Source organism: Pipra filicauda, unplaced genomic scaffold (assembly GCF_003945595.2).
Source record: "Pipra filicauda isolate LSUMZ 115617 unplaced genomic scaffold, ASM394559v2 scaffold163_size1657671_pilon, whole genome shotgun sequence".
In the NCBI taxonomy this organism is placed as follows: domain Eukaryota; kingdom Metazoa; phylum Chordata; class Aves; order Passeriformes; family Pipridae; genus Pipra; species Pipra filicauda.
In genome coordinates, this window is record NW_024104140.1 from 510994 (window position 1) to 794023 (window position 283030).

At 43.1% G+C, this 283030-nt stretch overlaps 1 protein-coding gene across 7 annotated transcripts; it reads left to right on the forward strand.

Annotated features, from left to right (window-relative positions):
• Positions 1-70507: 70507 nt before the first annotated feature.
• NRG1 (neuregulin 1) lies at positions 70508-219503 on the forward strand. 7 transcript variants are annotated; one of them, XM_027745175.2, is made up of 11 exons: positions 70508-70673; positions 76697-76821; positions 87774-87824; positions 187126-187255; positions 193956-194014; positions 200278-200301; positions 204851-204953; positions 208733-208859; positions 209379-209509; positions 210009-210212; positions 214241-215239. In XM_027745175.2, the coding sequence occupies exons 1-11, from the start codon at positions 70519-70521 to the stop codon at positions 214890-214892; spliced, it is 1761 nt and encodes a 586-aa protein (XP_027600976.1). In that variant the 5' UTR covers positions 70508-70518; the 3' UTR covers positions 214893-215239. The 7 variants fall into 7 exon arrangements, with proteins under 7 accessions (XP_027600976.1, XP_027600971.1, XP_039235226.1 ...); XM_027745170.2 differs by lacking the exons at positions 70508-70673; positions 76697-76821; positions 87774-87824 and adding exons at positions 116514-116751; positions 117180-117870; XM_039379292.1 differs by lacking the exons at positions 70508-70673; positions 76697-76821; positions 87774-87824 and adding an exon at positions 116514-117870 and having other exon boundaries at positions 214241-219503.
• The last annotated feature ends 63527 nt before the right edge of the window (positions 219504-283030 follow it).

The window sequence follows — 283030 nt, forward strand, 5'->3', positions numbered from 1 at the left end:
TCCTGCACTAAGAAAACAAACCCATCCACACAAACCCCCAGCTAACAACCCACTCTTGATACAATTTGCTGCAAACGTTTTAGATTTTGTAATCGGGGCAAAGGTAGAGTTTCATTTTCACTAAGGACTTCAATACATCTCTTGGTTCGAAATCGAGTTTGTATCTTCCTCGAAACCTTTGGAAAAGGTGAGATTCTCCACTTTCTAGCCCTGGGGTATCATTACCTGTTAGATCAATGTATTGCTTCCTGCAGCAAGACGTGTCTCTTGTTACTCCCTTATACCATAAAATACAAAAGGACAATAATGAGGACAACTGGAATAATAGTTAACCAGATCCCAAAATTCTGGGTCCCTTTGTGGTTCACTGAAAGCATGTTCTTCCAGGTCAGAATGTGAAGAAAATGTTGAGGTAAACAGGTTCGGTCGCAAAGTAAACAGAAAGCTGCTGTGGTTAGAAGGTCTTCCAGGCAGGCATTATATTTCTGCAAATTATCAGTGCGGTGCTTAGCAAAGTTTGCTAGTCCTTGCAAGTGTTACAGTAGTGCAGAAAAGGAAGACGCTTTTTCATACAGATAAATACAGCTAAGGAGTTATCAAGTGCCTTAGTCCCCTCTTGAGTTTAGGTAAAAGAACGAATTGCATGTGAACTTCCTGCAACCTCTCACCTTCTCGTATACTATTGTTCCCAGTTCCCAAAACCTCCCCTTTACAGTACCAACTTATTCAGTTAAGTTATAAGTTATAAGTTACCAACTTATACATTCTGCTCCCTGAGAATCTGTCACTTTCACCACATGAATAACATGCTGTACATCAAACACCAAACTGTGCAGCAGGATGTGGTGCTTGCATTTCTGTCTAAGCCTCAAAGAGATTGACATTGAAAATGTCAATTGAGCAAAACTCAATCATCAGTTTGCTCTGAATGAAAGTGAAAATTGAGATACAGCTTGGGGGCACTGCTTGAGTCTGTGTGGGGTCTCTTTGCTTCTCAGGGTGTCTCAGAGATCAGTATGCTCTGCAGCACATTGGGTCTAACCTTGTTCATGGGGGGTTTTCTGGAAGACCAGTAGTTTCTCTTTCCTGGGAAGATTAAACTGGGGTGGGGACTGCTTGCTTTGTTTTGATTTGAGGAGGGATTTGCCAGGGAGTCCTCCTGGCAAAACTGACCTTCTTCTAGGGAGTTGTGGTGTTTAGGAAGTCCCAAGCGTCTTTTAGGTGTCTTCTAAGAAATTTATCAGCAGAAAGTTGTAGGCATGGGAGAGAAAGACTGAAAAGATTTGATGGGCCAGCAGCATTCCACAGACCAGATTATGAGAAAGTTTGCAATGGACTGCTTATGTAGCTGTTATACAGATTTAACAAAGGAGCGTAAACCCATGTGGACCAGTTGGACTAGGGTAGATTTTCTTTAAGGACCAGCTGTATGGGAATATGAGGAATGGTCGAGGTTTATCTCGAAAAATACACAGCTGATGTACCCTTATCAGGATATAGCTTTGTATATTTTCATGCAGTAGGGATAACTTTCTTTGTTGTTTTACACAAAAAAATTACATGCATGAGGAATATAATAAATGAGGTACCGTGAAAATAACATGAGAAGGAGTTTAGAAGAAACATTCACTAGGAAACAATCCAAATCCCCTCATTAAGAAAAGAAGAGGACAGAAATGGGAGGACGAGTGGCTTTGGAATTGCTCCACGGTGCGATAAGTGTCTCCTGGGGAATGCATGTGCCATCTTCCCCTTCCTGCAAAAGGAAGAGTGCACTTCTAGCTTCAGAGAAGGCAGTGAGAAAGTGAGAATTACAATGATATTCAGCCCTATCCAAGTACGAGCTTGTTCCTCAGACAGATTAGTCTGTGGTAGCTCACTGCTCATACTTACCATGAGGAAAATCCAGGCTAGGTGCTGGTTTGCTCCAGATGGATCCCTCCATGACACCACTTACATACATGCTTTCAGAACCCTGCCCTAGTCACTGAGAATTTTATGACCAGGAGCTTTACTGAGAAAACTATTGTCTTCTTTGAGGTCTTACTGCAGGTGACTGTTATGGCTCTGTGAGTTTAAAGACTGCTCGGTATGAAGGCTACCTGAGTTGTTTTAATGCCCTGGAGAAGAAGCATCCTATCTTTTTTCAATTTATGTAATTCACAGTGACCCATAACTGTCTGCATGGGCTTGGACCACTTTTACTACATTAAAAGTATCCCAAATTGATGTGCAAATTAATTGCAAGTGTAGATTAAATTTTTTTGTTTGTCTTTGTTTTCCCATGTGTGTACGTGCATGTGATTGTGACTTCACATGGATGAGGGTGCAGGTGAGATGACTTCTAAGCATGTTGGTACTGTTAAATATATTCCATCCTTGATTATAATCCCCCCATAAGCACTGACCATATATTTGATATAGCAGCAGGCATGACCAAAAAATGCGCGCTGTACTCAGATGGTGCTTTACCTTAAACAAGATGCTGTTGCAAGCACGGTTAATCTCTGTTGCTTCTTTTCCTCTCCCTGTCTCAGGTTTGTGCACCTTTCATCCAAACAGCTTTTTACACGCTGAGAAAACCCCTTTGCCTAAATCTTGATTCCACCTTATTCACGTGTCAGGAGTGTAGGCTGTGCTTGTTCCCATACTCACCATGCATTACATAACTTAATAATGAAAGTTTAACCCCTAGAAATTTACTGAGTCTCTTAAATATGATGTTTTCTCTTACTTATGGGCCTGGCAACTGTTGTTGAATGAATCACTCTCTCCTTCAGTCCCCATTGCACAGCTCGCTATCAGCACCAACACTATTCCCAAAGATGGGAGCACTGCTAAAGGCAAGGCAAAGGTTTTCCAGCACTTTTTTTCTCATCTTTTAAAGGGACTTTATGAAACACATAGTAAGTATTTAATAAAAATATATATAAAAATTAATAGAGCAGTAATAAAGTAAATTGGAGTAATGATGACTAGGTAAGCAAAGAGACTATAAAAGAGGAGGAAATAGAATGAAAGTCACCTGTTTTCTATCAGAAATACAGTTTAGAGCTCAAAATCCATTCCCACAAAGACAAAAATACATGTGTGACACGTGAGGAAATGAACTCTCCAGGATGTGCCTTGGGAGTGCTCTAGGACACAGGCATTTTGGAAAAAGGTGATAATGTCCTTAAAAGGGCAGTGATGAGATTGTGGAACTCCTGTGTGTGGGTTCTGGAAAAAAAAGATATATTCGAAAAACTCCAAAAAAAGAAAAGCAACTGGAAAATACGATCAAGTAGGCTAATTGTAGACACTTGGAAAATGGAAAGACGTTCCCTTTTTTTTTTTTTCTTTATTTTTTTCTTTATTTTTAAATAGGAGCTTTTGTAATCTGGCTTCTGTTGAAGGCACAAGGAAATATGCCTTGATTTCAGTGTTTATTGTGTGGAGTCTTCACAGTTACAGCCTGAAAACCTTAAATAAAGAAAATCATCAAAGAGTAAAGCCCAAATATTCCACCATACTGCTTATTGGTCATTAGGTAGTGGCTGCTGTTTCTATTCCTACCCATCAAATAGGAGCTTTGGAAATACTTGTGTATCTAACAGACAGAGGTATCAGCTAGTAAACTTCAGTTGCAACTTCTGATTATAGTAATCAAAATCATATAAATGATGGTGAAATTGTAAAAAGATAGCTCTGGAGCCCATTACCAACTCCAGGGGACCCAGGATAGACAGCTCTTTTTACTGATGACATATATGCAAGGCTTGGTGTCATCTTAACTGAGATTATAATATTTGTCTTACTGGAAGTACAGCCAGATCTCTACCAGAGAGATACATACCTGACCAAATTCCCTGTGAAATCCATCTTTCTTACTCCAGTTGCACTCATCATCTGGCAGTAACAACTCTGTCAATATGGTGCTGAGTGGTAGATTTTCAGAGATAGTTCTTTATCCAAATCAACTGCAGGAATAATTTGTCTCATGTTCTGTTTCAAAGAATTAGAGGAAACTCTTGAAGGCTATGACCTTGCTGAGTAATATCTCCAGACTGTTGGTCACTAGGGTCCCATCTTTTTCCAAGGCTGTTGAAAAACTAGATGAAAATAGAGTGTTTAAATTAAAATTAGAAACTTGTGTGCTTCTTCTCTGCATTTGGAACTTTATATTTTTTTTTTTTGCGGCTCTCAGTGACTTTTATTATCTTTATTGCAGGACTGCCCTACTGCTGATAACAGTGGTAGTTTTGTCTAAAGCCTTGATGTGGTTATCTGTTGTCCTTGCTATTTGGTGAATCTTAATGATAACCTAAACTGACTCTTGTTTTATGCTCCATCTGTATTTGATGTTTAGTGCTGAAAAGCATGATTTGTAAAGTTAGAGACCTGAAATCCTACTTAAGGAGGAAAGTGGAATCTTGCACAGTTTTCTTTGCTTGGTATAGCGTCGTTCTGTGTTCTCCAGAGTCTCACAGCCCATTATGCCTTTTGGCATGCATCTTGATGTGAGCTGTTCTGATGTATAATGGACTTCAGCTTAGTCCCAGAAGCACACAGTAAACAGCAACAGGAAGAATGCTCTAGAAAGCACTGCAGTGCTGTCTCTGAAATTTGCCATGCAGCATCTCACCTACTTTACCTGTCCAGAAAGAGCTATCAGCCATAAAGCATTTGGCTCTTTCACTATGTCTTTTCTGGGCTTTAGTGGTTCTTAAGAGACCCAGTAAAGAATGGCAAAATACTGAAAAAGCCAGGAGAAATCTGCAACACTGAGCTTTGGTTTGGCTTTTTGAATCATGTTTGGAAACTGCAGTTTAGTCAGCAAAAGGTCTGAGTTGGTGCGCATACTGTATCCTTTTCTCTCTCTTCCTCGGTCTAAGCCAAGAATTAATCATGGCATAAGAGGTAAATGAGTGGGGGATTTCAGTGTAAACTGTGCGAGTGGATTGGTAAACATTTCTGGTATTGTTGCAAATAACCAACACAAGTGTAAGGAATGGAAGTTTAGCTTTAGGCCTGTATGTTTACCATTATGACTTTAAACTGTTTATAAGAAGAAGAGTACTTTAAATGTTCCTGAGGAGATGGGCAAAACCACACGGCTACTAAGGGTTTAACTGAGATAAAATGTTTGCCTTACAATTTGGAGAAACACGGTCACTTTGTAGGCGTGGTTTGTCATTTAAAACATTGCTGTTGATATTGTGTTGTGACATCAGCCTAAAACATTTATGGTAACTCCAGAAATTAGGTGTATTAGAAGCTGGGATGCAACATCTGGATTCTTCCTTATCACTGTGTCCTCAAACTTAGCTAATTCAGAGTTTTCCATGTTAACTAACAGTGCAATTCCATCATCACCCTTCCCTTCCCCTGCCCCTGCCCCCCCCCCATCTCCAGCCCCACTTCCTCCTCCTATTTTTATTTGACTTATTAAGATGTGAATTTAAATGTCTTTCAACAAAACCCTAGGTCCAGGACACATGTCAGTAGGTGAAGGTGTCAGTTTTCACAGTGACCAGTAAAACACTGATTAGGTTTTCCCTAGCTAAGCCACTGACTAAAAGCTTGGTAGACCTGGGTGCTGTTCTCCTGGAGGTTGTGAACTGGACATCTCACCTCCCACATGTCAGACAGGAGACCTGGTCTGGCAGCCGACCCCCGTGTTGGGGAGCTTGGAGTCTGTAGCTCAAATTCTTCCTCAGTATGATGGGTCAAACCACCTATTACCACCATCAAGGGGTTCTCCAAAAGACTACCAACATGGTCTCAGTTGAGGTTATCTTCTATCCTGTTTTATCCTGTAGGTGAAACTAAAAATTAAGTGGAAGAGAGTATAGATCTCTAACCAGATCATACAGTGCTGGCATGGAACAGCAAAGACCTTGGTTCCAGTGTTCCAAGGTATTTTTAAACATCCTGTGAGGTTTGGCTCCCTGACTTAGGATTTGTAAACACGTGGCATTGGCAAGTAAGAAACCAACCTATTGCTGCCAAAACAGGTGGGTAAGGATGTCAGAAGGACAAAGTCCCTTACCTTGGCGAAAGGGATCTTCACAGGTCTGGCCAAATTCCACTCAGCAGGAGTTCACAGTATCCTGGTGTTACCTGAGGACAAGCTTTGATCTTGGGACCATACAGAGGAAAGGACAAATATCTAACTTGCAATAGGTGTGACCACGACAGCCAGAAGTTAGAAGCAATAAAAAATTCTTTTGCTACTTTGTAAAACTGAGTGCTCCAAGAGTGTGTTTCAGACTGACGACAGAGTTGATCGGCAAGAGATACACAAGGACAGACGTAAGCAACACTGCCTTCCTCCCCTGAGAGCTCTTTCACTTCTTAACACCTTGGTCTGATAGCTTTCTATGTTAGGATGGTACCAAGAAGGCTGACCATGGTGAACCCTGTAGAGCACTGAGCTGCCAGCAAATAACATCTCCTTAAGGAATTCCTAATTTAAATAGGAAACAGCAAGTATGAATGACAAAACGAGCACCCTCATCCCGTGTCACTGGTTTTGCCCTATAACCTTGTCTTCTCCAGAATCAGATCTGATGCCTGTCTTTTTCTGTATGTGCCACAAGAGAGACCATATACATTTGTGTGACTTTCACCCATTTGCAGGTGGGTGTAGCCTCTTTCAGGCTGCCCTGAAGTCAGCCTTTAACAGCTACTGGTTTGTTGTGCTCTCACTGTGTTTGTGACCTTTGACTGCAGCCTTCACTGGGTTTGTCTTTCCTTTGTCCCTGTACCTCAAACACATTTTAGAGAGCTATTCCCAAACTTTTGACCAGCACCCAACCCATTAAACCTCCTCAGTATTACAAGTGCTCTGTTACTGAAGCAATATGCAGGAAAATATGCTCCATGTCATGGAGCAGCTCCTGTGGAATGAGGAAAATGCTGGTGAGCTGGAGGGTGAAGATGCCTTTAGTGCAAAGGGTTTGAGGTAGATGTGACCTCTGCCAAGTTCCTAAAGGAATTCCTCTCAGATTTAGAGACCGTGCCAATTGTGGGTCTTCTGGATAACCCAGAGATTGCTGGGGAGCATCTTGGATGGAAAATATGGTTTAGTCCTATCATATGGATGTTTTTCTAGTCTTTCTAAACTATTTTCATGTAGAAGTAACCCTTCAAGGCCATGCTACTTGGGCCAGTATTTAGATTGATCAGTCAGATTTTACATTTAAAGTCTCTGTCTCCTGCCCAGACAAAGGCCTGTAGTAGTAATGGAGTGTTTTCTAGCTGTTGTAAATGTGGGGGGTTATTTAAGCTGCCATGCTTAGTTTAGCTGATGAGCTGATGAGGAAGAACTATCAATTCTGTTATAAACAACCACTTATATAGCAAACATCTACCTAGAACACAAACAGCTCATGCTGACCTGGAGACACCACTGAGATCCTGGCCAGGCCCACAGCAATATGTTTGCAAGGAAAAAACAATTAATTACAGACTGACAGACTCAGTTAGCAGGATTACAATACACCTCTTTATACAGCAAAAGACCAAGTTAATTATCTCTGGTATACAGGATAGTTGGATGTGTCTAATGGCCTTTACTCCTTCCTGACTCTAGGGGAGATAGTTTATTATTTGCTAATTCCAAATCTGAAACTGCTAAGAAATTTTGGGTTTATTTTTCTGTTTTCTCTGTTGAAATGACTTGGAATCATTAATTCTGCTACTGTTTTCCCTGTTTTGTCTCAAAGATAGGACTAAAAAAAAAAACAAACCAACAATTTTGACCAGGCATTTATATATGAAGCTGTGTTGATGACAAACACATTCTAGTTTATGTATTCATACTTTCATACAGATATGTATAAATTTGTGCATGGATTTATATCTATATATAAATATACCCGTGTATGTACATATAGATGTACATATAGATGCACAAGACTTACATTTACACACATGCAATGTGTATGTTTTTATACATACATGTATAAAAACATATATACACATATACACATGTAACATACACGTATTTTTATACACACACACGCACACACACATTGCATCCACACTACCACCCTGATATTCATAGTAGCCATCCTCTGATGGATTTCCATACTGACACTCATCTTGCAACAATGCTTTCTTTATCACAGTTCAGTGGCAGGTTAGTGGAAGGAGGGACAAGCAACTTTTTGTTCCATGAATGAGCCATTACAGTGGTCTCAAGCTCTTCACGAGGAGATTTTGCCTGTGAGCTCTCTCCATAGTCTTGTCAATAAAGCCTGTAAAAACAAAACTGCACCAACAGCACTTCACTGAAGCTGCAGGTGAGTCTGTGCTAAGGCTGGGGAAGAAGAAAGAGGATCTGAGAGTGTTTTAGGCTGTGGGTCAAAACAGGAAAGTGGAATACTTGGAAGATTTCTAAAGGATCATATAAAATAATTTGGAATAGAGTCAAACCCTGAGGCATAAGTCTATGTAGCAGGTATAAGCTTGGTCAGTTTGAGCTTATGGAGAGAGCAGATGCAGAGTCAAGGGACTCAGGGGAAGTCAAGAAAGACAAATGCAGTGTCTTGCACCTGGGGAGGAATAACCCCAGGCACCAGCACAGGCTGGGGGCCAACCTGATGGAAAGTAGCTCTGTGGAGAAGGACCTGAGGGTCCTGATGGACAACAAGCTGTCCCTGAGCCAGCACTGTGCCTGTGTGGCCAAAAAGCTCAATAGTTTTCTGGGGTGCAGAAGGAAGAGCATTGCCAGCAGGTCGAGGGAGGTGATCCTGTCCTTATACTCTGCCCTGGTGAGGCACATCTGGAGTGCCGTGTCCAGTTCTGGGATCCTCAGGACAAAAGAGACAAGGAGCTCCTGGAGCGGGTCCAGCGGAGGGCTGTGAGGGTGATGAGGGGACTGGAGCATCTCTCTTATGAGGAAAGGCTGAGGGAGCTGGACCTGTTCAGCCTCAAGAAGAGCCAACTGAGAGCAGATCTTACCAATACATACAAACATCTGAAGGGAGGGTGTCAAGAGGATGGGGCCAGACTCTTTCCAGTGGTGTTCAGCAACAGGACAAGTGTCAATGGGCACAAATTGAAACACGGGAAGTTCTGTGTGAATAAGAGGAAAAATTTATTTCCTTTGAGAGTGACAGAGCACTGGATTAGGCTGCTGAGGGAGGTTGAGGCCTCTCCTCTGGAGATGTTCAAAACCCATCTGGATGTGACCCTGAGAACTGGCTTCAGCAGGTGGATTGGACTAGAAGATCTTCAGAGATCCTTCCAACCCCAGCCATTCCATGCTTCTGTGATTCTGGTGGATTTCTGTAATCACTCTGCATTCTTGCCTCAGTAACGAGGAATGACAGCACAGTTTTTCTCCAAGCATACGTTGAGTGTGGGCATCCTCATAATATGTCTTCAGCTTCTTAGCCTTTAGCACATATCATGGACAAGCACCAAAACCTAGCAGACCACACTTCAAAACACAAGTCAATACTTGGACACCTGGGTCTTGATTCAGGAAGACATTTAATACTTCCTAACTCTTCTTGATTTCTGAGGAACTAATGGAAGCTCTTGGAACTAAACATGTCTGTCTGAATCCATTAATAAAAGCCTATGTTCTCATCGTACCTCAGTCCCTGTTCACATTAATAGTATTTATGAAGTTCATCAGAAATATAAAACTACTCATCGGTCAACCAGCCATGAATAATCAAATGTATTTAAAATATAAATTGCACTTGTGGTAATTATATTGTGCCATTGGTCATTCTGTTCAGAGTGGTTAAAACTCATATAATAACTTACTCATTGTAAATTATTCACTCATTTGTAATAAACAAGTTTTCATCAGAAATCTTGGACTGTTTTTTTTTTTAAATAAAACAGAGATGCAAACTGAAAATGGGAAGAATTCTGGTAAATGGTTATTATTGAGGCTCTGCTTTCTATGTCATCCAGATTTGAAACTGAATATTTCGAAAAGGTTTTATTTAGGTGCTGAAAACCTACAAAAAAGCACTGGATTGGCTCTGAAACAATGTTCACTTAGGAAAAATGGGAGCTATGTCAACCTCATCTTAAAGGCTGTTCAGGCAAAGGTCTGGAGTGAACAGGGAAAATCAAGCTTAAAAAAAATATATTATGTGATCAAGACTGTAAAAATACTAGTTAATTTAAGTCCTATAAACATAAAAGTGTTTTCTTCCTGAAGGTAGGTGGTAATGGATAATTTTTACATCCTGTCTGGGTCCACATATGCAATTGTTAGAAGGTTACATTGTTTCTGAGGAATGATGATACCCTGAAAGAGAGACAAATATTCATTACCTGCAAGAATCAACACAGAACATCTTAAATGGTTCAGAATGACCTTGCTGCAGACGTGTGGTGGTCACACTCTGCCTTACAGGAGTTACCTGACGCAGCTCAACAGGCTTACACCTCCGGAGATACTCTGGACATAACACATCTCTGGAGATACTGGCCCTTTGTTGCAGTCAAGCGTTAAGAAATCAATTGGAATGAGTCAGTGATCTGCCTTGGTGGGATAAATCCTGTCAAAAGTAGTCCCTTCCTTTGCCTTCTTTCTGCAGTTTCTCTGAAACACGTAGGCAACCTAAAAGGAATCATGAGGAAACGCAAGACAAACTTGGGAAGTGAATGAAACAAAAGGAAAACAATTCAGTCACATTTCTCTTAGCATGAGGATGAGCCTAAAGTTTTTAGACACACAGAGTACTGTGGAGTATAAAGATACAGGAGCTGCTATCTATGCAATATGAAGATCTGGGAACAGAACCTGGGCGCAGGGCAAATCCTTGGAATGGTTATCCTCAAAGAAATCTGTATGTCAGTTTCAAGAGCTTTTGTCTGTCTATGTGTGAGCATGCACAAAAAGAGGTTTTTTTTCAGTTTAAGAGTGGAAACAAATAGTGCTCTACTCTACGAGAGGCTTTAGGCTTAGATCCTCAGAGGTGTTATTTGTCTTTGTAAATTAAGTGCCTGAATAGTGGGGTCTAGACTTTACACTTTGGATCAGAAATGCTCTTAATCAGGTGCTTTGTTCAGACACTCTTTTGAGTCAGCTGTGCAGGTGAAGGTGGCAGCATCACCCCAATGGAAGCCACAACCTGTGTAATCCTGCTGTCAGAGTGGCTCCCCAACATGCTGTAGGCTAAAACATCTGGCATAAAACAAACTCAAAACATGCAGTTTACGTGTGTAAACCGACCTGGATGATGTTCCTGAGATGGTGCTAAGCACCTTGGGGATGACAACATCATTATCTGACTAGAATTTGTAGCTGTAAGACTTGGCACCAGCACCATCACATTGACTGTAATTACTCCCCTGCACCTGGCCCCCAGGATCCAAACTGGAAAAATGTGCGAGTTGAACTGGCAGCCTAAAAATGTTGAAAGGTAACGAAAAATAAAGCAATCTATAATGTGTTAGCCAAGAAAGGGTAAATAAAATTAAAACTCTCTTGAGACAGAGGAGAACCTTCCATTATTTCAACTTGCTTTATTCTGACCTTATGTCTTTCTTTATAAACATTTAGAAATCACAGGTTTAGGGACTCTGATATGCTTTTCTTCTCACAGGGAAGCTAGGTTTCCTAGGGCATTTACTGTAAGAGCTTTCCCTGTTCCTGAAAAAGGCAGGCACTCTCCCTCATAACACAAACTGCTGTTCATACCATGAGTTTTGCTCAAGAGATTTGACAGACTGTGTCTACAAGACACTGATGGCTGGAACTCACAGTCTAACAGGCAAAGCACAGAATCCTGTAGATGGTATGTAATGTGTCTGCAGGAGGGCTAGTTAGAGGAACAGAGTTAGTGTGCATCAGGACCCACACTCAAACAGCCTGCACAAAGCTCTACCTGCAGGTTTTGGCCATCTCCTGGACTGAAGTGGTGGTGATTTTGATTCTCACCCCCACCCACCTTCAACATTTGCTTTTGATTTCTAGGTGACTTTTAATGATTAGTTCATGCTAAAGCTGAAAAAGAAGTGTACCTTTTTTGGTGCAATTCTCAGAGTTCAGGACTGGGAAATTCAAAACTGCCAAAAGACAATAAATGCAGAGTTTTCACTGCCACCAGGCAAAATACTGATTTCAGTGGAAGTTAAGCAGCATGACCCATCCTGTAATTTACAGTAATGTAACATGAAAGCAAAATGCAGCCAGAAAACAAAAGAGTAGAAGATCCAGAAACAACTTAGCTACCAGTGATCATTCACCCCCTAAAATTTACTATACTGTAGCCTCAAACAAGCCTCTTAATAGCCTTTTTCTAGTATCCATACACAGACACCCCTGTAGACTCAAGACTCAAAAAGTCGTGGAAAATAGTCTCTTTCCGTTGTCACCAAGAACCAAACATGACAAATGTTTTTTGCATTCATGTTGTAAAAGAAACTGATGTTTCCCCAACAGCTAGCTTTCCATTGCCTGCTCTGTTACTCCAAATCCCCATGTACTCCAGCTTTGATGGCAAAGGCGGAAAGTTCCCATATGGATTGAGAGATCCTTTTATTCCCAGGCAGAGGGCCTGGCAGAGACACACACACCACTGAATTAGCCACCCCTGCCAGCCATCTCCTGCAGGTGCACATACAGTGTCCCACAGTCTGCCCGCAGTGCATTTGCAGGGAAATATTTCTGAGACACCTGGCTGGCTGGCCAGCTGGCATCCCACAGACTGGGGAGGGCTGATGAGTCCTTGGGTTGTGAACCCATTGTTTCCACCTAAAAGCCTGTTGTATTACTATCTATTCAACTTCAGTACACAATTGTCTTTAGACAGTGTGACTCATCAGTGGTCTGCTCTGACTTCTGCCCAAATTCTATTTGATGCTCTTTTATTTAAGAAAATAACTCCTCTGACCTTGAAGACTGATTTGATTTCTTGAAAATACGATATTGATTTTTTTTCCTCTGTCCTCCTGCTAATATTTGCTTCTATAATGGACCTGCAATGTAAAAGTGGTAACTTAGAGCAGGACTGGGCTAAAACACAGTCCTGGCTCCATAGCACCTTTCAGCCTTTCTTATATTCACAAATATACCTGATTAGTATCTCTGTAAAGAGCTCATTTGCTTTTCTTATATCCAGTCACTTTCTAGTGCTCTGGGCCCTCAAATAGCATGCATAAAAGAATCAGGCACAAAACTTGAAGCTGAATAATTAGTTCTGATTCTGAATTACAGTCAGCATTTGAATTCATGAGCTCTGACATCTTTATTTACAACAGATCAAACCATTACTGCTCCCAGCTGTCCACCCTGTTTCTCTGCCAGAAGATGCTGCTCCCATGGTGCAGTGATAGATGCACACATGCCTGTGCCACAGCCCAGTGAATTACCTCAGAGTGTTAATCAGGGGTGGGTGGAAAGGCAGAGGGTGGTTACACCTTAACCTGTGGCAGATGAAACCATCAGAGCTCATGATTCAAAGCCCTCATATCCCAACTGCACACACAGGTAGTGTGAAATTCCTCTCAAGGCTTTACAAAATTACAGGAGCAGTGCTACTGTGCCTCAGTGCAAAGGAGATTCCAGGTCAATTTAGAAATGTGCTCAGCATTATAGACTCATAAAGAAAGCCAGTTATACAGTGACTGAAACTGCTCCAGTTGTGCGGGGACTTCATGCCCACCTCACGTGAGGTGGTTGGAAGTGTCTGGAGGAAAACCAATGACATTTTTGAGTATTTCAAAGTCAGAAAGCACGATTGAATTGGATATATTTTCTTTAAAACTTGTCAAAAAACTCTAGTGCATTTCTTCCCTTCACTTTTTGAACAAAAACATAAAATCAATTCTCCATAGTTTTACTGTGCTTTCACAGTGCATTTGAAAAAGTTGCATTGTTTCCCTCAGTCTCATGAAGCTTTTGTAACTATCTACCAGCTTGATGTCAGAAGGAATCGCATGTGCTCCTCTTTCTACAAAAGTAGTTGATGACTTCAAGTGGATAATTGATTGGACAGCTAACTTAGCAGTCAATTGACCACTCCAGCATCCAGTTTGGCTGACTATTTTCCCTTTCTTTCCTGGTAAAGTGAAGCAGACAAGTGTGTCTTTTGTTGCTGTGGAAACACTGAGGTCTGATGTAACCTTTTAGTTAGGTAATTTCACCTCCGAGGCAGGAAAAATGGGCCTTTTGCCGTCAGTGGGTGCAGATCGAAGCAAATGAGAGATGAAGAGTTCATACGCTGGAAAGTCGAATAAAGGCTGGAGCACAGATGACTTGAATCAAGTTGAACTATCATTTTGGCAGACAGACAGAACACCCACAGGCGGTTGTGTTCCTGCAGCTTAGAATCACAGAATCATCAAGGCTGAAAGAGACTTTTAACATCATCCAGTCCTACCATCAACCCACCACTACCACTGCAACTCCTAAACCACCAAACCACATCACTCAGCAGCAGATCCAGGTGCCTCTGAAACACCTCCAGGGATGGTGACCCCACTACCTTCCTGTGCACATCTGAGAGGACAAGACTGTCCCCTATCATCTGTGAAGTTTGGGAAATGAGTTAACAGCTTTTCCAGGAAGGTGAAAAGTTTTGAAACACCACATTCATAAATGACTGTGTACTCACAAATTTTCCTGCATACATCTCAGATGGTTTTTGGGAAGCTGATCCCAAGATTAACTGTCCGTACAGACATCAGATGGGAAAAGGAGGCCCAAGGGGCCGACAGACACTGACCTTTGAAGCTCAGGTGGGCCTCCGTGCATAGTCAGTGGCTGAGTAGAGTTGATATGTGCATGGCATTTGGCACCTACAGAAGAGCAAGACACACTTATGACAAGCTGCTGAATGGTGGAAGAGATACACACCCATCTTTTAAGGACAGTGCAATCATATTCTTGTTTTTGTCACAACCATTTTAGAAAATGTGGCTAAGCCACTGGGTCCCTTGGTTGCTTCTAAAATGTGTATCCAGAAGCAAACTAGCTTTCTGTATGGTTAACACTGAGCTGGAGTAGAAGTTTGTGATGAATATTATGTTCCTTCAGTATGCAGAACATGCAGGTTCTAATTTCTGTAAGTTTTCATTGTTGCAGGAGTGCTAAGTGGGTGTAAACACAATGTCCAACCAATATAAAGCTATAATATGCTGCCCAGGTGATGTGAAAGGGTCTCTAAGCTGAATAGATGGTTGCCTTGAGAGTTCATTATTGTCCTTACGGTACCAATATAGCCAAAGGATTACAAATCATCCTGAGCTGCATTTCTTTTTGGCTGAAGGAGATTTAGCATTCAGAAATTGGTTAGGTGGAAATCCAGGTAGCACAGCCCCAGTCCCACAACAGACCTTATTTCTGTCCTGTGCATTTCCAAGCAGGTTTCCTGACTGAATGGCTCAAGCACACTCCTAGTTTTAGTTCAGATTCATATAGCAAGAAACTTCCACCCCACTGCAGCAGCAAAAAGAAGGCATGAGGTCTATCCACTGATGTGCAGCTTTGCTGGGGAGACTGATATGAAAAAGAACACTCTCTGTTCAAAATGGAGGTACCCTTTTAGATACTGTTTCTTTTCTCTACTGTCGTTTTGGTATGCCCCATGGTGGTATCAGGTCCACAAGATCCTGACAGCTCTGCATTTTATGTGCAGTGCTTCTTAATTATTTGGCCTAATCTTCAGCTCAGGAGTCATGGCATGGTGGGAGTGGATTTTCCTGTCTCAGAGATACATGGGGAGGATGGACTGTAAAAAGCTTTGAGATTCGGAGTGGAAAAACAAAACCAATGCTACTTGTAGAGTTTTTTGTTTATAACCACTTGTACATGTTTGGATGTTGAACTGCTGCAGCCTTATTCCCCATCACATCTGATGGCAGTTCCCCCATTTAGATATATCAGTAGGGGCTTTACCTCATAGTCCTCATGGGTCAGGCTCTGGAGGAGAGTTGGGAAGGGGAAACCCTTTGATTCTCTGGGACATCACACCACAAATCTCTTATGCAACACACAGCCCTCCCTGCTGGGCAGTAGCCATTTGCCTACTGATCCCTAGGGAACGAGGCCATTGCTTTTTTTCAAGCAAAACAGTGTCAGTTGGAGTCTCTGACGACCAGAATTGAAATTTTTAGAATTATTATTATTATTATTTTTTTTTTATTCTTTTCCTCTTCCTGTTTTTAGAGAGTAAGAAGAAGTGATTGAAAGTAAAGCCTGGAAACAGCTGGCTTCTCTTTTGAGTCACAGAATTATCCAAATTGTTTGCAAAGTCAGGTCTGTAAAGCTAACAAATGGAGAGTCACTAAGTCCACCGTATACTTTAGGTTTCATTTGACGCCCACATGCTGAAACTACCTCACTTGCATCTGCTGATACAGAGAGATCCTTGCTGGATGAAGTATCACCTCTGCACTGCTTGTCTGAACATGCTGATTTTCAGATCTAGAAGAGTTTTCTTCAGCTTTTGGGCACAATGACATCTAAGGCTCCTTCTCCCACTTGCTTTAGCACGAGTGAAGTCACTTGCAAGTTCCCTCCACGCGTTTCTGTAACAAAGATGTTATCTCTGTAAGAGACAGACTTAGCAGAGCAAGGTGATGTGGAAGAGAAAGTAGAACAGTAGGGCTACGTGTTTCCATAACCTCCAGCGCTGCTGCCTGCAGTCCACATAATCTTTGCCTTAGGGGAAAAGAAATCCAGGAGGAGTAAAAGTATGCTTCACTCTAAAAAATATCTGGTGGGGTGTGTATATGATTGTCTCACTCCCTGAGCTGCTCTTTTTACCTGTGTGTGGTAGTGCACAGTGCATGGTAAAACTAAATATATGTAAGAATTATAACAGATGTTGGAGGCTTCCACTGTAATACCAGGCTAGTTAGGCTGGCTAACTGCTTTCAAATATCTTAACTTTTCCAATGCATCTTCCTCAACATGGTTATTTAACCTGTATTATTTACACTTCTGTAGTATCACAGTTCTCAAAGCCTATCAAAACCTGTGATAGAATGTGAACAAAACTGTGAACAAAACCTAGAATGTGTGCAGGAGAATGTTGCAGAAATACATCCCTCAGCTTAAGAAGTACTGATGATCCTAATGTTGCAGCTTGTAGGAACAAAACTCTCCAGTCCAGTACCGAAACCTGCAGCCTGGAAGACAAGACATAGCAGAAGGATATCAACAGTTGTATGAGCAGAGAAAAAAGGCAACACAAATAAAGTGAGCTTTAGGATGGCCTGGCCCATGTGTACTGCTTGCTTAATCTTTTTGACAACAGTTTTCGTAAATGGAAACACCAACATGGAAGAGCTGTCCCCGGTGCACTTTCAGCAGTTAAGGAGCTTCTCAATCTGTTCTTCTTAGGTTTCATTTGCTAAACTAACAGCCTCCATCCAGCAACAAGTGCCATGTTAAAAAGAAATCCGTATCAGGAGAAAGAAAAGTGCATTTCTGGACTGTGTTGTTACCACTTCCAACCCCAACCAAGGGCATCAATATTAAAAGAGCTCCTCAACAATCCCTGAAGCAGTTCTTTCTGGTGGAACTAATGTTAGTGTGTGGTTTCAGGAAAGTTACCAGATGTCTCAGACTAAGGTAGAAGAAACCAACACTTCTCCATTTAATTTTTTTTCCCCCAGCATCCCCTCTAAGTCAGATGGGATTTGTTTATATATCCATTGCTTGTCATGCGCTTGGCAGGATTTTTGTTGGGTTTGTAGGGGTTTTAAAAGCCAAATGCACTATCAGTAAGGCTCTTGATTGTCACAAATTTGCCCAACACTCATAAAAAACATAAAAAACATACAACTCCTGCACCTGCAAAATTTTGTGCCTTTTATCACTTTGAACTCATCCTGTAACTAAAGAAAGAGGGATCTCATTTTTAATTAGGTGATACTAAAAATTCATGCAGTGGTACTTAGCAAAACTTAGGGAAATTATATTGTCTTATCCTAAAATAAAAACAATACCTCTTTTGAGTCAAAAGAAAAATTACGTGATGTAAGCAAAATTAATTTAATCCTGAATTGAGACAAGAAAGGTGAAATTCCTAGAATGTTTAACAACATAAAATACAGATTTGACTTCTATACTTTTGACCTGATATTATTTACAAAAGCCTAAGCAAGACTGTAAAAATTGACTTGTTAAATTACTTTATTGAAACAAAATATATGGCTTTGTGTTCATTAAATATTTTGACTGACTACGTATTTTAAGTGTTGGTGGAAATACTTAGCTTTGCTGCCACTGAACAGTGATTATCCTTGGAATCTGTTAAGTTTTTTTTATCCCCAGAAATGATTTACAACAGTTGAATCTGGAAATGGCTGTTATTAGGCACTGTCAGAGTTTCCAACATATTGAGAGGCAGAGTTGCAGACAAGCAACTCAGTTCATCAGGGGTCTAAGGAAAGGCAGGAGTTCACAGGAAAGGTCTGCAAACCCTAGTCACGGACAACAGTCTGAACCATAGTGGCAAGATTGCTGTGATTGCAACACGCAGAAAATCCGTGTTTTTCTTGATGAGCACTGGCAGAATATCTGAGTGAAGACGCATCTGTGATTGTTTCACCCAACAGTTCCACCCGTTGCAGCTGAGAAGAGTCAAATACACAATTATTGGTACGCAGCCCCCTCTCTTGCATTTTCACTCAGTATCTGGTGGGGACAGGGTAGAGGACGTGCCCTGTCATTGAAAATTCTGTGGACAGATTAAGCTCTGCACATGTTATTACCAAATTGAGGCTCGGTCCCCAGGAAAGGGAATGCTCGTTTCAGTGTCATCATTCAGCTGTGTAGATCCATTGCCTGTTTGGTCTGGGCTTTTCGTGTTGCAAATGGAAATAAATAAGTGATGCTGCTTCTGTAAAGCCACAAAACTGAGATGTCACTGTGACCGACACGGGCTTCTGATTTTCATGAGTTTTCAATTAATGATAAAGCTGTACTTGCTATTTTAATTCAGTTCTTCAAGTCCTATCTGGGCCATCTGTTGTATGAATACATCCAGCCATCATTCAGATCAAGGGAAAATGTGACTGCTATAGCTGTTTGATCTTCCAACAGGTCTTATTCAGATAACAAAACTAGTCTGGTTTTAAAGGCATCTCTGTGACCTTTATGAATCAGTGACTTACACTTAGGGTGTGCAGTCGTGGCACACAGAGCATAGATAACAGGTCCCACAGTTTAGCATGATGATCCAAGAAAAATTTCAAAATCAATCTTGAAGGCAGTTTTTCATCTATTTAACTGACATACAGTTGGTATGGAGAAATCAAACCATTAATCAGAGTACCTCATATATCCAAAAATACGGTAAACTTCTAGCACGCAATTTCTTCTTCAGCTCATCAGTTTTTTTCCAACTGTATCAGTTGTTTCAATTAAGAGACAGGAATTCTCACTTCTACCCCTAAATCATCACAGTTACAAAACAATCCTACTGATTTGTCTGTCTGGTGCTCAGAAGTATTTTCTGAACTACCGCTTTTATTTGTGATGTGAACTAGCATTATTATTATTATTATTATTAATATTATTATATCAGCCTACATTTAAAAATTGCATTGAAGAACCTTTAAGATTATAAAGTCAAAAACTAGGAAGTACCTCCATGCACATAAAGTGTTTATTCAGCTTCCTAGAGTGTGGCTTTCATGGTACAGTCAGAAATCACACCTTTTCCCCTTGTGACTTCTTCATCCAGTACAACCATTGACTCTTAGGTTTCTTAGTTTGGATCTACCTTTAGAGACATACGCCTCAAGAATTTGCTGTTGTTTTCCTTACAAAGAATGCCACAGCTTAATCCTAGTGTAAGAATCCTAGGACATCTTCAGAAATCTTATCCTGAATACTGGTGGGAAGAAATTAAATGTTATTGATAGGAGACTTTGAGTATCAAAAATTGACTTAGGTTGGTGAATGCTGCTTAAAGCACTAGGCAAGTTTTAAATACTTTGAAGTAAACAAGGTCGATTTTTAAGTTAAAAGGTTAAGCAGAAGTGAGTTGGAGACCACTTAACAGAAGGTAGGGAACACCATGTAAAAGACAACTGAATGGATTATGTTCACTACGCTGCGTCCAGAGCTTAAAAAATTGGATGTGGCACATCCTTGCTTTTAATTCTCCACTCTACTTCTCACATTAAAATACTAATCTAAGTTTTAATGTTGGTTTTAGTCAATCATATTCCAAGCAGAGGTATGTTTTTTTAACTCAAGACTCAAAGGCTTCTGAGGCTATGGAGATAGTGTTTTGGCTTATTGTGCAGAAGGGGTGATTTCACTGGTTATAAATTCATTAACTTTAACACTTTAAAATACTACTGCTTTGGTTGGCTGCAGAAGCAAGACTCCAAAATGACATCTTGAGTGCAATTCTGGGTGCCATCCTTCACTCACATCAGGGGATTTTCAGCTATGCCAGTAAATAATCACACAAAATGGGCATGGAAGGGTATGAATTCATACATACAAGTTTGTCAGGTAATTTGGAAGTGACTGGTTTGGTTTCATCAGATACTTTTCAAAATAACATCAAATGTTTGTTAAAAGAAAAAGAAGTCCAGCTATTTTTCATACTTGTGAAGACTACTGGCCCAAATATTTGCCCCGAGATTCAGAAGGTCTTTGTCCCCACTTACTCTATGGACACAAGTCAGAACAGCCCAGAGCCACTTTAGATGACTGCAGCTGCCTCTCTGAAACCTCTCAGGCATTGAGAACTGGTGAACCACAGACACTTTTGATCCTAACCCTACAGCACTCCTCCTGTTTTCCTCAATTCTAGGCCAGTGGTTTGTGGGCAGGGAGGCTGTGCCAGTTGTGCCTTTAGCCCGCTGCAAATTCCCCTATCCTTGGTGGGGGCAGCTTGCAGGGATGGCTTCATGGAGCAGGGAGGGGGAAGCCTGCCCGGCCTGTCTGCTCCCTGGCTGTCGAGAAACAAATAAGGTGATGCCCCCGCTGTGAGTGTCTGATCCCCACCGGACTTCAATTACAGGGTGAACACACACAGAGAAAAAGTCTGATCCCGAGGGCATGCACAGACAACTGAGAGGGTATTCTCTTAATACAAACCTTTGTGTTTCTTCAAAGTAGATCTAAACAGAGATTTTTCCACTCTGAAAAAGTATCAGCTGGATTGTACAAAAAAAAAGGTAAAGAAAAAGAAAAATCCCTCTCTGGGGTAAATTAAAAATAAAGGCTTAAAAGTTGTGTCTAACCAGGTGATCATAAAGCAGAAACGGCCATCGAATGTTTCACCTTTGTTCTGAAAATGAGTGTGTGTATGGCTTTCACACCCCTCTTCTGTTTCTCAAGCTCAAAACACTTTTCCAGATCTCTATCTGTCAAGCCTAGGAGGATATTATAGAAGTGAGCCTGGGCCAGTACCTGAGAGTCCCAATACCCTCTGTGAGGCTGTTTCTCCTAAGGATTTAGGAAGGCTTGAGTTCAGCTTTGCTGATTTTTTCTGCTATGAGAGACAGCCATGCAGACATCTCTAGCCACCCTCTTCAGCACAGTCAGGGAGAAAAAGCAGATATGAAAAGTACAATCCACAGATCTGGAACACAACCTCTGCAGCATTAACAGGTTTTTTTCTAAGACTCTGCAGTTTAAAATCCTTGGTCATCCCTCCTATGTTTAAAAAAAAAAATCAGAAGGAAGGTTTCTCTGTGATTCATAAAGAAGGACAGTAAAGGGGAAGGAAGGTGTGTGGCTTATACTAGGTTCAAGTCTGATCAGCTTAGTTTCTGCAAATAGAGAAGATTAGGGCCCAGACATGTGGCACTAGTTGAAATGGGTCTATGTAGGAAGAGTCTGGGTTGCAGAAAAGTGGCCAAAATGCATCTTTTTCTCTTCAAAACACACATCTGTTCAGAAAAAAAAAAAATTATTCTTCCTAGCCATGCATCATGTTTTCCATGATTCACTTAATCTGATGCTTTTTGTTCATGTTCCTTGAAGAAGTGCAACAAAGCACTCTGAAGGCTTTCTCAGCAGAGCTGGCAGACAGCAGCAGGATCCCATGCTGTTGAAAGGAAGTATTTCAAGGGCAGCTGAAAAAACAGTGAGATCTTTGGCAAATTCCCTCAGCTACCCAAGGCTCTGTGCAAAATTTGTTTTCTTTGAAGTCAAGGAAAAACTTTGGTTCTGGACACTAGACTCTGAAGCCTTCCTCACCTGGTGCTTGGGACCCAATATTTGTGTGGCTGGTCCCTGCTTTTCAGTTTTATCATCCAGCTGGTCCAGCCTGGGGAGTGCCCTTGAGGTACACACAGACACCACAAAGCAGCTGGGATGGAGGCGATAGAAAAAGCTGCTCACAATGCTCTTTGCTCTTCACAATTTGGTTTTAGAAACAGCCTGTCCCAAGAGTGTCTTGGAAAGTGGTGTGATCCAGGTAACACTTGTGCCTGCTGAGACATTGCTGCAAGGCACCAACTGGCCCCAGCATGTGTCCTGCAATGTGCTGTACAGGAAGGGCGTGAGCTTGTTTGAGGTGAAAGGAGTTCCGCCAGGAAACGTTGGCATTACGAGAAATCACTCAGGACGTGTGTCGCCTGTGGAGTGAATACCAGGGCTGGAAGAGGTTTGACTGTGCCAAAGTGAAAAGACTCCCTCCTCTTTGGCCGCGAGAGCTAAGTCAATCCTGCTGAAACTTGAAACACCTTTATATGATTTGCATATTTCTGTGGTGCTTGAATAGTGTTCATGTACTTCTGTCACCATCCACTGGGAAGAAAGATCGCAGGACTACAAAGCAGGAATAAGCTGGGCATAGAACACACTAGAAAGATAAAGAAGATAGTAAAATACAATGTAATATCTTATAAGTCTCTTCACATGTCATTCCGTAAGAGCTGTAATTCAGATGATTCAAAAGAACAGTATCGGTGACATGCAGACTCAGTCTGAGAGCTTTGTTTGTCAAACCAGGGAACTAAAAACACCTCCCTGGTTTTCTGTTCACCAGTATAATAAATATAGTGATGCATTTCCCATTCATTAACTATTTTACGCATATGGCAGGTGAGTTACACAGGGCATGGAGTGACCTAACACAGTTTTCTATACTTTGAAGCAGTCCATTATGTAAAAAAATTGGAATATTGTCACTGGTAGTAACGGACCAGCTCAAAAAAGCACCCATGTACTGTACATTTTTTGCTTTCCCGCTTTTTTTTTTTCATCCTTCTTTACAATATATTCTTTATCTGTGTGGCTTACGCTTTTTCCTTGCAGCACCCTGTCAATCCTGTATTCCTCTGACTTTTCAAAAGCTTGTGGCTGTTATAGGCATCATGTGAAGGTGTTTAAATTATGCCTGGAGCAGGTATGCACAAATTTAAGCATGGCCAGGTATTTGTGGCCTGCCTGGAGAACCACTTCTCCTGATGAGTAGTGCTATAGTGAGTAGTCCCACTGACATAAACAGGATGACTCAATCCATGTGTGTTGCAGCTAGGAGGCTGTACACAGGTGGAAAACCAAAAAGTGTACGGAAATACCTCTCTGCTGAGTGTGTGCCATGAGAAGCCAGCGCGTGTGTTCACAGGTCCCTCTGTGGAAACACATCCTGCCTGATTTCAGTCTCTGCTGGGAATGAGGAAAAATGTCTCCTACTACCTTGCAATGCCTACTGGTCAATATCTTCCTTTTAAAATGGGACTTCGTAAAGGAAGGAAGGAGAAACAGCACCACAAAGCTGAACAGAAAAGTGGGGTCCCTAAGAAATCACGTTGTAGACACTGTTTTGTTGGGTGGTAGTGATGTGTTACGAGTCAGAGCTCTTTCCTGGGAGGAAGCTGGTTTGAAGACTCAAAAGCCTGTTCACCATTAAAACTATGATGACGGAGGGCAGACTCCAACTCCTGCTCTGAGCACAGCTGTTGCTGCCAGCCAGGATGTTGACCCCTTTCTGTTCTAAGTAGGGATCACATATTAAATGCTCCATCACTGCACTGTCTGTGTGCTCACTTTGTTTTGGGAAAAGAGAGAAAGCAAAACAGGTGCCCGCTGTTGCTTTGGTTTGGATATGGATTGCAAAGCAGAATGACACTGCTTAAATCTAAAGTATGCACAAGTATTTTTTAGGCCCACAGAGGACACCAAAGCCAGTTTAACACCTCAACTGCTGGTAGAACTTTTGCTATTACTATGTAACAGATAAATTTGACATTATACTGCACTTGAGACAATAGGGGTAGTAATCCAACGCATTACTCTTGGTCATTCCAACACAAAGCAGGATGAATGTTCAGAGTTAGCTAATACCAGGCAAGGGCCATTCCCCTTTAAAAAGTGTGTTTCTGTGGGAAGAAGGTGCCCTAGGCAGCTGCACCAGTGCCCCACTGTCAATCTGAAGGCAGCTCTGCAATGTGCTGCTCAGGATCCCACAGCACGGCCGCTGACAGAGCTGTGCCTGTGCCCTGCTGCCTGCCCAGCAGTGCTTGCAGAGGGAAAAGAGAGTCTTGTCAGCTCAGCAAGAGGAAGAGGAAGGAGCACCCTCCTCTTCCTCCCCCTCCTCCTCCTCCCCCACGGTGTGCTGGTGTGAGATGTCTGGCTAGTCTCTGCTGGCACAAGTGAGATTGTGTGAGCTGTGCGCCTCTCCCTCCTGGTGGGAGCACAAGCACATCTTTGTGTGCCAGCAAAGCTGCTTCCTTGCCCATCCATCCCATTGCTGCCAGCACACTGATATGCTGCACCCGTGTCACTGTCTGGGTCACCCATCCACGCTGGTATAAGCTGGTGGGAAGGTGAGGGACAGCCATTCAAAGTGTGTATGGGCAGACTTTGAGCCGGTGCAGCTCAGCACAGCCTGTTGGCTCCAGCAACACCGCACTCACACTAGCTGAAAACCTGTTCTCTGCTTTTTCCAGAGTTAATGCACTTTCTTAGGACAGGGATGGAGTGGTCTAATGGTAATTGTTGTTATGGAGGAAGTCGAAGTTAATATCTGTTTTCACATGAGTATAAATGCCAAGGCCTGCATACATACATTTCAGAAGCAAAGGGAAATCACACACTGAACTGATGGCATTTCATTAGCATTTACATTATCTTTGGACCCAGAGGTCTCAGTGAGAGAGTCTAAGGAATTTTACTCAGGGCTTTATAAGGACTTCTTAAATTGTGTCTTGAAAACCTCTAAAGATAAAGTTTAGCTTTCCCCGGAGTCCTGGTGTACCACCTGGCTTTCACTACGAGGAAGAAGTGTGCCTTTATCTCCAGCCTGAACCTCTCTAGCTTCAGCTAATGCCCATTGTCACTCCCCTTTCCACCAGGCACTGCCAGGATGCCGTCACATGCCCCAAACCCATCTCTGCTCCAGGGGGAATCAGCTCCTCCTTGAAGTCCCACAAAGCCATAGGCCTCCTGTAGCCTCTCTGCTTTGTCATTGTCTCACCTCTCTGGGTCCCCAAACAGAACTCAGTAACTGGATGAAGTATGATGGGCCCTGAGCCAAGGAGATCACCCCTCTCTCCTGTACAAGCCATCTGCCCCATAGAACTTATAAACTGGGGGCGGGGGGGATGAGAGGAACAAGCTGAATCACAGCAAAAACAAGGATGGCTTGCCTAAACTTATTTGAGGCCAAAAGACCATCTAGTTCACTGTACTGCCCCTGAGACTAGCCAAGCGAAGAGTAGAAGGACATGGGGGGCACATAGAGAGGGATATTTGGGAAAGACTTCCCAGCTTCCAAGAACTTGAGTTTCATGGGCAGTGAGTTTAGATGTAATAGGTCCTAAATCACTTTATGTCCATAAGTTTACCAGATTGGTTTCAAACTCCATGCAAACCTTTACCATCCACAATGTCCTGCAAAAAAGAGTTCCACAATGTCCTGTGATAAGTAGTTCCACAATATATTTAAATGTTTGGTGAAAAAGTACTCCTTTTTATGTTTGAAAATAACAGGACTTGTGTTTGAAACTGTCATTTTCTGGCTTTACTGGTGTTCCTTACTTCAATGATTCTCTAATAATTCCCTCTCTGTTCCAATTTTATGGAGCACATGGGACTCCACCACATCCACCAGACTGCATGTCTTTAGCCATCTGTCTGGTTCTTCTCTGTACTTTACCCAGAGCAGATGCAGGGACAAGAACTGCACAGGGTTCTTCTTTTTTGTTACTGTGGCTGCAAACCATGTTTGTCACAGAGATGTTTTCTCACTGTGGTTGCAAACCATGTTTGGCACAGAGATGTTTTCCATTTTGTTCTCCTTTTCTTTCCCAAAAGTTCCTAACATGAGTCTGCTGTTTTGGTGGAGCACCAGCCCTACTGTGTGTGGAGCTATCTATTTGAAACTTGGGATCTTATCCTGAGTGGGGATAATCCATTGAAACCCATGCACTGGTGAAAACCATGAAATCCATGCACTGGTAAAGATCTGGAAGAGTTTTTCATCTGTAATCTTCCAATTCCTTTACCTGGACTCCAGTGTTCTGCCTTCTAAGCTAAGCTAACCTGGCTCCAAGAAATACTCTACTGGAGTATTTTAGTTCTGCTCTCATGCGTTTCAGTCTTGCCTAACACACTCCAAATTTTCCCCTTCTTTGTCAATGGCAGAGTGGTAGTACAACAAGGACTAAGCTCCAATATTATTTTTTAATTGGACTGAAAGTTTTATGGCATCCCTGTATTCCTTTCTTTCAGCAGCCCTACTGATTACCTTGGGCCTCATATTTACCCCAGACACCCAAACTTCGGCTTTTGGAGTAACTTACCACAGCATGTCCATCCCCCAAAAAGTTGAGAGGCCTCGAAGAGCTGTGGATGAGAGAGAGAATAGGAAGAACAGGAAAGAAGGAGGGAGGTATCCCTGCTGTGCACACAGTCATCCACGGCCTTCATTATGGTGGGGACATGGTTCTCCATGGACAGTTTCAGAGGCAGTAAAATGGCTACAGCATGACCTGTGAGTCCATACACTGGAGATACTGTTATGCAACCTGGAGGGCAACCTGGTGGCATCCTAGGGCAGAATCTGGCCCTCTGGGCACTACTGGGAGTTTAGTATCAGACGGGTTAAATCAGTGCTGTTTTGAACCATTGTCCATGAAAAGGGAACAAAACCTGTTTTAACTGTTTCCCCTATCCCAGAGAGCAACACTTCTGAAAGTGACGTGTGGTTAGTCCAGCAAAGTGTAAGGGTCCCACTCCAGCTCACTCCTTTCTTCCTGTCAATGACTTTTTCTGTGTCTGGTGCAATGCCTGTAATAATAATATCTCACTGATCTACATGAGCAATAGATATGACTTTTTGTGGTTAAATTGATGTGGCCAGCCTTCCTCAGAAAGGTTGCAGATGGTGGTGTGTTACAGGTAAGGCCACTTGGTGGGGAAGCCTGTCTGCACAGGCAAAAAGGGCATAGCAGGTCTCATGTGCCCTGCACCCTATCTCAGACCGGGACCACCTGACTTCACCAGCAGTACAGCCTGCAAGGAACAAAAAGGCAACATCTAGTGTCCTGAGTAAAGATCTCAGATAAAAGGGTGCTCTGCGGATTGCTGGGAAAACATTTTGAAGAGCTGGCATCCTTATGGTTCTGCCATAGCTCTCACGTGTTTCCCTGAACATATTGATCCATTGCGTCACGTTTGAGCTTCCACCTCTGCTCAACAGGAGGTAATTATAAGGATCCCCTAAAAGCTGAGAATTATTCCAGTTAAATCAGAGGAATGGTGTTGCTGACAGTCTTCAGGAACTGACAACATTTCACAGAATCATAGAATCATAGAAGGTTGGAATGGACCTTAAACATCACCTAGTCCCAACCCCCCTGCCATGGGCAGGGACACCTTCCACTAGACCAGGTTGCCCAAGGCCTTATCCAACCTGGCCTTGAACACCTCCAGGGTTGGAGCATCCACAACCTCCCTGGGCAACCTGTTCCAGTGTCTTGCCACTCTCTCGGTAAAGAATTTCTTCCTTAAATTTCCCCTCTTCCAGTTTGTACCCATTACTCCTTGTCCTATCACCAGAGTTCCTGAGGAAAAGTCCCTCTCAGGCTTCCCTCTAGGTCCCTTTCAGATACTGGAAGGTTGCTATGAGGTGTCCATGCAACCTTCTCTTCTCCAGGCTGAACTGCCCCGACTTTCCCAGACTGCCTTCATAAGGAAGGTGCTCCAGTCCTCTTACGATCTTTTTTTTTTTACGAACAAGTCCTCTGGACTTGCTCTAACAGTTTCACATCCTTCTCATGTCGGGAACACCAGAACTGTATGCAGTCCAGGTGGGGTCTCACAGGAGCAGAGCAGAGGGGGAAAATCACCTCCTTCAACCTGCTGTTCACACTCCTTTTGATGCTTTCTGGGCTGTGAGTGCACATTGCCAGTTCATGTTGAATTTTTCATCAACCGTCTCCCCCAAGTCCTTCTCCGCAGGACTGCTCTCAATCACTTCCTTGTCCAACCTGTAGGGGTGTCTGGGATTGCCATGACCCAGGTGCAGGACCTCGCACTTCACTTTCAGGGAATTACAGAATCCCAGAAGGAGTCAGGTTGGAAGGGACCACAGTGGATCGTCTGGTCCAACCTCCCTGCTCAAGTAGCGTCTTCCTAGAGCACAGTGAGCAGGATCTCAGCCCAGATAGTTCTTAAATATCTCTAGGAATAGAGACTCTACAACCTCTCTGGCTAACCTGTTCCAGTGCTTGGTGACCGGCACAGTAAAGAAGTTCTTCCTCATGTTCAGGTGGAATTTCCTGTGCATCAGTTTCTGCCCACTGTTTCTTGTCCTGTGGCTCAACATTACCAAGAAGAGCCTGGCTCCACCCCTTTGATGCCCTCCCTTCAGAAAATTGTATGTATTTATAAGATCCTCTCTCAGTCTTCTCTTTTCCCAAGCAAACAGGCCGAGCTCCCTCAACCTTTCCTCGCAGGTGAGGTGCTCCTGTCACCTCATCATCTCCATAGTCCTCCTCTGGACTCCCTCACAGAGTTCCGTATCTCTCTTGTCCTGAAGAGCACAGAACTGGACACAACACTCCAGATGTGGCCTGATTAGAGCTCAGCAGAGGGCTAGATCATCTCCCTTGACCTGCTGGCCATGCTCTTCCTAATGCACCCCAGGATACCACTGGCCTTGGCCACGCGGGCACACTGCTGGCTCATGGACAGCTTACTGTCTGCTGGGATCCCCAGGTCCTTCTCCAAAGAGCTATTACGAGGTGTTTACATGAAGGCAAACACTGTCATTTCCTTGGTGATTACCAGAAGGCATTTGTGGATGCTAGAGCCAATAGTAATTAATTGACCACGTAAAATCACCAATGACTGAAGAAGCTGACTCAGGTCTCACCTTTTTGTTTAAACTTGTCTGTAAATTCTTCGCATTTTTGACTGGCGAGAACAAAGATAAACTGTTTAAAATGTAACCACAACCTGCAAACATTACATGCAACGTCTGAAGTATGGGTCGGATATTCTGTTGGGTGAGTGGGTGCAGCTTCAACTGAGGATGAGGGGTTGGATCAGCAACATTTCCTCCCCGAAAGAGAAGTGGGGGTTCTGCAGAATGAAGAAGTTCAAAGCAGGGGTCGAGAGTGTGTACTGACAAACTGGAAGAAATGGACATGCAAGGGGGGATTTTGGTAAAGAATATTTATGCTCTTAGAGAGCATAGGGCAAATGGGGCAAAACACCATGGTCTTCAGCCCAAACTGCAGATAATTAAAGGTTTTAAAACTATCATCTTGAACAAATGAATGAAAAACAATGAACACATGGGAGTGGGAAAGCTCTCCTCTCTTGAGCAAATCTGGCATTCATACAGAGCTACACTGGAGCCACAGGAGACTGAATCCTGCTTCCCAAACATTTCAAACACCGAAAGCAGCTGAATGTTGATACTTCTATCCTTGGTCAGTCTGCTTATTGCATCCATTCACATCCTCAGGTAGCAGAGTGTAAGGTCAGCCTGGGTGCTAGGGCAGTCACTTTTCAACTACAAGGGAAGTCACAGCACAGAGTTTCTTTGTCTTCATCATATTTCAGCCTGCCAAAGCTATTAGCTTACCTGAAAAAACTACAGTAAGTTCAGAAAAATGACATTTCAAAACTAGGCCTGCCTCCTCCAATTGTTCACAGGGAACAGCATTTGCACTTGATTGCTTTGCTGTTCCTTAACTATTTTAGTTTTACTACAGCAACTCTTGCTAGCTAATTATTCCCTCCAAACTGGTTCAGCTTATCCTCTCCCTCTCAGCACTTTACTCAGGACAATCTCTCACTCACTTCTGCCAGAACACTGGGATCTGTATCAACGTGACTTATTTTCTTGAGGTGTCCCTGACCATCAGACACTTCATCAGATTCTTTAATATCTTTTGCATCCTGTTGCTGCAGACAAGTCATGCACCTGCTGGACCATCTGCCATTGCAGACTGCAATCCAACCCCCGCACACAAGGGATTTCTTTATCCATTACTTTGCACTTTGTTAAATGGTAACTGTCTGTACAGAGAGGCTCTAGTAAGGTTTTTCAGAAGGTGTTTCAGAAGCACAGGCTAGCAGTGTTTTGGGTTTTTATTCCTGTCATTAACTCAAAAGGACTCCAGTTCTGCCTCCAGAATTTGAAAGAAGCACATGGAGAAACCTGCTCATCCTGCAGCCAGAGAAAGGGAGCTCAGTGGCACTAGACAGCCTACAGTTTCAGGACTCTGGCAGAGTGTGGATGTGCTGGGGCTTTTGTTTGTTTCTTTCTTTCCTCCCAGTTTTGTTTTTTGTTCCCTGCATTTCTCTCACATTTCACATCTTGTTCATATTTCTGGAATGGGACGAAACAGCCTTGCTATAGTCACCTGACATTTGCATGAATTTTTGGTGTGCTGTTTATTTTTTTCTCTTGGCCTGTTGAGGAGATGTTCTGGATGTTCCTTAGGCAATTCAGATAAATATCCAGCTTTCAATTAAGCTCCCAAACCCTTGCATTCAAAACAATATTATCTTTTCCAATTTTCTCACACTACAGGCTGAGAGTAGAATGCCTCTTGTTTTGTTGCTTACCATGATCCTGCATCACTGAAAACCATACAGATGAGTTTAGTGTTTGCAAATAAGTCAATTGTCTTTAATTTCTTTATCATGTGTTCAGTCTCTGTGATGTGACATTAATTGTGGCAATACATGTTGCTTCACTCTCTGACAACAGCATATTGACAATATTGGAAATATGGGGGATAACAGCATACTGAGAATATCGAAAGAAAAGGTTTCTTTTATTTGTTGTAGTATGATAGAATAAAACTGCAGGTATTATTTCACTAAGTCTTAACATATTGTATAGCACTGGAAGTGTGCATTCCCCAGGGATACTCTTCTTGGATGTGGACACTTGCTCAGTGTCACAAAGCCCTTTGGAGTTGTGTTTTTTCGGTCAGTGTCCCTGGGCAATTGATCCCTTGTGAAAAAACTTGACAAAAATGTCTTCTCTTAGTTTTCTTTGTTCAATACGTTGTTACCACTAGTGCTGTGCTACAACCACTGAGTGTGAACACATCAGTTACTGGTGCTCCACACAGTATTTCACAGCAACAGCTTTCCCTGACAGGTTCTTATCAAATGGTCAGGATTTGATCAATTGTATTCTCTTTGCTTTTGCTGTAGAGTCATTTTCTCTGGAGATACCACACAATTAAATTAGCAGACTTAACGAATGCTAATAGGAGGCTGGCCAATGCTTACCTGCAGAACAAAACCTTACAGAATAGTTAATACCCCTTGACAGAGAATAGAAATCTGTATGGAGTGGAAACTGTGGCTGTTGTCTCTCCTGTTATCAGATTCAGATCTGGTTTTGGTTATAAATGTTACCTTCCCATCTCCAAGTATAAACTCTGTGATTTTGGTTACTAATCACATAGCTGAGATGGCGACTCTGGATTACCAAGTTCTCTGCAGCAGCTGTGGTGAATAGTTCAGGAGCAAATTACAGGATTGTATGCGTTTGCATAATGGGTCCTCATAGATCTGCACATAGCAATCAAATTAACAAATACCACTTTTATATGCTCCCTTAGTACCAACATATTTGCAGTCTTTCTGTGGGTTAATCATGAACAGGCAAAGGTCTGAGCTTGTGGAATAGCACATTCATTGTCAATTGTAACTCATGAGTAAACTTGCAGGAGGAATTGCCATTAAAATACTTCCTTTCTCTGCTTGGTGAGGTGCTCCCACAACTTTCAGTGCTTTACTAGCAAGCTGCATAGGACTAGTACATTTAGGGTAATAGGATTCCTGTTGGCTCAGTTTTTAATGTTTTATGAGTCAATAAAAACCACTTGAAAGAATTTAGTGACACAGGCAACACACATTTTATTTCCTGACAACTGAGTTCTGCATTGTTTTCATAGGAGTAGGACTAACAAAGGTTTTTTAAAAACTTTGCCCCAGAAGGAAGTATCCCGATCACAGTTATTTGTGTTTTTAAGCACTAAAACTTGGCAGTAGAACTTGCAGGAATTTTTCAGTGATCCAAAAAACGCTAAATACATGTATTTAGGTCTTCAAGCGTGTTAAAGAATTGTGTTTACTGGGATCAGTGGCCCCACAGCACACTCCGTATATGTGTGTGTGTGTGTATGACCTGAGGATCTGGAAAGAGCTCTGTCTACAGAATATTCCACAAAAGTTCCATCCAGAGAGGAAATCACAGCCATCTGACTGTAGCAGAATGCTTACGCTGCTGAGGCTCTCCAACCTGACTCCATATTCAGACTTCCTTTAGAAAGGGAGGAATTAGTCAGCAAACAGCAAAAGCATTTGCTGTCTATTCAGTTTGGACTGAGGATCATCTGGAAATAGTCATGATGTGATACGGCCAGATTTTCAGACATGAAAATCTCTATTTCCATGAACTTCAAAGGGGCCATACTAATTTTCCAGACCCATGGGTCTGACCTCTGCATTTTATTTCAACTTTCACATTGCATTCACTACCTTCGATACCCCACCTTTTGCCAAATGAAGTTATATTTAGCCCTTTGTCCAATATTTTATGTTAAATTTAATTTTCTCACCACCAGTATTCAACCAGTAATGCCCTTGTTCATGATTTTGCAAAGCCATGAAAAGAAAAAAAAAATAAAATGTATTTTTAACCTCCCCTTGGTAAACTTTTGTAAAGTGTATAGCTTGGTAATTTCTGATGCCCCAAAATGAGGAGGTAGGAGACAATGATCATGGGGGTTCAGTCACCCTGACTGTGACAGAAGGGTAGGGTAACAGGACTTCACACCATATCACTACACATGTGGAAGAACGGAAACTAATTAGCCTGGGAAGAAGGAACAAGTTTCCTATAAACTCTAAACCAGCATTCACAGACCACTAAACTCACCACTTGCTTTCAGAAATATAATGAAGCCTCATGGTGACATGAAACCTTAGACACTTGTTTAATTGGATGCCAGACTAAAGAATACTGAACTGGTCATTCCGGGTCAAACAGAAGTCCCATCCAGCTTAATATCCATTTTCTAATACTGGCCAGGAGCAGGCTCCTAAAGGAGATTATAAGAATGAGGCATGTAGAGAGCAATTTTCTGGATGGATGCTCCCAGCTCCTGTATGTCAGCCAGGTACTGTGTTCTTGGGATACCTACAGAGCACCCAGGTGTATTTGGGGTACATTTCCCCCCTCAATGGTAGGCAGGGTTCAAAACAGACAAATACATACAGTTTTTGCTCTGGCCTGTCTGCAGGTAACACCCCGCCTCCACCCTACCCACCAGTGCACTGTGTTAAACACAATTTCAAAACATTTTTTGAGGCTTGAAATAACTGGATTTCCCTGGGCTTTAATTTACCACTTGACTAGTTTCCTATTTAACCTTTCGCTTCAATCCTTATTTCACAGCATGAAATGATACCCCTGCACACCATATTTCTCTTTTTGAGGCAAGCCTACCAAAATTATCTTTTGCTTGGATGTGATGGGAAATGCATGCAACTTTCTGAAGCAACTCAGTGAAAACAACGTATTACTCAGAAAATTCTCAGTGAAGTTTGAAGCTGAGAAACTTTGATAGGAGGAATGGCATATCAGACACACTGTATCCAAAGTTCCACTTATTTAGAAAGGAAAAGGCATGAAAACTTTCTGGAAGAACAATCTTTCCCAAACCCCATTTGTGAAAGATACCTAAGTCTGTGCCTGGCTTTAAGCAAAGTAGCTGTCATAGAAATACTTCTGTGCTTAATATGATGCCTGCTACACCACAGATTTAACCAGGGACACTGTAATTAGTCACACTACTCTTTACAGCATGAGCTAAACACAGATAAAACACAGCAGAGAATCTTACCACTGGTTCAGGCATTGATTAGACACATCTTAATTTTCTCACTGGATGAAAGACCTTAAAACAAAGCTACAGTGACTGTACACCCTCTCTCACACTCTATTTATTCATTTTTGCTTGGGATTTAAATAAGAAGAGTTATGGACAAGACAAAGCCCACACAGAGTGTCGTCTCCCCACATGCAATATATTTTTGTTTACTGGTGCTCATCTAGATGATTTTCATGGGCAACAAAAGCTCCAGTTGAACCAGGGCAGTTCTGAATTAGCTGTGAACATGTGTGTGTCAGGAGGTATGTACATAGGGGAAGTCTCGTCCTTCATTTTGTATATTAATGACAGAATAGGTCCAAACAATTTCTGCATTTAACAGCAGGACATTTAGCTGAGCTCTCAGTGAAATGCACACAAAAAATGTACATCTGCATGTGTGGTCCATGGGGCTAGACCTGTTGGTGTGTTTAGACAAGAGAGAATATCCTCGGTCGGTCTAGTTGCAGTTGTCCCATCACATAATGGGACTGAGTAAAAAAGCGTAGTACTGATCAGAGTGCTTATGTGAAAGAAAGGGTGGTTTCAGTTCTAGTTCCTGCTCTCCTAAGTATTTCACCAGTCCAAAATTTTTTGCAAAGGTGCCTAAGAGCCTGACTAGCTCCTGAGAGATGAGAGAAGTGCACTTACATCTCTTTACACAGATGAAGGAACTGAGCTCAGGTTTCTCCCTCTTGGGGAGAGGACATTTTCCACCACTGGTCTGTTAACACAGGCAGAAGGGAAACAGTCTCTTGTTACATCCCTTTTCAAATAGCATCTCCTCTTTTTTTGGTGTTTTTGTTTGAATGCACCTCCTTGTAGCATGGAGTTGAAAGCCTCCTAAGCTTCAATGAGAAATCTTGTTTTACTGTTAACATTTTGTTGGTTTCTTGCTTAACAGACATGGCAGTTGTGATTCCCACCATCAGGCACTGAGCACTCCTCAGGTGATGAATGTGAAGCCTGTGTGCCTAACTTGGGATATGGTTTTGATGGTCAGATCATGAAGAGTTTGGAGCTCCACAGCTGAGAGCTGTTTGGTCTAATTCCCCTCTCAGTTCTAACTCCTTTGCCCCTTCTGTAAGGAAAGAGGCTAGTAGCTTTGCCACACAGCCACAGGGGTGTTTTGAAGATCATATATCTTGGAGATTGCATACCATTGAGATAATCTCGTGGAGAAGGCTGTAAACACCTCAGAGGGCAGTGTAGGCAGAGCACACTCCAGAGTGCTTGTGCAGGACCAGATGATTGCAAAAGGAATCTGTTTTCTTCACAAAGCCAGTGGAGCAAGGGCAGCACAAAGTGGAGCCCTTGGTGACCCATCAGACTAGCCAAGTGATTTAGTCAGGGACACTGGGATAGACCTCGGTTAATTGCACTCTCTCTGCAGCATAATTTTTGGTCCTGCAATATGGCAGGGATGCAGGCTGGTGCCAGTGCTCTGTCAGTCAGTTTACTGCAGGACAGGTCAGCTTGTTGCTGCAGCAGAGGGAGGTCACAGGGAATCAGAAAATCCAGAATTCTACCATGCTCATCATGTTAAGACTAGGCAAGGTACAGACATACAGACAAACCTGTGTGACGTGGTGGCCCAGAGACAGAAATAACAGTACTAAACTCACTGGGCAGAGCACAGGTTGAGACTGCTGAGCATGCAGGTACAGGCTTGGAAGGGGTTGGTACCAACATCTGTTCTGGTAAGAGTCACCACAGAGATAGGGACTGTGTGCTCGTTGTGATGGGGTACAAATTAACCATGGATTTACGCATAGAGTGTGCCAGTCTAATTTGGAAGACCTGTTGGTCTATTGTGAGTGTTCCAGGACAATGGGGTTTATCACACTTGGCCACTGAACTCTTGCCAACAGAGAAAAATCAGTCTGGATCCAAAAAAATTATGTATTTAATGTGAATTTGTTAAACTGCATTAATGTTCTGTTTCAGCATTTTTAATCAAAGGCGCTTTTAGTGTGATTAGACTTCATTACCTTACCAAGAAAATTGGTCTGAACTTAATTTCATAATTTTTTTTGTCCTGAAATAGAATATCCACCCAGCAATTGAATGAAGTTTTAATATACACTTTAAAAATTAATTTGGATTTTTTTCCGTGAGAGCACAATGTCTGGACTGAACACTTGTCAGTGGAGTCACATCGATGAAATGAGAGAGCTGTCAGTCTTCACAGTCCTCACTGCCAGTGCTGGAGTAGTTTGGATTCAAACAGGGGCTGCCAAATTATTCCTATTAATAGATTTTCCCCTTCCATGCCTTTTTTACTTAGTTATTTTCACAGGCCATATCCTTGGTTATAACTTGGTTTTACAGGAGTGTAGTAGTCTGTAGAAATTTTGGCTGGATGTGTTTCTGAGGAAGATGCTCATTAATTGTACAAAAATATTTTTTCATTCAGCCCAAACCAAACAGCATCAATGTCTTGCACACTAATGGGGCTAGAATTGTGTATATATATATATGTGTGTGTGTGTGTATATATATATTTATAGTTGTGACTGGATGATCTAAAAAGTTCTGAAACATTACACGCTAAAGTACCAATTTATCTTGTGAAAGTTTCCTGAAGTTTCACAAGTTCAGTCTGTTAAAACTGTTGGTAAATTGGAGGCCATCAGGTCTTGTTTTGTAGGAACATATATACAGACAGTTGTACAAACAACTCTGAAATGTGCCATTTCCTGAAAAGAGACGTTATTGGGACGTCATCACCTGTCACAATTGCTGCTGTTGCCAAAGATGTTGGCTTGACCTTTAAACCACTGTTGGGATACTTTTGGGTAATCAAGATTCGCATCTTCATAACGTCAGTAGAACAAAAGGTACTGTTATCCTGACTCAGCTGAGTTGATGTCAAAGACCTGGTACTCAGCTGCTGACAGAATTTCGAGTCCAACTTAATATAAGAACATGTTTCATTCACATTTATGGTTACCATACATCTTTACTCTTTAATTCTGTTTAGGATGGTCTTTCTTACTCTTTCCTTGCTACCAATGGAGGGGCAACAGGCAGGTTATGCAGACAGTCTTTCTACCTGTCTTCATGGGTTTTAAATGACCACAAAACGAAGAAAAAGAGAAAATGGCAGTCCTGAGTTTAAGAGAAGACGGAGAATAGGGTTACGCTATGAATTTAATTGTTAATTCAGGAACTGATTTTGTTAAATGAGTACACTTTCTGTAAGGAAAATAAAAAGTGTTAAACCAGTTTTTTACTCTCTTGGTAAGGCATTGGAATTTCTAAGTATTTGTAATTAGGCCCCTTTTCTATGACCAGAATATTTGTAAAAATGAACTTAGAAGCAAAAAAAATTCAGATTGTTGACATTTTATTCAACCGTTTGTTACTCTGGAGCACTTTTTGTTTATTTTTGTTTACTGATCTGTCTCTTTTTCCCTGCATTACATTTTGCAGACATGTGCGTATATATATGAGTGAAAAATTAGACTTAGCAGCATTCTGCATTCACTTCATGTGATGTAAATAATTTCACAAAGTGCAGAGGTCCAGAATAGCCAGGCTACCAACAGTGAGATGAGCTTGGGCATAGCCAGATCTTAATTTTTATACCAAAGAAGGTGACGTGGATGGAGAGAACAAGGAGATGAATGAGTAAAAGCTCCATACGTGGTCTGTGCCTGTGTGTTTGTGACAAGCAGGCAGCATTCCTTTACCTGTCCTGTGATGAACCAATCATGAAAGTACCTGAAAGTTTGACTGCTGTTCCCCAAGCAACTGTGTAATTTTTATGAGATTGGGAAACGTGCCTGGGCTATGGCTTCCACTCCACTGAAATCATGTAAATGGTTGCACTGCTCTATTTCCAGAAGTCCAAAGTGTCCTTTGGCTGTAGGAACTGTCGGCTCAGAAGATTGTTGTACATAGGGCATTTTCTGACCAACCTCTGACAAGCCAGCTCTCTACTCACAGTTCTGAGGGGGTAAAATGTCAATTTTAGTATAGTGCTAAATCAATTGCTACTCACTCTGTTGAAGTATCTCATAACTGCCGATAGCAAAGGAGGAGAGGCAGTCTTATGTGCTACAAGCAATGCCTAATTCTTTGGCATTGATGTATATAGAAGTAAATCACACCCTTCTGCAGTGGATCTATGACACATTGCCTAAAATGAATTATAACCTTTCTTCTCGGAATAGTAGGCTTATTCCAGAGCACATTTCTGATACGTTTTTTCAAGAAATTTCCCACTTCTAACAGAAAAGGTGCCAGAATTCAGGAGCCTGGGGTATTGTTCTTAGGCTTTCATTTTGAATGCATTCTCAGGCTGCTGGGGTCTTCCCCCAGTATCACACTGCCAAAAAGAAAGGTGTCCACAGGTGTCCACCCTGTGGCTTGCTTGCAGGGCCTCAGTGCTGATAACTCTCTGAGATGACGGATTAATGCTAATGAACACGGCCTGAAGGTAATGTTTACTTTGATTATTTAGATTTTGCAGTGTACAGAAAACCAGGTCACACCGAGATTATTTAAAAGTACACTTCGATAGCCAACAGAGTCCCTTACGTTTTGCCAGGGTAGGCTCCCTCCTTGCTGAGTAGTGACCCCTTAAGGAAATACCGAGTTACTGCCGCAGTAGTATCTTTCCCATCTCCAGCTGTTCTTCCGTGAGGTTTGCCCTTTCTCCCCGCCCTGCCTGGGGCTTATTCCCTCAATTTCGGTGCAGCACGTTTGAGAAAGGATGTCTTAACGCTGTCAGTCAAGAAATCCAAAATGTGACTCGAATGCATCTGTAACTTTTCGTGTTAAGAATTGTACCCATGTCTTTCCTTCTCCACTTGCTCTCCCCCCGCCTTGATTTGATTTGTTCACTAATGCTGTTATCACCAGGACTCTGAGGAAGTATAATTTTTTCGACTTAATGTTTTGCAGTCGGTGTAGTTCGCTGCTCTTCTTTCACCACACTGATAGGACTGAGATAACATTGGGGTTTTTTCTGTTTGTTTCAAAGTCCAAATGCTGAGAACTCAAAATGCTGTTTACCCACTGCTTCTTCAAAAGCTTCTTGCTGCAAGAGAGTGTCTTGAAAAAACCTAACCTCAAAACTTTCAGCCAAGAAGAGGAAGAACCCAGTATATATCGGGTTCAGAGTGTTTTGTCTTTTTGGGTCTCGATATGGGAAATTTTTTTGAATTGTTTCAATCTAAGAATAAAGAAAACCAACTCGAAAGCACCTTTTGTGCATGGTGATCAGTGTAAATGGGTTTTTTTCAGTCTAAGGGACATGCATAACTATCTCCTCAAGAGAAGGAAGAATCACTAAGGACTGTAAAGTAGCAATCCCAGTTTTAGATTCTGATCCCATCTGGTTTTTTATGTTGCACAACCTTTCCAAGCATACAGGGAAAACCTTCCATTGCGGGATTTTAAGTAGTTTGCACAGATCTGTTCTGTAACTTTTCAGAGTGTTGTGTTTCCCACCTAATGGTGTTCAGTGCAACTCCTACTGATAACAGTTATCTGCACCATCAGGGAATATGGTGCTGAGCAATTATATACAGATTCCTTAAGTTTTCCAGATGACGGTGAAGTTCAGTTTGGTGCATTTACACTGCTGCCAGTTACTTTACAGCTGTCTCGAGTACGGCTGTATTGGGTGAAGCTTCATCCATGGACTGCAGCCAAGCTCTACCTGACCGACACTCTCGGTTATGAGAACCGGTGGTTCTGGGATCAGCCCCGTGAGAAGTCACCGAAGTAGAAATGAACCCACACCGAGAACAGTGCGACCTCCCCGGGGGCAGGACCCCCTTGCAAAGCACCAGGTGGGGGAGCGCACGTTAGTCTTGCAAACCCCCCCTCCCCCGTGAGCATCCCCCGCCGCCGGGGGCAGCGGCGCCGCCGGTAACCTCGCAGGTTAAGAGGAAGCCGCAGCTTTAAGCAGGTGCCCAAGCGGCAGGGTGCGAGCACCCTGAGGAGCGCCGCAGACGCCTCTCGCTTTCTCCGACCCCTCTCTGCGGCCACCCGTGGCCCCCGGGAGAGGGCCCGCGCCTGTCCCCGATGCGCTCCCGCACGCCGTGCCCCGCTCTGCCGAGCGGCGGGGCGGCACCAGGCTGCGACACCGCCCCGTCCTGCCCTGCCCGGCCCTTGCCCCGCCCCGGCCCGCCGGGGCCGCGGTGCCTGCGCCCTCCCCGGGGCCGGGGCCGGGGCCGCCCAGCGCCCTGGGGCCCTGGAGGCTCCTCCCGAGAGCAAGCGAGCGGTGCCCGGGGCGGGCGTTAGTAAGGCGTGTGCCGAGGGGGTGTGTACGTGGGCTGGAGTTTATTTTTATTATTAGGAAAGAAAGGAAAGGGAAAAGAAAAACGAAAAAGAAAAAAAAAAAAAAAAAAGGGGGGGGAGAAGGAGGGGGGGGGGGGGGGGTGAAGGAAAAAAAAAAAAGGCCCGGAGAGGAGTTTCCCAAAACTTCCAAGGAACTCGCGGCTCCAAGTCTCAGGCGGCAGGCACGAGCGATGCTGGAGCCTCGGGCGCTCCGGGAGCCGACAGCGTCGGCCGTGGCGGCGGAGGGGGCGACCGCGGGGATGGCGGAGGCAACGGGGAGCGCGGTGCCGGCCGGAGCCGGGATGGCCGAGAAGAAAAAAGCCGGCAACGGCAGGAAGGGGAGGAAAGGCAAGAAGCCCGCTCCGCCGGAGGAGGGCGAGGCGCCCGGGTCCGCCACAGGTAAGCCCGTCGGCAGGTGCGGTGGGAGCTCCGCGCGGAGCCTCCGCGCCCTTCCCGCTCCCGCACGTAGCGGGCACATTCCCGGCCCCCGCCGCCTGCCCGGCCCGGCCCGGCGGACCCTCCGCGCCCCGGGGCGGGTGCTCGCCCAGCTCCCGGCCCCGTGGAGCGGCGCGGGCAGCGGCGCTGCCTGGAGTGCCTCGGCTGTCCGACCGCAGTTCGGTCTTGCTGTCCTCCTTCCCTCCCACGGGCCCCGAAACCCTGCGAGGCTCTCAGTCAGCTGTCGCTTTCTTCTTTTTTTTTTTTTTTTTTTTTTACCCCTTCATTTTTTGGAGGGCGTGAGGCTATCTCTCCTATTACAAAACAGGCTTTCTGTCCCTTCCTTTCCCCAGAAATTAGTTGGCTTAATTGAAGAGATGACAAACTTTCATGCAGGGTAGTTTGTCTAAACTTGCAGGTATTACTCGGGGGTGATCAGAGAGGACATTTCGCTCTCTTAGCAGCACGTGTTGCTTCTCTTATGCCTCCCTAGTATTAAATGCAAGGATTCATGCCACTGATGGCTCGTGTTCTGTAGGTGTCCAGGAGCAGGACTCTGTGGGTCGACCCAAAGGAAGGGTCACAGCTGAGCAGGCTGCCCCACTCATCATAGTTACTTATTTCTGTTAGCTGAATGCTCCAGTCAAGATCAAGACTCCTGGTGCTGTACAAACACATATGAGCTCATGATGCTTTTCCTAGAGAGCTTGTATTATGCCACCTACTTTGTCAGAAAGCCTACTGGTATCTACAGATACACTGAGCTTTTTGCAAAAGCAATGTATAACTGCAGTTACTGTTTAGTTTACCAACTTCTTTGAATTCCGTCTTGTTTGGAGACAAATGTTTTAAAGGAAGCGTATGAAAAGCAGCCAATTTTCTAGTTTGGGTTCGGGGTTTTTTTCCCTTTGGGTTTTTTACCTATACAGATAAATTAATAGAAAGCCCAGTAGGGTAAAACTTTCTAAATATACCTATATTAATTTTGCTTAGTGCATTGTGACCAATATGATGCTGGTCTAGACTTCAACCATCAGCCCTCAGGGAGGATGCGTGTGATTCAGAGCTGAAGGTATCCCTTTGGGCTAATAGTCTTTACAAACTAGCACTGCCCAAAGTATCCTCTTCTTTATGTTGTTTGGAGATACAGTTCACCCAGCCTCTGCTCAGCACTGGGTAAACGAGTTTCGGGTACAGCAAGGGAGGTTTCCCTTGTTATGCCAAGCTAGAGACAAACACTTTGTTTGACCTTTTTTTCTTTCACCGGGTTTTTATAATGCTGCTTGCTGTTACATTATGCAAGCATTGTAAGTATCTCCTGCTAAAACTAACCTCCTCTTGGAACATTAAAACCTCTGGCAAACGTATCTGTGACAGCTGGGTTATTTGAAGTGTTGGGGGGTTTTTGTTTATGTTTTTGGTTGACAGAAAACAGGAAGACAGTAACAAGTTGGACAATTTGTGACAGGAAAAGTCTGTCAAGGAGACATGCATTTTCCCACTGGGCACCTCAGAGTCCCGTGGCATCTTATCCCATTTTTGCAGGAAAACTTTCTTTTCCCGGCTCTGCAGACAGTTTTCTTTTTCCAGTGGAGCAGGCTGCTGAGGAAAGGAGTTGTGAAACAGAAGACGTAGTCTTTGAGTAATCCAACCATGTCGACTCCGAACTAGGTAGAGATTTTGGGGAATGTGGTCTTTGATGAGGGGAGCTAGAATAACAGTTAAGAGGATCCACACAAATAAATGTCACCTAAAGTTTAGGTATCTAAGTATGTTTAATGCCCACTTCTGGTGGTCTGGTCATGTCTGCCATGGATGTTTTATCTGAAAATCTGAAAGGTGGCAAGTGTAGATTGAGGTTCATCAAGGCAGGATTCACATCATGCCAGCTCCTAAGATTTGCTAAAACTCCAGAAGGTAAAGTTCCTTACTAAGCCAAAATATGTCAGTTTTTGAACCAGAAATAATCCACTTTCCTGGCAAGTCCTTACCTCTGTTCTCCAAGGCACCAGTATGTTTTTGTAGGTATGAAAGAGTACCGCCTTCATCCATACCTGACATTACTAGTCAAATGTTTCCTGTGTGGGCAAGAACTGAGCATTCTTCTATCTTATGTAATTAAAATCCCATCCCTTCCAAGATGAGTGTATGTGGCAGGATAGTTCCCATGTGTAGCTAATCCGTATAGTCTGTCTAATGGGAGAATGAAATACAGCATAACCCATCACTGTACACTTGACTCACAATCAGATAATGTCACACTGGCAGTGTGACATAGATTTTATCTCATCTGTTACTTAAGGGTATTTTCTGGTCTGAGGGGCATTTAAAACAAGAGCTGATATTTCAGAAGAGAAAGAGCAGAAAGATTGGTTAATGTAAAATATAGCAAGAGAACAGCTTTGCATTTCATGTCATGGACTTTTATTCTCTCTGTTCAAGCATATTAGAGCTTGAATTAACAACTGGTCTACTTATATAAACTTAGTAGGGACAATATGAAGACCTTCTGACTTTTATGGGACAACAATTTCTCCTTTTCACTAATAGTTTTGCAGTCATACCTGATAATCAGTTAGAGTGTTTAGAACGTGCAGTCTGAGAGGCCACAAAACAGTTTTGCTTTTTAGTTACCTGCTTTCTTTAATTGAATTATGTCAGGATTTGTACCCTCTGTTGTATTCTTCTCTGTGAGTAGCTTGAATCTACTTATGGTCTCCCTTACAAAAAGCAGTGATTTGCAGATAATCCTCAGTTTTAAGATCTGGCACTAGCACAGAAATCTGCAGCAGGTGTTCAGTTTTTTCTTAGTGCTGTTTTTTCCGATCATAGCTTCTCTCAACTTAGTCTGCTTTTGGCTGTCAAAGTACATCATACATATTTCAATCCTGGATCTGAAATAATTGTCTTATTGGTAACTTGTCAACAGGCTGAGAATCAGCTTTATTATCTGTGGAAAAAAGTGTATGAGAAAATGTTTCTTTACTATATTCTGTCACAACTCTCTTGGGAACTCCAGAACTGCCATTGGAGAAGGAAGTTAGTTATTGGAAGAAAAGATGAAGTGGCTTTGGCCTGCTCTGCTCACCTGCACAGTGGTAACACCAAAAAAAATCTTAGTGTTTTCCATTGGCAGGTGAAGTGTGGGCTCTGTTACAGAAGTCTGGGGAGGTCCATATTGCTATGGTTCCTTTGTCACTAAAATGACGTAGAAGAACATTTACCTCCACTTGCTATAAGTGGTCTCAAACAAACTGATTCTGTCAGGCTTCTGTCAAGTGCAGAGTGATCATACCTTCCTTCAGCAGGGAACTCTGGACCATGATAAATACAGGGGGTGGAAAGCTGAGGAGACAGTATTATAAATGGACAGAAGGTTATAGTTTTTCTCCAAGTCATATCACCAAACTGCTATGCCGACTGAGTATGCAGACAGGCTCAACAAATCTGCCAGCAGGGCTTCCTAGGGCATTGCCAGCACACTGAAAATACAACCAGCCTGGGCGGGGAAACCTAATGCAGGAAAGCTGAGGTTGGGTGGCAGTCTTCCCCTCACAGGGGCACTGCTCCTGACTTAGGGTGTTGTTAAAGCAGAAGCAGGGAGACTTGGACTGGGCCCACTGCATAAGGTGGGGCTACTGAAGTGAGAGAAAGGAATCAGCCCTGGAAAAATTCCTCCTGGTACACCACTGAGGTGGTGTAACAGCACATCAGCTGCCCAGCCTCTTTGTCAAGTGTTTCCAGACACCCTGGGGAATGTGAGTTTTCAGGTGGTTCTGCTTAGCAGAGAAGATGAGAGAGAGGTTGCTGGGCTTGAAAGGACAAAGTGTGAGAAGATGTCAAGCATTTCTGAGGAAAAAACCTTGATTGTGTGCAAGCACTGACAGTGCTGTCAGAGCAGCGAACTCCGGCCTTGGGTTATGTCAACCACTCCCTAGTTCAGTAGCAGTGGTAGGAAGAGCAAGGCTCCATAAAAATCTGGTGCAGAAACGCAGTTCATGAGGGAAGAGGGAAGAACCTCAAAGATGGGTCTCAATCACCATTTCAGTGAGGTAACCTCAGCAGCATTGTCCTGAACACATCTGCACTTACTGAGCCCAGAGAAGAGAGGTTGCAGACATTGACATAGAAAATAAATACCTCCTAATTTAGAATTAGATAAAATGCCAGAGCTTTGAGACTACTTGACCGAATAAACAGCACAAAGTTCAGATGAGATGAGTGTGACTGAGCAGAACCTTTGAGTGTGTCCTGGTAGCAGGCTTGGCTGTCTGAGGAAGAAACTGTTTTCAGCATATTGTAAACCAAGTTTCATGTCAGGGCTTGGTTGGGAGGATTAAAGCTCAGTCTGAGGACTGCTAAGTTTAAATTGATACTCAATATTCATAAAGAGATATCAGAAGATGAATCAATATTTTGCATTAATTGAAGACAAGAGCCTTGGAGATGGAATGAAAGCTGTGATATCTGGTAAAACCTGTCCACTTCTAGAGGAAAACTACTGCTTAGAAGGAGTAACAACTTCTGGGTTTTCCAGGCCAAAATACTTGCGTGCTGCTGGTATGCATGTACATTTTGGGGGGAGGAAAATCCCTTTACCTGTGTGCAATACCTAAATGCTCCAAACATTTCACACAATCTTCAGAACATTTTTGAGAGTGAATCCTTCAAAAAGCATGTGAATGTGTTCATGTTTTTTTGAATAAATGAGATTAGTCACCATTCAAACTTTTTTGACTTAACACTACAAGTACTACTTGACTGCAGCCATGGGAATGCAAACAGAATTGTGAGGACATACCAGTACAATTGTCCAGCAAATCCTTCATGTGTACAGAAAGATATTCCTGCTGTGAAATAAATCCAGAAACTGTACTGAACTTTGTGCAAATATTGATAGCTGGGGAAAGATGAACAAAATTTTTTTTTGTTCGGTGCAGAAATGCCAAGATCTGCTAAGATGTGCAAGGATTTTAAAATGTGGAAAAACTTGTGAGCTGATTTAAAATCTGAGTTTGTCTTCTTGGATTTCTAGAAAGGCAGTAACTGAAAAAGAAGGAAAAAAAGGTGGAGTGAGATAGTTTAAAACATCACTCATAAGTTAAAAAAAAAAAAAAGATCTTATGCAGCTGATATTTCAGGAGACTTCAACCCTCACTATTTGGAGCAGCTCACTTTTAATCTCCTCTATTGAGTCGAAGTCACGGGGTTTGCACAAAAACTTTTTGGATGCTCAGTTTGTGAATGTCTAGCCACAAAAATCGCAACAGAAGCTACTGAGCATCTTTGATAACACATTCTACTTTAGGCAACTAAGTGGCAATTTGTTATTCTCGAAGCAAGGCGAGCTAAGTGCACAACTGTGGAAAACTTTCTTCCAAGCATCTCCCTTCCCCTACACCCCCTTTCCAACCTATCTGTAAGCATCTGACAGTCCTTCGAGACAGGTAGTTATAACCAAAAGCAAAACAGCAAAGAACAATTGTGTCACAGCGTGTCAGGATCTGGAAATGCTATGAATTCCTACCAAATCAGTGTTTTGCTAACATTCCAAAAGTAACAAGGGTGAATGTGCCTTTAACAGTACTGATAGTTTATCGTGTTCCGTTATGATACAAGAAAACAAACCAAGTGTCAGTATTTTGTATGAGTCATGCTAGTTGTGCAAAGAGCTGCTTGAATGTGCTTGAGGTGTTTCAGTTAACCCTCAGTTGCTCCCTCAAGTGCCCGGAGTCGTGGATTCGGCGCGGGGAGGGGATCTTGTTCCCGCCCTAGGAAATCTACGGTGGCAGCCTCGCACGGGAAGAGTTACGGCGGCGGTGCCAGGGATGCACAACGGAGTGGAGAGGCGGAGGCGCCCGTGGAAGCGCTGCTTTAAAAATAACGAAAACAGCCGAACTAATAGCGAAAGGGGAACGTACCGGCCGGTGACCTGACGGGAAGAGGGGCGTGGGAGGGGTGCCCGTGGCGGTGCCGGTGCCGGCGGCGGCCGCGAGGGGGAGCGGCGGGAGCGCGCTGTGCCCGCGGGAGCGGGGGGACCGTGGGGTGCCCGCCGACCCTGGCCCCGGGGCTGCGAGGCTTTGTGCCGAGCCGTGTGGGAGGTTTATCAGGGTGTTCTTCAGCCCTTTGGCTCCGTATGGAGCTTCGCTGGTATGAGAAGTCGATGTGAGGGTGCCGGCTTGGAAGACAGCCTCCTGAAAATCAAGTTGGGGTTGTTAAGGCTGTTGTTATGTTGTAGCTCAGTGGATGTGCAGGTAAACCGGTAGACTTAAGTCCTGGAAAACACTCTGCTCTGATGTCATGAGATCAGAGTACGAAACCATCCAGTGCGAGGTCACAGGGATGTTCATGAGCATGCTTTTCTTCTCTTTTCCTTCATTCTCTCCCTTCGTCCTTTCCTCCTACACTCCCTCCACCCCTTTCTTCTTCTCTTCCTTTCTGCTTGCTTTCTTTTTCTTCCTCCCTTCTTTCTTCCCTTCCTCTTTTCCAGCCATGTGTCCCACTGTCTGCCTTTTGTGCCTTTTTGTCCTTTTCTTCGTCCATCCTTTTCTTTCTCCCTCCCTTCTTTTCTCCATCCTTCTTTCTGCCCTCTTGTCCCTCCAATCCTTTGCCTTCTTTTTTCCCCTCTCCTCCCTGTCTATCCCATCTACTCTATTTCTGTTAATGAAGAACAAAAGCAATGGAAGGAAAGTAAGGCAAGATATTTCACAAGGGACTGATAGAGATCTTTAACATAACCTCCTGCCTGGAGTAACTGCTAGTTTTGTATTTGCACGCAGATTACTACTTGTATCTGGTTTTGCATTTCTGGTTGTGTAATTTTCTGTGGGAGCATTAGATTTGGGGGGAAATTGACCGTGTTATGTAGTTTGTTCACTATGGGCCATTTGACTCCTAGCTCTGACAACCAAGTCCACAGGCTTCACAGGTGAGGGAGGAAGAGGCAGAAGTTAATCCATTTGTGACAGGTCACTTGGGAGTCTTTCCTCATTCTCTCTGTGCATCTCTCAGGTTTTATGAGCTGATGGTCCTTCCACCTCTGTAAGCAGGGGGAATCCAGGTCAGGCAGTTTGGGCTTGGCATTCAGACATGGACTCAGGCTGAGCCTTGCTCAGTGTCTTTCTCCAGTGTTAATAGCTTTCGTTTCACCCTTGAGTCAACCACATGCCATGTTCTATGGCTAATGGTTAATCCCTTTGAACACAGTTACAGAAGCATGAATGCATACTTGATATGACTAAACAGAGTCCCTAGTAACATCCAGTTGCAGAGGTGATAGAGGTTGCTACCACTGCCATTACTGCCAGAAGAGTTAAATTTTAAATCCAGTTTTGGGACATCTTCTGTGTGTGTGTGTGTGTGTGTGTGTGTGTGTGTGCAGATGTGATGTTTTAGTGGGATCATTGGCTTCCACAGTGACAGACTCTTCAGTTTTTCTTTGGGGAAGCCCACTGCATTTAAACAAGAATAAAAAGGTGCTGTTCTGTCAATGTATTGCACCTGTATATGAAACAGCACTGAAAACTGCTCTGTGTTGTTGCATTCTGTTTGGAATGGATACCAGCAAATGAAACAGGCCCTGTTATTTTGTGAATACATTTTTTGCATGTAGTCTTGAATTGCGCCAAATAGATTGATATTGTTTGTATCATCATAGTCCTCGAGCTCTTGCTGAAATCAATATCCTTCAAACTGCCCTCTGTGGAACAACCTCGGTCTGACAGCAAGCTCCTATTGCCTATCAGCCTACAGTCTTTGCATGTCCAAGGTCACAACAGATCACAGTCTGAACCCAGCACAGAAACCAAAGTCTCCTGACTCTCAGTGTAATCTCTTTCTTCAAACTACCATGTCTTCTGACACCATTCAAACTACCATGTCTTCTGTGGCCATTCTAGAGATAAGAATAACATGTAGGTATCACAAACCTGTCACTTGCCCCCTTTTTTTTTGTCTTACGGTGTGTAAAAAGATTCCTTTCCCTTTGTGAAAATGGGTTTCCTGGAGGACAGTGTGCATTCTTGATATGTCTACTGCAGGGGAGATAGAAAGATGGGATGTTTTTTTAGCTAGCATGCACATTGCTGTCCCACTGGTACTATGCAGCCACATCTATGGCAGGAGCTGTTTCCACAGGGAGGATATAGCGATGAAGGGCATCAGAGAAGATGTCAATTGTGTCACTGTGTCAGGCTTGCATGTTCAGGGAGAGTCACTGGTAGGATTTGAGAGACCTTAAGAGAGAAGGCTGTATTAGAAAAAAATTTCATTCAGGCTGCTTCCAAGGGCAGCATGTCCCATGGCAAGAACAGAAGAGGAACTTCTCATGTAGAGCTTCCCCATTCCATTGGGAATACTATGACCTGTAAAAACTGATGTCCTAGGGCAACTTGTGCTTCCTTCTTGTTTGTGCCCTCTGCTGCACTTCTGCAGTGACCAATACCACCTTTACAACAGTGTCCTGATCATCTCAAGAGAAGCTGCTGTAGCAGAAGTTACTTAAGCTTTTGAAAAGCAAACCCAAAACATGGGAGCTGCTAGTTGGACCTGTTCTTGGAAAGGGTGGACTGGAAATGCAGAGGTATAAAGTGCCTCTGTCAAGCTCTAGAGGATGAATGTAACTGCCAGTGCACTTGTGGTGTTAGTTAAAATGTACTGCTTTTAAAAGTGAAGGTAGTTATGCAGAGGAAGAACTTGCTTGGATGTGTGGAAGATTTCTGTTACGGCATCTGAGACGAGGATTGCCATAATTTTTGAAAGATACGCTATAGTTCAAAAAGCTGTGGGATGAATGCAGAAATTATTGGGTGAGGGTTTTTTTGTGTTAGAGGCTTCTAGTCTGACCAACCTTCCGAGCAAATTATTGCCAGACTTAATGTCATAGATTCCAGGAGTCCTGTCTTCATCTTTTTTATGTTGGTACCCTTTGATTTACATAAGATTTTTAATTAAGCATGTTGTTCACGGCATGTAAGAAGGTACTGCAAATGTGCAAAAGGCTAAGTGTAAGCGCTGGATGATCAGATGAACTGCAGAAAAAAGAAACTGACTGTCAGTTAGTGTGAAATTGGTGTTGAACATGGGCTTTCCTGACTGTATGAAGTGCCAGTAAGGTCAGAAATTGGGAAACTATTACAGAGCAACAGCCTGAAAGGAGAGCAGGGAGGATCTTGAAATAAGGTCAGAGTGAGGGATTTAAAATAGATAACTGTCCTTTTAACTCAGGACCATTTCGAGGATATTTGGCGTTACTATTCCTTGCTTATTTCTTCCGTCTGTGAGTGAGGGTGTCTCTCATCCCATTCTGTCCTCACTCTTACAGTGAAGACCACCTGGGTGAGGAGCCTCTTTGTAGGGACCCTCCTACCACAAAATGAGCATTATTCATCCAAGCTACAAAGTCTCTCTTGAGGCTCTCTTCTGTTCCATAAATGTCAAAACCCACTGGTCTCAGCAGCCAGTGTTCTTGCTTCCATCCCCAAAATGCTGTCTGCTCTCGTCCCTTCTCCAGCTCACACCTGACTGAAGCTGATGGCAGTAATGAAGCTACCCCCAGTTTCCAGGCAGGTTCCAGGCAAGCCAGGTCTTTGGCTGCAGTATGAGTTGTACCTAACAGCAGGATGAAGTCAGAGCTTAGTGTTATGGGGATGCCATCTTTACTGTTCTCCAAAAAAAAGAGCAAGGGAGGGGATATAATTTCTAAGAGCTCTTCAGAGAGAAGTAGCTTCATACAGGCATTTTGTTTTAACTGTATGGAATTAACTGCACAGCTGCTGCCAGTGACATCGCTTCCTCCTGAGGGGAGGTGCTGTAGGGAGATTCCCAGGGCACCAGAGGTGGCTGAGGGTGGCTTGTTCTCAGGGTGGATTTTTAAATGCTTCTCATCGTTCACTCTAGGCTTCCGTGATTTTACCTCAAGTTGAATTTGAATGCAAGTGCCATCGAAGCTGAAGTAAGCTGCTAGGGCTGTATAGCTCTCCTTCAGTCCAGGGGCTGTAGTTTAAGGCCTTGGTGTCTGTTTCCCTTTTGACTGCCAACAGGTCAGACCTGTCTGCAGTGATAAGCTGTGCTGAGTGCTTGCTGCCACAGTGAGCTTGCCTGAAGATCCTCTATGGCACCAGCAAGAGGGAAACAGTAGGACAATGAGATGAAATGGCAGGAGGACATGTAATGGGTAGGAGGGGTTGGGTCCACTGTTCTGTCTATGAGCTAAGGTCCCCTCTCTACTGCATATGTGATTTTGCTACACGCAGCATCCTGTCTTTGTCTTGCTTGTGCCTTTTTCACCCCTCAAGTCTGTGACGAAAACTTTTCTTCCTCTGGGCATTTGGCTCAAAATCACCAGCAACTTCTATCCAATCCCTCTCACCCATTAGAGGCAGTTCTGGGATTACCATGTCTGTGTATCACTCTGTCCTGTTGACAGTTAGGTCCTGAAAAGAAAATGATCTTCCAGCTTACTTACAAGCAAGTTGATCTGTAAGGAGCGTATTGAAACTCTGTGAACATCGTCATTGGGAGTATTTGCAGACTTAAACTTGAGCACTTACCTAAGCATTCTAGTAAATGGAACTAGCTGGGGCTGTGTGCAGAGAGGATACCATGCCTAGGGCTAGGTTTCCCCTTCTCTCACCCTACACAGGTAACCGTGTATTTTAAACTCTAGGCAGGAGTCCTTTGGCAAGTCCCAAAAGGGCCAAGTAAAAATGAAGTTAATGGCACTGCAAATTATTTAAACTGAGAATAACAAGTGGACTTCTGCCCTGCAAAAACTGTGTTTGGAATAAATTGATATAATGCACTGTATCATGTCTGCTAGTCTAGAGATGACAGGCAGAAAAAGATAATTAAATATCTAATGTTTGCTGCTGAGGTTAATGGCTAACTCAGCTGATGTGTGAAATCAGGTACATGCATGTTTGGAGGTGTTTTGGCATCTTTTTCACCTTACCCTGTTTATATCAGTGAGGTGATATCTGTTTCTCATTCTACTCTCAACTACTCAGAGAAGGCAAACTCTTCCCTCCCTCCCTGAGTCATGCTAGAGCAGTATCAGTGCAAACATCTATTCAGACTTGTGCACGCACATACATTCTGGTCCATCAGAACTGCAGCAAAAGAGGAATTAATTTTAAGTATTCAAGACCTCCTAGAGTTATATTGCATCAGAGAATTTCTCCACTGAGGAAGTGTCAAGAAAAGAAAAGGCTTCTTTTCGAAGCCATTTTAGACTCATGACTCCATAAAAATGCTGGAGCTCCTGGAGAGACCTCCTTGGAGAGTGGTCGTGTGAAATATACCAACAGCTGGATGGCACAAATTTGGAAAACACTGCAGGCCTTAAAGAATAGAACTGAAAGCTGCTATGAGAAAGCAGTGCATTTTCCCAAATAGCCTTTTAATTCTGTATTAATGTTGTAAACGGGAACAAATGCACACTTGATAGTGTGGGGAAACAAGGTCTTCATAGAAAAGCAGAAACCTCCCCACCATAGTTCAGCAGGAAATTGTGGAAATGTCCAGAATAGTGAATTCACTTTGATTTTTATTTTCTTCTCTTTTAAAACTGTAGTTGTTAAAGTTAACAACTGCCTTGAAAAATTAAAGAAATATCAAGCAGCCTTGAGATTGCCTTGTTTCATGTTTCTCACTATCAGTTTCATGGCAAAATCCAGTCCATTTCAGATCAATGCCAAAGACCCCAGGCACAGGTAAAAACTATAAATCACTTCAAAGTTGAGGGATAAGGAACAACTTGAGGTATTTAGAACTGAAGTTAATTTTGAGGCTGTTTTCATTGACAAAACCATGGTGACTGCTGGCTCTAAACCAGGGAGCAGATAAGATAAAAAGCATGACAGGATTACTCTCCCAGTGTTTGCACATCCTTCTCCTGACCATCAACAGGGTACATGTGGGTCCAGTAAGAATGCCTGAAGTTTGTAATCGCTGTTCCAGCGTAAAGCCCCATCTCACTAGAGCCAGATCCCACGAGGAGCCTGTCAAGGTTCCCATACACTTCCAAGTCCTATCAGAGGAGCAACAGGCAGCTTTTGCATCTGCTTCACACCACAAAGGTTCCCAAGAATCTCACCTACCTAGTGGTACCTCCTTTCACTGCAGCTTGCTGACCTGTAGGGCACTGCTATGGCCAAGGGCATCACAGCCAATGACTTCTGGTTACTTTTTTTTTGTATTTCTTTTCCCCGTCACCCATACACAGCTGCAGCTGGAGATGGGGTACTAGGCTAGTCCAGCTTTTTGTCTGATTAGCATGGTCATTTTTGTGTGTGCTGAAACATGCTTGAGGACAGACTGAAGAACAGGTTTGAGGGCCTGTTTGACAAGGGAAAATGTTGGGTGTGTGGGATCTTTCAAGCCAGAGTGGAGGATATGTGCTTGACCAGGAATGAATGTGTCAGCATTTCAGGGCATCCTTCCTTATGCAGCTGCCTATTTCTTATGTTTTCAGTGCTCTGCTGCTGCCCTGTACCTGCTACATCTCTTTCCCCAGAACCACCATCCGCATTCTAACTCAGCTCTTGCCTGAAGCATGCTGTATATAATGTTTCTAGGTAGGAATGTGGGGGTGGAAAGACCACATGAGGTCATAAAGTTTTTTTGGAGTTGCAATTTGATCCAAAAAGTGAATTACCAGGTGCTTCTTTAGAGAAGGATTGGAGGTTATATTTAAATACCTCATTTAGTAAGGCCTTTTACTCCAGAAGAGAATCAATTCCATTTATTCTCTAAATGTGCTTTTGTTTTACCATAGCATAATTCCAGGATGATGTTTAAATTGATCAGTAGATTGAAGTTAACAAATTAAGGAATAAAAAAAATAAGAAGACAACGTTACATATCATTTTTTTCTTAAGAGGGTTTTGCCAGGCTACTGAGTAATAAAACTTTAAAAAGGCAATGCATTTCAGATATTCATTTTCATAAATTTACCTTTACTTTACAGAGAAGGGATAGAATAGGGGTAATGTCCCAGTGCTGTAATCAGCACTTGAACTCTCAGGGCCAGGGTGGATATAGCATCAGTCACTAGGCTTTAATCAAGGAGGGGCGGCAGAAAAGCTTTGGTAGCACCCTTCAAATATATTTGCTGTTGCTGAAATGGTTGCTACCTCTCAGGGAGGCTACTTGTAACAGAAGGTTCATGAGAGAGGTGTTACAGTCTCCTAAGCTGTAAGCAGGGCTGCAATTGGTCGTGACTCGTGTGGGAGGCTGCTGGCTCTGCTCCTCGGCAGACAGGGCTGCTGGAAACACAGGTTGTATTTTCTTTCTGCTGTGTTTCTGAACAGCACCATTTAGTGTTGGTCCCCTACACGCTTGTTCAGGCATTGAGCAGGAATAATCACCTGGAGGCAAAAATGGCACTGCTTGTGCATGCACAGAAAGCAACAGTCTATGGTCAGTGGTCTGCTTATGCAGGGACACCTGGAAAACTCATCCAAGTGAGCTTTTAAAGTGCGTACATTAAGCCATTGGATCACCATTTGCCCTTTTTTTGGCCTTTTTTTTTTTTTTGTTATTATTTTTTAACCTAGCTCTAGACCAGACAGAACTAAGATCACTATTTCTTAAGATGTGTCCTCACCATAGCGTAACTGAAGCACTTTAGATTCACGCTCTGTGTTAGTTCAGCTGAAGTTTTGCAGTCTGTTCTTGTGTTAACAGCCCTAAAATGCCTTCCCTGTGCTAGGGAATGAGCCTGGGCTAAGACTCTAGCCCCAGCCAGGGGAAGTATGAGACCCAGCCTGCAGTGCTGCTGTGGTTGCACATGAGCTGTTACATAAAGGCAGGGAGAAGTCACCTTGGGACCGTGTTGAAGGGGAGGTGAGAACCGGTGGAAAAGCTGGGCAGGGACAGAACTGGGATTTGTGGGGCTGAACATCAAGCAGTGGAAAACGAGTAAATGGAGAGAGGTCCTTGGTGGAGAGCAAAAAAAGGAGGGAGGAGGGTGAGAGCAGAGAGCCTGAGAAGCAAGACCTGTTTGGGAGATAAGGCTGCAGGAGGGGTAGGGGAGAGAAACAGGATCGCTTTTGGCTTAGTGGGAGACTGGGGATTGGGAAAGGTGGAAACAGAGGCATGGCAGACCTGCAGCAAGGGTGGGATGAGTAGAACAGAGAAGAAGGTGGCTTTGGGGGGGGAAGGAAAAAGACTGTCAGTACAGATGGTGTTGGGCAGCCCTACTTCCTCCGGACTTCTCAGCAAAGTGGCTTCACTGGCCATCCTCATCGTCTTTTCTTCGCCTCTTCAGCCACGCTGTTTCCACGCAGTGACCATAGCAACCCAAGTTTCTGACTGGCTGTTCTAGGATGGTAGCTGTAACGATAGCGGTAGGGAGGGGAGGGGAAGGCAAGCAGCTGCGGAGCAGGGGAAGTTGCCTGAGTAGAGTAATCGTGTTTGGCAGGTCAAGGGTGAACCGTAGCCCGCGGGAGTTGTACAATGCCCAAGGCTAGCAAAGCGGTGTTATAATAAACCCCAGATGTTTCCGCTATTTACAATGTATACGTTATGTTTAAACCTGAAAATGCATCCTAGGATCTGGTGGGTAGGGAAACAGTTATTAGCTGCTTGGAAATGACTTGCTGGTAATGTATCTGTTCCCCCTTGATATTAGCTGTTGCCTGTTTAAAACATAAATCTCCTAAGCAGAGACCCTCACGAGCAGCTTCTTTGCCAAACCAGTGGTTCCATTCAGCGTCACGAGAAACAGCACCATCCCCCCCCCTCCCTCCCCGACAGGTTTTTGGGAGGCTGCACCCTGGGCAGGGCAGCCCGGGGAGCCGCGGTCACGGCTGTGGTGTGGGAGAGGCAGCGCGGTCGGGCCGGGGAGCTCAGCCAGCCGCAGGTGCGCAGAGAGCGCCGGTTTAATTTCCCCAGACTAATTATTTTAGAGCTGGGAGCCAGAACCTTTGCGGTTCTGTCATGTTCTGCCGCAGCAGAACTTCGAACGAGCGTTTAAGGAAGGGGTGGGTGGGGGTGGGGGTTTAGTTGATCGAGCTTTTGTGTCAGACCGGTGACTTGTCTGCAAGAGTAAACTGGTCGGCTAAACTGTGAATTTACAGCCAAATGGTTGCTTTGCACAGACCCTCCGGGTGATCAGTCCTACAGATGGTCCAGGCAAGGCACTCAAAAATATTAACATTTAAAGCGAATGAGTTCCACTGTGGGAAGGCCTGGAGCGAAGGCTCCTGTTCAGAGATGAACCATTCTGAGCGAATTACACCAAAGACCCCCAAATTTGGAAGGGACATGTTCGCTTCAATGTTTTGTTGGATTTAACTACCCAAGAAAAATGCACACCTGCAGAGAATCCTCATTAATTGCTCACGCTAGTCCCCTGCCTGCCTGTGCTTCCCTGTGTGTCAGTCTGTGCTGTGCCACACTCACATGTCATGGGGGTACTTGAGGTGCAAAGGGACTTGTCTAGACCCTTCACCATGGGGTGTACAGGCTAGCCCTTTCTGTCAGGAGTGGAAGAGGAGTGCTTTAAGATGGGTTGTGCAGAAATGTTGCTGAAGGTCAAGGAAAATGGCCAAAAGTCGAGTCCTCACCCAGATGCACCAGTTTACCTCTGGTGAGAACCCTGTTGCCTAGGATGCCTTGCACATGTGGGAGAGTAGAGTAGTCGCATTACACAGCACTTGTCATGTCTTGATATGGGGTTTGAGTGTGGATAGAAATGAATCTTGAGGCTTGGGAAGAAAGCTATGCTGATTGCGAGTTTTGCCCAGTTTTTCTCCTTTTATTTGCTGTTCCTACTCCAAACACTCCCTGTGCAGCTATCCCATCACGTGTCTACCGCGACTTCTATTAAGGGTGATGTCTTTTCTTCCTGAGCTTTGCTGTCCTCCCACATCCCATGTGCCTGCCTTAGATCAATTTTCTTGAATTTTAACCCCGATGGACAACTCCCTGCCTAGCCATCCAGTTTTACAGTATTTCACATCACACCTCATAAGAAGGGATCCAGTACAAGAGTTCTGCTAAACTGCCCGTGAGATGTGAATAACTCTCTGTACCTCTCTCTGATTCACTTGGACTCATTATTGTGGGTGAAGCACTATTTGTGTTAGTGGTTTCTAATGTGACACTCCGGTTTAAAATGCAGTAAGCCACGCCAGCCTGTATGAATTCAGTGCCTGGGATGACTGAGTGCAAAATAACCAAAGCTCTGTAAATTCACATCCCATCCTATGAACTAGCTTCCCCACATGGAAGGTTAAATGTGTAGAAATGTTGTTTTCCTGAGATCTTTCTTGAATGCTGTACTCATCTGCTTTGCTGATCGAGAAAAGGAGGTTTTGTAATGTTTTTAATTTAATTCAATGTGATGATTAAGTTTTTTCGTAATGATGTTGCTGAATAAGAGTTAAAACAGGAAAAAAACATATTTTTCTTCCCAATCTATGCTTGAAACTGAGGTGCCCTCCTTTTTTGAGGACATCATGACCATAGTCAAATGTCACTCATAAAGTCACTCTTAGTACTTATTTGTTTAGTGAATCTGTTGATTGCGAATTCAAAACACATTTTAATAACATTTCTGCTTTTCTCCTATATGTCTAGCATATTCAGCTAGTGCAAGTCCTTGTATTTTTCTGTATTTTGATCTTTATCTATTCCTGTGGAGAATAATCACTGAGATAACTAGTATGTCAGATAATACATTATTTTCCAGCGTAAAATCAAAAATGTAAGAATTTATGGGGTGTTTATGCATATATTCAGTGAAGCAACTGTCTAAACAAATGGAGGGTGGAGACAGCATATCCTCAGAGCTTGGAAAACTAAGATATCAAGTTGAGAATAAGAGCTATGTTTAATTACAAGCGAGAGTTAGCAAATAAGAGTTACAAATAAGAGTTAACGACCAGTGAGAATCTTAGTCTCTTTTTTTTTTTTTCTTTTTCTGGAGAAAGAATGGGTTGTAGAAAGGAAAAGGCTGGTTAAAACATCCTGTTTAAGTCAGTTCTCCCTCTAATTACTTAAACTGTGTTTAAGACTGGGGAAACAAACCATGGCAATTAACAGCTGTCAGACCTCTTAGTACTATCAAAATAATGCCATCTCACAAGGACTGATAAATACCAAGAAATTAAAAATTTCACTTTTTTTTTTTTGTTTGTTTGTTTGTTTTTTTTAACTACTCAGGAAGATTAGATGAAGATATGGCAAGAAAGAGGGCACCTGGCCCTGGAGCTATTTGCCTTTCTTGGTATGGAATCTTGGATTTCCGTGATTATATGCTGGGTTTGATGTGTATTCAGTCAACCCTAGACAGGTCTGTGAAGGTTACAGATGGAGGTCCCATGCACTGCCAGCAGAGACAATCCTTTTGTTGGTGTTTTGCTGGATTTAGAGCATCCCCTACGCACACCCAACTCGATGTCAGAGCTCTTGGTGAGAATCTCTGAACACAGAGTGTGTGCTCACTTCCTCCAACACAAATACTTTATTGTTCTGGAGGCTCCAAGAAAACACTGTTTTGATACTGCTTTTCCTTAATCCTTGATCTGTTCATGTACTACTGGAAATTCATGAAGCTCATGGGATAGAGAGTATGCAAAAAGATCAGCCCTGGATATAACGTCTTGTAAAGTTCAAAGCACACCTTAAATCCTTTCAAGATGCAATTATTAAAATGGAAAAATACAGTAGACATTCAGTATAATTATACTGTTGCTTTTTATGATTGTTTTTCAACCATGTTGTATTTTACAACATCTCCCAGTAGCCAGAGAGCGATTCAGAAGGAGTTAATACTCTGAAAGCAGAATGCTTATCATCCACGGAACATTTTGCTGTATTGATTGTTTGGATTTCTGTTAGCAATAATGGTGTCCTGCTTGGTTGCTTCCGACATAAAATTCCCTTTGCAGCCAGAAGGGGGACTCAGGATATTAAATTTCAGCAGATGCAGTGAACTCATCCATTATGTTCCTTCTTCCGACATTCCTTTCTGATACTATTGTGATTCTTTCTTGGCTTCCTCCCTCAATCTTTCATGGATTTCATTGTAATAGCTTTTGTTATTATGTACTTTGCAATGTAGGACAAATTTTGTGGAAGGAAATACTGGAATGCTTGTACTCGTGTACTGTACCAAGTTCCAGTCCATCAGAAAGCAGTTTGGTGTGTCTTTTCTTTGTCTGTTTATCATGGGGGTTTTCAGCCCATGTACTGCTGCATCTCCCTGGAGGTGTATCTTCTCTCCAGTGTGTAGGTAGGATCCCAGACTGTAATTAATAAGGGAATATTTTGGCGGTTGTGACACTCAAACACAACACAGTGTTGTGAGACCCTGGTCTGCTCAATGGACTTCAGACCATCGTCCAGTCCACGACAAAAGAGAATAAATGGGCATTTCTAGGCAGAGATATGCACATTGCTTCATGTGCAATGGAACAATCTACTGGAGAATAGCCAGAGGTAAAAAAAAAATCATAGAAAAGCCAAATTGTATGAATGCATTATTTTAGGTAAATGGCAGACTCAGCACTAGGGAGTGAACCCTGCCTGCCACTGGGCTTCTTGTGAGACAGCCCTGTAGTCATGCCACCTTGCAGGACTGAATCTTACAGGAAACTTCATATACCTGCCAGTTCTACTGCTGGGGGTGCATAATAGTTTCCATTGTAAACCCCTGTTTTCCCAAACCTTTTTAGGATCAAGCTTTTATCTCTGATTTATTTGTGTAATATGAGTTTCTTTCTCATGTCTTCTAGAAAATCTGGACAAAAGAGATGACTGGCAACCCCCTAGAGTTCAGCACAGTTGGGGAGAAAGTTATGCATTCTGCCTGTTACATGCTATTTTCAATGAAAATCCAGATTGCAACTTGACATGAAACCATCTTTTTAGAATAATATGGTTTTGTTCAGTTTATGAAAGACTGGTTTGTGGGTTTTTTCCTTTTTTTTTTTTTTTTTTTTTTTTTTTTTTTTTGATTGTTGGGGGCTTTTTTTTTTTTTTTTTTTTCTTTTAAGATTAGTTAAACAAAGAAAAAAGTGACACTGTATAAGAATTAGTCTGAACAGTATGCAGATGGTCTCTAAGGGAGATTTGATTCCGGTTTCATTCTTCAGTCTCATCTCACTGCCTGGAGAAGCATCCCTCCTGTGCCTGACAAGGAGCAGCACCTCCTCTAACAGATTTTGCAGTTGTTTACTTCAGATAGCTTCAGAGAGGCACAGTGGCCATATGTGATGAGGCTGGAGACCTTATTTTATTTCTGATAAAAAATAAATTTATTTCTGATAAGAAATAAAGAAATCCACTGGACTGCTGCACTGTGGCACCAACACTACTAGGTGGGAACCTTCTTGCTTTTTCTAACCTGGACCTTTCCCTGGGGAGTTGTCTCAGTATTCTCATATGAGACCTTTCATTCTGTTGGTGTAGTAACGACCATGTAGGTTGCTGCCTTCCTTGCAGCTCAGCTGTCCAAACCTCAACAGAGCTGGTTTGAGGTCTGGTGGGACTCTGTGGTGAAAACAGCTTTGCTGCAGATTGGCTTGCATTTGTTGTGTTAGTGCTCTTCAGTAATTTCTCAGCAGGAAAAAAGCACACTTTGTGCTGGATGCTATGTGTATACAGTGCAGGTGATTCATGACTGAGGTGGATAAGAAGTAAAGGCAAAGGAAAAGTTTCCTGTTGCAGGAATAACAACAAACTGAAACTTTTAATAGAAATTATGTGGAACAGATAAATCACAGAGGATGGTATGCAAAAATCTCCTGCTCAGTGGTAGCAAAATGAATCCGTTGTACACAAGGCTATCATCCTTGAAAATGAAACAAAATGGAGGCTAGGAAAGGGATGGAACATTGGTCTGATTTGTCCTTTTGTGCTGAGCTTTATAATCACATTGATGGCTTTCTATCCTGGATGATGAATGCAGATTAACACATACGAGTGTTAACACACAAAGTTATGCCATTAAAGTCAGGTTTCTTAAATCAATGCAATTCAAGCAGACAGAGCATTGCCTCTAGAAATACCTGTTAGGACTAATTTAATCCAGAAGTTTATTGATTCAACTTAATTTGTTAAGGAATTGATTTTAATGTGAGTTTAAACATAAATCAGCTTTAAATTGGTTTAAATGTGTTCACACTGAAGCTTTGCATTGGTTTACATAAAATTGATTTATTTTTTAATTGGATATCTGCAAATTTGGATATAGCTAGGGTCTCTACTTTTTCCCCTCAGAAAGACCACAGCACATTCCTCCATCTTCTGGGGTGAAAGTCTAGCTGTAACGAATCAATGACAAAGCATTTCATTTTCACAGGGCCTGAATTTTACCTTAGTACTGTGCTGGGCCTTCGACTCTTATCGTATAGCAAATAAAGCCCTGGATACTGGAAAATTGATATAATCAATTTTCAGGCTGTGATTTTATCCAAAACTGTGACACCAAAACCATTTGTAAGCTTAAAAGAAGAAGTGGGGGAAGGGAGTTTTACTTGTTTTACTGTGTGTTTATTCTTTTTGCTGGCAGTCTGTTCAGAATTTATGTGGAATTTATTCTCCAACTCCTTTTTAGCTAAAATTTACCATATTGTCTCTGTTCTGTTAATGCAGAGTTTAGATTGGGGAATAAGACTCGGTAAACTATGCACATTGCTTACTACCCTTCATATATTTGAGCTGCTCTACAAGGTTCACCTATGGCTTCTACATAAGGAATGCATGTAGGGAATGTCCTACAATAAAAGCTTTAATTTCTCCCTGACAGTACCTACTGATGGCCACAGTCACAAGGGTCAGAATGCTACATATTTACTAACAGTTTGATGCATGTTTTAGTCTTTTTCACACAGTCTTAGATTTTAAGGCCATTGAAGGATTTTGACAAAAGTTTGACCCAGCAGCATGGGCTAGATTGTTGTGGGCCAGGCTGGACTTGATGGCCTGGAGATCTGTTTTACAGTTTTTCTGTATTTGTGTGATGATTCCATTCCTGTGTGGACCACTAGTTACCATTCACACACGTTTCCTGGTATGCAATTCCAGCACTTAACGGTTGATCTGGAATACACTTTTAAAAAGACATGTAATTTTCCCTGCATAATTTTTTAACTTTTGCCTAGAGTCCCAAAACCGTTTCAGAGTTTCATAAATTGTTTTGTCAATCCTCCAGTGATTGCTGGACCATGGCATGTTTCTGTGTGCATTACCAATCATGTGCTTATGGATTTTTTGAAGGTTGACCTTTAAAAGGATGTCTAATCTTGTGTAATAATTTAGCCAACAGAGATGCTTTTAATTATATCTTTCTTCAAGCTGTTCCTGTTTACAAGTATTCAGTACTGTTTATTCGTGAGAATTTTGTTGAAGTTTTTGTTTGTCTGAAGATAGCCTGTGCATTTTACAACAGATGTGGCATAAATTCCTTTTCACTGCAGTTTCCCTTTCTGTTCTGCCATACCTGCACAGTATAAACGTGGAGTTCATGTATGTTATAGCGAAGTGTACATGATTAGATCCTCTCCACATACTGTGCAGGTCCGTAATGTTAAAAGCCATGTTTAGATTTTTGCTGAGCTGGGTTTGAGCTCCTGATTTTTGTGCAATGCCCAGGTGTATCCAGATCTGCAGCTCCTGAAATGAGTCAAAAGGCTTCTGGCTCATTGGCTAAACTGTTTGCACTCCTTCTGGAAAAAAAAAAAAAAAAAGAAAGAAAAAGAATAAATATTTCTCTAACAGACTTTTCCAAGTGACGGCCACTTGTATCAAGTGAAGTGATCTGGACTAGTTGTGCCATGTCCCTGGGGAACAGCACATCCTTTTGCTGTGAGTGTGTCACACTTGTGCTGTTGTCAGACCAGGTGATTTTCCCCTTAGCATGCAGGAAGGAAAGCAGTGATCTCTCAAATCAGCTCAGGGATGGAGGCACCTTTAATACCTTCGATGCTTTCTACCTTGTGGAGATTAAGGAAGGCAGAGGCACTGGAAGTTGAATTTTCAGGTGTTATATAGCTGGGATGGAGCTGGCAAATGCTCTGCTCTCTCTGTAATCAGCACCAGAAGGAAATGACAATGAAAACCTTGGAGGTCGCAGTGGAAGAACTGTCCTTGCCTTCCACAGGTTTTGTCCGTGCAGTTTTTGAGTACTCAGATGTTTTTGTAGGCCTACATCTTTCCACAGTCTGTGCTAAACACCCACACGAATCCTAGAAAGGGAGTATTGCTAGGAGAGCTGACCACAAAGAATTTAAATGAGAGGAGAGGAAGGAAAGTGGCGAATGAAGAACTGTACCCACAGTGTTAAGTTTGACTTGTGCATTAGCAAATCAATGTCTTGAAAGTTTCAAAATTCTTCACACTGCTGTAAATATTTTATGCAGCCGGTAATGCAACAGCAACATCTTTTTTTTGATGCTCCAATTAATCTTGCTTTTTCCAAATTCACTCCTGTGTTTTGATTTTCTTTCTGTTCGTGTCGAACAAGCCAGCAGACAGGTTTCAGCTTAGGTTTTCCACCTTCCCAGCCTAAAATTTCAACATGGATGAGTGGTTCTTTGCAGGGAGAAACATTAGCGGAAAAATGAACCTCCTAAACTTCCAGTTTTGCCCTGGGATGTCCAGAAATTTTCACATCTAATTTGTCAGAAGTGGTGGCCTCTCTGTGAACTTTGTGAGAGGGAGATTGTTTGGGTCTTTGGGGAGGCAGTTGTTTCGGTGAATTCCATTTTGGGTCTTCCTGTATGCTAATTATTCTTTCCAGTGGTAATATCCCCAGACTCAGATTACTCATGTATCTCATTGGTGGTAGCAGTGACTCTATCTCTGTGAACCCATGCAGGATGAGGTTATTGGCAGTGATCTATTAAGGTACTCTTCATTCCACAGTCTGGGAATTGCCTTATGACCACCATTTCCACTGAATTTCACCTGTCGTGGCCCTCCCTATTCCCTGTGTTTTATCATTTCTTAATAAGACATCCACATGGGCAGCAGGTCCTTCGATTTTCTTGTTTAATATAGAGCAGTTACAGTCTTTGCTGTTAGGTGGTTCTATCAGCTGCACTAGCCTCTGTTTGGTGACTTACTAAATGGCTTTTTTTTCCAAGCAAAAGTAGAGATTAGTGCTTAACATTCCTACACTGGAGAGCAAACAAGAGAAAGACATATGTATGATGCAGCAAGCTGCACTTCCTCCTTTCATCTGACTTCAAGGCACACAACTTGAGACAAACATTTTCAATCTGCAGTCCTGAAATTCAGCTCCTAAATCAAAAGCGGCTTCATGTAAAAAAAAAATAAAATAAAAAAAAAAGTGAAAATTACTCAGTACTTGCAAGTCCCCTTGAAGTCCATGGGATTCAACCTGCACAACATTTCTGTGCATTGGATTGCCTTAATTTTAGCACTTAAATAAAGGCTCTGGAGTCTACCTTTATTCCCTTAGGTTTGTAAAACCTGCAGATTCTTGTATTGACTTTGTGAGCTGCTGTCCCTGAATCACTTATTGGATATCAGCTATAATTATTTTACACCATCCCCACATTTTTACTCCATATGATCAGTTTTTTGCATTGACAGTGGTCATCAAAGCAGGGAAGTAGCCAGTTGGAGTCAGCTGAAGCATTGTGAATCAGAGGAGAGTATTTAATGCTATCAGGCACTGAGTTCCTGCAGACACCATTATCAGTAAATAAATTAAGTGTTGACCTTTAAATCATAATCTTTAGGTTAGACACTTGGTCACAACCAGCTTCTCTTGCAAAACCTGCATTTGGCTATCTTTGAACACAGTTCCCTGTCTCTGAGGAGGCCTAAGCTCAGAAACTGATATCTTGAGTGTCTGCAGGAGGCTGGACAGCCTGTCATTATCATTTTACACTGAATAAATGGGTGTTCTCAGGCTTTCTCTTGTGGGCATGATGCTTCTAGACATGCTGTTTTGTCACTAACATACTTTCCATACTGGCTCCAGTGGAGGTGCTTTTTACTTGTAGAGTGGAGGAGGGGTCAGTATTGAGATCTGCTCCATTTGCACAGTGCTTCTTCCCTGTGTCCATTTTCAGTGTCCTGTTGAAAATCCTGCCTTCCCAAGGTTATGCTATGAGTTGGCCTGTGGTACTCTCCTTGGAGGGGTTTACTGGGTTTCTGACAGGGAGAACAGAAAGAAAACCAGTGCAATATCAGACAGCAGTTTCATGGCTAGGGGTAAACAATCACGAACGCTGGCACGACCTACCATGCATTTGAAAGCATCTCACCCCAAATAAATATTTTAGGTAGAGATCTGTGTGGTTCTTGGTGCACCATTACTTTGAAAGGACCAAGGGAGACTTCAGCACGATGGTACCTACACCTGTTGAGGTCACTGAGTTCGGACTCCAAAGTGAGAAGGGCAGTTCCCAGTAAGGGTAATCAGAGTAGCAGTTGGCTTTGTGATTGGCTTTTGGGAGTAGTCACTGTGATTTGTAGAGGCATTTGCTGGTTCCTTGCTGTTCCAGTGTTTGAAGAACATGGCTGTAGTGCTGTATGTCCCTCTGTTGCTCTTTCTCTTGGCTCCTGACCATGCTGGTAGCCATGCCTTTGGCATTCCCCTTTCTTTTGGCCTTTGCAACACCTAAAGTTTCTGTAAAAATTTCCTTTTAACATCACTAGGATGAGTGATATTCTGTGGATCTTGGTTTTACACGACACATGTCAGGTTTGCATTTTTCCTTCTGCTCTTCTACACACACATGTATTCAAATACCAAGACCCAGAAGCTGAAATGTATCTGGCCATATTTTCAAAATAGTTCAGAAATTCCCATTTACGCAGCTAAATGACTTGTTTGTTTTTCCAGTCCTTCAGCTCCTGTTGGGTTACTCGGGTATTTTGGAGAACTGCTTGTTAGGGATTATCTCCTAGCATTACCTGCAGTGTTTTATCATGTACGTAATCTTCACAGAGACTCACCATGCTTGCAGGAAATAACCAGATTTTGAAAAGTGTTCAGAATTCAAATGCTGCCTGAGAAAATAATAAGAGGATTAAAACCAACAGAAGCAACAGAGGCTTTTTTTTTTTGGGGGGGGGGGGGTTGTTATTGTTGTTTATCATGTTGTTTATCGTGTGTTTTTATTTATTTCTTTGGTTAGGGTTTTGGGGGCTTTGGGGTCAGGGCTTGTTGTCTAAGCAGGAGCAGTATACTTTTTAAAGTATAGCTTATGTTTTATACCAACAGCTTTAGAAAATATGGTCTCCTGATGGTAAACAGCCTCATGTGCAAGGGGAGAAGGCTTTTGGAAATAATATAATTTGTCTTGCATTACTGCCCTGCCTTGAGCATTATGCAATACAAAAAAAGGCAAGCCTGAAGCCAAGGCAATGGGTGTTATTCTTGTGGCTTCTATTACCACTCACCAAACTGTTGGTCACAATTTTGCACAGCAAACTCTGCACATGTGCCTACTGGCAAGCATGCCTAATACATTCCTGTGCTCAGACTCTCAAAAGGCTTTACGCCTTCCTAGGAAAAGAAAAGACAGGGAAATAAAAACAACCACTCATGGAATTTCAGCTGCGAGTGTGTAGTTGTGTGATAATATTTTGCAGGTTTCCTGTTTAATTTGTTCAATGTGTTGAGCTTCCATGCAGATTAACTACACAATCAAACACTGAGAGTGAGGAGATTGCTGTGCTTTGCCAAACTCACAAGTCCAGAGAGAAGTTATCTACAGTCATACATTATCAGTGAGTCTTTTGCAGAGAGAATATGGAAATGCATGTTCCTTATCTGCAGTGATATTATGCAGGCCAGCAGACATACGTTTCTGAAAAAAAATGCTCACAAAATGACAGCTATTCAAACCATCTTAATAAGGAAAGATCTAACACCTTACTTGCTTTTGCCTGTTAAACCCTTCCAACTGTGTGGGGCTTTTGCTGACATAAGTGCTCTGCTGCTTTGTGTTCTCTTGCTGTTATCACCCTTGTTGCTTTCTTAGAAAGTCTGTCAAAGCAGGGGAGGTCTGTGGGTCACAGAGGGACCTCCTGACTGGAGAGTGGAAAAAGCCTGGATGCCTTTCTGTGTGCCTAATTGACTCTTAAATGTGAGGCCCTCACAACGTTTTGGTGCAAGAAATACGGATAAAGTGGATCGCACCACACCTTTCATTCAAGCAGCACCTCTTCCAGGGTGCTTCTTCCACACTTAGGTTATGCTTTTTCTCTTCAGGATCTGACTGTTTTCTTTGCTACCTGGCCTTTTTCATTCTATGATGGATGGCACATGTAAGGGCTCTGCTGCCACCGCACCAGAGCTGCTCGAAAAGGGCACTGCCCAAAAAGCGACCCGTAGGAAACGCTGTGAGTCTCCCTTCCATCTTCATTTTGGCTGAGCCCTCCTGTCCAGGATGCTACCTCAGCCTCCCTCTGTGTGTAGGAGATGCAGGAGGCGTTTTCCTTGCCCTGGCTGCCGTGTTCCTGCCCGCCAGGGCCAGCCTCACACAGTGCGGTGGGCAGAAGCCTCGCCGGCGGCGGGAGCGGTCCTACGTGACAGGCACGGCAAGAAGAAGTGGAAAGGAGCCAAGCTGGCAGGAGATGCTGTGGGGACAAAGGGGGAAGGGGTAGAGAGGGGAGAGGAGGCAGTTGTCGGGGGGAGTGATGTCTAGTTATCATTATAAGCATTTTTGCCTCCTCCAGAAGTGTTTTTACCCCGCAGACACCCCGCTGTCTTACCAGCGCCGTAGAATTGGCACAGGCTGTGATGAAAGTCAGCTACCACTTGAAACAGTGGAAGCTGTAGCTGATCTTGATCCAAGTGCACAATGCTGTAGTTTCATCAGCACAAGCTTTCTCATATGCCTGGCAGGTCTGATTAATTTTTGCAAAACTGCAACTGAAAGGAAACAAACATAGTGTAAATGAAAAGAAGAAGAAGAAAAAAAAATCACAAAAACAAAACAAAGAGACAATCTCTTTTCTGTCATGTCTGTGAACAGCTTTTACTGCTTTCCCTGGAGAGCCTGCATGCTTGGACAGCAAGTTACTGTGAATTAGTGAGGGTCACTGCCATTGATTAAATCCTCTTTTATGTTTCCTGGTAACTCCTGAATTATGGCAAGAGCTGAGCATATTAATTTAACACTTTTCTTTTTTTCATTGACATTTCTGATGGAGGAAAAAATCTGCAAGTCATTTTGAGCAGATAATATTGAATTAAAATAAAACTCAGGAACAAAATGGCATCTCTCTTTTATTCCGTTACACATTGCTACGTTGAAAGAAAAATCAATAACTAGTTCAAGTCTTAAGCACAAAAATTGTTGTTCTTGCAGTCGTGGTTATTCTTTTAATTTATGCAAAATATGGAGTAGGACTATAATAAGTGAAATATGGTAAATTAAGGAATATTGCCTTTTTATTTCACACCTCTGCACACCTCCTTTTTTTACTGAGTGACAAAAGGCTATAACCTTAACTCTTTAATGACAGAATGAAACTATCAGTAGTAAGGCTGTTAATGCTAGCTATTTTTGTTGGAAATTTTATTTTTTTTTTTAAAAGGTAAAAAAGATATTTATGTTCAGGCAATATTTACCGTGTTCTTATGTAAATGTATGTATATATACGCAGACACACACACACTCATAAAAGTATGTTTATTTAAACATATTGGTTTCCGAATGGTGTGTGGGCACTTGTTTTCCCAAAAGCAAAAGTTGTTTTCATAGCGTTTTGGGAACACGCTGAAATTTCCAAAATTATCCTGGGGAGTGGGGGGAAATGGAAACCAACATATGAGAAGACATTCTGGGGGATATTTCTTTGTGATCAGGAAATTCTGGGCCTTTACCTGATCCATCCCAGTGCCACCCTGCCACATGTGCCTACCCTGTGCGTACAGCCCCCATGGATGTTATTCCCGGAGACACCTCCCTCTCAAACCTTTTGCTGATGTCTAGCCTAAAACTTCTTGCCAGTGACTTATGCAGAGACGCATGGAAAAAGTTATCACCTTCCTCTTAGTCAGAAGGTTTTTAATTACGGAAGGCTGCTCTGTCCCTATCCTGTCTTCTGCAGGTGTCATGTCAGGCATCACTTCATTTGGTCACTGGCTGCAGACCACATTTTGCCAGCCACAGCTGTTCATGCTGCTCTGCTCTTGGCTCAGTTTCCAGGGTTTCCCTGGGCTTTCCTGGGATCAGGAAGGCTGCCTCACATGTGGGACAGGCCATGCTGCTACCTTCAGCATCAACTTGATATCAGTCAGGTGCATATCAGTTGTTTATTTAAGCTTTTATAATTATGGTCATGATGGTGCTGCTTGTCTCTCATGTTATGGAATAATAATTAAAACACAGAAGGAAAAAATACTAAAACATAATCAAGAATGTTCCCATATTTTAGAATGTTTTCTTGTACAGGACATGTTGGAGACCTGTTGGTTTCCCTGTGGGTGCTCCTGTTCTGCATGCTATGGATGATTGTTTGGCCATGCTGGCTGTTTGTTTCCTTGGACAATACTACAGCTGTTCAAGAAACAAATGCCCTGCAGATGGAGGTACTACATGGTGACTCCCTGGAGGTTTAGTCAGGGCACAGCTGAGCCACTATGGACTTAGAGGCTATCAGCCATCATCTGACCAGCTGTAGTTCCCCATAATTAGCCCTCCCTGGTTGTGTGGTAAAGGTGTTATCTTAAGCCTCAGGGGAAGTAAGGTTAAACAAGGTGTTTTACCTCAATACTGGAGCACAACAGTGGCTGGGTTACAGCTAACCCACGGGGTCAAATGAAGGGTAGCATCTCAGAGAAGGATTGCATCTTCTTGTGAAGCCTGTCTCAAAGATCAGTACTGGTATGGAATATTAGAGGTCTTTAACTTAGAAAGCCTGAAATGGTTCGAGATTTACACACACGAGAAACATTTGTTGCTACAACACAGTAGAAATTGAGATGCATCAGCTGGAGCCCTACAGCATCTTGGCTGAGCCTTTTCAGTGCAGTGTCCCCTTCTGTGTCCACGATACCCTTAATTGATATTGATTCTCTCGATGGGCTCCCATGTCCATCGTCTCTTGCCTCAGGAAAAAGATATGGCCAAGCTGAGGTTTGAGGTAGATGTATAATGTGGGTTATAATGTTTGGCTGGAGCAAAAGCCTTTCCCTCAAGTGAGGGAAGCTGTTGAGCTTATATTTACGCTTTTAACTCCCTGTCGTATCAGTTGCACCTGGAGCCTTTGCCGTGTATGGTTTGTGCATGTAAGACCAACGTAGGAGAACTCCAAAGAGCCAAACCAGGCTGTCATTAAATGTGCCCTTATGCTCTAAGGACGACACACGTAATGCACAATTGATCCTTATTTTTCAGGGGTTTGTATAGAAGCGTTGCTGGCCTGGCTGGGGTTTTGCTCTCTGTGGCTTGCCTGGCTCAGCCTGAGTCAGGACTGTTTTCCCTTCTCAGGATGGCCTAATCACGAGCACGTTCTTTTGTTTCTTTAGCTCCCAAATTGAAGGAAATGAAAAACCAAGAGGCTGCTGTGGGTCAGAAGCTGGTGCTAAGGTGTGAAACCACTTCAGAGTACCCTGCACTCAGATTCAAATGGTTAAAGAATGGAAAGGAGATAACCAAAAAAAACAGACCGGAAAATATCAAGATCCCAAAAAAGCAAAAGTAAGTACGGAGTAATATCTCTCAAATGGGGCTGGGAGGGCTGGGGAGTGCAGTTCACGAGAACATAAGCGCTGAGGTTGTTAATTGCAGTAACAAAAAGCCAAAAGCTGTGAGTTACAGAGGAAAAAAATGTAAGAAAACAGACACCAATGTTATTTTTCTTGAAAGTATAAACGAAGTGTTGCTATGGTATAAATATTTCATAATTAATTCTCCCTTTTCAATTTATTTTTTTTTTCTGATAGCCAAAGGCTATGATTTTAACCAGCAAACCCTGGAGACAGGTCATTTTTAAACTACTGACAAGAGCAGAGGTACCTTACATTTATTGTCTAAAATCAAAGAACACTTAAAACCATCAAAGGATCGTACATTTTGGAATAGTTCTGAGATTTGCTTTGCAAGCACTTTAGTCCTTTAGTCCTCAAGAAGGGCTGAATGCTATCTGCATTAGCTTTGAATGTCTTATGCAAGCATGCAGTAGTCCTTTACCAGAGACATTCCTGTGCATGCAGAACAAGGCATGGTTCATGGTTCAGCAGATGTCAGATGAGTAGCAAAGCCTGTAAATCTCATCCTCCGGTCTGGTGGAAAATGTCCCCTACATGTGACTGATGACCAGTGCCAGAAGATGGAGTGGTGCCTAGTTTCTGCGGGGGAGAAACTACGCAGTGCACTGAGACAGGAGAAAGCTTTTGCTGTTTGGTCTTTGTCCTGTTGTTTATATTAAAAAGTCTGAATTGTGACCACTTGTCCATCAAAGGAAGCTATGAAAATCTGTTTGAGCATAGCCCATCAACTCTCACACTGCTCAGCAGGCTGCTATCTGCTACACTGGGCCATGCTTTCCCTTCATGCAAGACACTGAGGATTTAGGGTGAGCTCTGCAAGTGGTCTTTCCTTCCAAGGTGTCCAGTGACCCCATACTTTTTGTCAGGGCTCATCTCATTAGGCAAAACAGAAACCATAATTAAAGATACCTTTGCCTTTTTAGAGTTATTCAGGTTAAAATCCAGACATCCTGCCCTGCCTTACAGTTTCTTGTAGTCCAGCCTGGGGCACAAGGTGAAACATGGAAAGGGGCAGAGCAGTTTCTCCACAGTCCCCATGCCACGGTCGTGCAGACGTCAAGAAGGAACCTGCGATGTCTCCTTCCAGCATTTGTGAAATGGAGCTGTTCCAGGTGGCAGATAGCCTGGCAAATTGTCTGGACTCATTTGTAGAGCCATATGTCTCCGTCAGAGTTGTATTTTCAGTCTGTTCTGTATAGAACATGTTCAGATCAGAGCCTACCCCTCAGCTTTCCCAGCAAGGCAGTGCTGCCTGTGAGAGGCAATCAATGTTCTCTCCTCTTACATTTTGGCTGATGCTGACCAAACTCACTGGGGCCAGGGCTTCACCTTCTGGGGCTGGACTTTGTCAGCTCAGCATTGAATCAGTAACTGCCTTCTTCAAGCTCACTTCTTTGTCTCTTTTTTTTGCCCCCAAAAAACCTTGAGGAGCTGTCTGAAAGAACACTTGCTGATAGCTAATAATTTGATATCAATGCATATGGAACACGTGAGACTGTTTTTCAATGCCAAATAGTGCTTAAAATTCCTCAAAATATACATAATGAAAAAAAAGAATTAAAATTGGGTTTTTTTCTGGAAAATGAAGATCCCAAGTCCTATTCACCCACCATAAGTGGGCAGAGTACAGGCTTTAACCTGTATTTCACACTTCCATGTGCTATCTCTGTCAGGAAGATTTCACTCATTGCTGGAATTTCTTTCTTCTATTTTCTGTTTTAGAAATGTTAGTGTGGAACTGAGAAGCACTTCCAGTTAGAGATGTGAAAGACACTAGACATAGAGTACAAAAGAGGGAAAGACAAGGGATATCCGATGACATCTGAAGGATTTTTCTTGCCTTCCTACTTTGAGATTTTAGTTTGGGGACACATCAGTGCTTTTTTAAGTAATGTCACATTTTGCAAGAAATCACCTTTCTCATTGTGTGATGGCAGAAAAAACCTGTTTATTCTGGGGGAAAAGGAAATGTTTCTGAGGTCTGATAAATTGCCAGAGCTAGAGCTAGATAGCTTTAGGGTTTTTAACAAACTGCAGATATATGACAGTATGATCAAGTATCTATCTCAGAATCTCAGGACCTTAGCTTAGCACCTGGAGTAGGCAAGGAAAAGATCGTATGATGGGTTGTGATGACCCCACCTGAAGTGCTGCATCCAGCTCCGGAGTCCTCATGACAAGGAAGATGTGGAACTGTTGGAGTGAGTCCAGAGGAAGCCACGAAGCTGATCACAGGGCTGGAGCAACAGTCCTGGGGGGGGGGGCTGAGAGAGTTGGGGCTGTTCAGTCTGGACATGAGAAGGCTCCAGGGAGACCTTACAGCAGCCTTCCAGTTGGTAAAGGGGGTTTGCAAGAAGGCTGGAGAGGGACTTTTTTCAAAGGTGTGTAATGACAGGACAAGGGGGTATGTCATTACACTGAAGGAAGGTAGGTTTAAATTAGATGTTATGAAGAAGTTTTTTACAGTGAGGGTGGTGAGGCACAGTCACAGGTTGCCCATAAAGGTTGCAGATGCCCCATATTTGGAAGTGTTCAAGATGAGGCTGAATGGGGCTCTCTCAGTAACTCGATCAAGTGGAAGGTGTCTCTGCCCACGTGGAAGGTGTCTCTACCCACAGCAGGAGAGTTGGAACTGTATGATCTTTAACCCTAACCATTCTGTGATTTTATGCTTCTGTGACAGTAGAGCAGGTGAATCACACTAAATGACTGTGCTCCTTCTCATTACGCTAGAAAGTCAAGGGAAACCGAGTGACTTTAAATTTTAATGAAGGGCATTTAAAGCACTCACTTTTTACCTCAGATTTGTCAGAGTAAGAGCATGGAGTCAGAGAGTTTCTGCTGCCGATTGCATATGATTCAGGATGCTGTGACTGACTGATTTGTATGTCCAAACTCTAAGCTATTTGTGACAGTGGAGATACACAAAAAAATCAGGCATCAGATAAATGCTTTTCACCTGCTAGCTGAGTTTTCCCATGTCTGCCCCCTTGTACGGACAGCATTTCATTTTCCTTGTCTGATTTCAAACGCAGGTGAGACCTGTACATTGTTGGTTTGGATTGTGTGCTGTACAGGGTCAGGTGCTCTTCATCATAGGAAGAGACTCCTTTATCAGGGTTGGATGTTAGGGTTTCTTTGCCGCAGAGGTAAGGTGTTTGCCACTTCATCTAACTGATGGCTTTGGATGCAGCAGTGCACGAGAAAACTCGTGTGCCCTGTACCTTGAGCTTCATCCAAGCTTAGCCTGGATGTTTGCCTGCAGACAGGCAATTCTGGATGACAGATGGAGACTGGAAGCAAAATGAATTCAAGCAGTCAGATAAGGTGGGCTGGGACTGCATTCTGCAGATGTATTTCTTTCCCTTTCATGTAAGAATACAAGCTCAGTAGTGTCATAGTGGCAATGAGCTAAAGATACAGCAGAAGCAAATCTTACAGGGAGAGGGATTTTTTTGGAGGAGCATGGTATAGTTTGAGAAAAGGAGAAGCGTTTGAATACAAGATCCCTTATCAGGGACTTCAAATGAGTACTATTGGAGTATTGCTAGGGAACTGCTTCATTTACAGCCATTGATGAGTCATCTTCTGCTCTGACTGTTTTGAATTCTGTCCTGATACATCTCAGTGATATTTTTAAAGCTATAAATATTCATATTACTTCTCCCACTCTCAGAGACAAAACTCCTTACAGAGTTTTTTCTAAAAACAAGAGTAAATTTGGCTTGTTAGAAATGGATTTGTAAGAAATCTGTTTGCTTCACCTATTTTAATATGATAATAAAATCATAAAAGGAAGACACAATTCCTTGCCTTTTCCCATAAGTATCACATAAAACAAAACCGACTAAAATAAATGTGCAGGGCAAAGAGTCCCTTCACAAAGCCAAGCATTTGCCTCAGTATTACTTAATATATGAAGAGGACTGCAGCAGATATACAATGGGTGCCCAAATTAAAGTGATATAGCTGCAGCTCTGCTTCTTCCTTATCATTGGGTTAAAGAGAGTTCTGCAAAAAACTAAGCCTGTCTACATTGCCTTCTGGAGCTTCCTGAGGCTACAGCTTGCTCTCCATCTAGACAAGTGTCTGCAGGTATGGCTGAAAGATAACCTGTGCAATACAGGAAATATCACATGTCCACACGAGCTGTTAGGTGGCATAGAACACGGCAAGATGTTCCTGGTGAGGCCCTTAACAGGCCCGTGCAAAGGTGGGTATGTGCATGGCTGGCAAGAATATTAAAGAGCAGGCCATTTTCACTGTTGTATAAGCACAGTTGCCAGTCAGGTGCAAAATTTCCACACAAAGATACAGTAGCATTCAACTTTTAGACGTTTCTGTCGGTGCCTCTACCACATTTTTTCTGGTATATTCATGGTTGCCACCAGCTAAAGTCTGTTCTTGTATGCCACCTGAAATGCAACCCAGTTGATTAATTTACACTGGGAACTGGGCTCCTAACTGTGAGACGGGAGCCTGAATACTCAGCTACACATTTCTGCACCGTTTGAGTAAACCTGAGTAAATCGCTAATCCTGCCTTGGCTGCTCCTCCTTCTTGCAAGTCCAGTGGCCTCAAAAAGCAGTGCTCTGTCACGATATGAGGGGAAACTCTCATGATGTGGACTTCTAGCAGAGAGGCGTCCACCTATCACACTGCCCTCATTCCAGAAGGGCCACAGTGCTGACTCCTCAGCAGTAAAACCTTCACATAGAGGCAGGGAAGCTTGAGCTGCCGATAAGCAGATGTTTGGTAGCAGATGGGACAGTCTCCTGTGCTGGAGCGAGGGGCGTCTTGCAAGGATGGGCTGAAAAGGGACATTGAACATTTTGGTTGCTCCAGAAGCTCCCCCTGCTACAACAGACTTGTTTGTGGTCTGAACTGAGCCCTGCTCAGTGATTCCCAGAAGGGGTAACCAGTTGTGATTTCTGCGTGGAGAGTTGGGAGACATGGCAATGCTGGAGCAAAGTGGCTCCCCAAACATAGTTTAGCTCAGCACTCATAGCTAGACACGATGGTAACTGCAAGCTTTTAGAGTGAACAACCTGTGCCTCCTGGGTATCAGTCCTTCAAGTCAGGGTAAGCCGATTTAGGAAAGCCAATGCTCACGCACTCTGAGTGACTATTCTGTAGATAAATGAGCAGGCTTTACTACAGACAGAAAATTCCCCAAAGCACTTCTTTCAAACAGTAACTGGGAACGGTAATAATGTGTGCATTTTCCCCAAGCTAGTAATTCTCTGCAGTTTAGATAATGGGATTATTGCCATCTTACGAGTTGGGGACCCTTTGAATGACACCAGAACATATTCTTACGAAATTAATGGGTAGGCAGGAGTTCTGCATTTTAAAATCTAATCTTAAGACCTTGGAGACTGATTAAATTACATCTCTGAGCCAGGAACAAAATGTAGCTTCATGCAAATTGTGTTCCTGCCCGTGATTTTTTGTTAGCACTGGAGAATGACTTACTATTGGAGTTAGAGTGTGATATGTCCTAATCTCATGATTATTTAGTCAGATGTTAGGAACTACCATACTTACCCAGAACTCCATTGCTGGTAATATGAACCTGTAGGAAAGGGTAATCTCTTTTAGTATTGCACCCATCACTGTGGTATCTGAATAGCCAACAGTTTGACTGTGAGGGGACGGTTGTTGGATGGCTGTTTTCCAGATTTCCTTTAAGAGCAAAGACTTCTCTCACACAGAAAAGCATAACAAGTATCTTTATTTAAGTCCATGAACGTACCTCTTTTCCAGAAACTTTTAAGAGAGATGTTTTTTTTATTCTCCTCCGTTCTTTCAAACCTGGATAGTGTTGATCTGTCAGTAAGAATGGAAGACAAGATTTTCTTTTGGGGGGGCGGGAAAGTACATTAGTTGGTGCAGTGACTGTTACTCCAGTACAGCATGTTTATGTGTTTTTTCTTTTTCCTGATTTTACAGGAAATACTCTGAGCTTCACATTTACAGAGCCACATTGGCTGACGCTGGGGAATATGTATGCAGAGTGAGCAGCAAGCTGGGAAATGACAGTACTAAAGCCAGTGTTATCATCACAGACACCAATGGTAAGGCTTGACTTTTTACTTTACTATCACATTCAGGAAGACCATGTATTAAAGCTGCCATCAGGACAAAAGGGTTTGGAGAAGGGGAAAGCTTTTCAAGTGAAGTGGAAGTGGAAACACTGAAATCTATTAGGGGTACTAAGAAAAGTGGTCGGGCCTGACTTGTAGTCTGTGTAGTTGAGATGTTCGATTTTCCTTATGCGGACAAATGGAGTGTCTCCTACAGATGTCTCAGGACAGATCAGCATTTTCTGTATAACACCAAGTCTAAGACACAGTCTAAATAGTCAAGACAAGAAGAAGATGAAGAGAAGGGAATATTATTTTATTTCCCATAATATACAGTGGGAGCATTATAGGCATGTGGGGAAGCTTTTATTTAACCTAAAATATGCCATAGTCTGAACTGCTAAACCAGCACTCCCCTCCTTAAGTAATAATTGTATGGCTCTAATTGCCACTGTTTTTACTTTCACATATGCTGATAGGTTTTTCTTTTGATTTCTAAAATGATAAATACAAAGGCATGAATGTAACTGAAGACATATTATTTAAAGGTCTGAATGTAATTCAAGTATTTTGATATAGATATTGTGATTTAAAATTATTTCTTGAGGAGCAGAGCTTGTCATGAGGCAGATAGCACTCAGACTTACCCAAAAAATTTACAGCTATTATAGATTGCTGTTTTTGCAGGGCCATTTCACTTATAGGAAGTTCCAATTGCTTCTGATGAAATTTTTTGAGTGTTCCATTCTACACAAATGTATTAGCAGTACTGTTTCTCCTTTGGAGAGGCATGGAGGCAGCAATTCAGCTGAAATCTTGTTTTCCAAGTGTGACTTTGACTAATTCAGATCCAATAATTCAAACTCCAGCCGGCTGTGAAGTATCAAACATGACCTCATTAGCAAACAAAGCTGAAGTTCCATGCATATCTTAGATGGGTTTAATGTTGTAGCAATGTAAATTTACCAGGCATGCTTTTCTGTTTCACATTGTGCTCCGAAATGGGAGACAGGTATTTAAATAAACAGAAAAACAAATGTAGATCTTTTCCAGTGGGATTTGTCTTTGGCTATCTGTAGTTTTGTAGTCACACAGCAATTGCTTGACTGCATTCACTTTGTGTATTTGCTATTCTGTTTCATCAACTAAAGAATCTCAAGTGCTAAGATTTCATACTAGCTGTATGGTATTATAATCGTGAGCAGATGTCAGGAGACTGATATAAAAGATCAAGTGTTATTTACTGGAGTGTTATTAGGAGGAAAAATGGGTAGGTGTTTCTGTGTAGCTTTGTAGATGCTCTTGGTTTCCATGAATACAAATTTTGATTGCTCATTAGCTGCTTACACAGAAAGCTCCCATACTGTTTCCAAGATACTGGAGTTTCCAAAACTCAGCTGTAGGCACTGTGCCTGGGCAGTGATACAGATAAATGCAAAAAAAATGCCTGACCATCCTCTATTACTCTCCCAGACAAGGAATGGTGTCATGGCTGGGGAGTGCATGCAGGACCTCATTCCTGTGCTTCATGACATGGATTTTTCGACTTCCTTTTGGTCTGTGCTGAATGACCACAAAATACTCCTGCTGCAGGGAGACAGGGGCTTGGTCTTAATTGAAAATGTTTGTGGGCAAGCCCTGTTATGTGCATTTATAACAGATATGTTAGAATCTGTCTAATTGTGTTACGAAATGTAAGTTGTTTAGAACACACGCAAACTCCCTTGAACGCAAGGCAAACTTGAATCCAGTCTAAATGGGGCAGCTGGCTCTTGTCTGTAAAGATCTGAACTGGAAACTCAGTGATATCTGAACTGGAACATCTCAGTGATATTTGATAATCTACACTCAGGCATGGCAGCATTCACTGGATGAATAAATCAATCATGCGTATTTATTTGCTACACATACATCTGAACCCCCTCTTCTTATTGTTACTTATAAATTGCCGGTAAAATTGTTCATAATTTTCCTACTAATGATGGAATTTTCCACCTGGATTTGAGGAACAGCATGGGCAACATCTGGTGACTTAAGAGCAATAGATCCCTAAGGCCTCAAAGGGCAACATCTGCTTTGCAAACAGGGCTAGACCCCCTGCACGGGTGACCTCCTCACCCCTCCTTCCCCCGCATTCCCTGACCTCTTCCCCTTGCTAGCTTAATGACAGATTTGAGATCCAAACTCGGTAATGAGCCCTGAAGGGCAGTCATTACTCAGGTCCTGTATATCTGGGGGGTCCTGCACTGTTCATGAGAAAGAGTTTAAAATTAAAAAAAATAAATAAATAAATAAAACAAACAAACAAACAAACAAATGAAAACAAAAAACCAACAAACAAACAAAAAAAACCAAAACAACAAACAGAAACCAGCATCCTTAACCCTTACTTGTTATTACCTGTTAATGGGCTTTTGGAGAAGCCCTTGGGGTCCAGTGCAGCCCAGGAGCCCCTGTAGAAAACTAAAGTGTGGATATCTGAATGAGCTGAATCCCTCATGGTAGGCAGAGAGGTTGCTTTCTTCTACCTCCAGCAGATGGGATGACAATGAGGTGAAGAAAAATGCATCAGAGGCCCTGCCTTTCTTATGGTCATAGTGGTCTACTCTGATATGAGAACCATAATTTAAATTATGAGCTTTAATTTGGTGACCTCACCTGGTCATGTTTATTATGTGTGCCCTGTTATCTGCAAACAAGATCCTTCTTTCCCTTTGTGCTGGGTACTTTAAGACTGAGGGTAGAGGAGGTGATGGCTTTTCTGGAAACGGGGTTATTTTTATTTCCACTAAAAGATTAGTGCTTTTTGGTTTAAAACCTTTGGTTTGAAGTCCCTAAAATTTGTCAGACTTTAACTGTTTTAGTTGAAATTGTTGCTGGTGTATGCTAAAAAAGACAACTCCAGGGGCAGACCAAAGAACTGTCTAACATGATGTCTTGTCTCTAACATCAGCTGGCAATGGGCATTAGGAAAAACATATGAAGAACAAGGCAAATGTGTTGGGGTTTTTCCCCAGGTATAGGAAAAGCCTAGCATTTATCACTCAGGTCACGTGTCTGAAAGTTGCTGAATTCAATTCTCTGCTCCAAACACAGAAAAATGAGTATTTCTCAATAAAACAGTTGTAAAAATTTCTTTGTTGTTTTCAGCGAGCAAAGACCTTAATTTTCCCCAGTCTCATTTCCAGAAATGGTAAATTTTCCAGTCTGAAACAGTTACAGTCAATGGAATAGTAACTCCTGTCCTTCTTCTTGTTACTGTTATTATAAACATTGCTGTTATTTAAAACTGCCAAATTTGCTCTTATGCAAGCTTTTGCTACACATAAGCATACACGCCCCACACAAACTCTATTAACCTTCACAGACTTTTAAATTTTCGCAATTTTACTGAAAGAAATGTAAAGCCTTGTCTATAGAGCCATATGTGTGGGTTAAAAATGCAACAAATATAAAAATAGCTAGATAAACACAATTTTAACCAGTCTTAATAGCAAGCGATGGGAGCTATTCTGTTCTCTTTTAAATTTATAATGAGTATAACTTGCCCACAGGATATGAGTTGCCTTCTTATTTTTGTTCACTCATATTCACGTATACATCCCTAAGAAAGATTGTAATTGAGGTCAGAATAGAGGCATGAAGTTCTTCTGGCAGTGTATACATAGTGCACAGGTTTGCTAATGCAATAGCAACTGGTTTGTTTTTTTTCTTTTGTATCCTAATTTGTTACCTTATCCAGGCAAAATTCTCATTGTGAATTTTTCATGGACTTTCTCATGAATATAAGACTATACTTAATAAATGACATTGACAGAATATTTCACACCACAACCAAAGCTTTCAATTTCATGATTTAAAACTTTCTCACAAACCCCCTTATTTTAGGCAACTAGCACAGTGATCTTCTTTTCCAAAGTGTCGAGCACACTCTAGCTGAATGTGGTGTGTTTTCCATTAAAACCTGTTGACCTGATTTTTTTTTTACCTCTCTGAGACTGTTTGCTGTGCAACATGTCTCAGGATGCAAAAGGGTGGATTCATGCAGAAATACTTGTGAGGTTAGAAGCCTATGGTGGTGGATAACTTCTGGGTTGTGTGCAGGGTATTGTCTGTGCAAAGTGAATTGATGTAATTTGATTCATCAGCGGGGGTGGCTGGGACAACTTTGCCTGAATTGATGAGTACAAGAAATACTCAGGTGATCTGCTCATACACCCCAATGTCAGCAGAGGTAAACCTTGGGAAATTCATTAGCTACACCGTCACTGGCCTGTGCAAGCTTCTGGTTGCATCCATAGGACTTGCAGTAGTAGTAACAGCTCTGAGTTGTACAGTAATCAATAAGGACATGATATTCAGCCATCATTAAATTTTAATTTGGTCTTCCTCTTCTGAAGATAGCCAGTAGCTTAGCCTGAAGAAGATGGCTGAGAAATAAGTGAACTAAAAACAACATTCAGTATCTAGCACCTAAAAACCATGTGACCAACTGTGAAATACTTCAAACGCAAGAAAAGACCCATCTTCTTTCCAAGACGTGATTTAAGCAGGGGATCAGGGTATCTCTTCTCTCTAGCGCAGTTACAGGTGAGTTGGGACCATAGGTTGTTTTGAACTGGCTATAATGGGTAAGATTCTCAACTGGTGTAAATCAGCATGCCTGGGCCAATGTCACTGATTTGGTCCTTCACACAGAAAGAAGTATGGCCATCACTCAGTTTGGTATAGCAATTCTCTTAAGCCTTTCCTTGCAGTTTGACCTATTAGGATTGAGAGCAGCGTTCTTTTAGTCTAATTCAGGTCAGTAGTTTCTTCGAGGAAAAAGGTAAAAAGTATGGTAGTTTTAAGAAACAAAAAGTTAGTTTGGCAATTGGATCTCTCTGTGTCTTTGACCACATGTGCCTGGATGCCTCTGAGGCCTCGGACTGTGGTCTTACTGACCTTCTACACACCTGCTCCCCACTCTGCCATCTGTAGACCAAATACAGAGTCTCAAATGCTCCCCTTTCCTCAAGGTGTGCACTAGCTTGTGTCAATCTTTGTATAATTCAGGTGGTGTCACCCGAATAGCACAACCAATGCAAAAGGCTTAAAACTTGTATCACTGTCACAAAGTACACCTCAGGGTGACAGAAGGCTTTTTTGCAGCTCTAACTAACTGTGGTGTTCACGGTGTTTGAATCCCCCTCAGAGCCCAGGTTGTTGTCCCTCTCAGGGTGCCCAGAGCCACCACCTTCGAGGCCTGAATTAAAATCTACAAGATCAACCAGATCCCTTCAGTTTGCTCGAGCAGGCTTTTTGCACTAGGCCTTTGATAACTAACTGGGGGTAAAAAAAGGGCTGTGAGGGCTTGCACAGGACTTGCAAGCTTGAACAGGATTGTTCAGAACAGCAGCTATAGGGCTGTTAAATATTTGGTTATCCCTAGAGAAAAGGTCTTCCCTGAGAAGAAGGATCTCCTGCCCAGGAATTGAGTTGTCTCCTCTCAGCAGCCCAGAGCTCCCTATCTCGAAGGATGGATCAAGATATCAAGGCCAGCAAGGTGGTGGCATTGCTGTGAGTCCTGTGGGGGTTGAAGGAGTTCTTGCTTCCTCATGTCAGAGACAAAGCAGGAGATACTGCTGGCCAGAGTACTAAGGAAATAGGACTGAGAAGCTGCAGGGACCTGTCCTTTAAAGCATCCCCAAACAAGGATCTCTCATCTATCCTTCAATATTTTTACAAAAGAAACCCCCAGCACAAACATATCCAGTTTCAGGAAACAGCACTCCACCAAGACTAAGTGTTCCTAGAAGTGCCAGGGGACAGAACTGGATGTAGCCTCTGAGGTAGCTGCTCCTCATGGGGAGTTAAACATGATGAGGAAGACAGGGCTGCAGACTGTCTCCACACCCTGGCAGAGTTCGGCAGCAAAAGTATCAGGACTGAAAAATGCTTCCAGCTCTTTCATCTCAGGCAAGCACCGACAGCCTCCTATGAGAAGCCTCTTTTTTTCTCTGCTTCTTGTGTTCAGATAGCTTGTGCTAGCTTGTTCAGAAGGCTGTGTGCTAGCCTTCTCAGGTAGTGTAAAATGCCTTTCTTACTGCTGTGGTGTACTGTCTCCAGTAAGCAATACACACAAATATTGCATCTGCCAAACGTTAGCATCCACTGTTAATGTTACTAACATGAATGTTACTGGCGGGACTTGGTAATGTGTGACTTTGCCACATGTTTTCCAAATGTATTTCTCAGCACGTTTCAGGTGTAGGAGGCTCTGGCTGTATTTTCCACTTGCAGGGAAGCTTCCCGTCAGCGTTCATACTGACGCAGCTGGGCTGGGGAGGTGCCAGTAAGAAATGCTTCATCAAGCTCAGCACAGGCAATAAGTGGAACATGGTTTCTTAATTGGTGAAGGAAAAATTTGCTCCAGTTGTGCCAGATGCTAGGCTACACAGCTGTCAGACCTGTTCCTGTCTCCTGTTGTGACTAAGAGAGGTTAATTGCTCAGACAACCCAGCTGCACAACAGCAAACTGCCTCTATACCCAGAAAATGGTCCTGAAAGCTGCCTGGCTACAGGCCACTGTGTTCCAAGACCTAATGCAAAGGTTTTGACCTCAAAAATTTTACTTACAGTACTCACTTACATGCCACACATCACTGGCTGTCAAGGAAGTGCTGCATAACACATTCTCTCACATAGTGAGATGAAACTGGGACGTACTGACCAGGTAAACAATAGATTTGCCAAAGAAAGCTGGACCAAATTTGGGAAAAAAAGTACAAAAAAAAAGAAGAGCTAGCATGTAAGAAACTGAAATACAGGATCAGCATTAACATTTAATGAGAGGAATGTTGAAGGGAAAACAGTTGGACTGAGCTTTGTCTCTGGTCAAGTTTCTGTGAACTCTGGAGACAGTGAACAGAACTGGAATCCAGATCCATAAAACAGTAAAAACATTCCTGAGTTTCCTTTTCCTAAATCTCTTATGAGGCTCTTTCTATTCTATTTGTTTGACCTACCAGAGGATTCTTGGTGTGCCTTGAGGATTCAGGGCAAGGCTTTTTTCTTGGCATTCAGGACATTTCTCCAGCTGCACAGTTGAAACTTGTGCAGCTGCATTGAGCTGCACCACTAAAAGTCTGAAATGTTTTTTGAGAACTTGGAGAAGTTCAAGATTATTGGTGAACACAACTGAAGAGCGATTTGTTCACACCTAAGAAATTGCACACAGTTGTGGCTTGTGGGGACAGCAGAGCACTCACAAATCGATGCTGTCATTGGAGCAAGGTCTCTGTACAAGTTTGTGAAGCCTAAACAAAGGCTTTCTACGTTCTGCTTTCTCCCATCTGCATTTTGCATTAGGAAATTAGCATGGCAGTGTCATCCCACTTAGCCATCAGCCAGTTCAACAAGTGTGTGCAAGAAGTCCACGCCAGTATGTAACTGGCAATAGCGTACGGAGATATATAGAGGACCAGTATGGAAAAGCAACTTTTCTAATCTCTTCAGCAAAGCAACAGTTTCATTTCCATCACAGAGGCCCCAGCAGTCCATGAGGGACAAGGTTTGCATGTGTGACTTAGAAGATTTCTCTGAAGTGTCAAGTGACTTCATTGTACTCACCAGCAGTTCAAGTGATATGAACAGGAACATGTCTTTGCAAAATTTAACTGCCTAGAAGCATAAGGAGTGAATACTCACACTGACGACTTCCAGAAACAGAGCCATCTGCGTGATTTCTCCTGTTGCCACTGATCAGTTATTCCCAGAGGAAAAGGAGAGATTGAACAACTGGCATCTTTCAGAAGAAACAGGCATTTTTTTCTTCAGTTCTACTAGTAGGCACTACCATTTTTTGTTTTTTTCCTCAGAAGAAAACTTGCAAGTTGGTGTCTGATTGAAGCCTCTGCCCACTGAAGCAGGTTTAAACTTGCCCTCTTCAAACAACTTTTTCTTCTTTACCTTGTCCATTCTTGGAGCTGAATGCTGTTAGAGGATCATCTGACACCGCATTATAACTTCTTGTTGCCTCTTGTCTTTTCCAGAGAGCACCAGCAAGATACCAGTATCAACAGAAGGGACAAAAACTTCTTCACGTAAGTTGAATTAACGAAGTCTTTCTGTCTCTTTCTCTTCATTTCTTCTTGAAACTGCTTCTGCAGCTCCGAAACAGCTCCTTCATAGTAGAGAACAATTCATCTACATCCAGTAGCTCAGTGTCTGTGTATCGCCTTGCATATTCGATCTGCTTCAGGGGCTGAGATATGAATGAAGGGTAAATCACACTTTTTAATATCCTGAGGCTGTTTTGAGGAAGATAACTTGGCCTACAGTCGTCAGGCTGCAGAATGCCCAGTGAAAAAGTATTTGTGTTGTTAGGAACTGTATTTCAAAAAAGCACTTGCTGCTCCTGCAAATCCTAGCAGCCACATGTGAATTTGCAGACTGTATGGATGTGTCCTCAAGAAAGTCTGTTGCCTAGACTGCTCTGTCCCTCAGGGCTCTTCATACAATTCCTGGCAGCTCTGCAGGGTCTGTGAATGTAGACAGGTAACTCACTGAAGGTAGTTTAACAGCTTTTGAAGCTGCCTTGACACGCTAGGAGCCTTCTCCAGGTGGTTTCCCTTCAGGCTGGTGGAATCTGCTTTCAGCATCCTGCCTGCAGTTATGGATTGCGTATCTCCAGAGTTAATCTCGGAACTGACCCCAGTGAGAAACCACTTTCATTATTTTAACTGGTAGAGTTACTTTATATATGGCCACAGTACAAGCAGTTGTCTCTACCACTGAGTTTGGCTGAGGAAGCTGCAGATAGACGAGTGCAAGTCAAGCAGCCCAAGGATTTACAAGATGCGCATATACCCTCCTTGGCAAAGAGGCTGGGGTCCTGCTAGCTTTTTTGGGAAAGCTATGTCTGGCAGAGACAGGTTTGAGTGTGAAATGACAGTGTTTGTAGGCTAGATCAAGGAAAACAGTGTGATTGCCAGATTTTGCATTTAGCATGCCTGCAGCCTTTCCTTTGATGCATCTGCGTGTGTGGCGACCTACTTCTGAAATTTTGGCACTGCTACCTGACAGAAGAGACATTGGATGTGCCCATATTCTTTCATGTTCTCAGTGGGGCCCGTCACTGATGCTTCACTGGATATGTATGAGATCACATAGCTAATAGCAAGTGTCTTGTAACCATTGGAACCATTTTTGTTCAAAAAAGGTGACACGCTGGTCACTGACTCCGCTGGGCTTGCCTTGCCTTCTGCCTTGTGCAGCAAGAATGCAGTCTCGGCACTTTGCTGCCTTCTTTCCCATGAGTTCTTGTTCTTGAGTGGTCTCTTTCCCTGCTTATGCCCCTTCCAGTGCCTGCTGTTAACTACTGTTCTCCTCTTTACTGCTGTTGTGCCGCTGGAGGGGAGGAAGCTGGGATGATCAAAAGGCTGGCTGCATTCCTGATGAGTAGCTGCACTGGCAGATTTCATGCCAAGTTGTCCTGAAGGAGAGGAAAAAGCAGTATGTTCACTGGCGGCTTATTGAGGTCTTTTCGTGGACCTCTGAGTAGGTCTTCAATATGTGGCTGGACCTGCTTACTCCCAAACCCAGACAGGTGCTGTTTTTCCTACTGTTCTCTCCCAGCCCTGGGTCCAGATCATGTCAGCTTTCTTTACTACTACATGAGTTTCCTGCTAACTAATAATGTCTGGGGTTTTGGGCACTACTGATCCTTTTCTTTCCAGTCTTTGCAAGTGAAAATAAGTTATTGGTTTGTTTCTTCTTTAATTGAAGATAGACTGTTGTGAAATGCTGGTGTTTAAATTGCCAGGAGCTAGGTCTCTTGAAGTATTGCTTCAGTCTTAGTTTCTAAGAGGGGTTTTACTCTGCCTAAAACCAGACTTGATCAGGCAACAGATTCCTCCTCTCTGCATGGCATGACAAATTCAAGGTTTCACTTCAGAGCATGCAGTATGCCTGACCTGCTCCCTAGGATCCACAAGCTGGCTGTTAGCCACCTGTACTTCCTTCTTCCCTCACCACGCTGGCATGTCACATTGTCACCTTAGGCAAAGTGCTCTCTCTTCAAATCCTTACTTCTGGTTCATAGTACTTCTCAAACCTAATCTTAAATTCTTTATTCATGCATGACACCATATAACTTGCTAGACAGTGAAAGCCCATGAAGCCACCCAAGTGCATGGCTCTGATTTGCTGCATGATTCAGGTTCCTACAGTTCATGAGGTTCAGACCTAGCTTCAGGCTACTTGCTTCTTCTGTAAACTTTTCTGAGTGCTTCCTTTGTGTGATTTGTGTTGAGGTCTGTTTCCTTCAACTTGTCCTACAAGATTATTTACCATCTTGAGAATACTCCTTTTTCCTTTCTTTGTAACCGCTTTGGGGCTGGTGCTGTCTCCCATTTTGGTCTGGAATGTGTGCCGCTCTCCCTTCCATCTACAGCTCTCTGCAGAGGTGGTGACACTCGTGGATCCTCCTCTCTTTCAAGTCACAGAGGTCCTTAACCATAGTTGTGATAGATTTGAATGCCTGAATGTTCATTTGAAGTTATGTGAGAAGAAGATAACAAGTTAGTGCTTCCTGGGTCAGCATGTGGAGCTTCAAGACCTACTGCTTTCCACTTTCCTCTGATGCTGTCACAAACAGCTGAAAATTTTACTCTCTCTTTACCAGTTTTCTCCTGGCCTTCCCTCCCAGGACTATGGAGCATTTTTGCTGTAATTGATTATTCACAGTGTGCCTAGGACATGCTGAACCAACTTTGAAGTTCTTTGCTTTCTCAAGCTATCTCATTTTTTTTCCCTGCTTTGTTGGGTTTTTGACTACTAAGGGAAAAAAAAAAAAAGAAAAAAGAAAACTCTACTGGGAGAAGATGTTTGGGCTCCTCCAGTAGAATACTGTAGCTATGGCTGTACTCTTACAACTTTATTGTTACTTCTGTGTGTTGCAGAACCCATACCTAGGATACTGTCTTCAACAGAAGGAACAAACACTTCCTCCTGTAAGTATATACAAGTTGTTTAAATTATTGCTGGCAAGACCTCAAATACAGTTCTCATTTACTAGCTCAGCAGAAAAAATGTGCTTCTATCTAAACCTGTGTTGAGAGATCAGGAGTGACTGGGTGGGATTTCTGCACTACAGGGGCAACTGTTATTTTTTTCTATTATTAAAACTCTCAGAGACATATTCTCCTTTGTGTACTGAGATCTAAACACCTTCCTTCATAAAGGCCAAAATGTACATTTGGGTAGGGCAAAGGAGGAGGAAACTTCACAAGTGTTTCCTGCCTGGAATTCCCTTCCCTGACAATATATGTCTTCAAAGAGTTTCCTTTGCCTCCATGCATGTCACAGTACTTTGGGCTCTTTGTCCTGTGCCCCAATACCTATAGGAAGATAAGGAAGGTGAAGACATCTTTGCGCGTGTCTTCCCTCAGCTGAGACAGAGAAACAGAAATGGTTCCCCTGCCTGGGAAAGAGAGGTTGTGTCTCTGCTTATCTCAGGAGCACACTGGGAGTTTCAGGGGCACCAGTGAGGAAAGCGTCTCTTTTCTTCCTCTGTAGTGATTCTTCCCAAGGAATCACACATTATAGCCATCATCCTATACATTTTCACCCTTGAGAACCATCAAGAAGAGCCGTCCAGACCTTTAGTAGAGGCAAATCTACCATATACCCAGCCTGGTTTTGAGCAGTCAGGAAGGTCACTTCACACAGTGTGAGGTAGCAGGGTTGTGGGAGGTAGGGTATTAACCTTTCTCTAACACATTAAGTATTGCTGGCTGCTAGGAATAGGATGGCCAGTGAGATAGACCAATGGTCCAAAATATCCTTACAGTTTCAGTGATGCTATAAAATATGGTGTGTACTTTATAGCAAATTGTACATTAGTGCCTTTAACTCACATTTAATAGCTACTGTAACAGCACCAGGAGGAATGGTCAAAACCATATCTCTAGATTTTTGTGGATTTTCTTCACAGCTATTAGGCTGATTAGTTTTAAGTGTGTGTTAAATTACAGAAATTTGATAGCTTATTCAAAAAACTTTCTGCCAGCAAGGTGAGAAGAGCTAGTTTTGGCCTCCTTTTCCCTTTGATGCTTAACAGCAGGGTAGGAAGGAATAATTCCTGGAGCAATTTAAAACAGTAATTTCTCTCCATTCTGTTCTCATTAGCATTGATGTGTAGCGGGATTAGTACTTATCAAGTCACTAAAATAAGTAATGTAAGAGAGAGGGCAAAATTGGATATTGCTGCCTATTCTGGTTAGGAAAAGCAGGAGGGAGCCAATGTTTATTGCTAACAGATGTGAATGTCTCTCCACAGAGCAATGAGGGAATTGAGTCCCTGTACTTACTCTAAAGTTCCTTAGGGCTTTTCTTTTCTGAATTTCAGTGGGACATGTCCATTTCACACTTGTCACTGTCAATCTTGTAACAGCCACAGGAGATAAAATAAACTGTTTCCTTCCACTTCTCAGACAATAGCAGATGTTTAGAGAACATGCCAGCACTGTCACTGTTGGCCAGACACTGGAAAAGACCTGGGAACAGCAGAGTGATTCAGTAGGCTCTCTTCCCCAGGGCTTTCACGAGAGAACAGACATGTGTCATGCTTTGCTTTTTTAGGAGTTCCAGTGACAGACAGATATTCAGAGATCTGAAAGTTTTTTAAAAATCCCATCTCTGAGACATCAGCTGTGGAGTGTCTTACAAAACTGAAGGTCCCTACCCTTTTATGTGCACATATACCTACACTCCTCAAAATCCAGATCATTTTGAGAGCCTGGACCTCCATTCTTAAATAAAGGAGAAAGAAAAACCTATGACGCATTCTGAGTTTCACATAAAGGACTGGTGATCTGGTTGAAGGATCAGTAATCCAAGGGAGGAGGAAGAAAATTCATGCTTTTGTGTCCTGTTTCATAGTGTGAGACTTAGTGGCACTGATTGCTACTGCTACCCCTTGCAGGTAGAAATACTTCCCACTTTCTCTTCTACTCCAGCCCTAGAATTTTTTCATATATATTTATTTTCTTCTGTGTAACCACAGAATCATAGAATGGTTTGAGTCAGAGGGGACCTTAAGGATCACCTGGTTCCAACCCCTTTGCCATGAGCAGGGACACTTCACACTACACCAGGTTGCTCAAAGCTCCATCCAACTTTTCCTTGAACAACTCTCAGGGATGGGGCATTCACAACTTACTTGGGCAACCTGTGGCAGTGCCTCACCACCCTCACAGTAAAGAATTTCCTCTCAATATTAGTCTAAACCTAGTCTCTCTCAGTGTAAAGCCATTCCCCCTTGTCTTATTGCTACATGCCGTAAGTTACAACTTTCATTTTCCTTCATGATGAAGCTCTCTGTGATACGCTTTTTCCTGCTGAATGAAGTGAACGAAACAACAGCAGTTGTAGCCCTGTGTGCTCTCACTACAAAGGACTGCAGAGGCCATTCTTAAGCTCATCAGAAATATGTGGGGATGGAAGAGGTTTTTCCACCCCTTGTTTCCTAGGACTTGCAGTGATCTGAAACAGGTGCCTTATGACCCTGTGACTTTCTTCTGCTGAGGAGTTGTAGTGGAAAAAGTAAATCTGAAACTTCACCCTAATGCCTTGGTTTTATGGGTTCAGTCAACTATATATTCAAGGCTAGAGAATGAAATTATGGTGGTCTTTTTTGCTCTCCTGGGACTTGTTAAAGGAATCTTGGCTTCTCACCCCGATAGCATACATATGGTGGCTTTCCTTTTCTTTAGAAAGTTGGTCCCAAAACTTGCATTCTTGTTTGTAAGTTACAAGATACATGGAAAGAAATTAAGAGGCAATCAGCTTTCCTAGGTTAAAATCATCAGCACTGCACACAGCCTTCTGGTGGAGGTATTGTACAGGAAGATTTGTATTGTGCAAGAGGGGAGAAGGGAAGTGGTGGGATACGGGCTGCCTGCAATAACTACAATTCCTGTTGTGTGGGAACCACCAGCAGCACAGTACAGATGTAGAGACCAAGAGTGATTCCACAACTTGGTTTACTGGTTCTATGGACAACAGCAGTTTGGAAACCTGTGCTTTGAGGGCTAAGCTGGGTCAAAAGTTGGGCACTGTTCACAGTAGAAAATGAAGAGGTTGCACAGAGACAGAGCCTGTGGGAGTGTGTGTCAAACTCTTCATCACAGATGGAAGTTGCCTAGTTGCACCTTGCAACATTACCGTCATGCTGGTTTGTGCTGCACACTAAGGGCTGCTCCCTAAAATATCTGTGGAGGCAGTTCCTCCAGCAAACAGCCAGGGCTCTGCATGTATTCATGTTTCAGATCTGATTGTCTTATACCAGGATTCTCAGTTCACATTTGTTTGCTTGTGCAAGATGGTGAGCCAGCAGCCGTGGCACTGGATGTGCTCGGAGCATATTCTCTGCAGCATGCACCCTCCTGTCCATCATCTAGCAGGTTGATATGATGGCCAGCTGGAGGCAAGAATATGGATAAAGAACAGGTAGAAGGCTGATCCCACCTTGGCTGTGGCTTCTCTTTTCAGAGGAGTACAGAGCAAGTTTGTTGAGCTTTTGACTGGAGAGAAAGATTCAGTGTTGGTCATCTGTCCAACTTCAGATTACTTCAGACTAATTTACCTACAGACTCTCATGCTGGCCTCTAAAACCTGCACAGAAATTTTAAAAAGAAGGATTAGTTGGATAAAAAATGTGCCAGTTTGAACTGATCATCTCTTCTTTCCGGAGTTATTAACTTACAAGCTCCAAGCCTGGCACAGCAAGGCACTTTCCTAACACTTCATCTTCTCATCATGCAATAACAGATTCCAACCTGCGTATTAAATGGAGACCAGGTACAGCACACAGAAAGAAAGCACAGAAAGACTTTTTACCTGTCACGTTTTCTCAAGTACAGTACTGAACTGCTTTGATAAAAGTGTTCCATGCCGAGCAATAAAACCTTCCATATGACATGATGTGAGGGTCATTGGTTCGCAGAATATTTTTAATGGGAACATTTTTGCATATATGAAGCAAGCAACCTGGCCAGTAAATAATCTGTGTTCTAAAATCTTAGCAAGCAAGTTAAGTTTCTGCTAAATTCTGCTTTCTTTCATCTCCTAATGTGAGCCCAAACCTCTTCCCCTGTATTTATTTATGTTATAACTGACAGAAGACCTCTTTAAATTTTCAGAATCATACAAACCTGAATCATTGTTTTGTATTAAAATCTAAATGCATTGGTGACAGCTCAGCAATTTCTGAAATGCAGCTATTTTGGGGTGAAAGAGCACAATTTTTTACGAGATAGTAACTGGGTAGAGTCGCCTGGGGCAGGACGGTAAGAGGAGAATACTGTAACCAGTTGACAAAGCTGAGGGAATTCAGATGGTGAAGGCAATTACTCAGGTTCCACTTATGCTAGCACAGCAGGACTCCCAGCTCCTGGTCTTGTAATAAATTAGTCTGACACCTCCAACTGTCAGCATTTAACTCATCCCTTGCATGGATTGAAAGGCTGCTTTCTCAGGAAAGCCATATACCTGATTGCCTTGGTGGGACAGTGGGTCAAAGGAAACCCTATGCCAGCTCGTGTGTTTTGCTTTACTATTTCAGTGGGTTTGTTTTTCTGAATAATTATCTCCGGAGAGAACATTTTGATTTGTTCTAAGGACACAGTGCGTGAGTAATGGCGGGGTCAGATAATTAGTTCTTGTTTACTGTAAAATAAGTTTAAAGCTACTAGTCAGTGAAATGCTACTGAAAGAGCGGTGAAGACACATCAATTCCTTGTTAAAACCTACCACAGTCGCAGTATGTTGCAGTTTCATTCTCCACAGTGGGCATGAATGACAGTGGGTGGTGCAGTGGTAATTTCAGTACATTTATGATTTGATCTGGCATGGCAAATCCTGTTTCCTGTAGTTAAATTTCACAGATAGGGCAAATTCATGTGAATAGGTAACATTTCCAAAGAGACAGAGCTTTCAATCTTTTGTATGATTCCCAGTCTAAAGCTGGCGTGGCACAAAATTTCTGTTTCAAACCACTTAATATCCTAGGGTTTTCTGTAGCTGCATTCTTCATCCCCCAGTCTTGCTCTGAAGGAGAACTTGGGTTGTCACTGAGAAGCTCAGCTGCATTAGGCTGCTCCATTGAGAAATTTGTACATCATAATTCTGAGACAACACCACTAGAAAAGAGTCGATTCTTTTTTGTGCTGGGGTTTCTTCTTTCTGTTTTTTCTTCAAGGAGGTCAGGGAGGTAAAAGGCAATGATGGGTATAAGCAGTGCTAAAATTGGAAGTAGCTGACATCAGTCACAAAGGAATAAGTGCAACAGTTTATATGGCTTAAATACAGCTGCCAGAGTGAAAGGGTTTTAAGGACATTGGCTTATTACACAAATATCTGTACATTTGCGCATGTAAGAATAAATCTGTAAGGCTAACATTTTCCTCAGCATTTGTATATGAGGAGGCAATAGTAGTTTATGTATAAACATGCATACATGTATGAGTATAAAGTATATGTATGTAAGTGTGAAGGCAATGGTTTGGATCTGTTTATTTCAAGATTTGCTTTCCTGAGGTCATGGATTACACCATAAAAAAGAACATGAAATGTGTGGCAGTCTACTCTGATGGAATACAAGCCACAAAATCTACTTCCCATGTTTCTGTTGTTTGTAACATTTCTGAAGGAACTTTGCAAGGTCATCTCTCATTGCCTTTAACATGTTGTGGGTCATCTCCTTCTGTCCAAAGTTCTAACAGAAACTCTTCCTGTCTTTCAGGAAAAAGGTATTTTTAAAAACTGCATGTGTCCTCACTGGTGGAGTGGGGGAGCCTCTCACAACAAGGTAGCTGTCCAAAAGCCATAGTGTTAATTTCTTCCTCAGCTGGATTTCAGAGCCAACCCTACCTTTCCTCAGGAACCCAGGCTATGTCAGGACCTCTGTTTCCGACACCCCACAAGTCATATGGGAATTTGTCTTCAAGGGGCTGCTAGTAAGGCCTGGTTTCTTTGAAATCCTTCCAGATGGTCAAATCATGGTAAATTCTTTCCTAAGAGGGCATTAGTTTGCGCCTCTCTGACTTCTTCTTCATACTGTGCTGAAGTGACATGTACTATCTCCCACCTGAGACCAAAACGAGCATCTTTCTGATTTGCCATCACAACCTCTGCTGTACTGGAGGACATAAGCTTATAGTACAGGGATGTGTTGGTGTTTCGACCTTGGTGGTTTGGTCACTGTGTCTTCCAGGTGACGACAGCCCTGGCACTGTCATTGTGACAAAAACAGGTGCTCAAGGACTCCTGTTCCCTCCTGGCTGTACCCTTTCTGGGTAGTAATTATGAACACACTTTGTGGTAATGGATCAGCCTTCTCAAAATCTTCCCTCTTCTGAGTCACAGAGGTAGTTCTTGCTGAATAAAGGTACACAACAGGCAGTCATACCATCTGGGCAGAGATCTGTGGACAAAATAGAATATGTGACCTTGACAGAAACATGCATCTATTTAATGTCATTATCCACGCTGAAATCAAGAATGTCAGTGCTTGTACGAAAGCATGAAGGAGCCAAGGAGCTCAGAGTGAGTGTTTATGAACATGTGCAGGGGTACAGAATAGCATTTGTATTTTAATACAATAGGCAGTTCCCAATCTACCCCTGTAATCCAGATATTCTCTTCATCTCCTTATCTTCCACCCATTGTCCACACAATACCTACCCCCAAAGAGACTTTACCCTGAGGTACTGTATTGTGTTAACCCCAGGAGAGATTAGCTATGCAAGTTCCTTTGTGCTCCTCAGAAGACCCTTCCGTTCGGAAAGACATGATGACAGCTCACTTTCTTGTTTTTGGAGGTGGAGTTTCTGTTGTTTCAGCTTTGGAGGGAAAGGTTCCAACAGAGAGAGTAATCCCAAAGGGAATTTGAGTTACCATATTAGAATTACCCCATCATGCCTGAAGGCTTGCTGGGCTCCCTTTGACAGAGAGGCACACACAGCAGGCTTCCTCAGATGGAGTGTTCTGGGCTTTCTAGTCCACGTTCTCCCAGGGGAGATCTTGGGCTGCACTGGCTGTAAATTGAAACACCCTGTGGCACATCAGGGCCCTGGTCCATAAAAGGCTGTTTGAAGTTCGTGGTCTGGCAGCGGACATCTGTGACAAAGCAGAAACACAAAATTAATGAAATACAAAGGAGTCAAGAGGCTGGGTCCAATGCTTTATTTTCATGCTGAGCTTCCAATTTGGGCAGTTCTGGTCAATCACAAAGGCAGTTGCTGTTGTCTAGGAAGAGGGAACAAAGTTTCTTAGAGAGCAAGGGAGGAAGGGAAGATACTCCTCTGAGTTATCTTCCTGTTCTTCAAGGTTCTTTTGATTCTTGAGGAGGAATCCAGGGAGCCCGTACCATATTTAACAACTGGAAGTGCCTCAGTGTTTGATTGGATCAGTTTCTGGAAGATGAAAGCAGAGGGTAACACAGCAGTAAATGAACAGAAGATGAGCAGAAAAGCACATTATTTTTAGAATAACTTGCAAAGTGAATGCTTCCATTTCCTTCAGAATAACCCCTTGATAAATTCCTATTTACTTCTTAGAAAATGTAAGCTGCATTACAGAAGTGATATTTCAAAAGCTATAGGCAAAGTACTGTACACACAAATATGACCTTTTCAGTGATGCATGGCTTTGAAGAGCCATCACTGTGTCCCCTTATTAGCTTCTCCACAAACACAGTGGTACTCTGTAGCTGAGACTCAATTTAGACTATAGCAGTTCCTATCAGGTAAATTAAAAACAATACTCTTCTTTCACGTTCCTATTCTAGCAGTATTGTAATAGTGCAGTGGGAGCCAAGATAAACCCTTGGGAAGAAATTATTATCCTATCCTTCATGTCCACGTCTCTTCTAAATTGCCTTTTGGTAACCTCTTCTAATTGGATGCAAAATGGGAAAGTTGTATCTCCTGTGACTTTCATTATCAAAATGTTCCCTCAGGTTCTTAATGGTTTCTGCTGTTCTTGACATTCTCCCCCTGTACAGAGAGGAGAAGAAATTGCTGTAGTCACTGCAGAAATTACAGAGAAGCCTTCTACAATGTGATCTTCTTTCTAGGTTTGCATCTTCCTAAATATTTTGCAGTAGCCAGCTGGTCAGTAACTTTGAGTTGCATCTGCGGTAGCATGGAAATGCATAGCAAGTACAACAAAACACCCACTCTGTGTTTTTTGAAAAGAAAGCTCTGCCCTGGAGCAATTGTCATTTACGAATCGTGTCTGATGGATATCAGTATTTTCTTTCAGTGACTATATATGTATAAAAAGGCTCTTAGATTTCTTCACAAGATTTTCTTTTCCTGACTGCCCACTCTTCAGGCTAGTCATTTCAACTTCATTATGGATATACACAACTCATAGATCTTATTAGTTTATATTATTCACAGTATCCAGCTATCTGAGATCCTTTGGCAAAGTAATTCCAAATTTTCCGTTCTACAGGGATCTGCTTTTTCATGGGAGGAAATTTTTCCACAGCCTTCCAATTTCCAAACTGCAACAGTTCTGTTTGCAAGCTAAAATAGCATGGAGCATTTCTAATTTACGATGGATGATCACAAAGGCTAAACCTAGGGTGCTAAGTAGAGTGAGGCTGAGGAGTGAGATGGAGTGCTAGAGCAGTGTTTGCATATTTCATCATTAACATGTTTTCTTGTGTCATTTTGGGTCATGCCAGCTACTGATTTTCAAGACACCTAAGTACAATATGAAGGATTAAGAGCATTGAGACCTTGACCAGGAGCCAACAAGGGTGCCACCCTCCCAGCCCAGCTCCCCTCCCAGCCCAGCTCCTTTCACTCTAATCAATTCTCCCATAACATCCCAACAAAAGCTGCAATCCCCAGACACTCCCAGGTTCCTTTAACTATATCAGAGGGAATCAATCATAAAGCCATGTGAATGCCATTAAAACACCACTTGGGTGGGCTAAGACACAGCCTTTCCTCAGTTTAGACACTGAGAACTGAAAGACACGTGTAAATGATTTTTAATGAAGGGCAGAGCCACAGTGAAGTGTTATGTGATGTAGATGTAGCCTAGCCACACTTGCCCTTGGACTGAGAGCACAATCCATCCCCTTTACTATTGAACAATGCTGGAATATCAGAGGCTGTCTATTCAGCCCCAGCCTTCCCGATGTCAACGTACTTGTGGGGCAAAGAGCAGCTGGCATTACAGCCCAGCCCTCCCGAGTTTAGCAACCACAGCCACTGCTTTTGAACAGAGAGATGAGACACCACCTACTACACTCCAGTCCAAGCCAACAGACAACTGTTTTCTGAACCTTGAGCATTTGGCTCATTTGTTTGTCCATTTGTTTCTGTTTTGTTTATTCAGTGCAGAAAAGGTCTTTGCTGCAGAGCTATAAATGTTCAGAATTGATGTTGAGTGAGGAAGGATTTGACTGGACACAGTTTTACAACCTGAAGCTTTTACAAATGCCATGTGCCACTGAGCTTATCTAAAAGTTTACCATTTATACATGGGGTGGTAATAATGCTTCAGAATTGAATACAGTCATTATTTTTCTGAGGTTTGTAAAGTGGAATCTGAACTCTACTACTGATATCTTTCTGGTAATATTCACAATGATCCAAAACATGATTCTAAATAACACAGTCAAGTGTCTGACAGGTGTTTAGATGAGCTTTCCAAAATGTCAGCAAGTTTGATGAGGAGTATTACTGCAATGGTTGGTTTCTAAAAGGAAAGGATAAGCCTTTGTAATATTACTTGTAAGAATTACAAGGGTGTTTTTTTCAGTAGCACACATTTTGCACACAGATATATAGCTGTGAAAGCAAGGGTTACCTACATTGTAGAAAGCTACTCATTAGATCTACTGCTGCCAGTTGTGGCATAAATTGCCAGTGGCAGAATGTTTTTTCTGGTCTTCTCAATTTAGAAGTGAGCTAACCACATGTGTTTTTATTTGTTTGAAATGTCTGTGTTTTTATAGAGAGAGAATGATCTTTCAGTTGCAGCTAAAAGTCTGTTGTAAGTTCTCAAGCACTGGTGTCCAGTGCCATGGGGCATTAGTTCAGCAGTTCAGTTGCTGTTCTGAGAGAACAGTAGGTTTAAACGTCTGGTGGTTTTGCCTGATTAAATGCCACCTCCCCTGCTTTTTTCCATTCTAAGAAAGTCCAAAACTATCCTTGATTGTTTTGAATTCCTTAATATTTTATGTTATTTAAAGCAATACAAACATGGAGTGATTCCACAGGACACACAGTGAAATAGGTTTGGAGTCTAATCTTGCTCTACTGTTAGTATGACTTTTATTATTTCCCTGGAATGGCTCTTTCCTTCCATTTCCCACTAGGGAAATATTTGGCTTAAAACAAGCTGCAGGCTATGCATAGTTCTTGAATATTTTAATGATCTACACAAAACCCATTAGCTGACATGGTGGCAACTAATACTTGACAGACAGTAGGATAACAGTTATCTCAGAGACTGCGAGAGGCCAGAAGAATCTTAAACACTAATGTTGCAGGAAGGATGAAGAATTGCCTTGAGCAGTGATGCAAGTCATTCAAATGCCTGTCAATCTGTCTTGATGAGGAACTGGAGCTTCAGTTCTCTGGTGTCATGAGCTCTGAATCAGATGCTGCTCCTGGTGATTAGGAGAGCTGCATCTGCGGAGTAGGTGCTTGTAGCTCCTTTAAATATTTGTCACTTTGGAGGGAGGAGGTTGAGATTAGGTCCAGGGAAGGAATACTGTGAACACAATTTCCGTATCTTTTCTAGTGGACTATAGCCCTGCCAACGTAGCTGTGATCGCTAAGACCAGCAGATCAATCCCAAGCTTCACAAGAGGTAACATAGGTCTGAAATCCTCTCCACGTGTGTTCAGCCAGCACATTTGGACTGTGCACTGGTGAAATGCCTTCCTGGAGGTAGAGGAGAGGAAATGAGGCATGGCTTAGGGACTGTTTACCTTAACCTGTCCAGTTACCCCTTTCTGTTGGACGCACAGGACCCTTGGTGTCTTATCCATGTCTGTATCCTGCGTCACATGAGTAAGTGACTTCTCATGTTGGCAGCAACACCATGAGTCAATTACACTTTCAAGATCAAGAGTTAGATGCCAGGATCTTACTAATCCTTCCAGCCAAACACACACCTGGAGAGCTAATATGCGTTGTTGTACTTACTGCCTGAGTTATGTATAGAAGAGACGCAGTAAAACTCTAGATAATTGGATGTGGATTGCATTTGCAATTATATCTTCACTGGATAATATGCATGCATCACAGACCTAATATTCACCCCAGCAAGACAGCACAGTTATAGGCAAGCTGAGCAAATGGAGCTTTTCAATTTAAATGTGCAAATGAATTTCATACGCACATGGGCACCATTAGCAGATGGTCAGTAAGGAAGGCTGTGTACAGAGGAGGGATTCTTTCCTTTTAATTTGATGAGAATCTGTTTCTCTGGATGATGCTCCATCCTGAGGAATAGCTTTTATTATCTGTAAATATCTTGTAAAATATGAGACTGCCATTCACAACAACCCAGAAGTGTCATGTGTGAAGTACTGGACGAAGAACTTTCTCTGGATGGAGGGAAAAAAAAAAAAATCAAAAAGAGTAAGTCAAGTATTTTGACTATTATAAAATTTTCAGAACAAGATGTGGCACGGGTAGCTCTAGTAGAAACATATTAGCTATAGTTGGCACATGATTGCTGAAAATTTTGAGAATTCCTTAAGGAAAAAAGTATTCTTAGAAAAGCTTTTTAAAAAGAAATAGGCATCAGCTAACTGAAATGGGAGGCAAGCAGAGAATTGGTTATCACTTGTTTAGACTTGCTGTTCTTGAGTTCATCTGCTGTATCCTAGTATGGAAGGGGTGGTGGAGTGCAGGAAAGGCTAGTCTAAGCAGAAAGCAGAAGAACGCATGTGTGTATGAGCTGGCACTTCTGCTTAGCCTCTGTCTCAATCAGATCTCACTGCTCACTTCTTAAACACTGCCATATTCTTGGCATCTCCCCTTTTGTTATCACAGGAAATTCTCAGCATGGCGAAGTACATTACAGCATTTATAAGAAACACTGACTAATAAGGGTCCAGTGAGTTTTTAAAGAACTCTGCTTTTCTGATCTCTGAGGACTATTTTTTACTCAGTCCCAGTCACGATCAGGTCTTGGCCTTCAGTAGCTCTGCATAAAATAGTCATTCCAAATAATTTTGAGCACAGTCTCTGCACACAGTGGCACCTGTCAAAACTGAAATATCTTGAACAAGAGTCCCAGCTGTCAGCCAGTCGAACAACCACATGTGAAGCAGTCATGCTGCTGTACCTCCTCCACCTGGTCACAGAAAGAAGGGGTAGCTGACCTGTTCTGGAAAGCAGCATTTGTTGCAGGGCAGAATTTCTGCTGCCAGCCCATACTCACAGAGGATGGGGAAGCAGCACAACCAGAGTTATGCATCAGCAGGCAGGCTGGCCAGCCCCAGTACCCACCAAGCCCTGTGTCCTGTCTCAGGCAGCAATGGGTGCCGATGGGACAACAAAAAGATGATGCCTCTGCTAAATGATTTTCCTCCTAAGCTGTGTGACCATGAGAGGGAACTCACTCTTTCTGACTCCTATTTTGCTCTAGTTAGGTTTATGGGGAGTCTTGTCTCTTCTGTAATCTTGTTTTGTTGTTGGCTTCAGCTCTCTCTCACTCTTCCATAGCAAACACACCATCTCGTTATGCCTTGGATTAGGTTCCTCAGTGTGAGGCCACCAGTGGCCTATGACTTTCAAAGAGGGCTTCTCCCACCTTACAGACCCAGGGTAGTCAGGGATGACAGGTGATTAAACCTTAAGCCACTAAATGGAGTGTAGTATTCTTTTGGTCTGCGACCATCTCCTCATCCTCCTTTATCTACATCAACTGCAAGCAACTACAGGAGCAAGCCACATAAATGTTGTGATTGGAGTGACATGCCATTTCAGACACCTTGAATAGTGTAGCACATGACTGATGTGGGAATAGAGACTGCCAGAATATAAAATCACAGAGTACTTTAGATTGGAAGGGACCTTAAAGATCATGTAGTTCCAAACCCCCTTCCATGGTCAGGGACACTTTTCACTAGACCAGGTTGCTCAGAACCCCTGAGAACTTCCAGGGATGGGCCATCCACAGCTTCTCTGGGCAACCTGTGGCAGTGCCTCACCACTCTCATAGTAAAGAATTTCTTCCTGATATCTAATCTAAACCCTTCCTTTTTCATCTTAAGACCATTCCCCCTTGTCCTTTCACATGCCCTTGTAAGGAGTCCCTTTTTAGCCTTCTTGTAGACCCACTTTACATACTCAAAGACTGCTGTAAGGTCTCCCTGGAGTCTTCTCCAGGCTGAACAGCCCCAACTCTCTCGGCCTGTCTTCACAGGATTGGTGCTCCAGTCCTGTGATCAACTTAGTGTCTCTTCTCTGGACTCGCTCCAACAGGTCCATGTCTTCCTTGTGTTGGAGCCCTAGAGCTGGATGCAGTACTTCAGGTGGGGTCCCATGAGAGCAGAGCAGAGGGGTAGAATCACCTCCCTTCACCTGCTGGTCACATCTCTTCTGATGCAGTGCAGCATGCAGTTGGCTTTCTGGGCTGCAAGTGCATGTTGCCAGCTCATATTGAGCTTTTTGTCCATGAGTACCCCCAACTCCTTCTCCTCAGGGCTAGTCTCAATCTATTCTCCTCCCAGCCTGTATCTGTGCTTTGGGTTGCCCCAGCCCAGGTGCAGGACCTTGCACTTGGCCTTGTTGAACTTCGTGAGGTTCACACAGACCCACCTCTCCAGCCTGTCCAGGTCCCTGTGGATGGCATCCCTTCCCTCCGCTGTGTCAACTGCATCACAGAGCTTGGTGTCACCAACAAACTTGCTGGGGGTGCCCTTGATCCCACTGTCCCTGTCACCAGCAAAGATGTTAAACCACACCTGTTCCAGCACCGACCCCTGAGGGACACCACTTGTCGTTGGTCTCCACTTGGACATCGAACCATCACCTGCAACTCTTCGAGTGTGACCATCCAGCCAACCCCCTATCCGTGTTGTGGTCCACCTTTCAAATACATGTCTCCAGTTTGCATGTCAGTGTGTTACTCATTAGTGCCTACTAACTGTGGGCAAGGCCAAAAAGGGAGAGGAAGGTGCAGTTTTCCTCATGGAAAACTGTGTTCTTGTTGTAATACCTAGAAAATGTCATCCTTGCCCTTTTGTGATTAATTATTGGCACATGTGCTAAAGCATGAGGCTTACTAACCCTAACATAAGAAGCATTTGGTTTTGTTAGCGCAGGAAAGGGATGCATGTTCCTATTTTCCATGCAACTATCAATCCTTTTCTCAAAATTTCTTTAAGAACTTGACCTGAATGGGGATTAAGCAAATTCTCGGTGACAAATATTTTTTTCTTTTGTTTCTACATGGAAAAGGGAAATGTTTCTGTTCCCCATACAGGAAAATGTAGTCGTTGAGGGCTATAAAATCACCTGACAGGCTGTAAAAGCATAACTTGGCCTGCTCTTTGCAGTCCACAGAGGTCCTTCTCTTTGCTCAGGAGATGGAGAGGAACATCCTGACTGGCTGAAGGCACTCCCTTCACAGTGCTGGTGATGTAAGATCGTAAACTGGGAGATCTTGGGGGTCTCATTTTGCAATCCATGTGAAGTGCTGAGAAGGATCTGAGTGTCAGTCTTTTCAAGACTTCTAAGTGATATTAAAACTGGCCAACTGGCCACAGTTTGACCAGATCATGGTTTATTTGTCCCAGAGCAGATACAATTAATATGTATCACCCACAATTAATACGTGGGTGAACGTACAAGGAAAACAATGTCTTCATCAGGGAGCCAGCACAAGGCTTCTGTCACTGGCAGTCACCCTTGCCCTGTCGTTTCACCCACTGTGATTAGAAATTCATCAAATATGTCTGGAGAATTTGCATGCTTAGCCTGCTTTGGAAAGAGGGGATTGTCTAGCCATGAAAGGAGATTATGCAGCAATTTCCTCCTCAGCACAGCGAGGCAATGAATCTGACTCTTCATTACAGAGGAAGGATGAGTAAGAACCGTTGCATTTCCTGTGCAGCAAGAGCAACATGAGCCCTGCTCCAGGTTCCTTTGGGAATTTCCATGATCATGTCAATTTCAGACATGATGCATAATGTTACTACGAGAAAATGTATATGTTTAAATAGGAATGCTTGTGGGGAAGGGGAAAGGGATTGATTCACTAAACAATGTGTTTGATCTCAGCTAGAAAGAAAGCTGTACAAAAGAAGACAGGATCCAAGTTAGTTGCTTGACTTTTATAACTCGTGCATTAATTACTGGCAGCAGTAATGTATTTCTGAGGTGATCGTAGTTTTTAATAGATATTCTCACATTCTCTCACCACTTAGGAAAATATTTCCCTCCACTTATGAAAATATTTGCTATGTTTTCATTATGTGAGAGGCTGTTAAGAAGTCTTGCAACTCCTTGCTAAATAAATGGAGAGAGGTCCCACAAAGCATCTGCCTCATTCTCCTGTGTTTTTTACATTCCTGCTCAGGGTGAACACAACTTGGTGCTGCTACTAAGGCATCAAACATTGTCTTTCTCTTTCGAAGAGTCCTTAATACATACACAATCCTGCTTAGATTTTTCTAAATCCTTTACCTGGGGGATGTTGTACATCTGCAAATGCAAAAATGTATTACAAGGACACATTCTTGTGCTCAAAAAAGACAGATAGTCTAGCAATTGGAGGTTAGCAAGACACTGATCAGAGGAAAGAGTTCCTGAGCAAACTTAAGCACATGCCTTAGGACTAGTATGACTGTGCATTACAGGCTGGGAATCTCAGACCAGCACTTGGCTCCTGAGGGAACAAACCATGAATTCTGAAACACATGTGCAGACACCTCAGTGAATGCCCAGAAAGACTTTAGATGCCTCAAAACTAAACTTATTTCCCGCCAGGATTAGTCCAAGCAGTTACTGAAGGCTGTTCCACGATCGTGTGCTGATGGTAAGACAGCCAGCCAGCATTATGTAGATGACTAAGATGGAGCATGAGAAGTTTTCTCTGGCTATGTCCATCTCCTAGATCCTCAGTACCTTCTCAGAGTTATAAGGAGGCACCAAAAAAAAAAAAAAGGCATGAAACCACCATCAACTATTCTATGAAGAGATAGTATTCACCATGTCTCTCCTCTGTCCACAAAGTCTTCAAAAAAAAATCAGTGACATTCATCTCTCTGGTGTGAAAAACATATCAGCATTTTCTGCAAAACTGGAGACTTCCTTCAGCGAGAGGAACTTGGAAGTTCTTCCTGAAACAGTCTTGCCATGACAGTATTGAAAGTGTGCTCTCAGGAGAGAAAGAAGACTCCCAATGGGTAGAAAAGGGGTAGCCACGTTAGGTTATTTTAAAATAAACCCAAAAGCTGCTATTGACGCCTTGGATGAAGTCTGTCATGGTAAAAGGATGTGAGGAGCCATCCTGGTTCATCCAGCTCCCTCTAGGGCAACAAATGGAGGAGCACCTTCAGACATGCACAGATGCAGGTGTGAGAAGGGAGCTGAGGTGCTCAAAGCCACATGGGAGGGTATACCTGTATACCAAATTAGGCCCATTTTAAGTGCCTGGGTACCTTTATTTTATTTTTTTTTTTAGCTGGCTTCTATTTCTTTTTCCTCCCTCATAAAGGAAATGCCGTGACTGCACATGCCTTATTAAAAGATTGCTTGTTTGGCTGGTAGCCATAGAGGAATAATTCCTCTTATTGCTCAATAAATCAAGTTACTGTCATTTTAAACACTCTAGCTGAATTTCTGATGAGCACATGAAAGAGTTAACTCTACCACTGTCATGCTACCACAGCATTAAAATAACAGCAAATTTCAGGAACATAAATTGTCCTATCTTGTAGTATAAATTTGGAGCATAGACAAAATCCTCATAAAACTATGTCACGCTGTAAAAGTCTCCTATTTGAAAAATATACAAGTAGAGCTGTGGACTAGTAAAGCACAAATAAAATACATGTAGGGAAGTAGAGTGGTGTCTTTTGAATTTGTAGGCATTTCAAATGCATTCTAAAAATAAATTTAAAAAAAAACTTCTTAAAATGTTAAACATTTTTTCATTTCATTTAGCACAACTTTTCTTGTGTACAATAATAATCAGGTTATCCTGGACTGGAAGGGGGCGTTGATTTAATTTGAAGTGGTGGGCTCCTTCTCTGAAAGGGTTTTTTTGTTGCTTTAGCAATTGAAAGCCTTTCTTTCCTAATAGGATTAGTGCAAATAATTACCAGAGGATTTCTCCGTGTCATCTGAGTACAGTTCCCCACAGCCGTATTAAAAAGCCTGTCCTCAGTATGGAAACAGTCAATGGCAGTGGGTAGCTGAAAAGGTTATAGTTAACTGTTGCCACTCAAACCATAGAGAGTCATCCACAAAGGCAGGAATGCAGTGGTTTTTACCCTAATCTCCCTTGTGCCCAGCTTGTGGGAAGAGTAAACAGTAAGCTACCAGGGAGGTTCTGATGGACAGCAGGGTGAAGTGAGGGGCCACAACCCAAATGGTAGGTGTCATGACAACCCTCTTGCAGCACTTGTTCAGTAACATGCAAGTGATCTGGGATAACAGAGATTTAGCCTTGCGTGTGCCAAGTTTTACGCTGTCACTTTGGTTTCGGGTGCAGACCAGGGTCCTCCCCTCTGACCTACTAGGAAGGGAGCCTACTTGTAGAGGTTCTTTGGTGTATCCCTGAAATCTTTGAGGTACATCAGCAGTCTGTGGGAGAAGCTTCTGACTCTTCAGCTTTAGGACAGCTCCGTGCTGCTTTTTACAATTTTTACATCAGGACGCTTTATTGAGTGTAACAAATTCTGTACAAAAAAAAAAAAAAAGGAACGCCTTGAGGAGGGGAAAAAAGAAATTGTGACTCAGGTTGAGACTGCACAGAGGCGTCCTGCTGGGGGAGCAGGTCTGAATTAATTTCTGTGACATTAATCCATGGATCTAATCTGTAACTTTATTACTTATTCAAAGTACACTCTATTTTTCTGCTGTTCTAAGCCTTCATTTCAGTTCTGGCTCTGTATCCATATTTCTGTGCAGCATAATATATTGTCCAGAGTAACTAGAAAATGAAATCTGAAAGGCATTTCTTAAGCATTAATATACATATACCAGCTTGACAGATACATGTCTGTAATCATAGATCATTGTTCAGTGTGCCAGGAAATGAGCACTTCTGGCCTGACCTGTCTGATATTCCTTGAAATTGCAGGACATGTATGCCCTTTTTCCAGCTCACTGTGAACACTGCTGTTTTGATAGGAAAAGGGCTTGGTAAAGATCTTTACTTGGGGTGCTTTGTCTCATGGTACTGTATCTGTATCTGTTTCCTCTCTGCCCATCCTCTGGAGACTTCCAACTTGTGTAATTGCTTTTGAACATAATCACATTCGTGGATCAAAGAAAATGCACAACCTTGTTGTTGCAAGTTAATTGTTCCTGGAATAATTCTTACAGGTTGTCCATAGTTGTCTGCCTCAGTGATAGATTCAGAGCCATCATTCCTTCCACCTTCTGCACCTTTTCCAAATAGTTGGTATTATTTAACCACTTCAGTCAGCACTCCTGGAAACTCTCTCATTACCTAATGCACTAGTGAGCTGACTGTTGCCAGTAGCTACAACTTACCTCTACACTGGTAAGCAGTAAACCTGAACTTTCTGTCTGCTGCAACCACATTAACACATTAATAATGCATTATGTTTCCTGTAATTACATACATGCACAGAGATTTTTTTTTTTTTTTTTGTAAGAGGAGGAAACAAGATGGAGGTGGGGGTGGAAGGTGGTGGAAACAGATACAACTAATTATTAATGCTGACTAGACCCCAGCTGCATGGGTTTTTAATTAGCCCGTGTCTAACCCTAATAGTCACTGTTGGGATAATACTAGCTCTTCTTAAGTGGGTTACTTTAGCAAAGGAAATGTGTTGTCTGCTCACACCTGCACTGTGTAGTGTTACTGGCACATACTCAGCAACACAGGCCAAAATGTTAAAATTTTTTTTCAGTTCACTTGGTTAAATTTTAGTCATATTTTGTCCTGCAAGGCAGTCTCAAAGAGCGAGTTCCATGCAGCTGAGCAGGGCTGCTTTTCTGAGGAAACCATGAACTGATGCCTAAGGAAGGAAAAGGAATGCAATATACAGAATATCACATATTTTTCAAGTGTTATTAACAAGGCCCCTAGAGAATCATTGCGAATTGATCAGTGAGGCAGGAGCACAATCTCCACTCTTCAGAGAAAAAGGAGTTCAAAATTCAAGACACCTTTCCTTTTCCTCCCTTACCTGAGCTGAAGGCTTCTGGAATAAGTAGAATCGTCATGCCAATAAATGTGTGTGCCAGCCTGGTCCATCCCCAGGAGCTTGGGCTTTGCCCTGTGGACCTTGTGCCTGCAGAGTGGAACCTATTTTGGTCACATCCTTGTTTTCTCCTCTAGCATTTGCAAAGTTGTTAAAATATCGTTCCTTTGCTGAAAACCCTGAAGGAAGGACACAGTGTTTAGTGTGAAATTAGAAACTGAGAGGTTTTGTTGCCCTTTGGCAGCTTTTAATTTAATTGGAACTAAGCGGCAGTTGAGCAATATGCAGGGTTTGAGCAAGAGCAAGGCATCCCTCAGGTGAAAGAAGGTCTTAGATCTTCACTGTTGCTGTGGCTGAGCAAGCTGAAATCCTGCCCACACTGGCAAGATACTTGATCCCATCTTTGCCAAGCAAATATCTGAAGGAATGGTAAAATTTTATAGGGTCTGGCTTCACACTGTGGTCCTGATCAGAAAGAGATTTAGGGGCACTATTCATCTCCTCTGTGTGTGTACAAGCCAAATCACAAAGTGCCTTTATCTTTTTCTTGCACCCTGTGGGTGCTTGTTTCCCTTCCCCACCTTCACAGCCACAATTTCCACCACAGGCATAGCATACCTACAGTCGTGTACAGGAGGGCAGCTCTATTTTATTTGACTTTTTCCCCGGATGATAATTTGAATGAGCTTGGCTGGGAACACAGAATACAGGGTGACCTCAGCCCTGCCTGTCTGGCCCACCTTTTCAAATAGTCTTTCAGAGTAAATGCATTTATTCCTCTGGACACCATCAAGAAGAAGGAAAAAGACAGGCTGTCCTCTCTATCCCCTTTTTCTAGCCCTGCTGCCACTCCACAGCTTCTGTGGTGAAACACAGGCAGGCATAATGCACCCCAGCAGACAGTTTGAATGCAGGAAATGCTGCAGGAATAATGAGTCCTTCAAATGAAATTATAATTATAAACTCATTCTGATACATGTGTATCAGCTCTGTCACCGCCTCCGATGCTCCATTTCAAGGTTTTTCAGCGTCTTGCAGAAGGGGATGTTTCCAAAGCTGCATTACAGGGTTTACATCATCAAGTAGCAATGGCCCCTATTGCCCTGTGCTGTTGTATGCCCCTGTGTTAAATGCAAACAAGTGGTAATGGACCCATTTTACCCGATTTCTAGAAGGTGAGAGTTTTGCTTTTGTGTCAGACCGCAAATAGCCCAAAAAAGAGCCTGGTTGCAGGGGTGAGAAAGATGTGGCAGGCTAGGGTTTGCATTCAAAACACGGCTGTGTAATAAAAGCATATCTGATTAGACTACTGAAACCTCATTACTAGATATAAAATCTCCTTTGTCATACTTATTTGAATTCTTCTTAATTATTTGCTGGAAATTGACAAAGTTTCCCAGCCAATGCCAAAGGAGTGATTCATACCTTCTATGGCTTTCTGAATGCACTAAGAAAGAATATCAAACATTAAATATTAAATGTCCTCGATGGTACAACGATTCTGAGGCACGATGAGAGCTGTTGCTTTTGTTATTGTGGAATTTTTGTACTTAAAAATATCATGTTACCTATCTGTTTTAATCAGTGAACGTCTCAAGTCTGCTAACTTGAGCATAATCAGGCTGCACATAGACATGACCAGAGCCAAACCAACCGGAGTAATTGAATGAATATCCTGATTTAGGATAGGGTGGATTAACATCATTATTTAGAAGTATTTGTAGAAAGCTGCTACGCAAACCAGCTCTTGAGGTGAAATCATAGCATTTTCTGCAAGAAAAATTCTGGTGTTTGCAGATTCTGAATGTATAATTGTACTGTAAGATATACTTCAAAAAAGTCTAAGCCATGAATATGTCGATGTCCTATCATTAATACCCATTTATTTAATGATACAGAGATACTTCTATGCAGTAGGCTGGCTCCACGTCTTTGACTTCTTTCTTTTTGGTTTTCTAATAGAAAAACTATTGACTGTGTATATACTAAAGAGTCACTCTATGAAAAACTGCATGTATTGCTAAAATATAGAAAATGATGCTTTAAAGTGAAGTAAAGTATGATGCCTTAGGTTTTAAACAGTAGCAGTTGGGAATGCGTGCAGGTACAAAAATAATTCTGTCTATACAAAAACCCTGACAGGTGCAGTCAGTAGAGTCAAGATTTTTCAGAGTAGTGGGTGTCTTGTTGGGATCTACTAGGAGCCTCTGCCTAAGTTAAGCCCAGATTCAGGAAGGGCTTTGAGTTACGGTCTTACTGTGCAGTCTTTGGTGAGAAAACAAGGTCAAGGAACTTCAGGCCTCTGAAGAATAGTCCTGTTCTCTTTCTTCCAGCTTATATATATTTATGGGACCAGGCTGGGAACTAATTTGTAAGCTTATCTGTTAAAAAAAAATAAAATAAATTATTTTAAAATCAAACATCAGTTTTCTGATCCAGTTGAGAGCCTGGTCGCATGAACAATGTTACTGCATTAGTGCAGGTCACAGAAGAGAGGGAGCACAAAGAGAGGAGAGACAGGGAAAAGGATGTTGCTGCCCAAACTGTTTATCATGAAACCACAGCACTATGCTCCAAAAATGCCTTCTCAGCTCCTGAATTAGGCTATGATTCAAAAAGGCACTTAGATATATGATGTAGCCCATCTCTAATCAGGAAGGAATTTCACCACTTGTTTAACTCCATGTACATTTAAGTATTTTATTAACCAGGCATCATTGAGGGAGGGATAATCCCTTGATTTAGGGTTTTCAGGACCTTTACTCAAATTATCAATGCCCAATGACTCCCTCAGCAACAGCAGCACTGCGACTACGAAAGCTGACCAGTACAAAATCCTGCACAGATGAGCCTGTGCAAAGTAACAGTATTGCCGCTGTTCTGTCACGGGGAATTTCTTTTATCTGAATAAAGTGCTCAAATGCAGGCATGCAGATACATTTGAGCACTGAGGTGGGTGGGAGTTAATGATCAAGCCTGAGCCCTGAGACTGGAGTGCTACCCCTGCTCAGTGCTGCACTATGAAAATAGATAAATGCAACCACCCCAGCAGGTTTGCTGGAGACTCCAGTGACAGGGGGAAGGGGGTGTCAGATCTGGAGAAAAAACAGGCCCACAAACGAACAAAAAAATAACAGACTCACCCCCCTCCCGCCCAAAAAGAAACCCAAAACAAAACAAACCCCAAAACAAAACCCAAAACCAAACAAACAATAAAAACCACAAAACACACACACAGAGAACCACAAAACACAACAAAAAAAGAAAAAAAAAAAAAACAAAACAAAAAAAAACCAAAACAAAAAAAAAAAAAAAAAAAAAAACTGCACATGGACTTTGTCCATCTGCTTCTGCCCTCAGGCAGAAGAACCTAGCTGAGCACATTACATGTCTTTGCATCTCTTAAATGCTCCTTTACCACATGGCAGAGCTAATTATCATTAGCCTGAACAATAGCGGGGCCCATCCCAGTTTTGTGACTGAGCAGAGGCTGCGGGAATGAGTCAGTGCCATTGACGAAAAACCCTGAAATTCGTAGTTTGATGTCCTATTTCTATGTCTCGTGTAGTGCCACTAGCTCTGCTTTTGAATAGGATAAAAGAAACTCAGTGTCTCACATTTCACTTGAAGATGAAAAGACTCAGAATACCTTTTGGTTCCCCTAGAATAACAGCCCATTTTATGGCAGTTTTCAGTTTCAGTTACTGGCTGTAGCTACTTAAAGTATACACATCTCTTAAAACGACCACCGTAGTTCTGTTGGGGTTTTTTTTCAAATCACTGTTTCTGCAAGCCACAGCTATTGGTCTTACAGGAAGCATGTTCCTGGTGTAAAGGCTTGGTGTGAATGTGCACATGCGATGCCAATACAGAAAATACTGCCACAGAGGCAATGTGAGCTCTCTCAACCTTTTTCACAAGCATTGCAGTTTGCATACTGAATTTCAGGCATTTCCACTGTGAGGAAGTGCTTCTGACACACCAGCATTCCAATACAGTTGGTTTGGTTTGAGGGTACAGAGAGTGTTAGAATACAGCTTCTTCATGTCCCAATCTCCTATGCTGTCTGAGGGTAGGGGGTCTTCCCCTTTATAAAGCAGCCCTTTATCCCAAATGAATTAAGGACACTAATGATTCTGTTGACGCTGACATATTTACCCTCATGTCTATGGCTGAATATGTGCTTAAAGGTTCATATTTTTAGAGCTCATCTTTTCTTACATGTTCTTACAGGCTTGATCTTCATCTCCTCAGTCACATATGACTGCAAATGGCCAGAGGGTTTAAAAAAATAAAGGGAAAAAGGTGATGGGAATGGGCAGAAGCACACAAACAGCACTGTCACATATACCCTGTTTGCTTTCCATCAGGTGAAAAACGGGCAGGGGGGGTGTTGTGTGGGTGACAGCCTGTCACATTTTAGCATTTAGAGTTCCAGCGACAGGACCAGCATAGAAGCAAAATGAAGTTTTTTTCTTGTGCCATTTCAGCTGAGAGATGAGGTTCCTAGTAAGAGCTTTTGGAAGGACTCAAAGAGTGCTGGCATCAGTCCAAGGGAGATGGATTATGGAGGTTGGTGAAACAGTGGAAGAATGAATAAATGAATAATTTCGTACCATGTGTTATAGCCCGCTCTCCCCACACCATGACTGCTGGCAGTGATGTCACTCATTGGGCCTGATCACTCTCTTTGGGTCACTCCTCCATCATTAAGTGGTGCACTTATTTAATTTGAAGAAAGTGCAATCAATAAAAAGAGATCCTTTTATCTTCCTCATCAATCTCTTGTTAATGAGCATGCACTTTTTTCTTATTAGATTCTTGGTTACAATGCTTTTAATTTCTCAATGTATGATAGAAAAGGGGGTGCAATCAAACACACGACGGAGCAGTTGATGCCGCGTGCTGCTGCTTGCTCCTTTCTGAAGAACTGGTGGGTGTAGGGATCACTTGTCCTGCACTGATGTATGGTTCTCTGAGCATCCTCTCTTAAGCTATGATCCGGACATGTGAGCCTATGAAGATACATTTTAATTTCCTGATGTCCCAGTAGTTGCAAGAAAGTAGAAAATTCTTCGGGAATCTTAGATATTTAAAATCCAATGGCTTCCACGAGAATGATTCACCAAGCCTACTTTCCAAAACTTTCAGTAGGTTTGGGTCTGGTTATGATATGACTGAAGGTCAGATGAGTTAAATGGTCTCTGCTGCTCTAGTTTTCAGGATGATGTCAGTCATGGTCACACATCTATTCACATATTTATGGTGACCAGAGATAATGATCCTCTGCAGTTTGGTAATATGAAGTCAGCCTCCTTTTAGCACCAGTAAAACTGGCAAACTTCTCATCACAGGCTGGAGGTTAATGCTGTCTTTGGCTTTGTGTATCTCCTTGAGTCTTTTGGGAGTGAAACTTTGTAAAAAACCATTTGATTCTTCACAAAAATACTCCACAAAACAAAATTACAGTTTTCTAAGGCTCTGATTTTCAACCTGTCATTTACATATGGCAGGAGTCCAAATCCCAGTCATAGATTAGCTTCATTAGTGTAGTCTCAAACTGCTTTTTCCTCTCAGCCAAAGAGGCCCAAGCCACATGGTAATCAGAAATAAATCTTTGCACAAGGAGCTAACCTAATTATGAACAGGCAAGTTATTTCCTCCCTTATCCTTCTGTATTTACCACCAATGTGCTACCCTAGTAAAACTTTGTTACCTCCCAAGGTCATGCTTCCTCCTGTTTTCTTCCAGGGTCTCCCTTTCAATGAACCAATTGCTGACTTTTCCCAGGCACTCATCTCCTCCAGCCAGGGCCAGAATCCATCTTTAAGCACAGCATGCCACTATAGAAACATAAAATGCTCAAAACAGGAGCTGTGGGATAAAGTGTTTCTGCATTGCTTTGGGGGTAAGAGGAGCAGAAAGGACCCCCAAAGTCAGCAAACTATATCTTCAGACCCAAAGTGAGAGACCATCATCAGCCAGCCTTTACCACAGCCTCGAGAGCTGTCACGAAGATGGTGTTCTCCCTTACCCACCCCGACGTGGTAAAAAGAGCACGGGGTTGCATTTTGGCCCAAAGGTCCAGAGAGGAGCCGGCCCATGCAGCCGGTATCGGATTGCAGCATGGCAGGTAGGCTGTGTCCTGGCCCTGGCTTTGGCCACCTGTGGCTCGGGGCTTGGGATGCTGCCTGGCAGATGATTCAGCACTGCCTTTTTCCCTTCTCGGCCGGGGAACAGCGGGAGCCGCCGGGCACCTCCGAAGGCGGGGGCAGGGTGCCGGGCACCGCCCCGCTCTCCTCGCCGCAAGCCCCCGCAGCCCCCGGGGGGCTGAATCAGCTCTGCAGGCTTCCCTGGGAAGGGAGACGAGGGGAGGAGGAGGAGGTCTGGTCAGAGCTAGCTGCGCGATGCTGAGGCAGGCAGCCTGCGCGCCAGGTCTGGAGGTGCGGCGGGGGAAGGGACCCGCAGCGGAGGAGGGCACTGCAGCCTGGCCCGGAGCCAGGCACCACGGACACGCTGCGGCCACGGAGCCGACGGGGGGTGTGCGAGTGTGCCTGCCTGCCTGCCTGCCTGCCTGCCTGCCGGGAGGAGCTGCTGCAGGCAGGCTGGGCCCTGCTGGTGGAGAAGCGCGTGAAAAAGGCAGGGAGAGATGCTGCCCAGGCTCGGCTTAGCCAGGCGGGCTGGGGCAGGAGCCCTTTGGCAGAGCCCTTTGCCGGTCCGTGCGAGCTGACAGCCCCTCCAGCAGCAGGGTGAGAAGGGGGGCGATGCACCCACCTGCAGAGGAGCCCCTGAATGTGTCCCCGTGCAGGCAGCACGCCGTCCCTCTGTCCAGCTCCACAGTGTTGCGTGTGTTCGGTTTAACTTCACGGCAACCCTTGTAAAGAAGGTGCAAGGTCTCCACATGCGTTTCTGTTCATCGCAGCACCAGCAAGACGTGAGCAAAGCAGAAACATAGTTTAAAGGAGAGCAGTTAAATGTGAGTAGGATGGAGAGTAGCAAAAATTACTGAAGGATGAATACAGGCTGTTTGTCAGGAGGACCAGCGCAGGAAAGATGCGGAAAGGGCAGTGGATTAAAGACAAGCTCAGAGAAGTGTCAGCAGGGAAAATTGTCTTACTGGAAATAGGAAGGTTGAAAAACTAGATATGGATAAAGAAGGAAAGACATTCTAAAACATTTCTACCAAGCCTTCAGATACTGTAGTATCTCATCTGTGCAATGAAGAGAATATTCCCAGATGGTTCTCAACTTGCACTCCTCTTTGAAGAGTGATGCTGCAGCTTCACACCTGAGGAGCAGCTTGTGTGTGCGAAAGCATGTCTGGTTTTCCCATATTTATCAGTTAATCTAATGAAAGGTATATCCCTTCTCTAGAAACCTTGATTACTTGTACCCATGGACCACCGCAGCTGTCATGGCAATGCGCTGCTGTGATGTTACACTTTCTACAGTGGTTGTGTTGCTACTGCTGTTTGAAATAGGTTTTGGGATACTCAGAGAGGCTGCACTCATGTAAGGTATTACCAGCTAGGGAGAACATGTGCTTTATAATAAGGGAAGCCATGTATGTAAATATGCAGTGCAAGCTGTTCATTCTCTCTGAGGTTACTGATCACATCATTAACCTAAGGACCAGACTTTTTAGTGGTAATGTAGGCTAGATTGTATGATGATTTATCTTTTTACATTCTTCCAGAGAGTGTTATTACTGGCTGTGCTTTAAGATAAATGCTCCAGGCACTTGATTGTAGTAGCATCATGATTACTTCAGTTGGCTACTACAGCCTCACAGGAAGCTCTGTGATCAGACATCCATCAATTAGTCCTTGACGTGGCAGTCTGTGAAAACACGGTGGGATTCACTGAGATTTTCATAAACCTTTTTCATGTGCATGTTACTAATGTTCCCATGGAAGGGGGGCTGGGGTGGTAGGGGAGTTGGAGGCAGAGAGAGAACGTGGGTAGAGCCAGATGCCTCTTTTAACACTACCAAAAATACACAACTACAAAGGATTTACCTTTCAGATGCCTAAGATACCAGCAAAAATGAGTTCAGAGCAATTTATAGCACTTGATTCTTTGTTTCCTTATGCATCCTGCTGCCATTTATACTAAGGAGAAAGAGGGGTTCACATCAGCAAATCTTCAATACAAGTGTTTTCATTAAGTCCAAGGAACTGGAAATAGTGTTATAATCCCCTTGCCTCTCATACATATGTCTGTACTGTTACACAGGTGTACTTTCTGTGGGAGACAAAAGAGGGAATAGATCTGATTCTAATCTTACTTTCATTATGTTAACTGGACCGTTAATTTACCAGTGTGCTGCACTGGTGGAAATGGTAGTGCTAGGTATTGGTAGAGATGACAAATGACAGTCAAACTTAAGAACAAAGTGTAAGCCTTTAATAAATAATAATGAATAACAAAATTCTTTTATTTTTCCTTTCTTTTTTTTTTTTCTTTTAGTCTAAGGTGGAGTGAGGATATGAGCTAGCAACATGTGAGCTCTTGAAAAGTACATTCAGGAGCAGATTTTAGTGTGAAGTCTTTGTTTTTTGGTTTTAGAGGAGGGGTTTGGAAAAGGAGGCTGGAAAAATGGAATTTTTTTAAAAAATGTGCAAATATCTTTGTAATATCTTAAATGCAAATTTGTTAGAGACAGGAATGGTTTGGGGGTTTTTATTACCTCTGCTTTACCTAAGACGCATCCCAGTTCTATTCCTAGGGAACAAAACTTATTCAGGAGCTTGTAAAGAAAAGCTGTCTCTAGGTGTCGGGCAGGGAGAAATTGCTTATGGAAAGAGGTCTTCCCCCTGGGAGAGATCGAATATCAGGCTGAGCGAGCCCAGTCCAACCCAAAGAGCTCCCACCGACACCCGGTCCTTGCCGGAGGACTTTGCCATCGATGGCCGCCGCCTCTGGCCACGCTCTGCCAGGAGAGAGGGAGCGGGTGGGTGCGCAACTCCTGCCCGCTCCCTCTCTTTGATTTGATGGCCTTTATTCCTCCTAATTGGATAAAATAGGAAGTCACTGACAATCCTGCGTTGCTGGGTGTACTGATTTCCCTCAGAGCAGCCCTGCAGAGGGCGGGGGGTGGGGTAGGGGAGGAAGGAGCGAGTCTGTACAGCAGGGAAACAGGCTGCGAGGGGGCTGGGGGAGCGGGGCGGGGGGGAACGGAGGAAAGTGAATGAGCGCTTAAGAAGGACAAAGAGGGAGGGGAGAGAAAGGGAGTTACCACCGTCTTGGCATCGCTCTTCCTTTCAAACCTCTGTGTAATGATATTGTTTGCAGTGATGCTCAGACAGCGAGCACCTGCTGCTCTGTAATGATTCAGCCTCTTTCAGCCGCCGCTGTAACACGACAGGATGCTGCTGCTACTGTCACTTCTGCCGCTGCCGCTGTTGTTACAGATTTTGCTTTTGCTCCTTCTACCGCATGACAATTGTTTTCCTCGTCTAAGCAGATACCAGCCTCAGACGCTCAAGGTGAGAGTCTTGCCTTTCGCTCTGGGCTACTGGTTCACTTAATCCGGTCAGTTTGTTCAGTGTTTGTGGTTTTCTTTATCTCATCACCCTCCTTCCCCCTGTTTTGTTTTGTTGTGCTTGCTTTTGGGGGAATGTTTCTTCCCTCCTTCAGAAGAACTGAAATTGCTTGAGAGGAATTTAAGGAATTATAAAAGTGGCTAGCAAACAGGAGCTCAGTAATTGCAAAGCTGTTCTCGCTTCAGAGAAGCAGAGAGAGTGACAGAGGGCTTGGGGGCAGGGGAACCGGGGGGCATCTAATTTTTCCTGTGCGTTACTCCTCTCCCAGTTTGGATGACGTTGCTGAGCTTGGACCTTTTATTGACTCCCACTCTGATTTTTGCAGAGCACTGTGACTATTACTACCATCTCTTTTTGTCTGTGTCTCACAGTAATGGACTGTGATAGAGTTAAGGCCTTTTGGAGGTGAGCTGTTTGAGAGCTGATGTTTAAACATGTCTGAAGTAGCTGCCGACACTTTCCCCAGCCCCTCAGCTCAGCTGAGCCCTGATGCATCCCTCAACGGGCTCCCAGATGAGGAGAACATGCCGGGGACCCAAAGAGAGGACAGGAGGGTCCAGGGGATAGCAGGCCTTGCCGCAACCTGCTGTGCGTGCCTGGAGGCAGAGCGACTGAAGGGCTGCCTCAACTCTGAAAAAATCTGCATCGCCCCTATCCTGGCTTGCCTGCTTAGCCTTTGCCTCTGCATTGCTGGCCTCAAGTGGGTCTTTGTGGACAAGATTTTTGAGTATGACTCTCCTACCCACCTTGACCCTGGGAGGATAGGACAAGACCCAAAGAGCGCTGTGGATCCTACAGCTCTGCCTGCCCGGGTGCCTTCGGAGGTGTATGCCTCACCATTCCTCGTACCTAGCCCCAAGAGCAAGGCTGAAGTGACAGTGCAAAGTGCCAGCTCACTTGTGTCCTCCAAACCATTCCTCCAGCCTTCTCTGTATAACCGCATCCTAGATGTTGGGTTGTTGTCCTCTGCTGCACCTTCGCTGTCACCATCCGCCCTGGAGCCTACCACAGCGTCTCAGGCACAAGCAACAGAAACCAATCTCCAAACTTCTCCAAAACTTTGTAAGTAAAAGCTGTGTGTTTCTTTGGGTTTTTTCCCCCCTTTCACCAGAAAGGGAGAAAAAAAAAAAAAAAAAAAAAAAAGCCACTTAACTGTTCTGCGACTGTCCACAAGGAGGGCATGGGATTGGCATGCAAAGCTTAAGTGTGCTAAGACAGGTATGGCATGGGTTACCTTTGAGGAGAGCATCTACAGTCCTCTGCACTTAGTTCTGGACTGTGCAGGGTAAAGAGGGCTTTGTCTGGGATCTTTATAAAGGCCTAATACCACCCTTTTCTTTGCATCCACTTGTAGGGAAATACATGATTTACTGTGTATCTGATAGCTATTCCACATGGTCTATTTTTTCTTAGAAATTTGATTTGCGTCCTGTGCTGGATCTTCCATGTATGTTCATTTTCTTTGCCTTGCCTGCAGAGCACTTCTGGTACATCCTTCCTGAAATCTGTTGCTGGCAAATATCCCTATCATCCTACTGAAACACTCAGACCAGTGAGAAAAAGTGACAGCCTATTTGAAGCAGTTAGAAACTGGGAATTATTAATTTAGCATCTAGCTTATGATCTTTCTCTTAAGAGCAAAGCACAGATTTCTCTGTGTCTTTTCCCATCTCTAGAAGCTGACTCTTACTGAAACTGTTTCTCATATATTGCTTTTTTGCCTTTTGTGGGGCATTTCAAGAAATTATTCTTGCCAGTGTAGGAGGAATCAATTTCTGAATTAGACTTCACTCGTCCTGGAAGCAGGAAACATCCAGGGTACCTGTGTTATTTTCTCAGTAGTCGTTGTAGAGCATCAAAATGCTGCATCGCTGGAGTGTCATTTCTTTGACATTCATGACTTTAACCCACCAAATCTGGAGCAAATCAAGCCAGCAACCCCTGAGTTGTGTAAAATTTTGCAACTCTAGTAAAAGAGAAGGCAACGCACCGTCGTGCTGAGAGCACAGGGCTGAGGTCTCCTTTAGAAAGCTGCGGTGATCAGAGTGCACAATTGCATTCCTCACAAATTTCCTTGCAGGACACCATGTCATTTACCCTCCCTCATGCCTTCCCTGTAATGCTGCAGGTTGGCTACCTTGTAGATGGTACATACTGGACCTCACCCTGGAGCCCTGAAGTCACCATAATTCCACTGCTAAGTTTAACCCCACTAGCACTGGACCTAGTATAGATAGGGGTCTATACTAGGGGCCAACCACCTTGCCAGCATAACTACAGTGATTTCAGAGAAGGTCCTTTCAGCTGGGAGTCAATCTTGAACAGCAGTTTCAGAATCGCTGAAAGAAAGTCTTAAGTATTCCTGTAAAAACCCTGTTTCCTTTTGCTTAGATAATGGTGAAAACCATCCTTTGGGTTAAAAGTAATTTGTCTGATGGAAACAGTTCTAACAGGGAAATACTGCTGTACTGTTAAATGACAGGGGGCTTTGTCTGTGATATTACTTGAATTAACCACCTTTGCAATTATATAGTACTATTCTAAATGTTTTGGTTTGTGCTTTTTTTAATATTGCTGATGCATAATATCTTTTTTTTGGTGCAAATATTGTGACATTAAATATAGGACAGCACTTTTACTCTAGAAAGTGACGAGAGACCACTATCCAGTCAAAATTGCCTCAAGAATTCCTCTTGAATTTCCACATATGAAGCAAACCTTTACCAATAACATGCTAACTTCATCTCTGAAGTAAAGGAAGGAGGAGGTGGGGTGGAAGAGAGTCTTTGGAGCAGTCACTGACAAAAAGCCATTATCTGCATTCTGATCTGCTCACATCTGGAAAATAAATGGTTGTCCAGAAGCTAAGTGATTGGGTCAAAGGGGTTTTTAGTTTTAGGTTTGGGGGGTTTTTTGTGTGTAGGTGTGTGGGGGAGAGGGCAGGGGGATTTGTTTGATTTTTGGGGGTTGATTGTTGTTTTTTTTTTACTGTTGCGTTAATTTTCTAAAGATAAATGTGTATTAAGGCATCACAGTCTTACGATAGCTACAGACTGAAAGGAGAGGGAGAACTGGCAGCAGGTCAAGTTTGGGTTGCTCTGAGGCAGAAGGTTGTGTAGACAGAATTTATTCTAACTGTGGCACATAGTTCTGACTATGGCAAGCAGCTGTAATGCTCTGCAAAGAAAAATAGGAAAATATAACTGGAAAAATGCACTGCAAAAGATCTGCCTAAGAATTCCAAGAGGCATAAAAAGAACTTTTTGGACAGCTCTAAAAGCACTGTCTTGGGGTTTTTGAAACAGCTGCATTTCAAACACATCGTTGTGTTTTATGTAGAGCAAGATTTGTTGGAGAGGTTGACAGATTGCATCAGTGCTAGCTTTTTTTTTTAATGCCTTTGACAGCTATAAAATTCTCAGTGACATGGCTTGAAAAGTAGCATCTGCAAATTGGATTGTCCCTTCTTTTGCTTCTCAGTGCCCTTCTTTCCTTTTCAGAGTGCAGTAACTTCTTCCCAGAAGGTCCCTTATGTGCTGAATTTTTTTTTTTCCAGTGCAGAAATAAAAAAGAACTGACACATTTCATATTCTGTGGTTGATGTACTGTTTCTGAACCTAGCCCTTCCATGACTTTCCAAATCCTTTTCTCTTCTCCTCTCTTTTCTGTCTTACTCAGCATATTCCCCTTAAAGCTACATCCTTCAAGGTCATAGTCTGCAGAGAGCTAATTGATTCTTCTTTCTTGGAACCTGGAAGAAAAAGCAGAAGGGAGACAACCCTTGTAATTGTGTCTGGTGTACTAGATTCAGACTGGTCTCACTCCTATTATTATACTTTGCCCTTTATCAATACAGAAATATTCCTTCCCATTTGGTTTACATTTTGCATTGTAATATCATTTATCCTTTCCTGAAACAGAAAGGGAAACTGAATGTTTTAAAGCATTCTCGTACTTAGGAAGCTTGTCAATCTTAGCACAGTTACACAGAGAAGATTTTACTATAAGCAGAAAATAATAACATACACACTAACCTACAATCTCGTTTCCTGTGAGAAGACATGCAGATTGTAATAGTGCTAACTCAGTTTAGGAGATAAATTTCACTTCTTCCTACACTATCACATTTAAATACAATTCCTTTACCCAGGCTGATAATAGACTCAGCTCTGTAGTTCTGTAATAGCTGCTTTTATACACCTGCAAACCAACCACTCCCCTCTTTAAAGATCTTCCCACTGCTTTCTCTTTCCATTTAAGCAGATTTCCTTCAAAAAGAACCAGCAAGGCCTGTGTGGGGCTTGCCTTTCAGTGGTGACAGCTCTGCCAAAGTGGCACAAGTGGTCCTGTGCTTTGGGTCTGTCCCAAAGCAGAGGTGCCCAAGCATCCCTTGGTTTTGGGACTACAATTCTTGCGACTTGGCACAGGGCGCACAAGAGGTAGAGCAGGAGACAGATGCCACAGCATGACTTTGCTTGGAGTGGGTTTCCCTGTGAGAAGAGCAAAGGACCCATCAGAGAGAAGTGTCCAGAGGGTGCTTGTCCCTGGTGGCACATCCACGCTACCCCTGCATCCTTTTCACTTTTGGCTTCCCTGCACATCTCAGGTGCCACACGCTGATGGGCCAGCTGCACACACTGTGCCGTGCTGGTGGCCAGCAGATGACCAATAACATGTCTCCATCTCCCCACCTCTGTGTCCTGTGGTGCTTATAACATGCAGAGGCAGGTGCATCAGTGCAGCACCAGACCTGTGCATGTCCCCTGGGAGGCAGGCAGGGCCCCTTCCTGTCTCACTCATGCTGGCCATCACCTGGAAAACAGGGCAAAGTGGAGAAAGGGCTCTGCGTTCCTGTCAACCACCCTTGACTGGGACAGCTCCCTTCTCATGTTTCTGATTTCTGCTGTCACTTCAGATGTGCTGGGTCAGCATCAGCAACTGATGCTGCTTTTTCATCCTCAATGGAAAAAGGTGTTAAAAGGTTACCTCTGAAGTCTGGTAGTGGTTTACCTAGGTAAACACCTAGGAAAGAGTCTCAGCTCCCCTCCAAAGTTATCCAGGCAAAATGGCTGAATTTCTTATATCTTTTTAAAGCTAGAAATGGGAAAAATTGAATGAAAACAAACCTGTACCTTGCTGTGGTATCATACTGTAAATATTCCTTGCAATTTTGCTCTGTCTCTTTCACTTCCCCCTGTTCTTTCTCAGCTCCACATTTGATGTCCTTTCTCCTGTACACAGTGATTTGGGAAGGTCTGTATTGTAGCTTGATGGCAGGCTAGAGGGAGCCTCTCCCTCCAGTTATAAGTGCTGCAGCCCTATAACTGAAGGATTCAGTTTATGGGCAAGGAGGATTTGTTCATGGCAGCTTCACACAGTGTTTGTTCTTTTTCTTGAAACAGTCTTATTCTGACCCACGCTCTGTAGTTCAAATCCCCATCACAACACCATAGGGTTGAGTCCATGCCTGGCAATCCCTGAATTGTGTCAAGGTCAGGGATGTCTCAGAGAGCCACCGGGGACTTCATTCACAGGAGGGGAGGGCAGATGGTATATACCAGCTATATACCAGCCTTTCCTGTGCTCACTGCTATGTACTGGGCATTACCACAGGAGAGACTGGTTTTTTTCCCAAAACTTGAAGATGGAGGGGGAGAGCACCTTAAAGCAGGTGCTGCTCCATTTCTGATACATTGTTGATGTTGATTAGCACCTACATTAGGAGGCCTCCAGCTTCATATCCAGCGTAAAGGGAGAGACCTCCCCAAGCTGATTACCAGAGTGACACTAGCAGGAGTAACCCTGTTTCTTCAATGAGTCTACAGGGAGACTACCCTTGCAATTCAGATTCTAAGTTAAATATCTACCACGCAGCATGAGGACTCATTTCAAAAGCCACGACTTTTCTTTGATGTGTCCTGTGGATTAACAACATCTTGTCAAAGGAAAGTTACAAATAATCGCAGTTAAGATGCCAGACAAGTTCTGAGCCTAACTCAGGAGTGTAGTAAAGAAATGCTGATCTCAGTAGGCCCAGGAGACACATGTGGACCTCCATTAACAAGTGGCAGTAAAGCAAGTGCCACTGGACTGACCCAGCCAGTCTGTATTTCTGTGCTGTTCCAAAGGTCGTGGTGGCTCACAGATGTATATGTTTGTGACAGGAACACTCACGGAGACTGATGAGGTGAGGTGGAGAAGATGCAGCAAATTTTAGGGAGTTCAGGTCCATTAAGCCTACTAAAGTGACACTTCCTCTCCCCAGTCCAGTTGGTTCACACTGTCTTTAAAATGTCCTCAGCAATCACAATTTGTTCAGACAAATTTTTTGTTTTATTACTTTCTGTACCTCTACCATCCCCCTTTTTAGCATTCATTGATTGCATGGAAAAAGTTCCTCTCTTTAACTTGCAGCGAAGTGTACTGATCAGTCCTGTGTTTCTTTCTCTTGGACAAGCACCCCAAATTTATGGCTTTCTAATTTATGTCATGGGTGTGGTTTTCCTTTCATGCACCATGCATCATGTGCAGAACAAAAAAAAAGCAGTTATTTCCCAAAGTATTTTTTCTTAATAACGATCTGAATTTCTTAGTACAAAACAGTAGTCTGCACTTGTATTTATTTTTTAAAACTTCATTTCGCTTTGTAACCTTCACTGGGAGTGTAATGTACTTGTACTATGTGGAGCTTCTGCATGTTGTCCCTCCTCATTTATATACAGATGCATATGTGGGTATAGAAAATACAATAGGTATATGCAGTATACGGCCATTATTTCTTTATTAAATATTACATCTGAGATTGTACTGTATCGTAAGTTTCTAAGCAAAACTGATTAATAATTGATATAGTTACAAAACTCAGGGTTTGGATTTCCACTGTAGGGGACTAAAATTATCCTCATTCCATATCTGCCATATTTCTATACTTATTGTACTGTTTTATTTCCTATTAATGCACTGAAATCAATGCACTCAGATTTGCTGTGCCTAACTTTTGGTTACAGAGAAGCCTTTCTCTGCTTCAGATGAGAAAGCAGAATTTGGTTTGCTGGAGGCTAAGTAGCAGGTTAATTGTGGTGCAGAGCTGGAATGATACAAATGAGCGTTTTCATCATTTGCAGTCTTGCTAATGGAAATGCAATAGATTTGCTGCAGAAATCCAACTCGGAATCAATAGCAATGCAATGAGGCAGCTGGTTCAGGGAGAGCACATGTGATGCCAATCTGCTGCAGACAGTACCTGGGCAGAGACTGTTCTGTCTCTCAGGAAAGGGCAGACAGCCCTAAAAGATGTCATGGTAGGTGATAAAAGAATTCTGAAAGGAAAATGCCTGTTTCACCTAGTTAGGAGAAAGGGCTTTTACTAAATGATGGAAGAGAATAATTTCCTTTGAGGAATTCAGATCTGTTTGGGCTCAAAGTTCTCTTTTTTTTTACAAGGCATTAAGTTAAACAAAGACAGGAGTCTTTGTGCTTCAGGTCATGTTCAAGCCGCATGAAATCAAGAAAGGACTGAGTCATGGTGTATAACTTCGGAGATGGATAAGTGGTTTTGGAGTATCTTCTGGTAAAGGCTTTTGCCCTCTTGTTCCCCAGGCAGACCATAGAGAGTATCAGGCACTACCTTTTGTAGACTGTTTTATATTAGGCACACTGGCTACCTTTACTGGTTTTACTGCAGGGAGCCCAGTTTCCCGGAGAGTGAGCCCTGTGAATCACGACTTGATCTCTCACTTTAAAACATTATGTGAGGTACCAGACTCAGCAGGAGATACACATTAAACTCAGAAACCTGAGCACGACCACTGTTTGGCAGTTAGCGAGCAGTAAGGGAGAAATGCATTATTTTGGGGCAACGTAAAGTCTCCTTATTTACACCCTGACTTGTCTCATCCGGTCTTTCACCCCGCTCCCCCTTCCCCAGTACAGTCTTAGTCACTGAGACAAAAAGGTTTCAGCTGAAGAAAAATAGGCAGGAACAAACCAGTGGGACATGGCTGGCCACCACTCAAGGCTTCTCTAAGCTAAACCAGAGGCAAGATCCGTGCAGCTCTGGACAAGGTTGGTGGTATTGTAGCATCCATCTATTACCTCTGCTCCTGTATTTTTTTGTTAGAAAAGCCCTATTTCAATATATGTCTTCTCTCAAGAATATATTCAGCTTTTTCACATATGCCTTCGCTACCCCCACCCCCACTTTTTTATATCTCTGCTTCATCCTGGAACCTGCTGGCAGTGCATTCTCAAAACTCAGACAGCTTTTTATTTTGGCAATGAGTATCACCTCAGTTTTGAGATGAAAGGAAATCAGTACAGGGTTGATAGTCACATGGCACTGAGTGGAGTATATGAAGCTATGATCTTAAGCATGATTCGTGACATAGTTCAGTATTTCTATGGAATTCCTGAAAGATATTTGAATTTTACAATTTTTAAGAGTCAATTAATTCATGTGATTAGACAGATCAAAGTACAAAAAAAAAAAAGTATCAAACTCGTTCAAAGCCTTTCTCTTATGCAAAAAAAAAAAAAAAAGGAAAAACTCTGAGCTCATAAAAGATGACTTGAGTCTTCCAAGGTGGTAACTGGAAGCCAGTGAAAAGTTACTGGAACAGCACCTTGAGAAGAAAAACTTGGGCTTTTCCTTACACTAAATTAATCTGGATAATTAATTTAGTGTTTCAGCCTGAATGAAATGGCCTGAATTTTCACTGTCATAAAGGTTCTCAGGTCTGTAGCCCTGTAAGACCCAGCAGAGCGCTGGAATGCACTGGTCCATCACCTACAAAACACAGTATCATCCTGGCTAAGGTTTCTTCCAGACCGACACTAGTTTTGGTGTGACGCCTTAGAGCGAGACATTATCTTCCTTTTCCCTTATTCTTAGCATCTCTTTTAAACAAATCTGCCTACTTTGACTTAGAAAATACGTGTTTGTATTTTGGTCATTCTTTCGCTTGCGCCTTTCTCTCCTAGATTGAAAAGCTCTTTCTTGGTGTGTATTTTCCACTCACAGAGGTGCATATACACTGTAATCAGCTCACCTTTGGGTAAGCCTTTTCGACAGCACAGGCAGGCTGGGCTCCACAATTCTCCTCATGGAGGAAATTTTTTTCAGTCTCTGAATTCTTTTATCCCCTTCATGCTTTCTTATTTTTCAGATAAATAGAGCTGTAATTTTGATACGGTACTTACACATGGACTAGTTCAAAATTCCAGTGAAGGACCAAAAATTCTGTTCAGTGTCTTGGTCACTGTTCAGAAGTACTCAAGATGCATGAAGTAGCACGTGGCTACTGTAGTATGTGTGAACCAGTGGCTGTTCAATATTTTAAGCAATAAATAAGTAATAATAATAATTAATAATAGTAATAATAATAATATCAGTGTAAAAGACCTATGACTCATACATGCAGGGGCCTTCCTTAACCTGCTTCTTTAACTCTCAGGGTTGTATATTTCTTCTTACTGGGGTGGAACAACAATTCTAAGGTCCTGTCAAGGAAAGAGAAGACAAATATTGCCTGGCCTTGGCAACACTGTGTACATTTTCAGAGGAGTTTCAGCTCCTTCTTTCTCCATCTGGTTCTATCCTGCTCTGAAGGATGCCTTCAGCAAGGCTTCTTGGGTGAACTCAATGGTTTTAACTGTGCAGAATTCTGCTATTTGCTTGACTTCTGATCACACTTGCAAAGATTCCTCCCTCTGTGCCCGGCTGGCACTTCTCCCGCTGTTGGCCCAAGGACCATTGCATCACTTTGCTCTTCAATCAGCTTATTATCTCAACTCCTCCAACATTTGGTTCTTCCTTCCAAAAGTGGAAACAGCCCTAGTGCATGGATTAGTGGGGTTGGAAGGATTTTGGTGTTTGCACTGCTCCTGTTTACCCAGTTTAAAGACACTTTGCTTATGTGATGGATTCCTTTGCATTTCTGTCCTACAGTGGGTCTGCTGGAGGGACTTAGCCTAATAGGGTTTCATTATGCCTAAGCATAATGAAACAGGACACGAAAATGTCATGTCATCACAGGACATGAGAATAGTGGGGCGTGATCATATCAAGAAAGTCACAATGGTTAATAATTTCAAGATAGCTCGGATTTTTAAGACATTGTTATATTTTCAAGATAGCTTTTCTTGAGCTGTGGGTGTGCTCAGCAGGACAGTTAGCAGTGTGACAGTAATACTGCCTTAGCAAGGGAAATGAAGGCTGTCAGGGTGAGAGGGACAACTACAGGGGAATGGAAGAATGATCATTTATGTATCTTGTCTGAGCTGGTCAGGGAATAAACTAGTGAGTGCGTTGTTATGGTTTCGGGAATTAAAGGGCATAGGATAAGAAGAAAGAGAAAAGGCTTCCTGCTGTGTTGGAACAGGGACTTGGAGAGGCTTCAGCTCTTATTTGCAAGAAAGGAGCATCATTAAGTAGCCAGGAAAGGGCCAGGAAACTGGACAGAAATGATTTTACCTATCAAGCACAGGAGAGCAGGGAAGATACTGTCTTGACTGGAAGAAAGCAGGAAAAATCTGTTCCCTAGTGCCACAGATACCTGTAGTCTGCCTGGGACTTGCAGCAAATCCCCAAGCAGCTCTTCTCCCTGCTGAGGATCTGGACTAGGAATGCAATCATCCACTCTGTCCATTATGAATTTCTAATGGATCCTCTGCAGGGCAGATCCTCTTGCCATCCGTCCATGATGAGTATGGGCTCCTTCCTCATTGATGCAGAGATCCAAGGAAGTGCCCTTCACACCTTTCTTTCTCTAGCCACCACAAGGGCTGGAGTCACACTCTGCTGTGCCTGTGCAGCAGACACTGCACAGAGTCTCTCTGATATTCCCCCTCGTCACTTGGTTCAAAACTTCTCAGTGCACTCCAGCAGTTGCCTCATGGAGGTTAGTCAGCCCACCCTACATTTTGGAGATGTTGATTTAGTGATAGTGTTAATAGATTTTGAACATCATCAGTAACAATTTTTGAGAATTTCTTCAGCTAAATAATTTTTGGGACATACATTCTCTTTGTGAATAACGAAAGGCTGTGTTTCTGGATGAAAATGCCAATTAATGCATTAGGATACAGCCTTTCCTTCAAAGTCAGTTAAGGTTTTATCACTTTAAAATTCTCCTTTTGGTTTATAAAATGGCACCTGGCCAGCAAAGCCCTCAACAGGGGATCTGAACATGTGAATGTTCAAGAACATGGTTAGCAACCTTTCTGTTGTTTGCTAGCTCCAAGCGTTTGAATTTGACATGCTGTGGAGATTAACGGAGGCCCCTCAAATAAGTATAGCTTTTCAAGCAACCCTGTAATTTTCCTAATTGTTGCTAATTGATTGTTTAATGTGTGCAGTTTTTACTTCTTCAGTTTTGGAGGAAGGATTAAAAAGACATGTTCTGTAAGTGTACTCAGATAACTGCTACGAGCCCACGAAGCACACTGACTAATTGTGAATCAGTGGAAGTATCAGTTCCCTCAAGCCACTTAGCTGGGCAGAGCTGGCAGGGGAGGGGGCTGAACATAAAGAAGACAGAAAAAGATTCTGATGCTTCCTGGACAGGACTGAGATCCAGAGAGCATCACAGGTCAACATGCCAGCATTCAAAGAAGAACTTGGATCTGAATTTACTTGCCCCTAATGTATCAGCAGGTTCCCCAAGTTGCAGAGCAGTACGTGGTTATGCTCTGCTTTTGCTTTTGGAAATTATCTATAATGTCTTCTCAGGGCTGTTACCAGTGCTTTCAGGATGCTAATACCCATTGATTTTTACCAAATGGGTATACTAGCACTACTGTCTGATGTTAACTTAGATTTAATTCGTATCTTATTTTTCATACGTAACTCTGTTTTACAGATGATGATGACGTAATGACAGGGGTTTTTTTCCTGATAATTAATCCAAAATTATGACTTATCAGAAACTTAGGCACAGTTTTTAAAAAAAGCATTATTTCCAAATGTTGTTCAAGTCACGTAAATACTGCCCCTTCAAAAGAAGACTTAAAAATGTAATGACAGGTCACATAGGAGAAAATGTGGAGTGTTCAGATCTGTCGAGGATATCTACATCATGCAAGAGTGAGCTGAAAATAGATTATTCAAGTTAGAAGTTTACCACGGTTCTTTTAAGGATAAACCTGTTAAACTGCTGGAATTTTTCCTTTGGGGGTTGACTAACTTTCATCAACCACAGGGGAAGAATGTGTGTCCCAACCAATAATGTCACCTATTGTACCACAGTAACATGTTACCCCAAGGTGATTGACTCATATCCCAACCTCATCAAGACAGAAACTTTAGCAAATTCAAATTCCTCCCTCTAGTGAATTTGGGTGAATGCAGATTTCTTCATGTTTAGAATAATGACTAGAATCAACTCTTATCCTACACACTGACTCTAGTCTTCCCTGAAAATAATGGACAGTTCAGCTACACTTGCCTTTGTCTTACCTTGTGGTGAATTCAAGACTGGAAATACTCTCTACCTTTCTAGTTGCAGCTCAACCTCTCTGTGCTTGAACGTAAAAATAAAAGAAATGTTGGGATGATCACCTGAAATCTTGGAATGACACTTTGAAATCTGCTTTAAGTTCTACTTATTTCAAAAGCCTTATATTACATTCTTGTGGAGAGCCCATACAGTGAATATTCATAAAGCAAAAGAAGACCATGGAGCAGAAGGACCACAAATCTAGTGATATTTGTAAAACTATGAGAGCTTCTGGGGATGTTCACTTGTTAACAGAGCTTTTGAAGTTGTCAAGTTGTGACTTCCCATGTGTGATCTCAACCTCAGTCTTTCCTGTGCTTCATTTTCTCGCATTGTTAGTGATCTGCCCTTTTCACTGCTTGAGAAGCCTTCAAGCTCGTGCTGCTTGTAATTCTCAGCAGATTTGGACCCTGAGTTGTGCTCCTTAAAGCAGCTCATGTTTTGAATTATGCATAAACCCATCTCGGAGGGGCCGCACTTCATGGCTCCTTTTTGGAGGTGGTGATGTAAGGGAGTCTAAGTAGTATAGTGACAGTTTTCATTTTTCATGTCCTAGCTCGGTTAAGAGCAAGCCTTGAATTGTGTCATTTTTCTCCCATGTGACTGTTTAATCACCTGAGAGAGTACCAGCCAGAGTTTTGTGGTAAGATTGATTATGCTCCCAACAAAGTGCTTCCTTCAGCTGAGCGCCGGGAAGTAGCCAGTTTAGCAGCTAATGGGCTTCAGCCTGATGTGAAAATGGCCACTGTGATTGAAATGTCACCGCAGTGCACGGCAGCCCTTTGGACTGCATGCTGAACAGTGCTGAAATGCTCGAGGCTGTTCAGGTTTCAAGATGTGGGGAGATATTCCTAACCTGGACTAGAGAAAACTGTGCTATGGGGGGACACACCACCTTCTCCTTTGCAAGTGTCAGGGCGGCGTGTGTAGCAATATCCAGACCTGCAAGTAGAGGAGGGTGTTGCTGCAGATGTAATGACGACTCTGTTCGCACTGTTCACCTGCATTGCCACAGCCTGCCATTGCCTGGTGCTGTGAGCTTTGCAATATCATTGCAATATCATTGCAATATCATTGCAGAGTGTGCTGCAGGACCATGTACGACCCCAGCTTGCATGGTATGAAATGGAAAGAACCATAGTAGAGTGATCTTCCACTTAACACCACCCAATACATGTTTTGACAGCAGCCTACACTCGTATCCGTTACAAGCCCGGGAGAGAACTAAGGAAGTATACTCACCAGTTCCTTTTTACACAGCATGAGTCAATAATAACATTGTAGGTGACAGTTTACAAATGTTTTGCCTTGCTTGGGTGAATTCATGGTCTCTGCATGTCAACAGCCCCTCTTACAGATGCCTCTGTGGTTTAGCCTGTATCACAGAGGAAACCTCTGGCAGCACCAAGAATGCAGTCCCACAGCCTGAGAGGCAGCTGTCCTCCCTTTAAGTGGTAGCATGTACTAATGAAAATCCAGGAAGGAAGGGCAGAAAATTTGTGAATAAAGGGTAGTAAGTACAGACATATACTTACAGACATATGTGCATAAAGACACATCAAAGCAAAAATCATTCCAGAATCCTTCCCTTTGAAATGTGGTTTGTTTGGGTTTTTTTGAGTTAGTGAAATTAAGTATTGTTTAAATACATAGGAAGACGATATGTCTTCATTGGCATTTATTGCTAAAAATGGATGAAATAAATGTAAACAAAATCAGATCCTGACATTTTGAGTCAGACTGTTTTTCTGTCATTGTCATTGAATGTAATAGACTGTTAGCTAATGGTTTCCTTCAGGAAAAAAAAAAACAACAAACAGTGTTTCACTTTGACAGTTGACAAGTTAACCAAGGTCTGCCGACATTTTCCAAAGGGTAGAGCCTGGAGTGTCATAGACTAGTTGTTCACCCTTTGGCTGAACATCAGCCAGCTGCAGGGCCTGTTTGTGTTTGTTTCTGGTTTTGTTTTGGTTTGCTTATCTGTTTGTTTTTAATAAAGACTGAGTACTTCTTTCCGATCTCGGCTAGTTTCAATTTTTGTACGTAAATATGCAAAATCAGATAATCTTTGATTGAGCACTGTCTGCCCCAGTGGCTGTTTTTCCACTACCCAGAGTACAGCAGTCTCCACGCCACTCTCCTGCTTGGGTTGGAGGGGAAGGAGCCCACACTCTGCTGGGCAGAGAAGCACAGCCGTGGGGAGGAAGGGAAGCTGTGAAGGGTGTGCTGCCCCATCGCTGTGGCAGTGCAGGAGTGCCAGCCCTGTGGCCAGAAGGGAGGGCAGTCCCCACAGTGCTGCTTAGGGAGATTGCAGGGATCTGATGGGTATGTAGCACAAGGACAGCTCCAGCCCAGTGGGCAAAAAGGGAGACCCTTTGGGCAGGAGAAGAAGGGATGTAAGCACTCTGAACACTCCTGGGGCACTCGCAGGCCTGAGTGCAATCCCTTTGGCAGAAACCCCCTCCTTGCTTGTCAGCCCAGTCCAGAAAGATTTTTTAGCTTTGCCCTTCACTATTGTCATTACTATAATAAATTGAGGATAATTGCTTGCCTTGATACAGCTCTGCCTTCTGCTGTGTAGGTGGGGAAATGATGCCAGGAACAATCCTTTCTTCTCCTGCCAGTTTGCTTTTCTCTGCAGCAGGGATACATACTGGTTCTTATAGATGCTGCTGTTAGTAAAAAGCAACCTAAGCACTGCCTCAGCTAGAAATGCAAGACTGATTACATTAGATGTGCTTTATTCCCAGTGTCCTGCATGAAATCAGCTCCAAAACAGATTAATACTGTTTCTTCAGAGTGGAAAATGCCAATGTTAATATGGAGTTTGTTACAGATAGACAGATTGGTACAGAGCACAAATGCATGGGATTGGGTCACTGCCAGACTTGTATTTGAGGAGGGAGGTCAAATGAAGGTTTGCATGTGATATCTCCTATACCAAACTCAGCACGTGACCAGTTGCTGGGATACCCCAGGGGGCTGTATCCTCCTTACATCTGAGCTCAGCTCTGCTATGGTGCTATGTACAGAAGACTCAAACATGTTTTGAGCCATGGTCTGAATTACTCTACTGCATCACAATTAGGATGGGACACCATGACAACACATTAAATCCCACTTCAGAATTAAACAAGCCTTCTGGAAAGCATGTAGTTTGAAACTACAGGGAAATTACTGGAAGCAGAGCAGAGCGCATGAAGCCTGCTGCAGGGACAAGAGCCTGGTGGCCCTTGTATACTGCAACGGAGGGATCATAACTTTGTTGGTACCACACACAATAACCAAAAGGCAGCAGACCTCTGCTCCAACATCAGTGACAGTGGAGAGGTCAAAGGATTTTGGCATTGCTCCAGAGCTAGGAGATCAAGTTCCGCTTTGTCCTTGTTTTGTGATCCTCTTCTCCAGTGGTTCCACTGAGCAGAGAGGAAACTGACCTCACCAGCCACATGAAGCCAGTGTACTGCCTAGGTGAGGCTGTGTTGCTTGGCTGTCTGGGGATGGATATGCAAATGAATGGACAAATGTCTTTTCCATCTGTCTTACCTCCAAGAGTCCTTAGAGTTCAGCTTATGAGTGTTATTGTATGATCAGTGTAGGCTCCCACTTAGAAATGCTGTGGCTGGCACAGGGCTACAACTCACAGTCAGAACAGAGATTTGCATAAAACTAGAATGAATGCATGGTTTGAAGGGGTGCCCCAAGAGGGAGAGAGTGCTGCTGGTCCATGACCAGTCCCTAAGGAGTGCTGCACAGAGCCTCACATGCTGCACAGAGCATCTCATTTGTGGCAGCCCTTTGCTGTTAATTCATCTTCCAGAGCAGGCATTTCTGGGGGAAGATGGTGGATTCACACAGTAGCCTGGAGAAGTCTGAAAGCAGATTACATAATGCCCCTTAGGTGAGGACTGATGCTAGGGTACCAGTACAGGGCTGTAGACTTGGCTGGTTGTTGTTCAGGACTGTAGGCTGTGAGGAGGTCCTAACCCTTCTTCAGAGTCTGATTATGCCGACATAGTTAAATTTAGTCAGGATCTGCTAGTTCTTTTACGTGTTTTCCTGGACTTTGCACCTTCTCAGGTCACAGCCTATATCCATCCTACACTCCAAGCATTTTTTGGTAAATACAGGAGGAGCAGTCAGCTGTAAGGCAGGGAAACAGCAGATCCGAGACTTCTCATTATCATCTGTTACTGGGCAAGGTTGCATAGTTTGTGGAGTCCACAAATCATAAGACAAAATGCTGCACACCTCCTGGACACCAAACAATAAAGAACTGTTTGGCTCCCAAACTATCAGCAGCCAAAGTGATGCTCTGCCACATGATACATCCATTTTGCATTCAGATTGGGCAGAAAGGAATCATACTGTAGGCTGTTTTTGACAACTGAAATGAATTGGTGGGTATGGGAGGGAGCTGATCTGTCACAAGAGTCAAAATCATTCGGAGGAAACATACCTATTTTTTCATAGCTACTTCTACAGTAGGGTGCATGTGTGAGTTGGTGCCTGATTAATGAAGCTTTAATTTTAGGCCTGACTGCTAAGCTTTTACCAAACACACTGGAATATCCAAGCACTTTTTCATTTACTTTGTTGGGATGATCTCTGATGCTGGTGTGGACTTTTACTGGTACTAAATCTCAGTATTTGGAAGATAACTGAGAAACATGGATTCAGGATGTTGTGGGAGGCGGCCTTATATGCTATGGCCCTATCTTCTCACCCTTTCTTAGAGATTTGACAACCCCAAAACCAAAAACATCTGTTGTAAACAAGGTTTATTGTCCTATTGCTGTCACTGATATTTGTGATTAACTGTCTCTCAACTACCCTCATCTACTTTCTATTTCCAAGGTACTTTTTTTTTTTAGAGGTCCCTTGCATCCTGAAGCATTTTAGTGGTATATTGTTTCCTGATTGCAGTACCTTATATCATGTCCTGGTTATCTGACCCTTCTAGAGAATGACAGGGAAACTAAAGGCTTTTTATCTATTGCCTTGGGACATGGCTAAGACCTCCTTTCACTTACAGATTCAAGGTCTTTATAGGGGGAAGGGGATAGTTGCAATGGCTTCTCACTAGGCTAAAATTACTATATTGTTACAGAGATTAAATAGAATAATCTTGAAAGCTTCTAGTATATTAACATTGCCTGATTCCAGCTAAGATCTGCTGGAACAATATTTCCAGGGGACCATCCATTATTCATCTCTCTTTCTTTCGCTAAAAGAAAGACCTCAGATGCAGAGCATAACTAGTTTTAGTTTTGCTTCAAAAGAAATGCCATGCTGTTTCATCTTTCATGGTGCAGTCAAGTTCTTTTGGAGAACTGTATAACAGTCTGTTCTTGCCATGGCAGGGGAGGCCATCATTTATTCTGACCAAAAAGGGATTCTCAGGAGTATAAGATATTAACAGTGAACAAGCTACAAGGTTCATAAATCTCCAGAGACAGATGGAGAGCTCTCTAGTAAATGAGGATTCTCGTACAGCCTCCCACTCCCCTTCCCAGTGTGTTGCCAACTTTAGGGATGACAGTTATACCAGACCTTTCCTAGTAGCGTTTTACTCAGTTCCTCTCACACAGACATGCTCGGCTCCATAATTGCTTCTCATAAAATGTATTTGTCTGCATAACTCCTGCTTTGTCATTCCTGCAGTGCAGGGTCTTCCTGACACTAAGAAACTGAGTTCTTGCAAGCTAAGGAGCCTGTGGCAGCAGAGAAGGGTTCTGAAATCCCATCAGGGCCTGGACTATCACAAAATGGTATTTCACTGTGCAGTAGTTGCCTGGGGCAGGACTCATCCAAACTCTATACTAACCCAGCTGCTAAGGTACCACTGAAGTGCCACAGGGGCTGACTATTATCTGAGTTGGGCAGAACTAATCAGCTCTCTCCACAAGCACAAGTGTGCTGTTTTGAGAGATGCACTGTCCTGTGCAATACGGGCAACAATGGTCTGTTTTCTCAGGGCTGGCATGGCAACATCTCTTCATGTTCATCCTTTTGGCATAATGGATGTGGTAGGGCTTGGCTTTGCTTTGGACCAAAGGCCGGAGGAATTCAGAGCAACAGGGCAGAAAGCTGCAGGTTTGAGCCTCAGCAGAAGCAGTGTGAGCCAACCCCGATGCCTGACCAATAATAAACCACTTCCCAAGCAGGCTGGACGTCCCTCGTGCTGCCCAGCTAAGGGCAAAGTTTGTGACTGCTCCTTAGGGGCATGTGAGAAGGCTGTCCCATAGCTGCAACAGCCTGCCTTAGTCTGCAGTGCCTGCTGGTTTGAGCTGTAATTGTATGCAAAACCTCTACAAAAACAAAGTTACAGCTGCTGGCTCATTTTGTATGGCAGCCTTTAGTTAATGCTGTGTAATGTGAGAACTGCTTCGTGCCAAGACCACTGTGTCCCGACATCCTCCAACCTCCCCCTCCATTACCAGACACATCTCCAAGCTCAAAACCTGCCCCTCCTGCCTTGGATAAGGAACTCATCAGGACAGACTTTGCACGAGTGGACAGGAGCAAAGTCCCTCACCACACAGGCTTTGGTCTGTTCTGTACTACCCACCTGGAAACGGTCAGGATTATTGCTATCTCCTTCTTTGATTATGCAAGTTCGGATATTGCTCACACTCCAGACCCACAGCTACTCTTCCAGAGGACAATAGCAAATTAACCTCTCTATCCTCACATGTGAAATCCCCTCCCCTGGGACAATTCACACCCAGCACTCCTGCAAACCACCCCATCTTCCTCCCAAAGAGCAGTGGGGGCAATGGCAGTGAGGCTGACATTCAAAGCTGTGTAAGATACATGCTCAGCTATTGTTGATGGACGTTCCTTCTGTGGCAAATTGCTGGGACCCATTGGTAGCGGATGAAGTTGTAGAAACTACCCTATGCGGAAGGAATTGTGGCTGACAAATGACAAATGTGCTTGCTCTCCGTTCGCTTTTTCCTCCTAAAAACTGTACAAGATGGAGGCAGGCAAGGAAGAATGGATGCATTTTACTCCAGGGGTAGAGTTAGACCCTTTTAGCAAATCTCCTTAGGTGTCAACCACCTTATTGAGGTATTTAAATCCTGTTGAAGATGTGCCCGTGCATTAAAGAAAGACTGGATTGCCCCATGAAAAACAAATTCTGCAGCTGTAGCCTTGGTCTACTGCTTCCCAGGAAATTTTTCCCCTGTTCAGAAAGAATAGCAAGTAAAAAGTGAAATCCAGCATTGCTTTCCACAGGCTTTCTGCCTGCAAAAGAGAGATGATAAGGGCCACAGCTCTTGCAGCAGTAGCACTTTTCCCCCACAGCATCTGTTCTGCCATTATTTACCTAGACTGGCAATAAAAGCTCCTGGTTTGTGAAATCAACCAGTGTACATGGTGTCAGCTGTCACTTGGATTGTGGCCGTGATTTGGTCAGCTGTTGTCGAAAATTATAATGACTATTAACTAAAGATCTACAACCGTTAATTAAGATAACTGCTCTTTAGAGACACCTGTGTTGTAATAAAAAGCACCTCAGAACAGTTGACAGAACAATTGACTTAGAAGTCATTTGTAACCAAGTAATATATTCCACCAATATAGCACTTAAAACATAAGCAATGGAGCGTGGCTTGTAAAATCCATCCAGACACAGACATGAAGCTGTCAGTACTCAAAGCTTTCTTGACAAACTATCAGCCTGTTCAGTTCTGATACTACAAAAGCATCTGCGTTTTTTTCTTTCACAGTGTTATTTTTTCATAATTTCCAGCTGTGGTGATTGCAGGAAAAAAACCCAAACTTCAAAAACTGGGCAGCTAAAGTTCCAAAATCCAGAGGCGAGAATCTAGTGTGTCATTTTATGTGCAATTTTCGGTTTCATGCCAATTTCATGATTTTTGAGCACTGTATAACCTTTTATTGAGAATACAGGCTTCAAGTTTTGGAATTTTCAGGAATCTGAATTTTAATAGAATTTCTTTTTTCTCCCCTGAGTTACACTTAGATATATTTTAATTTGTTTTGTTTTATGGCAAGCCCTTCAGGCCAGATTTCTGCTTTACTTTTTCTTGTTCTAGAAAGTCTCCAGTTTGGCTGAATAAAATGTAAACAGGCCCATACGTGTTATTGATGGAAGATCTGCATGATGTTACAAGTGTCTAAAATCCTCTAGAATGTTTCAGAAACACATAGGGTAATTTTTTAAACTTTCTGGAATTACTCCACTAATAGTCTTTTCCCACAGGAAGTGACTATTATATCCCTAATAATAAACAGCCAACATCCTCCAAATGACACTAAGCTGATGAATTGTGAATAGTGCTTTCCTCTCAGCCCCACGCAAAATTTGATGTGCTCACATGCACGTGTACATGCACACAAACACACCATGATCCATACGCAGAATGTTTTGCCAAACACAGCATCAGAATCGTTTTCACTCCTCGTTAATTCCTCTACCGTCTCAAGAGTTGCATGTCCTGTGTTCAACAGAAAGTCATATCCATGGAATATGGCAACCCTCCCTCTGCTGAGTATGAAAAGTAGAGCTGAGCCAACCAGACGGTTTTATCGGCTGCCCCAAGCAGACTGGTAAATTTTTGCTAAAAACTTCCACTTTCATTATAAGCCCACTCTAAAAACTAAACTCTTTCTTGTCTATTGTCTGGTGCTAACGCTCTTAACTTGAGAGTTTATAGGTTGCAGACAGCAATTGACTCAAGGTTCACCCAATTAATACCCTTATACCAGAAGAAGCATGGAGCAGGTTGTCTGTCTCAAAAACCTTCCTTGAAAATTACAAGGGGTGTCCTCCTGTGGGGCTGTCACAGGTGGGAGTGGAAGGCTCAGACAAAGTTATTAAAAGGCAAAGCCTTGCTGGTGAGTCTCAAGGTAGAGAAAGGACTCCCTTGCTTTCTAAACTCCCTCTCAGAGAAGGGTTTGGGTGCAGCTGGATCCCATCTTAGCCTCGGACTGTGTTAGTGGTTTGAATTTAAAGGTGTTATGAAAGTGTGATTAAACCACTCTGTCCCAAAGGTTTTAATGATGGCAAAACAGATGTGTTTATATAAATGAATTATTTATTATGGCAAATCAACAAACAGGTGAACAGATGAAAGATCTTAATCAGAACTGTTTACTACACAATACAAATGCTAAAAATTTACTAGTAGAGTATAATATAGCATAAAGTAGTATAGTGCACTGTAATAAGCAATTATTGAAGCAGTTATATTAAAGCTAGCAAAAATAATTATTAAGTAGATATCTGATGTAATTCACCCATACCAACGCTCGTGGGGGGATCTCTTTCTCTCATCCTTGAGGAGTATCCTTGGGGGGCGTCCCCAGCCCAAGGGAGGAATCTCTACACATACACCCCGAGAAGGGTTATGTCAGAAGAACCTGACTGCATGAGAGGGGACTGGAATTTTATAGTATAAAGTGACTGACTGCTAGTCACACCTTTACAGGCCAGCTATCAGCTTATCTGTCAAATCAGACTTCAAAAAACAGGGTGTGTATTCAAAATCTGTGAACCAGGGTGGTTTGAGAATAATTAACACCAAGACAACACCGAGGCTCCAACAGTTGATCTTGCATGATAGCTTGCATGATAGGTTGGTTGGATTTTAGGTCTTACCAGAGTGGGTCTATCCTGCCAGAGGGACTAGCCTCTCCAGTACACTGAACTGCTTTAGAATTCAAACTCTAAAAGGGTAAATTCAAACACCATGCATCTGACATGGGTGAGGAAACTCTGCATATCCCTGCAAAGTCATATTTTGGCCTGCAATGATCTGTGGCAGCAGTAGCATTGCACTATTATACTGCTAAAGCCAGAGCAATGATCTACACTTTAAATGCATACAGTATCGTTTAAGCATTTCTGATATTGAAGTTACTGACTCCTTTATGTTCATATTTTCATGTGTTCATTCTCATGTTTGATCTCTCCCTGACATGTCCTCCTTCTTCAAAGAGCAGACTGGAGTCTTTCAGGGGAAGCTTACTGATGCAGCACACTGTGGGATGTGCCTTTTCTCAGGCTTTGTTGTTGCCCACCGTTTGTGATCCATAATGCCTCAGACTTACTTTCTGCAGAATCATTCATTCCTAGCTGTGTGTTTGTAGTTGTCTCACTCTGTTTATTTGTTCCTGCAAAGCAGTGTTCTTCTCCTGTTTTTCAAAATCTTTTCTCATGGAGATACTGCCTGCTATGCACTCATACTCTCAAGACCATAACCAAACTTCTCAACCTTTAGAGTTTTGCCAGTGTGTGACACAGGCCATAGCAATGTGTGACAAATGACAGAAATGTGGAACACTTGTGCCCTGTTGCATAGCATGCTGTAATTGGCAGATTAGAATAATTTTTAGCCATATAAACTGTTTACAGAGTACCTTTCAGAGAGTCTGAGTCACATGAAACAGTTTGTGTCACTCCCTTGTTTACATGTGATTTGCAAAATGGGTTCTTTGGCTGAGTTATCAGATGGCTGTGGCCAAATTGTCAGATGGCTGAGTCAGAGAACCTCAGCTGGGAATCTCTGTTGGTGCCTTCAAGGGTGAGACGGTGGCTAAAAGAGAATTGTCCCACTGACTTAGCTCCTATGTGTAACCTCTCCCGTAACTCTGCAGGTATTCCTGCCCCTCCCCAGAGAAACTGGACCAGATGTAACCACCTGCAAACGTGCTACCATCTTATAAAGCCTCTCCCTTGTGCTCTCAGGGCTTGAACGTTGAGACTTCTCTCTTACCCGTTCAGTCCCTGCCGGCAGCACGTTAGAAGGCACAGTGTTTTGGAAAGATCAGGCCCCAGCTGTCAGAAAAATGAGTGAAATGAGATTAGTGGCCATATCCGAGAACGTCCTTGCTCACTAACAGCGCAGTGGAAGCATATAGCAGAGCCAGGGATAAAGCTCAGGCCTCCTTCCGGCACAGCACAAAACCTTAATTGGATATAACCACTTCCTCCATCCGCGCTGCTTCTTCAGCGGTGGCTGCAGAGTTAACTGGTAGAAAGCCCCGTGCCAGAAACCAATGCACGTATCCTGTGGCAGGGAGAGAGTCGGCAAGGCATCTCTGATGCAGACGGACAAGAGACCACTGGTGTAGCTGGCCTAGGAGTCCTGCAATTATGAATCTGTCAGTGGAATCTGGGACCGCCACAGAAAGGAGTCTTTCACCCTTCCCCCCCCCCCCGCCACGCCAACACAAATCCAGTGAATGTGTTGGGAGAATAATAGTACCAGTTTTATAGCAGCTTTAACCCAGATCACATTTAAATGTGCAATCTCACACCCATTCTAAAAACTTGCCACATTTCAGATTTGCAATTGAAATGAAAGAGCCTTGCTGCACGTTGCTCTTCATGGGATGCCACAGAAAACCAATGGTGTTTTCTCTGTATTTTTTAGAAAGCTGTTACCACAGTGCCCTCATTCCATAAATGTATTGAGTATGAGAATAAACTAGCAGTGAAAATGGGAAAGAGAAGTGTAAAAAGCTTTTGAAGGAGTACAAAGACACCTGTTTGGTTACCTGGAAATAAATTCCTTGCCATATTGGCTCTTGTAATCCTCACTTGCACCAACATCAAGAATCAAATATTATAGTGGGGGAGAATAGATAGTTAGAGTGACTCAGCAAAATTTGACATCTGCCTTCTTTCTCAGGTTTATGATGGAGTTGTTATTTATCATGGTTAGACATGCAGGGGTTGTCCAGGAGGGGGTTCTGCCCTAGGCTTCACCAGAAGTCTGGACATAAAAACATACATCTAGCTGAAAGTTCATCCCTACTCTACCTCCCCACACCAATAGATGATGGAGGAAAAGTGTATTTTAGTCCTTCAGAAACCAAATAAATTTTCAGAAGCACATCTCAAGTGTGGAGAGCTGCAGCTGCTCCTACATAGCTTCTGCAGCAAAAAGTAAAAAACTCTCAATAAAAATCAGGTTCTGAAAAAGCTGCTCCCTTCTGCAGTTATCACTAGATCTGCACAGCAACAGCCGCTATAGACTGCTTTGCATTCATTAGTTATTATAGTTATTTTAATGAAGTGCTTAAAGATGTAGGAAAGCATTACGCACCATAACCATGCTGCTCAAGATTATTTTATAAGTATTGGCAATTAATGATGAGCCCTAAATTAAAAAGTTTCTGCAGTTTGTTGGCAAAGTTTTCTGTAAACATATTGCATAATAACTCTTTTCAGGACAATGTTCTGTCATGAAAATTCTGTCACTCAGGCAAATACTTTACAACTTTTCAGAGCCTGATCATTTTCAGGACGTAGCTACTTGTTTCACAGTACAAGAAGTAAAAGAAGACATTCTCATGGGTGTTCATTGTTGCAATATCATTAAGGCAATGTATTGTGTCAGGGGTAAGTATCTTTCCTAGTTCAGTTACACTTGTTGATTTTTTTGCTGGTGCCTTCACAGTATTTGTTTTCCATATGAAAATGTAAGTAACAGAGTCATAGAAGATTGCCTGATGAGTTTGAATGCTTTGTAGCACAAGTATGCCTAGGAATTATTTGGTCTCACCTGAGAGTTAGGTATTATGGGGTTTTTTTAGAAAAAAGCAAAAAAACTTGCAGTTCCTGTAATTAGATGCCCCTTTTTGGAAGACAGCATGTCTTCCCTTCTCTGTTGACAGAGGGGACTGCCTCTTGCAGTCAAAGTCTATCCAGTGCTGGACTCACAGTGACCACCGTAGGTGGAGGAGCCAAAGGGACACTTTCCAGCAGTTCACATTGCCCATGTGCATGTGATTGGTGAAGTAGCTCTCCCGGTGTGGTCTCATCAAGAGGATCTCCATCGCAGCTTTGTCTTTCTACAGGTAACAGTAACAATTTCAGATACCCAGGGGCTGGAAATTTCCAGATTCATAACCAAGCCTTCACACAGGATTGCTTCCAAGTTCTCTTGCCAGGACAGCTTTAGGAAGGCCTGAGCTCTTGAGACATGAGCTCATGGTGACTACTGCTGCTAAGAGTCTGTCTGAGGTGCATTTCTGGGCTTGCAGTGGGGGTCACACCTGTTCTTAGGAACAGGACCCACACCTGCATTAGTTACTGTGTGTGACAGCATCCACAGCAAGGGAGCTTGGATCTCAGCCTAGCAAAATTCTGGTGGGAAAGCATGCTATGTCCTTTTTGCTGCCAGATGAGTTGTTAATGTTTCAGGTTTTGACTTCTAGGTTCAGTCATGCAGCAAAGACATTCCCTTCCCCTACACGTACTGGTGAGGGTCTGCCAGGTTAACAAGATCTAATTGGGTGAAAGCAGTGGAAGCACATGGTGGAATACTGGTTTTCTGTTTGCTGGAAAGAAGTAAGGAGACTGTTAGCACTTGGGTCCTTCGAGGAAAACCATTACTTTATTGCTGTCAACAGAAGCCAGATATGCTGGGCACTGTTAAGCATCTTTTGGTCCTTGAGGACATCTCTGATCACCTACTGTTAAAGTCCAGCTAAAGGCAAGACATCAGGCAGTTCCACTCACAACAGGGAAACTGTCTAATTACTGTGAAAAGGCTGTTTTCCTCCCGGTGTCACGCTGTGTTTCCTTCACCAGTACAGTCAGCTACTGTGACTCATCTGCCTGGGGCTTAATGAAGTTAGCGCGCAGAGTCAAAAGCAATTAAAGTGCTTTTGTAGAGCAGCTCCACCTTTAGCTTGTCCTCTGAGAAGTCCTGTACTGCATCTGCAAAGACTCTCCTGCAGTTTTGCAGGAACAGTTGTGATGGTTCTACATGTGAGAAAAATAAACCAGGATTGGTCCTGTCCTGAGTTCAGCATCACTCAGCAGGCTGGCCAGACCTGGGATCAAGAATGTGGCTCTCAGGAATCAAGGGGTGGAGAATGAAACCTGGAGGAGGATTGAGACAGGAGGTTGATAGTGGCCAGATCCCCTGGTCGTGGGTTAGAAATGGGCTTGCTGTGTTCCTGCAGGTCTCATAGACACCCTCTGGGGGAGGCAGCCTTCACACCTCCACTCTCTGAGGGCACAGGCAGTACCTGTGAATATAAGCCACAAGATGCTGATGTGCTGTTGGGTTGCTTAGGACTCTGGCTGAGGTGTTTCAGTTGGGCACCAGGAGGAAACCCACTCTTTTCCAGTCCTTCCCTTCTGAGCACTACCAGCTCAACAGTGAACATGATCCATTTCAAAATGTGGGATGCAGATTCATCCCACTTCAGGGGACATGGGCTTTAATACCAGGTCTTTTACACCCTGGCTAAGCACACCAGCCTTCCCTTGTTCCAAAGCCTGCTACCTCAAGCCCAGCTGAAAGCTTTGTAGAAATTTAGACGTTTCTACAGAAATCCTTTGTTTGCAACAAGTCAGTGCTTCCTGAAAGAATACCCCACTTCAGCTCTCACGCATGCTAATCCACACCCTCTGGGATTTTTCAGCTAAGCAGATGATATGGACAGCCAACTGGATGTGCACAGTTGCATCTCACTCTCCCTGAGGCCTTTTCCTTGTTGGTGTCTTGCTTTCTCCGATGCTGAAGCTGGTCCTGCTTCCCCACACAGGGCGTTCAGGCCTAAACTGAAGCTCAGGTTGAGCAAGCCCTACACACAGTCAGAGAAAGTGAGTGAGTGGTGAACAAATCTGAGCAGTAAACACATGGGAAATGCAGGGATTAACTTCCCAAGCCAGCGTGGAAGGCACCCACAGGGGAATGCAAGAAACAAAGGTGCTCCAGAGATTTATAGGGAGAAATAAGTATAGCTGCAGATGCAGGAAAAGTGGTATGTAAAGCAGGAACAGGACTTGAGAGGAAGGAATAACAAGTAGCATAATTCTTAACAGCTCTTACTCTGAAAAACAGGAGTGTGGCAGAAAGGAGGGAACAGCTTGCTTTGTAGCCATGGCAGCAGCAGAGATCTGACCTCCCCAGCATGTCTGCCTGACCCCCACACTGGAATGGGTGGAATCCCAGTTCTCTTGTTCTCCATGGTTCAAGTTTGGTTTAAGTTTTTAAGTTTCGTTTGTGGCCATCTTATTCAAGCAAAGCAATAGAGATATGTATTTTTCATCTTCTTTTGTGCCTTATCTCAAGGCTTGTGGTTTTATGCACATCATGCATTATGTGTAATGTTTCCTGGCAGTGGATGGAAACAGAACCCACAAGCAAGGATGTGTTTGTGTGGTCTCAGGAGGTGATGTGAATACATGGGCAATACCCTGGAAAAAAACCAATGCAGCAAAGGAGATAATTTTAGAAATAAGTAGCCTGCTCTGCCCCTAGCATGCAGTCTGGCAAGAACTGATTTTGCACAGTTCTGCAGTGTGTTTCTTTCCATTACAAGGGTAGGACAACAGTACAAGTGACCTAACCAAGCTGTAGTCATTCAGAAGGAATTGGGTCCTGTTTCATTGCTTCAGCCCTAGTGCTGAACTGGTAGTTTCCTTCTCTCAGAGTTCTCAACCTGCTACCCCTGGTTGTCAAGCTGTTAGTGAGTATCACCATTAGAAAGAGCATCACCCAGCTCTGCTGGGCACATCTGCCTTGGAACTGGTCTGGGTACCAGCATACAAACCATTGTATAGTGATTTGTTCCTCACTATATGTTGCAAGACTTCAGGCTGCTCTGCCAGGGGCTGTTTCTGATCCTGCCAGCCCATGGGATCTGTCATGGAGAGCCTCAAAGCCTTTGCTGAAAAGCACCTGGTTTAGGAAAGTGTTAGTATTCTTCATCACAGCTGGCTAGATTTCCTAGAAATCAAGGAGGACATGCAAACAGCAAAGCTCTCATTAAATAAGCAAACAAACAAATATAATGCCACACAGAGAAACCCAGATTTTCTTGTACTTGCCTCCCTTGGGCAGGGTCTTTGGCACTGTGCTTTGAAAAATAGTGATTTACTGCGCAATGTGAAGGAAGAGAAATGTTGCATGAATATTAAGACTCAGAAAGTCAAAAACAGCTTAGTCATGAGTGAAATAGCCTTTGTAACACCCCATCAGCTGTCTCATGTCCTCTTTCTGGAGTACAAACCTGCTGCTTCTACAGCCCTGCTTTTGGGGTTATCTTTGGTTTTAGGGTGTTGGGTTTTTGGATGAAAAGTGATCCATTGCAGAAATACCTACCCCAGACATGAGGAATGCCACGTGGACATTGCCCAAGGCAGCTGTCTGAAGGGGGAGGGGGTGGGTGGTGCGGGGCAGCAGGTGGTGCCCTCTGGGTGCACACAACTCCTATTGTGAGACCTGCAAAATAACTTGAGAGAAAACCCCTGTTTCCGCACAGCCTACAACAGCAAGCGAACAGGCAGGCAGTACACCAGCACCACAGCCAGCACACTTTTCGTCAGTAGCACCTCCAGGCTGTGACTTATGAGACATTTCTCAGGTAGCACATCAGTTTCTGCTAGCTCACCATGCATCAGAATCAGAGTAGGTGGGCTCTCAAGAGGTGATGGAGTGCAGCAATCTCATTTGAATGCTTTGTGTTGTAACCTTTCTCTGCCAACGGGCTACAGAGACTGTTTTAACACCCTCATTTTCCATTGCCCTTCAGCCAAGAGGTACCTCTGATCACTTACTGAGTTCAGGTGACTGCTGCATATGCTGCCTGAAAGACTGCTCCATCACTGGAGCTCTTGCATGTTTCTTGCAATCCAAGAACACGATGATTATTTGCAGTATTTTAGTGACACAACATGTGATTAGCCTTGGAAAACTACTACCCTGCCCACAAGTTTCCGGAGTACTAGTACAGAGAAAAAAAAAAAAGGGTTATAAATTAGCTTTGGAAGAGCATGATTTAGTGTTCAGACATTCACTGAAATTCAGAGATAAATGACTGGGGAGACTCCTGATGTTGCATATTTTCAGTTCTCCTTCAGTATAGCAAGAACAACTTTTGCCTGCTGGGGTCTGCCTATTCCTAAATCACAGGGATGATGCAACCTTGTATATATTGAGGACAGAGCTGGAGCAGATGAGGAAATGACTGGCCCTGGCTGTTCTTTACTTCCAGTCTTCTGGAATCATGGTTGAGTTATGCTTTTGAGAGTACAGCACTGACTTGGTGTAACTGTATAGATCAGAGGCAAAATAACTTCGCTATAATGGAGTCATGTTAGAACTAGTCCTGCTGACCCTAATATGAGGGGAAGTGAGGGAATTCTTAAGTGAGGGGAATTCTTTTAGATATTAGTTTTAGAGAGCTTGGTAATCAATTATTATTTAGAGGCTATGTATAAGGCTGTTAAAATAATAGCTCTGCACAGCTGAGTGTTTCTGGGCAGTAGCCATGCTAGAGTTCTATTTTCTAGAGTTGTTTGAAATGCTTGAGTTTACCTGTGAACTGTCTGTAAATGCAATGCTATCCCTTTTCTGCATTGGTTTGCCGATCTTATCATTGTTTTCTGGTGCCTCAGACCATTTGAGGTATGTCTTTGGATATGACGTGCCATAAAACATAGCAGAATAAAAATTTATTGTGCTTGTGCCTGTATGTCAACGTTTTGGGCACTGTGTGCTGCTAAGGGCCTTAGCACAGCCCCTTCACTTAGCAGATTGTGTGCTGCTTCTGTCATCTCTGGCTCTAGCAATGCATGTGAGGGGTACGTCACTCTTGTTAACCCCTTTTGTTCCATGATTTCCTTTTGACTTGTGGTACTATGAAACTCATGCACTTGAAAAATCATCATGGTAATAAAGTAGTGTCAGTGTTTCAGATTTTGATTGCTAGGTATGATTGCAGAGGAATGTTCTCTTAAGGTTATGCTTCAAACTCTGCTCATCTCAATATACAGACCAGAAATGCAAGCAAGGGGTGGAGAAGGGAAGGTTTGGGAAGGTTTGGGAAGGAAGGTTTGGGAAGGGAAGGTTTGGGAAGGTTTGGGAAGGAAGGTTTGGGAAGGGAAGGTTTGGGAAGGGAAGGGAAGGGACATGAGACTTTCGTGTTCCTGTTATGTGATCACAGAATTGTCTGTTGATCTGTTTGTTGTGAAAAGTCACCAAGAAAGGAGGTGAAAACTCCTTGGATGATTCATTGTCTATGTGGAGATGGAATCTCATTACCAACTCCATGTCTCCCAGTTTCCATAAGAAGGGGAAAGTTTGGAGGAGGGATGGTAATGATATGAAGAGAGGGGGAAAGAAAATGACAGGCACGGGATGAGTTTTGAACACTGCACTGACAGATACCTTGTCACTGCCTAGTGGCTGAAAATAGGGTCCTGCTATTTTGTACATAATGGATATTAAGTCTGTCTCCAAACTAGATGTGTGCAGGCTTTACAAATATCCATTTTCTTCCCAGAAAGACAGAAGCAGGCTGCAGCCCTACCACTTCCCTACACACAGGCACACAAGCTCCTGACTCTCATTTACACTCATTTGGACTTTTGTTTAGACTAGGGATGAAGCAAACTCTGCATGCTCAGTCTAAATAAAGGGCCCTGGCTCCCACTTCCACCTAATTGCTTTATGCTTCAGGAGGAGTGGAAACAGACTCAGGAACTAGGAAGAATGAGACCCTTGTGCAGGAGCAGCTTGAGGCAGAGCTGCTTGGGCACCTTGTCCCCAGAGATTTACAGGGGCAGGTTTCCAGCTGGTGTTGCTCTGAGGAGCTCTTGTAGCCAGTGGAGTGCAGGGGTTTACAGTTGGTGAAGCTGAGACTCCCAAACCTGCAAGCATCTGGTGCTGACTCACTGCTGGGTGCAGCAGCCGGGTGTGAATATGGTATGAGAAGGCACTGACATCTCACACTTTCTTCAGCAAATGCAGCATTAAAAATGGGAGCATGGCAGGACCTGCTCCTCACGCTAAAGGAAAGGCTCACTCTGCCAGCAGTTTCTGCAGAAGCCAGGAGGGGCATTCGGGGCAGAACAGCAGGAGGACGACTCGTGACATGTTGTACAGAAGCTGTGAGGCTGCAGATTTGTTTTAAATTTCATTTTCAGTTCTTTGCTTAAAAAGAGATTTCTTCATCTAAATCCCCTTCTTCTCACTGCCCACACCAGTCCCCAAGAAAGTACTTGTAAACAGCAGCTTTAGTCACAGAGTATTGCTTCTGCCACATTACTGGCAGTAGTGTGTAGCTCTGTACAAACTGCTGCCTGCCTGTGCTGCCAAACTCCTGCCTACAGGAGCCCTCATCACTGTCAGATGTCTCAGCTTCTACATGTGCTCAGCAAGAAGCAAGATTTATTGCAGTGATAAATGGTCTCTGAAGTGCAGTTCTGCTGCTCAGTAATTGAAGCCAAGAGCCAGCCTGTTCCCAGGCCTTGTGTAACTCTCAGCACAGCCAACGCTGCCTATCCCCTGTAGTGTCCCTGGCTGTACTTCTTCCCCATGCCCAAAGGCAATGCCTCCCTCAGAGTTCTGCCCTCTTCTGTCTCCAGTCCTGTGGCTTAGCTCCACACAGGCAGGGTAAGCAGTTCACTTTTGAGGTATGTGAGCTTTCCTCTTCTGCCAATGTAAGTAAGGAAAAGGAAAACCCTTCTCTTATTGTCAGCAGCCATCAGTCATGAGCATCTTCCTAAGAGAAATGTTACAAACAGAGTGTACTTGGTATGAGCAGCTGCTTTTGATAGCACAGCCAGGCAAAGCTGCATCTCCTAGGCAGACCTTTCAGTCAGGGCTTTCTGAACAGCTTCCCAGGAAAAATCACATTAGTGGGGAACTGCAGGCACTGCAGGATCGGTAAGAGGCAGCCCAGGCTGAAGGGAAGGTGCACATGCTGTGTTTCGGTTTGTTCTTACTTGCTCGCTTTGTTAGTTGTTCAGGGAATTTCTCTGACACCTCCTTTATGAGTACTGCCTTGCTGCACAGGCCCTAGCAGGCTAATACATGAAGCTTTCTGCAGGGATCCCAGAGGGATCAGAGAGCTGCTTTTGCATGGAAGTGTTTAGGAAAAGCATCAGGAAATGAGAAGAGGTCAGGCTACAAGAACTAGAGAATATGGCTTCAGTTACTTCACAGCTGAAATATGCTGACTAAGGGCATTTAAGTACTTTCTTGAGCACTGTACCTGTCTGTATTTTCAAGCCAACAAAAGCTGTGTAGAACATGGAGGAGTGCTGTAGCAGGCACAGGAAAGTGAGGAACCGTATCAGAAAAGCTGGGATGACCCAGCAGATTCCCATTGTCCAGGTCAGCTAGAGAGGAGTGCCAGTGATATGGTGTCGCACTGCTGACCCTAGATGGGCTCTAGCCCTGGGAGCCTCAGCTAGATTTTAGAACTTGTTATGCTGAACTTGCTGGGAAAGCTGTTTGCATGGATGAGGCTCCTTACCCCGACTGCCACAGGGTGGGTTTCTGGGCTGTGAGACGTGCACAAAAGTCACCAGGGCAGTGTCTGAAATCACTGAGGTTGTAGTACCTCCCATTCCAGCACACAGAAACAGGCCAGAAAGAGAAAATACGACATGGGTTCCCAGGGTGTCTTGTTTCTACCAACTGCTGTGATCCTTGGCAGTACATGCAAAGAGCTCGAAGAATGGAACAGAGCTGTTAGCATTACTGAACTGAGATCTTTGATACCTAAGGCATCTTAGAAGCTATTCATTAGCATCCATATTGCAGGCAGCAGTCTAATGCTGACTGAATAAATGCCTCTAAATAAATAGTATCATCTAGTTGTCTGAGGGCTGTGGGAAGCAAGGTACATATGAGACAGGCTGGCAATTCACAAACCCCAGACTGAGTGTTCCCAGTTTGCTGACCATTGGCAGCAGAATTGCTGAGCTAATGAGCAATGATATATGGGATGCAACAGAAAGGCCTTCAAAAATATTCTTGGTTTGTTTGCAGCACGAATAAATCGAGACAAATGGCAAGTGGTCCAGACAATGTTTAGAGGCAAGAGACACCACAAGTTAAGCAACTTTAGACACTTACATTTATTGTGTTCAAGGACACCTGTAGCTACTAGCCCAGCAGCCATAACGTTGGGACCACAACTAAGTCCATGTCATGTTAGTCAGCTCAGCTGATCTCACTAAGAGATGCTCAGTAATATAGACAGTACATGCATATATCAAGCCATATCCACTACACTTGCAGGGAGCCACACTGACCTCTGTGACCCCCCAGGACACCAGCAGAAAGCGGTGCTTGTGCAGTATAAGGACACTGTGAGACTAAATGAGTTTATTGAAGCTGTAAAGGCCTGAAGACACATTGACGGGCTCAAAAGCTCACGTATCTTCTTCCAGCTCAATCTACCAGTATACCAAAAGACATTGCCTCCCAATAGAAACCTTAGGTCATTCAAAACTTGAGGTGCACTAGTGTGTATGAGTTACAAAGAAGGTTCTATCACTTCCTTAACCATATTACTGCAAAAAGTACAACTTATTCTTTTGTGGTCGTACATAGAAATTTCCTACCATCAGCAAAAGCATTTCAAGCAGCCGCTATGTTTAGCATGGCATGGTTAAAATGGATGAGCAAAAATGGTTTCACATCCATCAATAGGTTACAAAAGAAACCCCAAATCCTCCTTTGTTTTAAGATACTAATGAAAGGATCAAATCTTTCTTCTCAATGGGAGACAAGGTTGCAAACAGTCAACTGAGTGCTATTCCAGAGACGTACAGACTAACAAATAGCCCTGAAAGACAAGTGCATATCTTCAGATGAGGGAAAAAGCTGTGTCCAAGGTCTACATGTAGATCTCAGCAAAGGCCACCATCCAATGTAAAAAAAACAGACCAGAGAGTATGTCTGCTGTTTTGTGACTCAGTCTGAAGGCCCCTGTGGATCACTGTGTATAGTACTCTGTTTTCATACAACAGATAATCTCAACAACAGGGCAAACCATAAAGAACAGAGAAGGAATGTATAGAGCCAGGAACAGTGAGGAACCACAGACACACTTCAGTTACTAATGCTCTTTGCCTAAACATGAGGTATCCACGTTCTTGCAAAGGCAAATTTAATTGAAAGTAGACTGGTATAGAGGAAAAGCAGATTCAACATTTTATTCTTTGCTGAACACCCTGGTGAAACAGTGTAGGCGTCCATCTCCAGGAGAAGGCACAGAGAGAATAATCCACACTGCTGAGTGTGATGGTAGTCTGTGTTCATGGCAACTTCAGAGTAGAAAATCTTGTGAGACAAAAAACAGAAGTGGAAGAGATCCTTTCCAGCAGTCACTGATTGTTTATAGGCAGTCAGGGAGCAAAAAGAATCTGAAATACCACAAAGGCTATTGAAGGAGAGACCCTGTCTACACCTGGCGCATATTTAGCAAAGGCCAAATGACTATGAGTCATTAAAAATGGGAGGAAAGGAGAACAGTAACCTTTCCCTAGTCAGGAAAGTGGCTAGTGGAGGTCTGCCAGATGTCTGGGTTTGTCTACCAGTGAAGAGTAGCCAGATGGGAAGAACCTCCCTTTCTTCAGGTGTAGGATATCCCCAAGGTCCTCTCCCCCTTGAGTATGCAGGACACTCTCAGCAGCCCCGTGGGGGTTTTGCCAAGGCACCTGTGTGCAGTGCAACGTGGAGCAGGAATGTGAAGGATGCAGCTCCAGTGCTGCAGCAGGGTTTCCTTTCCGTGGATTTGCCACCCACATCAGTCCTCTATGGGTTTCCCTTTCCCCATCCTCGACGTGGGGGAGCCCAGCTCTAGTTCCCTCACCGTCTGATGAACCATTTCCGACGTCTTGTGGGACGGGGAAGGGGGACTCCAGAGACAGGGTTTTTCAGGCCCCGAGCCTGGAGGGGAGAGGTGCCCTCCCCTCCCCCCAGCACCCACGTGGCTCCATGGCAGGCACAGAGACAGCACACCGGGCGTGGAGAGGAGGCAAGAGAGAGTTTATTGTTGGGAAGGGGTTTATAAGGCTTTTAGGAGGGTCAAAGGGGAACCAATCACGAGTTCAGGGTCACACAGAAAAAACCATCAGGTAAAGGGTCAACAGCCAATAGGAAGGGGTTTAACAAAGGACCAATGGGACACCTCGGGACACCTTTCCCAGGACATTGCTGCATGGGAGATAACAGTTGCTGTGGGGGGTGTTGGGAAGAAGAAACACGTGTTTGCAAAGGGACCACAAAGAGCCATTTTAAGACATGTTTAAACAAGTTTCTCATCAGGTATAGTGCTACAGTCCTCCCTTTTCCTGTTTCTCCAGAGGCTATCCCGCAGCAGTAGTGAGTAGCCTTTGCACACTCTAGCCAAGGAGGCTGTGGGCGAAGGTCCAGTTGTGTGTTGGAAAACGCGTCACCAAGACATCCTCATCTTCCACCAACACAAACAGTCGTATCTCAGAGCTCTAGAGGAACACTGGGAAGGCAAGACAAGTTAAGGGCAGACTGTGAGGAATTTTCCAGAAGTAACTTGAGTTATAGGCACCTGGGGCATTACCGCGGATTTTTTGTAACAAGATGCTGTGCTGAGTGACCTGTTTGATGCTACGTTTCCTTGAATTTGGTCCCCTAAAAATTACTGTTAACCCCCTGTGTTGCAAAGGTTCTTTTTTTCACTGCAACCTAACTTCAGGTGTGATCACCTCTCATGATCACAGGCTGTCTATATGTCAGCTGAGCATCTCCGAAGGAAAACTCTTGTTACTATTTATTTCACTTAAAGTTTATTGCCTTCAAGTTGCAGTCAGCATCCCCGAGTTATAACACCACAGTCTGAAACACATGTGCTTTGTGTCCCTGATGTATTCCAAAAAAACCATTTTGCAGCCAAAAAATAGTTAAAAAAAAAAAAAAGGGATAGCATCTTGTATGCACTGAGAGACCTGATATTACTAAAAACATCTGCACAGTCAGCCTTATAATAGACCAGAAAAACTGGTCTATTGCATTCTATTTCTAAAATGGTGCTGGTGTGTTTTCCACCAAACCACCTAGTTTTAAAAATATTTCTCTATATGACAAGATCTTTTAATTGCCCAAATTGTTTAGAAGTTTCCCTTTTTCAAACAGGTATTGTTTCCATTTTTGCATGGAAAATCTTTCATAGGAAGCAAAAAGGATGAGCCTGCTTATCTTTTTGCCTTAATCACCTCAACCCAAGGAGATGCACATTGCATTTATCTGTGCCTAGAGTGAGAAGTAGTTATGATACATATGAGCCGTGTGGAACTGAAAGCAGAATAATTTTTTTTGTTGTTGAGCGCGATACAAAGCAGCATGTTTCTTGTAAGCAGCTAGCACTGCTCTGCCCTACTCTAACCATCTCTCAAAGTCCTGAAGACAATATCTTTTGTTTGCTAGGAAGTGGGAAAATCTGGCAGCCCCACTGCAGGTGAGGCTGCAGCAGATCCATGCCCCACGTCCAGGCAGAAGCAAAGCTGGGCACACGGACACGTGTAGGTACACACATGACGTGCAGACACACCCACACCACTCACCCATTGAAAGAGTTAGAAATGGAGTTCAGTGAGAAGACTGCACTGAGCAGGTGCAAGGCTCAGCCACAGAAGTGCAATGATCAGCATCCTGTTTACACATGAACAGCCCCCTCTTGTCCTCCTATCAGTTTCCCAATGCTTCTTCACCCTCAAACCTCTCAGATCCCTCTCTTTCCCTGCCTTTGCTTCCAGTAAATATCTCATCACGAGACTTGGACAATGCCAGAATGTACTTTCCTTGCATCCCATGAGGGGAACCAGGTGTCCACAGGCAGTGATACCCCTCTGAAAGCCACACAAGAAAGCATTTCCAGGCAGATCACAGTTCCTCTCTCAATATGTGGCAGATGGCTCCTGTGATGAGCTGGGAAGGGGACCCCCTCTCTGCCCTTATCTCTATGCACTCCCTTACTGGTGGACAAATGAGCTTTCATCCCATAACCTAATGGTGCTAGAACATAAATTGTGATCACAGTAAGATGTGATCACAATTCACTTCTGTAACTCTCCAGATTTAAGATTAATTACATTATGGACGTTTGTTAACTATGTAATTTACCAGGAAAAGAATACAACCCTAAACAAGAAATCAGGGTTTCCTGCTGCTTTTTATTTGCCTTTAGCTGTGCTACAGGTGTGCAAATTACTTTTGCATGTTGTGGTTTCTAGATTGCCTCCAGAGGCATCTTTTACATAATCACTTTTTACGTAAGCTTAGTGTTGTCAGTGCTTTAGGTGTGAAGAAACATAGCCACAGCCACACGCCCGTGAGGTGATGCTTTAGTTTCAGATCTCAGACAGCTCGTGGCCAGACACAGACTACCCCGGCTTGTCCTTTTAGATACTACAGCTGTGACCTTCAGCTCTGTCACAGGCCTCGCCTTTTACAGATTAGAGTTTCTGGCCCAAATTTTCCAAAGAAGTGAGCATTTTGGAGCACCACCAATGGAGCTGGTGGGTCAAAGGAGGAGGCTGATCAGGAGAAGTCAAGTGCACAGGAGTTTGGGGTCATTTAAGAAAAGGCTAACTGGACATCATGCAAAAATCTAGGTTCCACTGCTGCAGAGAAGTTCACCTCTTCTAACATGCACAGGCACAAGTGCTGGGAAGGAGGTAAGGGTGTCAGAGAGTAGTTTGGTTGTAATCTGATCATGGGGCTGAGAGCACCCAGGTGCTTTCAGTCCCTCTGCTCTGCCTTGACTTTTCATTTGTCCAGACAGTGGGTGCCTGGGGAAAGTTTACCAACCTCCTGTCAGACCTTGATTAGCATTCAAATAAAACAAACGTTTTAAAATAAACACTTGTTTAGAAATTAAGTGCAAAACAGTTTTTTCCTGCCAAGGTCTAAGCTCAGAGCTTTTTATTTCCCCTGCAGCAATGAATGACATCATTGCCACTCTCTTACACTGTGTTAAGCATAAAGGAGGCCATCCAGTCCTGAGCAGAAGCAGAAAACAACTGCCTAGAAATCTTACATAACAAATAAATTACTTTCTTTTAAATACTGAAATTTTAGTCTTGTAGCTAAGTTTCTATGGCATTTGCTGTGATAAGTCCATGTTGTCAGTCATTTGCAACTTTGACAGATCATTGAAAAGGAAATTTTCCCTTCTTCAAACATTACTTGAAAAATTTCGCCAAACAGAAATGTTCTGTTCTTCTGAGAATCAGATTAGGAAAGTTTTTGCAGATGAGGTAACAGTGTGAAAGAATAGCCTGTGAGTACCTAATGGATGAGCTCACACAGCAACACATGCAGGTGGCTCTGTAGGTATGGAGTCATGTGGCTGCAGGGACACTACTATAGAGCACACACACACAGCATTATGTTTCATTTATATTATTGGTGCATTTGTCAGAAAGGTAAATCAGCCTTGCTAACCTTTGGGAGAGACAGAGTATGTTGGTCACTGGTAGCAGTCAGCATCTTGCATTTTGTTTAGCCATGCTGCTAAACATGCTGCTCCTTCTGCACGTGGTGGTGAATGGTGCTGCGTCCAGTTGGGATCTGGCCACTGGTGGTGTCCCCCAAGGATCAGTGTTGGTCCCAGTCCTGTTTAATATCTTTATCAATTATTTAGATGAGGGGATTGAGACCACCATCAGCAAATTTGCAGATGACACTAAGTTGCAGGGGAGTGTCAATGAGCTGGAAGGCAGGAGGGCTCTGCAGAGGGACCTGGACAAGCTGGAGAGTTGGGCTGATTCCAACAGGATGAGGTTCAACAAGGTCAAGTGCCGGGTCCTGCACTTTGGTCACAACAACCCCCGGCAGCCCCACGGGCTGGGGACAGAGTGGCTGGAGAGCAGCCAGGCAGGAAGGGACCTGGGAGTTTGGATTGACAGGAAGCTGAACATGAGCCAGAGTGTGCCCAGGTGGCCAAGAAGGCCAATGGATCCTGGCCTGGATCAGGAACAGTGTGGCCAACAGGTCCAGGGAAGTGATTCTTCCCCTGTACTCAGTGCTGGTGAGGCCACCCCTGGAGTGCTGTGTCCAGTTCTGGGCCCTCAGTTCAGGAAGGACATTGAGGGGCTGGAGCAGGTCCAGAGAAGAGCAACGAGGCTGGTGAAGGGACTTGAGCACAAGTGCTGTGAGGAGAGGCTGAGGGAGCTGGGGCTGTTCAGCCTGGAGAAGAGGAGGCTCAGGGGAGACCTCCTCACTCTCTACAGCTCCCTGACAGGAGGCTGTAGCCAGGTGGGGGTTGGTCTCTTCTCCCAGGCAGTAAGACAAGAGGGCATGGCCTTAAGCTGTGCCAGGGGAGGTTTAAGTTGGATATTAGGAAGAAATTCTTTACAGAGAGGGTAATCAGACATTGGAATGGGCTGCCCAGGGAAGTGGTGGATTCTCTGTCCCTGGAGGTTTCTAAGATGAGACTGGATGTGGCATCAGTGCCATGGTCTGGTAAGCACAGCAGTAGTGGATCAAGGGTTGGACTTGATGATCTCAGAGGCCCTTTCCAACCCAGCTAATTCTGTGATTCTATGATTCTCAGACCTGAGCATGAGCATTAACTCATGTCTGCTTATTGTTTTCTGCTTTTCTGTCTATTTGTTTTGAAAGTTGTCTGAATTAGGTGGGATCTACACAAGGTACAAAACTGCCAGCCCATTCTGCATTACAGGTTTGGCCACTTGTGGTGGACCTGAAGGTCTGCCCTGGGTAGGGATTTACCAGCCCTCTGGATTCCTGCCAGCTCTATTGTGGCTCATCAGCTTCCATCAGCTTCTTCACACAGCCATTTTTTTTCTAGTAACACCCAGTTTGCATCCATGTGGAATGCTAATTTGTTGCTGTTGAGACCAAGGAGTCTAAAATATCTCTGCCTCTGTGGATGACAAATGCCATAAAGGGGAGATGACAGAGAATTAATGGGAGGACAGAGATGTCAACTGCAGATTGATTTGATTTACTGTGTTCCTGCTAGGAAATTACAGATATTATGCTCACCATGGTAACCTTATTCTCCCAAAAAGAGGTACGGAGAGAGAGGAGAAGGGGACAATTCAGAGAGAAAGTGTATACCTGCTAGCTGCAGGATCCCTGGGAAGAGAGAAGAAGCTCTCACTTCGCTTTTGGCACAGCTGACAGATTCACCATTAAGAGAAAATAAAGACAATCTGCCTCCCAGAGTGAGTCAGCATTGTATGCTATGTTGAGAAGAGTTTGCAGGGTGTTACTCATCTTCTGGAAGAATAACTCTCTGGGATTGTGACTGAAGACCACATTGCCCCGAGGCATGAGTTTTTTAAATGTTATTCATCTCCTTGCATTTTTTCCTTTCACTCTGTGAATGATCTGGTTTACATTTAGCTGAAAGATACAGACTAGCTCATTCACTTAATGCAGTCTTAAACTGCAAATGGAGAACAAATTAAAAATTAACAACGGCAAAAAAACCCCAAACAGTTAAGGACAAGAGCTGGCATGATCAGTGATCCTTCCAATTGCATTGAGAGGATGTAGCACAGCCCGTGTTTCTATTTTCCCCTTTGATTTGCTGTGAGTGGCTGTGAGTAATGTTAAGTAGCTTTTGCTGCTATGCTTCTCCCATTCATTTCCATAATTTCTTGATCATCTAAGATAATGCCCCAACAGACAGAAAGAATGAACATTGCCTTAGAAACAGTGGCTACTTGTCAAACTAATCTGGCTGCTCTAGGAGAAAAGTCTCTCCTATATGTCTAACTCCCTTTCACTGGCTTCATCTCCACTTCCCTCCTCTATTCATCAGCAGTTTTTGTTTCCGAAAGGCTCATCTCAAACTCAGACATCATTCAAAGTCCTGGGATAGTAATCACGAAGCAGTCTGGACAGTATTTTAATGAGCATACAATATTTCCGGCATTGGATATGATTCTGCTGTTTAGCCTTCTGCCTCCAAGAGTGAGTGTGACTGCATGCACCTCTGTGTGTGTGTGCATGGGTGTATGTGTGTGGTTTTGGTCATTAGCTGGCTAATTTTCTTTGCTAATCATTTTACCTGCCATATAAGCCTGTCGGACTGTGCATAACAGCTTGAATTTACATTCCATCTTATCTGAGTTGTGTTTGATTCATTCATTGTGGTTGTTGAATTCAAAATGACAAAACCAGTGTGGCACGAAAGGGTGCATGAAAAGGAAAATGCACCATTTGCTAGCATCTCTGTAACTGCTCTTAGGCAGCTCCTAGGGCTTTGTGCAAGGCTTGTCCAGCTTCTGGTGTCCATCACAGGCTGCCTGTGTATCCTGTATCTTCCTCCCCTGTCGATCCCCAGCAGCCTGGAGTTTCAGCACTAGATCTGGGAGCTCCCTGTGTAGAGCTGTCAGTGGGAAAGGGCTTTTATTGTTACTCACAACCTCTGTGGAGCTGTGAGATGGTAACTGTTCCACTCCTGCGCTGGAAAACTCAACTCCGTTGACCAAACAGAGCCTCTAAATCTGCAAATGCACAGGTGCCTTGGCAGAGCAGTTCTGCCCCCCTGCACAGGTCAGGGAGCCCTGTGTGGCCAGGAACTAGCTGTGGTGCTGTGGGGCATGACTGTGATCATGAAAGTGATGGAGAAGGGAGTATCGGGGCTTTGCAGTGCGGGAAGTTACAAAGGGTCTCCAGTTTGCCCACCACAGGACTCTCAGTGCGAGCAGGAGTTAGCAGCAGGCTCATGCCAGGGGTGACAGCTCTGGCAGAAGGAATGTCTTTGGGAACAAACAGCTGGTCTGGAAGCGCAGAGCTGCTCAGATCTGGGAATCACAGATTTCAAAAGATCTTTTGTAGGTTTACACACTTTGTGAATGCTCATCAGCTAAGAATGGATTTTCCACAGGCAGGAACAGGGAAAGAATTGTCCCACTGGCAGTCAGTGGGTAAGAGCAGCATCCCCATCCACCAAGGTGCTGAGATGTTCCAACATCTCCTGATATGAAACAGAACCTCCCATGGCACTGGACCTTGGCCCTGGACTGCTCTTTGGAAATCCTGTGCAGAATAGCTAAATTTGTGGTTGTTCTTGATAATTCTGGTTTTTTGCTCTTCCTGTACATAAGAAAGAGAGAGCTCAGAAAGATGGTATAAGATGGTGGTTAGGTTTTGGTAACCCTGCAGCGTACCAGGAAGAATATTGTAGGTGATGGTCTCAGATTTCCACATTGAATTTTTACTTTAATTGCAGTTTCTTATATAACTGTTATCTTTAGAACTCACAGGGTAGAGACAGTGATTTTCTTTGTACCCTGTCCTGTCAGAGACACCTCATCAAACCACAGATCTATGATTTATTGCAATGCTTTTACATTTTACCTTCCAATAAAAAACCTGTAATGCTCTTCCCCTCAAAGCCCTCATTTTCTGTGTTTTCCTCTCCTCACTTCCTTTTCAGCATTACACAACATGAACAGCAAAGCCCTTCAATGTAACCTACCATGGTACACAGCAAGTGTGCAAGCACTGAAAGAAGCAGAATCTCAGAAATGCCAGCTCTGTCAAAATCATATTTTAATGCCACACTGATGCAACTGATTCTTTTCCCCAGCACAACATCTTTGAAATCTGTAAGCTGTAGACACTGCTACTGTAAAAAGCAGGCTTTGCTACAGCAAAACTAAGAAGAACTGGTGGTCTCTCTGTAGCTAAGGCTGTGATTAGCTTTTTTTTTTTTAAGTCTGGAATTAATCTCTCATATTGCAGTTAAATGAAGTTGGGCCATCTTTGATGTACATGTAGTTCTTGCAAGGTACCTGCAGCTTTAGAAAATTGAGGATAACTAAATGGGAGAGAGGAGGAAGGTTGTCAAACATAAAAACTCAATATTACCAATTTTGCATGTCTCTGATGGCTACTGGATGGGATAGAGGGGGACAATGATTTACAGAAACAACTCCAGCAAGAAACCTGGATTTATGCTTTTGTCCTGTCTTAATTGAAAGCAAATGCACTGGTCTGTGTAAAGAGCGAAGCATAGTAGCCCTAAAGGAATAGATAAACCAAAAAAACTCCTCCAAATTTCTGGCTTGGGTTTTGTAGCTACATGAAAATAGATCTTCTCTAAGTCAAGAGACTGAAAAATTGCAGCAATCTTACTTCATATTAATAGAAGTTGATTTACAGTCTTATAATTGTCTTAACAATCCTTCTTTTTTGGTATCCTGTTTTGTGACACTAGCAAAATGTGACTGCTTCCAGCTTCAGATTTCTTAGTTTGTTAGTAGTCCAGGCAGTGTTGGAATTAGGGTAATTCATTCTTTTTTGCCTTTGTAAGCATTTAAGCACAAACAGGCATCAATCCCTACCAAAGCACCACCTCTTTTAATAACACAGCAGAATTTAATCTGTTAATTCAAAAGGCCAGTCAACCTCTTTCTTTCTCTGCTCAGTATGCAAAAAATGTTGGGCAGCACGGGGACCTGAGAGTGTAGCTGGGGCACTTTGCAAGGGCCTGCCTTCACTCCTGCTAGGGAGATTTGCTATGGCAATTGCTAAGGCTTCCCACTTTGGAGTGAGGCCTCAGCTCACTTTCAGTCCAAGCAGCTTGGCCACACCTACCACACTGCTTCATCTTGTTACTTCTTCCAGCCCAAATCAGCTGGCAGTAGCTTTTCACTCCAGGTTGTTCCTGTGGTTCCTGATCACCAGGTACAGTACAGGCAAGATTACTGTGCACCCAGTTGTGTCCCCAGGGTGCTCACGACACTCTGCAAGCACTCAGAAAATTACAAATACTTGCAAGATTTTCCAAAAGTAGGTCTTTCTGATGGCAATAAAATGAATCCCAAGAGCAGTCTTCCTTGGTGCATTTTTCCTGCGAAAATTTTGGGATGTCTTGGATCTTCTGATGCAGCAGTAGATGAAAACCCATCCTGTTACTATATATGCATGACAGCTAAAACTTTGAGTGTTCAGAGCTGAAGTGAACGAAGTTTGGCTGTGAATGGGAGGGATTCAGGAACTACTTGTCCTGTACTTTGCCAAACACAGCTCCAGTCCTTCATTGTCCTTTGGGACCCAGTAGCTGACAAGACTAAACCAATGTTCAAAAGAGGCATTCCAGAGGAACAGGCAAGGGGGTGAAGGTCCCACCCTCCTGCTAAGGTGTCACACCTGTACAGCATGACTCATCAGGGAGCTGCTGCAGGCAGGTAGCAGTTTGTTCATCTGTATCTGGTGGCAGTCATATAACCTTTCACGTCCTCTGCAGATTTTGCTTCCATCATTCATGATGTTGTCACTGTTGCACAGTGCCCTCTCTCACTGCCACCTCCCATCCACTCCATTCCCAGACCCCGTTCAGGAGGCACTTGGGTGAATGGAAGAGCAGGAGAGGCAGAATGTGTGCAGAGAGTTTGGAGCTGTCCTTTTGCACAGTTTAACAGCTGGCAATGCAGAGAGGGAGGCAGCATCACACAGGTCCCTAGCTATGGCTAGGTGCCATGTCAAGGTCGTGTGGGTTCTACAGGATGTTCTTTGCAGTCCTTGACCAGCTCATGAGAGCCACCACAATTTCTCTTCTAAATAAAAAACTAAGGTGGCAAGAAAGCATTATGGATGTACAGGATCCCAAATGTAAGTAGTTCTACAGGCTTTATAAGGAGACCTCTGTTTTTCACACACATCATTGGAGAAAGCAGAGTTGTGCAGAAGAGGTTCTTCCTTTTCTACAGCCATGACTGCCCTCAACCTTGAGTAAGGACCTGTGCAAGACCCATGTTCTTCAATGCCTTTCCTGTTAGTTGTGCTTGAGTTGTTTTTCATCTCTACTGCTTTGCAACACCCACTAGTGGATAAATATCTGCCACTGTTTCACCCAATTTTCACCCAGTGAGGTCATGGACCTGTTCACACTGTCGCACCCATTGTCACGGCACCGTGACTCCAGACATCTTGAGCAATGACTTTATTGTGAGAACAATTCATTGTGAGACCAGTTAAGACAAAGGGCTGCAAGGCAATGGTTCTTTGACACAAGACAGTGCCCAAGTATGCAGGGCAACTGCAAAGGACAAGTTCAATGTGGAAAGCTCACAGTTACTGTGTTTCCTGTTTCCATGCAGCCCTTCACTGAGGTGTTTCTGTAGTCATTTGATGAACATCCCGTTCTTCGAGGTACTGCAGTAACCTTGAGGTCAACACTGTACCTTGCCTGTACCTTGGCTTGAGTGATCTCCCAGACCTCCCAAGAACACATTTGTGAGATAGAATATCTAGCCCAGCAATCACCCCCACTTTCAGCTGGCTTCCTTGAATGCCCTGACCGGTGGCTGTCCATGAATAAAACTGCCATGCCACTTCTACTCTGCCTTTAAGTAAGTAGTTAATGAAAATGGAGCAGTTTCACTTCCTCCAGTTCCATAAGTGACAATGACAGAGCAGCCTGGTGTGCCTACAATGGCGCCAAAATCGATTCATTAAATTTCATCAGTTTGAAGACCCAGATTTTGATTAGTTAAACTGCTTGCTTGGCTAGTGATTTATGTGCCTGCAGGACTGAAATCTGTTTTTTTTTTTTCTGGAAGACACAGTAGATAACCCCTGTGAAGTACAGGCTGTGGCACACATCTAATTATCAGAGGAGATTTAAGTGTAATGCAGTCGTGGGGTTTTTTTAAATCAAAAGATGGATTTAATGCTATGAAGAGCATGAGGAGCAATCTTGTATTGCTGCAGAGTCATCCGTGAAAGACGCATTCTTTATGCAGGCCAGCTGAGCCCATTCAGCCTGAAATCATGTGAGTTGTAGCCACTGGTAAACCAGCAGTTTTGCACCTCCGGCAGAGAACCTTCATAGTGACAGGCAGTGTTGGAAAGTAATTTTTACTTGCCGTATTTTAAGAGATGTGAAGAACATTGCAAGAATAAGTCCTAAGTTACTTATGCAGACTTTTCTACTTGGTTTCTCAGAAAACTCAGCCTTTAATTTAAGGAAGTTTTCCTTGCTGGAAAATCTCCAAGGAAGTGTGTCGCTGCCTCTGCCATCTGTCTCTTTTCAGGGGAACTGTGTCTAGTGAATGAGGAGGAATGCTAGCTGGCAACTAATAGCAAATTTTACCCTTGCCAATTTTGGCCCTAAAGAGCACGGGTCTGTAACAAAGCAGTGAGTATATGACATAACTAACTAAATAAATTAATGTCTGAACTACATTACCAAAAATTAGAACTTGTTACAATAAAGTAAAAAAAAAAATGTTATTCTAGGGACATCTGTGACTCTAAAAGCTATTTACAGAAGCTCTGCTTTTGGGGTGCTGGCACAGCACAGTGCAGACTGCTCGGGGTTGGCTAGGTGTGGAGTTGGCTGGGTGATGTGTTCCAATCCATTGCCTGTCTTTGAATCATAGGCACAACTTAGATCAATAATACACATCTCTCCCTTCTGCTCCAGCTCTGGGCTGGATACCTATTTGTGAGGAAAACAGGAAAAGGGGAGGGAGGGGTAAAATAGCAAAATAATTCAGACAAAAAAGTGAAAACTAATAGAAGGAAATAGTTTTTCACACAATACACAATTAGGTTGTGGAACTTGCTGCCAAAGGATACAGCTGAAGCCAAAGACTGCAGACCTGTTCAAAATAGGATTAGGCATAACATGAAAAGCAATGTAAGCCATATTCATTACAGTTAATACTTAAAAATAAACAAGAGATTCTGGAAAGAATATAAATCCTTGGGCATCAGGACATAAGCCAAGCTCTAGCTAACAGGGCTTGGGAAGAAATTTTCCCTAGGGCCTGTTTCTTCTGTAACTGAGCATTGACAGAGCATCTTGCACCTTCCTCTGAAGCATCCGATGCTAGCCACTGTCAGAGAGGGGACACTGAGTGACTGGGCCCTCAGCCAGACATTGTCTGGCAAAACCAATTTTCTTTAGTGAAATACAGATTCAGAATTGAAATAGAAACAAAACTGAAGTTTTGGGAAAGCAGAACAAGTTTTCTCACTTCAGATTCTGAGAGAAAAAAACAGATCTTAGCCTATCCCAGGTCAAAAGCAGGAAACATAATACCTACACTCGTATGTTGATGCAATCTATTGAGTTCAATGAGACCTAACCACACATATCTTCAAGCCTGAACATCAGCATGAGTCTGAGAGGCCACATCTTCCTGTTCAACTGTGATGCTAGGGCCAATCAAAACCCTTTTCTATTTTTAGTGCAGCTTTTTGATTTTTAAAGTAATCTCAATGGGACCTGCTGTGCAGGACAGGAGGTGTGTCAGTTCTGCTAACACAGCAAGGATTTTGCCAAGACTGGGTTTGCCCCAGGACCTTCCAGAAAAATCTCACTGAGCTGCAGCCCCCATAAAAGAACAGCATGTCAACACACTTGTCATCAATTGCTCCTAGTGGAGAGGAAGGGAAGGGTTCCCATGCAGAGTAAGAAGACTCTGCAGATGGATATGGAGAGGCTGGATTGATGGGCCGAGGCCAATGGAATGAGGTTCAACAAGGCCAGGTGCTGGGTCCTGCCTTTCAACCACAACAACCCTGTGCAGCGCCACAGGCTGGGGCAAGAGTAGCCATAGTCAGAGAAAATCAGCTCCTGGTAGTGGAAGCAGGCAGATTTAAGTCTTTGGAACAGTCTGCCCTCATTTTATTAGGTTACTTTTCATTGCTGCAAATTTGGCATTCTCTGGATGTTCAAACTGAGCTAATTTTCTTCTTCCAAACTGCAAAATAATTTCTTGTTAAATCTAGAAAGAGGATGATATCCATACTGGACATTTTTGTATTCTGAAATGAGGCATAGAGCTCGAAATAGGTTAGAAAATCAGTTTTGGAAATGTGTGAAGGAGGAAATAAAGGGTCTCTTCTTCATTTAGCATCATATGGGCTCAACAACATGAGTCTGGTTATTGGAATTGTCACTTCAATAAGAAAGTTCATTAAAGCATCTGCAATAGTTTCCTGTCTAGTGGCCATTCTTGGACCAGATGTCCCAGTAGGAAAATGACAAAGAAGAAAGAAATAAAAAGCAAAAGATATACTTATTTATAAATCAGACCAGCTGTAAGACTCAAAGAACCCCTGAGACCGGTGGAATGAGGAACATGAATTAAGAGCTCCCCATTTCCTCCTTCCCCTCTACCCTGAAAAATACACTTTGGAGTCTATTATGTCTTTCAGGGACAACTGGCTGACTTTTATCTTTGGTTTTCTCCTTTTTTCTTCCTTAAAAACTTTGGATCGAAGTCATTGCTTATTTCCTTGCTGAAAGTTAAATTTTGGCTACAAGTAGGTCAGTTAAAGTTTCGTTGTCTCTTGGGTGACCATATCTGTGCAGATCTGTTAGAGCAGAGCTCATGGAACAGAATTATTTCTCCTGTTTCATATTAAACAGACCTGGCAAATAATTCATGATACAAGGGGAAAAGAGGAAGAAGAGAACCTCTTAGGGGACAGTGGGAGAGGTAGGCCCCTGGATGCAGGAAAACAGACTTTAGGAAACAGGCCTGTTCCTAACAGTCCTTTGTGATGGTTGCCTTCCCACTTTGTCACATTGCTTGAGGTGACAAAGGACGTAGGTGTAATTAGCCCAATTATCCATTTCCCAGAGGGAAAGCCAGAACCAAACTGCTCAGCCACAGCCTTGGTCTTTGCTCAGGATAACCAAGTGTTTTCCCAGAGACCAGAGGGTCTCTGCTACTGACCCTCAGTCTATCACATCATCTCTTATCTTTTATCTGTCTGCTGACTTTGGGTTGTGTTACAGATATTTCTGAAATGGAAACAGTTTATTCTGCTGCCTCAGCACAGCTGTAGTTCTGTATGTGCAGCTCTTCTGCACATACTACTGTGCTCAAAAACCCAAGTAGATGTTAGGAAACATACAAATTGGAATAGGAAAACTATAGGGAAAATGTTGTGATGCCTTCATGCAACGTGGTGATGTACTCCAGTACTCTCAAGTTCTGCCTCCTGCTTCATTTCACAGATAAAAAAACAGAGTAGAAAGGGAATCAGGAAAGATTTAAAGGAACAGCAGAGAGCTTGGAATAACTCTCAGGGTTTTTCCTGTGTGAAGAGATTGAAGCTGAAATATTTGGGGGACATAATGGGGAGGCTGGGTGATTTTAAAAATGACCTTAAGAGGATAGACAGGGGGTCCTGCTCTCTTTGTCTGCTGGTAAAAAGCAAGAATTTACTCAGTCCTATTGCTTGATGGACTGATCAAAGTCAATGTTGTTTTGGGTTTTTTTTATATTACATGTAATTAAAATGTGGAGCTTTTTGCCACATAAAATTAGAGGCTGAAACTAGAACAATGTTTTGCCAGACTAGATTTCTGAGCAGGGGATTGTCAGAAAAGCACTGGAACTGCTCTATGAGTTGGAAACTGTCAGAGAACCTGACTTTTCTTCTTGGAACTATTTGTGTGGTAATGGTACAAGTTGCAGTATCTGGCCAACTTCAAACCTTGCACGAAAACAAGAACACAGGACAAGGTGATGGATGGGTGAAGAGGGAGATTGCACTGGCTCTGTCAAGGAAACAATGCAGCTGAGAGTGGTCAGCAGAAGGAAATGCTTTAGCTAAGGAACGAATGAAGTTTCTGCCTAATCTATCTGGCTCTCAGAAACCAGGCTTTCTGGGGTCCTTCAGGCCACTCAACAGCATCACGAGGCAAAAATGGCAACTTTCCAATGGCAGTCTGCCAGCTGCTTCCAGGCAGACAGGAATGCACCACAGTAGTGGAGACCTCTTTCACCTTCAGCCCCAAAGCACATGGGCAGGAGGACCTTCCAGCTCTGGTTGGTACCATGTTTGTCACACCACCAGAGAGGAGAAGGTCTTCTGAAACTTGTAGGACAACTCGCTGAACAAGAGAGAGATGTTACAGAGGTGAGAAACAATAGCAGATGTAGCACCAGTCCCCCCTACACACCTTTCTCCTGGGTCCATCTTTTGCTGCCAGGTGATGCTTGAGCCTCACAGGCTTGCCTTCCTCTGTGTCCAGCCCACTACCTTGTAAGTGCATACCCCAAGTAAAGGGGCAGCTAGGAGTAAGCAGTGGGACTGTGGCTAATGCTCGGGCTGAGCTGGTAACTTGCTGTGGGAGCTGCATCCCACAGCTTCCAGAGAGCAGCCCAGGAGTTCGCTTTTGGTTGCTCCCTTCTACTCTCATGGATCTCTGCAGGAAACACAGTTCCCTTTTGAAGATTATGTCCTGGCCCCAGACTGATAAAAACGTGTGGATTTGCTCCCCTCAACAGGTTCTGTGTGGATTCAGGATAGGAACAGATGTAGCTAGACTTTTGGCCTCCTGCAAAAAAAAAAAAAAAAAAAAAAAAAAAGAGAGACAAAAAAAAAGGAAAAACACACAACATGTTAAAACTTGAAACCTGATTCTTTACAGGTGGATTTGAATTAAAAATGCTCACTGTTTCCCTGTGCTACCAGACTGAGACCATCTGTAGCCCATATCAAACAGCCCATTTTAGATGCTGTAACAAGGGATTTCTTTTCTTTCAATATCGTGCTCTTCTTGCTTGTGTTTTTTAAACAATTTATCGTATCAGTGGAGGAAACTTCCTGTATGTTTTGTTAAGTCAGAGAATGTACGATCCCAAAAAGTAAAGCAGAGAAACTATGAAAGACAAATTAAACATGATACAGAAAATCTTGTCACTAATCAGGTCAAATTTTCTGAAGTAAACAGGCTAAGGACAGTGAAAAACAGTGAGACAGAACCATAGGCAAAAGCAGGAGCTGAAACATCTTTTCCCTTACAAACCATATCTGCAAAGCAAAATTAATTGCATTTTTTTACTTTTCTCAATACTAAAAGATAGAGTAAATCTCACAATGAAGTCAGTAACATTTTAGCTTTTGTTGAGGTACAACAATGCCCCCAAAGTAATCCCAGTGTACACTTGTGAGTTATGGTCTGCCTTGAAATTCATTGTCCCTTTCAGGGATTTTTTTTCCTTTAATAATACACCCCTACTCTTGAAGGGGGGGGGGAACAAAAAAAAACCAAACAAACACCAACCCAAAACAGTGATTGCACAGACACTTACATATGCTGAAGGAGATAGTTTCTGCCTCCAGCAGCCAGAAGAACTAGGACACTCAAACCACCCTGGTGCCAGTGTGTGACACACCACATCAGCACCAGAGTTCACACGCAAGGGCAAGCAAAGCCTTTTCTTTCTTCATCCACCCTTCACCCCAGGGTTTTAAACTTTCCTAGATTTTTTTCTAGTCAGAGCCTTGGAAGACCAAGACAATTGGAAAATAAGACCTTGCACAACTATTTTGCTTCAGTGTTTTGGGACTGATATCAGAGACCAACTGTTTGCCCCATGTATTCTCTGGCAGTGACTGGATTCCCTGTTAGTTGTTGTGGTGCTGCCCATGCTGAGGTCTTCCTCTTGCTCGGCAACAGGAGAGTGATGTCCAGCAGTTCATGAGCTGGTGGTTACCTGCAGCTGAACTGGGTATCTTGTGATTTCAGGAACAAAGGATACTTGAGCCTACAAGGTTTTGGAATCTGTTCATTTTTGCCTGTATTTCTGCCTGGTAGGTCTGGGGTGCTTAGAGAAGCCTGAGGCACTGGGCACTGGGCTCCTGCCCAGCTGGTGTTATCCACCTCTCTCTCTCTTTAAGGTGTTTTGTATATCCTATTTGGGGTAGACTGAAGCGCCTGAAATAAGATGATTTGTTCTCTCTCTTGGTAGCCCTTCATAGGCAGCCTGAAAAGTTACTGTCCTGGTTTAGAGGTGAAAGGACAGAAGAGCTGAACTCCCAGCATGCTATTGAAGAAGCCAGTTGGTTTCAGCACTCCTTATAGCTGGTGGAGACATTCCCAGAATGTCATGTAGCAGGTGTATGGAGAGCACACCAGAATGCCACTAGTCCTTCCCTGTATATGGCCCTGTCTGCCTGAGACATCTGTTGCTGCTCTGCCTGTTGACCCATCCTTGAAGAAGCGTCAGGTGCAGACACATCGGTGTTTCTGTAGCAGCATCCTTGCACAAAGGTCTACTATGATGCATACAGAAACTGGCAGTCCTTTCCATCTTTCTCCTGATGAGGGGCCTTAGCAAATCATGGAAAGATACCCATGGCCAGGGAGAGTACCTGTCATGTGTATCTTCTTCTTCTGTGGTCTTGGTCAGCCAGGTTGAGAGGTCTAGCAAGGCTGGAAGAACAGGTTAGTAAGAGGAGGAGGAGGCGGCAGGAGGAGGCTCCAGAGCTATTCTGTAAGTCTGATTCCCTCGCAGGAGGGGCCAGGACCATCAGTGCCTGCTCTCTGTGTGCCAAAGAGTGGATTTCACTCTGAATTTCCCTTCCACCACATCCTCATCCATATTTGTTCAGCACTTTGAGGGTTCCTCCACAGAGGCATATGAAAATAAGAAGGCAGGTGGAAGAAAGATACAGTTTCATCTGCTTCTGCTGCTTCCCCAGAGGAATGGGGTTTTCTCTTCCCAGCCACTTTTTCATCTGGTTTTAGCAGTACCACATGTGTCATGTATGGCAGCAAAATTTCCTCCTTCCCTTAAGACTCCAGTGCCTTCAAAGAGAGCACACAGCCCAGAGTTTTAAGCAGAAGAGGAGATCAAGCCAGATTTCATGTAATCTGAAATAGGTGCGTGCAGTTACAAGGAGGGTTTTTGTGGGTTTGTTAACATGCTGGAAGAAGAAATCCTGATAGCAATCACAGCCTAAGCCTTTGGATACTCACAGGAACCTAAGAAAAGGCTCCTTTTTCCAATGTTTTAGGGAGTCTGGGTGTACTGATGCTGCAAAGTGTCCCTTGTGTCTTTACTTCCCTGCACCTTCAGTGTCACCACAATGAGCTTGAAACTGCACGGAAATAAGAAGAATAAGAGAAAATAGAAGGGCTGTTAAGATGCTTCTCACTGCAATTTTTAATGCAGCCTGATTTTCTTAAAGGACTGACGGGAGCAGTCTCAGTTAGTCCTGTTGGGTATTCAAGTGCTCAGTTGTCCAAATTCATCGATCAGCTTGGATATCCAAAACCAGTCCTTGATGTCAAGGGCCTGCAAGCCTTTGGCAAAGTGCCACCCATATCATAAGTCATTGGTCTTTCACTGAAGGGTGCCACCTACTCCTTCCACCATGAGAGATCTCTGCTGTGCATGAATGTCTGAAAAAAACTGTAGAACATTAATTAAACAGAAGTAATAAACACCTGCCAGGGCCTTTGATTTCAGTGAAAGCTGTTCATACTCAGCACTATGAAAAAATGCACTATATGAGATCATTATTTAATTGAAGAAATATTTAAGTACAGACAGAGTGAAGGGCAAAGCTGAATTCTGGAATATACTCTGAAAAAGCTTGCCAAACCTTTTTTTTTTTTGTGGTAGTGTACTGATTCTAAGGAAACAGGGGATTGATGCAGACACATGAACAGGGAATTGGGAATTGCATGTGATATGTGATTCCACGTGGTTAAATGTCCACCTGGAAGTGCAATCTTTCATTTTAAGAGAAGTTTTGCAAACATTATATTTAGTAGGCAGGAAACCAAACATTTCAGTTTAAGCACTCCAAGGGACAAAAATAGTAGTCATACTCAAAGGATCTAAAGACCTGTAAGTCTTGGGATCCATAAGCACTTTTCTCTTTTCCTCTTCAGGGTTTGCTGACCCTTCAGATCAGAAATACTTAGAGTACTGAAGTCTGTTTTACATAATGGCTGCTGGATTAGTGGCTGAACATGCTTCTTAGAAAGTAAAAGAACATGATTGTCGATATACTGTAAATGGTCAGTGATATATTTTCTACCTATTCCTTCTTTTTTTTTACATAAGTATGTTTTTTATAATTCTATGAGCAGATAATCTCTTGAAGTATTTAATTTACCTTGGACTCTCTCCCCCTTGCAACAGAACCACTGCCAGAACACATACCACCAACAACTAAATTTCACTTGATTTTCTTGATCTGAGTCTTTGAAATCCCACCTTTTCTGAGGTCGCTGTAAAATGATCACGGCTGACAAAAATGATCTGCACCCATGCATGTTTGCTCTAAGTGTTACTTCTATTGCCAGCTAGAAAAAATTTTGCAAAAGGTGATCTCCTCAAAGAATTGTATTGTATCATAAACCGGGAGGGACTGAAGGAGTGTTACTGGGATGCAGTGTGTGGGCTGCAGTGTGTGAAAGCACAGGCTGAACCAGCTCGTGATTTCATCAGTCAGTAAAGTCAGCTCCACAGGTAGCTGGTGCATTGCTGGAACACACTGAACTGAATGTGTTTTTGCAGGAAGGACAGGAAGGATTGGCATGTCTGGAAAGTTTCCTTTCTTGACAAGCAGGGCTGAGTTACCACACAGTCAGAGGATGCTCCCACAGCTCTTCTGAGTGTAGCTTGGCACTGAATACAGCAGGACCAGGTGACATGAGTTTCTCTAGATCTTCTCACCCCAATCTGAGTCCAGACAGGGCTTTTCAAGGCGTTGGAGAGCCTCTGAGGTTGAGACCCAGGCCCATTGTCTCCCAGTAGATATTCTTTGTACAGGTTTTGGGAATGGTATATGCGCATGTTGCATCAAGGCAATGCTTTAAGCAGGCTCACTGGGCTAGGTTTCACATTAAGTTTAAGCCTGAAGTTTAATTAAGTCTATTATTTAACAGATTAAGGAAGGAGGGTTCTTTCTTCAGCTTCCTTACCTCATTGCTGAAAGCTCAGGTAATTTCCTCACTTCTCTTGCCCTCTATTGCTTGGTAATTTCCTCTCACAATGTGCCTGTCACTCTCTAGCAAAAATCCAGAAAGGCCTAGGTAAGTGCTAGGGAAAAGAAACCCACAGAAAAGCTGAATCTCCAATTTCAAATCCAAAGCAATAAGCTCTAATATGCTTTTTTTTTTTTTTCCTTCAGACTAAGTAGCTGAACTGAGGCTTTTCTTTGTGACCCTTTATTTAATACCAAGGGCATGTTCTGTATCAAGATATAACCAGACCTGTCTCCAGAGAGCAGTCAGTCTAGGAGAGGAGCCAGGCACACCAGAACATGCAGGGGATGCAATTACTGATGGGTCTGGTTACTGTGTCGAGCCTGCTCCCACACAAGAACCAGTGCCCAGCCTCTTTTTCTCGACCTGATTACTCACTTCTCCTGCCGGTCTGCCTGCCAGACAAACCTGCAGGTAAGGAAAGAGGACAGCCCCTGTTCAAGCTGGTTGCAGGGAAGTTGCACCCTTGCCATCCTAGCACATCACCAGCTGCTGCACACCTCTGACCTGCAGGAGGGTAGGGCAGCATTTGTCAAGGTGTGGTGCTGCTGCAGCCCACAGACATCCCTTCTGCCCTTACTCCTTAGGGCCAGCGCCATAAGGGCATGTGGTAGGGTAGAGAGAACAAACAGGAATGGCTTCAACTGGTGAAGAGGAGAGATGTGGGGATGACTAGAAGGAAAAATGTGACAAGAAACAAGGAGACAGACAGACTGGACTGCTGGTCTGACACAGCCTAGAAAAAACTGCTGGGTAGAGGGTGCAAGGATCTGAAAACAGAAAGGGTAAATGCTCTGCTCTATAGGTTCACTGCTGCAACAGTGAGAGCCAGAGTTGGACTGCAGCTCTGTGTGGAGTCAGAAGTATCATTTCAGGCAGCCATAATTCTTTTTCGGCTTCTGGAAACAGTCTGGTTAGCAAATTTCAGACAAGAATAAGGTCAAAGATGAAATCCCTGAAACTTGCTTTCTCCGATTTTATCTCAAAGTGATAACCTCTTCCATTCCTCTTTACAATGGGACACACTCCCCTAGACCACACAGAATGTGTGTGAAAGATGGGAGGTAATAAATGGCATCCTGTTCTCGCTCGTTTGTAAAATGTGTCTGCTATTGACTTTGGGCCAAACACTGGTCTCAATTACAAGACAAAGATTCCTAATTCCAGTACGAGTTCCTACTGTTGCATTTAAACTCAGATTTTATGAAAAGATTGATGATTTTTTAGGTACTTCCATTTTCAGACCCCCTCATTCAAGGCAGATTCAGGGTGGATGAGCCCAGTTTCTCACGCTGGTCCAGCCAAAACCAGCAGTATGCTATAGCAAAATGCTTGTGTCTTTTATTTTAGGAGAACCACTTTGTGGCTATCACAACTACTGAGCAGTAAAATGAGTGTAATTTGGAGTAAATTCATAAACAAAACTAATTGTTTCCTTGAGGAGAAAACTATAACTGTCAGTCTTCCCGTTCTTTTTCAAGGAAGTATAAAAATAAACGTAGATCCCTCTATTTTTCCCAATTTTTTACTTTCAAATGCCTCTAAAAATATTAAACATCCTCCCTGATGTCTCCTTTTTCTTGAATGTTGTCCACGGATTTCTTGATGTTTTTCTTTTGCTTTGATTACCTGTTAGGAAATAAAACTTAGGAACTGAAAAATGTTCCTCATGCTTTTGGAAGCACAAAATTGTTTAATATGTTCATCAGTCTTCTTGAACTTGTTTCTAGCTTTGTAAAATATGGGAAAGTTATTCTTAGTTTATTCTTAGTTATTCTTAGTTTAATTTCATTATGTGTGAATTCATTTTTCTGTTAATCAGTTCTTTAATGAGAGCTATCATCTACTGATTTAGATTTATCTTTCCCCACATGTGAATATTTTAACCTATTTTTTGTTGTCATCCCTAGCTAAAAAGGAAAATTTTCAACTAGATGCTCAAATTCAGGCATTTTCATGCCAACACTGTCTCAAACTATTTAATCTGAGTAGTTGCTCTTAATCTTTAGAATCATTAAAGAAAACTGCTCTAAGGACCACTCTTCATTGGTGCATGTAAATAAAAGCAGAGAAATCATGCAAAAATGACAGAGAGGAGGACTCCCTCTCTCTCTCTCTCTCTGTGTCTCTCACAGTGGCATCAGTTTCTCATTTCATTCAGGTCATAAGAGACTCTGGCAGATAAATTCTCCTGGCCTGTTTGCCCTTTTGTCTCAAAGCAGACTCCTTGCACAGTAAAATGCAATTTCATCCTACTCAGTGGGTTTCATAAAGGCCATGGAAATTAATGGCATACAGAGGTCATATCTACAGCACTGTGAGAGTAAAAGATTGCACAAGCCCTGTAACTTAGCTCACCACTGGCATGTTACCAACAAAAGACTTCCATTGCTTCCATGATATGGCTGCTGCTGGTAACAAAATGCATGGCTTCGGTGGAATGAAGCAATGTTGAGTAAAGGGAGGAAGACAACAGTGTCTGCCACAGCACTATCTGTGTCCTGCTGACCAAGGTTAAGTAAGGCAGACAGCTGACATGGGCCTCTGATACAACAGGAAAGTTGAAAAAGACATGAAGTCAGCTTTGCTTGGCTGTAAGAGAATACCCTGAAGAAAGAAAAATCATTCTGTTTTGCCCTGAAATAATCAAACTTTGACTTGCCTTCACTGACCTTGAAGTGTTTTCCAGTGAGGAAATGCATCCTGTGAAAGGCGGGAGCAGTTTAGGCTAGAATTGATGTCCTTACTTAGTGGGCTCTTTGTGCCAGGAAGCTTGCTGAGTTTCTGGAGGTGCAAGTTGGTAAGGAAGGCTACAGGAGAGGGCTGCGAGCAGAGAGAGAAGAGGCATCACTCTCTGCAAGCAGCTCCCAGAGCTCTGAGGTGCAGCCTCACACCAACAGCTTTGTCTCTGGCAGCACAGAGTTGCGGTGCTGTCTGGGCACAGCCACAGGGCTGCCACACACGCCAGGCTGGCATCCAAATCCTTTCCCCCACACACTTCTCAACCCTGGAAGAAATGACCAGTTACTACTTTTGTCCTGTGAAAAGGCTGAACCTTCTCTCAATGTTTTTGAGGGTCAGAAAAATGGATCATTACTAAAGCCTTCATCACAGGCAGGTAATTTGCTCTTTGCAGTTCAGTCTGCAAAGGTATTTTGGTACAGCAGCAGCAGCAGGATCCTTTGTAAGCAATATTTAGAGGCACTTTGCCTCTCAAGTGGATTGATTATTTTTCAGACTATGGTAAAGTGCTGTTGCAGTGTTACTAGCACACGAGGCAGACAGAATCCCTGCAACATTTGGGTTCTTTCTTCAAGCCGCATTTTAGCTTTCACTTGAAAGGAAAAAGGGAAAGTCTAACAATACAAGATAAGCTCAAAGGCTTATCAACAAAACAATAAAAACAGTAAGTGAATGATTTTTTTATATTCTGCTGTTCTAAACTAAACTCAGGTTTTTGAAGATTTGACTCAAGGTTTTTAAACACTCAGACTATTGATCTTCTTGCTTTAGCTCATAGTAGAAGACAATATTTTTAAATAAATAAGTGCTAAGCCTACATTTTCCATATCCTCAGGAGAGCTCCACTGACGCCTCTATCAAGCATTTTCCTAAGATGCTGGACCTGAACACTTGTTAGCTTCCCCTTTAACTGGTTTGTGCAAAATTTCTGTCCTGTCCTGGAGACTTTCAGGAATTTCTCCTGTTCCTAACCATCAGGCTTTTCCAGTGTCACCAGTGCTTTCCTTCTGCATCCCTCTAGTTGTTTCTCATCTCATTGCAGACCAGCACCCTTACAGCTTATCCCCTCTTCCCTCCCACTCACCCTATAAATTCCCATCCCCAGGCAGCAACTGTGTGCTGCTTTCAGTAAATCCATTGTTCACACACCCACTTCAAATGTTGTCCACTGCTTGGGGGCTCCCTGCACGCCATGCCTCTTAATTTTACTTGAGATATTCTCTCTTGCAGAAGAAGCTACAAAAAATATTGGCTGCCACCATCAAGAGTTTCATGCTGGTTTTTTGTGCCCCAATCTCTTCATACCTCTGTTTCTTGCCCTTTACAGGGCCTGTGAACTCTTCGCATTTCTAACTCTTGTTCTCCTCTGTCTTGCTACACGACAGCTCTGTTTACAGTAACAGAAATAATAAATCCTAGCTCTGTTTACAGTAACAGAAATAATAAATCACAGAACCATAGAATCATAAAATGGTTTGGGTTGGAAGGGACCATAAATATCAACTTGGTACAACCCCCCTGCCATTAGCAGGGACACCTTTCACTGGGCCAGCTTGCTCAGAGCTCCATCCCATCTGGCCTTGAATACCTACAGGGATGGGGCATCCACAACCTCTCTGGGCAGCCTGTTCTGGTGCCTCCCACCATCACAGCAAAGAACTTCCTCCTAACACATAATCTAAACCTACTCTCTTTTAGTTTAAATCTGTTCCCTCTTGTCCTCCTAGTCCCTCCCTAGCTTTCTTGTAGGCTCCCTTCAGGTACTGGCAGGACACAATTAGGTCATCCTGAAGCCTTCCCTTTTCCGGGCTGAACCCAGTTCTCTCAGCCTTTCCTTGTACAAGAGGAGCTCCATACCAGCAAAGAGTCTCTTTTAAGGCTGAAGAGCAAGGACTAAGGATAGCACTGCCTTAGGAAATTGGTTCATTTTGGAAAGGCAGCTACCATGTGTAAACAGGGTTCTTTTTTTGGTCATGTGGCTACGTGCACTGTTGCCATATCTCCTCCCTTAGCTGAACAAAAATCTTTGCTCTCTGTGGAAAGTACGTAAGTTCATGTGGACTGCGTGTTCTCCTTCACTCTGAGACTGTCTGTTGCAAAATGACACGCTCTGATCAGGCTGTTGAATCAAAATTTTCCTCTTCCTGCAGATCCATCCCTTCTGCAGGTCTGAATCTGGATGAATACATGAGTATGCAAGTGATTCCATTAACACAGCGATTGCTTGGGATCTGATTTTTGACAGATTTATAACCAGATTGTAGAAATTAACTGCTGGAGGAAATGTGTCATTTATTCTCAACAAGAACACATTTTATTTTTCCACATAGTTGTTACTAGACTTCCTTTAGAGGCTAGAAAAATAACCTTATGCTTTTTTTAATGTATTTCTTTTAAAGTGAAAAAAACTTCAACCTTTTTATAGACGTTTAAAAACTGTCTGGCACAGTGACATGTTTATTGTATAGTCCTCTCTGATGTTTCTTGAGAACAGGTACTGATTTAATGGCAGTTACTGTATCAGCATATTAAAATAAAACTTCACTGTAGAAATAACATCTGAATAAAATCGGGTTAGCAGGTGAAAATAAGGTGTGAGAACAAACAGTGCCGTTCATAGAAGGAAAGTAGTCCTTTCTATTGCAATAATTATACTTCTGTTCATTTTTACAAAACCAAGTTGATAGCAGATACAAGGGGCAGCACTCCATTCCCTTTGCAGTGACCTGGGAAGCTTTGCCACAGAGCTTTTTTTGGTGAGCTCAACGTGAACTACTGCACATCTTTTAATGCAGATGGTGGAAGAAGTCTCAGGATTGAGGGCAGGGGAGGGAGAGCAGTCTCACAGGACTGGCTCTGGGCATAAGGACTGGCTCCTCTGCACTCACAGCTGCTGCGTGCAGCAGTTTGCAGAGGTCCAGGCAGGGGTTCACTGAGGACACACTGTGCTGGTGCCTGCTGGTGTAACACCTCCTGACGCATCACGCGATCCTTTGAAGCCTACTGGAGTCAGTCCCACCAGGATTACAGTTAACAGCAGGAAAAAAAATTCTTTCAGGCCAGGCAACCTGAAATCTTTCTGCTTTGCCCCACTAATCATGTTTTCTAGGCCATTCTTGTTTGTCTTTTTACTGTCACCAGTATGTTTTCCCTGAGTGCCACTTCATACACACTCATTTTCAAGCAGCACTACAAAGAGTGATGAGTTCATACCTCCAGGCAGGAAATTAGGGAGGGAAATGAGAAAAGACTCCCTTGCCACAGAAAGCTCGCTCTTTGATAGGAATTCTAAGTGCTTTGACAGTTTGCAATGAGAGGACTCTGCTTAGAGTCCAAACACCTAATAATGTCCCTCCACACTGCTCTTCTCTGGAGAGAGAAATTCTAAGCAAGGAAGTGGTACCTCTGTGTTTTTTTGAGAAATAATGGGTCCCATGGCTGTGCTGGTGGATAGGAGAGTGAAAATTTCCCTGTATACCTACCAGGAGAGGGTTTTTCTCCATAGTCTCAATGAACAGGACAAGAGACTGGATCCTCTAACAGAATCTGCATAAGAGACCCAGTAGCTCTATCTAACAGTTTCTCTTACTGTTTTCCAAGGGCATTGGTGCATTTCAAATTAAGGAATAAGTTTTAACAGCAAGAGAATAAGACTGTCTCCTTTCCTACCAGTTATATTTCAAAACTAATTTTTAATGGTACAATAAATAAAAAAAAAAAAAAAAAAAAAAAAAAAAAAAAAAAAAAGTAAAAAGAAAAAAAAAAGGTAAAAAGTCCAAGACCTTGGAAGTCTCTCATGGAATACAAACATCCAAGTAAACTAGAGAATAAATTCAGGCTTCAGTGCATTAGAAAGGAAGCTGTCTTTGATAAGCATTCTTGTTCTTCACTTATCTTCGTACCTGCCAGTCCTTTTGGGAACCCTTTCTTGTAATCCTTTCTTATCATAGATATCAAGGAGATACTTGGCAACCTGTGAGCCACCCTTTGTGTTTTCTGAGAGAACTTGCCTTTGCTGTATCTTTGACTTAGAAAAGAAGGCATATTTCTGTACTAGTCTGTCTCAAAGTGTGTCAAAAGAGCTACCATCACATGGGAAGAGCTAATCTCTGCTACTCTGCTCTTCCCCACCACCCAGGGACCTCAGGCTGATTAAAGAGATTGAGCTCCAATTGCCTCAGGGTCAGCACATCCCTTTCATGCCTCAGATTTCCAGTGGCTTCTTCTCATAGCCACCTCCATGAAGAAGAAGGCCACCGGGAAAGCAACAGATAGTCTTCTGTGCTTTGGGAATGGGGGCATGGGGAGGGAGCACGTCCTTAATGCCTGTGAAGATGTGCTTCAAAATCAATGAAAGCTTCTTTCATTATGGAATTAGTAACCTATTTGTGTTTTTCACTGCAGAGTATGCAATAAGAAACAGATTAATGGGTGCCTAGGAATCCTGGACTGGACATTTAGAATTATTCAGGGAAAGGTTGCAGACACAGGCTCCTCTTGCAGACTTAGTTAGTGTGAGGTATTTCAGTGGGCAAGCCTTGCTTTCAACAAGGCTAGACACTTCAGGCACTGTGCTGAAATCCATTCTACTTCAGAAAACCTTTTTAAAGACACCGGGGAAAAACATGGAAGTGAATGTGGCTATAAAATAAGCAGGTACTTGAGTGCAATCTTGAATTTGTGTGGGCTTATTTGTTCTCTTTTGGGTCTATTCTTGCTAAAATGCTTTCCAGAAGTAGGGTTCATGACAAGGATTATCATGTTGAATTTATATGAAACATCATTTGTAGTAGAAAGTTTGCATGCTTTCTTTCATAACCTGCTAAATAGTCTCTACTATCCCTGCATCTCTGTGAGCAGCTAGGACTAAAAAAGGAGAAAGATTCTGCGCTTGCCTGCAGAAGTATAATTGGATACTTCGAATCATAAAGAAAAATCCTTTGAGGAAAGAGGAACAAGAACAGATTTTGACTGATTATATTATAATGGAATGAATTTATTTCAATTCTCAGTGTGATAAGAAAATAGTTATGTCAGTATCACTACATGCCCATCAGGGCAAACTTGATGGTACCAGGTAGAATATGTAATACAGTCCTCTGCCTCAGTAACTTTCAGGAGCAAGACAGCTCTTCTACTTGAGCTGAGCCTAACTGCAGGTAATCAGACCTAGAGTTTTCTATCATTACTTAATTTAGTAATTTTATGTGGATTACAGCACTGGTGAACTAAATTATCAATCCTTGCAGAAAGCATCAGATGTGGGCTAGAGAAGAGAAAAAAACCCAGATTTTCCATCCTAAGGCAGGGAAAGCACTGTTAGTACAGCTGTACTTGCTGCCTCACTCCTGAGGGGGCTTATTGCCATACCAGATCTGCAGTTGGATTTGAGTAGCTGTCAGGGCCTTAGGATAGTGTAAGGATTCTCTCTGGAGAGTTTCTTGAAGGACAGCAGTCTCTCTTCATAATCCTCATCGTCTTTGTTTGTTCGTCCTTTCAGTTCTGTCAAGTTTCTTTTTTCTCCTCTTTTTAAGAGAAAAGTCTCCTTGAGTGAAAACTATTGACTACGGTTGCGTTGCTTGCCCTATGCAGAAATGATGCTGTTTGCATTAGGGTGCTCCCCACACTGCCTTGCAGAATTGGGATGTTTGCAACTGGAGAAAAGAACCCAGTGCTTCACTGTCTCAAGCCCTGTCCTCCTGACAGCTGTGAGGTTTCCCTTTAGGTCCCATCAGTCACCTCTCTAGGCTGTAGTGCAACCACAGATGGTTTCAAAAGTGCCTTTCTCATTGACTAGCAGGGTCATGACATCAGTGGGAAAACCTGACCTGCCCAGTGATTTGGTTCAGTCATTTCTCTTGAGGTTGATACCTATGCCTTGGCATAGAGAAGAAGGTGACTTCTCACCTGTTCAACAGCTGTTTTCTCTTCTGTGTGCGATGGCTTAGGAGTAGGACAGGGAGAGGAGGAACTGGACTGTCTGGGCAACTCCTGATTTGCGAAGCTCCCCTTCCTCTTTCAGTCTCCTTTACAGTTTCGAGGGTCTCCTCTGCACCTGTACTGGTGGTCATAAGCCTGAAGAGACCTTTCAGAGCTCTGTGGAGGAGCTGTGAGATACACAGGAGTAAGGGTGCCCGTGATGGAGCTCCTTTCAACAAATGCATTATGTGTTGTTTTGCATGGGCTTTGCCCATTACAAGTTTCCAGCACAATGAGTTATGTACCTTACCTTGCTGTACTGCACTATGGAAAAGAGTGGGGTGTGGCCTCTGAAGCAAAGTGAGCCAGGAAGCCTTTCCTACAGTTTGTTTGACCACTCAGATCTTTCCACATGATGGGATGTTCTCCGGTACAGCAAAGGACTACACACTGGATAACTTTCAGTGTATCTTGATAGTTGCTTTCAGCTCCTTATCTGCTGTCTGCTTTAATCTAGGGTCTCTAAGTTTTCAGACCCTCACACTCATTTCTGGTATTTTCAAGGTTGTTTCAGAGCCCCTCAGTAGTAAAAGCACTTCCTCTTCTGTCTGTCTGTTTAGCACTCCTGAGCTTAGACCTGTTTTTCCTGCACTGGTTCAATCTGTGCATATTTCCTCTGCACCTCCTTTCTTCTTTTCTTCTCCTGTCCCTCCCCACAACACACACATTTTTCCTCCTGGGACGCTCTGATCTGTCATTCCCTTGTGTTTTTTCATTCACATCTCCCTTCACCAGGTGGGGAATGCTTTCTAAAGGCTCTTGCAGACCTTTTGCTCATGCTTGTCACACAACCCTCAAGTGAAAGCTGACATCTCTCATGGCAGTGAAAAAGCATGCCTTGCCTCACAAGCTCAGTTTCAATCACGTCTTTCCCTTCACTTGAATTCTTCCACAGCCCACGTTTTCCATCCTTTTTCTGAAAACTTCGTTTCGCAAGCAGTAATTGCATTTCCTCGCTGACAGCCTGTGGACTGTGTGTGTCTGCGCCCATCTTTTCTGCACCCCAAACTGAAAGGAAGCAAACAAAAAGTGTTTCTGGTCAGCCGTGTTTAGCATGTGTCACCTCTTGACCCTCTGTGGTGAGCCAGATGCTGTGCAGGTCCCGCAGTCTCGCGCCTGCCAACTGGGTCAGTCTGCTGGCCTATCGGGGAGGAAGTGATCGGGTGGTGCAGCAAGCTGAAGTGTCTGTGCTTTGTTTTTCTTTTCTTTTCTTTCTTTTTTTTTTTTTTTTATTTCTTTTTTTTTTTGCTTTCCTTTGCTTTGCTAAGGTTGGGTTAGTGAGAGGAAACCACCGCTGAATCCATGTTGTAGGGAGAAGAGGGACAAGCTGGCTTGGTTCAACAAGAGTTTATTTGCTCTCAGTCTTTCCTGAAGTTTCTATCTTGCAGATCCTGGTGATTTCCTGTTTCCTTCTTTCTGGCCCTGATCCTCATAAAGATAGTGCCAAAGTGAGAAAGCACTATCTTATGGACAGAGAATAATTCCACTAACTTGTAAGCACTTAGTTCCAGATGCTGGCTAAACACATCCTTAAATGATCTCCTGTGAAGTTCCCAGGAATCTATTACACTGCATGTTATTTGCAGAGACGGAGGCTGAAAAAATTTATAACTACATTGAACATCCAGTTTAGGGTATTACATCACAAAAGCAATGTGAAAAATTCTGAGCAGCCCCAATAAACGCACTGTAGATGTCTCAGATAGAGATTTGGCTGTTTTGCTTTTTGGTTTTGGTTGGTTTTTTTTCCTCTGGTGTTTATTTGTTGGTGTTGGCAGATTTTTTAAACCTTTGGTATGTTCAGAGCTACGTGAATGCAGTTTCAGGTCTGGAACAATTAAGTATGAAGGATGCGAAACATCTTTCTACACATCTGGTAAAATGGAAATTCTTGTCTGTTCAGAAAGGGGTTAGTTTTTGATTGCTCTCAGGTTTTGTCTTGTGTTCTGCTGGCACCAGTAGCTTTCCTCATTCAGTGCAGCACAGAAATGCCAAGGTTTTCCGTATTGCAAGTTCGTTGCAAGTTGGGTGCATCACGGAAGTCAAGAGTGAGTTGAAGAGGCTCAGTACTCAGTGCAAAGAAAATGTAAGTGGTTTAATGGAGATACAGAAGAATTAAGTGCTACGGCCAAGGTTACACAGGAAATCAATCTACCCTGCAGATCAGGGCTGTGCATCTCTAAACTGCACATCAGCAAGTCAAGAGGGAGCTGGATTGTGCTTTCAAAGAAATGAATGAACTTCAGATGAGGGAACGTGACCTGGGGGCATACACTTCATCACCCCAGAGCTCACTTGTGTGCACTCTCTCCTCGCCTCCTTCACTCCCTCCATCCCTTCTTCAATCCGTGCAGGTCCCTTCTTCTTCCATTGCCATGAGCTGCAGATTCACAAAAGGAGACTGGAAAGGTGTCCACCTGCAGTCCAATAAGATGGCATATTTACCTCCAGTAAGTGGCCTTCCAGTGAGAATGGCAAACCTTTGTTTATGCTGCAGCTGCATATAGTCCCTATGTCTCCATAGAGTCTCGCTGGCCCCCTTGCATGACTTTGAGTTTGTCCTTTGATTTTACACCAGCTTTGCAAAAACTCAGCTCAAAGAGGCATGGATACTATTCTGGATACTATTCTGTTTAGGTTGCAAAGACCTTCCCTCTCAGTCTGACTTGAGTCAGAGATCCCTTAGGGCTCTTCTCAGTGGACTGTCTCACCTGTGCGGGGTCTGAGAGTCTTGATGCTGTAGCCACTCAACATCAGAGGGCTTTTTGGAAAGCAAGACAGAGAAAAATAATGCATTTTTCTATTTCAAGGCAAAAAAGGGTCAGAGATTCCCCAGGTAAGCTCAGTTGTATCTGCTTGACATGAAATGATCCTAACGTGGTTTTAAGCGGTACTTCACCTTTTAGAGAGTAGCTTTTAAAAGATACAATAGCTTCTATTTTTCTTCTTGTTGATGTCTTTAGGCAATTCCCGTGAATGGGAGCAGATCTCATTGTTTTTCAGTGCCATGTGAATATTTGCATTAATAGGGACTTTGTTCACACTGTCTGCAGTTGCTTTTTTAAATGTGGTGCTTCTGTGTTCAGGGAAGAGGGAAGGGAAGGTAGAGTGTGCGGTGTTTTCAGATGTTTATCTCATGCATGATATTTTCAAATTGTAATATGCATGTAATGCATGTAATTTAGTCCTTTCGGTAGGCTCATGTTTGGTATAGGGCTCTAGAACACAACTTATCTATCTTGTGCTTGTATAGCTGTAGAAAACATTACAAAAAAGAAGGGAGGTACATATTTTGAGTAGATGAAGTAACAACACACAGATACATGGTCTACAGCTGTGCTTTACCTCACCACTGCTGGTCATTCCCGCTATACATCCTCCAAACCTGTGTCTGCTGTAGATGTACAGAAAGGCAGTATTTTGGGGCTGGTCATGGACTGTATGAAATGGACTCTGATGAACACCTGCTCCCAAACCCACATTTCTTCCGTTATGTAGCTCTAAGTGAAACCCAAAACCATAGTTAGTGTTTCTTGCGTTTAATTGGCAAAGTAGACTTAGAGTGCGTACACTGAATACTGGCTATATGCCATAAAAACTCTGCATACTTTGCAAAGAAAAATTAATATCAGAATTAACCCACTGGAGACCTTTTTCCTCCCCTCACCCCATCATAAACCTCAGGCAGACTGAGACCATGGTGCCAGGAGATCAGTAATGCAGAGAAAATTCTTGTGCAAGATTCATATAACAGTTTTGAATACGTGATGCCCAAAACGTGGGTAAAGACACTCCTCACAAATATGTGCAAAGCCCTCGTATCATGAGGTTTCTCTGAGAGCTGCAGATTATGCCCATCTCTAGTAATCAGTTCAGAGCAATTGCTGCTGTCCGAATCTCACTTACATCGGCTGGGAAGTAACTGTTACTTTGAAACTCCTGAGTGTTCTGCTTTTGATTGAACTGACGAGAAAAAAAAAAAAAAAAAAAAAGGTAGCCAGTGAGATTATGGAAACAAGTACAGAGAGGTACAAGTCCACTTCTTACTATATCTACCTTCATTATTCAATTTAAAGCATTCTATTAGCCAGCAGGATAGCAAAATTGTGGGTTTTTTTTTTCCTAAAGTGTTGGGGGTTTGCCTTTCAAAATTAAGGTGCCATCATTCTGAGCTTGAGAATCCTCAGAAATGCTGATCCTCAGAGTGCTTGTCTCAAGGTTAAGTGTGCCCTTTTGTTTTTTAATAAGGTAAAAGGACACAATGGTGGATAGGCTATCAGCAGGGATAAGCTTCATATTGAATTTACCTGTTGAGACTCACAAAGGCTTCAAAGTATGCATTACTGTACAGATGGAATTTGCTCTACCCACATTTGTCAGTCCTAGGTCTTGGTATGACCTAGCTTGTCATGTAAGGCATCTCATTTGGGCCAATAATCCAGGCTCCTTTCAAGCCAGTGGAGAAGGAAAGGCTCTTCTACAAGGCAAGTCTCCCCATCCTGAGATTCATGTCAAGGATGGTTGTCAACCCACTGACATCAAGCACAGAGGGCCCTTCCCTGCTGACTGGATGGCAGTCTGTTGGCCAGCCTTTTGTCAACATTGGGTGCAAAGTCCTGTTTGAACCGGTGCTAGCTGAAAGAGTGTCAGACTACTCTTAAAACATGACCCCTTTTCCTGCCCCTAGACAAGACATAAATTTATCCTCGTCTGAGAGGTTATAAATCACGCTTTGAGGGGCCAGGAGAAAGGAATGTGTTATTAAGAGGAATCAGTACTCTATGTTTGCATTTCATTAGCACTAAGAGGCCCCAGTCAGGATCAGAATCTGGGAAGATGTGACACAATGGGTGGGTGCAAGCAAAAAGCAGAAGGGAGTTTGAGTTTTGAAAGAAGTCACGGGAGGTTTTTTCCTGGCCTGTTAGAGTAGGGCACCCCATGAAAGAAAGGCAGCATGGAAGAAAGAGAAAGAAGCTGACACACTGGTGATTGATTGCAAAGGAAGGAAGAGATATGGGAGATGTTAGCTGTACAGTCAGATGCAATTTTGATGGAGTAAAACAGAAGACTTAAATGTCCCAGTCACTGTCTTATGCCTCATTGAAACCAGATAGGTAAAGCTGCTCTGAAAATGGTGCCAGCCAAGGTGGTTCATTTTCCCAGGTACTGAGTGCTAAAAATGCATCTACCTGGAAGAAAATGGGAAATGCATGACAATCAAATGTGACAGGGGTTACATCACACTACCACTCAAAATGTGTAAGTAGGTATTTGTTGAGAGCAGATCTGCTAAAATCTTCAGATTCAAAATGTGTAGGAAATCGCCTCCTGTAAATGTACCCCTTGGGGACCTTTGTGTTAGAAAAGGCTTTGAATATCAGACAACTTTTGTGTAGCTTTCTAGTGACTCCAGTGGAATCAGTCACTAAATAATAGCATTGTTTCACCTGGGGGTAGACTGTCTTTCAGAAACAAAAATGGCCTGAAGTTGTGTCAGGGGAGGTTTAGGTTGGATATTAGAAGAAGGTTCTTCACCCAGAGGGTGGTTGGGCACTGGAACAGGTTCTCCAGGGCAGTGGTCACAGTACCAAACCTGACAGAGTTCAAGAAGCACTTGGACAATACTCTTGGGCATGTGGTCTGACTCCTGGGGATGGTCCTGTGCAGGGCCAGGAGTTGGACTCAATGATCCTTGTGGATGCCTTTCAACTTGGCATAATCTGTGATAGTCTGTATTCTGGGATTTTTTGAGCACAGTAACAAAATTTCTTACTTCTGTACACCTGGGCATGGCTAAACAAAATGCATCCAGGAATCTTCACCACTTTTTATGGTTTGCAGACAGTTTTAACCATTTAATATACTCCATGATCATGAACACATCTACAGGAGATGCTAAGTTGGCCTCTGGATCAAAGATTCCTGTGGACACAATGGTGACAATTGTATATGCACAGGAAGATTCAAAACCTCCAAACTCCCTGTCCTATTCCTCCTGCATAATCGAACCAGGGTAGCCACAGCTCTCATTTATGAGCTAGGGAAGAGGCATTCAGCAGTCAGCCTTTCACCCTCTCCCTTGGGAAGAGCGAAATACTTGGACTGAGGGCTTGAATCAGCACAGGGCCTCAGGTTAAGCTTCCTGAAAAATACCTACTTCAGGGCAATGCCAGGAAGAAATCTCATCCAGGTCCTGATTTTATTGGGTACTGTATCAGTAACCTGTAATGACTCTCACACCCCAAAATCACTTGAATGCAATTAATGCAATATAAGTTACTGCACGTAAATTACACTTTTTTAGTGAAATAGACATGAGCGTTGCAGAAATTTAAGGTCACTTCATGGACAGGGCTAGGGAAACCCTCACTTCCTCCCAGGCTGAGTGTGGGGATTTTGTATGTCTGAGGCGTGTATTTAAACTCCACTCCCTGTGTCAGTCAACAAAATACAAGGTCAAGTTACTGGTTCTTGTGGTAAGACTTGCCAAATCATCCCTAGCCTTTCTTCTTCCCTCACATGTAAGTACACTTACCAGTCAGGAAGAAAAACAGTGTCTGATCCATATTCTTGTTCTTGTCTTTTCCAGCCACTTCCACATCCACAACTGGGACAAGTCATCTCACAAAATGTGACGTAAAGCAGAAAGCCTTCTGTGTAAATGGGGGAGAGTGTTATATGGTTAAAGACCTCCCAAACCCCCCAAGATACCTGTGCAGGTAAGAAATCCTATTTGCCTCTTTTCTTGGAGCCACCAGTTTTCACAAATGATTTTTCTTTAAAGGAGCACCTGAACAATTTCTTCTTCTGAACTTGCATTTCTTCGTTTTTAACCATGTGGATGTGAAAATAACATACCAAGACTGACACCTGTGTTCTATATATGAAGCATAGCAGAGACTAACCAGGAAATCTTCCCACATGATAATGGCACAGCAACCTCCATTGACGTTTATAGGGCATAAAATAACACAACTTGAGCCTTATGTTACAAATAATGAAACAGATACTGTAAACTAGATACACCGTATTTAGCCAAAAAAAAAAAAAAGAAAAGAAAAGGTGTGTGGATAACTGCATTGGATAATTACCTTTTGTACAGGAGAAACTGTTATTTTTATCATCTGATGTAGTAACTGAACAGTTTCTGAGGAGATCAGATTCACAACTGGTTGTTGTGTTTAATTGCATAAAAAGCAATGAATGTCGCGTTAATTGGTGGAGATTACTGTCTTGCGTGACGATCAGGAAGACATATGGATTTAGTCTGAGGGCGTGCTTGTGCACCTTCCTCAGGTCCTGGCCTGTGCTGTTTTGGACTGTTGCAATAGTCCCTTGTCTTAGAGAACACCCAGGAAGAGCTACAGAGTTTATCTGCTGCCTGGGAACACATCATGTAGCATTTACCCCTGGAGATGAACTAGTCATAGGGACTGCTTCTCTCTAGCTTGAGAGGCAACCCAGCATTTAAATCTTGGGAAACATCATTGGTACCTAAGAGGGCTGAGTGGAAAGAGTGCACTTTTTTGAGAATATTGCTGTTTTTCTGACAGACAAGAGATGGTGGTTGGTAAAGACTGTCATCAGCTGTAATTGCATAATTTTTCAGTCTCCTGGGACTAAAAGTGAAAGAACACTAATTGTGAAGGTAACTTTGGTGGGTGAGTTAGATGAAGGTCTATGATGCTCTCATTAGGCCAGGAAGATATTGACTGCTTGTCTCTATCGCTAATGTTAAAAAAAAAAAAAAGAAAGGTAAACAAACAAACCAAAAAAAGCCATCAAAAACCCCCACCAAGAAGCTCAATATTCTGGTTTACCTATAAGTTTTCTTTTTTTTTTTTCCTTTTTTTGTAGAAGGTTGATGTAACCTGCACCTCACAGGCTTTGTTTTGCTTTGGGTTTTCAGATGGCTCTGCTGTTGAAAGTGATGTATGTTTCGTCGATTTTAGGATCATTTGTAGCTAAAGTGAATATGGAAAAGTGTGCTGTGGTGTGTTGGATCCATTTTTGAGAGAGAGAAAGATTTGTTTGAAATGTGCATGATCATTGTAAACCGGGAGTACAAGATGAGCAGTTTGCCATGACTCCTCAGGGCATGTACAAGAGCCCACCTGCGTGTTCAGAAAACTCCAGGGCAGCAGAGCTGAGCATCTGGGAGACTTGCTAATCATTAACATTGTCTTGCCAGTTTCAGAGGTGTCCCATTTTCACTGGTATGGGGACTTTTTTTTTTTTTTTAATTCAGAGATCTGCGTATGTTTTTTGATGATGTTATAGACTGGCTAATTATTTTAGTACTATATATCAGCGACATTTGAATGTAGTGGGTGCTTTAATTCTGGGACTGGATCTGAAAGAAAAGGCAATTCCCAGATTTGGCAGATGTGCCTCTCCCTGGGTGGTCCAAGACCTATTTGGAAAAAGCATCAGAGCTTTAAAGTTAGAGAGGGAGAATCTCATTTACAGTAAGGCAGTGGAGAAGAATTCTTATCCTGAGAACAGTCAGGGCCATTACTATTTTGCAGAGCCATTTGCTATGCCCTCTACCACTTGCCAGAACCGAAACTTTATGTTGAGTAGTAAAACAGGACGCAATACAGCTACATAAGAAATAAAAGCGTGAGTACTTAAAAGTGAGTGTACTGGGAAACTGAAAAGACAAAATACAGTTTTCTTCTTATTTCATTAAAAATACAGATGTCTACTTTTAATTCTAGCATTCCAGTGTTAATTAAAATAAGTACCTAATCACTGCACATTGCCTTCATTGTTCTGAGAAAATAAATCTACTCCCAGAACATGCCTGTGGAAACAGAATGCTTGAAATATGGTACTTGCTCTTCATATTTCTGCCTCAGTAGCAAGTTCACATTTTTCCATATGGTCCATCTGTTGAGAGCAAAAACAAAATTTTTAAAGCATGAGCCATATCATTCTAAATTAGTTTTATCCCTAACCAAAAAAACATGACTCAGATTCAAAACAACCATGGAATTTTCCAAGTGATATCTCTGGTTTTGTAAATCCCCTATTCTATGAGGAAAAAAAAAAAAAAAAAAAAAAAAAGAGGGAGATATCACATTCATCTTCTGTTAAAATCTTGCTATATATTAAAAAAAAATAAATGATCCAGACAGGATCTGATCTTGCTCTCAGGGGTACTGATGTAAGCTTCAAGAAAATTTCCTGCTTTCAAGCGGTAACCATGTGAAATACTCAAGAAATATGTGAAGACTTAGACATTGTACAGCTACATCTATGGTAGCATGTATGTTCCCTACGTGTATTTTAATTATGACCCCAGACTGAACAAAACAGTCTCAAAGTAGGACAGATGAAAAAGGAAGCTTTGAGACTGCTTAAATAAACTAGTGTATAAAACTTTTGGAAGCTTCACAGGAACATGAACCACATTCTGAAAATGCCATAGACCTTGGAAGCCTGGATGTTACTGGCTTCCTATGAGACTGAGATTCCTAAGTCATTTCTGTTCAATTGGAAACATGTCCCCAGGTTCACTGAAGACAGAAAGATCAGGTAGCTTTTTCAATAAATACAAAATTAAGACCAAAATTCCTAGCATTTCCTTCTTACTTGAAGAAAAATCTGTATGAATATAGTATCTGTAACACTTTAAAGTGTTCTTTTGAAGTATCATACCATGAAGGCCTTGCTAGTCTGACTAACTGATTTCTTACTCACAGATATCATCTTTTCTAGTGCTTTTGTTGTTATTGAAGAAATGAATTTACATCCGAATTTCACTGGATGAAAATAAAGCTGCTCTCTCAATGAAGTAGGCTGCTGCTTTTCTTAACAGCAGAAGAGTGAATTACATACTTTTTAAAGACATAGCCATTTTCTATATCTGTCTTCATGTAAAGACCTTTCTAGAATAGAAATGGGCAGAAGGTTATTCAAACCAGTGAAAAGATAAAATTCATTTCAATGGTGCAAGGAGAAGTTCCAGAGATATTCTTTCAAGAGGTGGGATAGAAATACTGGTTCTGACTTCAGCAATGAAATGGGCTACTCTTTTCCCATGGGGAAAAAAAAAAATAAAAAACAAAAAACGAAACACAACAAAAAAAAAAAAAAATGAAAAACAACCAATCAAAATGTTCTCCCCAAATGCATTTGTTTATAGGCAGTAAATGAAGTGGAAATGTGAGTTTCTCATCCATTCAGCCCTTTCTCTCCTGCCGAAAAACAGTTTGGTGATATGCATTCGGTGTTCTGAGATGCATCTACTGAATGCATGCAAATGCTGCTCTTTGCAGCTACCGTGTGTAGAGGAAAAAAGCATTTCTTCTATTATACATGGTTCAGTACCATGGGTTTACCCAGTTAATACAATAAATAAATAGTCCGAGTAGCCTTCTCGAAGGCTGAAGGGAAATTATAAAGCTCTCACAGCACAAACCTTTTGTTCCAAGTTGTTTGACTTCAACTATTGCTGGTGTCGTAAAAGAAAATGGAACATGGATAATGATCCAGAAAAGAAAGGCACAACAAGAAATAAAGTCTGAAAACTTCGAGTAGGACAGGGTGTTTTGAAAAGGACAGAATTGCAAGTTGTTTGTGAACTGGAAACAGTGCTGCACTGCACATCCGAGCAATAAAATGCCTTTAGCATTCACACATCATCATAAGAGGACCGGCTCGTCCCAGCTTTCCTCTCAGATGGCCCACCCTGGGCCCATTCTCAGGGGCAGGTGCTCCAGCCCATTTGCTGACAATGGTTTCAGAGACAGTATAAACACACCTGAGCTGTTTTCGGCACCATCTCAACAGGGCTGACCCTGGTTGGTCTGGAAGTGATTTTAGCTTTGTCTACACCAGTGCTCAAGTTGTTTTCATCACCTCCACAGCTGCACCAACATCTGAAAACAAGCACAGAGGAAGCAACCCACCAATGGCCAGTGGCAGGAGCAAAGCCTGAGGCTTTTAATCAGCAGTGTGTTCCTTGGGATTGTGTAGGGTTGAGCCTGACGAGCAAGATGTAGAGATCTCTGTGAATGGAAAGCCATGCATGTGCTAATGCCAGCTTTCCAGGGACAGTTATTTAACAAGATCACAATAGTGGAAAATATTTTTACTCTCATTCAGTAGCGCAGATGGAAATGCTTTCTATCAAAGGCATTTTGCCTTCTCTCAAAGATGCAAGAATTCTTCTGTCATGCCCAGAAATATCACCTTTTCATAGCAGAGTTATCTTTGTTGCATTTTTCCCAACTGAACGTATCTGTGGAGACTGGGATCTCTCCACACTGGGTACTTGTGAAAAGATGTGACCTTGGCTCTGGAGAACATAAACTCCCTTCCTTAATAAGCAAAATAATAATAATACGCTCAAAAGACTTATCTGCAGATCGTCAAAATATATATTTTATTATTCAAAAATAATTCCTGCATGGTTTATTTGAAGAAAATACTAACATTTATGTCAGATGCTGGTCCTCTGCCAAAGGGATTTTCTGAAAGTCCCACTTGTGCAAGAGCAGTATCCTTATCTGCTAGGGCTAGAGGCAATTGTGGAAGAGCAGAATTTAAAAAATTGGGACAGTTTTCAACACACATGAAACTTAGATGGATATAAGAGACGGAGGATTGTTCTGAAAAATGCACATTTGCAAATAAGAGGGTTCTTCAGCCCCTGGCAAGTAAATGATGAAGAAGTTTGAAAAAGGGGCTAGCACCATATATCAGCAGCAGGAAGAGGGAGAGATTCTTGCACCATGGTGAACTCATGGAGAACATCACAAAGACAAGCAACACAAGTGAGGCACGTTCAAGAAAGAAGATATCAGGTAATTTCAGATTACATACTGAGTAACACTGGAGAGAAGAAGGAGAAAGAAAAAAGACTGAAATCTGTAGGTATTTAGTGTGGTGGACAGTCACTCACACCTATGTCTGTAGGACTATAGTGATATTTTGGGAGCCTGAGCTCTGCCCCAGAATGGAGAATAAAGGTGAGGGAAGAATTGGCAGGCAGCAGCAGCAAAGACAGGCAAAGCACAGAAGAGAACCTCCTTCACTATGACCAGGGGAAAAGCTGCACTGAAGTTTTCTGCAGAAGAGCTTATGAACTGAAAGGACGGACAGCTATGGGGCTTCTTTTCAGAGCACTTCTGCCTTCTCATCTTACTTAGTGACTGGACTGACTTTTTTTTTCCATTTGTCAGCCATGTTGAATGTACTTCACTTTGGGTTTGAGTTTGTCTTCTCACTTTTTGGAATATTTTTGGCTTTTCTGTGATTGTTGTATTAAATACTCCTCCTCGAAGCAAATTACCACAAAGCACAATATGCCCTTACAGAAATAGGGAAATCATGGTATTTTTGCAGATTTTGTGTGACTGGTGAAAGCAGAAAGAACTCAATCAGGTCCCTTCATGAGGTGGAATAAGCAGTGAACCGATACACATTTTTGCTAGTCATAATTCTTTTTTTTTTTCAAAACAGACAAGCAAAAAGACTTCCTAGATTTTTTTTCTCTGATGGATTTTTGCTGTAAATTTTGCAGAGTGTTTTCTTCTGGAAAGATTACACTTTCTTGTCTCTTTTCTGATCATTTTTCACTAACACCTAACCAGGACGTCACTTAATGCACTCCCACTCCATAGACCAGCAGGTGTAAGTCTGTTAGTGCAGTGGTTTTGGTGTACTATTGCTTATCACGTTTTTGCCCTTTAGGTGCCAACCTGGATTCACTGGAGCAAGATGTACTGAAACTCTGCCCATGAAAATCCAAAACCAAGAAAGTATGTTAAAATAATCTGAACTTTGCTTTCTTCCCCAACTACAGCAACAAAATCAATAGTACTTGGTGTTTTCACAGTTCAGCTGGAACTGGCCTCTTTACTCACTAATTTATGGCTGATTCTCTAAAGTACAATCTGTACACCATGGCATTATTTGACCTCCAAAATGTTTCTCATTTGTGTGATTTTTGATCTTTCCATTCATTCACAGATGCATTTGTTTTGCACACACTGGCAGTTTTCTCGTTTGGGAGACTGCTGTAAAGTGCAACCCTAAAAGAGCAAACTCATGGAGTGATGTACAGATCTTGTGTCCTTGCTACCTTGTGGAAAGTGCATCCTAATACCAATTTGGGACTCTGGAATGGTGAATTTCTGTCGCACATCTTGAAACACACTTTGATCTGGATTGGTTTGGTTTTGGCTGGTTATTCAGGGGGGGATTTCTTTACATTTCCACAGAGCAAATGAGTTGCTCTCAACGTCTTGAGCCATTTTGACACGCTAAACCGAGATTCAGTTTCTGAAAGTGAACTCACCAAGTCATATCAGTTCACACTGAAGGAGCTTCTTTCCTAGCATATATTCACCTCTTCTCTTTTCTCTGTTTTTTTTTCTCTACCATTTTTTTGTTTGTTTTTCCTCTCAGGTGCCCAAATGAATTTACTGGTGATCGCTGCCAAAACTACGTAATGGCCAGCTTCTACAGTACGTCCACTACTTTTCTGTCTGTGCCGCAGTAGAAGCATGCTCAGTTGGTGCTGCTTTCTTGTCGCTGCATCTTTCTTTCAATTTTTTTTTTTTGTTTGTTTGTTTTTTTGTTTTTGTTTTTGTTTTGTTTTTTTGTTTTTTTTAATCTGTAACTAGATTTGTTGCCTAAGGCCTAATATTGATTGTCTCTGCCTGTTGCATGAAAACGGTAACAAAAAAAGCAATTGCAATACTCTCCTGGATTGTTTGGCATTGAGGTTATGGGGAAATGCAAGACTTAGGAACTCTGTGAAATTAACACTGGGTGTGTGATATGGACTCCCCACTGACATCAAGCAGAAAAAGTACTAGAATTATGTTTCAAAGTCTCTCATTTTATTTGCTACAAAAAGCTAATGAGTCATGGTACAGGGCAGCACTCCCCCAACAAAGGGACAGGTAGCCAATCCTCTACTTGTATATGAGATTTGCATTTGGAACTAGAGGTTAAAGGTTATTGAGGTGTTTACTTGGTTTCTAATGAGCACATGCCAAACAGGATCAAAATGTACTTTCTCCTCATTGTCTGAGTTTCAGTTGAAAGAGCATGTAAACAAAAAGAAAAGAGAGGGAGATGGCTGAAACAATGGGGTCTGACACATTTTGGGTCTATTGGGGGTAACAGGTGCAAGAGATCAAATATTTCAGATTAATTGGCAAAATAAAAACACCAAACACACACACAAACAGAGAGAGGACTTTGTGTCAGAATTCTGTGTCAGAATTCATCAGTTTTCTCATGAAGAAATGGGTTAATTATTGTTATTATTATTATTATCATTATTATTATTATTATTATTGTTATTATTAGTCAGGGAAGAAAGAGAGGGCACACTAAATACTTACTTTCTATCACTGGCTATAGCAAAGTTGAAGATAACATATAAGAAAATTGCTTAGATCTTACATTTTAATGCATGTGTACTATGCACAATTAATTGCTGCTGGCATCAGAATGTACTGTGATCTAAGAGCAGTATGATAGAAACAATTTTTTTGATGGATTACTTGCCAGCACAGAAAGTCTATAGGCTATCCTAATTTAATTTCCATTAGTATATAGGACAAAAAGCTGTAAGCATGTGCTGGACATTTTGGAGCCTGAAGAGATGCATAGGTTTTCTTGTATATTGATGGATGAAAAAGGACCATATATAATTCATACTGCCCATCATGGAAGCTACCCATGTAAATCCCAAGAGTGATGACTGGAGACCAGACCTTCCAACACTCAAGTGTGTATTTTATGCCCTGATTTAAAAGCTTTATTAGTGTGAGTTATTTTTAAAATGCCTTTAGTAACTGTGGATTTGAAAATTTTTTATACTGTGACAGTATTTGTTTACCAAATGTTAGATTTAAGTGACCTTTCCTGTGTATTGTGGTGAAAAGTGCAGTTAAGTTTTTCTGATATTAGAAGAATAATTTAAAAGGAGGTGGTGTAAAAATATGAGATCCATTTTTTGCTGCTGAATTTACCCTGAAAATTTTAGAACAGTTGCATGTTCATTATAAATTCATTTTCCTGTCCAAGAGAAAAAAAGAAAAGAAAAAAAAAAAAAGAAGAGTTTAGGTGGGTTTTCCTTCATTAGTTTTTCAGTTGGGATATTTAAAGACACCAGTTTGAGATTTTCTCAAGTTGCCTCCATGGAAAAGGCATAGATGCCCTTGCCTTGCTGCGAGGGCCATGCTCAGTTACAAGTACTTGAGTTGGTCCAGTCTTTCCTCTCCTTGAAATGCACTGGAGAAGAGCACACCACTGCCTACCTTAGGCTACTCTGAGAGCCCCAGTCCATGGCTGTGAGCTTCTGGCTCTTCTGCCCACCCTGCATCTGCACTACAACCCCTGGTTTCTTATGCAACCAGAGATGTGGAAATGACACTTGGGAAAACGTCCATTGAGAGTATATTTATACTTAAAAAAAAAAAATTAATGAAGAAGCATTTACATACTTTTTATTATTAAAACAAAAGAAGACCACAGCATACCATTTAAGAGGGGGCTTAGAATGAGAGTTCTCTTTAGGCAAATGTTGCATCTGGGGCATAAAGCCAAGCTCATATTTTGCACCAAGTGTTGTGGATGATTGACTTAGCTCTGTAGATGCAGCTTTTGCAAAGTACAGAGCAAACTGGGATGCTAAACAGCATGAGTGCCAGTAGGAGACAAAAATTGTACGTGTGAACTATACAGTGCTATCTAATTTTACTTGCTTTCAGAAGGGTCTTTCTTCATTTGGAAAGAGCCAATGGGATTCCAAGCCAAGTGTGCCTACTGATGAGCTGTTACTATCTTAATTGGGCTGTTGAGGAAAAGTTGGCTTCAGAAATCTGCCCTAAAGTTGGTATTTGAGAGTCCTGAAGTTATGAGCTTTGCTGAGGGTCTTTGCAAGGTTAGAACAAGGCTGCCACTGAGCATTCTGGAAACCCTTTGTCCCAACAGAGTGCAAGGCTAACTGGCTTATCTTGGCAGTGGTTTGGTTAGCCCCAGACAATTCAGTTATCATAGTGAACTAGAAATAGGTTGAAAAGGGACACAGGAGATTAGGTAGCTCTCCAACTTAAGAAAAGTTCTTCCACAGAAATGCCTTTCCTTTCTGTCAATGGAAGTGTGAGCATAACTGGGAATGGACATGAGGGAGGCTACTGGAAAGCACATGTTTACACTTACTGTTTACGCTCGCTCCCAGCTTTGCAAGCACACCAAACCATAGGACAACCAGTGGTTGCTGAGAGGTGACGACTGTGAGATTCCCCACTGCTACAGTTACCTCCAGCACCACAGATACATATATTTCCCCTTCAGCTGGTGCTTCCCGCCTTTGTAGTCCAAGGGAAACTGAAGAACAAACCGTGCTAGCATTTTACTAGTCTCTGGAGCCCGCTGTCAGACCCTGCAATGTCCTTTCCTCGAGCACAGCAGTCACAGCTGCTGGCGGCGGTGCTACCCTGCCCTTCTGCTGTGACCGTTTCAACTTTGAGGCTCGTGGTCCACCACTGCTCCTTAAAGACAGCAGAAGGCAGTCCTCAGAGTGTTCCAAAAACACATCTGTTCCGTGCAGATATATTTTACTGTATCTGAATGCTCACACATTCACTCCCTTGAGGTCGAGGAATCAAGGCAAATGGAAGAAAAATAACTAGTTAGCATTAAAGGTTTTGGCTAATTTTTGTGTAGTTGTGCATGAGAACTCTTGGAACAACACTGTGCAGAATGATCCTTGGGATAAGAGACAGTGACAGAGCTGTGAATTAACAGACAGTTGAGGAAGCTTCTCTAGAGCATAATCACAGGCAAACCCTTTGTCCTCTCAAATGGCCCAGATAGACCAAGGATCCCATCCAAAGGGCCAATGGATTTGCTTATTTTGCTAGTGAACAGTGAATTCAGCTTGAGGGGCGTGCTCTGTGCCTTCTTGGGCATGAATTGAACATGGGTCATGCCTTCCCTCAGCATGGGACACCAGTTTAAACTGTGTCCATTTCAGCTCTGCCATCCTTGATGAGCAAGGGGGACAGTACCAAGAAGGGCAGAGGGAAATTTTTGTTTAGACGACAGCCCCTGCTCATATGGTCAAGATGAATCTGTTTGAGGTGATAAAGGGGGCAAGAATTGAGGAAAGCTCTGATATCCTAGAAGGGTGGTCAAAACTGCAGTTACTCTGTGATGGCCTTGATTTTTCAGTCTTTTCATATGAACTACAGATCTTCAAAAGTACATTTTTAGTTGTTTTGCTACCTCAGGATTTCTCAGTTTCTATATATTTCTCAAGTGTTCACATCTGTATGAGGCTATTATACAATCTTACTGGAAATTTTCATTTTTAAAGCCCTTCAGCACCCTAAATTGTCCACTTTATGTGCTGAGACCAAGACTCCTAAATGACACAAATTTGAAAAATGCCATTGTGCATCTTCTGCTCAAGGTTAAAAAAGACAGTTTTTCATTATAAACTACTCAATAAATGTTAATTAAATACTAAAATTGCTATGATAGGAATTAGGAAAGAGCAGATTTTCCATTCTTCTAAGACTCAAACCAGTTGTAGGATAACACTTTTACGGGAGCCATAGGCCTTCAAAGTTCAAAACCTGTTTTGCAGCCTGAGAACCACTGAAATGAATCAAAATTTTTAATACAAAGTGGATCCTAAATGTCACAAAGAGACTGTATCCTGATCCCTCAAGCAGAATTGTCTGACATTTAGAGGTTCTGTTCTGTGATAGCTTAGGGGATTTTAGTTCGTTTCCAAATCAAATTACATGAAAAGGAATTTCTTTTTAAATTTCTCATTACCCACAGAACACATTTAATAAGAAAACTAAACAATACTTTAGAAACATGACGCCTTGCTGCTTCAGAGCTGAAATGGGTCTCCCTGGACATCTCTGCTGTTGCAGTTGATCCGAATGTGTCCTTCCTTTGTCAGGTGCGAGATCTCTACGAAAAAACTGAGGTAGTCCTCACCCCTCACAGTATCTCCAGGCTACCCACCCACCTAGATCTGTTGAGTAGCCACCCCAAAGCCTTGGGTGCCCAGTAGCTCTGGCACACCACTCAAGGACGGAGCATGCAGTTCTGGAGGATTTGTTCCACATTGCCAGGCACCATCCTCTTATCCTGTAGACACTGTGCCTCAGCAGTTGTAGTTTTAAATAACTTTGCTTCCTATTTTTTCCTCCAATACTATCATGTCCCTCCTCAAGTCACATCCAGAATGAAAACTGAGCTGTTAAAAATAACTAATTGAATTTATTCTTAGAGCACCTAGACAAATATTCAATAGAAACCACATTGCATGCAAAAACTATGCAACAATAATTGGGTTAAATAGGAAAATATCAAAAATAATAGTCTGTTTATAAAATGAGAAGCGTTGGGATATTCTGCTTTCTTTTGATCAGGTCTAGGGAATGTACCTAGGAGTACCATAGACAAGTAAGAGCTACATAACATGTAGGTTTGAATAAACAGTGCATGTTTTTTCAGCATGTTTTTTGTTAGGTTTTTCAGCCAGAACATATTCCCATTTTAAGTACCAACTTCTTATTGAATTATTTGAAGTAGAAACTGCATGATATGAATTACTTCCCCTAAAATTAAATCACCTTCAAGCTAGGTGTCTTACCTATAAGCAAGCATAATTACAGCAATGTATATGCATGGGCATGTCATTCGTTTTGTTGAAGATTTAACCAAGCTTTCTATGCAACTAATGTATATCATTAGCAGAGTTCAGGTAGGCATGTAATACTGGCTCTTTAGGAAGAGACCTGGATGGATTCCAGTTTACTTAACCCTTAAAATGTTACTGATTGGCAACAAAGAATTTGCATTCTCCATGTGTGCAAACTACAATAAAAAAAATCTATTTGGTGAGAAAATTAGGATTGGATTTAAATTTCACAGCACACAAGAACAAAAAATGGCAAGGGCTACCATGGCTATGGTGTTGGCCCCGCGGGAAGGGTTACCTGCTGTGAGGAAAACCTGTGTTCCTCCTTACCTCCAGCTACTGGGAGCCTGGGGGTGCTGATTTAGGCATGTGATCTGCGTAAGGAGCATCAGGCCATGCACCCCAGGGTCCATCCAGCTGGCCAACAAGTTGTTCTGCCAAGGCAGCACAGCTCAAAGATAGGGAAAAGGGAAAAATGGGCTGGGTTTCTCGTTTTCCAGAAGCCAGAGCCCTGCATCAGCCAATCTGCAAAGCAGAGAAGGACTCCCAGTGCTGAGCAAACAGTGCCAGCCACCTCCAGGTCACAACCTACAAGAGCAAGCGTATGCATTCTGGGGATAGAAGCAGGTCCAGAAGGGGGAGTGATGCACAACCCATTTGCAGGGGGACACTGCCCTTTGTAAAGCATCCTTTTGCTTTCAAAGTCCCACCTGGAACCAATCAGCCACTGCACTTGGCATCCTCAGGCCATAGCCCCTCTCATCTCAGCAACATCTTTAAGGGTTAATGGTTCCTGTGGCTGCTCAGATCCCCCATACATACATATTTTTGTGTATAAGACTTTCAGCAGGTCTGGTCACGTAGTTTAGAAAGGCATACGCGAGCACTGCCCCCGTAACCGGGCGCCCCTTTGTCCTGTTTCATATGCAGACACAGAATAGTCATAATTCTCATATGTGATTTATTTTTGAGTACAGTGTATTGCTCTTTTCTGAAACTTTTTCCTTTTTCTTTCTTTTTTTTGACAACTTTCTGCATTGGCAGAGCATCTTGGGATTGAATTTATGGGTATGGACCAATCATTCCTTTTAGCCTGCAGATTCTAGACCCTGAGAGATAAACCCCTTTTTATTTTTTTTCTCCACCTCCCCTTTTCAGTTCTTAACCAATTTCTTTATGCTTTAGAAGGGATCATACAGCTATAACAACAACCCTTGTCAAAGTGTTAGTGGAGATCAGTTCACTAAAATGGTGATAGTGACAGGATATAGCAGACCTAAGGAATTCTAGGAATTACTGAAGTAATCATAACATAGTGTTTCCTTTCTCTGCTGTACAGTTTTGACATTTTCTTTGCTGAGTTCTTCTAAGGTTGGCAGGTTTTGAAAACACTATAATCATTAAGCAAAATGACTAACCAGTATATTAAAAAAGATAAACTGTTATGGCCACTTAAAATTCTGCAAATGTGCAGTTTTGAGCTCTGGTTTCCAAGCAAAGTTTCGTGTCTAAAACCACATCTAGGTGTGCAAATCAGTTGCCTATACATATGTGTAAATTATATGCATATGTTACATTCATTTCCAGGTCTGTAAATTAGAAGTGGACTGGAAGTTATTCAGGAATTTAAGTAGACTAGACTCCGGATCCTCAAGTCAGCAAATATATTCAATATTTCTAATACTATACTCATATTGCATCCAACCAAGAACATTGGCACTGTATTTTTACATCTCAGCTTTAAATATAATAGAAATAGATTTTTAAAGTCCTCTTCACGAGTAGACTGTACTTATCTGACTAGCTATTCATATTCAGAGGTACAAATAACGCATCTCTTGAATAGGTTAACTTGAAATTCAGGTCACTTTTAGTTTGGAATTTCCTATAATTGTCTGCAAATGAGAAAAAACAGATGGTGATGGTTTTCACACAGTTTTAGTTCATGTTCTTATTAAAAATGCCCCCACAAAATGTCATTAGCTTAAGCTGTGAACTGTGGAAAACCCATTACAAGTCCTAATTTAAAAAAACCACTCACAATCCAGGTTATTTTTGTTATTATCACAAGGTAATATTAATTCTCAGTCATAAGTAATAGATTGTAGTAGAAGATACATGGCTACATAAATGCTTGAGTAGTTAAATTAAAATCCTTTTAAAAACTGACTTGCAAATTTTGTTTTGTATAAGAAACAATCAGTGCAACCACCTCTTGGAATTAAATTATTTTAAAAATCCCCAGAGATCTGTAAGAAGAAAAACTTGACAACAGAGTAAATTTAAGACCATATTGTCTTAAATTATGTATAAATTAAATTTAAACCAATTATGTATAAATTAAAATGATGTGAAATTAATTGCATAATGCGCATGTTTGAAAAACTGCACATAGAGGGATTTAATATCTTGACTTTAGTCTTAAGTTGATTTGATTTCCCTAGCATTCTGTATGGGAAAAAATGTATTGAAATTAGTTTTAATAATTAACAGGCTAAAGCCTTTTCTAAATTTTCACTGCACATACAATTCTTTACAGACTTCCTTGCAAGGCTGCTGTTAGTTTTTTTCAGGGTAGTTTGATCAGCACATGTTACTTAGCTGAGCATCATTATTAATATTTAATAACGTAAATATTAATACTGGTCAGAGAGAGAAGCCAGTTTCGGGGCAAGATGTAGTATAACCTTAAGTGCCCCACATGAGTTCAGTCCCTGCTTTGCAAAATTCTTCTGGCCTGAAACAGAGTCCAAGGCTTGTCTTCAGGGCGCCATGCCATCTGCAGAGTCGTGACCAGAATCCCTGTCCCCTCCCAGCCACCAGCATCCCCTGTAGTGCAAATTGGCCCCTGAAGGACAGCAGGACAACCCCTAGTTGGGCCCTGCTGTCCCCTGTCAGCCAGAAACACAGCCAGGGTTATATGAGAGCTTGCTGGTTTGATGAGTATGGCATGCCCAGAAGCACGTGCCTTCCCAGGCGGACATTCCCCCACAGATTTTGGGGGAGGGCATGGCAGCACCACCATTCCCACACACCACATCAAGCCGGATTGTCCGTAGAGCCTCGTTTTTAGGGGCACAGGAGGGAACTGAGGCATTGAAAGCAGACTTGGGGGTTTAATTTTCCATGCCCCTCAAGACCTGCAGTCCCAGCAGACATGCTGGTGCAAGGAGCATTGCTGCATCCCCCCTCCCCTGCAGTGGGATGAGTGCCCACAAGTGTCCAACACACAAGTAACAACTGATGACCTCAGCCAGGCCATCACCAGCCAGCATCCCAGCTCGTTTGCAACAGCCTCACACCAGAGCAAACCTCCTGGAGCCAGTGCAATTTTTCCCCGAGTATAAACAACCAAGCAGAGTTTCCGCTGTTAATTAATCTTCTTCCTCCTCTCCCTTCCCCTCCAAGAAAAACAGGTTGATATGTCATTACTCATTTTGCTTCCACAAGCTAACAGCTGACGGCATGACAGTTAAAAAAAAAAAATAAAAAAAAATATTCAAAGCTTTTCAAAGTAGCCCCTAAATTGCTTAGCACAATTCTCCTGTTTCCTGTGACATCCTCGTAATACACCATTTCCATGGCTAACTAATAAGCGCTTTCAGAAGGGGCAAAAGTGGGAAGGGGATCAAGTGCCACTAACTAGGCGAGGAGTTATGCTGTATGAGAAATCCCTTCACACTCTGCTTCAACCTTTTTTTTTTTTTGTCCCTAAGCATTTCTTCTCTCTGTTTTTTTCCAGTATCAAGCATGTTGTGCCAGGCCTGCAGTTGACTTTTCAACCCTTTAATCTTGTCTTTCCCTTTATTTCACCTTCCTCTCTTTCTCTTTGTCCTGGTTTGGTTTGGTTGGAGTTTCAGCCCTTTCTTCCTTCCCTTTTTTGACTTTCTGTTCTTGGAGTTATTTTTTTTCTTTAATACATTTTTGCAGCATTCTAGTTTTACCAAACTCACTTCTTCTCCCCCCATTCCCCTCCTTGTTAATAATTAGAGCTATTAATTTTGTCTGACAGTGCTCATGACCTGTTTGCCGGTGTTTTGGTTTGCAGTGGGTTTGGCTTGTAGGAAAAATTTGTTCCATGGTGCCGTGCATTGTATCAGAGAAATTAAGATTTCTTTTTGCTTTTCGGTTTGTTGCGTGGAGTATTTGCCACTTGCGCACAGCAACTTTAAAACTAAACCTGTCAAGCTCAGGAAACACCTTGAAGGGAAGACTGATGCCTCTTCAGCAAGGAGTATTTTTCCCTGAACTGGTGCGTCATTTATGACAGCACATCATTTGGACAGAGACACGTGGCACATGTGAGGGACCATTGTGCATTTCTGTACCTCCTGGTGAATTGCTCCACAGACCTTATATGTTCATGTAAGCCCCTTCCAGCAGGAATAACGCTGGCTTTTATCCCAAAGGTAGCACAAAGCTGTGCAGCTCTAATTCATTCATTTATTTTTAATCACCTGCTGGTACTCCAACTGTGGTCAATACTGCAGGTCATTATCAGACTGTCTGCTTAACCAAAAATAAGACTTGAGTAAAACTAGACATCCATTTTTGTCCTAAAAGCGGGAATGCAAATCCACATCTGTAAAGCGTCAGCACAGAATGCGCCTCTGTTTCAGCACTCCCTGCATAACGTTTCCCCAGCAGAGCACTCAGCAGTGCTCTCTGCCAAGCATGAGCGAGATTGGAAAGCATCAGTAGCTCCAACCCAAACATTACCAGTGCTACTAACACCTTTGTAATACTGAAATATCTCCGGTGAACGAGATCGGTAAGAAGTTGTCATCACTGAGCAAGCTGCCACCCCAGATAGAGAGTTCCTTTGTTGGTCACAAAGAGATGCAAGTAGAAATTCAACATTTCTCTCATACAAGGCACTGCTGGTTGTTGATATTGCTGTGTTTTAGGAGAGCACTGGAGGAAGACTCTGAATTTTATGACCAGAGCTCAAAACATATCTTCATTTCCATTGGTGATATAATTACAAGCCAAGCTCATGTCTCAAATGTAGAAGAATATTTTGAAATCTCTCCTGTAAAGACAGCTGAGATACAAATTGACATGGGAGCAGAGGGACATTGGATATGAAAACAATCCAAAAAAGATAATAAAAAAATAAGTTTCTCTTAAGACCTGTAAAATTGGTTTTCATTCCAGCTGTCTTTGCAGAGTGAAACTTCCAAAACATTTGCAAATTCATGTTATTACCTTAGCACATTGAATTTTTATTTCCAGCAATCGCTGAGTGTTTGTCAGTTGTGAAGTTGTTGCTTAGATATTATTCTTGTTGACTTAAACAACAAAAAAAAAGAAACAAAAAAAAGCAAAAAAAATACAAACAAACAAAAAACCAAAACAAAACAACAACCAACCAAACGAAAAAAAACCAGACTGACTTTTGATTGTAATTGTACTCATCTCCACTATTGTGTTAAGAGTTTGTGGTGTAGCCCTGTTTTCCTTGCAGTTAATAAAGAGTCTGCCTGAAGTGTGGTGGCCGTGTCTGTGTGGCTGTGTGAATTCGTGGAGTGGTTTGTAGCATGCCAGCTGTTGATGATGTGCTCCTTGCCTAGCCACCCTCCATGTCGTGACTTTCTCTTTTTTTGTCCCTTTCTAGAAGCTGAGGAATTGTACCAGAAACGGGTGCTGACCATAACTGGCATTTGCATTGCTCTTCTAGTAGTTGGCATCATGTGTGTGGTGGCCTACTGCAAAACCAAGTAAACTTTTCTATTTTATACCTTTGGTTGTTGGTCAGGGCCTTCCCAGTTGACTGTAGCTTATATTCCTCTGAACATAAGGTTTTGTCTGGGTTTCTCCAGAGCTGACTTGAAGAGACAAACTTATAGCCAGGGCGCTCTGGTCCAAGCCAGATGAGTGCAGGTCTCCATGTCCATCAGCAGTGCAAAAATAAGGCAGATATCTGAAAGGTTTCTAAGAGGCTTTGGGGTTTTTGTTTTGGTTTGTTTTTCTGCTTTTTGGGGGTTTTTTCCCTATCACCCATTCGAGCCAGTTTCCCCAACTGAAAAGGGACAAACTCCAAAACTGGAATCATGTTGCTGCCCAGCAGTAAATTTTACATATCAGCCTAGTTTGTTTGTACTTGAGACAAGATTAATGGTGCTAAAAGTTACTATGCACCAAAGGCCAAAAAAATGAACACAAAAGTGCTCTCAATGCAAAAGTAGGCACTTAAATGCATTCTGTGAGTCTCTAAATTACTGGGGGTGACTCTCAAACATGCATGAGGCACCCTGGACCATAAATTACACGGAACATCAGTAGAATTTCTGCTGCCAGAACTTCTGGCTGCTCTTATAAATCTCCCCGCCAAAATACAGAAAACCCTTATCATAAATATTCCACATTTCTATAAACCTGATTTACTGTTTCAGGGTCTGATTGGCAGTTGGGTTGTTGTTTTTTGTTACAGGCCCCACCAATAATGGATGTGTTAAATGTGGGGGAGGAGAGAGATCATTTTTCCCCCTCAGTGAGAGTCACACACACACAAACACACACACACACACATAGAGCTGCTCCCACCCATAACCTGGTGCCAGTGGTCAGTGAAGAACAATTGAAACAGTTATAAAATAATCAGATCAATTACTGCTTTCAGAAATGGCAACTGGCAAGGCTCAGCAGCTAAATAGTATATTTCCTGATTCAGAGTTCTTTGAAATCAGCCAAGGCATCTCCATGAATTTCAACAAACATAGTCAGCATGTTTGAAGTAGAATTTTCTATATAAAGAGCCCCCAGAACCCATCAAGGGTCTGGATGTTTTGTCTGCCCCAGACATTAGCAATCACCACAAGCCAAAAGTTAAATGTTTTCCAACACAGCTGATGAGAGCACCATGCCAGTTCATGGCCCTCCAAATGCAGCAGTGACGCCAGACAGCTATCTGTCAGGTGATTTCCTCATGCTCTTTTCTCCAAATAGGGGAAAACCCAGAAACCAGGAGTAATCCTGGGAATGGTGTTAGGAGAGCAGTATTAATAAAATGTAATGGCTCAGACTTTGTTGGTCTCTTCACAAGAGATACTGCTGGTCAATTGCTAAGGCAATATCTTCAGACACTGAGTCTTAATTCAGTGGCACTTTATTTTCAGGTCATTTACATTAAGGGAAAAGCTTCTTAAAATAAGTGAAATACACACTAGCTTTTGCATTAGTCTTTTCTCTCAGCTTTGCGGAGTAATTTCTTTTTTTAGTCAGTGTCCCTTTCCTAGAGGACAAACAGCACAGATGGAAGCGTGCAAATGCAAATACCTGGGAAGTAACGTGGTTTGCTAACGACAGATTCCCAGGCTATATGTGCCAGGATCTCAGTCCTGCAGATGATAAACTCCTTCAAGAACCTACTTTCTCTACCATCTCAAAAAATTCAGGTTGTCCTCAGCTCCCAAGGTCTCCAGGGTCTCAGGGAGCCATGAAATCAAGTTAAACCCTTGCTCAAGCGTCACCTTTCAGCCTAGTCAGGTCTTCAGGCAGCTGCTCAAATGTTTCCTGGCACTGCACTCTCCATCCACCTTAACCACTTATGTGTCCTAAGATGATGCCTGGTTATCCTCAAAGGAGAAAGTCCATATGGATCTGGGACTGTATCCTTCTGAGACAGGAGCATTTCTGAAGTAGCCATCTCAGCTCATGCTATTCATGTGGTGCAATATAAATTAAGCATTTTCCACTGTCCAAGCACATACACACAGAGAAAATATGTAAAATGCTCTGTGTGTCAAGTAATGTTTTCATTCTCTTTAAGCTTTCCTGGCTATCAAGCTTCAACATATTTATTGTTTTTCCTTCACCTCTCCTTTTCATAAAGCTTAGAGTAGTCCCCTTGAGTTCACAACACGATTGAAAATTGTTATATCTTATATTGTCCTACCCTGCCAACACTGTCTGCATTCTGCTTACAGCTTAGGGAATTGTATGTATTTTTGCTTTTGTCACAACCAAGGTCACACGTACTCCACCGTGTGTTGGAGCCTGCATCCTCCCTTCATTTCCACAGATTCTGTGGTAGTATGGTGGAAGTTCTCCAGTATAATCAGACAAAACTGGGGAATATTGATAAATTAAGTTTAAAATTGAGTAGCTATTTCTCTAGGTGTTCATTTTGGTGTACTGTTTAGTGTGTTCTGCATAGCCTTCACAGCGCCAGGTTTTACTGTGCTGTAAGTTTTGTTGCTGACAGCTTGTAATGATCTCCTGAAAAGTTCTTCTGAGGAGAGACGGAAGGATTACAGAATCACAGAATTATTTAAGTTGGAAAAGACCTCTGAGATCATGGACTCCAACCTTTGACTGATCACCCCCACATCAGCTAGACCGTAGCACTAAGTGCCGTATCCAATCGTTTCTTGAATACCTCCAGGAATGGTGACTCCACCACCTCCCTGGGCAGTCTATTTCAATACTTAACAACCCTTTCTATGAAGAAATTTCTCCTCATGTCCAACCTGAACTGCCCTTGGTGCAGCTTAAGGCCATTTCCTTTTGTCCTGTCACTAGTTGCCTGGAAGAAGAGATCAACCCCACCTTGCTAAAACCTCCATTCAGGTAGTTGTAGAGAGTGATAAGGTCACCCCTGAGTCTCTCTTTTCTCCAGAATAAACAACTCCAACTCCCTCAGCCACTCCTTGTATGACTTATATGTTAATAACAAGTGGGGAAAGAGTAGCTGAGGACGGGACAAAGTAGAAGCATCAAAGTCAGCCAGAGACCATGTCACTCATCAGTACATGGGTGGTTCTACTAAATGCATTAGCAGCCATGGCATCCACCTGTTAATCATTAGGTTCCAGAGTGAACCTGATGTTGCTAAAACGAAACCTTCCAAAGCTGCCAGGAAGTCTGCAGGCTCAGGCATACCTCACGTAGTCAATTACTTGGGATTTCTGAAGCTTCCTCTGCACCCTTCACTTCTTTAACACGCTTATGAATTTGAAGTGCACTGCTGAGATAGGAGATGAATCTCACTGAAAAAACATGTAACTGCCATGTCACAAAGATCATTTTCCAGTGTCTGCAAGCAAGGCCTGAGACACAGCCACCTCGGCTCCCTGTGGTGAACAGAGTGGTGTAACCCAATGGACTTCAAAAACCTTGCCTGGGCCTTTGTGAGGGCATCGTGGTCACTGGGTTAAAATCTCTCTCCGGTCCCTTCTGAGGAGAGAAAAGCCCTTCTCCTGAGACAGAGCATTGCTTAGAAATGGCTTCCATTTTCCTCACACTTTTTCCCATCCCCCTGTGGCCTGCTGACTCCTGGAAGGGATCCCAAACTTCCTCCCCCCTCTGCAGGTCCCCACAGCTCCAGCTGCAATTAGACCCGCAGTCTTCAGAATTACCCCGGGCTCTTGCAGCAGCGCGGGGAAACTCTGGCAAAAAAAAAAAGTGGTGTTACGTTATTATCATCAACATCGATGTGCTGAAAGGTGCAGCTGCTTTCCTTCTGTCCATTAAAATCGTTTCCGTGTTTCGCGCGCAGGAAGCAGAGGAAGAAGTTGCACGACCGCCTCCGGCAGAGCCTGCGCTCGGAGAGGAACAATGTGATGAACATGGCCAACGGGCCGCACCACCCCAACCCACCGCCGGACAACGTCCAGCTGGTGAATGTAGGTTTCACTGCCCACGTTTCAACCTAGGCTGCCAGTGCCTCAGGAAAGCTCACCCCACAGCTTTTAAACCTCCGCCTGCTGCAGGCTGGTGACTCATTTCTCTTGGCTTTCTCCACCCAGGTGGAGAAACTACTGCCACTAACTAGTGCCAAATTCTTCATCAGAGAATAGTGGTTTTGGTGTATCTGATGGTTGGGGGGGTTGCCTTTCCAGGTCTCTGTCTGTGAGGACATCTTGTTAAATACATATGTTGTTTATAGCTTCATTGGAATGCAAAACTTTGCTACTTTCCTCATTTATCTCCTCCTACTTTGAGTCTAGATGGGGTATGTATGCAGAGGTGTACATGAACTGCTCAAGTGTGTCAGTATGGTTTCTGCATGTATTTACATAACGAAATTTGTGCTTTGGCACATGTAAAAGACTGCAGTGTGGGGAGAAGGGATTGGAAATTGTGTCTACAAATGTGCTGTGAATTACAGTTTGTAAACCTGAGGTTTGTCTGGGTTTTTTCAGCAGTACGTTTCGAAAAATGTAATCTCCAGTGAGCATGTCATCGAGCGAGAAACAGAGACCTCATTTTCTACGAGCCACTACACCTCAACAACACACCACTCCGTGACAGTCACCCAGACACCTAGCCACAGGTATTGGAGGGGGAAGGCAAATGGCACCCTTAATAGATTATCTATTGCTGTTACAAAACCAAAAAGATGTGTGAAACAACAAACTGGGGAGAATCTATGTTCCCTCCATGGTGTTTTCATTTTAAGACTACCAATATTTTATGTCATATCACCTAACTAATTATCTTCCCATGAATCTACAAAGAGCCATCTGAATGGCATTCCAATACTGTCACTTTGAATTTTAGTATGTGCAAATTGCTAAATCAGTGACAGCTGTGATGACTGGAAAGCCCTCCTTCCCTCTCCTTTTATCCATACATGCAAAATCATCTTGATGCATGTGGATCCATACAATTCACAAAACTCTGCCGCCCCGGTTGCCAACCCAAAGGCTGTACGTCCTGAGCGGCAACAGAGCCACTTCCTATTCCCTGGCTAAACTTCTGCTCATATGCCTCTGCCAGTAAAGCCCAAACTTATGCTCTCCCTTTCTCTTTTCCTGGTTGCTGCTCTCCAGCTGGAGCAATGGCCACACTGAAAGCATCCTCTCTGAAAGCCACTCGGTGCTCGTCAGCTCCTCCATGGAGAACAGCCGGCACGCCAGCCCAGCGGGGCCCCGGGGCCGCCTCAACGGCATCGGCGGCCCACGGGAAGGCAACAGCTTCCTCCGGCATGCGAGAGAGACCCCTGACTCCTACCGAGACTCTCCTCACAGTGAAAGGTAGGACGCACCACCGCTTCGCTTTCAGCCGGGAAGGCCTGGTGTTCCCAAATGGTTTCAAAGCTTGGGAGCACCGGAGGAAACCCAACAGTGCAGCTGTTCGTGTAGGGCACACGCCTCCTCATTTGTGGAGGGCCTAATAGTAGTTTGAAGTCTACTAAAAGCATTTCTTCCCTTCTTGCCTCTGCTGGATTTATTCCTATTAGCCAGCAGTTCACACTCGGAAAAGCTCCATTGGAGTAACTAGTCAGAAATTTCCACATCTTTGCTTAATTATCCTTTTGTTAGAAGATGCAAATAAGGAAACTGAGGGATTTTGTAGGGAAAAAGCAATGTATTGATCCAGAGGAGGAAGGCACTAAGGACTCCTAAGCAGTATTAGATATTATGCTACCACCTCCTTTCTGGAGGATTTCAGCTCCTAAACCTTTTATCTTCTTTAAAAATTCCCTTTGACCTTTTATTAAACAAAAGCGAGGAACACAAAGTGCAAGCCAGAAGGACCCAAGTCATTATTAAATGAGGAGTAGTTAGAAATAAAGCTAGCTGGGAGTTTTCCAACAAAGTAATTTTTTCTCTGAAAAGGCTGGTTCATCAGTTCCTGAGGTCTGCCTTGAGGTGCATGAGTTGCAAGACAACTTCTACTGAAAAAATTCATCTTCGGTTTAGGCTAACACTTTGCCTCAGGAGCATGTGATGGCCTCAGAATAGCAAAAGAAAGACTGAGAAAAAACAAGACATTTAAAGAGGGTTTTGCTCCCAGGAATCATAGGCAGAAGAAAAGGGAAACAGAGGGTTACTGGACCAATTCTCTGAGCACTTCGAAGTCACAAGGAATTTGATCTTGTGGGATGTCCATGATGTCAAAAATGCAGCCAGGCAATTCCCAAGGAGACTGAGTTGTGCAGGAGGCAAACTGTGGTTTCTGGAAAAATGAATGTGCAAGTGCAGCAAAAACCATTTCAGTGGTACTTCCTCTGCCATACAAAAAACTGCTTAGCAGCAGGGAGAGGGCCCACTGAGCAAGGACCCTGTGTGTAGTGCCACGAAGGGTAGTAAACTAGCTCTCTCCTTATAACTTATCCTTTATTTACCATGGAATTTAATTTCAAGATAGATGGCTCACATGACACAAACAGCCGTGGCCCCAGTCCAGAAGAGCACTTCGACAAGATTAACTTTTAATCGTGCAAGTAGCTCCATTAAAGTCAGTGAGATTGCTCACACGGGTAGAGCTCAGCGTGTGCTTAAGTGCTTTGCTGGATCAGGACCTGTAGCAGTAAATACCACATTGTCTCCAGCCTGGGAACTGTACAGGATGCTCGGGCACACACCTGCCAGTGGCGAGTATTGTAGCTTAGTATATTTGGGCATCTGCATGTGAGAAGTGAAGATCTTTCATGCTGTCTCCTGGCACTGCCTGGGACACCCAGAGCATCATTCTGATATGAACTGTTTAGGTTTAATTTTTTTTCTGGGGGGGGAGGGTGGGGAGCAGCATATTCCTTTTTGTTTTGCTGAGAAGAAAGAGGGCATTTCATCAATTATTGTGTCTCCTGAAGGTTGTGCTACAAGTGAAAAGCAGCAACATTTCTGGATAATTCATCAGGCATTGACAGCCTAGCTTGTGCCTGAAGCGATCGAGAATTTGGAATGCAGGAGATGATAGTTCCCTGGGCATTAATTGCAGGCCCGATCTATTTTTAGCAAGCAGGAAATACATGGCCAATTGCTCTCTAGGTGGATTGCATGTATGTGTGTGTATTTAAGGGGGAGAATGAGAGTTACTTGCAACTAAAGATTACTCTGAAACATAAAGGAATGTGAGAGCTGAAGAATTACTTCCCGAAGCCATCAAATATGGTGTGAATTGGTAGATCAAGGCTGTGCTCCTCCACCAGATACCTCACAATTTTGAAATGAGATAGAATGGACATTATGAGGGGTTCTTTTGCATTGCCCCATCCCTTTGTTGGATCCCATGCCCTGCCACCTGTTTAGAAAAGCAGAGAACCCAAGGAGTTTTATTTTGGATGTCCTTAGCTGTCTTACAGAAGAGAAGATCAAAAAACACTATCTCTGCGCAAAAGGCTGGACTATACGATGAAGTTGGCAGCATATAACTAGTTAATGCTTGTTGGATGGATGTGGATACACTCTGATCCCCTTTCACTGAGCCAGCATAGTTGACCATGAAGCTGGATAAATCAATCACCTTTTAACCTTCTTTTCAGGATGGGCTAGAGCTGCACAGCTTCAGTTCCTGTGCCTCAGATTGCAGACAGCAGCTAGTTAGCACTGCCCTGTTACGGCGTGGGGGGAACACACCAGCAATGTGTGAATGCACAAACACTCCAGCAGGAGTAACTTGACGCTGCTGGAAGCGTGCACAGTATGTTGAACACATTTAACTAACCTAATGCGTTAACAGAACCAGTTTAGCTAAAATCCAGTGTGTCATGAAGATGTATATCCAACACTGTACCAGGTGGTGAAGTAGAAAGGCTTTGGTTTTTTCAGACAATGCCTATTTAAAAATGTGAAAGAGATGAAAAGCTCACTCATGGAAGGAGAAATAATTACTTAATTCCTCCAATGCACAGACCTATTAATTGTCCTTTACCCAACCAACTTGGTTAATTCCCATGCATAATTTCAGTTTTGTTTTTCTTTCTCCTGTTCCTCAGTTCAGTTCTTTCTCCTGTTCCTCAATGTGCCTCTGGTGCATTTAATTTACTCTACTACACATCTGTTCAGAATCTGTCCCATTTTCTCTTTTTTCCAATAACTGTGTTCTAATCAAGCGTAATATGTGCAACTGAGTCATAATTTGGATAAGAAAGCTGGATTCAGATGTATTTTGGTAATTTCAGGCTCAGATAAATAAATCACTGATGAAAAATTAAATAACTACATCAATCATAGACATAACTTTTCTCAATGGGCCTGGGTAAGAGATGGAGCTTAAGATTTTAGCTTTGGACACAGCTTAAATTCAAACAGGTGAATTTAGAATAAGAATAAAAGCAAAACCAAACTATGCAAAGTTTCATGCTGGGAACTGTGCATTCCATCAAGGGGTTTCAGGCAGATCCTCACCTGTCATGAATACACATGACCCCACCAGCATCGTTACTGATCCAAACCAGTTGAGAGTCTCACAATTTTTGTCCTCTTTCTTTGGGACAGACTCTGAAATGGCACCTAAGCTTCATTTTCAGAAATCACTTTTGACTACTACCCTTCCCAAAGGAACAGGGACAAATTTTGCAGAGATATCATGAAGACTAGGCTGGACAATCCTGTCTTTTAGCATTTGTTCCCAAAGGAGGACAAATGATACTCCATATTTCTTTGCAAACAGACCTACCAGCCAAGGTAACAAGCACCCAAGCAGTGGAGCAGCACAAAGCTGCTGGGGTGGTGCTGCAAATACTTCTCTGACTGCCCCCATTGATTAAAAGTAGAAGAATCTGGCTCTAGATTTTATCCAAACATTACTTTCCTCCTTTCCTCCTTAGCCTGAGACAATCTGGTTGCCAGAAGAGGATGAAGCCCCAAGAGGACTGCCCTTTGATTCCCTTCCTTTCTCTCCTCCTGTCTGTTCACATGCACCCCAACTTCTGGTCAAATCCTTCCAGAAGTGCAGAAGCCTTTTTCCCTTTTGAGAAAATACTTGCAAATGCATTTTGTTTCTGGCAGCCCCTCTGTCTCTGAATCCCATTCCTGGATTAATTCCAGAAAGTTATTCTGGCAAATAATTTACAGCATCTCCATGGCTCTTGTCAGGCAAACAGATCTGGGGGCTTTGCTGTGCTCCTCCTGCTCTTAAATGTTTTTGTCTGGCGTCCCAGAAGTCAGCAGTTTGTAGGATTAATAGCAACAGGAAAGTTTCCCTGGTAGCCCTATGTAAGGATGCTGGGGATCTTAAGGGATCCTTGCTGCTTCTCTCCCAGTCCACGAGCTGCTGTGTTCACAGGTCACCACTGCTCCTGTGCTTGCAACCTTTCCCCATCTCTTTTCTTCAGGTATGTCTCAGCTATGACCACACCAGCTCGCATGTCACCCGTCGATTTTCACACTCCAACTTCTCCCAAGTCCCGCCCTTCCACAATGTCACCACCGGCTTCCAGCTTGACCGTCTCCATCCCTTCAGTGGCGGTGAGTCCCTTCATAGAAGAGGAGCGACCACTGCTCCTGGTGACCCCACTGCAGCTACATGAGAAGTATGACCACCACCTTCAGCAATTCAACTCCTTTCACCACAATGCCACCCACGAGAGCAACAGCCTGCCACCGAGTCCTCTGCGGATAGTGGAGGATGAGGAGTACGAGACCACGCAGGAGTACGAACCAGCACAGGAGCCTCCAAAGAAACTCACCAACAGCCGGAGGGTCAAAAGAACAAAGCCCAACGGCCACATTTCCAGCAGAGTGGAAGTGGACTCCGACACGAGCTCTGAGAGCAGCAGCTCTGAGACCGAAACCGAAGATGAGAGAATAGGCGAGGATACACCGTTCCTGAGCATACCGAACCCCGGGGCCACCGGTCTGGAGCCGGCCACTGCCTTCCGGCTGGCTGAGAGCAGGACTAACCCGGCAAACCGCTTCTCCACGCCAGAAGACTTGCAAGCAAGGTTGTCCAGTGTGATAGCTAACCAAGACCCTATTGCTGTATAAAACATAAAAACACATAGATTCACATGTAAAACTTTATTTTATATAATGAAGTATTCCACCTTTAAATTAAACGATTTATTTTATTTTAGCAATTCCGCTGATAGAAAACAGGAGAGGAAAAAAAAAACTTTTATAAATTAAATATACGTATGTACAAATGTGTTATGTGCCATATGTAGCAATTTTTTACAGTATTTCAAAAATGGGGAAAGATATCAATGGTGCCTTTATGTTATGTTAAGTTGAGAGCAAGTTTTGTACAGTTACAATGATGGCTGTCCCATAGTATTTTGCAAAACCTTTTAGCCCTCAGTTGTCCTAGCTTTTTTGTGCACTGGCTTATGACTGCATGTTGCAGAATTTTCCGTCCTCTGGGCCGTCGCTTGCTGCAGCCCCCCCGCTCCGCCACCCTGTACATCCCCCCCTACTCCACCCCCCCAACACAATACACACCCCCCCACAGAAAAAATACCAAAAAAAAAAAAAAAAAAAAAAAGAAAAAAAAAGAAAAAGAAAAAAAAAGATAAAAAACTGGAAAAAAAATTTTCTTCTATGAGAACTTTTATTTGCTTCCTGTGTATGAGATGAGTTTTGTCTGCTCTCTGCCAGCCAAAAGGTTTGCTTCTTTGAGCACTGGGATAATAGTAGATCCAACAGCATGCTACTATTAATTACAGCAGGATAACAAAAAACATACAAACGAAAAAAAAAGCACCAACCTGCATTAAGTAATGTTACTTATAGAAAGAAAGTAATACTGTGATTTTAAACCAAATATATTATTATTAATCAGAGGTCAGCTTATAATCACTAGGAGCTGCCATTTCATTATTTTCCAGATATTAATTGTTCTAGTTATCCCTTAGGAAATGGGTTTAAGTTAACTGAGGCTTTGAACCCAATACTCTATTTAAAAAAAAAAAAAAAAAAAAGGAAAAAAATTTTAAAAAAATTTATATAATAGCAGATATCTGTAACCAAGCAAGGAAGAGATCTAGCTGGAAAACAAATGCCACTAATAAAAGTGCAATCAGTTTTCACCTCTATTTTTTAATGTTGCTTTCTAAAACACAATTTATTCTTTTGTTTCCCCTCAATTTTTCTTCCCTTTTTTTCTCCTTCTCAGAAAGAACCCTGACAAGCTTCTAGCAATACATTGTTAGAGTTGCTGTTGGAGTAAGGCTTACTCTTGGACACAGAAATGCTTTTAGGGAAGAACTTGATTCGCTGAATGGTTAAAAAGTATAGGCACATAGGAAGGACATAGCAGATGTATGGAGTTTATTTCTACTTGCCTTTTTTTACTCCATTACTTGGGTAGAGAGAGGCAAGGATGATGCAAAGGCCACTTATGAAGGCAAGCACACCATGTGGGTTACAGCCAGAGTAACGCATGTGTGACTGTTTGATATCAGTGTTTATACAGCCAGTGACAGTCTTGAAGTCTTTAACTAGTAATGAACAAGGATGCTGCCAGTGCTGGAGCAGTTGCATCCACCCAGGCAGAAGCAAATGGCCTCTTTTGCACTGAATTCCTATCAGTTTAGTCAGGGTCACTCTGCCTCTTCTATTCTTTTGATTTTTTGTTGTGTATTCAGTTGGCACAGCATTGACTCAGGACTGATGTGGAAAACAAATGCTTTTCCTAGACTCTGGGGATTCTGAAAATGAGAACATATGTTTTACAGGTATTACTGAGCTCAAAATAAGAGCCATGTCAAGAAAAAAAGAATTTCAGCCAAACTACACTCATCCTTTGGGCCACATTCTGGTCCCAGTTAAATGAAGAGAAATACGTCAAAGAAATTTTGTGAGATGCAAACCTGAGGAACTAAAGACCCGACTCAGTAAATTGTTCAAGCATATGCTTGTGCTAATCTCAGCAGAAGTTACCTTGAGCATGTGCTAGACTCCCAATTACACATCCAGCATATGCACAAAGTTAAGCATGTGCTTAAGAGTTTTGATGAACAAAGCATGTCCTATTAATTTGAGACCTGAAAGCAAAGTATAGTAAAAGAAGCTCTTTGCCAGGATGACAAAAATCAGTGAGTAGCTCACTGCATAAATAAATGTATCATATTAGTAAGAACATGGGTGAGTCTACCTGAACACCAGATTCAGCAGAAAAAGAACAAAAAAACCCTTGGTATAGGAAGAAGAAGATAACAAAGTTGTAGGATGTTGGTATGCTAGGAAACTAGCACAGCTTTGGGCTACATGGTGGCTGAAATGGCCCTGCTTATTTGAGAAGTCTATGGGAGATGGCAAATACATAGTCTGGACTTAAGTCCCCTTTGCCATTTTTCCCTAGTTGGCATGTACTTGAAGACACTTTGCCTTTGCAGACTGAAACAAAAACTCCCCTACAAATTCTAGACAGCGTACTCTCATTTTCATCCCTTTAGTCATGCCTATTTATCTGCAATCCCATGCAGCAGAACATCCACCTTCCCAGTAATTCTGCAACTCAGTTGTTCAGAGGGCCAAGTGGGCTTTCCTGATGAAGGCCACGAGTTTCCACAGGGTTCACACTGTTGAGTTTCCAGAGGCACTTGAAAATCTGTCCTTTCAGGAAGGCCTCTGATACTGCAAAGACCTTGCAGGACAGATGAGACAGAAAAAGGATGGCAGAGAAACAACGAATTTCCCCAAAAATTTCCCATCTTAGTGGCAGAATAGAGATTATAACACAAGTCTTTTGTAAACTCCTCCAGTATAGATCACCCACAAGGCCAGCTCTCACTGAAGTGTCTGTTAATAGCCCAGACGGATTAATCGGGATGGAAAGGGAACATGCCTTGACGTGGAGCAGATTATTTGACTACTAACACTGTTATTATAGAGGGCCAGTACAAAATGAAGGAGCAATTCCCTATTTGGGAGCTGTGCCTGTGAGATTTATTTGGTGTAGGTCTAGGGAAAAATGTCACACCTCTTCTGCTGCAGTGCCTCAAAGTCAAAGCGGTGTGCAGTTCCCACTCTTCCTCCCTCCCGGGACATACACAGTGTGTTATAGGGTAAGCATGAAATTAGGCTGGAGACTTCACACGGACCTAAGAACAAGAAAATACAATTGGGGATATGGCTGCCTAAGCCCTTAGGTCTTTGTGGAGAACCCAGCCTTACAGCACAATTCATGCAGCAGCAAGTTACGGGGAATTGCCCCAGCTTGGCACTCACAGAACTTGGGAGAAGGACACAGCCCCCCACCTCTCAGCTTGTGTTTATACTCTGTGAGGGTGTTTCTCATCAGTCAAGACCACACCCAGACGTTAGCAAGTCTACCTGGCCACAGATGCTGCTGGCAGGCTGCAGCCATCTCCTGCTGGCCAAGGGGCTGGAGGCTGCAGCAGCACGGAGCAGAGCCAGCAAGTGCCTACGGGAAAGGCCAGCTCCCCTGCTGGGGATATTTGCTTCAGTACCCAGACCTCTGAGCTAGGCAGTCCCAACGCCCTTGAGCCATCACTGTGCAATCCTTGCCAGCTTTTTGGCTGAAAAGTCGTGGCAAGAAGAAACATTCTTTGAAGAGGGGGGAAATATTCCAGTGGTGGCAGAGTTGTTGAGATTGTCCTGGTTTATTTCCACGTCGTTTAATTTTGGCCGTGAGTTTTCCCTGTGTATGTGTTTATATGCAGGAGTTATTCCAGGATAAAAGGTTTCTTTAAGGGGTGTATAGCTGGAGTATATTGTGCACAACCTGGGTACGGCCTACCTGTTCAGGGGGTGTAAATCATTACAGCTCCACAGATGTTCTCATGTAACAGAGAAAAACCTACTTCCTCCTCTTGACCCAGTTATTCTCTTCCTCATTTGAGCCACCCCAACACCCCCAGGTTTTAAGAGATTAATCACTGCCTTTATCAGGGAAAAGGAAAGCTCTTTCTTTCCAGTCCTACAAAACAACAATGCTGCATCTCCCTGCTTCTCCCACACACATTGCAAGCAGTTTCCTGAGCATCCAGGATAGCAAACTTGTGTCTCCTCAAAGGACACACTTCTCAGCCTGTTGAGCACTTCTTGGCCCTGCAGTGTGGCTACTTACCATCAGCTGGGACTTACTACTAGTAAGAAACAAAAAAAGCACCTATGAAATGCTGCAGAGAAGGGCAGACAAAGAACATGGCCAATTACCATCATTTGTAATTCTCTATTCTATTGTAAATACATCTTGTACATACATGGATGTTTTCATTATTTACTGTCTTTATGGATTATATGTTAAATGAGATGCTCTTAGTTTATTGTGTAACACTGTAAATAACACAACGTCCTTTATTATTTATGCATAGGCATCTAACACGCAGAGAAAGTTATCCTCATATTATTTTAAGATATATGTCAAAAATATGTTGCATTTTTCCTTTTGCTTTGAAAAAATTGTAATATATCCTCTTTTTCCCCTCTTTTCCTTTAAAAAAAAGAATGCTAATTTATTGTTCAGGAGAGAAAGGGGATGTAACTGAAAGGCAAACTGTTCAAAGAACATGCTATGGAAGCCACAAGCTACTGATAAACTAAAGAATTTATTACCCCAAATACAGCAATAAGTAATTGTTGATTTATTAAGGTTTTGTTATTCATTTTCAGTAAAAGAGGTGCTGGATTAAATTGTTATGTGTGGTCCTGGCCCAGCTGCTCAGCAGACTGTGTCAGGTCAGTAGCTACCATCTTTCTGTATCCAAACGTTATTGTAAAGGTCTTGTTCTGTTGTTGTGGGCCACTGTTCTTGAGATTTCTGACTCATCCCCGTGGGGGTCTCTGGCAGACACTCTTGTTCCTATGTACAATATTTTTAGTTTCTGAAGTTAGAATTATTAGCTCTACCCTGACCATTACTACTTAAGATGGAAGGGTTGGGGGGGGGCGGGGGGACAGGCAGAAACAACACAGTCTTGGGACTGTGGGAGCCTGCTCTACAAAAATGCACCTCACCGTTCAGCAACAGTCAGTAAAGCAAATCAGATACCAGGAATTATCAGATAGCGTCACTATGCCACCACCCAAATTGTGCAGGTCTTGTGGTCCTGGTCTTTTTGTCTCAGAAGAGAAATAGTATAATAGGCAAGGGTTTGGAGGGCAACCCAGGTGAAGAGATATCCGGAGCTAGTGGGGTCTGGGAAGCACAGGATAGGCTGTATCTCACTAGTCTGGAAGAAAGGACAGCTGGGGGAAGATATCACAAGGGTGTGTGGGAACATAATTTTCTTGTAGAAGGTAGGAAAGGACTGGATGTTTAGTACCTCTTCCAATAAAAAAATGGAGTTATCAATCAAAACTACTGGGCACCATATTCAGAAAGATGTAACTCTTCATGTAAGGTGTAGGGAACTTGGAGAACTACTTGCTGCAAGAGATTGTGGATCATAAAAGTTTCCATGGATTCATGGTGAGGGCCAGATGTTAGACATTAATCCAGTGAAAATTACTAAATCCATGAAAACCACATCATATGTGGGAAATAATTGAACTCAAAACATATGGAGGTTGTATAAGGTGGCAATGTCTTATATATTTTCCCTGCTCTTACCCTTCTCCAACTATCTGCTACACTTGGAAGGGAGGAGAATAGATATCTAATCTGGCTGTACTTACATGATATAAGTATGTAAAGTCATTTGCTGCTAAGAAGTGTTAAATAAGACAAAGCTGGGAGCGAGCAGAGGAGGGAGAAATGCAGTAAAGAGGTCTTGGATGTGTTTCACGTTCATTTGTTCCCTGGGCTGGTGGAAACACATAGGTCAGATTCCTTTCACCTACCTATTGGTACTGAATGAGATGCCAAACTGGGAATGGGTGGAGAAATGGAAGGATAGAAGAACAGAGGGATGGGTGAATGGAGGAACAGAGGGATAAAGAGAGGGAGGGAAGAAGGGAGAGAGGGAAGGAGGGAGGGAGGGAGTGAAGGAGGGAGGGAGAGGCAAGGGATTTCTGTCACTCTTCCTCCTGGTGGGCCAGTCAAATCTCAGGACAGGTTCAGTTTCCCTTGAACAACTTCCCTGTCTTTCTGTTTTATATAGAGGGACCTTGTAGCTGTGAGTCTGGATGCTTAGGCTATTTGCCTCACCTGAATGTCTTAGCTGGGTAAGGCCTTGCCACCTCAGAGCAAGCACGAGGCACATCCTATGACACAGTGCTACTGCTGAGGATAGGATGGCCTTCTTATTTTCATTGCATGTGGTTGAAATGGATTGCTCTGAGAAACCAGACCCCTACTCAGGCATCCCCACTGGCCTTTCATGGGTGGGAGTGGAGGGAGAAGATTTCTGAAGCAATTAAGTACCAAAAGAACCACTCAGAGCCAAGAGGACTAAGGACCTGATGTTACATTTGATATAGACCAGAGAGCTTTAGGTAACACATCCTTGTGTGTCCCAAATAGCTGTCCTTGAACAAATTGTTTGTCACTCCATGCTGTCTTTATCCTATTGGCTTTCTCTGCCAAGCTTCTGCCCCTGCACTTCTCCACGAGGTCTGGAAGCAGATGGCGTTAGGAAAATCAAGCAGATCCTTCTCATTCCTGCAGCCCACAGCTGGGTATGCTCTTAGCATGCCAACTCCACCCAGTTATGAGCACATGATTTGGATAATGCATTCCCCAAGTTAATTCTCTCTGTCTCGGTTACAACTGATGGGAAGAAAACTATATCAAATGCTTTGAGGTGTTGCAGCTAGTCATTGGTGATTAACTTGTGTAGCTCAAGCAAAGCAACATGGACTGTGCTCAGGTTATGAGTCTGAGAACTCCTAACAAACCCCTAACAGTGGCACTGGGAACCCTTCAGGGCTAAAGCTCATTTTCATTTGCAAAAAATAATAATAAAAAAAAAAAGACACAGAGCCTTGGGGATTTCTGATCCCACAGTGCTTTTTCTATGTGATGATATGTCCTTTCACTGGAGTAATTTCAGAGTAGCCCTCATTAGAAAAGTTCTACTGATTGTGAAGTTATTCCCCTTGACCCCAGACTAAGTGTGGCAGGACAAATGTCACAAATCACTGGTATGCTCCTGATGACCTCACCCATCAAGACAAGGACTAAAGGAAAGTTCCACATCTCCCATCAAGGAAGAGGTGGGACAAGATCTGGCCTATGCACGTCTAGGAAGGTTGTCAGTGTCACTGGGGTTGGGGCAGCACGGCACTCTCCACCCCAGGGTGTTTGGAGCACTGCTCTTTCTAAGCACTGCAGGGACTGTCAGAAACTGAGGCAAAGCCGTCAGTGTGAACAGAATGAATTTCCTGGAAAGCTAGACCTTGCTCTCCAAGGTTTTAAGTCCAGAAGGTAACAAAGCACCAACTTTAGTTGGAAGCTGGACTTCTAACGTAAATGGCAGCTGCTGAGTTTCCACTTAGTTTCTTCCCCTTGGGGGTAGCAAGAGAGTTCCCTGCACTGGAAGCGATGCCTTAGGAAATCAAGAGAGAGGAACCCTGGCAGCAGTGCATAGAAAACACCTGAAATAAGGCCAGCTCTTTTGATGACAGCAACAGAGGAGGTACCAGGGGAGTCTTTGTAAGGTTATATGCTCATAGGTTGGTAGGGAGTACAATGATTGTTAACAACTGATTAAGTCATTACTCTGGTAATGGCCAATTTGGAGATGTGCTTCAGAAGCCAGATATTGTGTGGGAGGTATTTTAACTTACCCTGCACATTACTGCATCAGTTGGGTTATGGATTCTGTATGTGTATACACACACACACAGTCTCTCAATTTTCTGTAATGATTTCCTGATGTTCAGTGCATGCTCAGTGACAGGAAAGGAAAAATGCCACAACAAGGCCATTTAGCAGCTGCAAAACTTCCTACATGCAAGAGGAAACACCTTTTGCACCTCAGAGAGGAAAAATTGAGGGTGGTATTTGTCCTGTACAGCTGTAAAGAGGTTGAAAGGGAATGCCTCTTTCCTCCCCAGATGGACAGGCTGGATCACAGATTGCAGAGGAGCTTTCACAGGGCCACAGCTGAGAATGGACTGGCAAGGTGGAAGAGTAAGGGGACTCAGATTAGGGTGAAGGGTGGCTATGTGCCTCTCATTTCACTGAAATAACCCTAGACACAACGGATTCAATCCCAAACAGAAAAAGAGTCACTAAAGATGCCAAAGTAGTGGGCCCTGTGGCAAAGAGAGACAATTTCCAAAGAGCAATTCTTGTCCCAGGTTTTCATTCCCAGGAGGTTCCCATCTTATGCTCCCCTTTCTCATCCTAAAAGCACCAAATCTGAGGGTGGGGTGAGTCAGATCCCCCACAGAAATGGCCAGTAATCTGCTCAATGTATATGAGAAGGCTCAGATACCTGCACGGAGTACAGTATCATTCCTAGAAAAACCAGTGGGAACTACCAGGGTGGTGAGAGCAGTAATCCAGAAATTATGAAATAAAAGCCACTTACGTGAATGCCACACTATAAATCCAGGAACCTGCAATTCAGCATCCAGTTTTAAAATCATCCCCTAGTCAAATCTCTAGAAAACAAATTAATGCCATCCTAGTAATACATTAACCATTTTAATCATTAAAAAAAAAGCCCTGTAATTTTGTCAATTTAGCATCTGCACACACCATCTTACCATATCCAACTAAAACATGCAGTATTTATCTGATGGCTAATGATTATGAAATAAAGCTCAAAGTAATAAAACTCCAAATAAGAACTGGCAGACTACAGCTATCTTGTTTCTGTTTTATAATCAAACTTTCAGTTGTCGTGGTAATAATTTACACATTCTGGGTCATATCAATGAAATGATAGAAAGGAACTAATGTACTTTACTCCCTATTACTTTCATTTCCAAGAACCAGCTTCCTTCAAATAGAACTTGCTCTGATAACTGAAGTTCAGATAACAGAAGTTCAGGTGACATAAAGTCCAGACAATAGGATCATATTCACAATGTTTGTACCCTCAGCTTTTTATTTGACTGCCCAATACAGTCCAAAGCTTATCTGAATATTTCTGTGCCTCTCATAGTTAGTAAAAATGGCTATTCTAGGACTACAGATGTGGCAACCGTGGTATTTTTAGTAAACCTCACTTGCTGCCTTACAACTCCATTTTGCTGACAAGAGCTGTGCTGGCTCGGCAGCAGAACAGCTCTCAGCTTGGTCCCAAGGTGAGTTCACTAGGTCCTCAGCTGCAGGAGAAGAGCATGTTTGCTGCTCCTTCTTTGGTATTTCACCAGGATCACATCATCAATGTCAGCACATAGTTCCAGGCTGCTCTTTGGAAAGATTTTTGGTTGAAGATCTGAAAGACCTGAGTTTCTCTGTTTCCCAGCTTCTTCTCACATGCATGCCCTACATCTTTCAGATTTTAGGAAATTAAAAGAGCTTTTGAGAGGGAGCAGAACAAAGGTGATGCTGTGAGGTTCTGTCTCGAGAGAAAAAGATAAACAGCTTTGCCAGAGAGCCCATGTTTAGCTGTGTCACACACGCTGAGCAAGGTATTTTTCATGTCAGACTGAGGCGATGGGAAATGTGCCATCCTGCCTGTGGAATCTGGTGGTGCTGAACTTTAGAGCAGAGGCTCAAAACCCCTTGCATTTAAGGATGGTAACCCAGAGAAGTGGCTGCCCTGGGAGGTCCAAAATTATTTCAGAGAATTGCTCTAAAAAGGCGGCTATCTGAGTGCACTGTAGTGCATCATGCCCTCGGCACCTGTGGAGGTTCCAAAGGTCAGCCATTCTCAGTTGCAACTCGCTTTCAGGGGTGTTAAGTGCTCCCACTCTGGCAGGGAAGCCCCTTGGCTTGAAGACACCTTAGCCAGGGCTTGCTTTCTGAAGCCAGTTAGGACACTCAGGGTATCAGCAGTGCTCCTTCCCACCCAGGGGAGGAAACAAGTGCACAGCTTGACTTTCTGTGTGTTGGCCTGAAACCAGACACTGTGTCAATACTCTGCTATGACAGCTATGGTAGCGAGAATTACTTCATAACAGAGGCATCCAGTGACTTAGAAGCTGAACAATCTCTTGCACCAAAGAGCAAATGTTTTCCCTGGTTTCTTGGAGGGGTGGTGGATGGGAGCTGAGATGATGAAGTGCAATGGAAACTTGCAGCCTGCAGGCTGGGTGAGCATCCTTCAGAACCTGGGGATACAGACAGCACTCAACAGCAGATGCTCTCACCCACTACCAACATGGAACCTCAACTTGCTACTGGCAATAGGTGCACTGAAGGTTCTTCAGGAGGGGAGGGTGGCTGGTTTAAGTGGTGATATTGCTATGTGGTTGACACTGAGACAGGGTCACACCATCCTTGTGCATACAAACAGTGACATGAGTGTCCAGGGATTACAGTTCTGTAACCAGCTGTCCCATGCACCTCTAGACAAACTCTGTACCTATGTGGCAAGAACTTGCTGGATATTATCAACTGCCCATGCAAGTTGCTTATTTTGCCTAAACTAACTGCACTCATCCCTTCGTACACTCTCCTAGAGGACTCTTTAGTAACTGTAAAATGTCCAAAACTTTGCAATCTGGAATCCCTCTAAGGGCACAGGATATCCCCCTTGCTGCTGATAGCAAAATAGCAATGAGAGTGGAGAACCAAACACGCACTGGCCACATGGCTACTTATCTAGGCTTCTGTTCAACAGATGACATTTCCAGGGACTGATGAAATATCTCTATGGCTCAACATGGTGGTCCTAACTCCCACTCTTGTACTCAGACTAGTAAATTGGCACACCATCCCTTTCCCCAAGATATTTGACTCAGTCGAAGTACAAAATTACCCATTTGTGTATGCTGAATCCTGCCTTTCTCGAACAGCCTTTTACACTACTGAGTTAAACAGGCGAAATGCCTGAGGTGAGATTAAGGAGGAGGGGCTTGGGGAAGTGAAAAAGCTCTCAAGCAGCTGGGGGAAAAGAATCCTACTTACGAATCATTAATGCTTTTGTGCCTCCCTAAAGAAAAACAGGTTGTTCTCTTTTAAAATAGAAATTAAGAGAACTGGGTTAAATGCATGGAGCCTTCACCCCAACATTCCAGTGAGAAACTTTGCCATTTTCTTGGTCTTTGAAGAGTAACAACTTGCCCTGGAGGAGAAAACCTTTTCCAGGCATGTAGCCCTGATTTGCATGTGCTGATTGGCCTCAGTGTCACCTCACTTTTATTGTGCAGATGAGCACACTGAATCCTCTCTAGAGATGAGGAATGTTTCTGCCTTCATTCACGAAGCTGCAGAGGTTTGACAGCTCGTGAATAACTGCTTTGCTAATAGTAATCACTAATTCAATGCCTGGGATTAAAAATTGGATTCCTAGTTCTATTAATGTGGCAGTGATAATGTCACAGTGCTGTATAGTACGTAACCTTGTTATAGCTGAAGTTTGTTAACATACTTTTGGATTCTCTCTCAGCTAATTTGCAGTAAGTTTCAGCTGCAAATGGCATATATTTGGTGTATGAAATACCAATCCCATGCAATGTCCCAGTTCTTGGAAGGGCCCCAGAATAAAAATCTATCTGAGCTTGGTGCCTTTAATAGGGAGAGAGGAAAACATCTCTGCTGGGAGCTGAAACAACAAAGCTGCTTGGAGTGGTCAGTAATATGGTTTGATCTTGTTCCATGATGGCTGATCCTCAGAAGATGACATCTAGGGTGCATGTGAAATAGGCCATAACCAGCTTCAAAGACAGGGAAGCAAATACCATCTCTCTGCTGCTCCCATTTTCTATGGACTGCCTAGTAAGTCTGCTTGGATATCTATACGTGGAATAGGGCAAGAAGCTGGCGAGCAGTGAGTATTTAGGACCTTTGAGAAAGAAAGGCAGGATCAGTTCTAAAGGCATAACTGGAAAGGAGTGGCATAAATTTTATATTGGTGAGTATCTATAAGACTTAGGAATGCCACACCGCTGTTGGAGACAGCACCACAGGCCTTTGGACTGAATAGCTGGGACCTGCAGTTCTGTTTTGAGCCCACACATGGTCCCCATTCCCCTGACACCTACAATATGCAGCCAGAGTGCAGTGGCCAAGGACAGGAAAAGCACTTTGATTAGTTCACAGAAAGCTAATTCTAGTCTAGGAAGGTTGTGCACAGCAGTCATCTCTCATGTCTCCCATGTTTACAGGAACACTTGCCTGGTCATCAAGACCAAGTACTAAGAGGAGGAAGAAAACCAATGGGACTGGTGAATTATCCAGCTTCTTAAGATAGCAGGTTGCTGTTGAAGAAGCAGTAGTTTTCCACTCCGTTGTAAACAACCACATACAGTGGCTAGAAGCAGCATGAGTTAAGTTATCCCTGTGCAGTCAGCACTGGAGGAAAACAAATGTGAAACAAAAAGTGACATTTAGTCAGCAAGGGAGTCTGCTGCATGGCAGGGAGAGGTCTGCTTCCCTCCTGGCACTGAGACCCTCCACAGCAGAAACAAAATGACAATGAATTTCTGCAATTAGCAGTATGCTTCCAGAAACTGAAGCCTTTCCTCATTTCCTCTAAGGATGGAGGAAGAGTGACTTAACTGATTGGCTGGGATATGGCCATCCACTAGCGACTCCCAGGCACTGTGCCAATCAGCAGGCCTGTGTGATGTCTGAATTATGGTCATTAGGGCATTCTTTCATTCTTGCTGCTCTGACTTTTGCACCTTCAGAGCAGAAACACACCCATCTTATGAAACACCGCATAAGTGTTGAGCCTAATCCACAGTCTGATATTTATCCTAGTTACCCTGTGTCTAAGTCTATCCTGACCTCAGGAAAAAAACACAAACTGCTAGAAAACAAGACACTGTTTCTTGGACTCAGATGGGGACAAGGTTTTGCCTTGTGATCTTTCGCCCATCTAATTCTTCTACTCCGAGATCACAGTTTAACTCCCAGTTGCAGCTGGGGCACCTTCCCGTAAGAACATTGCTCCAGTCTCGCCACACTTCATCCAGCTGATACAGCTTGTCGCTTGTGGAGAACTGAGATTTTTGTTTCTGCTGAGGGATTAGTGGTAACACATCAGGTAACGTTTTCTTGCTACCCCACAGGACCCTGGGAGTGGGTAAACTGGCTTTCTCTGAGATGTGCTGTGGAGTTCTTCTAAGGATCAACAGCACTTACCAAGTTGCACTTTGGCATTGCCAGTTCTGTTACTTCTTGAGTTGCCACAGCCTGTAGGGTGGTCCATGCCTCAGCCCAGAGGCTCAGCTAGGCTCTCAGAGACCATCATCTGTCTGCAGCTATTCATGGGTGGAAAACAAATTGCTGTGTACTGCCAGAGAAGTCCTCTTATGTTAGATACAAGGAAAGGCGTGGTCTACCTGAACAATACCTGCATGCTTCAGGGACAGGCAATGTGAAAGTTGAATCAAGGACAGTGAAGGTGCAGATAGACCAAGGTAGGCAGGTCCTTCAGTGGCTCTCCTTGACCCTTGGCCATCTCTGTTGTTTTCATGGTTAACAACTTATGTCCCCCCAGTTGCTGAACCAATTCCCCCTCTCACAAGAAGGAGCCTAGCAGCGTTTATATTTGATAATAGTTATTGTAGCTATAATTACTAAAAACTCTGTCTCCAATAGACAATCTGACCCACACAAAGTCACATGAAGGGGTAGGCTACCCTACAGCCTTGACACTATTGCATCCCTACCTTAGTTCTCACCAAACAGACACAAAATCCCTCGTTCCCTAGCTGTTATAACTTTTTGATTAAAAACATCTCTTAAAGATATACCTGCGATTCTAAGAGTTTGACACTTGAAACTGCACATGGAAAGACAAAATGTAAAGGCCTTAGTCACCTAATTGAAATGTATTGTCTGGCTTCTTTTTAACTGAAAGAGCTGAGTTAATATGTTCTGGTTTCTATGCAATTCGAAGAGAAACGAAAGACATTTGTGGAAGTGGGAAATAGCCTAAGCAAGGTAAAAGTCAAGAAGGTTAATTAATTTTTATTTGAGTCAAACTGCGCATTGAAGTGCAGCCCCTTGAAAAATCATTTTCTGGGTGTGTAGACTCTATTGCTGTAGGCAATGAGAGCAAGCCAGAAATTTGATCAGATTTCTGGTCTCACTTTAATGCTGATCTATCCTATCCAGTGCTATTCATGCATTGAAAATGCTCTGGTAGGGGGCAGGCAAAGTCAATTTCAGACTGAGACTGCTGAGGGCTAAATTAATGCAATAGGAAAGGGTTTTCAGAAGTTATGGATAAAATAAAAGGAGAGCCAGGGCATAGTCTCAGTTGCAACTAAGTCCCTGTAGCCCCTTGATTTTGTCTTATGCAGGGAGTAGTCATTCTTTGAACAGTCTCAGATGATTACTTATGAAATTAATGAGATCTGTAGAAAAAAAAATCTGTGACATCTCCAGTGTTTAACCTAGTTACCAGCTATAACAAATGTTTTCTTGAGTGTGTTCTTCAAGCATCATTGTCCCAACTGCATAAGTGCAGACAGCACACGTACGGGCTGCACAGTGGATTCAGTCCTCAACCCAGTAATGCTGAGGCCATTATCAAAAATCTGCTTGCTGCAAAGTCTCATAAAAAAAGGACATGCTAAGAGGAGGCAGTGAGACTATGAAGGTAGCTGCTAGTCTGTATGGTCACGTCAGCTTTCCCAGGGTGTTCTATAGGAGACAAGAAAAAATTGTTTTTAGGACACTGACAGAGCTTCGGCCAAGGTTTCTCCTCAATGAGCCTGCCAGAAAGGTTGGATTCTATCGTCTTCTTCAAATATGCATTTACTTTTTACACAGCCCTCCAGTACCTGGCGTAAGGAGGGATGAACCTGCTTCATCCAACATGCACTGTGCTCTCTTGCATCTGCCCGTACTTGGTCTCTCACTGAGGGACTTCAGAATGAGGCATTTCAAGTGGATGGGAATATACCCTTCCATCCTGGAACAGAAACAGATCTATTCAAGGCAGACTAACTATAGGCAGTTACACTGCTCTTCCCTTCCAGGCCTGGACAACCAGTTTATAGATGAACATGCTATGTCATCTGGCTCCCAGGCTGCTGTATTTTATGCAGGATTACCAGTAAAGGGGTTTCTTTTAACCTCAGAAGGTTAAATTCAAGCTTTGGATTAATCACACTGATGTCCTGAGCTGGTGCCTGGAAGACAAATACAGCAGGTAAGCCTAGTGGCACCCCCCCAGATGGGGTTCTGGGATGGAAAGTGTACAGTAAAGGGGTTAAAATGCAGGTGTACTGACCAGACAAAACACACAAACCCATATATAAACACCAAAAAGTCTCTTGTGATGTTAACAAACCAGAAGGGCAAAGACACACGAAAGATGCAGACATTGTCTACCACAGTGTCAGACCGAGTGGGAGAGGAGTCTGACAGGGTCACAAAACTCCAGACAATTTTACCCTGTCCTTGGGATTAGCTGTGAAAACCTTGCACACTGAAAGCCTGGACTTGCACTTGCATTGCAAAGCATCAGTCAAACACTGGCCATTTTGTACAGTCCAGAGTATCAGATGGGGTACATGATCAAGTAGGCGAGGGACATAAATTTAAGCTATGGTTGCAAAGGTAATTTTTGAGTATTCCTATTCTTCAACAAACCTATAATTCCTTGTTTCAGGATGAGATATCTCAAAAAACTGGGCATAATCTTTGGTTTCATGAGTAGAAAAGTATTTAACTATTTGTGTGACTAGCATTTTTATGGGTGTCTAAGAGTGTTAACAGAAGCACAGTGTATCTGTTTAAACTGTTCCAGCAGCTCATAGAGTTATGGTGTCAGATATTTTTCAGATTAGTCCTTTTAGCAGCTGATAACATATGGATCTTAGCTGAGAGGCTATGATGTAAGCCTTGCAAAAGGCCTGAAAGGCAAATTAAGGAACAACATGACTGGTGCTCTGGCATGATAACAAAATGTGTTTCTTTCTAAGAGGTGCACAGTGGGGAGAGGTATTCCCTCCCCTTCGCTCTTCTTGCATTCACCCTCAGGCACAAGATGACAGACTCTGTGCTAACTGTCTCAGGCTGCTTTGTACAGCTGAGGGTACCAGCTGTCCTTCTGGCAGACCCCAACAGCGTGACAGAAGGGCAGCACCTGGAGGAGTTGGCAGCCTCCTTGCCTCTCCCCGTGGGCTCCTCCAGCCTACCCCAGAGCCATTTAGGTGGGGAAAGCACAGGAAGGGCATCCCAAAGAGATGAGCTGGGGGAAAGAAGGGGGGAGAGACAGAGAGAGGGAGGGAGGGAGAGAGGGAAAAAAAGGCAGGAAGGAGAAGACTACAGAGTTGGGTTGAGGAGGAATGAAAGGCTGCTTTACCCCTAGACCAGTTGCTCTTTTCCTGGGCACTGTTGTCTGTGAATGGATAGGAGCAGAGATGGCACCTGGAACAGGGCAGGATGAGATAATGTGGAAACCACGGGGCAGGCTTTCAGCCCATGAATGCCCTGTTAATAGCCAAAAAGCTGGGATGGGCTTTGCCTGCTGCCTCAACCTTGAGTGTCACTGTGCTCCCTGCTTGCTGCAATCCACCCAGTTTGGGGAAGGGAGCATAAAAAAGGCCAAGAAGAAGGAAACAGAGAATGGCCTACCTGGCCATTATGATCTGGGACAAACAGCCACCAATTAAAGGGTAAGAGAATAGGAGGGAGATGAGGACCACTCTCAGGAAGGGCTGCAGGACTCCGTCAGTCGTGAGGAGCCTGCCCTGAGCCCTGCAGGAACATTATCAATGTTACCTTTCCTGCTCAGAACAGGGGCAACTTCTCTAAGACCCAAAACCAGGTGACATCTGACCTACAACTATAGGGTTTTCTTCCTGAGAGTGGGTTCTGCTGCAGTGAGTCCACACATTGCACTGGACCCTGAGACTTCCTGTAGCCCAGCTGCATGTTCCAGTGGCAGAGCCTGCATAATGACTCCCAAAGCTAACCTGGTGCTTTTCTGGATACTTGGAAATCCAGCCTGGCCTCAGTAACAAAGTACAGACACACACTGGAACATGTTGACATATCCTGTGCTGTAATGCTGTAATGGGGGAAACTCCTGTTTTTGAAATCATTATACTACCTAGCTAAACATCATAAAGTTCAAATAACTCTAACTGGCTGTAGTCTAGCCAGGAAACCTCCACCGCTGGGGTGAGTTCATTAAAGCTGAACTTCTGGAAACTCAGAGGTGTTTAGAGAGCCTGTTAATTACTGTACTAATCCTTTAGACAATGCTGGCTCCCGGGATTTCCGCAGAATTAGCACTTTAGTAGCAGTTGAGATCACTCTACTCCCTCCTCACGGGAGTACCTCCTTATGAAAATACTGCCAGTGTCTTCTCCAGGGCCACACATACATAGGTAAGGCAGTCAGGAGAGTCAGAGGGTGTAAGAACTGGCCCTGAACATTTCTTAGCAGATGTGAGTCCTTTTTGTCTCATTACCATGGGGCTGACATCGTCTGTTTGCTATGTTTGTCTGATGGCTATGAAGCTCAGATGATTCTTACCCACGGTGGAATGAGTGGCGTATTTTTTCCAAAATCATTTCTCTTCAAGCACCTTAACCCTGTAGGCTCAGCAAGCCAACAGGTCAGCAGAGGGACAGAGTACTCTGGAGCCAGAGCATGGGTTTAATGACAGTGTGGAAATCAAATGCCTAATCCATGAAAATGCCTAAGACAAAATAGGAACAACCAAATCATAACCTCAGTAACACTGGGAACAGAGCTCAGCAAAACAGTTGTATTCATTCAATCAGGTGAAGTAGCTGCTGCCCAACAGCTCTCACTCTTTCCAGCTGGACACTCACATTCCCAAACATGAGCCTTCCATACAGGGGGGTAAGTGATGCCCCTACTCAGCAGAGGAAACAGCAGTGTTTTGTGGACCCATTGTAGTTAACGAACTTTGTCAGGCTGATCAGTAATTTTCTAGCAGATTCACCAGGCCATGGTTGAAAAGCAATCACAACTGGTTTGTGTCACTCCATCTACCATAGCAACACACATCAGCTACCACCATGCCATGGGCATGAGAATGCTGATCAGAACTCCTGGCCATCCGACTGCTTCAATGGTACTCCTTCAGCCAGGCGAGGGCTTAGCACATTCAGCTGGAGTTGCTTATACATACAATTTCCCAAGGACATTCAGGCACACAAGTCTCACTTATCCAGACTCTGGGGTTTCCAGCATGACTGTTCACAAAGTGGGAACCCCAGGAGCCCTCAGTGGATCCCCAACCACCCCACAGAATACACCTGCTCCCCTGCAGGCAGAACAGAGGAATCCAAGAGCTGAAACTGAACTCATACCCGTGTTTAACGAGTGTGGGGGCTCTGGATAAGGCCAACATGGAACATGCTGCACAAAGCACATTGAGCCAGAGGCACACCTATGTATTAGAAGGGTCTGTAGCTCTTGACCTGCATTAACTGTTATGGTAAATGTTACTTTGGGGGGAAAATAATATTTGAATGAGACAACGAGAAAGGATAAGACAAAAACATCCCTGGCAGTAAGTCAAGAGAGAAGCAATAGAGGTTCCCCAGAAAAGTGTCCTTTTCCTGATTTTATCCCCAGGGCAGTAAATGATCTCCCATAATACTTCCCCATAGCAATCATAAAGTTTTTCTCTAGGCACATAGACTCCTTCCTGGTTCTCCCTGCTTATTGGACACTGTACACACTAATGCACCCCTTGCTCAGATGGGACTGCTGCACACTGGCTGGTTGTTAAGCTTTGTGCATACATATAACAGGCTCCCAAATATAAGAAAAAGCAACAAAAGGCAGGGGGAAAGGGGGAAAGCAGGCAGAATTCTGATTGGTGGCAGTTGCTCCTTGTGTGAGCCCATTACAGCACCACTAACGGAGTCAAGGTTGCAAGACCAGCAGCAAAACAAAAGAAGAGTCCAGCAGATGATCTGCAAAACAAACCACAGCATCTTGGGTGAAAAAGTCCTGCACTGTGAGTAGAAGGCAGGTTGCAGAGCTGCGAGTTCCAACTTGCAGCGAGTCTGTTTGCAAAAACCTTTGACCTTGCAAAAGCTGCAGCACCTCCGGTACCCTGCAACAAACAGCTCCAGCGGGAGGGAGTGCAGATTGGGCTAGTCAGTAAGCTAGTACATGAAGTGCTATTTTTCAGTTTGAGAAAGGAAGGCTACAGTTCCTACCCCATACCTAATATGGACCCATCAGTGCAAGAATCTGAGCTGCTCTCACCCTCATCCCAGCCAGTCCATCGCTACCACGTGACCGCCTTGTGCAGGAGTGTGCTCCCTTGTGCAAAGGCAGGAGCTGGACAAGTGTTTATGCTGGGAATCCAGAGAGAGGTTACGTAGTCCTCTGCAACTCACTTGTGTCGGGCTTAGACAGGTGTAGGCTCATTCTCTTTCTTCAGGCACTAAAATCTCTCTATGCATTGCCTTGGAAAGTCTCTGCATCTGATCTGAAGACAGAGGAGAGTAGAGGGGTAGCCCTCAGTTGTTTCTGCAGAGTGGAGCATCCACTCCACCATGCAGAGACATCCTCATCCAGATGATAGCACTTGAGCTATTGTCCAATGTAAATTGGGACCTTCAGGAAAGAGTGGTCATTTACTGGATATTGCAAACTAAAATTTTACTGCAACCTGTGGTTTTCTGTCTTCCCGAATATAAATCAGGTTTAGCACTGGCAGCTCTGAGAAGGTAGTCTGTGAAAGCACAGTTCCTTTGTAAAGAAAACAAAGGGCAGTTTTTTGTTGCTAACTGTGACCTGTTGTACCTTAGTAAGGCAGACTGATGAAGAAGACTGGGCTTGGCCTAAGCTTGGATTGAGAAGCATAAAATTTCCACATTCAGTAAGAAGTCCTTCTGCTGTCTCTGTGCACAAGCTTTAGTTAACTCTTTAGGGGCTAGCACAATTTAACAGCCTGCTTGTGGTCTCAGAATGGGATCTAGACCATGTAGGTGTCAGTCATGTAACCTGAACACCATTAGACTTGGGATCATTGTGACAGTTGTGCTGCTGTAGCATTTTGACAACTATTAGACAGCCCTAGACCTTCCATCTGCTTGTGAGCTTTCTCCAAAACCAGCATGGCCAAACACATAGGTCTGAACAAATCCAGCAGTTCTTGCTATTTGGGCAAGAGAGTCATGTGCACAATATTCTGCAGCCTAGCATGTTAGATACTGATTTCTATAAGCCCATCAGCCTTAGGTTAGAGAAAATAATACCTCTGTGTCCATTATAAAGAACAGTGCTGTAGGAGGGTCTTGGCAGAGTCTTGCTACCAGGCTCTTTGGTTCTTAGAGAACAAAGGGCAGTTTTTTGTTGCTAACTGTGACCTGTTGTACCTTAGTAAGGCAGACTGATGAAGAAGACTGGGCTTGGCCTAAGCTTGGATTGAGAAGTATAAAATTTCCACATTCAGTAAGAAGTCCTTCTGCTGTCTCTGTGCACAAGCTTTAGTTAACTCTTTAGGGGCTAGCACAATTTAACAGCCTGCTTGTGGTCTCAGAATGGGATCTAGACCATGTAGGTGTCAGTCATGTAACCTGAACACCATTAGACTTGGGATCATTGTGACAGTTGTGCTGCTGTAGCATTTTGACAACTATTAGACAGCCCTAGACCTTCCATCTGCTTGTGAGCTTTCTCCAAAACCAGCATGGCCAAACACATAGGTCTGAACAAATCCAGCAGTTCTTGCTATTTGGGCAAGAGAGTCATGTGCACAATATTCTGCAGCCTAGCATGTTAGATACTGATTTCTATAAGCCCATCAGCCTTAGGTTAGAGAAAATAATACCTTTGTGTCCATTATAAAGAACAGTGCTGTAGGAGGGTCTTGGCAGAGTCTTGCTACCAGGCTCTTTGGTTCTTACGCCTGTGTATTCTCTCATGCCCTGAAAACAACTGGATACAGGAGGGAGAAGTGGAAAGAAAGAGACAAGTCCTTCCTTTCTGGTCACTAATGTGCCACAGATGAGTTTCATACTTGGAGAAGTATGGCAGGCAGTGGTGTCTGAGGAGGACAAGCAGTGCAGTGCCTCCCTAAGGAAACAACTGTCTCTTAGGTGGCTTGGCAATGCTGTCGGACCCTTAGTCCCTGAGCAGAGCAAGAAGCCATTCTGCCTCAACTTGCTCTGCCCCCTCTTTCTACAGATGGGGACAAGACACAGCTTTTAGGCCTCATCTAGCTGCAACCAAATTACATGGTGCATAGCAATAAAGAATCAGCCACAGTTAGGTTTTTGAGAAGACGGAATAGGGTGATGTTTTCTTTCCCTGTCTGCGTTGCTGCACAACATTGCCATATACAAACAAGGTTTTTCACTCCAAGGGGGCAGAGGGAGATCTTGTTCAGGCTGTTATGTATGTCAGGAACAGCTTAATCACCAGTAGGGTTGCTTACTTGCCTGAGACCATTGCTTTATCTTTCAGGAATCATCAATGTTCCACTTAGGAAATATTTTTGCCTCTAGTGATTTGTATGTGTGTGTTAGCTATCCAGCTAAAGATGGCATGACTAAATAATCCAACAAGTGTTTTATCAGCTTGTGTTTGCTCCTGATTCAAAGACAATGCCCCCCAAACAGTCATTACCCAGGAATGCAGATCTTAGAGCTTTGGCATTAAATTTCACTTAATGGAATTTGCTGCACAGATAAAACACAAAAAACAGCAAGTCCTGACTCTGAGGACATTTCCTCTGATAACAAACAGTTGACATAGGAAAAAATATAATTTATCCACTGGTTTGTCTGAGGTCAATGATTTAAAATAACAAAAGGGATTTTTTGTTGTTGTGGGTTTTTGGGTTTTTTTAATCCAGACAAGCACCCCAAAAGAATGAATTTCAAATTGATGAGGTAATTCATCCTGATTTTCAGGTCATATGAGCTCACTTGTTGCCGGACATGCTTTAGAGGACTGGCACTAGAAACTGCAGAGGAGTTGTGTTGCCATTTCAGAGGAAACCACGCTTCATAGTTGGTGCCCTAAGAGCCCTCTGGACAGCCAAGTGTGACAGAGATATGACCCTAGCCAGGGCAGTGGAAATGAGTGTTACATGTACTTCAGATGCCTTTGGAACAAAACCAGCATCCACAGACATGCTGGTCCTGATGGCCGCCTGTGACTGATGTCTGCCAGGACAGTCATGGGGAACCTTTCTCTGGTACCCCACAGTGGCCTTCTAAACTGGAGACTGAACATGACGGTAGAAACTCAGGGAAAACCAGGAAAGTCTTTGACCCTTCCAGAGTACTGCTATCTTCCACACATGCTGCTATCTTCATGAGTTTTGCTCCCATGTCTTCTTTGCCTCTTATGTCACGGGCCACTGTCCCCTCCTTCATTGATTCCAACAGTTGCAATGGGGATGGGAGGGAACTGAGAGGGGTTGTAATGTGGTTTGCAACCTTGGAACATTAAGAATTTGCATGGTGGGCAATTGCCCCCAAGTTACTTCTTGGGCAGTCAAGGCCCCAGGAAAACTTATTAAAGCATTAGGTGGAGATCAAGTAATGAGATATATATACTGCCCACATGCCTCTCTTCTAAAGGATACAATTCCTGCTTTTGCATTCTTCATGCCCCATCCTCCTCTCCTGGCCCTCCTCTCTGAACTTGGGAAGGTTCACCCATGTTGCACCATGAGATGATTGATTTCCTTGTGGCAAAACAAAGGCCTGAGCTGTTTCACAGTGCCAGGTAAAGCTTGCAGCATAAATTAGCTGGCGGTGCTCCTTTGGTGGGTAGAGAAGAACACTGCACAGAACAATGTGCCCAGTGGGGGTGTGGAAAAGATAATTCTTCTCAGTTCCTGTTTATTGCTTGTCTCCCTTAATGACAGTTCTGAAATTAAGGTGTGCACTGCATTTGCCATCTCTGTTAAAAAAGAAAACAACACCTCAGCCCTAGAGGGTATGATGGAAGAGACAGTGAGTGGTTTGACATTTGCTATCAGAAATGGCAGCGTACATGTTCTTTTCAGGAGCAGATTTCAGTCCCAGGGTGAGATATTATTAGCGACAGTACACCTGGATAGGCACAGGCTTTCTCAGGGAGAAAAGAGTAGAGCAATAACTCAGTACTTTGTGCAGGCAGGCTTCTCTGCCCTGCTCTAAGAGCATGGACATTGCAATGTGTGTGGAATAGATCCACCTGCAAAGTAAAAGATGGTGTATTATGGGGCCCCCTGTTTTTTAAAGCCTTGGAGTCCTCTAAGGAACTCAGGTGGTGGAGAAAACCATTTCTTCTGAAAAGGAATTCCATTTTCTGCAATTTCCTACGATTTTCTAGTACAGCAGTCTGCCCATCCAGTGTCACCTTTGCTAAAGTACAAAGAAAAAGGTGGTAAGGATGTGGCATGTAGAATGACATCCCGACTGACCTCCAACAGCATTCAGGACCCTGTTCTCATAAGGAGCTCGGTGACTGTCCTTTTTCCAAAGCTTTACACCTGTAGTGTGCTGACAGTGACAAATATCACCTGGAGCAGAGATCTTTCTAGTCATCTCACCTTTGCAATAATCAAGTACTGAGAAGTAATGCATTCTTGGCTGCTGGGAAAATTGCAGACTTCTACCTAGTTCTGCAGTTTGGAGGGCAAACGAAGATGACAGCAGGCAGGAGAGGTTATTTGTAGAGTGGGTTGGAAAATTGATTTGTTCCAGCCATAAAGTAGTGTGGGTGAGAATAAAAATAGAAACCCTTAGTCAGAAATTGCTGCATGCACTATCCATACTTACAGTACTTGGTGGAATGTGGACACGAGCCCTTTGAGGGCACTGAAATTTACTTTTGCTTATTATTTCCCTTTTCTAAAATATTTTCTCTTGTCAAAATCCCTAAATATCAGAAAATGGATCTTTCAAGAAAGAACTGCCTTCTCAGTAAAAAATCTGGGTCTGATTTTTATCAGGAATCAGGATATATAAATATGTAGTTTGCTTGCCATCAGTCACGCTGTTCTATAAAAGTCATTGAAGGTATTCACTAGTATCTCAGAGGAATACATTTCCACATATTTTGTGGAGGCTAAAACTTGGATAGGAGATCCACTATAAAAGGGACTGCGATTTAAGTTCACCAAGTGGCTTGTGGGATGACTCATTAACTTATGCCACTTGTCCAAGCAGTTAAGTACCAGTTGGAGGGGCAAAATAGTGTGTGGGACAAAGTGGGGAACAGTAACAGTGCCATGTGGAGTGAAAAACTTCTTTGAAGAGTGAGCTGCAGTTATAAGAACATTGTCTTCACCAGTGTTTCTGCTAGCTTGATAAATTTTCTGAGAGGAATGAATTGTTCTCTCTCTTTATTCACTGCTCCAAAATGAGAAAGGCAAATGGACAAATTGCCTTTTCCTCTAATTCGTTAGTGCTCTGAGCAAATAAATGCAGAAATCCAGCTGTCTCCATTGCCTCTGTGGTCACAAGATGAAGGACACATCTGCAACTCTCTTGGAGGGCAGTGGAGGTGTTACCTTGAGTCAGGTATTCGGGACACTTTTCTCGTTTGGTTCTTCGACCCTTTCTATATACAGCCATTGTGGTAATTTAACAAAAACGGACCCTTTGTGCAAGCCCTGCTGTAAAAACACTTCCAGTGATTTAACTAAATGCTGTGGTTTGCATATCTAAACAAATCAATGAAAGTTAGCCCAGGATAAGCCATTTTCTCTGTGAGAGTTTTTGAACATGCTTTTAGGGCTCTGACAGGTGAATTATGGTGAGGCAGCTACAGCAATTTAAGGATTTGGAAAATCTTCCTTGATCCTGGTCTTTGCTAGTGCCACAACAGGATTAACCATCCTGGTCCCCTCGAAGTGCAGGAGAGATGGGTTATAAGCAGCATAAGCTGAGCTGTAGACAGCCCCTTCCCTCAGCAGACCCTGCTGCTAACAGGCTGGGAATTACCATGCTGTGCAGGACCCTGCACAATGACATGAGCACAGGAACAGGCACTCTCCAAAGTGCAGCTTTCAGGTTTGCTATCTAATTTGACTTTATGTCTTCGCACAACTTGGGCCTTCAAAGATTCACTTGTATTCATGTGTGTATGGCTTGGCCAACAGCACTGGTCTTTCTGCAGAGGTGCAATCTGCTGTGCTGGACCAGTGCAAAAAAAAAAAATAAATAAAATTATTCTTCATGCTGAATTCCAAAAGCTGATTCCAAGTGAAAATCTCCAGTGCCATGTCTACCACTTAATGGCAGCAGCTCCTTGCAGCTGGAGTAAAAGAAAATGTTTCCTGGGGTTGTCAGGGGGATACGGTCCAGTGAGGCACAGGAGGCGCTTCACACACCATGTGTACGAATTCAGCATGTGCAAATAGCCAAATCTACTTTTGGAAGGATTAACCTGGGCAAGACTGCCACTGGATTACCATAGGATTAGCCAAGTTCTGTGTCCTGCCTTCAGTTGTGTGAAATCTTATACAGGTACCATAACAGAGATTTGCCTGTGCAGCAGTCAAATAGATGCCACAGTGCCGGAAGAAAATCCACTGGCCCACAGTTTTGGCTTTACATAAATTTGTATTGCCTTGATATGGCTTACTTAGCATCCTAGTGACACAAATCAGCCTGAAACTGTCAGCAGATTCAGTGCCATTTGGACAAGTAGCGTGAATTTGTTTTCAGGTTTGCTTCTAAGCGTGTCAAAGGGCTTGCTGATGATGGTAAAGTCCTAGAACAGTAATCCACTATTCAGATTTGATTAAAAAATGCCTGCTGACCATTTGTTTTATCAGACAGCTTGTGTCTTAGCCTGCGCATAACACCTCTCCAGCAAATATCAGTTTGTTCAGGCAGTGTTTCATGGGCCAGAAATGGACAAAGCATATTTGGGCTAGCTCTCTGCTGTAAGACTGGCTGTGCCAGCATCTTAAGGACCTATTGGATGTAAGGGTGAGAGAAAACCGAAGTAACCTTAAAGGTTCTCCCATCTCATATGAAGAGTCAAGGGTTGCCCTACTCCTTTCCTAGGGTGTGTTCAGTGACATGGACCACTTCAGACCAGACTCAAGAAAGTGCCACTGCAGCACTGTTTGTCTCTCCTACAGTCAGGACACAGAACCCTGGCCTGCCCATTGGATGCCCTCCAAAGGAGCCACTGCAATGACTGCATACTGAATTTTTCTCCATCTCCTGGCTGGACCTCTCGATTACATTTGTTATACTCAGGATATTAACTGGTGGACATGATGGTCAGCAGCTGGATGTTTTTGTTGTTGCTGTGTTTTAATAAGATGATTTTCTACCAGGCATATCCCTCCTGAAACTAGAGGTGTGTATAAAATCTAGCCTATTAGAGGAGGTAATAACATTCATATTTATCTATTCATATATAGATGATAGTTTACTCCACTTAATTCAAACACAATGGGTTTCTCATCTTATTTTTCCTTTCCAAACTCCATTCTGAGACTGGTGTGTGACTCGTCTCTCATTCCACTAATTTACAGTGTGTGGTCATACTCTAAATGAAAGGAGTTTTCCATAAAGAAACTACACAGTTTTCAGCCCATGGAATTTTATGCTGTACTTGCACTTCCAGATTACCTGTGGAGGAATTAAACCTCTTCATTCTGGTGATAAACACAAAGTGTTGGATATGTCAGACTTTTTCTTCTTGCTTCATGGATTTATTTTGCTGTGTTTCTCTCAGTCATTCAACACCTTTTCCCTATGGCTTTCCCTTCCCACCAGTCTGTCTGGAAAGACAGAGATTCAGACTTCCTGAATGTAGTGGTACACGCTAAACAAACTATCTGAAAGTCACTTGTGGGAACTGAGGTGTCACAGCAGATTGAAGTCTTGACTTTGTGTCTTGTTTGTAGGGGACCTGGCCTACCCTACATGTCTACTGGCTAAGACAGGCATGGCAAGAAAACTGCTCAGTCCCATGCCTTCCTTTTCTTTCCTCCTCTCCAAAATGTCACATACCTGGCCACACACTTTTGCTTTACCTCTTCTTCCTTGGAGGCCTTTGTCTCCTAGACTCTTCCCCCTACTATGGCAAGGGAGATCACAGTCTGGATGGGGTACTGTCCATAAAAATAGGTCTGTGGAGAGACTGAAGATACTGGAAGTTGTGGTCCCAAGAGAAAAGCTACAATTTTGGCTTCCAAGGGAGGGAAGATGATGTCCTGCATTTGCAGGAGTCACAGCCAGGAAGAGGACCAAAACTAAGAGAAAAACACCCACACTGCATGGCTAGTTTTATGAAGTCTGATGAAAACAACTGAAGTACAGGGAAAATAGCTCTTATCTCTCTGAGTTTCCTCTGATACCTTCTTTATTTCAGTCTGTTTATTGATAGAGAGAAGGTATTTGACAAACAGCATTAATTCCAACTTAGTCTTTAGTCACTATTCCACTTCCTGATTTTAAGTACTCAGAAAACACAAGCCCAGGGCTCCAAATGAGATTTTTTCCGGCCATTTTCATCCTGAGTCTTAGCAGTTATGATCATGTCCTTAGCATTTTTGTTATCAGTAAGTCTGGCTCCTCAGAGACCATGGTCATGCAGCAGGTCCACCCAGCACAGTCACCAGATATCCCAGAGCAAGTGCAGCTATAGCCTTGTGTACCCTGTCAGGTGCCAATCTAAGCAGCCTTTTAAGACCTCCAGTCTTGGAGACCCCTTTTTAAAGTGAATTAATGTTTATTAGGATACCGGTCTTTGCAACACAACCTACATTTGGCTACAGGTCCCTTCTGTGGAGCTGGCCTCGATGGATTTGCCCATCCCCTCTGTGCAGCTCAAGTATTGCTTCCTTGGACCTGTACTCACTGAACAGCACCCCCAGTTTACTGAGGTTGTCTTGACGGTTAAAGCTTCCCTGCCCCAGTTTGTGCATTGCCTCTCATCATTTTTGAAGCACAAGACATGGCTATTTAAAGGCGGAACAAGGCACTGTTGAAGGGATGATGAGAAGAGAAGAGCAGTGAAGCTGGTGAAGAGTCTGGAGCAAAAGTCTTCTGAGGAACAGCTGAGTGAACTGGACTTGTTTAGCTTGGAGAAAAGGAGGGTCGGGGGGACCTTATAACGCTCTACAACTGCCTGAAAGGAGGTTGTAGTGAGGTGAGGGTCAACCTCTTCTCCCAAGTCACAAGGACAAAAGGAAATGGCCTCAATCTGCACTAGGGGAGGTTTAGATTGTATATGTATATTAAGAGAAATTTCTTCACCAAAAAGGTTTGCAAACCTGGAACAGGTTGTGGAGGAGTTACAGTCCCTGGAGGTATTTAAAAGAAATGTAGATGTGGCACAGAGGGGTGTGGTTTATTGGTGGACTTGGTAGTGTTGGGTTAACAGTTGGACTTGATGTTCTTAGAGGCCTTTTCCAACCTTAATGGTACAACATAATCACAGAATTATTTAGGTTGGAAAAGAACTTCTAAGATCATCAAGTCCAGCCTTTGACTGATTACCACCTTGTCAACTAGACCAAGGCACTAAGTGGCACATCCAGTCATTTCTAGAGCAGCTTCAGGGATGGTGACTTCACCACCTCCCTGGACAGTCCATTCTAATGCTTAAAAACTCTTTCCACATAGAAATTTCTCCTGATATCCAACCTGAAGAGCAGGTCACTAATGACTTCCTTCTGGACTGCAGGGAGTCTATTCTGCTCCCCGTCCCTGCCTACCAGCTCAGAGGGCTGATGGCCCTGAGGATAACCAGTCTTACTGTTAAAGATCGAGGCAAAGAAGGCATAAAGTACCTCAGCCTTCTCCTCATCCTTGGTTGCAATATTCCCCTCCCTCCATTCAATAAAGGATAAAGATTTTCCTTGGCCCTCCTTTTGTTTAAGATGTATTATAAAAACTCTTTTATTATCTCTGGCCAACGCAGTGGCCAGATGGAGTTCTAGCTGAGCTTTTGCCTTTCTAATTTTCTCTCTACATGACCTAATGACATCCTTGTACTCTTCCTGTGTTGCCTGCCCTTTCTTCCAAAGGTCATAAACCCTCTTTTTTTGCCCTGAGTTCCTGCAAAAGCTCCTTGTTCAGCCAGGCTGATCTTCTTCCCTGACAGCTCATCTTTCAGCACACAGAGGTGGCCTGCTCCTGTGCCTTTAAGATTTCCTTCTTCGAGTGTGTTCAGCCTTCCTGAACTCCTTCGTTTATTAAGGACTATAATGGTACCATGACGCTAAAGTTATATTGTACTGAATATATATGTGTGTGTGTGTGAGTATAAATGATGGCATATTAAATCCATATGTGGTCTATAATTCCATAGCCCATCTGCTGAAAACTAGCATCAGCTGTAAATACTGACCAGCTCCAGCCTAACAGGTTGGACAACCTGGACAAGCCTGACAACATTACAGGTTTATATGAAGCTCAGGACCACCCTCCTAACAGCCCTTTTCATGTCCAGCAATGAAAGCAGCACCACAAGCATCAATACCTCTAGCCTGTGTCAGCAAAAAGTGTTTTGGGCAAGAAGATAAATTTTAAGTTTAGGGGGCTCATTCTAGAATTTCAAAATTTTTAAGAACTCCCTACTCTTCTACAGCTTCTTTCTGTCCTGACCTTTGCACTTTTGCTTTTTGCTCACATCATAAGAAAGGGGGGCCTTCTTATTTCACATTATGGATTTTTCACAGATACGGTAAATCACAGACAGAAATTATGCTTCTACTTTCAAAAGTTGAATTGCTTCCTATAATAGGTGTGATGCTTTAATGATGGGAAGGGAGTGCAGAGGTGAAGAAATATGGTTAAAGAAACATGCAACCGAGAAGTGCTAAGACAGAAAACCCAGAAGGAATAAGGTGAAGTCGGAAATTTCAGGCACCCCTGAATAGAGTGTCCTTCATCTAGGATACCTGGCAATCCAGGTGGCTTGGTAGCACAGACAAAGCATCATGGAACTGAGATGGACAATATGGAAGACGAGTTGTGTGGAGGAGTTAGTGTGATGTGGATGAGGACCACCCTGCTGCAAAGATGAAGGATCATTCATCCTGGACCATTCAAAAAGAATAGAATTGGAGCAGGGGAAGAGGGATATTAAGAAACTAATTTGTGGGCTGCATTAGCATCTTTTACTGTTAAACATTTCCTAAACTTCGAAAAATGAGGCACTATGATTTTAAGACTATAAATGGCATCCTTCTCTGCGCACAGTACCCATCATTAATGTCACTAGTGCTTAGCACCTTGGCCTACTTAATACCCACAACAAGGAAAAATTGCTGTAGAGCAATGCAAGAACTGCCCTTCTCTTCTATGTACAGCCTCTGGCACACTGAAGAGGCCATTTCCAAATGCTGTTGCTCAAATGATAATGAATGTAAGATCTGCCAGTTCAGCACACTCTGTTCATAGAATCAAAGAATCAGTTGGGTTGGAAAAGACCTCCGAGATCACCAAGTCCAACCCTTGATCCAACACTGCCATGGCACTGATGCCACATCCAGTCTCATCTTAAAAACCTCCAGGGACAGAGAATCCACCACTTCCCTGGGCAGCCATTCCAATGTCTGATTACCCCCTCTGTAAAGAATTTCTTCCTAATATCTAACCTAAACCTCTACTGGCAGAGCTTAAGACCATGCCCTCTTGTCTTACTGATAGCTGCCTGGGAGAAGGGACCAACCCTCATCTGGCTACAACCTCCTGTCAGGGGGTTGCAGAGAGTGATGAGGTCTCCCCTGAGCCTCCTCTTCTCCAGGCTGAACAACCCCAGTTCCCTCAGCCTCTGCTCGTAGGACTTATGTTCAAGTCCCTTCACCAACCTCGTTGCTCTTCTCTGGACCTGCTCCAGCCCCTCCATGTCCTTCCTGAACTGAGGGGCCCAGAGCTGGACACAGCACTCCAGGTATGGCCTCACCAGTGCTGAGTACAGGGGAAGAATCACTTCCCTGGACCTGTTGACCACTCTGTTCCTGATCCAGACCAGGATGCCACTGGCCTTCTTGGCCACCTGAGCAGTCCTGGTGCTTATTTAGAAGTAAGAAAAGACTTATAAGAAAACTCTGCTGAAGAACACGTCAGTCTCAGAAGTGCATCTTTCAAGAAAGGAGTGTGTCCCCACAATAGTGCATGTTGGCTTCAGGGAATAGTGTGTCCTCAGCAGCTGGAGACAGGTTCCTTAGAATTCTCTTTCACTCATCTTTCTTTGCCATCATGTCTGTTCTCCATATAGAGCCAAATAACTTAAACTTCTGCAACAATGAAGTTCAATTCAAAGTGAGTTCTGGCAGCTCAAATCCCAAACACATTTCCCTCTCATGGTCTCCATTCCCACTGCTTCAGCACTACAAACCCAGCTTCCCTGGGTTTGGACATCACACTGCATGGTTAGCATGAGCTCCAGCCTATTCCTCTTCAGCCACCTCTTCTCAGGAAGAAGTATCCAGCTTATGTTTAATCACTCTACATGCTGCAGTTTCTCCACAGACCAGTAATTCCTATGGTGCTACTGTGGTTGCACAAAATTCTGTGATGAAAGAATTGGAGCAGGTATTCAAGACGTGGATATCCTAGGCTGTAGGACTAACAGTAATATAACCTGTTCTGTTGTCTTCCCATCTACTAACTGTTACCATTAGTTGCTTTTTGTATTTTTGCTGTTTACTGAATGAATGTTTCTGCAGACCAACCCACAGTAATATAACAATCTGGTTTTTAGTGAAACTGTGGCATTCACAATTAACTACTTCGGATAACAGCGTTGACACTGTGGGACTGCTTTGTGTTAAATAGCAGAGTTTCATCTAAAACCTTTTCTTATGTTATTTTGCATCTTGAGATTTTTTTGACAACCCTTCTCAGCACCAGTTGTTTTACTACCCCGACTTTGTGTACTTGCCAAAGTTGATTGCCTCATTAGGCAACTACCCCTTCTACCCATCATTTGTAAACAGGCTGTGCAACACGTAGTTCTGTGTAGATCCTCTTCATCTGCAAGCTGTTCATTGTAAATTCCTACTTTTTAGTCACTTACCAATTCATCTATTTCAGCCTGTTCTTCACCTATGCAATACTTCTTTGGTTGTAGCCTGTCAGAGCTTAGCTTCTCCAAAACCCTGTAGGGACTCATAGATTTGTTGGATACAACAAATACAATCAAGGAGAGTCCTTAGGTGCTAAGAAAACCTGAGTCTTCCCCACAAACACATTCACTGGCTCCCCTAAATGACCCTCACAGATTAGTGAAATATCATTTCCTTCTGCAAAACCCAAGCGTTCTTCTTGATCATAGTTGTTGTATCCATAAATTCTAACTTATGTAGCTCAGCACAGATATCAGAATTCCTAACCTGCAATGCCCACAACACTCCTCTCCACAGCTTTTTTAAAACACACCTTATTGGCCACCCGCTGTTCCTGTGCTGGGGTTAATGATAGCTCCCACAAAACTGATGTGGGAATTTCATACTTGGAGTCCTTTGGAATTTTGGGATTAATGTCTTTGTTCATGGTGATTTTTTCACTCTGTTTTAAAGAGTTGTTCTACAGGTTTATTCAGACCCAGATCTTCCAGCGTACCCCAAGAGAAAGTGAACTGTGAACCTCAGAGAGCTCCTTTCCAGTGAATGCAGGCATGAAGAATGTGTTCAGTTTTCTGCTATGGCCTTATCTTTTCACCTTGAGCTCTGCAACCATCTACACCTTTTACACAGCCTGTGGAGAGCATCCTTCTCCTGATGAGTGGGGTAAACAGATATGCCCTTGGCAAGTTGCTTCTCCAAGGCGTTCAACCTGTTTGTTCATAACTCTGACTAACCAGACGAATTCCTGTTGTCCTCACTTGGTCTCATTTGGAACATGTTTCCTCCTCCTGGCAGCTTCTCTTACCCTGCTGTTTAATCCTGTCAGCCTTTCTCTTTTGAACTGGGTCTTGCACACTGCTTGGGGCCAGGTAGTCACCTGCTGTGACATTTCAGTGCTCTATTAATTATCACTCTTTCACCAAGTTTCTGCTACAGCCAGTTTAGTAGTAGTTTCCTTTAAAACTATGGTGTCAGTTCCCACACATCATTTCTAAGATGACCAATATTTTCCAAGAAAAACATATGTAAATTTATATACATATATATGTGTGTGTGTGTGTACCTATATATTATTATTTGATTTCCTATTGTCTATTTCTTGCTACGTTATATCACTTCAAACTGCTCCTTTCCTTTTCTTTTCCATGACTTTCTACTCTACCCTTTTTTTGAGGGTGCAGTATCTTCTACTTCACCCTTACAGATGCAACATTCTGAACAGTATCTTTGCTGTACTTCATTGCTTTTTCTACTTTTCTATTTTCTGATTTGCTATTTGACAGTTTTAGCTGCAGCTCACTTCCATGTAGGATTAGCTGAAGCCCTTCCAGTCCTGAAGTCAGTCCCCTGAGTGTTCTTGATGACACTGAACATTTCCCTCTCACACCTTCCCTACCTCATCTACTCAGCTATACATTAAGGCTTTGTTTTTTCACATCTCTGGCTGGCCCTGAATATGCTTCTGGAAGGACTTCCAAAGATGATACTGTCTAAAGCCATAAATTTTGCATACAGAATCTTCTTTCTTACCCAGCCCTTTTTCAACCATAACTGATTGTCCATCACAATCACCTCCTTTCCAGGAGTCCCTAAAAGCCTGTCTAGACACATGGAGGGATTTGCTACCTTTGCATCATCTGCCAAGCAAGTCTTCATGTGGTCTTCTCCAATATCCTGAGCAGATACTTGTACACATGCTATTTATATGCAGGCACTGTAATAGCCTGCATCTTGCTCTCTGTTGGGATACCTATTATCCAATATGCCAACATGTATACTAATATATATGTGCCCACTGTGAGGCTCATTTCTGATATTTTCTGGGGGCTGGATTTATCCTTTTTTCAGCTGCACTGCACTGCTAAAGCTGAGTTGGACTGCCCTAGCATGTCCAAAAAATGTCATGATAAACTCCTCTTTCTCACTGAGTTTTTCCAAACCAATCTCCAGGGTAAATGGTCTGTGCGTGGGAGCTGCTGGGCAGTGATCCATCTGCCTGGCAAGCAATGACAGGTGTGCCATGAACAGGTTCATCTCCTGTGCTCCCATGCCTTGCAGACTTTCCTGGAGGGGAGACTGAAATTCCCTTGCTACTAATGTTTGTGGTGTTTGTGGTGTTTGCATTAATTTATTCCTCAGTTCAGATAGGTTGCTTGGTTTCCATGTGAGGTTGATTTCTCTGTGGGAGTCAGGACAGGCTCTTTGTTACACAGCTGGCTTGGTGCTGGGGCTTGTTTTGCTTATGCATACTACAAAAACCTAAACATGTGAACTCTGTGTGCCTTGAGTCTTAAAAGTAGTCCTTCTTCAAATAGTATTTTTTCGGGACTGTTTAGTTGAATTCTTGACTGAAAGCCTTTCCCAAATCCTCAGCACAGTTGAAGGGTTCAGTTTCAATTCCCCTGTATCTGAAAAGGACTTTTTCACAGCACAGCAAAGAAAATTCTGCCTGCGTGAACAGAATTCCCAGAGTTAGGTACAGCTAAAGACAAATACTTTGTTGGTAAGAGATCCACCAGCCTGCTACTTCATACACGACATTCATAAAGATTCTGTCAGTGGAGGAAGACTGGATGATCTCGAAACCATTAAACTGGAGAATAACACATTTTCCTCCTTGCATCTTTTCTAAAATAAAGAGTTTTGAGAACGGCCTGGGAACTCTCCGGCAGTAACTCTGGACACCAGGCATAAAACGCTGCTCCCTGGTGTTAATCAAGAACTACTACAACTAAGAAGGCGAGTCCCTGTGTAGAACAGGGTGGTGAAGTAGAGCATAAAGCACAGCATCTGCAAAATAACGGTGGTATTTTTCATACTTGTGTTTCCTTGGACAGCAAACAACTGTGGCAGGAAACAGGAGAAAAAAAACCCCACAAATAAATGCTGTGTTGTGAGGACTGAAGTCGACATCAGTTCCCCAGGCTGCCAGTGCCAGAATGAATGCACTTTCCCAAATGAATAAGCTTTCCATTGTGTTCTAAAGTGTCTCTTCCTTAAAATAAGCATGGTCTAGAAATCAATGAGGCCTGTTAAATGGATTAAAAATGAACCAAAAAATAGATCTCAAAAGGTAATTGTTCAAGTGGACCAATGTGTGAATGCAGATGATTTTAGTTGTATCCCTGAAGGATGGATTTCAGTCCAAGAGCTGTTCAATATTTTAATCAATATTCTGGAAGGAAACAGGAAAATCATTGTTGATAAAATTTGTGGAAGAAACAGGAATACATAGAATAATGAATGATTAAGGAAGGGTTCCTCGGGGAAATCCAGATTACTAAACTGTGTACTGCCTGATATGTAAACCTTTGTGTTTGGCTAATAGTTAAAATCAGTAAGAAGTAGTCTGTAATAAGGGGAAGGACAGTTTTGGAAATCAGTGCCCCCAGCAAGCAAACTTAATGTGCATTTTAAGTGAGAGGCTGCAGCTAAAAAGAGTAACACAGTCCTCCTGTACAGGGGCTCTAGCTGTGGGGACATCATCCCTGCCCTGCTCTGTTCAGCCTGGTGTCACTGGTATGGAGAGGACGGTGGAGGAGGCAAAGGGATAAAATGGGAAAGTGGAGGGCTCAGAAAACAGATATACAAATGGTTCAAGGTCTGAAAATGTTGCCTTGAAGTAACAGGCTTCAAGGACCTTGGTTTTATCTAGAGAGAGAAGGGTGGGATATTGATCACTCTAAAAGCAGTGGTTTTCATACTGTGGTTGCTGATCTACTGACAAGAAGCCATCCAGGACATCCAGTAAAATTAGACATTCAAAATTTGCTGGACTGGAATCAGCTTTTGTCTAGGAAAATGCTCAGGAACATGTTAATTCCAAAGACTTAAAAAGAGGGGTTTGCAAATAACAAAACAATGGGAAGGTAAGGTATTAGAAAGAGAAAATTGAAAAAGAAAAAAAAAATTTTGAAATTCTGGAGCTGCAAAAACAAAAGAGGATGGAAATTATTAGGAAACAGCCTGATTGCTGGGGTGGTGGATTGTTGCTTCATTGAAAGCTACACATCTTCCTGCAGAGCAAAGTAAGCTTACAGATACATGTGATTTGCAGCAGATCAAATGAGGATGCAGGCATAACAAGAATATGCACAGCATCTTACTGACTGAGAATTAAAACACTTCTCGGGCCTGTGCTCTGTGGCCTGTGTCTTGCAGAAAGGTCACACTGGGGAAATTTCTTTCAAGTACTACTTTCATTTGACACTAGCAGCCACCACGGATGAAACACTTTCAGTGGAAAAACTTCATTTTCGAGAGGCAAACTCAGAAAAAGGGTACAAAGGCATTTCTGATTCTCTGATTTTTGAAAGGGCACGGATTAAAGGTTTAGTACATATAATTCTCAGTAATTATTGAAGTGATATTATTCCTAATACCAGTAAAGGTCTGAACTGAAGAGCTCTTAGCCCCCAAAGCTCCTCAACCTGATTTTGTTGCCTGACAAGTGTACTGATCACAACGTAGCAGATGGCACAGTCTCCTAGAGGGAGGGAGCTGCGCGGATGTGATGCAGATAGCTGCGGGTTTCAATTTCAGTCCCAGCCCACTGCTAATTTTCTTTAGTCACTGATGCAAAATATTGATTTCAAGGCAGATTTAAAAGTGCTACTAATCCACGGGGGGATAGCAGTATATATTTAAATTCCATATGCTGATTAAAGCAGTCAAAGGTCTTATATGTGATTACCTATGTGGTTTTGAATACATTTAGTTCCCGATTCTGTACGGCACGATCTCCAAGATGAGGAAATGGGAAAAAGAACACAGCAAGAGTACGGGAATAGAGAAGAAATGAGAAGAAATGCTATAAGCTGCCCCAACCACATGGTCTCAGGCGTGGTGGTGATATCTTTGCTCATTCAGCTCAGTGGCTGCTGGGCCTATTTCACTGAGGATGTCTGTTAAGAAGGGGATTGCTCAGTATTACAGGGCTCAATATTACAGGCTCAATATTACATTGCACCTTTTATGAAAAGTTTCCTGGCCACTAGAAATGCTCAGTGAGGGACTTATGGAGCTCTCACTGAGTCCTCAGTGGGACTTTCCCAAGCAGTATACACATGATCTGTCTTTGATGCTCTGTTGTCTCCTGAGTCTCATTTTCTTCCTTTTTGTCCTTGTGGGCATGTGGCCAAATCTGTTACAGCAGCCAGCTCTGCTTTGGATGGAGAAGCTTTGATCCTTGATATTTCAGACACTTGCCCTCAATTTCTTGATTACTTTTTGCTTATCTGTTGTAACTGGTATACTGGAATGGCATTAGGACGGGCAAAATGGCAACACTGATGTAAAGAATTGGAGCCTTTACTGAGATTATGCATTTTGATAAAATTATTTTACTATATTTTAAAAATTCACTTTAAAGGAGGGGGTGGGGGACAGGACACAGCTTTGCAGGGAAATTACAAAAGCAAGGCTTATGAAAAAACTTCTTATGCTTTCAAAATGCCTGTCATCAAAAACCTCCTGATTTTGGGCAGCCTGCTCTTCAAACACACCCTTCCCATATCAGCAGCCCACTTCAGCCATGTTCCCCACCCATCCCACTGCATGACCTCCCTTTTTCACAGCAAGAAACCTCTCCTTGAGACTTGTTGTGTGTCAGGTGCCTTGAATACAGTGACCATGAGATGGTGGAGTTTGAGCTCCTCAGGGCAGTGAGGAAGGCACTCAACAAGCTCATTGACCTGGACTTCAGGAGAGCAGACTTTGGCTTCTTCAAGGACCGACTCAGTAGAATCCCATGGGACAGAACCCTAGAGGGCAGAGGGGCTCAAGAATGCTGGCTGATATTTAATGATCACCTTCTCCAAGTTCAGAAGTGATGTACCTCAACAAGGATGAAAACGAGCAAAAATGCCAGGAGACATAAACGGGTAAGGAGCTGATGAGCAAACTCAGAGCAAAAAATAAAACTCTCAGGAGGTGGAAACAAGGACAGGTGGCCTGGAAGAAATACAGGGAAGTTGTACGGGAAGCTGGGGATAAGGTTAGGGAAGCCAAGGCCCAGATAGAATTGAGTCTGGCCAGGGATATCAAGGATAACAGAAAGCGCCTCTATAGGTATGTTGCAAACAAAAGAAAGACTAGGGTTAATGTGGACCTTCTCTGGAAGGAAATAGGAGACCTGGTTACCCTGGACAAAGAGAAGGCTCAAGTTCTCAACTCAGTCTCCCATGGCAAGTGCTCCAGCCATGCCACTGAAGTCAGGAAAGGCAAATGCAGGGACTGGGAGAATGAAGACCCTAAGCCCACTGTAAGAGAGGATCAGGTCTGAGACCATCTAAGGAACCTGAATGCACACAAGTCCACGGACCTGATGAGATTCATCCACAGGTCTTGAGGGAGCTGGCAGGCAAAGTTGCTAAGCCACTAGCCATCATTTTTGGAAACTGATCTATTCAGGGTCAGGTTGGATAAGGTCTTGAGCAACTTGGTCTAGTGAGAGGTGTCCCTGTCCACGCAAGGGGGAGTTGGGATTACGTGATATTTAAGGTTCCTTCCAACCCGGGCCATTCTATGATTACAAAACAAAGCCAACAAACATAAGGCACATGGATGAACGTTTGGGGAAGGTAAGGCTCCTGGGTACCAGTTTACTAAATGATTTCAAAGTGACAATGGTTCCTCTCCTTCAACTGTGGAAAAAAATAACAATTTCAAATAGAAAGTAAAGCCTCCAAACACTAAAGAGATAAACAGTCTATGGGCCACCCAATCTACGAGTCATGACTGAAGAGAAAGGTAAATGGAAATGTTTAATCCCAGAAGAGTGACAGAAATAACATTTGGGACTAAATCACAAACTTTTCAGAAGCCTGAAGTCACAATGGAAATCTGAGAGAAGATCAAGGGTATAAAGACAACCTTTTATACTGTATGAACTTTGGCACAGGGAAATGCAAGATTCCTTTCCCTGAACAAACAATGACACTTAGATTTGTCTATCTGGGATGAGAAAGACAAATGCACAAATCTACAGCATATGTGTATTGCACCTCTGGTGATCATGCAGTTCATGACACTGAGCTGTCAAAGTTATATATGCATTTGTAAGCACAATCCTGTGAACAGTCCCATTAATCTCAGCACCATTATTTCTGATTATAATATTAAACACAGGTATAAGTCTTTTGGAACTCTTTATCTTTAAACCTGGCAAAATTAAAGGCAAAATTAAAGAAAAACTGCCTTTTTCTTTTCTGTATTCCTAACTTCTTTTCTTTGGTCCAAGTTCCAATCAGACCAAAGGTCCACCCCAAAAAGTCAGATATGAACCGTCTGATGGCTACCAAATCATGACACTCTGCAAAGAAATGGACAGGTCTTGTGCCATATGGGAGGGTGGGAGACCTTTGCATGGAGCACATGTGCACCATGGCTAAGGGCTCCTAGTTTTTTACTCAGGGACTTTAGAAAACCTCCAATCAGCTCCAGACAGATGATAAGACATTTTTCTGGGTCACTGAAATCCAAACAGTCAGAGAGAGGTTTTGTTATGCTTGTAGCCTTTGCAGGATGCTCCTATCAGTATCCCTGTCTAAGTGACTTACATCTCAGGATAGGAGAATTTCCTTCCATCTAAGGAGTTTGAGAGAGACATAAAATATAGAGCATGTGTAAGCAATAGATATCACAGATGTCTAAACCAGCATGGCATATTTTTAGAAGATACTATTACTGGCATTAACATGACACTTACCTTTTCAAGGAGTTTGGGAATTTTGGTTTCTTTCTTGGGCAGTCTAGACCTAGTGACTTTTTGGCTAGGTTCTCACTGTATGAGAAGTTCAGCAAGTCAAGATGTGCCCAAAGGGTACCAAAGATGGCCTAGAAGGCTGAAATACAATGGAAAGAGATATGCACATGTAAGGAAAAGCTCACATGTTTGCTGAGTGTGTCCCATAGATCACAACTGGAACAACCCATTTGCTCTGGTCTCAAGCTTTGCAAACCAAGTGTTGAAGAAAATTAAAGGGCCACAAAGACAGCTGAGGATAGAGGATATCTGTTTGAGAGACAGCAAAGTGTTGGGGAAACTGCCAAATGATGGTGCAGAAGACTTCAACAGGAGAGTTATGCTTTAACTATGGAGCAGGAAGCCACGGGAACATGGACTCTGTAGCTACAGTGAGTGGTCCATGAACAGCCAGTCTGTAACAGAAGTAATTGTCCTCACAGTGCTGGCCGTTTATCTCTGACAGAGCACGTGTCCCGCCCTGTAGAAGACATTAAGGGTTGGAGTCTCTGGCATGTTTCATCCCTTTTGTTGCTGCTCTGGCTCACAACACACACACATACTCATCAGACAAGGCACTCTGATGTCTTGTTTCAGCCCCTGGAGCAGCAATAAAGCAGATCTTACTGGGTCTTACTGGTAAACCTGGCCAATGATTTCTGAAATCACTGTTGTAAGCAAGCATGTATGTAAAGATACAACACTTCTCATCTTATAGAGTAGCATACCCAGAGCTTGATCTCTGTGGCTCTTGTGATGGCCTTGACTTATGAAAACCTCAGTCCACCATCAACAGAGGCATCCATTGTCTCCTGACCTTTGCATGCTGGTCTCTGAGTAGGCTAGATCATAGTGTCTTACTTTCCTCTTCTGCCACAATGACAGTGCTGCTTCTTCCAGCTGTTAAAACCTTTCCTCCAGCATGATCTTCTTGCCAGGCATTTCCCTTCTGAGATGTGGCTGAGTCATCCAGGGGTCAACTGCTCTGACATATTACTGGAAATCTGACAAGGTAGAGGAGCTCACAGCAGCTCCTCCCAGTGCTTTTCAGGCCGGCTGAGCTCACCAGAGGCCGATCGCTAGCTGCCTGCAGGACAAAACAGGAGGATTGTGTTGGCAATTTGGCACTCAGCACTGAACATATTGGTTTCCCAGTTGCAGGCTGTTTCCTGGAAACCAAATAATCTCTGTGGCCAGCACCATCTCCTATTATTCTTTATTAAGAATTTAGCTCAATTCAAACTGGCCACAGATGCAACTCAATTAATTGGCCTCCTCCATAGATTTGCTGCTCTGATGTAAACAACGAGGCTGGCTTGGGACAGCAAAGCTTAACAAGGCCAGACTTGCCTTCCAAGAGGAAAGTGCAGAGAGGATGTGTGTGTTGAATGACAGTGAGAGCTACACATAGTGCTGAAGTCTAGCAGGCATGAATGATGTTTGCTCATCCAATTCACTGCTTGCACAAGCACGGAGCCACAGGACACCTCCAGCCTCTGGAGAACAACTGAGGGAAAACATTGGAAGCCTAGGAAAAGGCCTGATCCAGCACATGTTGCTGGAGGGAGCTACTAAGCTGTGCTTGCTGGGCAATGCAAACGTTTCAGCAAGTAGAAGCCTCTTTTGTTGCTCATGGGATGGCATTTGCGAGGTTTTCCTTGCATCCTCATGGCCCTCCTGAATGCACAGCCCTGCTGAATGCTGAAACTGCTGCCTCAGGACTGTAGCTCTCTAGGTACATGAGGCAGAGAGGGGTTGGGATTTCCAGTTTGGGCACAGCTGTGTCTCCATCTGTTTAATGCTGTTTGTCACATCTTTCCTCCACCACTCATTTCTCCGCTCTTGGTCGAGTCCACTGAAACATCCTGAACCATGTCCCCGTGTGACAGCCTTCCTTGAAACTCATTGATGAGAACTCATCCATTTCACTTTCTTTTCTGCATTTTTTTTCTAATCCTGCCACTAGAGCTGGTACAGAGCCTGGCACCTTTCGTGAGGAGCACTAGCATGCGTCAGCCAGTCATGTCTTACCCACAGAACACTTAAGAAAGCTCTGCCAGACCAGGAGGAGCCAAATTTTTGTGACAGAAAGTTTTGGCAGCAGAGGGGTGTGTTGAAGACAAGATAGGGCAGGTTTTACTACAGATGAGTAGCTATGTTCAGGCATGTCACAGGGAGTTTGTAGGTAGGGGTGGAGACACACACTCAAACTCGTGATCTGTGTATCTACTTTGCATGATTCTTCCTCAAGGTGATCCCTGCACCAATCACAGTTTTTCCAGAGCTGTCTATGAATGCCTCTATGATACAGTCAGTCCTACTCCTGCAGCCCAGATAGGACTTTTGGCATATTCTTGATTTCTCCAAATTTCTTGCTTTATGTGTAGGATTTTTTACTGTTGACAATACCTGAGGAATCGCAACCTCTTTGTACAAAGACATGTATTTCAATAAAAGTGAAACTGATTTTTTTATATTGTACATAGAACTATTCCTAAATTCTTTTATTCATTTGTCTTTTTTCTAAAAAAAAACCCAAAAAATACATACAGGAAATGAAAGTATCACTTTATTTAGAAATAATTAAGCACTAATAAAAATCTACCATTAAATAGTAGTTTTCTTGTAAAATAATAAAATTTTATTCTTAACTATATGAAAAAGGACAAAATTTGAAACAAATTCTAACCGTCTCTGTCTCAAAAGATTTTTTTAAAACATATATCTATTTCTTAGTTGAGTTTTCAGATTGACAACAGTTGCTTAAATTGGAAAGCACACCCACACCTGTGCTGGGGTCTGGTTGAGATGGAGTTCATTTCCCCATAGCAACCCTCTTAATGCTGGGCTTGGCATATTGGAAGAATTCTTGCTAGAGAAAAGAAATAGTTGAAAGACTAGTGCATTCTTAATTTAGAAACCTGTTTGCTGTCTGATAGGCATCTTTTGTCTGTCACAGACAAAGAAACAAGACTTACAAAGATCTGAAAATAACTAAATACACCTGTATTTCGTTACTCAGATGTTGTTTTCCTCCTGGAGACACAGCTATGTGCCCAAGTGAGCCTCATCCCAGCGTCATCATGAAAACCACAGTCACCTGTGACACAGACACCCTCTTGTCACTGTTTCCTGTTCACTCAGCACTCACTGCTCTGTAGATCCCAGACCTGTGTGATTTGCAAATGATGCTGCAATCTCAGAGGTGGCATGACCAGCTGTGAACTGCTGCATTTCCAGCATTTTTGCATCTGAAAGTTTGGGAAACTGGCTCACCAAAGGAAACCATTTCTTCAGACTGAGATATGCCACAGGCATACAAAAGCTATAGGCTGATGCAGAAGTAATTGGATCAAGTCCTACAGCCTGTGTGCTTTACCGGATGCCGTCCTAAATGAGTTAATGGTCCCTGCTGACCTTTAAATCTAAGAAATGCTGACTGTTAAACTGCTTGATCATGGGCTTTTGAGATAAAAATTTCTCCCTTTTGGTTTTAGACTGGTCCATAACATAGGATTCAGGCATTTTCCCACAGAAATAATTCCAATAGGGGCATCCTTCAATAAAATCACAGAATGTCTCTGGTCTTCTCCAACATCCCTGGGGGATTTTTATGGTTAAAAACTCCTTTTGGTGTTAGGTTGTTTTTTTTTTTCTTCAGAAGTAACTTGCAGATCTTTTTTCAGGATCTCGGATTCCATTCTGAATGTTGGATGTCTGCTGCAATTTTTTTGCAGAGGGTTGGCAGGAATTTTTTTGCCAGAGGAGGAGGGTGTCAGTGCTGTGAGAGCAAAGAGACCTCTCTATAAAATGTGAAGGCTCAGACATGTGGCTGGCACACACCAGCTGATCCACAGCAAGCGTTGCTCTGTGCCCTGCTATCTCATGCACTTTTCCCCATCTACTGTCTTTGCTGGTGTCAAAGCCATCCCCTGCCCTTGCCAGAGAATTGTGCAGGTGGTGCAGAGTTCAAACCTGCTCACCTGCTTGCCAAAGTGAGAATGAGGCAACTACTGGCTAGGAAAATGTTGGAAAAGCTACAACCAGCGGTGCCCCGCATAACCCAAAATTGCCCTCACACATAAAACATCAAAGGAAACAGAACAAATCACAGTCAAACTAAAAAAGTTAAGTCCACTGAAACACTCAAGAGTTCTTTTACCAGGGAGGCTGATTTTGGAAGAAAAAAGCTGAAAATTAAATCAAACCTTCAGCCTCACTCTCTTGTTCATTTAGTCAAAATCGATAGTATTACCACTAAGGTGTTCAACACATCAGCTTCTTGGCTCCAGAGGGATTCTGGCAGGATTAGCAACCCTAAAGGGCAGAATCATGAAATTAAGAAAGGTAAACTGTTGAACGAAGACTAGAAATTTATGGTAGAGAAAATAATGTCCTATCACTCTCTTGAGGAAGAAACAACCAGCCATCTATTAACATGTTACTTTCGTCTCTAAATTTTATGGGATCCTGTAAAGTAAGTTAATTAACGTGGGTGTATTTTTATGAACAGGGAAGGTGTAATATGTGCCCTTTGTAAGGAACCTGAATCCTCAAAAATATTCTTCCTCATAATAGAATCATAGAGTGGCCTGAGTTGGAAGGGACCTTAAAGATCACCTTGTTCCACCCCCCCTGCCATGGGCAGGGACACCTTCCACTAGACCAGTTTGCTCAGGGCCCCATCCAACCTGGCCTTGAGCACTTCCAGGGATGAAGCATCCACAAGATCTATGGGCAACCTGTTCCAGTGCCTCACTACCATAACAGTAAAGAATTTCTTCCTAACATATAATCTAAACCTACTCTCCTTCAGTTTAAAACCATTGCATCTTGTCCTATCATTACATGCTCTTAAAAACAATTTTTCTTCCTCATTTTTATAAGCCATCTTAAGGTACTGAAAAGGTGCAATGAGGTCTCCTTCAAGCCTTCTCTTCTTCAGGCTGAACAATCCCCACTCTGTCAGCCTGTCTCCATAGGAGAGGCGCTCCAGCTCTAAGGTCATCTTTGTGGCCTCCTCTGGGCTCTCTCTAACAGGTCCTTGTCTTTCTTGTGCTGAGAACCCCAGATCTGGATGCAGTAGTCCACGTGGGGCCTCACAAGGGCAAAGCAGAGGGGGAAAATCACCTTCCTCGATGTCCTGGCCACTCCTGATGCAGACATGAGATGGTTGGCTCTCTGGCCTGCTAGTGCACATTGTTGGGTCATGTCCAGCTCTTCATCCACAGGAACACCCAGGCCCTTCTCCTCAGGGCTGCTCTCCGTGACTTCTCCCAGTCTGTGCTCATGTCTGGGATTTCCCTGACCCAAGTGCTGCACCTGGCACTTGGACATGTTGAACTTCATGAACTTCTCTTGGGCCCACTTCTCAAGTTTGTGCAGTCCCTCTGGATGGCATCCCTGCCTTCTGTTGTGTCAGCTGCACTGCTCAGCTTTGTGTCACCTGCACACTTGCTGAGGGTGCACTCGGTCCCACTGTCTGTGCCATTGATGAAGACACTGAAGAGCACCAGTCCCAAGACAGAGCCCTGAGGGACACAACTTGTCACCATCTTCCACCTGGACAAAGAGCCATTGACCACAACTCTCTGGCTGTGTTCATGCTTCCAATTTCTTATGCCCTGAATAGTCCATGCATCAAATCCATGTGTCTCCAGTCTGGAGATAAGCATGTGATGCAGGACCATATCAAAGACCCTACAGGAGTCTAGATAGATGACATCTGTCAGTCTTCTCTTGTCAACTGCTGCCATCACTCCATCATAGGCCACCAGACTGGTCAGGCACCATTTGCCCTAAGTCAAGCCATGCTAGTTGCCTTGGATCACCTCCTTGTCTTTTATATGCCTTAGCACACCTTCAAGGAGGATCTGCTCCATGATCTTCCCAGGCACAGGGGTGAGGGTCACCAGTCTGTGGTTCCTTGGTTCTTCCTTTTTCCCCTTTTTAAAACTGGGAGCAACATTTCCCTTTTTCCAGTCACCAGGAACTTTGTCTGACCACCACCACTTTTCAAACATGATGGAGAGTGGCTTGGCAACAACATCAGCCGGTTCCCTCAGGACCCTGGGATGCATGTCATCAGGTCTCATGGACTGGAGCTATTCAGCTTCATTAAGTGATCTTTGCTTATAGTGGGAGGGACTTCATTCTCCCCACACCCACACAAAGGATCAGGGACTTGAGAGAAAGTGGGAAACCTGACTGCCAGTGAAGACTGAGGAAAAGAACTCACTGATTACCTCAGCCTTCTCTGTGTCAGTCATTACCAGTTCATTCTTCTTGCACATGAGAGGGTCACACTCCCCTTGGCACCCATGGGTTTTCAAATAAGGTTTCTCTTGGTCCCTCTCAGTCTGGGACTGAGAAATGTTACAGCACAAAAATGTCTCCTCTTGAACATTTTGTATTCATGCTGATTATTCCAAATTAATCAAAAGGCTGGACCAACATACATGTCCTAGACAAAATGCATAGATTTACTGAAATGCCAACATATCTACCAGCCTAATATACTCTTCTGTGAGGGGAACTCAGGGTTTAAATTCTCTCCTGGGGGGGTACAATGTTTGTGTGTCACTGAGATGTTCTACGTCTCCAACTCGTAAGTGGGATTCAGCAGCTGTACTGGAAGAAACAATGGAGACAAAGCCACACCAAGGTGTCCTTTCTCCTAACTTGCACTGCCCAGATCAGTGCTAAGCCTTCTCCGAGGTGAGGAAAATGATAGGATAGCTTTCCTGTACACTGATAATTAGAAGCAGAGACAATTGCCTAGGAAGTGCCTTAAATACTATGACTATTGTGCACCTTCCTTAGTATTCTCAGCCTCTGGTACAGCTCTTAATCACACACCTCACAAATCTTTCTTACTGTATCTCTGTAACAGGCTGAGGGCTTCAATCCTTTTTGCCTAACCTCTTTTCTAGTTATGATGTTTCCTGAATGTAGCAGTTATTCCCTAGATTGTCTTCTTGAATTGAGCCTCATTATTTTATCATTTTGACAATGAACTGCATTTGCCATCTGACGGCTCCAATTCTCAAAACAATCCAAATCCCTCAGAATCTGGTTACACTGTTCATTGCTATTTGTTCATCCTCTGCATCATCTGTAAACTTGGAGTTCTCTGGTCAGGTTGTGCTTTCCATTTTTTAGCTAGGGTAAATCTGGACCTTCTCCACTAAAGTCTGTGGAATTACTCCAGAGTGAGCAAACGGAAACTGGAGATGAATATTGCCTAGGTTTTCAACACCCTCATCCAAGTAATTTTATATTTATATATAGACACATGTTATGAACAACAGATGTCCTAAAGCTGACCTTGAGGACATTTCTCATCTATTCTATCCCTTTGCCATTTTTCTAGTTTACAACCATTTTTTCTTAGTCCTCAGTGTTTGTTTGGAGTTAATTCAATGTCAATTAACATGTTCTTACTGTTATGAATGAAGTTTTGGCAAAGCGAACACACTTTCAGGTTGTGTTTACGCTCCTTTTTCCCCTTTTCATTTTCTTCGGTTTTTAAATCCCTTTTTTTGAACAAAATTTTTTTTTCACCACAATAAAAAAAGCGTTACTTATGTAGCAGACCACTAGGCATGCCTGGGGACAGTAGGTTTACTGAGCTCTCTGGAATAAGCAACATAAGACTTGCAAAGTGCCTGAACGCATGGAGTTTGATACTCAACGCCAGTGTGGAGGATAAACGTAGTAGAACTGCTGACCTGTCACATAACTCTGCAATTTAGTCCTACAAAATTGCTTCCATCTCCCACACCTCTGGAACAGCAGTATGCAGCAGAAAGCAAGACATGTTTTGTCTCTACAACTCTTTCCCCTTCCATGCTGTTTCTCTCATGCTGGTGAATCTTATTGCCTGTCACAATTACAATTTTAAGCATAAAATCCCAAGGGCAGGCCAGACCACACAGGAATATTATAAAGGTAGAAGCTACCTGCTATCAGGATGCTTATACCAAACCCTGCTGCACACCTCAAAGCTGTCGTATCTTATCCGGATGATTTTCCTCCTTACACCTGTTGCCAAATTACCCTGTTCCTCACAGTTTGCTGTTTCGCATTTTACCCCCTAATTTCTGTCATGGTAGCAGGGGAGATGTAGAATCAAGCTTTCCTCCAGCTCACAGCACCTAGTATTGTCTGACCTGTGGAAACAAGAGTAATATGATCCTGTAAGTTGAGACTGTCTCATAATGTGCACACACAAGGGAGTTCAAGTGGTTTTGGCATTACCTAACTCTGAAGTATTCAACCTTTACCTCTTATGTTCTCTTGGCAACATGTGGTGCAATTTATATATATATATTTCTATGCGGTTTCCTAGGTTTTTAATGCAAGAAAATACAAATAGTGCCACGTGCAAATAAAATAGCCCACCCATGTGATCCACCAGGTTTTGAAATACAAGAATCACCAGACATTGCTGGTGATTGGGCTAAAGGTCTAATGTCACCAGCTAGCCACTCTGTTGGATGGTTTGGCTCTGCAGACAAGCCTTATAGAAGAGAGCACCACACTGAATCATAAATCAAACCATGTGGGAGAGGAAGTGTGCATTTTATGCCTGCTTAAATATGCAGGTTTAGGAGATCTGGCTTGAAAGTGAGCCTGAGAAATCACAAATGATATCTCTCCCCCTGAACCACAAGTGATCCTATTCCTCCTCTGTGGTAAAAGATGTAAGTGGACTCTTGTCTTCTAGTTTAGATGCTGTTTCTTCACTCCCTACAAATAAAGTGGTAAGAAATACAGGAAGAGCATCTCTCACAGGCAGAGTAAACTTGGGATGGCCTGAGTACCAGTTAAAGTATCTTATCTAAAGACAGAAGTTACTTAAGGTCAGAAAAGACAAAAAAAGACCTCTATTTCTGTGTCCTGCAGAACAACATAGTGCAAGATCAGAGTAGCATGAAAAACTGGTGAGTTAAGAGCCAAAGAGGAATATGAATGTCTCCTCAACTTCAGGATGCATTTCCAGCTGATCTGAAGACAAAAGTTACTGGAGGCCTTCAAAATAATTGCAGCTGATTTAAGGATGATTAAACGTTCTTCAGAGTGAAACAGAAAGTGTGTCCTTGGGGCTTTGCATTCTCTGCCTGGCCTTCCCATGTCCAAAAATACTTTTTCAATAGGGGTTTATACCCTTATTGAAAGCAACCAAGTCTGTGACTCTTAATTCTGCACCCCACCTCAGCAGAGTGGGAATACACAGCCATCTTCTCACTGCTTCAGTGACAGATACCAGTTGATTGCACTGCTAGCAGGCTGGATGTCAGGCTGGCCTAGCCCTCAGGTTTCACTGTGCAAGTGCCAGTGGTGAGGAAAACAGCAACAAAAGCATTGCCTCTCTCACTCCCCTGGCATGAAGCAATTGTCCCAGGACCTGAGCATCTCACTCTCACAAGGCTCATGACATGCAGAGTTGCTCTGCTGTCAGTAAATGCAATGAAATTCCAGTATTATCTTCCTTGGTCAATGGCAGTCCATTGAATGTAAATAATAGCTGGCAGTTTGTGTGCCCGAATTTCGAACAATGGCTCTGCAATAACCTCTGACATCAGTGAAATCTACATCCCATAAGGAAGGTGCAGAGGGCAAAAAGATAAACGGGCATCCAATGCACTTTATGCTGCTGGAAGGGAAAGACACACCATGTTTTGTCCCTGGCTGGCTTTATCTGTACTCTGTAGGATGAAGTACCTCCACTGTGCAAAGACGCTGAAATGGTAGGTCAGGCACCTCAGAGCCCTAACCTCACATGCTCTGTGTCCCAAATCTGGTGGTGTTTACAGAGCAGGGCTCAGAAACAGGTCACTGTGATCTGCCTTGCCCAGCTCCTCCTTACAGGGAGAGCACTCTACCCACCTTCCTCAAGCTGGATAACTTGGCTCTGCTGGAGCTCTTATCATCCCTGTTGTGGTGGGGGGAAACAGTTTTCCCCCTGAAGTTATAAAATGGTAAAACCCCAGGGGGTGGTTACCCTTGAGGTTTTTACCCAATGAGTACTTCTGCAAAATATAAACATATCACAAACAGAACGGAAGAGAAGGTTGTTGTAGCTGTTGTTGGAAGAAGTAGCCATGTTGTAGAGCCACGAGGAAGGGGTTCAGAGCCCCTTGGGGCTCTGCCCCACGGCAGCCCCCGACCGGGGGGCTACAGGGACTTGGAACAGTGTTAAACTGGGCTAAGTACCTGTAGCTAGAAAGCTGGAAGCTTTCTCCACCGTGAGTGAGCAGAGACAGAGCAGCAGCAGGAGCAGCGTCCAGAGACTGCGGCTGAGAGCCGAGAGATAACGGAGAAGTAGCAGAAACAAACATGCAGCCAAGGAAGACACAGAGTTGTTCGAGAGAGAAAGAGAGCTAGCAGCAGAGAGAGAGAACAAGACTAAGCTCTACAGACAGAGTTTTTGGCGTAAGAACTGAACCAAAAGACCCCAAACTCCTTGGAGACCCCTCCTAGAAGGGAGGCGTGAAGTGCAGTAGCACTGCAGAGAGGAGCTGAAAACCTCAGGCGTCCTGGAAAGCTGGACCAGGACGGCCAAAGGAATGCAGAGGGGGTGACCTTGGCCCCCCCTTCACCGCTGCTGCCAAGCTAAGCTGGCAGCCTGAGATCAGAGCACAGGAGCTCTGGTAGAACTCTTGAGGCAAAGGCCTTCAACTGAAAGCTGCCCGAGATGTTCTGACTCAGGGGTGAATCCCCTGAGGAAGGGACCTTCATGGGGGTCTTACAACCCATGATATGATGTGGTGAAGCGAGTTTTGTCCCTGCTACGCAGCCCACAGAAGAGAAGACCCTCGCTTGGAGACGATGGGCCAAGGGGCTTGGATACCCCTCGTGTGTACTGGCAGAGATCCAACTACAGCTGCTGCATGAGAAGAGGATAGACCTGCTGCCCTAGAGACGTTGCTACTCTGAGAGTGGAAAAGATCTTTTCCTTCTTCCCTCCTAGACTTTTATCTGGAGGGGAGAAGAGATCTGATCCATTGTAAATACTTTTATGTCATGGTAGAGGTAGTTAAGATTGTATATAATGTATTGTAGTGTTTATTTTTTACAGTCATTGTAATATATAATCCCTTCCCCCATTTGAGTCTCGTGTGGTGTCTGGAAACCATCTCACACTGGGTTGAGACGTGGGAGGGGGTTTAGACTAGGGAATTGGATTTTGGGGCTCTCAAACCATGACACCTGTACTCTGAGCCATGGCATGTACAGAGTACCAGTGGAAAAAACAACTTAGAACATATTTTCTGAAGTGACTGCTTCTGAGCAGGAATTTGGCAAGGTAGGGGGTTGTCATGGTCCACTGAGCAGCCACCTGGAGGCACATCAGACACCAGGCAAAGTTGAACAACAAACACAGATGACACCTTGTTCACACACCTGGGATCATCTCTCTTGTTGAAACAGCCTCTCTCGACTTTCAGAACTTACCAGGATTTCTGATAAAACTGTCGCCTCTGATTTTAATGTTTGCTTACTGCTTCCATCCAAACACGAAAATAATCGTTTTTATGGCAGTTATAAAGCACCATAAGCAGCAGATATGTGAGGGCAGAGCTTTTGCTGTAGCAAAGTGTGCCATGAAACACCTGTGTGAGGGAGAGTGGGACTCCTCACAAAATCAGGTAACAAGGAAACCAGAGGTGCCACGTGAGTTTGAAATTGCAGGGAAGTGGAAATTCAACACAGAAACTGAGGACAGTCAGTGGAAAGTTCCAAAATGTGCAATCAAGTGCAGCACTGGCTGGATACCGAGGAATATATTGAAAAGTGACTAGTAGCAGCCTAATTGAATTATTGACAACCTTCCTCTTCATCTTAAAAACTTATCAGCAGAGTAATCCAGTATTCCCACAATCTTCATAAAACATGTTATGAAAATCATAATCCTGAACACAGATTTTTTCAGAGAATATGCCTGCATACCTTATAGACCTAAGATCAGGGAGAAGACACAGTTTGATGAAAGCAGCTGAAACCTGTACATTTCTCAGGTCTATATGGAGATAATGTCTTAATTCTCACAAGTATCTGCAGTCTGATAGGTAAAAATATGAGAGATGCATTAATTTGGCTAAAGCTAACATAAGGTAATCATAATACAGAAGTGACCTTAGGGAAAAAAGCAGCATAATTTATGTCCCTTTCAATTCCACATGGTATGGATGCTCTCACTGGTGTTTGATTTAGGATCTGTTGAGTTGCTCATTGAGAAGACTAAGCTTTAACTCCTTCTATAATAGCTGTTCTGGGCTCTTATGTTTCCAACAGCAAAATTTATTTCCCACCCTCAGGCCAAAAAAATCATTCCAAAGAATGTAGCTGAGACACGCTGATGTTTATTTTCTCTATATGTGTACACGTGCATACCTGTGCACGAACCTGTATGCACGTGCCTTGTTAAGGACACACCTTTGATAGGATTACACTGATGCTATTAATTTATATTAATGCCACCATAAACCCCAACAATGTTTCTCTGAATTTATTCCCTTGTAAAAGGGAGCAGAATCTCCCCCTCTCCCTTGACTGATTAGAAATGTCATTCTTCCTGATGTCATATCGAGTCTGTGTTCACAGTCCCTGAGCTATACAATTTCATCCCACATCATTTTCAGATTGAGAGGGTTTTGTTAATGAAATTAATTTTCTTAAATTTACTGGAGAATGAGTTGGTTTTTTTGGGTTTTTTTGATCTGCATGTGTACTTTTAAAAGATACTTAGAAGTCAGACTGTTTCTGGTAAAATTGAGTTTGGTTAAACAATTTATCATATCTACATATTCTACCATAAAAATGACTGTAAATATTTTGACTGAAACTGTTTTGAAGAAACACTTACAAGTTCTTTTCCACTGCATCTATTATAAATCTGTCTTATTCTTTTTAGGGGGGGGTTATTGCTTTTAAGAATAAAAGACTTTATTTATACATATAGTTATGTATGTGTACAGTATTTCCTGGGAAAATGCATTTGCAAATGCATTGATCTAAAACTTCTTTTCCTCCTTAGAATCCTAGTTCTCCAAAATGAAAGTGCATGCCTACATTGAGTTACCCAAGAACAATTCCTGTTCTTTAGACTCTCACTGTCAAGCATAAAGAAATTTTACTCAAGTTCAGCATGAGCTTAAACAAATGAAATAAAGGAAATTACTTTAGAAAAGCAGTGCAGCACCCTCTAGTGTGTACACATTTAGATTAGTAAATAATATGGGTTTATGAATACCTGATTAACTTGGTACTGACCCAGTAGTCAGCCCAATGTCTGATTCAGACTTTGCCACTGGACTTCTGATTGGCCTTGGGCAATTTGCTTCACTTGTCTCAGTTTCTTCACCTGTAAAAAAACAAGAAACCAGCTACCCATTTTAAAACACCTTACACTGGGAAGTTCTTCCTGTACAAAAGGTGGACTGGTATTGTAATTATAACCACATGATGATGACTGGAGTGTCCTCTCTACCTCCAGAAAAAGTACTGTGCAATGCTGGGGGTAGATAAGCATTCCAGTGTGGTGCCAGACAAAGTTCTTCCCTTTTTTTCTGCAGTATGATCTGCACCAGCAAAGCTGGTCTTTGTGTGCTGGGATCATAAGATCTACTGTGAGGTTTTCAAAACTTGTAAAAAATGGGCTTGTACATCTGTCTCTGGAAAAGTCTGCTGCACATTGGCTCAGCTAAACCAGGATACCACCCTCTCACATTAATAAATTCCATTGCTTTGCCCTTTATTTTGAAGCTTACTAAAAGGTCACAACTTCCTTGGGGAAGTTAAGCAAGGAAGACGGACAGAGATTTTGTCCCCATATGACCTTCTAATGAGGTAAAGAGGTCTTTAAAATACAACATTTAACTATAAAAAACTCCTTCTGAGAAGCTGGTCTTTCAATTCTAGTTTGTATTGCACTTTGTCATTCTCCAGCACATTCCTGTTGGTGGTCACTGAGCACAGCTATTGCTAAAAGCTGGAGGTTGTCAGAGATGCCAAAGGAAGATCTTTCTAATAGCTTGAGTACACTGGGAATTATGAGGGGGAAAAAAGATGTGTGCAGATCCCTTTACTTAGAATAATCTTCTGCCTGGAGTTTTTCTGGGGCTGCAGTCATGCATATATATGTGATACACATATATATGCATATACTTTTCAAGTCATATTGCCATTCCACTGCATGGCCAGATACGTAAATCCCAGGTGGAATTAGATTGGATATCTACTTGTTGACACTGTATTAGGGGACTGTGTGGCTGGACTGGAGCTGCAATGTAATAACTGAGAACTTCTTTAACAGAACTTGGTAGGAACAAACCACAAAATCTTAAATGTCTCTGACTCAAGCACGAGGTGATAAAATCATTAAGGTAATTAAGGACCTGTCTAGGCTGGACAGATATGGAGCAGACAAGGAAGCAAGTACCAACACACTCAGAGAGTTGAGATGCACTACTGCCATCTCTATAGCTGGTTTTCCCATTGCTCAAGCACATGCACAAAGACCAAGTTCAGGCCAATGTTCTTCTAATTAAAAAAGGCTTTTACTATTTTTGGGGGTGCCATAAACTTTTCCTCCTACCTCTCAACCAGGTTCTTCTCTCCTTGCAGACAGCAGTTATATCAGTCACTTTCCTTCTTCAGTTCTTTATAGCCACCTTGAGTAAAAAAAAGAAAATTATCTATAAAACCAGACCTGACGGTGGCAGCGTTTTGTTTTCTCCCCCCTCTGCGGAAAGATCCAAGGCATAAAGTCAGGAGAGAGGAACTGTGACATAACAAATCTTCAGGGTTTTCTTAGCACTGCCTCCTGCTTTTGGGTCTGCAGTGATCATACTTCAAATTAGAAATACATGATTTCAAAAAGAGGTGAGAAAAGATGTTTCCTCTGTCTTGTAATCAGCAGTCTTCAAAGCCAAGATTCAGATTTTCAGTAGGATTAAGTTAACACATGCTGATCTCTAACAGGCAGGGAGGAAAGACAAAATTGTGAAAAGTAGTAAGATTAGACATGTGCCTCTAGAAAATTCTAGAGGATCCTAAACAGTATATTACTGGATTTGATCCAGTTAAATCTTTCTTCTTTTATTTTTAAACTATGTTCTTGGAACATCAGTTTATACTGGGATCAAGTCTTTCACTGGTGAGACCAGGGTTTGGAACATCACTGCACTACTGGTAGGAGGACTTGCACAACTTTCTAATAAGTGGCCATAAAAACTAGTGACATGCAAGTGACAGCCAGAGCTTAGGAACAACCTTGAACCTAGTTATCCCAGCACTCCATTATCTTTTACTTATTTTGTTCTGTTACGAGCAGAACTGATGGATCCTGATCCTGCAAGTATGTAACATTCCAATTATCCTCAGCCCTGCTTTGGATCAGTTTGCAGAGTTAGGGTTGGACTGTGTGTGCAGAAGAATGCCCAAAATGGCTTATGCGTGTGGCATAAGAGGATATTTTTCTGAACATACTGCAAGACTTCCCTTAATAAATCTTTAAGTGTTATATGTCTGTCTTCCAGTATCGTGCTGTCAGTATAGCTGTACTCAATCTCTCTGTGGGCCAGGCCCGCTGCTTGGCAGTGTGTCCACAACAAAGGGATTGTGTATACTCCCCAGCTATCACAGAGTTGGATACTGTTGTTGTTCTCTCCATGTCCATCATCTGGGAACAAGCCCTTTCTGAGCAACACGAGGCTAAGGCCATACATAGTCCAGGATTTAGACCTGGGATTTTATCTTTTTCAAGCTAATTGGCATGTTTCATAATGCTAGGTAAAGCAAACTGCGTGGACCTGAGCTTGTGCTAATTTCAGCTTCGACAGAGCACCTCGGAAAATCCAAGCGATCGTTAGCTGCAGTTGTAGGAGGCTCTTACTGATCTGAGCTACATTTACACATTTTACAGCCAAGGCTGTGCATCCAACAGGATGGAAAACAGTTTTTGTTTCTGGTGTAACAGTGGGGAAAATACAGCAGCAGTTAAACACTGCTCTGTGTGCACCCAACAGCAGAACTGAGGGAAAAAAAGAAAAGCCGCAGACAGAGAATGCGAAATGAAATCAACAAGACGCACACCGGATAGTTGGTAATTCACATGGGTACTTTTCTCATATGCAGTAAAGTGAATTATTTCTGTGTTGGCTCTGTGATGTGCTTAACGAAGAGAGAAAAGTACTAGGCAGGAATATTTCTGTGCTTCTATTGCCTTGTTGTGCAGAACTGGACCACAGAGAGGTCCAGGTGAATCCAGTCCAGCAGGCTCTGCTTCTTTTGATGATGCAAGAATAATGTACTGTTGGCTTGGTGTGCCTGGGCTTAAATGCTGCTTGGGAGAGTTTTCTACCAGTCTGTGCCCATCTGCTTCTCATACAGCTGTGCCCACATCAGCCCACACTGGACTCCAGCTGTGGAGCCTGCAGACCCCACTCACACCTGAGAGCTGTGCAGGACCATCTCAAAGGAGGATGGAGCACGGAAAGCCAGACAAAATGTTGGGCATCACTCCCCTGAAGGGAAAGAATACATACTCTGATGGATGGCAAGACAGGGAAATGTCAGAAATTTCATCATCTGTGCTAGCAGGAATTTTATGTGCCTTTCTAGCACTGATACTCATTTTGGGGAGGACACTGGAGGTGTCCAGATGGCACTGAGGACAGGAAACACTCACAAGGCAGGTGCTTTCAACAGCCCTGATCCTCGTTATGCTCTCTGAGCAGATAACAGAGCGATTCTATGTATTGCTGTTACTCAGAGCAAGTGCTGGGACAGTAGTGCACCAGCTGTACCACTTTTCTGTGTATTCTCCACATTTAGGCTTTTCTACCATCATTTACATCTTGTATGAGCCAGATTCAGAAGGAGATTTCACAGCCTCATGATAGCTATGTGCTTACTGAACAGCACTGTGCTGGCAGCCTTAAATGAAAAAAAAAAAAAGCATGTTATTTCTGATTGTGAGAAACTGGGAAAGTTTCTTAGAATCATCTCTTTTGGAATGCTGCCAAATCATTTCTGTATCAAAGTTTATCAAATCACCTAGACTGGCAGAACAATGTGCCTCACAGTGCTCCCTCAGTGAGACAGGATGTGACTGCAGCATTTGCAGCAAGCTGTGTGTCACTGCCCTCCACACTCTGATTAGCAGAAAATGCAGAATTATCAGTTGTAACTGGCATTACTGATTTTAAAACACTTGCACTGGCAAATCAGGATGAGGCCTGGTAAACATGACATACCTACTGTGGAAACTAAACGAAAGTTCAGGAGCAAACTTCATTCACTGAAATATCTCAGCAACGCCCACTGCGCCGAGGAGATGTGGAAGTGTAAGAAGATATCGCTGTTGAATCACGTGTGCAAGCACTAACTCATGGTGAAACCATACAGCTAGTGGGCTAGAGTGGCCTGCTTCCAGAGATAAAGGTATATCAAGATATTGCTGCAAAGTTTTTCCATTGGGATAAACTTGTGTAGGCAAATCCTATGTTATGGGTTGGTGAACTGGTACAGGATTCTCTTGATTCTTTCACATGTCTAAAATGTCTTCTTCTTAAATTGAAAGTGAACAAGAAACCCAGAACAGAATAATATCATAAAACGTTCTGCTCTGGTGTACTGTGTTCATTCTAGATTTTCTCACCTACTGTTTCATAAATATAATATCTTAGTATTCTGCAGGTCTGCAGGTAGCAATTAACCTTTATTCAACAATCTCATTTATCACATTAGATTTCCCAGAAAAGCAGCACAGGCACAGAGGAGTCCATTCTGATGCTCACCATTTCCTCACTTCCAAATCTTCGTTTGCAAAGCCTAGCGGTGATGATTTCCTCACTTAAGCAAGGCTAAGACTTCAAAAGGGTTTCAAGAACTTGCTTATACTTTATTAATACCAAGGAGAAAGTTCCATTACACCATAAATATGTACCTTCAGGAAATAACACTAACAACAAGAATTTCATTTACTGAATTAATGTTTCTTTCTAGTTGGACGTGCACTTGTCAGGTTCATCGCTATGTGTCTACTTGTTCCCTCCCCTTCTCTGACCCCAGGACCAGTTTTTTGTGGGGTTGGAGTCCCTGTGTCTCACTTGAAACATCTATAGCCTTATGCCCAGTCCAGCCAAGACTGTCTACCAGGTAGGACACCTCCAGCCTGCAACTGATCTGAAAGAAGGTCCCTGCCTTGCTGAGGTTTGTCGTGCAGCACCTGCCTATGCATTGCACTATAGAGATGCTATGAGATCCCTGCTGGAACTGGGGTCCCAATGTGACACACACCCTGCAAATAGACAGACCTGAAGCTTTCCTGGAGAGGCAAGTGAACCAATTGGGCAAGCTGAGTTTGTACAGCTCCCTGAGTTTGTACAGCAGGTAAATGGCAAAGCAGGTGGAGAAGCAAGGCACTTTTACTCTCAAGTGAGTGCCACCTCCACAAAATCACACACTGCTTCACATTAAACTTCTTATGTTTATCAGTCCTTTGGATTAAAAGGGCTCTCTCATGTTGGAATGCCAACCAAGTAAAATAAAGTCAGGTTTGACAAAACTAAGTAGGAGGAAAAATATTATACTGGTTTCTTGGGAGAAAAATAGGATATGGGCCACATTCTTACCAAAGCTGTGGCTTATTTAGATAGGTCTGAAGACCAGTCAGTTAGCATGGAATATGTTTTTCTGAACATCCCAACCTTCGACTGAGTTATAAGAAAAGGAGAGAGAAAAAATTATCAAGGGAGTGTGCAAGACGATGGAAAGAGTTCATTTTCCAGTTAATTATTTCAGTAGAGTCCTGGTCAAGTGAATGGTTTCTTTTTCAGAGTTGTGAATTGCAGAGAGGATTTCTTTGGACAGGTCATCCTTTTTGTTTGCTCTTGTGCTTAACATTTTCAGATAGACTTACTTTAGATTAATTCCTTTTTTTCCTCCCTGTCTCTCACCTTCAGAGACTGGAGGTGGGGGTTTTTTTCATGTCCAAGCAGTACTCTAAACTTGCTGTATGGTGTTCCCCAGTCTGATTAGCATTGAAAACAATCCAAAGAAAAATGGCTGTGCATTAAAATGCCAGCCTTTGTGCCACTGGAAGGAGGCTGGGTAATGCACTGTCAGACAAAGTCTTTATACTAATGATGTCAGCTGTGAAAATTCAGTGCCCACATGCAAAAGCACTTCCTTTCCATGGGGCTATGTGAGTTCAAACCTCAGCATTTTCTGCCCTGGTGTGTGACTGTCTCCCTGAAAGAAGAGACGATTGCTAGGCAAAGAGCCAGACCTCCCTACACGGCAAGATATCCATGCATGATCTTCCTACGCATTCTGGAGATGGGGACTTGGGATCCTGCACCCACACAACCCATGCCTGCTGCACACTGAGGTGTCTTTGTGCCCTGCCCTCGCCTTGGCACAGCCTAGTCTACTGAAAGCTCCCTGCAGCTGGCAAAATAGCTGACACAAGGGCTGCTATCCCACTTCTCCACTGCTCAGACTGGGAGAGTGGAGAAAGAAAAAGGCTGGATCTCATATTCTGAGTTATGGTTTTACCAGTTGTGCGTGCTATGGCGTTCCCAGTGACACCTGTGCATACAGTGACAACTAGGTGGGGCCATTAGCTGATGGCTTATTTTGACTCATTTTTGGAGTAGGAACCAATCAAGAAAAAAGCTGAAGTCTAGCTGAAGTACTATCCTGAAAGAGAAAGGTATAAAGTAGGTAATGCTTGAGGTAAGAAGACTAAAATTCTGCCAGTGCCTAAGCAGAGCTGATGCCAAGCACTCAAACCTCCCCATCACCTTCCTGCTGTATTCTTCATAGCCACAAGCCACCCATCTGTAGTTAGAGGGCATGGTGCAGTCATTCACTGGAGCAGTGAAAAGCTGCTTCTCTGTGCAGAGCTGTCTGACTGCTGGAGGAGCTTGGCTGTTCTCAGCCTGGTCCTGGCAGCTTGGCTTGCTACAGTGCATGCTGAAGGAAATGCAAGCTAATCTTCTGAACAGAAGCAAACCGCTGCCTCATCACAGACCTTTTGATCTCAACCCTGTATTTTATTCACCTCAAAGCTATTTCCGGATTATATGTGGGCACTGAAGCCTCACTTTTTAAATTAAACGTTCTTCTTTCTCTCTTTTTTTAAAAGGAGGGAGACATTTAATTTCTTATACTAATTTCTCCAATAAAGCACACAGTACTTCTCGGATGATTAAAGGCCACACTGCTCTTTGGCAGATATCACTGTTCTGTAATTCCAGCCCATTCACATCCCTCAGCTCTCCTTCTAAAATGCCAAGATTTTGCTTCCTTGCCAAATGATGAAAAGGTAGTTTTAAAATAATTGCAAGTACAGAAATGGCAAGTAGAAAAAAACTTATTGGTCAGAAAAACCACCTGTGACTAGCACAGCACCACACACCACAAAAGAGCCCTTGTTGGTTTAGGGCCTGTTTTGAGGGATTCAAACTGGCGACTTCTTCTAATGTTCACCTGTGAAACAATGAAATCAACACACTATTTCAGCTCTCAGAGCTTCACAAAACATAGTTTCTTGTAACAGCACTTGGGTAAGAGAGGGGTGATGCTGTCCTGGATGGTACATGCTGAATATCTGTTCTGTGAGGCTCCATGTTTGTGCTGGTCCCCTCAAGGGAGCTAACAGGAGGCATAACACAGACAGCAGTCATGTCAAAGTCAAGGTGTGACAGAGGTTTTCTGTGGCACACAAGTTTTGGAGTCCCTGTCTGAAGGAATAAGAACCACGTCACTTGTCTTACACTCACCTCCATGAGTTCTGGACTAGCTTTGTCTACACATTATTTGACTTCATTGCTACTTTGCTTCCCAAAGCTCCAAGATTTTCTGATGATTTTCCTGACTTCAAGATTTCCTCTGTAAACTCAGAAATACAGCAGGATAACATCAGGAACCAGGTATGAGGTTCAAAGGCCCTCTCTGTGGCATGAGATGAACACAAAGGGATATGTCTGTTTTAGACAAAAAACAGACTCACCCTGACACAGAACACAAGCACTTCCCACTGAAAGGTGAAGCAGAGAGATTGGAGCGTGGAAGAAGCCCACAGATCAGAACTATGTGCCAGTGGATGGTCTGATCAGCTAGATCATGGCTCCAAGGAACACACCAAGGGTACCTGGACATCCACTCCAGCAACATCCAGACTAACTCCCTTCTCCTGCTCCAGCTTTCAAAAGGGAAGCAGAAAACGGGGAAACTTCATCTTAGTTCCCATGTACTGAGATGGTGAGGTGAGGGTTTTTTTCCTCTGAAACATCAGTGACAGGGTGCTCAGAGGAGAAAAAAAGAGTCTCCCAAAAAGTCTGAAGTAGGGATCACTGCACACAACATCTCCCTGAAGGACTTGATTCCTTTGATTCTCATGGGAGGAAGTAGAGACAGAAACCTGACCTTACCCATGAGTGGAAACATGTCTTATCACTCACAGCATCAGTTCTTGGTTTATCAGCATTAGAGTGCATCACTCTCTAGCTGAGGACAGTCTGAATAAAGGCATTGGCAGGGTCCAAAGCAGCCTTTTAATTTCAATAATGTAGTATCTATTTTATAATAAGATGATTTATTATAATCTCTACAGTTACACACCCCATTATTCTTTTGTACTTAAATGATATTTAACTTCAAAGGCAGTCTCAGTCATCTGCTCCAAATCTGTTTACATACAAGTAAATTTCAAGCAATAATGCCATTGTCAACCAAAAAACAGGGAATAGCCCTGTAGTCTGACAGTTTTACTTTTCTGTAGGAAAGAGAATGAGAGAAAAAGAGGAAAATATTTGCAAACTCTGGATGATACTCCAGAATGAATGTCAAAAATCTCCCAGTATCCATAACAAAAAGATACTAAGTATTTTTTTCTTTATTTCCTCCCCCATCCCACCCTCCAAAAGGCTACATTAAAATAGGCATTTTTTTATCAAAGCTTTTGGGGTTTTCCAGCACACTGGGATCAATACTTCCTCTCCAAATACTTGGAAAATGAGTCACTGATCAAATGTCAGCCACAATTTATTCATTGTGCAATGTTCTGATCTCAATGCAAGGCCTGCACTGTGAATATTCCTAGACTTACTAAGAGCCTATTCTGATATTTCTCCATCTCTAAATTGCTTTTGTTCTTGAATGTCACCAGAGCATCTTAGTGGACACATGCAGTCAAAGCAGTTTTCTTAAGACAGCTAGTTGTTTACTAAATAATTCATCAGCTGCACAAAAGCCAAAAAGGGGCAGAAAAGCTCCAGAAAGAAACAGCACTTCTATGCCAACCCATGTTGCTCGTACCCTTCAGTCTCTGGAGGCAGCTCTGCACGGAGCTTGCAGAGCACAGAGTGTGCTCAGCAGCTCTCTCTGGGCATACACGGGGGGCTGGAGGGATGGATTGCTGTTTGCAGCCAAGCGAGTGGCATAGCTGATAGTGGGCAAGCTGCAGACCTCCTTGCCGTGGTGTATTGGTTGCCAAATGCTGATATGCCTTCCACATCCCTGTCAGCTCTCCACAGCATTCCTTCCCCTCAGCACGTCGTGCAGAGCTCCCACCCCGCTGTCCCACCCCAACCTGCTGCCACCACAGCACTGCCTTTTGAGGCTCTGAGGGCAAGGAATAACCTCCTCCCCTGGGGACAGTCAAATGCAAATTTTCTGCAGGTGCCAAGCGCCTTGATTCCCTGTCCTTGGTCAACAACCTCTTTTTTGCCAGGGTGGAAGAAGCAAGAAGCGGAATAAGCTGTGCCAGGAAAAGAGCTGATATCCTCCATAGTGGAGAAGTGGGAGAGTACCTGGAAAGTCTCCCTAACAGAACATACTTCTGTGTCCTCCCACAACCTGGACACATCTGGGGACATCTGTTTGTCTGCTCCTGGAAAACCAAACCGTTCCTTGAGCAGCGGAAAGAACGAAGCACATTTTCCAGCATGTCTCCTGTGTGGGTTCAGTTACACCTTACATAAGCCCTCTCCTCAGCAGGAGAGTGAGCAGACTTCTCCATCCCCCTCCTAGGACTGGGGAATACAGTTATCACTGAGGTCTCTCCTCCTGTGTCAAAATGGGTTATAACTGGCCAACATATTCAAAACATGTTTGGACTGCTGGGGCACACACACTCTTACTGCATAGCCTTCATTTTCTGAAGAAATTGGTCTGAAAATGCCTCTCTGCTCCTAAGCAAGCAGAATGTGTCCAGCTCCCTCTCTTCATCTTCATGGTCATATCTGGCTATGCACTTTTTCATTCAGTTTGTTTAGTTTACTACTCTGAATTAAATTGAAAGAATTAGTGTTGCCAAAATTACACACACAGTGGTATTTGCAGCTGTAATTGCATTACAAGAAAACATGCAATTTTCTGTTGCAAGAGATGGGGGTATGGCAGTGGAGAGAAAGAGTAAAATGACCCCAAAGAATACTACTTATAGAAGTAAACCTGGCTTTGATTTAGCCAGCATCAGCCTGATGTATTTATAGATTTTTTTAATTACATATATCATAACCTGAAATACACTCCTAATACTGCTCTGGAATTTAAACCACTGCCTTACTTGTTTTTTTCCTTATCTGTTTCAAGTCTGAGCACTTTAAAAAAATTAAAAAAAAAAAAAAAATCTGGGTAATGGTGTGTCCGGAAGAAGTAGGTATCAGTTTTCTGTGCTATTGAACTGCAGAGGTAACAAAGGACTGCCATTCAACACAAAGGACTGCCATTCAACACATTAAGGAATTAAATTTGGACTGGTAGTTCGGACTGGATTTTTCTGCTGCACTCAGCATTTTCCTATACCAGGATTTGTTCTGGAACAGCTACCCCTGATGGTCCATTCTATGGCAACGCTTGCTCCATAGCAGATTAGATTAAATTAGTTTACTTAGGCCAGCTTGAGAATGGTTCATGCACAAGGAGTGAACCACAAATCACTCTTTCTCTTTATGTTAATCCCATAATATTAAACAAATTAAGGTCCCCTTGCAGACAAACATTTGTTCTTTGTCGGCACAGGAACATTTGGGGAAATTAATTCAAAATAACTTTGAAAAGACATTTGTTAAATTCCTCTAAAGCCCTATGACCTCAATTTAGTTTAATTGGGCATTAATTCCTTTAACTCAATTCTTGTCCTAAGTCAATTAAACTCAGCAGAATTGTGACCCTTTCAGCTCTGAAAGAGAATGTCCTCACTGTGCTCTTGGCAGTTCAACTACTACAAGGGAAATGTACACCTTTTGTTTAATTTGGATCATTTTTCCTCATTGTCCTGTGCTGACAAGTCTTTTGCAATGCCCCACCAAAGTCCCGCTGACTTGCAAAGGTCATAAGGATTTGACTTCAGATCTATAGCTCCCACCCTTGCTACTTACTATCCAGTGCTCCAGCCTTCCTCCCAGTACTGTGCCTAATACCAAGGAGCACTTGGGGGTGCAAGCAGTTGTCTCTTCTGTATAGACATTAAACCACTCTGGGCTTACATGAGAATACTCAGAACAACTCAGTAGGGTTATTTTTGCCCTGGTTACATGGCACAGTTCATGTTGCCAGCAGACCCTTTTTGCTCAGACAGTCCTTTTCCACTGTTGAACAGCTAATTGGGTACTTTGCACAGGGAAGGTCTTGGTGACCTCTTGATGCATCCCTGTTCATTACAGTGGCATGGCTACTTCTACTAGCCAACCAGTCCTAAGAAACACTGCACTGAAAGCCACGATGTTTATGTCATCTGAAGATGGGAGAGTCTCTCCACACGCAGCGGGTTGCAGAAGTGAAATCCTGACTTGGAGAGCCTCTGTGAGATCAGGTCACAGCTGTGCAGCAGACAAGAGCACCACGAGGAGCCCAGGAGTCAGCAGCAGTTGTCAAAGAATGAAAATGGGCCACATAGCATCACAAAAGGGAGGTTAACTTGCCATTGCTGAGTAATCTTGTAAAAGTGTCTCTCTCTTACGAATGCTCAAGAGAAGACACCTTTTCTTGGAAGACACCTTTTCTTGCAAGACACATTTTCACCCCAGGAAGCACAAACTCAACACAGAGGCATTACAGCCCTGCTATGCTTTGCCTTTGAGACCTCTTTAATGTTCAGAAAGGCACAGGTTCACCAGATAACTCTGTACCACTGTACTGGGTTTGCATGGCAAGGTTTTGCTAGCAGGGGAGCTACAGAGATGGCTTATGTGAGAAGAAGATAAAAGCTTCCTCTATGTCCCACAGAGCCAGTGCCAGCCAGCTCAAAGACAAACCTACCACTAGCTAAGGATGAGCCCACGAGCAACAATGGTAGTACCTCTGGGATAACATATTTAAGCAGGAGGGGGGAAAAAATGGGCAACAGCAATTGCAGATGGAGAGAGGAGTGAGAGTATGTGAGAGAAACAGCCCTTCAGACACCAAGGCCAGTGGAGAAGGGTGGGCAGGAGGTGCTCCAGACACCAGAGCAGAGATTCCCTGCAGCCCAGGGGAGTCCACAGTGGAGCAGAGATCCACCTGCAGCCTATGGAGGTCCCCATGCTGGAGCAGAGGGATGCGAGGAAGCTGTGACCCCCTAGGAAGCCCACACTGGAGCAAGTTTGCTATTAGGACTTGTGACCCTGTGGGAGACCCATGCTGGAGCAGTTCATGAAGAACTGCAGTCTGTGGGAAAGGCCCACGTTGGAGAAGTTCATGGGGTAGTGTCTCCCATGGGAGAGACACCACACTGGAGCAGGAGGAGAGCATGAGGAGTTCTCCCTCTGAGGAGGAAGGAGCAGCAGAAACAACATGTGATGAACTGGTCACAGCCCCCATTCCCTATCCCCCTGCACCACTGCAGAAGTGTGGAGTGAGGTAGAGAATTCATGAGTAAAGTTGAGCCTGAGAAAAAGGGAGGGGTGGGGGGAAGGTGTTTTAAGGTTTGCTTTTATTTCTCATTACCCTACTGTGATTTGATTGCTAATATATTAACATAATTTCCCCAAGTCTGTTCTGCCCGTGACAGTAATTGATGAATGTTCTCTTCCTCTCCTTATCTTGATCCATGAGCTTTTCATTATATTTTCTCTCCCCTGTCCCACTGAGGAGGGGGATAGAGCTCCTGATAGAGCAGCTTTGGTGGGTACTTGGCATCCAGCCAGGATCAACCCACCACAGTCCCACTGCAAAAAGCAGTTCCACAAACATGGAAACACACAAAGGACACAAGCTACACAGAACAGCTGAGCCATACAAGAAGTGAAAAATTAAAATTACTCCTTTTCTATCTGCCCTCAATACTGTTTTTTCTCTAGCACCTTGTGGAAGTTTGGCAGATCTGCTGTAGAACTAGAAGATAAAAGGCAGCAGAGACATTTTGCTAAGAGCTTCCTATAAAATTCTCATTAATCAGCCAGCAATTCTACATTTTAAAACTCATCCAGCAAAATGTCTGCCGTTTTTTTGTCTCATGATGAAAGGCAGACAATAGTAATACTTTTTCCTCTTTCCAGAAAGGAAATGGGAGGAGGGTTGGCATAGATGTGAGCAAGAGAACAGTCGCTGGTGGAACATGTTACAGTGTCCTCCACAGGCATAAAGAAAGGTCATTTTCCTGCTGGTTGTCAAAGAGACTAACCAGACCAGCAGCTGTATTGGTAAGCGTAGATCTAAAGAGGGCAAGGTCTTGCATTAATTGGTGACACTCTGTTTTACTTTCATTGCAGTTTCAAGGCTTGCTTAATTAAAGGGAAAAATATTCTAATGAATATACAACAGTTGTAAGAGAACCTAGAATGTGCAACACACTTACTACCCAGGCAAGACAGAGTTTTGCATAACCAGGTCCCACTCCAGGCTGTCCTGTAGGCATGCCACTGCCCCCCATATTTGCAGCTATGCACCATTACTTTTCTCCAGCAGCTGCCTTTCAACCTGACTGGCATGTACACAGTGACTATCTGGCTTGTAGATTCACAGGGATGTGGTGGGGGCAACTGAATTGGTTGGATGGAAATCAATATAGGACAGCACCACGAGGAGTCTGGGTATGAATCAGCCTGACAGCCACGGATTTTAAGGAGTATAAAGGATTAAAATCTGGGGTTGATCTTGGCTACTTGAGAAGAGGCAATTTGTATAAATCTCCAGACACTTGAAAGAGGTGAAATATTCTAACTCAGGTTGTCTGTGACCTACTTATATCTTTGGAAAATTTACCTTTGCCTGCTTGTGATACTACATGGTGTGAAGTGAGCTGTTTACATCTGAGGCAGCGCACTGAGAGAAGCCAGTCATTCATTATAGAGATAATCTATCACATGTAGTTGTCCTGCTAGACTCACACGTGTCTACCATTTTCCCACTCATTCCTTGTCTCCACTGCTTCTCCAGGATCTTGGTTGTTGTTTCCTTTTCTTACAATTCGATGATCCCATGCGAGGGTTTTCCTCCTACTGTAAAAGGTGCAGCACTGTGAATGTCTGTGGAGCAGAAGGAGACAGTAAATAGAGTGCAAAGGTGCCTTTTTCTTGAACTGACAGCTCAGAAATCTGAGCTGAGGGGAGTTTCTGCCAGGTTTACAAGCAGGGGGATCAGCCCAAGGAGAGTAATTGGTTTAGATATATATCTCCAAAGAACAACAAACCAAAAGGAGGAATTATCCCTCTCACAGAACATATGAGCCCCATACTCTATTGCATCAAGTCCATTGAGATTTAAGTTGTATTAAGCCTAGTTTCCCTAGTTTGCCTTTCTTCCAGCATTTCACTGCTGCAGATAAATTTCTTCTTCTCAGTCAGTGACGACTTTCCCAAGAGCAGACCTAAGATCTCATGGAAAGCCACAAGCACACTTCTGAAAATCCAGACCTGTATCAAGCTTATCCTACTGACATATGCTCACATGGTTGCCTTTGGTGAAAAGTCAACCTGCTGGTGCTAACCCTGAAGATTCAAGGTATATTTTCAGCAGTGTCCTTCCTCCTCTCTCACTATTCCAGCTTCTGGCACCAGGTAGTCAAAACCATAGGACAGTAGCAGCTAAAGTCCTGCATGTGATCAAGTTTCTGAGTCTGGTCCTTGCAACACTCAGGCTTGAAGGAGTACAGTCATACATGTCAGGGCATGTCCAAGGCTGTCTCATCTTGCAGCAGATTTTCTTGACTCTGGATGTGCATAATCCCATACCAGTGAAGGTATTCCTTAGTTATTAGTCCATCACACAATTGAGCTGTGTTCAAATCCCCTGTTTGGCTGGAGACATTTGAATGTGCGACCTGCCCTGCCCAAGGAGGCTATTTTCCCAGCATAAAATCATTAAGGTTCAAAAGGACCTCCATACATACAAGTCCAACCTTTGACTGAACACTACCTCATCAACTAAACCAAAGCGCTAAGTGCCACATACAGTTGTTTCTTCAACAGTTCCAGGGACAGTGACTCCACTACCTCCCTGGGCAGCCCATTTCAATGCTCATATTA

Excerpts from the sequence above, each read along its gene's own strand:
- NRG1 (XM_039379292.1), top strand. The coding sequence starts at position 117,243 with ATGTCTGAAGTAGCTGCCGACACTTTCCCCAGCCCCTCAGCTCAGCTG. Across the intron at positions 187,256-193,955 it reads CCCCCAAGATACCTGTGCAG|GTGCCCAAATGAATTTACTG; the intron begins GTAAGAAATCCT and ends TTTTCCTCTCAG. Across the intron at positions 209,510-210,008 it reads ACCCAGACACCTAGCCACAG|CTGGAGCAATGGCCACACTG; the intron begins GTATTGGAGGGG and ends GCTGCTCTCCAG.